At 42.4% G+C, this 288,358-nt stretch overlaps 4 protein-coding genes across 9 annotated transcripts; 2 read left to right on the forward strand and 2 right to left on the reverse strand.

Annotated features, from left to right (window-relative positions):
• Positions 1-27,470: 27,470 nt before the first annotated feature.
• LOC115152809 (suppressor of cytokine signaling 6) lies at positions 27,471-31,125 on the reverse strand. The gene is made up of 2 exons (XM_029697626.1): positions 30,683-31,125; positions 27,471-29,426 (listed from the first exon to the last, which is right to left on the reverse strand). Exon 2 carries the CDS (start codon positions 29,401-29,403, stop codon positions 27,562-27,564), a length of 1,842 nt encoding a protein of 613 aa, XP_029553486.1. The 5' UTR covers positions 29,404-29,426; positions 30,683-31,125; the 3' UTR covers positions 27,471-27,561.
• An 11,443-nt stretch (positions 31,126-42,568) lies between these two features.
• rttn (rotatin) lies at positions 42,569-101,341 on the forward strand. 4 transcript variants are annotated; one of them, XM_029697658.1, is made up of 49 exons: positions 42,569-42,855; positions 43,176-43,363; positions 43,686-43,881; positions 44,495-44,581; positions 50,036-50,126; positions 50,262-50,376; positions 53,967-54,117; positions 54,644-54,818; positions 54,911-55,104; positions 55,220-55,335; positions 55,931-56,098; positions 56,181-56,393; positions 56,659-56,771; positions 56,909-57,035; positions 57,207-57,332; positions 57,602-57,718; positions 58,285-58,424; positions 61,552-61,723; positions 67,620-67,719; positions 68,130-68,218; positions 68,317-68,434; positions 68,844-68,940; positions 69,048-69,113; positions 69,257-69,448; positions 72,212-72,454; positions 73,544-73,688; positions 80,434-80,621; positions 81,727-81,946; positions 83,100-83,228; positions 84,369-84,479; positions 85,099-85,257; positions 85,536-85,613; positions 85,975-86,164; positions 86,394-86,488; positions 87,517-87,610; positions 87,910-88,111; positions 88,280-88,367; positions 88,666-88,816; positions 89,200-89,337; positions 89,755-89,948; positions 90,286-90,391; positions 91,289-91,380; positions 91,574-91,651; positions 92,076-92,202; positions 99,406-99,590; positions 99,870-100,182; positions 100,659-100,762; positions 100,855-100,924; positions 101,057-101,341. In XM_029697658.1, exons 1-49 carry the CDS (start codon positions 42,825-42,827, stop codon positions 101,134-101,136), a joined length of 6,762 nt encoding a protein of 2,253 aa, XP_029553518.1. In that variant the 5' UTR covers positions 42,569-42,824; the 3' UTR covers positions 101,137-101,341. The 4 variants fall into 4 exon arrangements, with proteins under 4 accessions (XP_029553518.1, XP_029553526.1, XP_029553502.1 ...); XM_029697666.1 differs by having other exon boundaries at positions 42,570-42,855; positions 85,975-86,098; positions 89,743-89,948; XM_029697642.1 differs by having other exon boundaries at positions 42,572-42,855; positions 89,743-89,948.
• A 458-nt stretch (positions 101,342-101,799) lies between these two features.
• cd226 (CD226 molecule) lies at positions 101,800-116,652 on the forward strand. Of its 3 annotated transcripts, none has more exons than XM_029697679.1 (6): positions 101,800-102,156; positions 103,389-103,763; positions 108,654-109,034; positions 111,080-111,179; positions 115,058-115,112; positions 115,267-116,652. In XM_029697679.1, exons 1-6 carry the CDS (start codon positions 102,090-102,092, stop codon positions 115,390-115,392), a joined length of 1,104 nt encoding a protein of 367 aa, XP_029553539.1. In that variant the 5' UTR covers positions 101,800-102,089; the 3' UTR covers positions 115,393-116,652. The 3 variants fall into 3 exon arrangements, with proteins under 3 accessions (XP_029553539.1, XP_029553557.1, XP_029553548.1); XM_029697697.1 differs by having other exon boundaries at positions 116,029-116,652; XM_029697688.1 differs by having other exon boundaries at positions 116,104-116,652.
• Positions 116,653-118,181: 1,529 nt separating this feature from the next.
• dok6 (docking protein 6) lies at positions 118,182-208,960 on the reverse strand. Its single transcript, XM_029697711.1, has 8 exons — positions 208,615-208,960; positions 190,726-190,833; positions 182,722-182,836; positions 176,552-176,671; positions 148,400-148,589; positions 145,072-145,210; positions 144,287-144,395; positions 118,182-119,359 (listed from the first exon to the last, which is right to left on the reverse strand). Exons 1-8 carry the CDS (start codon positions 208,678-208,680, stop codon positions 119,208-119,210), a joined length of 999 nt encoding a protein of 332 aa, XP_029553571.1. The 5' UTR covers positions 208,681-208,960; the 3' UTR covers positions 118,182-119,207.
• Positions 208,961-288,358: the final 79,398 nt, after the last annotated feature.

Genomic DNA, 288,358 nt, shown 5'->3' on the forward strand with positions numbered 1-288,358 from the left:
AGAGTGATGCTTGGGTGGCCCTATCCTTTCAGACAGTTGAGGATGACAGCAAATCAGTGCTCTTTGAAGTCTGGAATTAGTCATCGACTTACTGTTTAGAATTTCTAACTGTGCATTATGTCAAAAGAACAGTTGAGGCAATGACGCAGCTAATGATTTCCATTTATGAAAATCAATTGTTGTCATTTTGTGACTTTGGAACTATAAGGTTATATCTGACATTTTGGTCAAAAATGAGTTATTTACATAGTGTTGGTCTTTAGGTGGTCCTTTACATGCAAGATGAGTACGATTTTTTTGTAAGTAAAGCTACGATGAAAACAAAATCTGAACGTTCTATCTGTGCACACACCTTTTAACTTCGTGTTATAGGGCCCTAAATGATTTAAACCATGACCGCATGGAAACAGTTTGGCTGGAAATATTATTACCTAAGAGAAAACCAATCTTGTTAGGGGCTCTGTATAGACCTCCAGACCAGAGTGACTTTTATGAGATCCTTGAAAATGTGTGTACTGCCTACTGTAACTTTCTAAACTCTGAAGTAATTCTACTGGGTTATGTAAATACTCATGTACTGAACATGAGCTGCCCCCTGTATAAGGCCTTGTCAAACGTTTGTTTGACTCACTTGATAAATGAGCCCACAAGAATCTGTGAGATAAGTCAGACTGCCATTGATCTCATTATGGTACCAGATAATCACAAGATTTCCTAAAGTGGTGTAATTGCATATGGAATTAGTGACCATTTCTTTAAAGAATGCACTAGGAAAGTGAAGAAAAAAAACAGGTAAATTGTCACAATACCATCAGGACAAGATCCCTCAAATACTATGACAAAGAGCAATTGAATGAACTGCTAGGACAGGTAGACTTGGTTTACTTTACTATTTATATTTTTGACAACTTTTTCATTTAATTCACTAAATTCCTAAAGAAAATAATGTACAAACATAAAAATGGTGCCATCTGCTTTTGCATAATATAAGCCATTTTAAATAATTTATACTTTAAATTACATTTACTTTGATATTTAAGTACATTTAGAACCAAGTACTTTTAGACTTTTCCTCAACCAGTATTTTACTGGGTGACTTTCACTTTTACTTGAGTAACTTTCTATTACGGTATCTATACTTTTACTTAAGTATGACAATTGGGTACTCTTTCCACCACTGCAAACACACCAGAGCCAGTGTTGCAAATATCAGACCACTGCGCTATAGAACCATGGCTGGAAAAAATTGTTTCCTTAGCACTGGTGCAGAGGAATGGAATGGTGTACCAAACCGTTTAAAATCCATCACCACACTATGGAGTTTTAAGATAAACCTTAAGAAATGGTTTATGGGAAAAATGCCTTAAGACTGCACAGGCCTAGAGAACGTATAATTATTTTCATTGAACATTATATGGTAATCTATTTTATTCCTTTTATGGTTATTGAGTCACAAAAGAGGAAGACATCGCAAAAACAGTTCTGAGATCTCTGACTTGAAAAATACTAATTATCTCAAAACGTTACATTTTGCAGATAGAACCTTACAGTCCCACGTCCTTGATTATTCATATATTAGGTTCTGGTACCCTTTTTAAATAACTTAGATTTTTTTTCACCACTTTTTTAGAAGACCGGCCATGAGTTCTTTATGGTAAAAAAAAACAAATAAATACAGGTGACTTAGAGCATATGTAGCCCTTTCCTGCAGTGAATGACCAAATGTGGCCTATTTGACCTCATGGAAAGGGAAAGGAAAGGGAAAGGAAAGGGAAAGGAAAGGGAAAGGAAAGGGAAAGGGGGAAAGTCAGTCTGAATGCGTTCAACTGAACTGTGTCTTCCGCATATCAAAATCAAATCAAATCAAATTTTATTGGTCACATATACATGGTTAGCAGATGTTTTTGCGAGTGTAGCGAAATGCTTGTGCTTCTAGTTCCGATGGTGCAGCAATATCTAACAAGTAATATCTAACAATTCCACAACAAATACCTAATACACACAAATCTATGTAAGGAATGGAATAAGAATATATAAATATATGTAAGAGCAATGTCAGAGCAATGTCAGAGCAGCATAGGCTAAGATGCAATAGATAGTGTAGAATACAGTATATACATATGAGATGAGTAATGCAAGATTTGTAAACATTACTAAAGTGGCATTATTAAAGTGACTAGTGTTCCATTTATTAAAGTGGCAGATGGTTACAAGTCTGTATGTAGGCAGCAGCCTCACTGTGTTAGTGACGACTGTTTAGCAGTCTGATGGCCTTGAGATAGAAGCTGTTTTTCAATCTCTCGGTCCCAGCTTTGATGCACCTGTACTGACCTCGCCTTCTGGATGATAGCGGGGTGAACAGGCCGTGGCTCGGGTGGTTGTTGTCCTTGATGATCTTTTTGGCCTTCCTGTGACATCGGGCGCTGTTGGTGTCCTGGAGGGCAGGTAGTTTGCCCCTGGTGATGCATTGTGGAGAGCCCTGCGGTCCTCTGAAGAGCCCTGCGGTTGTGGGCTGTGCAGTTGCCGTACCAGGCAATGATACAGCCCACCAGGATGCTCTCAATTGTGCATTTGTAAAAGTTTGTCAGGGTTCTAGGTGACAAGCCAAATTTCTTCAGCCTCCTGAGGTTGAAGAGGCGCTGTTGCGCCTTCTTCACCACACTGTCTGTATGGGTGGACCATTTCAGTTGTCAGTGATATGTATGCCGAGGAACTTAAAACTTTCCACCTTCGCCACTGCTGTCCCGTCAATGTGGATGGGGGGGGGGTACTCTCTCTGCTGTTTTCTGAAGTCCACGATTATCTCCTTTGTTTTGTTGACATTGAGTGAGAGGTTTATTTCCTGACTCCACACTCCGAGAGCCCACACCTCCTCCCTGTAGGCTGTCTCGTCGTTGTTGGTAATCAAGCCTATTAATGTTGTGTCCTCTGCAAACTTGATGATTGAGTTGGAGGCGTGCATGGCCACACAGTCATGGGGGAACAGGGAGTACAGGAGGGGCTGAGCACGCACCCTTGTGGGGCCCCAGTGTTGAGGATCAGCGAAGTGGAGATGTTGTGTCCTACCTTCACCACCTGGGGGCGGCTCGTCAGGAAGTCCAGGACCCAATTGCACAGGGTGGGGTTGAGACCCACGGCCTCAAGCTTAATGATGAGCTTGCAGGGTACTATGGTGTTGAATGCTGAGCTATAGTCAATGAAGAACACCATCCCAACCGTGAGGCACGGGGGTGGCAGCATCATGTTGTGGGGGTGCTTTGAGGGACTGGTGCACTTCACAAAATAGATGGTATCACGAGGAAATAAAATTATGTGGATATATTGAAGCAACATCTCAAGACATCAGTCAGGAAGTTAAAGCTTGGTCGCAAATGGGTCTTCCAAATGGACAATGACCCCACGCATACTTCCAAAGTTGTGGCAAAATGGCTTAAGGACAACAAAGTTAAGATATTGGAGTGGCCATCACAAAGCCCTGACTGATCTCAATCCTACAGAAAATGTGTGGGCAGAACTGAAAAAGCGTGTGCAAGCAAGGAGGCCTACAAACCTGACTCAGTTACATCAGCTCTGTCAGGAGGAATGGGCCAAAATTCACCCAATTTGTTGTAGGAAGCTTGGAGAAGGCTACCCGAAACGTTTGACACAAGTTAAACAATTAAAAGGCAATGCTACCAAATACTAATTGAGTGTATGTAAACTTCTGACACACTGAGAATGTGATGAAAAAAATAAAATCTGAAATCCTTCTCTCTACTATTATTCTGACATTTCACATTCTTAAAATAAAGTGGTGATCCTAACTGAAGTAAGGCAGGGAATTTTTAGGATTAAATGTCAGGAATTGTGGAAAACTGAGTTTAAATGTATTTGGCTAAGGTGTATGTAAACTTCCGACTTCAACTGTAGGTAAACACAGGAGTCCTCATGATGTAAACATCCAGAAGGTCTTCAGTACGTTGCACCTAGTATCATGCTGGTAAGATGGCAGGTGTGTGTTCCGGAAATAAAGGTATCACCAGCTTGTTTGTCCAGGTGTTGACTGTCCGCCAGAGTGTTACCATGCATATGTCACACAAACACACACAAACACACACACGCATGCGCAGACACACACAAACACACAAGCCAAGCCACAAGCTGGGCTTAGAGGTGTTGTATTTATCAAGGGGGAAAATCCCCAACACGTTTGAGACTAATCTTACATTTCCCAGTGATAAGGACGAATGGGATGACACATCTTTAGGATTACTTTACTCACTCTTATATTTCCCAATCTCATAAACCCTCCCACCAGGCTGCCGGCTGCCAGAGGATCAAACAGACACAACTTGTTGGCCAGCTGGTACCATCGAGAGCACCGTGGATTGCTCTGTCACCATACAGTGTACCTCCGTAGGGTGAGTGACGTAGAGGAGGTCAGAGAATTAGTAATGATATGAATATGCAAGCTGAAGAGCGGTTGTAACACCATTGGGGAAGATAGGAAGGGATTCCATTTTGTAAGTTTACATTGTTTTGAGGGTTCCGATCCACCATCTTGGAAATCAACACAACTCCTGGTTGGAAACATTGAACTCATTGTATAATCAGTTCTACTTTTACATTTGACCACAAAACTCCACAGTATTGACATCAGAACTCCAGATGATTTAAACCACTCTCAGCCCAAATTTGCTTTCCAATACCCTAGTGTAGCCCACCATCCTTATCTGTGCTAATAATTCAGTATGAGATTACAGTAACTCTTGGCCAAGCTGCGCCTCTTGCCTATAATTAGGTCACTATTTTGTCTCCCTGCGGAGCCCGATGTCATTTGGATAAATATGGGTATGTATTTCCTGCTACCTTGGGCTGTGTTTGCCTGCCTCTCTCTCTCTGGGCGTCTGTCACAGCACCTGGAAGTGGAAGAATAGGAAAGCAGGGCTGGTGCATATCATTACACACCTGCAAAGGCCCCTCATATACTAGGGCGGATGGAACTTGTGGAAGAGGAGAGGAAGGAGGAAGAGGAGAGACAGAGAGAATGTAAGTGCAATGTTTACTGTACATGTTTTATTGTTTATTTCACATTTGTTTATTATCTATTTCACTTGCTTTGGCAATGTAAACATATGCTGCTTTTCACTTGCTTTGGCATTGTAAACAATGTAACATATGCAAAATTAAGGCGGTCATACATTTTAAAAACATTACAATACATTCATAACAGATTTCACAACATATTAAGTGTGTTCCCTCAGGCCTCTACTACCATTTATCTATAACACAAAGTCCATGTGTACATACACTTGAAGTCTGAAGTTTACATACACTTAGGTTGCAGTCATCAAAACTCGTTTTTCAACCACTCCACAAATGTCTTGTTAACAAACTATAGTTTTGGCAAGTCGGTTAGGACATCTACTTTGTGCATGACACAAGTCATTTTCCCAACAATTGTTTACAGACAGATTATTTCACTTATAATTCACTGTATCACAATTCCAGTGGGTCAGAAGTTTACATACACTAAATTGACTGTGCCTTTAAACAGCTTGGAAAATTCCAGAAAATGATGTCATGGCTTTAGAAGCTTCTGATGGGCTAATTGACATAATTTGAGTCAATTGGAGGTGTACCTGTGGATGTATTTCAAGGCCTACCTTCAAACTCAGTGCCTCTGCTTGACATGGGAAAATCAAAAGAAATCAGCCAAGACCTCAGGAAAAAATTGTAGACCTCCACAGGTCTGGTTCATCCTTGGGAGCAATTTCCAAACACCTGAAGGTACCACGTTCATCTGTACAAACAATAGAACGCAAGTATAAACACCATGGGACCACGCGGCCATCATACCGCTCAGGAAGAAGACGCGTTCTGTCTGCTAGAGATGAACGTACTTTGGTGCGAAAAGTGCAAATAAATTCCAGAACAACAGCAAAGGACCTTGTGAAGATGCTGGAGGAAACAGGTACAAAAGTATCTATATCCACAGTAAAACAAGTCCTATATCGACATAACCTGAAAGGCCGCTGAGCAAGGAAGAAGCCACTGCTCCAAAATCGCCATAAAAAAAAGCCAGACTACGGTTTGCAACTGCACATGTGGACAAAGATTGTACCTTTTGGAGAAATGTCCTCTGGTCTGATGAAACAAAAATACAACTGTTTGGCCATAATGACCATCATTATGTTTGGAGGAAAAGGGGGGAGGCTTGCAAGCCGAAGATCACCATCCCAACTGTGAAGAACAGGATTGCAGCATCATGTTGTGGGGGTGCTTTGCTGCAGGAGGGACTGGTGAACTTCACAAAATAGATGGCATCATGTGGAAAGAAAACTATGTGCTTGGTCGCAAATGGGTCTTCCAAATGGACAATGACCCCAAGCATACTTCCAAAGTTGTGGCAAAATGGCTTAAGGACAACAAAGTCAAGATATTGGAGTGACCATCACAAAGCCCTGACCTCAAACCTACAGAAAATGTGTGGGCAGAACTGAAAAAGCGTGTGCAAGCAAGGAGGCCGACAAACCTGACTCAGTTACACCAGCTCTGTCAGGAGGAATGGGCCAAAATTCACCCAACATATTGTGGGAAGCTTGTGGAAGGCTACCCGAAACGTTTGACACAAGTTAAACAATTTTAAGTCAATGCTACCAAATACTAATTGAGTGTATGTAAACTTTTGACCCACTGGGAATGTGATGAAAGAAATAAAAGCTGAAATAAATCAATCTCTCTACTATTATTCTGACATTTCACATTCTTAAAATAAAGTGGTGATCCTAACTGACCAAAGACAGGGAATATTTACTAGCATTAAATGTCAGGAATTGTTAAAACTGAGTTTAAATGTTTTTGGCTAAGGTGTATGCAAACTTCCGACTTCAACTGTATGTGTATAGTGCGTATGTTATCTTATGTTTGTATGCGTGTTTATGTTTTTTTTTTTTTTTGCTTCACAGTCCCTGCTGTTCCATAAGGTGTATTTTTATCTGTTTTGTAAATCTAATTTTACTGCTGGCATGAGTTACTTGATGTGGAATAGAGTTCCATGTAGTCATGGCTCTATGTAGTATTATACGCCTCCCATAGTCTGTTCTGGACTTGGGGACTGTGAAGAGACCTCTGGTGGCATATCTTGTGGGGTATGCATAGGTGTAGGAGCTGTGTGCCAGTAGTTCAAACAGACAGCTCGTTGCATTCAACATGTCAATACCTCTCACAAATATAAGTAGTGATGAAGTCAATCTCTCCTCCACTTTGAGCCAGGAGAGATTGACATGCATGTCATTAATGTTAGCTCTCGGTGTACATCCAATGGCCAGTTGGCTGCTCTGTTCTGAGCCAATTGCAATTTTCTTGAGTCCCTCTTTGTGTCACCTGACGCACCTGAACAGTCGTCCAGGTGCGACAAAGCTAGGGCCTGTAGGACCTGCCTTGTTGATAGTGATGTTAAGAATGCAGAGCAGCGCTTTATTATAGACAGACTTCTCCCCATCCTAGCTACTGTTGTATCAATATGTTTTGACCATCACAGTTTACAATCCAGGGTTACTCCAAGCAGTTTAGTCTCCTCAACTTGCTCAATTTCATTATTCATAAGATTTTGTTGAGATTTAGGGTTTATTGAATGATTTGTCCCAAATACGACGCTTTTAGTTTTTGAAATATTTAGGACTAACTTATTCCTTGCCACCCATTCTGAAGCTAACTGCAGACCTTTGTTAAGTATTGCAGTAATTTCAGTCGCTGTGGTAGCTGACGTGTTTTGTGTTGAGTCATTCGCATACATAGACATACTGGCTTTACTCAAGGCCAGTTGCATGTCATTAGTAAAGATTGAAAAAAGCAAGGGGCTAGACATCTGCCCTGGGGAATTCCTGATTCTACCTGGATTTTGTTGGAGAGGCTTCCATTAAAGAACGATCTGTGTTCTGTTGGACAGATAACTCTTTATCCACATTATAGCAGGGGGTGTAAAGCCATAACACATACGTTTCTTCAGCAACAGACTATGATATATAATGTCGAAAACCGCACTGAAGTCTAACAAAACAGCCGCCAAAATCTTTTAATCATCAATTTCTCTCAGCCAATCATCAGTCATTTGTGTAAGTGCTGTGCTTGTTGAATGACCTTCCCTATAAGCGTGCTGAAAGTCTGTTGTCAATTTGTTTAGCATTGTATCTCGTCAAACACCATTTTCTCCCAAAGTTTACTAAGGGTTGGTAACCGGCTGATTGGTTGGCTATTTGAGCCAGTTAAGGGGGCTTTACTATTCTTAGGTAGGGGAATAACTTTTGCTTTCCTCCAGGGCTGAGGGCACACACTTTTTAGTAGGCTTAAATTGAAGATATGCCAAATAGGAGTGGCAATATCATCTGCTATTATCCTCAGTAATTTTCCATCCAAGTTGTCAGACCCCGGTGGCTTGTCATTGTTGATAGACAACAATCGTTTTTTCACCAATTCCACAAAAACTTTACAGATTTCAAAATTACAATGCTTGTCTTTCATAATTTGGTCAGATATACTTGGATGTGTAGGGTCAGCATTTATTGCTGGCATGTCATGCCAAAGTTTGCTAATATTGGCAATGAAAATATCATTAAAGTAGTTGGCAATATCAGTGGGTTTTGTGATGAATGTGCCATCTAATTCAATGAATGATTGAGCACAGTTTGCCTTTTTGCCCAAAATTTAATTTAATGTGCTCCAAAGCTTTTTACTATCATTATATCATTTATCTTTGTTTCATAGTGTAGTTTCTTCTTATTTTTATTCAGTTTAGTCACATTATTTATCAGTTTGCAGTACGTTTGCCAATCAGTTGTACAGCCAGACCTATTTGCCATCTCTTTTGCCTCATCCCTTCAACCACACTATTTTTTTATTAGTCCTTGTAAAGCAAAAAAAAACTCGCCACAATTTGCATTGTACGTAGCATTGCCATTAGTGACAGCACAAACCAGACACCGTCCTGATTGTTGATGATGGTTAAACCTCCTCATGCCCCATTCTCCTTTGAAGCTGAGGTACCTACTGACCTGCAAGTGCATTTGAGAGTCGAACAATGAGAGTGAATAGCTTCTGATATTATCCAGGTGCATTTACTGAGAAGAAAGCCCCCTAAACTGCTGCCGTGCTCATGAAAGGAGTCTGCCTATTTAAGAAGGGACAGGCAAGAGGAGTGCACTGAACATCGTATTACAGGACATTTCTATTTCTAAAAAGTGTGTTTTTGTGCTTAATATGCACACAATCTACATTACTCGGAACGCTTTCACTTAAAAGAAGTAGGGGGAGGAGGGTTGTCAGTCATGATTCAATGGAAGTTATTTCTCTCCAGAGAAGAATAAAAGAAGATGAAATTTATGGAATTGCTCTGGCTTGTGTCATAAGGCTATCATTTTGATGCCCATTCAACCAGAATAAGAGATCTCACTGTTGAAATATTTATATAATTGTCTTCGCTAATATGCTACGTCTGGTTCCCTTTCACACGGTTAGCATTTGTCTAATGGTAGGAACAGGCATTTAAGTTGACATAAATGTTCTGTCTAGTAAATGTGAGCATTAATACAGCTCAGTGAGAATAAACACATTTAGAACAAGCCAATTACATGAACACTATGTAAATGCGGTTTAAACCTGTTCTGAATGTCACTAACACAGAGTGGCTAATCCCACAATAAACCTCCCAATTAAACAGCTCTTACTCTGTTGGCTTTGTTTGACTCATTCTCATAAATATATCCATCAGCTCAGTAGAGGGGAGACTTGTTTATTTATATATCTTTTCATCTTTCATTTATCTTATTTATATAGAGTTTTTAAATACCACCCGCACGTCTGTTCTACATTTCTGACTTGTCGCCTCGGCTCTTCGGCATGGCTGATGACAATTCTTTACCTCTGTGATTCATAGATCCGGATGCTGTACATATTGAACATTTCTGTCTGTGTTCTGAATGGGGGGTTTGTAGAAGGCCGTCTGACAGAGAGTTATAGTACCCCAGATGGCAAAGTCTACTCTTGGTGAAGCTGACTGGGGAGCTGCTGAGAAATTATGCAGGTTGGAAATCTATGCAGGTTGGAAATCAAATGTGTATGCAGAAGTATAAAATCCAAAATATAGGCCAACTGAACTTCTATAGACTACTGATTGTAGTTTAAAGTGGATTCCTTTCAAAAGTACAAGTTATTACATTATAAGAGGACTGAGCTGGTTCTGATGTCTTTAAAATTACAGGTTTTTAAGGAATGCCAAACCGAGAGAATAGGAGACTGAGTGGATCGAATATGATTTTATAGTATGAGCGCTCATGGATAAACTTAAACTGCAGCCGCCATCCGTAGTTCAATTCTTTCAACACCTTTCAATTCCATAATCTATCTCTAAATTCCAGAATATACCTTTCAGTTCCACAATCGCTCACACAGACAAACTGCTCACACCATCCAAGTTAGACAGCGCAATACAGCTTGCCAAGGAACTGAGTTCATATTCAATCAAATCTCACACATAGACAGAGAAAACGATCTCAGAAGCTGTTCGTGTTTTGTGTGGAGAGAGCCGTGAGCTGAAAATTATTACTTTTCAGGTATTTAAAAAAACTGGTACAATCCAAAACAGACACTGTTGAGGATGTCTTTGCCATATTTGCAAGTCATTGTGTCCAGACTCTGTCTCTAATCCAAATTATATATTTTTGTTTTTGCATTTATTTATTTATTTCATATAATTCAGTTTTAGAGCCAAATTGAGGAGTTAACAGGAGGAAAACATCACTTGCTTAACAGGGCCATCTAGGGGCAATACAAGGCATTGCAGCAGAGAACAGTGAGAGCTGTTTATCTCAGAAGAAATTGTACTCTATCAGGAGAGATGGAAAGAACATGATTGGTTTAGAGTTAGAGAAAGGCTTTTCAGACCCCAAGGTCATAATAATGATCATCATTACTCATTCTCTACAGGGTGAACATAGTCAGTGAATCATCTTTTATTGTGGTCATTTTAACAACAGACCCATGCAACAGATTCCTAAATGGTTCTACAATTGCAAGTGCACACTAAATGTGTGTGCCCGCTTATTTGCTAGACCCTCAAAGACACTGGAAGCAGGCTAGTACATTTATCAGAGTGCCTATTTTACTCAACTTGAATCAGCCCCTATAAGACAGTAGGTGGTCTTGATTATGATTCAAGAGACCACTGTGACCTGCACAATGAACAAAGGCTCTCAGGTGAAGAGGGCTGAAGGGTTCTAAAGCTGATGGAATTGAACAGAATGTAGATTTGTTAGAGCAGCTTGTTTTCCATCCATTGTTCAATCTTTTATTTTCATTGAAGAACAACAGGCATTTTCATCAACATTTTTGCGTGCTGTTGGTACGCAACATTAATGACAGACCCCCAACCCTGTTGGTTGATGCAGTATTTTTTTCTCTCTTTCATTCTTGAACTGAAGTTAAACCATCCACAGCGTCTTTAAAGCGCTTGACAGTTTGTGAGATGAATAAATAAAGCGACAATTTTTTTAATCCAGCTCGTCATCCCTGCAGTCCCACGACAGCTGTGGATATTTAACCATTATCCTCAAACAGAATTATTTCAGTTCTGCTCTAGCCTGCTCCCAATCTTCATTACTATTGCATGGCCCACGGCCACTTCTACTCATCAAGAAGCGCATTATATTATTTACTAACTGGTAACAATTGTGTGGGGCACTGGTATTACAGGACCGGAGATGCCATAAAAAAACATAAAACACTGAATAATGGATGAAAACGTTATTTACATGTTCCTTCTTTCCATACATACATTTGAAGGCTTCTCCCTCCTTGCACTACATTAAAGGTATGTATTTAAAGAGGCAGTTCTCATCTTTCATTTGTTTTAGAAGAATGGGAGTAGACAGATCTAGGACAACATGCTCGGTGCTTGACTTGTCTTTCCTGTGCTGGAGAGACATAGAGACAAAGACAATAGACATTAGGCACAAGAACTGCTCTAAGAGGTTTCCTCAGAGCTCAACAGGGGTGAAGCATATGGACCAGAGAGACTGCGTGGCTATAGGAGAGGCACAGATAGACACAGCGCAGAATGAGCTGAGCTGTGCCCTAAACACGTGGCTTTCCATGCAGTAATTACAGGAGAAAAATGAACTGACTCTACAGGAGCTTATGAAAGTTTAGCTCCCAGACAAGCAACTAGTCAAGGGATGCTAAGCCAATGTTTTCTTTAGAAGCAATATGGCTTAGTTACTACTTTGATTTTCAGTTGATACAAAGCTACATTGGGCACGACAAACACAGATGGCGCCGGAGAAGATGGCTGCCGTTTTATGGGATCTTAACCAACTGTGCTATTTTGTTTGTTTTTTCGTGTTGTTTGTAACTTATTTTGTACATAATGTTGCTGCTACCATCTCTTATGACCGAAAAGAGCTTCTGGAAATCAGAACAGCGATTACTCACCTTGAACTGGATGAAGAATTTATCTTTAATGAGTTGGACGAGAGACCTGAACAGGCCCTCATCCCCGTCATTCGCAGGAGAAAGAGACAGAAAAGAGTTTGCGGATGGAAATCGGGGTGCCTTGTGAGGATCCGCTGATGATTGGCTAATCTGCCGTTGCCATCTGTACTATTAGCCAACATACAATCGCTAGATAATAAATTGGACGAACTAAAAGCACATATATCCTACCAACGTTTCACAGAGTCATGAATAACATACAGCTGGCGGGTTATACACTGTATCGGCAGGATAGAACAGCAGCCTCTGGTAAGACAAGGGGTGGCGTTCTATGTATAGCTGGTGCACGATATCTAAGGAAGTCTCAAGGTTTTGCTCGCCTGAGGCAGAGTATCTCATGATAAGCTGTAGACCACACTATCTACCTAGAGAGTTTTCATCTGTATTTTTCATAGCTGTCTACGTACCACCACAGACCGATGCTGGCACTAAGACTGCACTCAATGAGCTGTATACCGCCATAAGCAAACAGGAAAACATCCAGAGGCGGCGTTCCTTGTACCCAGGGACTTTAATGTAGGGAAACTTAAATCTGTTTTACTTAATTTCCACCAGCATGTTAAATGTGCAACCAGAGGGAAAAAACTCTAGACTACCTTTACTCCACACACAGAGACGCGTACAAAGCTCTCCCTCCCCTCCATTTGGCAAATCTGACCATAATTCTATCTTCCTGATTTCTGCTTACAAGCAGAAATTAAAGCAGGATGCACCAGTGACTCTGTAAAAAAAAAAGTGGTCAGATAAAGCAGATGCTAAGCTACAGGACTGTTTTGCTAGCACAGACTGGAATATGTTCCGGGATTCCTCCGATGGCATTGAGGAGTACACCACGTCAGTCACTGGCTTCATCAATAAGTGCATTGATTAATAAGTCGTCCCCTCAGTGACTGTAGGTACATACCCCAACCAGAAGCCATGGATTACAGGCAACATCCGCACTGAGCTAAAGGGTAGAGCTGCCGCTTTCAAGGAGCGCGACTCTAACCCGGAAGCTTATAAGAAATCCCACTATGCCCTCCGATGAACCATCAAACAGGCAAAGCATCAATACAGGACTAAGATCGAATCGTACTACACTGGCTCCGACACTCGTCGGATGTGGCAGGGCTTGCAAATTATTACAAACTACAAAGGGAAGCACAGCCTAGAGCTGTCCAGTGACACAAGCCTACCAGACAAGCAAAATTCCTTCTATGCTCGCTTCGAGGCAAGTAACACTGAAACATGTATGAGAGCATCAGCTGTTCTGGACGGCAGTGTGATCACGCTCTCCGCAATCGATGTGAGTAAGACCTTTAAACAGGTCAAAATTCACAAGGCCGCAGGGCCAGACGGATTACCAGGATGTGTACTCCAAGCATGCGCTGACCAACTGGCAAGTGTCTTCAATGACATTTTCAACCTCTCCCTGTTTGAGTCTGTAATACCAACATGTTTCAAGCAGACCTCCATAGTCCCTGTGCCCAAGAACACTAAGGTAACCTGCCTAAATGATTACCGACCCATAGCACTCACATCTGTAGACATGGCTCACATGGCTCACAAGGCTGGTCATGGCTCACATCAACACCATTATCCCAGAAACCCTAGACCCACTCCAATTTGCATACCGCCCCAACAGATCCAACAGATCCACTCCACACTGCCCTTTCACACCTGGACAAAAGGAACACTTATGTGAGAATGCTAATCATTGACTACAGCTCAGCATTCAACAACATAGTGCCCTCAAAGCTCATCACTAAGCTAAGAACCCTGGGGCTAAACACCACCCTCTGCAACTGGATCCTGGACTTCCTGATGGGCCGCCCACAGGTGGTAAGGGTAGGTAACAACACGTCCGCCACGCTGATCCTCAACACGGGGACCCCTCAGGGGTGCGTGCTCAGTCCCCTCCTGTACTCCCTGTTCACTCATGACTGCACGGCCAGGCACAACTCCAACACCATCATCAAGTTTGCCGATGACACAACATTGGTAGCCCTGATCACCAACAATGACGAGACAGCATATAGGGAGGAGGTCAGAGACCTGGCCGTGTGGTCCCAGAACAACAACCTCTCCCTCAATGTGATCAAGACTAAGGAGATGATTGTGGACTACAGGAAAAGGAGGACTGAGCACGCCCCCATTCTCATCGACGGGCTGTAGTGGAGCAGGTTGAGAGCATCAAGTTCCTTGGTGTCCACATCACCAACAAACTAACATGGTCCAAGCACACCAAAACACTCGTGAAGAGGGCACGACAAAACCTATTCCCCCTCAGGAGACTGAAAAGATTTGGCATGGGTCCTCAGATCCTCAAAAGGTTCTACAGCTGCACCATTGAGAGCATCCTGACTGGCTGCATCACTGCCTGGTACGGCAACTGCTCGGCCTCTGACCACAAGGCACTACAGAGGGTTGTGCGTACGGCCCAGTACATCGCTGGGGCCAAGCTTCCTGCCATCCAGGACCTCTGTACCAGGCGGTGTCAGAGGAAGGCCCTACAAATTGTCAACAACTCCAGCCACCCTAGTAATAGACTGTTCTCTCTGCTAAAGCACGGCAAGCGGTACCAGAGCGCCAAGTCTAGGGAAAAGAGGCTTCTAAGCAGCTTCTACCACCAAGCCATCTAATCAAATGGCCACCCAGACTATTTGCATTGCCCCCCCCCCTCTTTTTACACTGCTGCTACTCTCTGTTATTATCTATGTATAGTCACTTTAATACCTCTACCTACATGTATATATTATCTCAATTACCTCGACTAACCGGTGCCCCGCACATTGACTCTGAGATACATGTGTGCTGAGGTACAAACAACCATCACATCAACACAAAATGATAGCAGAACTCAAGCGTGCCAACAAATGTCATGTTTCCCCATGTATTTAGGATGCAGAGCAGTGCAGCATCAGGGAACATGTCTCCCTCGCTATTCCCTGGCTCTGGTTCCAGTCTGGATGGTACAGTGGCTGATGGCCTCCCCTCCAGCCCTACTTTCAACCCCTGCACATGTGTACTCGCTCCCATTTACATCAAGGTTGGAGACGGGTGCACTTCCTCTAAACTCCCCCATCATATGGGAGAGTCAATGTGAACAGAAAGACTGTAAATAAACAGAAGCTACAACTTTCTATGGATAATATTGTAAATAGAACACACTGGAATCGAGCCATTAACACATCATCATGCAACCAAAGTGACACGCCAGGATGTGAACTTTTTTGAAAAGGGCATACGCAATCCTTTGGCGGTGCAAGCAGAGGATGGAAATGTAATCTTATATTCCAACAGCTTTTAATCATATAAGTACGTCTAAATATAATTTAAGACCAAGAACAAGAGCTTTATACAGTATTCCCTCTGCAGACTATGTCAGTTTTCCCTACATTACTACTTACTATGGATAGACATTTATAAAAAGGAACACCCCTATGCCAAGAATGCCTATTGGGAAACACTGAGTCACCTACTCCGGCATCATAGGTATTTTGGGAAAAGTTCAAGAAAATCTCCAAGCTCTAATAGCCGTCTGACTCTGAATAGAACAGAGAGAGAGAGAGAGAGGAACGAGGGGAGAGAAGCTTGGAACTCAGGCCCCTCAGTCTTAAATCAAATCACCAGCTAACAAATCGAATCAGTCAGCTAAAATATGAACACACACTTAGCCGTTTAAGAGAGTTTTCAAGACGGAACACTAAAGTGCAGTGTCGGTGACAATGTTATCAAGGTGTAAGATGAATGTTTGTTCTCTTAGCTGTTAATTGTCAGCTAGCTAGGCTGTCATCTATGAGCGGTGTTGGTTTGAATGCTAACGAGCTTGTCATGGTGCCACCAACCCTGAGGACTGACAAACACTCTAGCTGTTTGAGAAGCTCTAATGCCCTTGAGTACTGTGCTGTATGTGCAAGTATGGCATACAGAGGAGGGAGTAATGTTGAGTATGTGTTAGGGAGAAGGTAATGTATCAATGTACAGTAGATAAGAGCGTGGGAAGGGATTTTGATGTATGTATGTAAGATGGGAAGGGTTCTATTTTAAACTGTTGGTGTTTGATGTTTTGAGACGTTTCAAGCACTATGAAAAGTATTCCATACAACAAATAACTCAGGTACTAGAACTGTAAAACTGAAATGCAAAATAGCAGGCTTATATGGAAAGATCAATGGAATTAAAGACCTTAATGTTGTCTGTAACTCTGTAAACCCATTTGTCACCATGGCTGAGAATCCAGTGAGACGTGTGGGGTTCAAACATGTTTACATGTCTTGGTGGTCCCAGTCTTACCCCAGAGACACACGTGGTACAGTTAACATACTTCTCTCTCTCCCAGTGGTGTGCATATCAAATTAAACCAGCCCATAGCAGTGAATTTGTGATTTAAAGAAAAAAGACAGATTAAACTCTCAACACCAAATCAGAGATGATGAATACGATTTCCCTTCATGAAAGTGCCCTCTCCTGTCACGGCGAATAATAGCACAGGAGTAATTACTAGACTACCATTATATACTTCAAATAAAACACATCTGAGGGATAAAATTAGGGTTCCACACATGCACACAGTACATGTGGACATGGCAAAACATTTGCAGGCCTGATTCACACCACACTACAGAAGCCTTTTCTGCCAGGCTTATAGCTAATGAAAACACACAAGTCTGTGAACCACACTATGACGGCTACAGTACCAAAGCAACAGACTGGGACACAGCGGGATAACCATGGGGCACATCACTATGGCTCACAATGGAGGCACATTTTTCAGGCACGCTGCCTGGTTGCATGGCTGCTGGCTGGCTGTTGTCTATTGAGAGATCCCCTGATCATCCAAGCGCCAGAGGGCCTCGGCAGTCAGCACGGCAGCAGGCTGAGAGCCCAGGCAAGGGAAGGTGGAGCTACAGTACCAGATTACACTATAGTGTAGCATCTGGATTGCCAAGGAGGAGTGTGGAACGTGGAATGCGGCAGGGGCACGGATGCGTGTTGCGAGTGAGGGCGGGCCCGGAGGTGCGATGCAGCACGGTGCGTTCTCTGCTGTGGTGTGAAAGCTTTGTTGGTTAATTGCCATGCGACATATTGGATGTGGGATCGGGAGGGAGGGAAGAGGGAGGGAAGAGGGAGGGGTAGGGGCCTCTGGAATGCCAGCAGTTCAAAGTGTGAGCGATGAGGGGGCAATTCAATCAAAGCACAAAGCCATGGCACTTTGGCCCGAGCTCAAAAACAGATTGGAAGCAGACATTAATAATACATTTTCCACTTTTGACTCGAGTTTATACAATCGTATCTTGTCTGTTGCTTTAGTTGTTTGTTGCACAGGTTAGAAGTAGACTTACTATGTAGTGTTGTGTGTGAAATGATTTATTATTAGAGACAGACTGAGACAGTAGACAGCCGTAGGTGGATGGGTGTTAAAAAGACGAAGATGCATAGTTATGACTGCAGGGCATAGATAGCTCTGTATCGCATTGAACTCTTTGTTACTTTCCATGCAAAGAACATTGTAGTACATATTTCAGTATTGAGACTGTGGGGATCCCATTCTAAAGGCACAGCAACACACAGAACATCCTCAGTGGACTATCTCTCCTCTCTGCTCTCCCCCAGACCTGTAGGGAGCAACCTCCTTGCCACACATGACAAACTAACACCTGTACCTATTTCATCTCCCGATCCTCTCCATGCCTCTTGGACCGCTAAAGGGCGGTGAGGCTACCTAGGAGCTCCTTGAAGGATGGGGGAGAGTTCTCTGTTCAAAACACTCCCCATCTATTTCCTGATGGGCGCCACCTGTTCCTCCATACCTCCCCCTCCCCCCACCACCCCATCCGTCTGCGTGAGGGATGGGCAGACTGCTGAGGGAGGAGAGAATGTTGTCACTGTCATGGAGATAGGGAGGGGGGGATAGAGAGAAAGAGATAAGGGAATGAGAGGATAGAGCGTGAAAGAAAGAGTTTGAGAAGAGAGGGAGAGAGAGAGAGAAAAGAGAGAGAGAGAGAGAGAGAGAGAGAGAGAGAGAAAAGAGAGAGAGAGAGAAGAGAGAGAGAGAGAGAGAGAGAGAGAGAGAGAGAGAGAGAGAAGAGAGAGAGAGAAAAGAAAGCGGTGGAGAGTGAGATAGGGAAGGAGAGATAGTGGTAGAGGAGGAGAGGGGTAGTTTCCCGGATATCTGATGACTCTCGGGTTCCAGATGCCAGTAGTTTTAATGATGCAATTATGGTTGTCGTTCTATGACTCCCATTGGCCCTGGCTCTGCCCCTATTGAAATTACACTGGCAGGGGTATGTGCACACTCCACCCCTTATCCCTGTGGCCATGTAACATAATTCAGAAAATAATGCATGTGCATATGCATCCCATATTTTATGTAATGAGACATACAGGACTCTAAGTACCAGCTACATAGCTGATCATGTCTTACACATCTCAGGTGCTGCGTACACTGCTCAGTGCTTAGTGAATACTCCTCTCCATCATAACGACTTTAGCATGTTCCCTGTTGTCCACTCCTGATCGGTCTGATGATAGGGAGAGAAACCTCCGATCGATCAAACAGCAAACTGTGATGGGTGTGTTTTCCTCCTCTTTCCTAAGACAGTGGAGCGGCTGCCATCTGGCAGGGAAAGCTACCGGTCGTAAACATAACCCACTGCCTGGTGACAGAGGCTACTACCGGTCGTAAACATAACCCAGTGCCTGGTGACAGAGGCTGCTAGTGGGTTGGATATATTATATGTAGCCTAAACTCTAGCAGCCTTTTGACTCATGAGGTTGGAATGATGGAAAGGTATTGGAACATGACCCTGGATATAAACCAACGTGGGGACATTTGTGGAAACGTCACATACACAGTGGATGAGTCAAATACACAATGCGCAAACAGCTGAACTTGTCCAACTTAACATCATAAAATCAGCTGTAAAATCATTGTCATGTAAAGCGATGCAAACAAATCCTTCATTCAAAGGAGGCCTGTGTAATCACCAAAGCAGTCCCTTCTTCTAACCGAGCTAATTGAAGTTCAGAGTCACGGCTAATGCATGATGGATGGTAGAGGAGCGGAGCAGGCCTCGCTCGCCTGGTGGTGGGGTGGCATGGGACTGGCTGGCATGAGATCACAAGCATTAATAGAGCTGGACCTTTCACTCTGCCAGTCTGCCTGCCGCTCAAAGACATCTGTTGCCAGCAGGTATCCCCCTCCATCCTTCAGCTTCATCATGCCCAGGCCAGGCGTACCACCAACGCGAGCTGGCGCCAGCACCTCCTGCCCTGGCATGTCCATTTAAAGAGCCTATATATATGTTTGCTGGCTAATTCGAGCTGTCTTCATCAGGCATGTTTGCTGGTGACAAATGGGTGCGCCACGCAGCGCGGCAGATGGCCCGGTCCCATCATCAATCTGAGGAGACAGACGGGTGATGGATGGATCCTCCGGTGTAAACAGTCTTTAACTAAGAACCACACAGAGAAGGAATTTGCACGGCGGCGAGCACCTTTAGTCATAACAAAGTCTGGGATATCGGTGCAGGGAACAAATGACGCAAGCAATTGGATTAGGAGCTTGAAGGTTTGATTCTATGAGTGAAGGAAATTTGTCCCGGTTTCAGTTCAGTTTAAATTCAATGAAAGAAATGCCTGACAAAGTGCAGCTAGATCTCTTATCAAGTTGTTTTGTACTTGTTGGTCTGAGTTGTGCTTTTCAAATGATCGCTGAAACGGCAGAGGTAATAGATTTAAGTACCAGACAAATGTCAGCCTTCCATCACTAGACTCAAATCAGGGATTCTGGAGAGTAGAAAATAACACTGGGTAAGTATTGCTATTCAGAACTGGTGGAGAGAACTTATTCCTGATACTGACTGCTAAAGTCAAAAATAAACATTTTGGAAACAGAGAAGACGGGTGGGAGGGAAGGAGAAAATAGAAAAAAGGAGAGATGAGTCCTTTCATGATGGAGGCATCTCACTATGACATGCGACCACCAGTGTCTGCTATGAATAAATCATAAAGGCTCGACATGGCGGGCGGGAGTAAACATTGGTGCATCTTTTACCTCTGAAGCCTGGAGAGGCCTGTCAAAGGCTGCAGTTAACAAGACTGTACCTCCTCATCACCATGCAGACTGTGTAAGAGCTGATCTGAGGTCGAAACTTGACACCATTACGCCGCACCTCCTACTCCTCCTCCCACTCCTCCTCCCTTTCTCTCAATCACACTGACTCTCCCTTTTTCTCTCCCCACCACCTCCATGATGGCTCCCTCCTATCATCCTTGCGCCTTCCAACTACCTGTTCCTCCACCTCCTACTCCTTGAACTACCACAGCCGCTACACTGGTCCCACAATTCTGGGAAAAATTCTATTTATTTAACACATTTTTAGAGCAAAATGAACGCTAGTCTTAGAGCGCATAAGATATGTAAAAAACAAGGGATAAATAAAATGTCCCTCCGCAAATGTTCACGAAACAGCAAGGCATTACTGACCTCAGTGAAGACCGAATGCGGTCGGCAGGGCAAAAAGACAACTGCTCTAGGGTCATGCACGATCAGTAGGAACAAAATTGGTAAATGTTCAGGCAATGCCTCCGCAGAATATAAATATTATTTCCCGTTTCATGCTTACTGAACACGACCCAGAACTCACTCTGTGCATCACAACAGGAGACGCATGTTTGTGTGAAAAGTGCTGACTTCTCCCCAAACTGCTCTATTTGGACAAAGTGTATTGGGACTCATGGATGATTCACTGTTATGGGGAAAGTTGGATAGAATAGTGTTTGAGAAAATAAGTAAAAAAGAAAGAAGTCCCGTCAGAAAAGAGGAGGAATAGGATCTTACCATAGAAAGAGAAGTCTGGGTGTGTTTGTAAATTCAAACTGGATTGCCAGAGTGTGCTCTGGGCATTTGTAATTTCAGAGTGTCCATTCATAAATTCTGAGCATTTCGCTCTAGGAGTATTCAGAGCGCACAATGGACGCTCTGGCCGAGGAGTAGGGTTGATCCGAGCGTTCTGACCTCACAACGGCAGTCAAGCATCCAAGCTAACTGGCTAACCTTTGCTAGCGATTTCCAGATACAAATGAGAGAACACCTCTCTGACCAGTTTACTCCCCCTAGCAGAGCTGGTTAGGTTGTTTTCATGTTATCCAGAGCGTTGGTGACTGTAAATGTGCTGCTGGCATCAATTTCATTGCACTTTTTTGCCGATGTTTACTGACACCAGCCATATTAAACGGGTGTTGAACGTTCATATATTCTGCGCTCTGGCACACTCAGATGAGAGTGTTCTGAAAACAGAGTAGATGGTGCGTTCATAAATGTACTCATTCTCTTTGTTTTGCCCTTCAGGCTTTAATGTTAGAATTAGAGCAGGGTTCCCCAACTGGCTGAATTTGGCCCACGGGTGATTTTATTTGGCCTTTTCTGAGCAAAAATATATATTTTTATTGTTCTACATAGGACTGTAAAAACACCAGCTCCAAATGATTCGAATTTTGGATATCTGTTCCAAAGTATTCCCACGCATTATAGAGATATGTGATCATACATAAATGTTTGAAATTATTATGTTTTAGTCAAATATTATATCTGTTTGTGCTTCTTGCAGTCTACAAATTATTTGGTACCATGTTCCAGCCCTCTGACTATCCGCTCAAGAAAAAAAATCAGCCCGCAGCTGAATCAAATATAGCTGATGACCCCTGAATTAGAGGCATTAAAAGAAGAAACACACCAGAAAGACAAATGGCTGAAAGTAGCGAGTGTTGATCACCTGCCCAACATTAGAATCGTTGGGAAATTAACTGAAATTGAGGGACGATGTTCTGTGGTCAGAGGCGATATAAGCAGCAGTTGGCCGTCCTAAGTAAACTCGGCTGTCAGTTGGGTTCTCTTAAAAAATTGGAAACAAATGGAGGGAAAAAACCTTACCACAGATTCGGAATATAGTTTTTATTTACAATTTATAAAATCGGCAGATACAAAAACTTCTTGAACTGTATCCAAAATGTGCAATTAATCTGTTGATTTTTTCCACAAAAGAAAAAAATACAAGAGTAAAAAAAATGTACTTTGGAAAATTTGACAATTAACAAAATGTAAACTGAAGTGATGTATTTTTTCTGGTGAGTATTTACTAATAGCTACGAATTATGTTAACAGACTATAGTTGTTTACAAATTACAAATCTACTTTGTTCTCCCAAAATGATAACCAGTCACTAAGTGTACATACATTTAAATGGCAACATTCTATTTCCCCATAGCTTAATACAAGGCAATCATATTCATGAAGCAGCACAAATGTGTATAACACATTAAAGAAATAAGGGTTTCTGAATTGTACCAAAGAGGTTTGTGATAGGAGGGGATAAAACTGCTATTTACCAAATATATCATTGTAAACAATCACCTTCATTTGCAGAGATGCGCAACATCAACAAATATAAAATGGGTGAAGCTTGATAATGAATTCAAAATACTTCAGCAGTTTAAACAAGCGTCAACCTCTAAAAATCACCCATAAGAAGGCAATAACTCAGAATAATAATGAACAAAATAAATCCCAGGATGCTGAAATACTAGAGAAGATCACAGCAGAGAAACACCCATAACATCTCAGTGAGTGTTTATCCAATTGGGGACCTGTTTTTCTGGATCTGCTACAATAATGGCAGATAAAAACAGAAATAAAACAATTAAGTACATTGTAGTCAAACAATTAACATCTTCATTTCACATTTAAGTTTGCTTCAATTTTACTTTTACACATTCTAGTCGTCTTCATTCCTCCATAACCTAGCAATATTCTTCGATATGATGCTGGTGTCTCACCCTTTGTAACCCATAGACATAACATAACTGATGAGTTCAATTCATGTGCTCTTTTCAATGTTGTCATTCGAGTGACGACATTAGTTAGGGGAAACAATTCAGAGTTAGCCGTGAACAGTATGTAATGTCTTAGTATGGTGAAAACCATGCAAAAAATATGGCTTTGTCTTTGAGCAAGTGTAGATTACTTTGTTTTAGATGGTTCAAAAGATGTTGCCTTGCTAAAACAAGCATACAGCTATTACCCTGGTGTAACCTCTTTATATGTGGCACAGACAGCTAGAAACAATAAGTAACTCCCTACTAGTTCCCAAAATGACAAGAGTTGATATGTCACAAGTCACAGAAAATGAATGAAGAAAACACAGATCATCCAGCTGATGATAGTGATAACTGAGTACAACAATCCCTCCACACACAACTGACACATTACCTACATCCTTAATCCATTTCAAAGCATCCGTTTCAAAGCAATAAATGCAAATAAGTCTTTATGCAACACTTTTTTAAACATGCAAACCATCCAGCGATCCAATCTAACTTATGGGTGTCCAGGTGTAATGGTAAGCACCTTAGATACCAACAGATATTTACTAACTAGGCATAGACGATACACAAGTGACTACCAAAGAAGTCTGAGATCCTTTTCCAAATACTTTAAGGACACGGATGTCAAAAAAGACACTTTAACATATGTAAAACTGTGACTCCCTGTCAAAGTATATGTCATAGAGCACTTGTGTAGTATACTGTGTGCTTTTTCCCTTTGTTCCAATACAAACAGCCTGGCAAGACTGTGAATATGTAAGTTAATTGTTCTGTGGAGGGGGCATTGACAATAAGCATGACACTGGAAACATTTTTAAATGTCAAACTGCAAAACTGCCATGAGTGTGAGACAGACAGCATGGCAATCATTGACATCACTCATGCAAATCACTGGGCAAACCACACACAAAAGCCTCGATCTCATTCTCTATCGAGCAGGACATTACTGTGCCATTACGGAGTTGGGAATTCTGTCACGTACCTCTGACCTGGCTCCCTCCCAAATATGAGGAAGGGGCTCCAATATTAATCTATTCTGGCATTTCCCAAAATCCCTCAGCCTAAGCTTATTCCTTTCACCAGGGTCCAGCTCATACGTTGACATAAAAAGGCTCCAGAACAGCATTTAGCCACTTTCTAGAAAAATAAATGGGTCAGCTGGGCAAAACTAAGAGACGTCTTGTGTTTCCTCAATTTGCTTACTGATAAATGCTGCTGTAAAAACAACTATGTATTTGTGACTTTCCCTTTTTACTTGTACAGTTATACTTCCCTCTCCTGTGCACTGTGATAAGGTCCAAGTCTCTACAGTCTACTGTACTTAACAGTTCAAAAGTAGTTCCTCCACGCAGAGCCAAGCATATTGTACTGAACATGACACTTGTTAATTTGTCCTAGCGCAGCTTTTGTGACAGACTCCTAATAGAGAAGCATTTAAATGTTTATCTTCAGGTTAATTATTCATTACTTACTGGTATTTGCATTTAAAAAGCCATCATACTGCTGCATAAATATTAAGTAGAAGTGCATGGCGACATAAACTAGCATTTATCTATCCTAACTAGGGATGCACGATATATCGGTGAACATATCGGAATCGACCGATATTAGCTAAGAATGCCAACATCGGTATCGGCCGATGTCTAGTTTAACGCCCGATGTGCAAACCCAATGTCAAAGCTGACGTGCATACCTATATAACGAAGGTACATGACATAATGACGCCACGTACATGTTTGCGCTATACGTGCAACACACCGTTCCTAAACTGACCCAGAATGTCTGCTGTGTGGATCAACAAGTCAAGCAGTCAACAAGTCAAGCAGTCATTTGAAAGAGTAACAACATTTCAGCGAGACAACTCAAAGGCGAAATCCATTAAAGCCAAGATAATGGAATTCATTGCCCTTGACAATCAACCGTTCTCTGTCGTGGGTGATGTTGGCTTTCGCCGACTGGTCGAGCACCGGTTAACACTACCAAGTGCGCTATTTTTCCGATGTTGCCCTACCGGAGTTACACAGTAATAGCGTCACTGCTATTAGCTTCAAGACATACATACTATGGAACGCCGTTTGGGTCTTTGCGTGTCAAAAAATATATAGTAGCACTGAAAGCTGTACAAAAAAGTCAGCAAACAAGCAAACACCAGCCACAAACGATGTGTTTACAATACCGCGTTGGTAATAAAGCTTCATTTGTTCGACCGCAACTTCTTGGGGAGCAAGCTTTAGCTTGGTACCTAGCTAGCACCAATACAACCAGCCTGAAAACAATGACCAGTAGAAACTGCAGTCATTGTCATTATTCTTAGCAATGATTTAGGAATCCTTGTGAGTAAGTATTAGCTAGGTTATAATTAATCAAATAGGGTTATTTTAGATGACACCTACCTATATAGTTAGCTAGCTAACTATAGCTACTGAAACAGATGTCGTTTTGCTATGTTTTTGGGGAAGAACATTGTTTGCATCCATAATAGCTAGCTTTTTTTTTTATGACCAGCACTGTAGGTGCACGAATCAACTTTACCAGCATCATAGCATACGTATCGATGAATTGTTGTGACATATGAAATACGAGTGATAGTGTAATCAATGTGTAATAACTACATAGAAAATGTATGAACGCGTTAAATTATGTGACGTGCAGTCATATTCAGGTCCTGATTGGTCAACAAACTTATTTGACACATCAAATAGTATATTTTTTGACACGCAAAGACCCAAATGGTGTTTCATAGAAATCCTGGTTGAGAATGAAAGGACTGAACAAATGAACAACGAAACAGCACATCAAGTAAGTGAAAGAAATAGGTTTCGATTACATTTTACTGGTAATGGGGACATACGTAAATGCCAACAAAATACGTTTTTGGTCAGTGTGGTGTGTGTAACCTTCATTTAACTAGGCAAGTCAGTTAAGTCAGAATAAATTCTTATTTACAATGATGGCCTACACCGGCCAAACCCGGACGTCGCTGGGCCAATTGTGCACCGCCCTATGGGACTCGCAATAACAGCCGGATGTGATACAGCCTGGATTCGACGCCTCTTGCACTGAGATGCAGTGCCTTAGACAGCTGCGCCCATGTGTGTGTGTGTTAACTATTTAACTGTACTAGAATGCTTAAAAAGGCTGCAAAAATGTTAATTATCGGTATCAGTGTTTTTTTGGTAAGGAAAATATCAGATATCGGTATCGGCCAAAAATCACTAATCCTAACAGTACCTTTATAGTGGGCGGGATGAAATAGTCTAGGCTACATGCACCCACACAAAGCTTACGTTTCTTATTAGCCATAGCAGTTGTCATTAACCAACTTGATGGATGGCAAATAAAAAAAGGTTGAATTCACCCTGTGAAATTGAGAAATTAAGAGGACAAAAACATTGCTTAAAAATACTTTTGGCCTCTGCATTGCATTACTGCAGTGCTTCTACTTTAGTTTGTTTAAAGACGCCGAAGATATGCCCCACTGCGTTGTTGTTGGATATCTTTCAAGTAAATATTTAAATGAAGCGTCAAAAGGATCATGCCCTAAAATCAGCCCATATATTTCTTTCATTTCATTCACTGCAGCCTTTTAAGATGTCAAACCTAAGCCAGTTAAGTGAAATCTTATTTTAAATCTGTAAATTTGAGCCAGAAGGCAAAATATTGATGTTATTCAGAAGGCTGAACTTGCCATTCTAGCGTTTCCAGTCTTCTACAGCAACTGGAGAGATAAATAACTCCATATCTCACTGTTGAAAAAGTATGTTTTCTTAAATCATGCTTTGTACTTCTGTGACAGATTCGTATACAATATTCTATGATAGATCTCTGGAGGTTTGGCCAAAAACTGAGTCTGAGCGACAACGACTTAACCCTTTAACTGTGGAATTGGGGACTGGACACTGCGAAACTTCACCTGGGGCAAATCTGAACTGGCTCACTATTCCCAATTTATTGCACTACTTTAGGCCAGTGTTTTTGGCAGAAGTACTGCACAACATACGGAATAGGGTTCCATTTTGGACACGTCCCTGGGCAAAAACAAAAGAGCCAATGGAACCCAATTGATCTTCTCTAAACGATGGATGTCTGTAAACCTTTGTTAAATCTCTTAAACTGAACCCAAAAGTGCAAGTTGCTACCATTGTCCATCTCATGTCGGTGTCAACCCCGTCAGTAGTGCTTCTCCTGCAGGTAGTCTTTCATCTTGTTGGGCAAAGGCAGGTTCTGAATCAGGTCAATCCTGGTGTACTGTCTGATCACGAACCGACACAGGTACTGCAGGGAGCGCACTTGCATAAAACGTGACACGGGATTGGTCAGCCTGACGGGGTAGGTGGCGGACCCTGGTAAGCGAGATCTAGAATAACAGAAGGCTCCATTCTCAGAATCTTTGATGGAGTATTCTATCAGGTCTACGATGGACGTGTGTCCCTCCACGTCGGGCTGCTCGTAGAAGCTGAAACGTCCGTTGGAGTGTTCGATGCGGGTGTGGAGGGTCTTGGTCTGGGAGCGGAAACTAAGGCTGAGGAGGTACCTGTCGTCCGAGCTGTCCCTGACCAGGAACGAGCCGTCGGGCAGGTTGACCAGCTTCTCCTCAGCCTCCCAGCGTGTGATGGGTCCCCAGTACCAACCCTGCCTGGCTAGCTTCTTCAGCTCCTCTGTCAAGCTGGTCACAACCATGGGTCCGCTGCTCTGGACTGAGTCATACACCAGGCTCACACCCGGAGCCGAGTTGGGGTCAAAGTTTAAGTGGTGCCTCGCCCGCTCCGCCACGTGGCTGTACGCCCCACTGAATCCGGAGCAAGTCCTGGGGATCTCGTTGCTGGGTAGCAGGGGCAGGAGGGGAGAGAGGGGGGGAGGAGGGGGGTGTTGTTGGGCATCGACCCTGTCCCTGGAGCTCTGTAGCATCATGCCGTTAGAGCCGATGAGGAGGCCGTTCACAGACTCCATGAAGAGGTCCGCTGGCAGGTTCAGGTTCATACTCACCAGATCCTTGTCTTCCTGACTCTGCTGGTCAGCGTGGAGAGAGCTACTGTCCGTCTCAGTCACCACCTCCATAGGCAGGGACCTGTCCAGGCAGAAGGAGTGGGAGACAGAGTGGGACCCCTCTGGGTATATTCCCTCCTCTAAAGGCATGGTGTACTGGATGTAGTCCTGCGGCGTGAAGCCCAAGACTACAGGCACGTGTTCCTCAATGTTCAGGTGCAGCTGGTCTCTGTTTTGGGGCTGCTGGAGGTTCTTCAGGGACTCTGCCTGCTCCTGGAGGTTCTTCACGGCCTGCTGCTGAAAGATGCCTTCCATCTGGAAGTCCTGGTGGTGGAAATCCTTCCGTACACCATTCAGGTTGGGGCTGGGGCTCGGGGAGTGGACCATGGCTTTAACTTTCACCTCCATCTTGATGCAGGCTTCGTCTGAGTTCACAGGCCGCAGGGGCCAGGGAGAGGGGCTGTAATGGTGGCTGCGGAGGGATGCTGATCGTAACGGCCGCTGGGCCTTGACCTCGTTGAAGCTGATGGGCACAGAGGAGGAGGAGAAGGTATCGTCATCGTCAACTGACCCCATGGCTGTGGAGCCCCCTTTGACTTTGGCCTTCTGCTTGGCCGACAGCCTCCTCTTCAGAGAACCCATCAGACTCTCGCTCTTAGAATGGCCCTTGTTGTGTCCCGCCTTCTCCTCTTCTTCAACTCCTCCACCACCACCTCCAAGGTCGCAGCCCGCCAGCTCTTTGGTGTAGCAGCCCCTGAAAAGAGAGTCCTCCTTGGAGAAGTCGACCGCTGGCGAGGGCTGCTGGAGCATGACAAAATCCCCCCCTCCTTCTTCCTTGCCCTTGTTGATGTTGAGGGACTTGCAGATGGTCTTAAGGCTGATTTTCTTCATTCTGAACGGCCCTCCTTGGCAGGGGAGGGGCGTGGGACATGAGACTGGGACGGGATGGCTGCTCTCTTCCTGGGGTCCTGATGAAGGTGCTGCTATCCACAGAGTCCTCCCATCAGGCTGGAGACAGCTGGTCATATACACTGCACAGCACTCATCCCCTGGGAGGAAACACAAATAAATAAAAACATACCCTAACAGTTTATTTACAATCTGTTTTTAATAAAGTCATTTAGGTGTGAGTTTACCTTACCAAATAAGTGTTTCTATCCTTCTTGGATGGGACATTGTGCCTACATCTCCTGTACCTACATTGCATTTGTAAACAATATCCTAATTTAATGAGATGCAGATAATCCTTGTACAACATATGCATGCCTTTACAGACGTTTCAAGACACACCCGGATTTACTGATAAGCTTACTCGTATTATTAGAAACGGCAAATAAACTGTACAAAGTGATTACCATTGCATGACTAGAATAGCTGACTCAGTTGGACTAATGTTATTGCAGTTTTTCCTCGCTGTAGAAACACTGTTGAATATTATAGAAATATTGTTTGTACATTTCAATTGAAATCCATTCATTTGTACGTAAAACAATGTCTCATAACTGCACCATAACATTAGTGTCTTTAGCAGTAACTTTTTCAGAAAATTATTTAGCAGTTGTGCATCTGGTGTCGTTACACATCACGTGTAGTGTTCAAACTATTATTGGCAGATTATTATGAGCAGATTTAAAAAATGAAATGGTGTTAAACTAGCGAGAATATTAACATAATTGATGCTCATAGCTAGTTAGCTATTTTATAGGCACAAGTCATTGCAAAAAAATAAAACAAAACCTCTAGCTAATTGATTACTAAGTTTCTAGCTAACCTTAAAATGTCATGTTTTTACAATAAATATTTGTCATCCAAACAATCACACCTGATAAATAATACGTATTTTCATTACTAATGAACAGACAAATTGGCTGTTTTGCTAAACTGCATGGTTTTGTCTGTGCCAGCTGCTAAATTACGAATGCTAGCCAGTTAGTTAGCTAGCTAACTCGTTAGCTACAAAGCTAATAGACCTGGCCAGCTGGGCCTACAGTCTTTGGTTTTGCTGGCAATCTAACGTTAGTTAGCTATTTTCCATGTTAAATCGTTAAGAAAGTAACCATAACGGTCTAAATTAATCATAGATATCCCAAATACTATGACAGTTTCAAATTGACAGCTAAATATCAATGTAGTAAAGGTTAGACGACAATGTCATTGTGTTGACACAGAAAATGAATGTAGACAGCTGTCTGGTCAACTAAGTTAGCTAGCTGGGTTAGCCAGCTGGCTAACTTGGCTGCCTAGCTACATGCATTAGCTATGAGTCAACGAAACAATCTGTAATATTGTTTAGTTGGGTACTTACTTCGTTAGATTACCATCTGCATTCGTGGTAATGTACACTTGAATTGGGTTTTACCGAAATTTGAAAATGTATTTTAGAAGATAGAACTGAGCTAGCTACTTAGCTTAGCCAGTCAGCAAGCTAGCTTAGCAGTCACAAGCATATCGTGGAAGGAGCTACCGTATCTAGCTAGCAAAACAAAATAAAAGTGCGTTGGAATGGTTCCCCGTTTTATCTATGGCTGTTTATATGCTGTATTGTAATTTTTCAACAACAATCTATTTTTTTTCTGTCTTTTCTAATACTTTCTGACGGACTCTTCCTCTCTCCCTTGCATTTGTTGCTTGTTGAATTGTAGGAGAGCAGGCTGAGAAATACAGCGAATCACATCCAGGTTTGAAACCATTTCTAAAATTCCCTCAGGACAGCTGCTGGAGAAAGGGTCACAGAATGTTGTGTGTCTGTAATAAAAAATAATGTCATTCTGTAGGCTTACACATTGCCCAGACCAATGTATACAGAATGTACTCCCTGTATATAGCTCCATTCTTGTGAGATAATGTTACAATTAATGTTAGAATTCATTCATTCACTATCTTGTTAAAGCTATTGGTTGCATCTCTCTCAAGTATCACGTTCTGTATCTTCTGCATACTTTATAATGTGCCTGGTGGTAGTTTGATTAATTCTATATTTTAATTGATAACTGCTGCAGAATTTAGAAGCACTCATAACATGACCCCATATTTGTCCGGGGGGCACATTTTGAAAAACAGACACTCATGAAGAAGAACTTGAGCGAGAAACCCAATATTGCTAATGCAGTTACCATCTCTTATACAGAGAAATCAGAACCTCAGACAATGTGCAACCAGCCACCTTTAGCAAGTATCTCATCAATATTCAGAGCAGTGTAAGGCTTAGAAATGGAAATTGAGAGAATGTGAATAAACTATTTATGCTCTTTCGGACAGAAAGGAGGAAAGAAAATTATGTTTTGAGACCAGTGTTATTTTTATACAGCGTGAAATCAAACACTAAACTTTAGAAATGCACAGTCGTTTTAGGCACAAAGTTGCCCCTTTCACACACACACAATGACAGCACTGTCTTCTGAGGGGAGCAGAGGCTCAAAGCTCAGCTTGGCGCACCATATGAACTCAGCAGTCAAGCGTTCACTGAATTCAGTTTGTGTTTGTACACAGGGGTTGAACATTATTTTTCTGGAGATGGTATTCGATATTTAAACTGAAAAGCATCATCCAAGTTCGGTGGACTTTTCCAAAGTAGTGTTGTGCATTAACGTGAGCTCTCTCTTACACGCACACACACACACATTATTGTTTTTCTATCCTTGTGGGGACCCCAAACAATTGATTCCCAATCAAAATCCTATTTCCCCTGAAGTTAACCCTAACCCTTAACCATAACCTTATCCGAAAACCCCTAAGTCCTAACTCTAAACCTAACCCCTAACCCTCAAATCCAATCAAATTGTATTTATCACATGCGCCAAATACAACTAGTGTAGACTTTACAGTGAAATGCTTGCATACGAACCTTTCCCAATGATGCAGGGTAAAAAAAAGATAATAATAAAGAGGAATAAAATAAAGTACACAAGAATGGAGCTATATACAGGGAGTACCAGTACCAGATCAATGAGGAGCTATATACAGGGAGTACCAGTACCAGATCAATATGCAGAGGTACGAGGTACACTATATATACAAAAGTATGTGGACACCCATTCAAATTAGTGGATTCGGCTATTTCAGCCACACCCATTGCTGACAGGTGTATAAAATCAAGCGCACAGCTATGCAATCTCCATAGACCAACATTGGCAGTAGGATGGCCTTACTGAAGAGCTCAGTGACTTTCAACGTGGCACCATCATAGGATGCCACTTTTCCAACAAGTCAGTTCATCAAATTTCTGCCCTGATAGAGCTGCACCGGTCAACTGTAAGTGCTGTTATTGTGAAGTGTAAACGTCTAGGAGCAGCAACAGCTCAGCTGCGAAGTGGTAGGCCACACAATCTCAGAACAGGACCACAGAATGCTGAATCGCGTAGCGCGTAAAAAGCATCTGTCCTTGGTTGCAACACTCACTATCGAGTTCCAAACTGCCTCTGGAAGCAACGTCAGCACAAGAACTGTTCGTCGGAGCTTTATGAAATGGGTTTCCATGGCAGAGCAGTCGCACACAAGCCTAAAATCACCATGCGCAATGCCAAGCGTCGGCTGGAGTGGTGTAAAGCTCGCCGACATTGGACTCTGGAGCAGTGGAAACGTATTCTCTGGAGTAATGAATCACACTTCCCCATCTGGCAGTCCGACGGACGAATCTGGGTTTGGGGGATGCCAGGAAAATACCTGCCTGAATGCATAGTGCCAACTGTACAGTTTGGTGGAGGAGGAATAATGGTCTGGGGCTGTTTTTCATGGTTCGGGCTAGGCCCTTAGTTTCATTGAAGGAAAATCTTAATGCTACAGCATTCTAGACGATTCTGTGCTTCCAACTTTGTGGGAAGTTTGGGAAAGGCCCTTTCCTGTTTCAGCATGACAATGACCCGCCCACAAAGCAAGGTCCATACAGAAATGGTTTGTCCAGATCAGTGTGGAAGAACTTGACTGGCCTGCACAGAGCCCTGACCTCAACCCCATTGAACACCTTTGGGATGATATGGAACGCTGACTGAGAGCCAAGCCTAATCACCCAACATCAGTGCCCGGCCTCACTAATGCTCTTGTGGCTGAATGGAAGCAAGTCCCGCAGCAATGTTCCAACATCTAGTGGAAAGCCTTCCCAGAAGAGTGAAGGCTGTTATAGCAGCAAAGGGGGGAATGCCCATGATTTTGGAATGAGACGTTCGACGAGCAGGTGTCCACATACTTTTATTAATGTATGTACGTATGTACATGAAGGCAGGGTAAAGTGACTAGGCATAAGGATAGATAGGGATGGCAGGTAGCCTAGCGGTTAAGAGCATTGGGCCAGTAACTGAAAGGTTTCAGGTTTGAATCCCCAAGCTGACTAGGTGAAGAATCTGGCGATGTGCTCTTGAGCACGGCACTTAACCCTAATTGCTCCTGTAAGTCGCTCTGGATAAGAGTGTTGATTAAAAAATGTAATAAGAGTAAAATAAAGAACAGTGTTTGAATGTGTGGGAGATTTGTGTGTGTAGGGTCAGTGCAGATAGTTTGGGTACCATTCATTGGCTGTCTAGCTATTTACAGTCTATGGCCCTAATTGTAACCATACACCTAAGCTTAAAAGGGTCCCCACAAGGATTGTAAAACCAAAATCCCACACACATACGCACACACACAGAGACACATACACACACACTAGAGAAAAGAAAGCATTGAAAATGTCATATAATATATTTTTTTGTTAGGGTTGACTGTTTGGTTCTATTGCCTGTTGCGTTCACCTCTACCATTCTGTTTGGTTTTTTCAGGCTCTCAGAAGGCACATCATAAGCCCATTCAAATGCCAAGCCCTAAAGGATGTTACAACTTCTCATAATAATTTCCATGCCAATATTATGATTCCATTTTCTGTTACCCACCAAACTGACTCTATTGATTTTCCTTAAAGCAGTGTTACTTGGCAAATTATTCTAGTAAGAGCATCCTAACTTGTATTCTGAAAAACACATAATATTGGGCTTTCCAAACTGTGTTCCAAGTTACTTTGTATCGGAGCTACCAGCTAAAACTTGAACTCTGAAATGATTCATTGGTTGCCTAATTAGTGTCAGCATTGTTTTAAAGTGGCTCTAATTGTGTTTACTGCTGCTGGCCTAATTTGGACCATACACTCTGTGTTATATTGTGTTTTTTCGGCACTGTTAAACTGTCAAGCTCATAGAAGGTATGCCATGGCAGACCTGCTTAGGGGACTGCTGTGTGCAGACAGGCCCTATGCAAACACACTAATTACTGAACCCTATTAGGGCTGATCAAGCTGCCTAAGCTTTATATGGGCAGAGAGGGAGGTGGTGTGTGTGTGTGTGTGTGTGTGTGTGGTAGGAAGGGGAGAGTGTATGCGGTTTCATAGAGAGCAAAAGCCAAGGACACTGGCTGTAGCAGACGAGAGTGCAATGTTTTTACAAGCCAAATTAGACCTGACAAACAAAGTTTTTCTCTAGTGATGGGCTATTTACTTCATGGCAGAATGAGTAAACATGTTGCTATGAGCCAAAAAGTAGAGTTACATTTATTCCAGAGTAATCAATCCGTTTTTGAAATGATTTATGTTATAACTGGGTCAAAAGGTAGTCTTTTGTATCAAATTAATTCTGAAGATATCAATAAATAATGTTACCACTATCATAATTTGATGAGAAATTAAAAATCAACAAGATTATTGGCTGAATAGCACTGCAGGGTACCAGGTAAATGGGGCGTAGGGGGAATTTTCATGTCTACTACAAGAGATACAAGATCAATATTTCTGCAGGATTTGAATTTATGTCAAGTCGATGTCAAGTCGAAACATTCGACAACCAGGGAAACCTGTCTTTTAATGAGATACCTCTACACAGGGGGCAGGTTCTTGTTCCTTTTCTCCTCTTAATTCCAAATGAAAGCTGTATCAGCCATAAATTATTTGCTCAATATGTCTGCGGCATCCTTCAGCTTTACTCAGTCCTTCGACTTGACTGCTCCGCCGAGGGGGTTTGTTGGAGGTCCCAAGGTGCCCACCTTCATATCCTCGACACTTTGCAGCAGACGGGTACAGCAGGCATGTCAAGCAGTGACAGAGCCGATGGGGTTCGATTGTGCACAATGCCGATGCCTGCCCCCACCCCCTCTCTTCTCTTCTCTTCTCTGATGGATCCTGCAAAGGTCACACTATCGTCCCTTACATAAACAAATTGAATTAATGAAAGCTCTCTCTCTCTCTTCCTCCTCTCTCTCGGCAGCTAGGGACATTTATGGAATGGTTAATGTTTACCTTTTTAGGCTTACTTCTTGGTCTTGGTCTATAGAACCATTTATGTTTTTCCAGCAGACGAGAGCAGTTCTGCTGGTTGTTTAGGATTCAGAGGGTGATCCTGGGCTAAATCAGTCCTTCAAGTTGCCCCAGCTCTCCTCTGGGATAAGTTGTAAGAGGTCTTGGAGGATTGTGCATTAATTACACTTTCAACAGCTGTATCCACACTGCATGTAATGAGTCAGCTATAGTAAGACAGGAGTTAAATGTAAATATGGCCAGTGAAGAAAAAGGGGATGAAAATATCATCCTGTTTCCTTATAAGCTTGTAACACACACCAGTCAGAGTGAGATATCTCTTGAAGCATGACTGTCACAACATATTATTAATTGTAGACTTAACACTTGGTTTCCTATTGCCATATGTTTAATTACAATTCTGATATTCAGATTAATGTGCCAAATTAATACAGGCCCAAGCATTACACAATTTGCCCTCATACTCAAAACACCCAAAACAGAATATTTTCCCAACATTATATTGTATTGGCTTTAGGATGTGTACAGTTTGTGTAGGGCTACGTATTACTGTATGTGTTTATTCTATTTGAATATCCCCAAGAGTTTGTGTACATAGCTCTATCAGCAAGACAATATTGTAACCACCAAGTCAACATGAGTTGACAACAGCTGGAGGCTATAACTTGTGCAAAGCAACACATCACAGCTTTTGGTTTCTCATTGGTTCTTGGAACGAAGCCATAAGTTTCCTGACGGGTAAAACAGAACGTTTTTTAAACGTTCGGAGAACAAACATTTTTAGGTTGCAGGGAGGTTATGAGAATGTTTTTCTATAGTTCCCAGAATGTTTTCCTTGAAGGTAATTAAATAGCATTCTGAGAACATTCTCTAAATGTTGTGAATGTACTCACTAAGTTGATGGGTTATATTTAGGGTAATGTTTTACAGCTTTGTCATTCTATTTTGTACATTAAAATCATCATATTTTATAATTTGATATATTTTACATGTTCTGAAAATTCTATGAAATCCTTGAATATTTCCCAAATTCCAGTAGTTTACTGGTAAACTTCTGAAAGTTACCTGTACATACCCTTCCTTTGCAACCCTATACACTACACTTTGATGAGCCGACACATCAAAAGCATGTCCGCTCAGTGCTACATGTGAACACAAAACAAACATGTCCACCTTTTCATCACATAGACTTCACGCCTGTCATGTTTATGGTTAGGCCTTAACCTGATGCCTACACCAGATGGAAATGGGAGTCTACCATCAAAGGGTTACCCACCTGTCTTTGTAATTTGGCCGGTATCTATATAGTGTCATATATCCATAGCCTGAGGTTATTGAGCTTCAGTCAGTCAGGACCGATAACCAATCTCTGCAGTGGGCTACTTTGCCATCTGCTGGAGGGGGATCTAGAGCTGCTGCAGTATCTCTTGTTGTTGGAATCTGAAGAGTCTGTAAATAGATAAACGTATGTAGCCTATACATTAGAGGCAACCATATGGTCATGGTTTCTTAGAGCTTGGTGAGATTGTGGTTGTCCTTCCAACAACATTCTGGGACTCGTGCAGGGGGACTTGTGCAGGACAGTTGCTTGGCTTTGAAACTTTCTCAGCACATTTAAGGAACTTGTAAAAAAACATTTATTTTCTTGGTATTGCATTACTTTAACTGAATTCTTCCTAAATGTTCAAACATGGTTACATTTAATTAATTTGGTACAGTTCTAGGAAGGTTCTCCAAGTGGTTTGGTATTGGGAATGTTCTCAAATAGTTCAGAAAAAATTAAGAAAACTTTCCATAAAAAAAAGAAACCTTTAGTAACGTTCAGAGAACGTTCTAAGGATGTTATTTAGAAAAATATACATTCCATTCTCAGCATCAACAGAACACTATCTTCTGTCTTGTTAAGTGTGTTCTGGGGTGTTGGCAGTGCCCACTAACTGGCCACACCTGATCTTAATGAGTGCTTGTTACTTTTGAAATGGGCTCTATTTGAATTGACTAAAATGAACAGCTTTGTATGAGTTAAAAAAAACATGGCATGGACTAATTCCATGGATAAAGAACAGAAGAACAGAAGATCATAGGTTTGAATGTCAATGACGCCTTGTCACAATAAAAAATAAATGTGTTTCCTTGATTAATGCCTAAGCAAATTAATTTCCATGTGTCTTATCTGTGCTTGGAATTCAAAACAGTAACCCAGACTAAGCAAGCAGTGTTATTAAAAGTCTTATTGAAACATGTTCTCAGAACATTATTTAATTACCTTCAAATAACCTATAATTTCCATTCTCAGAATGTTAATAAAACCTCCCAGAAAAACGTTTAGGTTCTCAGAACCTCCCTGCAACCTAACGTTGAAAAATCTTTACATTTTACCGGCCAGGAAACGTATGGCTTTGTTACCAGAACTAATGGGAAACCAAAAATGTACGTTCCCACAACTTCCAAGAAACCAAATGTGCTAGCTGGGTTTGTTCCCATAACAAATGTGAAACCAAAAACATATGTTCCCAAAACTTCCAAGGAACCAAATGTGTTAGCTGGGCAGATTCAAATTACACATTTACTCTGAGGGATGCCCTGATATGGACCAATGCTGATACCAACCATGCCACAGTAATTGTACGGTAGCTTAAATGCGAAGGAAATCTACCTGCAATGGGTAATGTAAAAAGTACAGTAAAAAGCCAGACCGACAACCATTGGAAAACTGAACACACAAATCACTGCACATGTCTCAATCTGTTAAGAGCCAAATGCGACTGATTGTACATCAAGCTGCGGGGGAATGAGTCAGCAGACTTTAACATTAAGGACCAAAAGGGGGGGGGGTGATCACAACCACGAGACACAGCGAGAGACAGGGCAGATGACTCACACAATGGCACTGTTCTCATTTATTTGAAGTGAAGTTTTGCTCCCTGCACTACTAATGTGAATGACTTATCTAAGAGACACACAGACAGGCTGCAAAACAGGGGAAGGTGCGCAAGGTGAAACATTGAAACACCAGCCTTAGTCATCACAGACCACACACAGTCTGGCTATTTTACATTCAGATAAAGAGAACCCCCTCTCTTCTGGGTGAAGAAACCCCCTCAAAATACTTTCACCATCATGTCCTTTGAAATATCTTAAAGCTGAGCTATTGAGCATCAGTTAAGTGTAAACATATTGCGTGTTTGAAGCTACTGCAGCATCTACTCTCAACTGTCTTTATGCTGATGGGTTGGATGTTTTCTTTCAACAGTTGGACTGACATGGACTGAAGAGACTGTTGAGACTGTTGAGTGTCTAGGTTTCAAGGATCCCCAGTAGAATGTGGATTGATAGAACGGGTTTTCACCACAACAATAACAGCTACTATAGAGAGAAGGCTTGGGAAACAAAATTGGAGACACTTCAGCCAAGTCAAAAAGAGAAAGTAGGGCCTAGATCTTCTGTTCTGTGTAAGAAGATCACATAAAAATTCAAATGCACTTTTAAAAGCACTCAGAACCCTGTAAGTTTCTCAAGTACTGTGTGATTATATTATTATCACATAAAATTATCATTATGCTAAGTTTTTAATTATCACCCTCCTGATTGATCAAATATCCACATCATCTCTCAAGTGTGAGATCTCGAGCAATTGGATTTATACAGACAGCACAGCTAAGAAATTAGGCCTACATTTGTTTGGAGAGGCTGCACACATCTACATTGATTCTTTGGCAAACTGATGATGTTTGATATGAGATGAATTGAATGACAAGATAAGTTGGGGGGTCTTAAAACTTCACTCTATGTGGCATAAATGTAAAATGGTTTCTCTGATTTTGAAATGCTTCTTTAAATATTGACCATCCTTGGTCCGAGGACTATCTTTACACTTCAAAACTGTGTTTACATTTCTAATGCCCATGAGAGTAAAAGTATGACCCTCATTTTTTAAAATGTATTTAACCTTTTAACCCTCATTAAGATGTCAAAGGAGTATTGATGGAATGGACATTTACATTTTTATCTGGTGAAAGACCAGTGTAGAAATACTGCTCATTAACCATTTTACCAGAAAGGATGAGATGCGGACAGCTTTATTTTTTTAAAGTTATGAAAGAATAAAAATGTCTAACCCCAATGATGATAGGCTTACATGTATGATAGGCCTACACCGCCATATGAAGCCTAGGATCTAGGCTATAGGTCTATAATTGAACAGACCTGCAATGCCAGCATTAAATTGAAGTGTGAATACATAACCTAGAATGACAGTTTTATTATTTGAATTAATCAATACACCATTTCCTTTGGGATTCCCAAAATATCAGATTTTTCTGTGTATGCAAACACAGCTTGGTCATGGAAAATGTGCACACAAACACACACTGACAAGCTATAAGAACCCCTCAATCATTCCAGACTGGAGATGTATAATTGACCCTGGGGTGGACTTAGTGATTTGGAGGCCCCAGGTAGAGGCCAGCATGAGCCCCCCCCCCTCAATTTTTGTTTTAATGGAATTTATATGAAGGACATGCAATTTAACAGTACAAATGCATTACCTTTTAATGTGCCATTAATGTGCCATGAACACAACCATTCATGATGTTTATCTGGTTGTCAAGCAGCTGTGGCAGACATTCTGGCAGTCATCATGCCAATTGCACGCACTTTCAAAACTTGTGGCATTGTGTTGTGTGACAAAAACAGCACATTTTAATCAGCTTCTTTAAATGCCACACCTGTGAGGTGGATGGATTATCTTGGGAAAGAAGAAATGCTCACTAACAGGGATGTAAACACATTTTTGAAAGAAATAAGGTTTTTGTGCATAAGGAGAATTTCTGGGAACTTTTATTTCAGCTAATGAAACATGGGACCAACACTTTACATGCCACGCTTATATTTTTGTTCAGTGTAGTTAACAGAATTTAACAGAATGGCTACACAGACAGTCTCTGTGCACACTCACACTCAATGACACTCCAACAGACATTTATACTGACTCTACACACACTGATTTACAATCATCATTACCCTGCTGCTATTCTGTTTTTCATATATCCTGATGACTAGTCACCTTACCCCTATACACAGCTACCTCTATCACTCCAGTATCCCTGCACATTTTAAATATGGTATTAGAACTGACCCTGTATATAGCTTCTTATTTTCTCGTGTCCTTATTTCTTGTTTTTATTTACTGTGCTCTTGTTCTACCTCATGTTTTTTGTGCTACATTGATATTGATCACTTCATTGTTGGGTTTGGAGCTTGCAAGAAAGCATTTCACTGTACTTGTGCACGTGACATTAAAACTTTAAACTTGAAGGGGCTGAAACTATTTCACCGGAGAAAGCATCCGAGCGAGCAAAACAGCGACTATATGTAGCCCATGTATCTGATGCTGTTTGGCCAAAAACAGTATGACATGCCATAATCTTTTTGGCCATACAGCATCTGATACATGGGCTACACGTACATGTCCTTTGCCTATTATCAGCAGCACCTGTCTTTTTTACTAAAGACATGCGTATTGTATCCCCCTAGAGTGTAAGGGCCTGGGGCTGGGTTTGTACTAAGCTAACATCTGGAATTGTTTTCAGATCCTTTAGCCATTTTATTTAGGACCCCTGTAGGTATAACAATTATTGGATGAAACAATGAATTTACTGCTTTTAGCCCATAGAAATGCAGTGAATAACAGATTCATGAATGGAAAAACAGATAGTCCCATTTTTTTCTAAAATAAGTATGTTTTGAAGTGTCTGTCCTATATCTGAGGGATATAAGAAAGCTCTGGAAAAGATATATATATTTTTTTTGTGGAATATACCTTTTACATCCATTCATTTTTCTGCCAGGTACCGGGTTACCTTCAGACGAGTCCCGTGACACTTGTGTTCGTGAGAGTCTCATCTTTCCATAGAGAAGTCATATTAGGGTGGTAGCCCAAACTACTCGGACGTTACAGACTTTTTGTAAAAGACCAATTTTCTGGGAATTCTCCTGGTCTAACAAACACAGCTGTAGCTCAGCCACCCACGGTAGGCCGACATTGCCGGATGCGATGGATTTAAATGGAGCCTATGCAAATAAAAATGATATCTCAAGCTTAAACTGACAGGTTTTGATGGTTTAAAAAAATATATATTATGTATTTATTATGCCTCGAGCGGAGCATGGGGGGGCCTCAAGCAGAGAAATTATTATTATTATTTTTGTTTAATTATGCCCAGCTCATGAGGCCCCTTGATGATGTGAGGCCAGAGGCAATTGCCTCTTCTGCCTAATGGTAAGGCCACCATTGAATTGACCTTGACTTGAGAAGCACAGGAGAGCTGTTTAAACCTACCTTTCTTGATAGCTGGTTGGATTTCAAAGATGTGAAGAAGGCATTCAGCTGGTTTGCCCCTTAGGGCCACCTTAAGCAACTTGGATGACAGTGGAAGTTAACTTGATAAAACTGCTTCTTTATTGTTAAAAGTAAAACCAACGCGTTTTGGTCCTTGGCCTTCATCAGATTTTAAATTAGAGATGGAAAAATATTAGAGGTTTATTATACATTTCAGATTTCAGATACAAAACAGCATGATGTGATTGGTTAAATAAGTAGCAGATCATGAGGAAGGGCAGAAATGACCACCTACAAAGGGTGGTTACACTATCCTCCAAGAGTTGCTGAATGACATTCACCTTTACTTCGGTTTGCTCCTCAATTCATGCACCTGGCCTTGGTTAGAGAGCGAAGTAGCAGCATCAGTTCTCTTCCCTTTGCATAGATTTCAATTTTAAGTGAAGTTGATAACTAAAAAGAGCACATGGTTATCAGATATGTTTAAGTCGTAGTTAGAGTCATGGTATTAAAATTTTTCAAAACGTCTAAATTAATACTCGAAATGCAAATAACGTGATTGAACTATATATAAATGCTCAGTCGATGTAGGAAGAACAAAAAAACGTATGTTGCTAAACACAAATTTCATACAAGTTGGTTCATTGAATGCACCCCATGTTTCCATACCAGGAAGTGTGTGACGTTGGCGCGTTCGTTGAAAGCAAACCCCGGGCAGACGTACAACGATGTTAACGTTAGTAGACAGACATTTAACGACTGAAAATAAATATATAGCTACCCTTTGTTGTCACGTTTTATTTTTGTTGCAAAACACGCGGGTTGCAGCCATCGGTCATGGAGTTATCACCGCTTATAAAGAAGATTGGTAAGCCAAATAACGTTACTGTACCCAACTAGCTACAAAAGTTGCTCCGTGGTGTCGCTGTCATTTTTGTTGTTAGCTAGCTAATATGCCTTGATGTCATTCTTCTTGATAGTGCTGGATAGTGCTAACAACTCTTACAACAGTCAGTAGTTGTTGCTACTAATGCACATTCATCCAATATCTAGCTAACTACATTTTGTTTTATATTGAGGGGAAATACCTAGCTAGATAACGTTAGCTAACCACTAGTTAGCTTAGCTGACTAACGGTAAACTCAACTCCACGATTTGGCTACTTCACCGTGGTCTTGTTTTCAACAGGTCACTCCTTGGCAGAGATCAGAGTCCGAGCATTGAAGAGCATCATCTGTAAGCTAGACCACTCTCTCCTCTCTGTCTCTGACCTGGTCCAGGAGAAGATGCTGTTTGTTTATCTGCTGGAGTGGTTTAACTTCCCCGAGGTGCCAATGCAAGAGGAGGTCCTGCAGCTGATCAGTACTCTGTCCAAGGTACCAAAACTGGTCCTCATGACCACAACCTAGTGTGATGACTAGCTAAACTAGAGTACATACTGATGCTATTATGATTGATTAGCCTTTGACAAGCAACCTGTTGCATTCTTGCATCTTACTAAAATGATTAGAACACACACATATATATATATATATATATATATATATATATATATATATATATATATATATATATGGAGAGTAATGTCATGTTGAATCAATTTAACATGTTTTTATTTTAAAGTATACCTGTGGACTGCATGTCTGTATAAACTGTGCTCTTTAGGAACACATGTATTATGTATTTTTGTCTTCATAGCACCCTACTGCAGCCCAGATGCTGAGAGATGTCGGGGCAGTGGAGTTCCTCACCCAACTCTCCCCCAACGTAGAGCCACGGTTACGGGCCATCATCGACGGCATCTTCGACCTGCTGTTTCAGCTTCCAGAGCTGCTTCCTGCTTGTCCAACCATCTATTCTAATATACACCAGCTACAGAACACCACTACTGCAGGTATGTATCAAAGAGATGGAATTATAGAATTAGAATGAATAGAATGGGTGTCCCCATTCAAGTCAGTGATGGCATAATGGGTGGACTGGCAGACATTTTGAGTGTACAACACGATTCTAATATCCCATAACTTTGCAAATATGGGACCAGCATTGCTAGTTAGCAACGGCGCTAGTGGTTATCAATGGCACTGGTCCCATGCATTTGTTTAGTTTCTAAATCAGCCACATGGAATCCTAGACCCATGCCACATGACATCCTAGACCCATGCCTGGAAGTAACAGCAGGAAGTGTACCCTTCAATCTGTGCTGTGATTTGTTAAGAGTCAACTCAACTGACATCCCCAAAAATACATTCCGTTGCATGAGGCACATCAGTTAGCATAATTTGAATGAACATTCTACATTACCATGGCAATCCCGCAGCAGTTAATAGAACATTCCAAATTACCATGGAAATTATCCTATGGCGAGTGCACCCTTGAGTTTACCAGTCAAATTGCTAGGGTTAGAGCTTCCGAGCCTGTTCTATTCATTCTATTTCTATGGATAGAATATTATATGCAGTGTTTTTAAGTTATGGTTTTATGCTGAATTTATGCTGCTGTTGTAGTTCCCCTAGAAGAGGACTCTCCAGCGGTGGGCTATTTCCAGACAAAGAGGCCGAGTCACATTGATGTTCCACCACAGAGGATAGCAGGTATTTTACCTCATCCATATACAGTTATGCAAACTCGTAGCTTTTCGGGGATATTCGCCATTTTAATCTCAAAATAGGCCATCCATGTGAATCGTGTAGATCTGAATAAATTTTTTTTTTTTTTTTTTGGTGGGTCTGATTCTCATATGGAAATCATTGACTGAGCATAGAATGCATCAGTACGGGTCCTACAAAAATAATATCAAACAAAGAGTTTTGAGCGTGATGTCAGATAGGTCATATCAGAGTAAATGTTTCGTAGGCAGGCTCTGTCATCTCTCCACGCCACAAGCTAGGGGGCTGTGCACATGTGATACGTTTTTTACAAGCGCACAGGCATATAAGTTGGTCGGATTTACCAGAAAGTCTACTAAAGTTTGACTTTGCCCTCGTGTTTCTTAGCTATTTACATCGTTTTGTTCACACGCTAGGTTCTTTTTCAATGTTAGTTTGCCTTTGATGCAACTGCTGTCCATGAGACATCTGAGATTCTCCACTGTTACCATGGCAACCTCACACCCTTAAAGAGGCAGCTGAAAATGTGTCTGACCTAAGTGACTCATATTTGAGGGTACATTGTGCCTGATTGCACTCCAAAAACCTTTTATTCATGAACTCCTTGCAAAAAAATGTCAGCGTAAAGCTCTGTATTATACAGTGTTTATGTACATGAGTTATTGTATTTTAATACTTTTAACACTGAAAGCACCTAGCAATGTAATAGAAATGTGAGACAGGATTTGTGTTTTTGCTTTGAGTTTTGCACCTCTATAAAGAAAAGCTTGTCGGGTGCTTTCAGTGTTTGCAGGTGCATTGCAGACTGATGTATTCCTGTCTTGGGAGGCTGAGATTATCATTACGTGTCATGATAAAACTTAAAGCAAGACCAAAGAACCCAACTCCAACCTAACCCAGGACACTATTTTCAGATGTGTATTATGTATTTTTTTTATTCTTTCACATGGATTTGTCTTGTGTTTCCGCATCCCTGCATATAAGTAATATACTTGCATTTTTCATCTGATTGGTAATAGCCTACATTTTTTCTATCAATCATGTTATTTGGTGAATAGGATTTGTATAACATAGTGTTTTGTGCTGATTCGTTCCAAATTTCTATTACATTGCCATTCGTTCCAAGATGGTGTAGCAGTCGGACGTCTGTTTTGTCTCGTCTCGTCCTGTCCCATGCATATATAGTTTTCTTTGTATATATTTTTTTATTTTTTATTTTTAATCTCAATTTCCATCTACGGACTGAACATACTCTCCTGGAACCCGCCTCACCCAATGTGGTACGGATCTGCAATGTTTTACACTTTAGAACCGGAACCCCCATTAGAAGCTAGCCAGCTAACTAGCTACTAGCTGGTAGTCAGTTAGCCACTGCAAGCGGTCGTCACCGTTAACTCGGACATCAGCCAGCCTCAGCCCGGTCAATTCCAGCCAGTCTGCACAGCGCAATATCATCCCAGAGCATATTGGACTGCTTTTTCTTTACCACATCTCCGGATTCCTACCGCACGCTCTGAACATTTACACCGGATCATCACAGCTGGCTAGCTGTTAGCCGAGTGGCTACTCCTGGCTAACGTCTCTGTCCCGAAGCAAGCACCAGTTAGCCTGGAGCTAGGCCCATATCCCGGCTAGCCGAAGAGGTCCATCAGCCAGTTCTTGGGCTACAATACCTATTTTGCCAATTGGCCTGGACCCTTTTACTGCCGACACGGAGCCCCGCCGATCCATCACAACTGGTCTGCCGACGTAACCGTCCGAGAGGTTTACAACAGGCTCTTCCGTTGCGATGTCCCCCGGAGTCCCATCTGCGAGCCCCGGCCCGCTAGCTGTCTGAATCGCCGTGTCTCCAGCTCGCCTAGCTACTCACTGGACCCTATGATCACTCGGCTACACATGCCTTGTCTATTGCTGTTTTGAACCTCCAGCCCTGCTCAATATGCCTTAGCTAGCCCTTTTGTTCCACCCCCCACACATGCGGTGACCTCACCTGGCTTAAATGGTGCCTCTAGAGACAAAACCTCTCATCACTCAGTGCCTAGGTTTACCTCCACTGTACTCACATCCTACTATACCCTTGTCTGTACATTATACCTTGAATTTATTCTTCCGACCCAGAAACCTGCTCCTTTTACTCTCTGTTCCGAATGCATTAGACGACCAGTTCTTATAGCCTTTAGCCGCACCCTTATCCTACTCCTCCTCTGTTCCTCTGGTGATGTAGAGGTGAATCTAGGCCCTGCAGCCCCCAGCACCACTCCCATTCCCCAGGCGCTCTCATTTGTTGACTTCTGTAACCGTAAAAGCCTTGGTTTCATGCATGTTAACATTAGAAGTCTCCCTAAGTTTGTTTTTTCACTGCTTTAGCACACTCCGCCAACCCGGATGTCCTAGCCGTGTCTGAATCCTGGCTTAGGAAGGCCACAAAATCCTGACATTTCCATCCCTAACTATAACATTTTCCGACAAGATAGAACTGCCAAAGGGGGTGGAGTTGCAATCTATTGCAGAGATAGCCTGCTGAGTTCTGTCATACTATCCAGGTCTGTGTCCAAACAATTTGAGATTCTACTTTTAAAAATCCACCTTTCCAGAAACAAGTCTCTCACCGTTGCCGCTTGTTATAGACCCCCTTCAGCCCCCAGCTGTGCCTTCGACACCATATGTGAATTGATTGCCCCCCCCATCTGTCTTCAGAGTTCGTACTGTTAGGTGACCTAAACTGGGACATGCTTAACACCCCGGCCATCCTACAATCTAAGCTAGATGCCCTCAATCTCACAGAAATTATCAAGGAACCTACCACGTACAACCCTACATCCGTAACCATGGGCACCCTCTTAGATATCATCCTGACCAACTTGCCCTCTAAATACACCTCTGCTGTCTTCAACCAAGATCTCAGCAATCACTGCAACATTGCCTGCGTGCATAATGGGTCCGCAGTCAAATGACCACCCCTCATCACTGTCAAACGCTCCCAATAACACTTCAGCAAGCAGGCCTTTCTAATCGACCTGGCCCGGGTATCCTGGAAGGATATTGACCTCATCCCGTCAGTGGGGGATGTCTGGTTGCTCTTTAAAAGTGCTTTCCTCACCATCTTAAATAAGCATTCCCCATTCAAAAAATGTAGAACTAGGAACAGATATAACCCTTGGTTCACCCCAGACTTGACTGCCCTTGACCAGCACAATAACATCCTGTGGCGTTCTGCATTAGCAGAATAGCCCCAGCGATATGCAACTTCTCAGGGAAGTCAGGAACCAATATACTCAGTCAATTAGGAAAGCTAAGGCTAGCTTTTTCAAACAGAAATTTGCATCCTGTAGTACTAATTCCAAAACGTTTTGGGACACTGTAAAGACCATGGAGAATAAGAGCACCTCCTCCCAGCTGCCCACTGCACTGAGGCAAGGTAATACTGTCACCACCGATAAATCCATGATAATTGATCATTTCAAAAAGCATTTTTCTACTGCTGGCCATGCTTTTCACCTGACTACCCCCCAACAGCTCAGCACCCCCTGCAGCAACTTGCCCAAGCCCCCCGCCCTCGCTTCTCCTTCACCCAAATCCAGACAGCTGATGTTCTGAAAGAGCTGCAAAATCTGGATCCCTACAAATCAGCTGGGCCAGACAATCTGGACCCTTTCTTTCTAAAATTATCTGCTGAAATTGTTGCAACCCCCGAGATCCCCAAAGATTGGAAAGCTTCCACGGTCATCCCCCTCTTCAAAGGGGGAGACACTCTAGACCCTAACTGTTATAGACCTATACCCATCCTGCCCTGCCTTTCTAAAATCTTCGAAAGCCAAGTTAACAAACAGATTACCGACCATTTCGAATCCCATCGTACCTTCTCCACTATGCAATCTGGTTTCCGAGCTGGTCATGGGTGCACCTCAGCCACGCTCAAGGTCCTAAACGATATCATAACTGCCATCGATAAAAGACAGCCTTGGCCAGGTCGATGAAGGCGGCTGCACAGTACTATCGACTCTGTCAATCACCGCATTCTTATCGGCAGACTCAATAGCCTTGGCTTCTCAAATGACTGCCTCGCCTCGTTCACCAACTACTTCTCAGAGTTCAGTGTGTCAAATCGGAGGGCCTGTTGGCAGTCTCTATGGGGGTGCCACAGGGTTCAATTCTCGGGCTGACTCTTTTCTCTGTGTAAATCAGTGATGTCGCTCTTGCTGCTGGTGATTCTCTGATCCACCTCTACGCAGACGACACCATTCTGTATACATCTGGCCCTTTGGACACTGTGCTAACAAACCTCCAAACGAGCTTCAATGCCATACAACACTCCTTCCGTGGCCTCCAACTGCTTTTAAATGCTAGTAAAACTAAGTGCATGCTCTTCAACCGATTGCTGCACACATCCGACCGCCTGACTAGCATCACTACTCTGGACGGTTCTGACTTAGAATATGTGGACAACTACAAATACCTAGGTGTCTGGTTAGACTGTAAACTCTCCTTCCAGACTCACATAAAGCATCTCCAATCCAAAATTAAATCTAGAATCGGCTTCCTATTTCCTATCAAAGCCTCATTCACTCATGCTGCCAAACATACCCTCGTAAAACTGACTATCCTACCGATCCTTGACTTCGGCGATGTCATTTACAAAATAGCCTCCAATGCTACTCAGCAAACTGGATGTAGTCTATCACAGTGCCACCCGTTTTGTCACCAGAGCCCCATATACTACCCACCACTGCGACCTGTATGCTCTCGTTGGCTGGCCCTCACTACATATTCGTCGCCAAACCCACTGGCTCCAGGTCATCTATAAGTCTTTGCTAGGTAAAGCCCCGCCTTATCTCAACTCACTGGTCACCATAGCAGCACCCACCCGTAGCACGCGCTCCAGCAGGTATATTTCACTGGTCACCCCCAAAGCCAACTCCTCGTTTGGCCGCTTTTCCTTCCAGTTCTCTGCTGCCAATGACTGGAACGAAATTACAAAAATCACTGAAGCTGGAGTCTTATATCTCCCTCTCTAAATTTAAGCATCCGCTGTCAGAGCAGCTTACCGATCACTGTACAGCCAATCTGTAAATGGCACACCCAACTACCTCATCCCCATATTGTTACTTATCCTCTTGCTCTTTTGCACCCCAGTATCTCTACTTGCACATCATCATCTGCACATCACTCCAGTGTTGTAAAAATGTATTATTTCGCCTCTGTGGCCTATTTATTGCCTTACACCCCCTACTCTTCTACATTTGCACACACTGTACATAGATCTTTTCTATTGTGTTATTGACTGTACATTTGCTTACGTGGAACTCTGTGCTGTTGTTTTTGTCACACTGCTTTGCTTTATCTTGGCCAGTTCACAGTTGTACATGAGAACTTGTTCTCAACTGGCCTCGGTGAAATAAAAATGAATAAAATTAGCCAATTTCTGATGTCTATTTGCAGTGAATAACTCCATTAGATGTCTGAAGTTTTCTACATTTCCCTGGTTGGCTTTGACCACAACAGACCAACACATATTGTCATCCAATGAGAGGTAGGTCTCATCAGAACTTTGTTGAGCAGACATTTCTCTCTTTTCAGAGTGTAAATATGTCATTTTTAAATATAGTTGTTTAACTATGTTTGTCATTGGAATCAGCAACATTATCTACTTTTTTTTTTTTACCAGTTCTCTAAGGAGTAACAACCACAACTTGGTGAGGACCACATGTGAGCTCCTACGTGACGTCATCATGCAGGACTTCCCGGCTGAGATATTTCTCCAGCGGCCCAGTATCGTGCAGGCAAGACAACTATACTTTATACGTTTTCATTTGTGGTAAGAAAGAACACTCGGTTCTCCTGTCCTTTTCCAGTATGGCCAAATAGTGCCAACCAGATGACCTGGGCCTCCACCCGTGACCTGGGCCTCCACCTGTGACCTGGGCCTCCACAGGGTCGATAGGAGCTACTAGATGGATTGAATCACTGGTATTTAGAGCCATGACATCATTAGCTAGCGACAGAAGGCAGTGAATCTGAACAGGAGACAAATTACAACTCCAATAACTGAATTCTAGGTTGTCTTTTATTTAGTGTTATTTACAGTTCCTACTGTATATCAGCCTTTTGTTTCTGGGCCTTTTGTTTCTGAGCTAGAAGTGTTCAATCGGTACAATCACTCTTTCATGAATGGTTATAAACTGGACCATTTGTCATTGCTGTTCTGTGGTATATTGTCATTGAAGGAGAGCATCTGAACGCATCCTAACCCTAACTTACGTGCCTTAAACCTGACTTAAAGCTGAAATCTGCATAAGGTGACACAGCGCCACTTCGCCCCCAGCGCATTTGTTATTATTTTAGTTTTGTTGATGAAACAAAGGAGAGGAGCAGCCAGAATTGTTAAAAATATTTTCCTGGCACCACACTCCCAGAGCCCTCACCTCCTCCCTGTAGGCTGTCTCGTCATTGTTGGGAATCAAGCCTACTACTGTTGTGTCGTCTGCAAACTTGATGATTGAGTTGGAGGCGTGCGTGGTCACGCAGTCATGGTGAACAGGGAGTACAGTAGGGGGCTGAGCATCACCTGGGGGCGGCCCATCAGGAAGTCCAGGATCAAGTTGCACAGGGCCAGGTTCAGACCCAGGGCCTCGAGCTTAATGATGAGCTTGGCGGGTACCAAGTCCATATTATGGCAAGAACAGCTCAAATAAGCAAAGAGAAACAACAGTCCATCATTACTTTTAAGACATGAAGGTCAGTCAATCCAGAAAATTGCAAGAACTTTGAAAGTTTCTTCAAACAAAAACCATCAAGCGCTATGATGAAACTGGCTCTCATGAGGACCACCACAGGAAAGGAAGACCCAGAGTTACCTCTGCTGCAGAGTTCATTAGAGTTACTAGTTTCAGAAATTTCAGCCCAAATAAATGCTTCACAGAGTTTAAGTAACAGACACATCTCAGCATCAACTGTTCAGCGGAGACTGTGTAAATTGCTGCAAAAAAAAACACCACTAAAGGACATCAATAATAATAAGAGACTTGCTTGGGTCAAGAAACACGAGCAATTGACATTAGACCGGCGGAAATTTGTCCTTTGGTCTGATGAGTTCAAATTTGAGATTTTTGGTTCCATCCGCCGTGTCTTTGTGAGACGCAGAGAAGGTGAACAAATTAACTCTGCATGTGTGGTTCCCACTGTGAAGCATGGAGGAGGAGGTGTGATGGTGTGGGGGTGCTTTGCTGGTGGCACTGTTGGTGATTTTATTTAGAATTCAAGGCACACTTAACCAGCATGGCTACCACAGCATTCTGCAGCAATACACCATCCCATCTGGTTTGCGTTTAGTGGGACTATAATCAGTTTTTCTACAGGTCAATGACCCACCACACCTCCAGGCTGTGTAAGGGCTATTTGACCAAGAAGGAGAGTGATGGAGTGCTGCATCAGATGAACTGACATCCACAATCATCTGACCTCAACCCAATTGAGATGGTTTGGATGAGTTGGACCACAGAGTGAAGGAAAAGCAGCCAACAAGTGCTCAGCATATGTGGGAACTCCTTCAAGACTGTTGGAAAAGCATTCCAGGTGAAGCTGGTTGAGAGAATGCCAAGAGTGTGCAAAACTGTCATCAAAGCAACTTAATTTTACACTTTTTGGTTACTACATGATTCCATATGTGTTATTTCATAGTTTTGATGTCTTCACTGTGTAGGTGTGTCCAAACTTTTGACGTGTGTGTGTGTGTGTGTGTGTGTGTGTGTGTGTTACTGTATTCTGACCCCTTTTTCCACCTTTTTGTTACGTTACAGCCTTATTCTAAAATTGATTAAATTAAAAATGTTCCTCATCAATTTATACACAATACCCCATAATGACAAAGCAAAATCAGGTTTTTAGACATTTTTGGACATTTATTAAAATTGAAAAACATACTTTTATTTACATAAATATTCAGACCCTTTGCAATGAGACTCGAAATTGAGCTCAGGTGCATCTTGTTTCCATTGATCATCCTTGAGATGTTTCTACAACTTGATTGGAGTCCACCTGTGGAAAATGTAAATTGATTGAACATGATTTATAAAGGCACACACCTGTCTATATAAGGTCCAACAGTTGACCGTGCGTTGTCCGAGCAAAAACCAAGGCATGAGGTCGAAGGAATTGTCCGTAGAGCTCCGGGATAGGATTGTGTTACGGCACAGATCTGGGGAAGGGTGCAAAAAACAATTTTCAGCATTGAAGGTCCCCAAGAGCACAGTGGCCTCCTCATTCTTAAATGGAACAAGTTTGGATCACCAAACTGAGCAATCGGGGGAGAAGGGCCTTGGTCAGGGAGGTGACCAAGAACCTGATGGTCACTCTGACAGAGCTCCAGAGAGCCTCTGGAGATGAAGAACCTTCCAGAAGGACAACCCTCTCTGCAGCGCTCCACCAATCAGGCCTTTATGGTAGAGTGGCCAGATGAAAGCCACTCCTCAGTAAAAGGCACATGTCAGCCCACTTGGAGTTTGCCAAAAGGCACCTAAAGACTCTCAGACCATACAGAGCATACAGGTCGCAGTGGTGGGTAGTATATGGGGCTTTGGTGACAAAACGGATGGCACTGTGATAGACTACATCCAATTTGCTGAGTTGAGTGTTGGAGGCTATTTTGTAAATGACATCACCAAAGTCAAGGATCGGTAGCTTAGTCAGTTTTACGAGGGTATGTTTGGCAGTATGAGTGAAGGATGCTTTTTTGCGAAATAGGAAGCCATTCTAGATTTAATTTTGGATTGGAGATGCTTAATGTGAGTCTTGAAGGAGAGTTTACAGTCTAGCCAGACACCTAGGTATTTGTAGTTGTTCACATATTCTAAGTCAGAACCGTCCAGAGTAGTGATGCTAGTCGGGCGGGCGGGTGCAGGCATGCATTTAGACAGACACTTAGAATATGTGGACAACTACAAATACCTAAGTCATACCCAAGAAGACTCGAGGCTGTAATTGCTGCTAAAGGTGCTTTAACAAAGTATTGAGTAAAGGGTCTGAATACGTATGTAAATGTAATATTATTATTATTTTTTTTTTTACACATTTTCCCCAAAAAATTGCTTTGCCATTATGAGATATTGTGTGTAGTTTGATGGGGGGTAAACGTATTTAATACATTTCAGAATAAGGCTGTAAAGCAAAACATTTTAGAAAAAAGTCAAGGGGTCTGAGTTCTTTCCGAATGCAGTGTATATTTTTGCGGACCCCCTACAATTACCTTTGCGGACACCTAGGGAGTCACCTACTCCGTCTTACTCTGTTTTGACCATGCCCACAACTTTTTTTTTTTCATGTAAGTTTGACCATATAACTGATCCTTATTCTCTGATTTTTTCCCGTGTTCCAGAACCTCCTGTCCATCCTGAGGCTGACTCCAGGTGAGAGTGAGGCGGGCTACCTGAGACTGCAGGCAGTGGCCTGTCTACAGCAGCTGTGTGTGGGGCTGAGGAGGAGACTTCGTTTCCACAGAGACCCCAGCTTCTACTCCGCAAAACAAGGTTCAATTACATCTGGATTATTACATTTTTATTTAATCAGGATGTCTAAAAGAGATAAAAATATATTTTTCAAGGCCAAGATGGCTTTATAGTTATTACGCCTATGCTGATTTACTTTCACTACTTGGCACAGATTTAGTTGTGTGATTCAGTTGACATACCAATTATCACTTGGCATCTAAAATTAATTTTTGCTCAGACATTGTGTCCTGCTGGGTCTCATGTGTCTGAGTAACTCTCAGATCAGAGTGCATCTCACTTATGAAGAACTCTCTTGTTATTTTTCATCTCTTGTTATTTTTCATATCTAACTTCATTTCGCCAGGTCCTATTTGTAGTCTAACCTATTTGTAGTCAGACCTACTCCTTTCCTACGGATCCCATGGCACTTATCTAAAGAGTAGAGGTTTTATACTCCGGTGTCTTTATTATCGTTGTTATGCAGCAAAGGTAAATTCTAGGCAACTAATGATGATAATTCTTTTCTCTTTCCCTCCTTGCCTCCATCTTGCGTTCTCCTCCGTAGACCCAGTGTCCCAGAACTCGTCACTGTCCTACTCCCAGGAGGTGCATGGGGGGGGGGCCCAGCGCTCCCTGGCCTCATCCCCAGGAGGAGAGTGCTTTCCTCGTCCCTCTGTGGTGGGGCGTAACGGCCAAAGACCCAGAGGGGACGGCCAAGATGGGGATGCTGCCTCCAACAGGTCTGTGTCTGTTGGTGTGGTTGTCGGTGTTATTTTTACAGTCAGTCCGGACATTTCTAATTGACTCATTTTTTTTACCGCTTGCCTCTCAGCAGCAGTAGCTCTCAGAGAGGTGGAGCTGCAGCTCAGGCCTTCAGGCAGACTGCCCCCTCGCCTGCAGACGCAGCCCAACTAGAGCTGCCTGATCTGGGGGTGGAGGACGTCCTCGAGCTGCAGCTCCAGCAGCTCAGCCTGGCCCAGTTTACTGTGGCCACCATGGAGCATGCCATACCACTGCTCAGGACAGGTAGGAGTGAGAGATTGTTTGCCTGTGTGTTTGAACATGGTGTGTTCTCTCTCTCCGACTATGTGAAGGTTTTTCAGCCAACATTATTAATTAACAAAAGCGTTATCTCCCCCAGACGGCGTGCGTGTGTTCCGGGGTGTGTGTGAGCTGCTGTGTGAGGCGGTGGTCCTGCTGAGAGACGGTGTGTGTGATCTGGTCTGGGACGACACCAGCCTGGTGGGGATGGAGCTGGCAAGTCACAACACCCCTCAGTATTAATATCTGAATATTTACTGATGCACTGACGCTAGCTAGCAGACATTAGCTAGCAGACATTAGCTAGCAGACTCGCAGTGAAGATAAGCAGAGCACAAATTTACTTACATATTACACATTTGCCACAGTGAGTGTATAATGAACATGATGTCATTCTGCAACATGCATGAAAAGTAACACTTTTCAGATTTTTCCTTTGCAGTGTGTGCTGGAGGTTACTGAACAGTACATAGTTAGAATCCTGTACTGTTCTTTGGGTCACAATATACACTCATACAGAGTGCCTGCTTCTCTGTAAGGAGATGTATGCTCTTGTCAAGCCAAGGCCCTCTCTTGTCCTCCTCTCCCCCAGCTGGTTTAATAGGACCCCCAAGCAGCCCAGGGTTCAAGCTGTTTTGTCATCTTTAGACTAGCTTGCTGTGTCACTGCCAGGCTTCTTCAGGGCTCCCCTAAGACTGTTTAGTCTGGCCTGGGTTTCTGCTGCCCTCTGCTGGTGTCTGTGCTATTGGCTTGTGTTTTGCAGGGAGAGGGTTCATGATTGATGATTGATTATGATTTGTGTTGTTTTCAGAGGGAGAAGCTGAAGATTACCATGGAGACACTGGGTGACATCATGACCTATCATGAGAGCTGTTCCTCAGACTGTCCTGAGAGTTCATTGGTCCAGCACAGACTGGCCTACGTAGCCACTGCCGTCTTCACCATCAGACTGCTGCAGACCATCCTGCCCCTGGAGAAGGTGTCTTTGTTATTTTTTTGTTACAGTACTTTTTGATCTGTATGACTAACCCTAACCAAACAGATATGTTTCTCCTCTCCAGGCCAGTGGTCATCTCCCGGAGAGCGCTGTGGCAGTCCTCTTGTCTCTGTGTCTGGACCGGCCCTTCAGCTTGGCCTATCCCAACATGGCGGAGGCTGCGGTGGCCTACCTGGAGCAGGTGAACCCTGAAGGCCATGACCTCTACAGGAGGACCAGCCGTGCTGCTCTCTGGATGGAGTCCACCTGCATGTTTCTTAAGGAGACGCAGCAACAGGTACTGAGATAGAGGAGGCTTGTTTAGAAAGGAGTATTAGGTGCTCAACCAACGTAATACCAGGTGCAACCAAAACTCATGAGAGGATCTGGAAGGAATAGGTGCGATTCTCCTCGAAGAGGAGGGTCTTTTGTAAAATAGTAAGATATGGGTATTTTTGTTTTTGCTGGAAGATAATGTAGATATTACAAAAAAGACTGAGCTTACATGTTTTACTGTTGCACCGGAGTACAATGTTAAGGAGTTTGTCTCTATTCCTCTACAGGGAGATAAGAACTGGCTTGAGTTACTGGAGCTGGCAGACCAGGCCATAGATGGCCTTCCATACCACCAACACCTACCTATTGTCAAGGAGTGCATCCACATCTGCTCCTACTTGTAAGATATCTATTACCACTACTACCTCGATTTATGGTAGATTGAGATGTCCCCTTTCTGTAAGATACATACTGTTCATAACTAATTTGATGAATGGATTCATTAACACATTGTCTTATTTGTGGTTGTATCATCAGGTGGAAGTTTGAGCAGGCCAGTCCGCTGCTCCAGACAGAGAGCCAGAGGGTTCTACTGAAGCTTCTGACCCATCCCCTCCTCCCTGTGAAGACTGAGACCTACACCTGCACTCTTAATGTAGTCAAGGTGAGGTCAACCCATAGAGATCTATTCAATATGAACGGTAATCTGGTAATGCTGGCACTTTAACAGATGTTTGGTAGGACAACGATATCATAACATTGCTAATGCTTTTGACCTTTCACCTCTTCATGCGAGCTCATCTGGTAAACATGTTGTTCACTTTTGACCCCTTAGGACTGTCTGGGGGTTCAGAATGTTGTCAAGCCCGTGTCGTCAGCATGTAGTGGTGTTAATTTCCTCCTTCACCCCAAAGTCCTCTACCAGATCAGTGCATTTGGACTCCAGGACCCAATTGGGAAGGTAGTGTGTGCACACACGTGTTGTTTAGTGACAAATACATCTGTTTCTCAAGGGTTTGACTAAGGTCATATAAAATGTTGACAATGTGTAGATGTTGCTCTAGACATAGCACTGAACCACTTTTTTTAAAAGGTCATTATTGCAAAACACAATTTATTCTCAATGGCTAAATGAAGGATAAATGAACAAGAAACAGTTGGGTGGCTTGTGAAAGAGATGTATTGTTATACTGCCTGCTGTGGGTTCAGGAGTTGATGTGTGATCTATAGGTAAACTCTGCTGCCAAGAATATTCTGCTCTTCCTGCTGAAGTGCCCATTAATGATGACAGCATCAACATGGGACAGGTTCAACCAGGCACTTTACCCAGTCATCCCCATATTACAGGTACTGTACACACACCACACACACTTAATGTTTGGCATACATTGGTTATTAACATTGAGAGCTCATGAAGTGAAATACAATTTTAACCTTTTTATGTAGTGCTTTGGAAGGGAAAATGCCTTAGTGGAATTGCACTTTTTCAGAAAATAACAATCAAAGTGAAACGTCTGCATCCTTGCGAGTACAGTGCACCATATGGAGCTGCTGCCAAGCAATATTTAGTTATCTGCTCATTTGCATATTCTGTGATATTGTAACATTTTTTACCAAAAAAAACAAGCTTTTTATTAAACGTTGGTGTTTGAAGCAACTGAAATCCAGACAATTGAACATGAATATGCATGGACTCTTGACAAGGTCGTCAAGTTTGATTTAATTTGCAGCCTTTCGTCTCTGAGCCTGTCACGTCAGTAGAAACCAGATGAAACATTCTCTAATCACGCTGATGCATATTTATTTACTGTTGTGCTCAGCTGGAATTCCCAGACCTTACCGTGTGTGTGTGTGTGTGTGTGTGTGTGCGTGTGTGTGTGTGTGTGTGTGCGTGTGTGCGTGTGTGCGTGTAGAGTTACGCAGGCACAGAGGATGCGCTGGGAAACTGTGTTCTTCTGATAAGTGAAGTGTCAAACGAGGTGAGAGACGGCGTGTTTCCAAGCACAGCCAAGTTGAGAGCTGCACTGCGACTACTCTTCACTAAGGAGCCGGAGTAAGTGAGTGTGTCTGTAGTAGGGGATCGTTTCTCTGTGTTTGTGTGTGGTAGGGCTGCACAATTAATCCCATTTTTAATCGAAATTGAAATTTGCATTTAGCCGTCTGTAACTCCCATTTTTTTAAGCTTTTAATTTATTTCTTGAGTTGTCAGTTCTTTTTCTGTCTCTCCTCTTTTGGCCATTTCCCAACCCCACACACACCAAGCCCTACCCCCTGTCACTCAAGCATGCAGTTCCTTGAGCTCGAGATTCTCTGCGTGCATTGACCAAATAACAGCATGCTTATTGGATTTTTCCAAACAAGAATGACGCAGCTTTCCACTTTGCATCTTAATATAAAGCTACATATTTTCTATATTTTACTATTCTTTTGTGTAACTTGCTCTCTGCAAAAGGCTAGTTAGTTGTTGTGCCCAAAAAAAGTGAGTTAGCCCCTAATGCTAATCGCTAGCTAGCTAGCTGGCTAACTAACTTCGCTGAGATGTGGCAAATCTTGCTAGCAAACATTTGCTCTAATACAGGGCGGTACCAGTGGTGGAGCACATCAGCATTGTTTGTGGTACAGCTTGGAAAACCCAAAGAATATTCTAAAATCTTTCTCTGAATGTGCCTATTTCAATCTAATTAGGGTCTCATGGAAAACACTTACCAACACTTTGGTTCCTACTTTGTCACAACCATCTCCTCCCTTACTTTTTAATTTGTTGTCTTGCCAAACAAAACTTCATTCCAAGTGCCCATTGTATTCCACCAATACATTTAGAATTATTATTCTATTTCTATGATTCCAACAGTTTACCCTATTTAAGTGTTTCCATCAATATCGCAAGTATAATTGTAATATTTGGTACAAAAAATTCACAATTATATTATTTGCCCATATCGTGCAGCCCTAGACGATTTCTGTGTGTGTGTGTGTGCACGCCAGAGTATTTGAGCGGTTGGAAATCACACTCATCGCTCATGGAGCGGTGCTTGCGCACCGAAAGACTGCAGCTCCAAATTCGCTCCATTCATTAAAATCACAGTTTAACCAAAATCCATCTGTTTTTGTTACGACATGGACTTACCATAAAGGTTTTAAGTATTGAAACCAAACCATATGATTTGAATGAAAAGTATTTGAATAAACATGAAAAGGTGAATGTTAGCACACATTTCAAATAGGCTACATTTTATATTAAACAGCATATAAACACTCTAAATAGGTCAGGAGCCAGACAGGGAGCCTAAGAAGGAACGGAAATAAATTATTCAATTATTTCTTTCAATTATTTCATGGCTATAGCCTACAAAGTAATACATTGTGAAGCATTTGCGAGTTTGACCCAATAGGCAGGTAGGGACATAAAGCACTCAGCATTTAAACAACATTTCATTGTATTAAATCATTATAGTCTATAAATTGTGCATATGGGCTGTGACTTACTTAGAATTAAATACAAATGAAAAATTACTTATTAGTGCCTTTTGAATTAATTTTGAGAAACATGAGTTTTGGCCAGTCTATGGCTTCAGGCGATGGTGCCTGGAGTGCAGGCCAGCAATGGAAAATATCTTCTTCACAGAGCCACTGGGGATATTAAACACCCTTTTGGCCCCTCTTTCCATGTTGGGCAGAGATGCAGAGTTGATTTATTTTTCTATAGGTAGGCCTAAAGGTTTTTAAGCAAAATAACCAAGTCAAAGCGGAAAGCTCCTTGAATTTGGGAATATGCCAGACCTATTGTGCCAAAATCAATTATGGCCTATAGATAATATAACAAAAATGAACGAAACGTTTAAGAGCAGATTTTTTGTTTATAAATACTTTGCTACAATGACACACTCAGTTATCTACCCACCTCGTTCTTTTCTTTTAACGTGCGTGTAGTAAGTACTCCATCATGCTTTTGGGATACGTGTCTTTTCAGATTCCACAATGATTCTTTAGTTGTGGACATTACATCACCACACTTCCTCTCTTGCTCCTCATCTTTGTAAGTCACCTTGATTTTGCACCTGTGTGTTTTATCAGTTTCTTTATGAAAATATTTAGCGAACTCCATGACAGTAGCTAAAGCGAGGGGCTATAGCAGCGCACAAGTAGACTACAAATGCATGCTGGGCCTGGCATCCCCTGAGCTCGTGAAGTGAGCGCTCCGGTCCTAGCTCCGCTCTGCTCCGCTCACATACTCTGGTGCATGTGAGGAAAAAGGCGAATTTGTCTGAGTGTGTGTCTTTACTTTTTGAAGCTGTCGACTGAATTTGACATTGACTCTCGAGGGCGTTGTAAAACCAGACAACTGTCTCAGTGTTTAGCTATTCTGCTTTCCAACACTGTGTGTTGATGTTGATGGGCATATTACTCCTGTCACTTGTTATAAGCTGATGGACTCATCAACTCTGTCTTTGGCTGGGGGCTCTTTGTCATGGTTATGGAAAACAGCTATCTTCTCCACACAGTCCCTGTCTGTCTATACTGCTGTTGTATGAATATGTATATTTACTCTCTTTTTTTATTGTGCTGTGTACTCAGTTAGCTCCTCAGTGTTGTATGGAGGATGTATTAGTTGTATATGAAAGTACTGTATCTTTGACTGATTCAGAGACACAAAACAGAGAGAGAAAAGACAGAGATTGATTATTTGAATGCTTGATCAGATTTTCCCCTCTATGCATTTAGCAGCGGCCCACTGCTGATTTTGTTCAAATGTTTGATGGCATACGAACATGGCATAAGCCATGGGAAAATGTGGAGAATAGCAGGAAACTAGCTTTAAAACTCCACATTTTCTCTTAGCCCCATGGCAAAATGTGTAGAATTGCAGGGAATTTGCTTTGAAACTGCAATTTTTCTCTCAGCCCCTGACAAAATGTGTAGAATTGCAGGAAACTTGCTTTAAAACTCCACATTTTCTCTTCACCCTATGTTAAAATATATAGAATTACAGGAAATTAGCTTTGAAACTGCAATTTTTCTCTCAGCCCCATGGCAAAATATGTAGAATTTAAGGAAATTGCTTTGCCACCGCTGCTAAAAAAAAATCCCAGGTAAAACACTGTTGATATATCGATTGATTAATAGGTTGATTGATTGATGACCTACAGTCCCATACCTCTGAGTATTTGGTGTGATTGCAGGGTCCGAGTTGCAGCAGTCCAACACCTTCTTTCCCACCTGACCAGTGTAGAGGGGGCTACTACAGTCAGACCAACCCTGGAGGGTCCTGTCCTCTCCTCTCTCCCCTCCCTCTTCTGTCTCAACAATACACTGGACATCAACCTGGACAGCAGCAACAGGTCCTTCCTCAAGGTATGGATATACGGGCAGAGACATACAGACAACGTTGGCCTTTATCCCCTTGCAAGTAAAGATGTATAGTTATGTGACAGACTATACCCTAATGCAGAGTGTACTCTATACCACTTCCAAAATCTTAACATCGCTTAGCCTCTCACATTAAACTACCGTCTTTCATGTATTTTTTTGTTGTCTTGCCAACGTAGTGGTCCGCACACTAAACGATCTGGCACAGACGGGGTCACACACAACATTATTCACTTGGTCGTGAGGTTTCTCCATACCACCACATTGTCTCACCAAAACAGTGTGATGTGATTCGGTCAGGCAGTGCCCAGATAGGGCTCTACCTGTGCAGACCGAATGCCATTTTGCCCTTCCAGTCTCCAAAGGGCCCTTTTGTGTGATGGTATAATTTCCACCAAAATTATACAAAAAAGTACGGAAGAAAGTGTCATTGTTGTTCGGAACCCACTGCCTGCAAGTCGTCGTCAAGTTCACCACCACCTACCCTGTCCATTGTTTGAGCCTGTTGATCTGCCCTGTATCTAGCCTGCGCGCTCCCGGTTGTGCCTTTTTTCCCAGTCTGCCCTGTACCTAGCCTGCGCGCTCCCGGTTGTGCCTTTTTCCCAGTCTGCCCTGTACCTAGCCTGCGCGCTCCCGGTTGTGTCTTTTTGTCAGTCTGCCCTGTACCTAGCCTGCGCGCTCCCGGTTGTGTCTTTTTGTCAGTCTGCCCTGTAGCTCCCGGTTGTGTCTTTTTGTCAGTCTGCCCTGTAGCTCCCGGTTGTGTCTTTTTCCCAGTCTGCCCTGTACCTAGCCTGCGCGCTCCCGGTTGTGTCTTTTTGTCAGTCTGCCCTGTACCTAGCCTGCGCGCTCCCGGTTGTGTCTTTTTGTCAGTCTGCCCTGTAGCTCCCGGTTGTGCCTTTTTCCCAGTCTGCCCTGTACGGATATTGCATGTGCCCAGTATGGAAACATGCATGGCTTGAGAGTTGCGGTCACTGTGTGGCTGGCTGGCTGGCTGGCTGGCTACCGTAATTTTCGGACTAAAAGCCGCAACTTTTTTCCCAGGCTTTGAACGTCGCGGCTTAAACAATGACGCGGCTAATATATGGATTTTTCCCGCTTTCAATTTTTTTTTTCAAAAAAAGTTTTGGGGCGGCATGAAGCTTTCATTAGTCCAATGATATTGCCGAACGGGTTAAGGTCAAACAACTATTTTTGTTTACTGTTTAGATGAAATTGAGCGCTCTCAAACTTCCCATCATTCTGATTACGGTAGTCATTTTGTCACCCTGATTCCTGGGGGCACTACAAAGTATTTGCATCCACTCGACATCAGTGTAAATCGTGCATTTAAGGTGGCGCTCCGTGTTCAGCGGGAGGCTTGGATGACAAGTGGGGAGAAATCCTTCACTAAAACGGGCCGCATGCGAAGAGCAACTTATGGTCAAGTCTGCCAGTGGGTCCTGACAGCGTGGAGCATTGTCTCAAAATCCACTATCATCAACGGGTTTGGAAAGGCTGGACTGCTGCGTGTTGAAGAGGGCTCAGCGGGGGATTTGCCTCCGGATGAAAGTGACGAGAGTGACAATGAAAACGATCCAATATCGGATGAAGCAATTCTGAGGCTATTCAACTCCGACACCGAAGGAGGTGGTTTCAGTGCACAGGAGAAGGAAGATGGTGACCAATGACTTTCTTGGTAGGCTACTGTTTACTGCTAATTATAATTTTTTTGTTACAAGCCGTGTTTCGTTAAAGCCTATTTCTTTTTGTTACAAGCCGTGCTTCGTTAAAGCCTATTTCTTTTTGTTACAAGCCGTGTTTCGCTAAAGCCTGTGTAAAGTTAATTTGTTTCAATGTACCAGTAGGCACCTGCGGCTTATAGACATGTGCGGCTTATTTATGTTCAAAATAATATATATTTTTTTTAATTCAGTGGGTGCGGCTTATATTCAGGTGCGCTTAATAGTCCGGAAATTACAGTAGTTTAAATATCAACAGTACTGCCACAGCAGCAAAACATTTGATTAACACTTGATGACACTTGATTTAGCCTATATCATCAGTATTTTGGTCTGGTTGGCTGATATGCACAGCAGAGAGAGGCAGAAAGACATAAAGAGGTCAATCGGAATCAAAAGAAATCTAACTAGCAGATATAAATCAGTCAATGATCAGCTGATAGCCCACCCTCTTTTCCGATGTCATTCATGTCAGCACTGCAACTACTTTTTGTCATGTAGTGCATGTGGACACCTGCTCGTCAAACATATCGTTCCAAAATCATGGGCATTAATATGGAGTTGGTCCACCCCTTTGCTGCTATAACAGCCTCCACTAGATGTTGGAACATTGCTGCGGGAACTTGCTTCCATTCAGCCACAAGAGCATTAGTGAGGTCGGGCGCTGATGTTGGGTGATTAGGCCTGGCTCGCAGTTGGCGTTCCCATTCATCTCAAAGGTGTTCGATGGGGTTCAGGTCAGGGCTCTGTGCAGGCCAGTCAAGTTCTTCCATACCGATCTCGACAAACAATTTCTGTATGGACCTCGCTTTGTGCATAGGGGTATTGTCATGCTGAAACAGGAAAGGGCCTTCCCCAAACTGTTGCCACAAAGTTGGAAGCACAGAATCGTCTAGAATGTCATTGCATGCGGTAGCATTAAGATTTCCCTTCACTGGAACTAAGTTGCCTAGGCCGAACCATGAAAAACTGCCCAGACCATTATTCCTCCTCCCACCGCTCCAGCCGACGCTTGGTATTGCGCATGGTCATCTTAGGCTTGTGTGCGGCTGCTCTGCCATGGAAACCCATTTCATGAAGCTCCCGACGAACAGTTCTTCCAGAGGCCATTTGGAACTCTGTAGTGAGTGTTGCGACTGAGGGCACACTATTTTTTACGCGCTATGCGATCCAGCACTCTCCTGTTTCGTTCTGTGAGCTTGTGTGGCCTACCACTTCGGAGCTGAGCCATTGCTGCTCCTAGACGTTTCCACTTCACAATAACAGTACCTACAGTTGACCGGGGCAACTCTAGCAGGGCAGAAATTTGACGAACTGACTTGATGGAAAGGTGGCATCCTATGCCGGTGCCGCGTTGAAAGTTACTGAGCTCTTCAGTAAGGCCATTCTACTGCCAATGTTTTTGTCTATGGAGATTGCATGGCTGTGTGCTCGATTTTTATACACCTGTCAGCAACGGGTGTGGCTGAAATCGCAGAATCGACTCATTTGAAGGGGTGTCCACATACTATTGTGTGTGTATATATAAATCAAATCATATGTTATCATACCTTACTGTGAAATGCTTACTTACAAGCCCTTAACCAACAATGCAGTTCAAGAAATAGATTTAAATGATTTGCTAAATAAAATTAAAAGTAACACAATAAAATAACAATAACGAGGATATTTACAGGGGGTACCGGTACCGAGTCAGTGTGCGGGGGTACAGGTTAGTCGAGGTAATTTGTGCATGTAGGTAGGGGTGAAGTGACTGTGCATAGACTATGCATATAGTGTAGCTAGTTTACAATTTGTGATGATGAGTGAGAGTGTTGTGTGGCGAAGATGCGCTAGGCGGGTCTCTCTCCAATAATGTCCACTGACCCCCGCCAATTCATGTGCACTCATTGTTTCTTTATATCAATTGTCTGTTAATGCTGATCAATTCCCCACTACATATCACAAGTATATTTAGTCTTGATGTTATCATTTAACTTCTATGGGCTACGTGGTACGCCACCTGCGGGACACAGCCAGTGAAAAATCAGGGCGGCAAATTCAAAAACAACAAAATGTCATAATTCAACTTTCTCAAACATACAACTATTTTACACCATTTTAAAGATAAACTTCTCATTAATCTAACCACATTGTTCGGTTTCAAAAAGGCTTTACAGCGAAAGCAAAACATTAGATTATGTTAGGAGAGTACATAGACAAAAATAATCACACAGCCAAAACCCAAAACACAGCTAAATGAAGCACTAACCTTTGACGATCTTCATCAGATGACACTCCTAGGACATTATGTTACACAATACATGTATGTTTTGTGGGATAAAGTTCATATTTATATCCAAAAACAGCACTTTACATTGGCGCATGATGCTCAGAAAATGTATTCCCACCAAAACGTCCGGAGAATGTGCACATCAATTTACAAAAATACTCATCATAAACGTTGACAAAATATATAACAATTATTTTAAGAATTATAGACTACCCCTGGATGCAACCGCTGTCAGATTTTAAAATAGCTTTATGGAGAAAGCACATTTTTCAATTTCTGAGTACATAGCTCAGCCATCACGGTGAGCTATTCAGACACCCGCCAAGTTCGGGGCAACCTAAACTCAGTATTAGAAATATTCTCTTACCTTTGCTGATCTTCGTCAGAATGCACTCCCAGGACTGCTACTTCCACAAGAAATGTTGTTTTTATTCGAAATAATCCATATTTATGTACAAATACCTTTTGTTTGTGCGTACAGATCACTTATCCAAAGGCATAACGCGCGAGCGCGGAAGGAGAGACAAAAAGTCAAAATGTTCCATTACCGTACTTAGAAGCATGTCAAATGCTGTTTAAAATCAATCTTTATGGTATTTTTAACGTAAAATTGCGATAATATTCCAACCGGACAATAGCATATTCATTCAAGAAGAAAAAGAAGGAACGGCGTGCTCGCGTGACCGCGCATATCCAATCCCTTTGTTGCCAGGCAGACCACTCAGTAACTGAGCTCCTATTATCTGCCCAGTGACAGGAAAATGCCCAAACCGCTTTCTGAAGGCTTTAGACAGCCAATGGACTCCTTAGGAAGTGCAACGTCACCCCACAGACACTGTAGCTTCGATAGAGAATCAAAAGAAGAACTACAATTCTCCGACTTTCCACTTCCTGCTTGGATTTTTCTCAGAGTTTTGCCTGCCATATGAGTTCTGTTATACTCACAGACACCATTCAAACAGTTTTAGAAACTTCAGAGTGTTTTCTAACCAAATCTACTAATAATATGCATATTCTAGTTTCTGGGCCAGAGTCGTAACCTGTTTAAATTGGGTACGTTTTTCATCCGGCCGTGAAAATACTGCCCCCTAGCCCAGACAGGTTAATCTCCTCAATTCACCAAGTAATCTAGAATGTTTGGTTATGGTCATTTCTTTTCATTCAGACAATATATTATTACAGTTACACCATTCTCATTCTCAAAGTGGAATTGTTGTTTGGAGAGCTAAAAAACTGTTCAACACATATGATAAAGAAGCTTTGGTTTATTTCGTTCTATTTACCAGTTTTGTCGATGTCTTTATTTGTGTCTGGTTTCTCTGTCAAGTGCCTACATGTACCTGGCCTGGGCTCCACATAGGTGTGGCTTCAAGGTCCCTATTTTACATGTTGCATAAATAAATAGGCCCATGCAAAAAAATATATATGTTTTTGCTACAGAGGCATTTGGTGTGTTATGAATTTCGAGAGATGAATTTTATTTTTGAGCACATTAATGTAGCTAGAACGGGCTGTGGCTCAAAGCAGGCTCTTTGGCAAGCTCTCATTGGCTATTTGCTGATCACATTCTCATAACTTGTCGTTGCAATTCTCACACTACAAGAGCGTTGCAGATTTTGTGCCGATAAAATCAAGTATGTTTGAAATGATCAGTACGTCTGGGACTACTCAAAGACGGGATCAGTAGCCCTCCGATGGCGTGTCTGACTCGCTCACATCAAACGAGCGTTGGTGACTTCCGCTCGCCCCGAGTAGGCAAGGACGTGGGGATTTTTCTTTCCGATCTCAAAAAAATGTGTCTTGGACAGCTAAATCGGGGCCAAATCATGTAGTGTACCACTGGGTTAGGTTGTTCTTACTCTTACAGTTGTTTATTTCTTTATAACCATAGGTGGAGTCAGTGGAGAAGCTGTTCAGCATCTTGACCTCTGACACTGTTGACCTGACCCTCAGGAGGTCAGCAGCAGAACAACTGGCTGTCGTCCTACAGGGTGACGTAGCGCTTCATATCCTCCACACAATCCTTTTAGGATTAGCAAGGGATATGTAGATAAAAAATATTTTTTGGGGAAAAGGGCGTAACACTAGACACAACTCTCCTAAGCTTTGTTAGCGTTGACCTAGAACATCAAAATGGTTTGGAAAGAAAATAAAGTTGAAGAAAATGTAAACATTTTGTGCGAATAGTCACACAAAGAAAAGCTTGGCATGTTTTTGCCAAGGCGTATGCTTCTACCCACCACCATATGTTTAGGATAAATAATGGAAGTAACTTGAGAAAGGAAAAATGTGCAAATTCCATGTATTCTTGGGGTCTAGCATTGTTAGGCAGACAACACTTCATTTGTATTATTGATAGGCCTATTGTTAATTTATTACTTGCAATCTATTTTCTCCACAGAAACAGCAATGCACCCAGTGTTGAAGAGTCTTGGTGTAACAGATAAAGTTATCTGCTTCATCACAGAGAGTGTGAACGACCACACGAAGGTGAAAAGACCTCGCAGATCAGCTTGCATATGAATGTGTATGTTTGTCTATGTTCGACATGTTAACGTGTGTGTGTGTTGTGTGTTTTCTTCCTCCAGAGCATGGACTGCCTGTTGGAGCCATGTGTGTGTATTCTGAGAAAGCTGGTGTATGCAGACTCCTCTCTGAGGCATCTTCTGGCTGAGAAGACCCCCCTCCTTATCACTCTGCTCAGGGGTACGTTCCCAACACAACTCATTTAGCAACCATCACAGTCCAACGCTATCACACTGCTCTGAGTGACGTTCACACACAACTCATTCACTCGGGCACAAATAATCTCATTTCGTTGCCCAGCTGAGGGATAAGTTCGCATTACAACTCAGCGAGTAATGTCTGAACAGTTTAACACTGCCCTGGGGTTAATTCACATCACAACTCATTCAATAAAGGCATTACGTTGTACAGTTTTAGAGGTATGTTCACAGGACGTTCACATTGGTAAACACATTCTGTTACACCACTCAAAAAGGCCTTCACAAGGTTAAACAATCACATAGCTAAACCCTCACTGGAATCAACTTTGAGTGTTTGTTCACCACTGCTTATCACTGAATGTTTTCTAATTGTTTGTTTATCCTGTTAGCTTCATTGCTTGTCAAGGAGAACAAAGGGGATGTTAGTGAGGTGGCTGTGTTGATGTGTCTGCTACTCTTTGATGAGATTGCCACAGTAGAAGTGTGGTAAGTGTTCTTCCCTCTCTCATCTGAATTAATTTGTTTGCTTTTGATTTTAGCACTATTTCCTACAGAGCAAAAATGTGGTAAAGCATTTTGTTTTACCTAATCAGGTCGGACAATTCCAGCTCCGACGTGGCTCTCTCACCATTCTCTCTCCCTGTGTCCGTCATACGAAGGTAATGAAGTAGCCTAACTTTATTGATTGTCACCAATATTTACCTTTTCTATTGATGTCAGTCTGTCTATTTACATATGATTGGTGTTATATCTAGTAACTACATGCTCTACCCTCCCCTCTCCCCCTCCTCTCCCTCCCCAGGTACAGCCTACCGTTCCAGGCCGCGTCCCACCATGCGGTGAGCCCCTACTGCTCCGTCCTGCCCCCCTACTCTGACCTCCTCTCCCTGACCCCCGCCAAGGAGAACCTGCAGCTGGCCTGGAACACAGCATGGCATTCTGGGATAGATAACCTCTTGGAGGAGCTCCGTGGGATCCGCAGTGATGTCGCCGAGTAAGTGATGTCATCACATGTCACACCTTATGTACCTCGGATGTCAAGTTTGTTTTTGTTGACCTTTTTGTTGACCTTCATTTTACCAAGGACATTAATTGAGATTGCTCACTAGCTACAATGATTACTAGAACGTTCTGGGGAAGAGTTGCAGACAGTTTGTTGGACTGCTAAAGAGCTGAGGCGTCTGTGATCCATCAGTCTTCATTTTTGTAATGTAACCTAATGCAGACAACAGATGAGGAAGCCTCACCGTTCCTGTTTTAACTTAACTAATCACACCAGAGGTATACAACTAAACAATGGATCAATTCAGGTGTCACTATCCTGCACAAAACTGTCACTGTCTTAATGCAGACTGGCATCAAAGTAAATTAGAAAGTAAATGATAAAGAAAACAGACAGGAAAACGCCGCACACTGCTGCTCATGCTCTCAGGTGATATTTATTTAAAACAACGTTTCGACCCTTAGGTCTTCATCAGGCATCCATATCCCAGGTGGGGGTGGAAGGTCCTATATATAGAGGCAGTACTCAGTGACATCACATCCTGAAACAGGAGGTAAAAAATATATAACATAGGTTCACAATATTTACAAAAATATATGAAAATACACAAGGAATGTGATCAAAATTTACAGTTATATAGCTGAAGTCGGAAGTTTACATACACCTTAGCCAAATACATTTAAACTCAGTTTTTCACAATTCCAGACATTTAATCCTAGTAAAAATTCCCTGTCTTGGGTCAGTTAGGATCACCACCTTATTTTATGAATGTGAAATGTCAGAATAATAGTAGAGAGACTGATTTATTTCAGCTTTTATTTCTTTCATCACATTCCCAGTGGGTCAGAAGTTACATACACTCAATTAGTATTTGGTAGCATTGCCTTTAAATTGTTTAACTTGGGTCAAACGTTTCGGCTAGCCTTCCACAAGCTTCCCATAATACATTGGGTGAATTTTGGCCCATTCCTCCTGACAGAGCTGGTGTAACTGAGTCAAGTTTGTAGGTCTCCTTGCTCGCACACGCTTTTTCAGATCTGCTCACAAATTTTCTATAGGATTGAGGTCAGGGCTTTGTGATGGCCACTCCAATACCTTGACTTTGTTGTCCTTAAGCCACTTTACCACAACTTTGGAAGTATGCTTGGGGCAATTGTCCATTTGGAAGACCCATTTGCGACCAAGCTTTAACTTCCTGATTGATGTCTTGAGATGTTGCTTCAATATATCTACATAATTTTCCTGCCTCATGATGCCATCTATTTTGTGAAGTGCACCAATCCCTCCTGCAGCAAAGCACCCCCACAACATGATGCTGCCACCCCGTGCTTCACGATTGGGATGGTGTTCTTCGGCTTGCAAACCTCCCCCTTTTTCCTCCAAACATAATGATGGTCATTATGGCCAAACAGTTCTATTTTTGTTTCATCAAAGCTGGGACCGAGAGACTGAAAAACAGCTTCTGTTCAGCTTCTTCAGACTGCTAAACAGCAATCACTAACTCAGAGAGGCTGCTGCCTACATTGAGACCCAATCACTGGACACTTTAATAAATGGATTACTAGTCACTTTATACAATGCACTCTAAATAATGCTACTTTAATAATGTTTACATATCTTACATTACTCATATCACATGTAATTACTGTATTTTATACGATCTATTGCACCTTGCCTATGCCGCTCAGCCATCGCTCATCCATATACTTACATGTGCATATTCTCATTCACCCCTTTAGATTTGTGTGTATTAGGTAGTTGTTGGGGAACTGTTAGATATTACTGTGCTGTCAGAACTAGAAGCACAAGCATTTCGCTACACTCGCATTAACATCTTCTAACCATGTGTAAGTGACAAATAAAATGTTATCTTTAATAATAAAAAAACGTTAGGACTACATTTTGTGAAGTTTAAAATGCATTCTGTCATTATGTGTAATATTATATATTTTAACATTACTATGTTTTAACACCCCAAAATACTTATTAAACTTATTAAAATATTGAATGTCGTCTTCCTCAAATGATGGGGATGATGACGCAATCTTTGCAGGAGGGAGGGAATTTGATTTAATTAATTCAGAGTAGGTGGAGTTAGCCGTGAGATAGCCCGCCCTGGCGCATGTTAGTTCTGAAGGATTCGTTGCCATAGAAATGTATCAGGCTAAAAGGTGAGCCACTTTTGTATGACCGGTTAGCCCGAGTTGAACTCAAAGTTGATCAAAGTTAACTCGCTAACTCCTCAGACCTGCTTCGTAGGCTACCCCTCTGCTTCTCAGGTTTAATCTAGGCTGCCACACAGTCTTTTAGTGATGAGTCACGCAGAACTACCCACAATCCCCTGCTGTCCCAGACACAGGAAGTGTGGTGTGACAAGACACGTCTGGAAGACGGCTCATCAAAAGTCCCTGGGAACAGAATTAGGACGGCACCGTGCTGCCTGGGTGATTGGGCTCTTATGCGACACTCCTGTCACCGTAGAAATACAACTTCTGATCCAACACAGAGTCAGAACAACTCAATTATTACACGCCACATTCTTCTCTCCCTTTCGACTCTTTCCCAGGTGGTTTCTTAACGGGAATGTGTTCACTCATTCTCATCACAGCCAAAAAGATAAGGTCAAGATAACATAACTAGACCTGAGTTTTTCCTGGTCCGGTCACATGCACAAGATGAGTACTATATTGACCCTAAAGGGGAACTTTGATTGCTTGCAGAAAAAATAACAAATACTGTCTTGTTTTCCTCTAGTTTCCACGGTGATCTGAGCCTGTCAGGGTCGCAGGTTCTGTCGCTACGGGCAACGCACCTCCCCAGCGGCCTTCAGGACTGCGTCCAGGACATCGTCATGGCAGCAGGCCATGCCTCTGTGTCCTCTGCACTCTCCAGGCTCCGCCTCCACCTGCTGATTGACAGGATGGCCATCACAGACACTCACACACACAGCTGCAGGGACACGCTCCGTACCCTCACCTGGCAGCCCGCCATAGCAAGGTACACACACACACTAGAAAACCATCTATACTGATGCAACAATTTCAAAGATTTTACTGAGTTACAGTTCATATAAGGAAATCAGTCAATTGAAATAAATTCATGACTGGGAATACAGATATGCATCTGTTGGTCACAGATACATAAAAAAAATAAGTAGGGGCGTAGATCGGAAAACCATTCAGTATCTGGTGTGACCATAATTTGCTTCATGCAGCGCGACACATCTCCTTCACATAGTTGATTATGCTGTTGATTGTGGAATGTTGTCCCACTCCTCTTCAATGGCTCTGCGAAGTTGCTGGATATTGGCGGGAACTGGAATATGCTGTCGATCCAGAGCATCCCAAACATGCTCAATGGGTGACATGTCTGGTGAGTATGCAGGCCATGGAAGAACTGGGACATTTTCAGCTTCTAGTAATTGTGTACAGATCCTTGCAACATGGGGCCATGCATTATCATGCTGAAACATGAGGTGATGGTGGTCTGTGGATGTGAGGCGGTCGAACATGCTGCCAAATTCTCTAAAACGGTTGAGAAATAAACATTAAATTCTCTAGCAACAGCTCTGGTGGTCCTTTCTGCAGTCAGCATGTCAGTTACACACACCCTTAAAACTTGAGACATCTGTGGCATTGTGTTGTGTGCACATTTTAGAGTGGCCTTTTATTGTTCTCAGCACAAGGTGCACCTGTGTAATGATCAAGCCGTTTAATCAGCTTCTTCATATGCCAAACCAGTCAGGTGGATGGATGGATAATCTTGGCAATGGAGAAATGCTCACTAACAGGGACGTAAACAAATTTGTGCACAAGATTTGAGAGAAATAAGCTTTTTGTGCTTATGGAAAATTTCTGGGATCTTTTTATTCCAGCTCATCAAACATGGGACCAACACTTGTTGCGTTTTTGTATTTTTCTTCAGTATAATTATGCAATAAATGAATCCTTTATTTTGTATTATTCAATGCTGCGCTTTCAGCAGCTTTACTGTACTCATCATTTCTACAGGTCAGTTGTATGTCCACCAAAATTCAAGATATCATCCATATTCTCCATTATTCTGTCTCCCTCTCTCTGTCTGTAGGTTTGTGCAGGTGTGTCCAGCGTGTGTGGAGGATGAAAGGTTGCTGGTGGATGTTATAGCGTTCCTGAGCGCCTACTTCAAACAGAGCCATTTAGAGTCCGAGGACAAGGACCTATGCTGGATACTGGAGCTACTCCTCAAACAGGTCAGCACTAGGACCAGGAGGTCCCCAGGTTTGCTTTCCTCATCTCCTAGCTCCTTGTCCACTTTTCTTCATTCCCTTCCTTTAGTCTCATCTCCATCTTTTACATTGATCTGAACCCAGGTTAGGTGAAAGCAGTATGATACATGTCTATTAGGAAACTACCTTCAACCTATCTTCCCAGGATTTGTCCTCTGTGATATCGCTTTAACCTCTAACCTTTCATCTAGGCCTCATCCTATGTGTCGTCATAAAGGAGATGAGGGAATAGGGACTATAATAGGAAAACTGGTCTTGTGTATCAACATTACTCAGTAAATCTGACTTCATCTCCTTTCTTGTATTAACCCATGTTGGGAACCATTAGATTGGGCACACTCCCCCTCTTCTCCCCTAAAACTGTAGGGTGAGTGGGTGCGTGCATGTCTGTGTGCCAGCGATCCAGTTAAGCTTTCCTGTCCTCCCCAAACACAGAGAGGTGTAGTTATCAAAGTAGAGCCTGTATAAATCACACACTGTCAAAGGACAGAAAGGCATTAATATCACATTACAACCCCAAAATAGAATACCAGGACCCACAACAGAAATGATTTCCACAACTGTTAAGAAACTCTCAGTTCTTTCTTAGCTACAGGAGCTACATCAGATCTAGTGTGTCACACCTTGCCTGCTTCATCATAGGTATGGGAATTTTACATTTTGACTGTTCCAGTACCCGCATGGGCTGAACTGAAAAAACATATGTGTGCATTAATTTATATGCCAACAAATCCTAATTGCTAAATTGCCTCAATAAAAACCAATTTCCATTTAAGATGAATTTATTGAAACCATAATATCAACTGTTTAAATGATATCAAATCACATTTATTTATAAAGCCCTTTTTACATCAGCAGATGTCAAAAAGTGCTTATACAGAAACCCAGGCTAAAACCCCAAACAGCAAGCAATGCAGATTTAGAAGCACGGGGGCTAGGAAAAACTCCCTAGAAAGGCAGGAACATGGGAAGAAACGTAGAGAGGAACAAGGCTCTGGGGAGTGGTCAGTCCTCTTCTGGCTGTGCCGGGTGGAGATTATAAGAGTACATGGCTATTAAGGCCAGATTGTCTGAACATCTTGAAAAACATTCATAGTTGACCAGCAGGGTCAAATAATAATCAGTGTTTCTAGAGGTTACAACAGTTCAGTACCTCAGGAATACATGTCAGTTGGCTTTTCATGGTTAGCATTCAGAGGTCGAGAAAGCAGGTGTGGGGGAGAGAGAGAGTCGGGAACAGCAGGTCCAGGACAAGGTAGCAAGTCCAGTGAATAGTTCAGGGTTATATAGCCGCAGGCAGAACAGTTGAAACTGGAGCAGCAGCACGACCAGGTGGACTGGGTACAGCCAGGTTGTCCTGAGTCATGGTCCTCTGGGAGGGAGAGAGAATTAGAGGGAGCATACTTAAATGTACACAGGACACCAGATAAGACAGGAGAATTACACCAGATATAACAGACTGACCGTAGCCCCCTGGCACATAGCCTCCAGTATGCTGCAATCGTCTGAGACGGGGGACACTGTGACAGGACCGAGGGGGGACACACTGTGACAGGGCCAACCAGGCAGGATATAACCCAACACACTTTGCCAAAGCACAGCCCCCATACCACTAGAGGGATATCAACAGACCACCAACTTACTACCCTGAGACAAGGCTGCGTATAGCCCACAAAGATCTCCTCCACCGCATGAGCCCAAGAACACAATCTTCAGTAAGGCAGTAACCTCATCAGTGATGCTTGCTTGTAGAAGCCTATGTATGGCTGTGCAATGACACAGCCTTGTTTAGTGAATTTTGCAGACAAAACGCTGTTATTTCCCGAGACATTATCACAATCAAGATTAGGGTTGCAAAGGGTTGGACATTTTTTGGTAAATTTCCCAATTTTTGCGGGGAAATCTTCATTGGTAAGTTAAGCCCTGGAATTCGGGGAATATTGTTTAAATTCATCAAAAAAGCTAGCTTATAACTTATAATGGTGAACCTTTTTTTGTGGGATACACATAAGGCAATTCTAGGTCTTGTGGCATATTTTGGTTAAACTATCCCCAATTCAATGGAATTGCAACCCTCTGCATGCACAGTGCATTCTTCCATCACATGTACAGCTGATTCTCAAGATCTTGCACACTAATGAGATGCTATTGAGCCCACACTACTGCAATGTCTGAGCCAAGGACTACATGCTTTCTGGTAAGTTTTGATTACAATACTGGGTGGGGTGAATACATTTTGTATGACATGCGTGATTTTTTGTTAACTAGTAAATAGTAGCCTACAGCAAAGTGTTTTTAAATCATTTCTAACTTAACAATTTCTGCTAGTTCATTTTTGCTGCCATGTGGGTTTTAGCTTGCGCCTGCTAACTGAAGAGTGTTAATTCACCTGTTTCCATACATGTTTCATTTTAGAACATTTATCTTACAAAGGAGTTGTTTAATCTAATTGCTTAACTATTTATCTCTACATGGAATTGTATTTGTTTTTTTTAACTCATTTAAAAAAAATCTTTACAGGAAAATGCCACGGGAACTATCTGATGTGTGGAGACATTTCACTGCAGCTAATGTAGAAGGAAAAGCTGTGTACATTTGCAAATACTGTGCCAAATCATACGAGAAGAATGCAACAAAGATGCAGAATCATCTGGCCAAGTGCATAAAGTTTGCCCCACACTCACAACAAGCAACCTCTGACAAAAGTCCCTCTACTTCTATTCAAGGTGAAAATGATGACAGACACCTTATTGATAGCAACAGCTCATGGTCCTCCTGGAATCAGATGTTTTTTTTTACTCAATGGAGGAACGTAGTCAGAGAAATGCTGATGAATGTCTTGCTCGAGCTGTGTATGGAACTGGTTCACCGCTGATGCTCACAGGCAATATGTATTGGAAGAGATTTCTGAATGTTCTTCGCCCAGCATACACCCCTCCAACCAGACATGCTTTATGTACTCATTTGCTGGATGCAGAGTTCAAGTGAAGGTCAAGCAAATCATAGAGAAAGCATACTGTATTGCAATCATCTCTGATGGGTGGTCGAATGTTCATGGGCAAGGAATAATTAACTACATCATCTCCACCCCACAACCAGTATTCTACAAGAGCAGATACAAGGGACAACAGACACACCGGTCTCTTCATTGCAGATGAGCTGAAGGCAGTCATCAATGACCTTGGACCACAGAAGGCATTTGCACTAGTGACAGACAATGCTGTGAACATGAAGGCTGCTTGGTTTAAAGTGGAGGAGTCCTACCCTCACATCACACCCATTGGCTGTGCTGCTCATGCATTAAATCTGCTCCTCAAGGACATCATGGCACTGAAAACAATGGATACACTACAAGAGAGCCAGGGAAATGGTTAGGTATGTGAAGGGTCATCAAGTTAAGGCAGCAATCTACCTCACCAAGCAAAGTGAGAAGAATAAGAGCATTGAAGCTGTCCATCAACATCCTTGGGGTGGTGTTGTCATGTTTGACAGTCTTCTGGAGGGGAAGGAGTCTCTCCAAGAAATGGCCATATCACAGTCCGCCGATATGGACAGCCCCATCAAGAGGGTCCTCCTGGATGATGTATTTTGGGAGAGAGTGGTAAGCAGCCTAAAACTCTTGAAACCTATAGCAGTAGCCATTGCACGGATTAAGGGAGACAATGCCATCCTGTCTGATGTTCAGACTGCTTGCAGATATAAGTTAAGAAATCCGCCCACTTCACTGTTGCTCCAAGCAGAGGAAACTGCAGTTCTGAAATACATCAAAAAGCGTGACGACTTCTGCCTGAAGCCCATACACACCGCAGCGTACATGTTGGACCCCAAGTATGCTGGCAAGAGCATCCTGTCTGGTGCCGAGATCAACAAGGCCTATGGTGTCATCACTACTGTGTCTCGCCACCTTGGCCTGGATGAGGGCAAGGTTCTTGGCAGTCTGGCAAAGTACACTTCCAAGCAAGGGCTTTTGGGTGGAGATGCAATATGGCAGTCGTGGCAACATGAGATATATATATATATATATCTCATCAGCCACCTGGTGGAAGGGACTTTGTGAATCTGAGGCTCTTTCCCCTGTTGCCTCCATCATCCTCCAAATCCCACCAACATCAGCCACCTCAGCGCAACTGGTCCTTGTTTGGGAACACACACACCAAAGCACGCAACAGGCTGACCAATACAAGGGTTGAGAAATTGGTGGCCATCCGGGCAAATTTTAGGCTATTTGAGCCTGACAACAAGCCATCCTCAACAAGGTTGGAAAGTGACAGTGAAGATGAGGCCTCAGAGTCTGATGTTCAAGAGGTGGACATTGAGGAAGTCCAGGGTGAAGACATGGAAGCCTGAGAGGAAGACAACCAAAGCTTAGTTTCTAGACTATCATTTTACAGATGTATGTTGAAAACGTTTTTGGGAGATGCGATGGATCATTCAATATTCCCTTTTGTTGTTCAGTGAAATCATCCCTTGTGAAGAGTCAACTCATTTAATTAAAGTTCAATTCGTAACAATTTAAAAAAAATGATTTATATTGGAAGGATTTAATCATTTCCAATTATGTTTACTTATGTTAAGGTAAAAGGTTTATGTTTCTGTCTCCATATGATATGGTAAATGTATGCAATGCAAAAAACATCTTCATTTTAAATGTTATAAATTCCCATATATTCCCTGTTAATTCCCACGGAAAGTTTCCACCTCTGAATATTCCCCAAAATGTGCAACCCTAATCAAGACGCACTTATTTTATAGCAAATCACATGATGTAATATAACAGAATAAAATAGAACTGAATATTTTTCCTAATAAAGTTGCCAGTGTGAAGGGATGCGCATCTTGCACATCTGGAAAAAAAAATCTGAAAGCGTGCTAATTTGAAACAGGGCTTAGTTTGGCGCGTTTTAAAGAAAAAATGTTCAGTGTTACAAACCAAAATCTTCCTTCCTGTTCTTTGGCTTTTTCTAAATGGATGAACAATTCTACATTGAACACTGCATGCTGATGAATTACGGCCACGACATACAGTACCAGTAAAACGTTTGGGGACACCTACTCATGGGTTTTTCTTTCTTTCTACATTGTAGAATAATAGTGAAGACATCAAAACTATGAAATAACACACATGGAATCATGTAGTAACCACAAAAGTGTTGAACAAATCAAAATATATTTTAGATTCTTAAAAGTAGCCACCCTTTGGCTTGATGACAGCTTTGCACACTCTTGATTCCATGTGTTATTTCATAGTTTTGATGTCTTCACTATTATTCTACAATGTAGAAAATAGTAAAAATAAAAACAAAACCTGGAATGAGTACATGTCCAAACTTTTGACTCGTACTATACGTTTTGTAAGTAAGGCTTAATGATTCTGATGGAAGTACTCTTTGTCTTTATCAAACTGTTTTTGGATATTTTCAGAGTGGAGCCTGTGTATGTTTAGAGGGGTTATAGCCTAGGATAACAAATTATAAATGGCACTAGTAGTTTGCAAAGTATCCTATGCGGTAGAATAGACGGGACCCAATTATTTCAAAACTGCAGTTCGTTGTTGGAACACATGTTTCCCTACTTCAATTAACTAGTCGATTTAGAATCTATGATAAAGTTGTTGGCATTTGGCAAGGCATGTAGCTTGTGTATCCCATCATTTATTTCTGTAGGCCTAATGGGAGCTTGTGTGCAAACGCAGCATGCGTCTCTAGAGGGAGCGGTCGGAACACAATTGAGTGAGTGAGACACAGAGGGGAAAGGGAATTTAGTGAGAAGAACTGTGTGATGCTTGCCTTGGTAAATGTGTTTTGTTGTGTCCTGCAAATGCCCATGTACTAATGGAACACTAGAGTCAAAGCAAATGAACGTTTTCCAAGACACAATTTCATTTTTTGGGGGGACAAGCCCCAAAGCACATTTCTCCAAATTCTTTTAGTATTTTTTTATTTAAAAAATTATATACTTTATTCTGCACTTATCACCATGAAACTCAATGAGAAAAGGATACATATTCATTTTGAATACCTTAATTATACCCAACAAATATATAAATGCAACATTCAACAATTACATTTTTTTTACTGAGTTAGTTTGTACTGTAAATGGAAATCAGTCAATTGAAATAAATTCATTAGGCCCTCACATGACTGGGCAGGGCCGCAGCTATGGGTGGGTGGCTTATGGTAGAGAAATTACCATTCAATTCTCTGGCAACAGCTCTGTTTGACATTCCTGCAGTCAGCATGCCAATTGCACGCTCCTTCAAATCTTGAGACATCTGTGGCATTGTGTTTGACAAAACTGCAAATTGTAGAGTGGCCTTTTATTGTCAGCAGCACAAGGTGCACCTGTGTAATGATCCTGCTGTTTAATCAGCTTCTTGATATGCCACACCTGTCAGGTGAATGGATTATCTTGGCAAAGGAAAAATGCTCACTAACAGGGATGTAAACAAATTTGTGCACAAAATTTGAGAGAAATAATATTTTTGTGCATATGGAACATTTCTGGGATCTTTATTTCAGCTCCTGAAACATGGGACCAACACTTTACATGTTGCCTTTATATTTTTGTTCACTGTAGTTTAGATTGTAGTTAGTTGTGTCGTTTATAATGTGTGAGGAGTTGTATACAAGTTGAGCTTTCTTGGATGAAGTAGTGAGACGCACACAGTTCAACCTGCAGCATTACCTGCGTGTGTATGTATTCCATGCAGGAGACCAACTCACTACTGGACCTGCTGCTCGGCGAGGAGTCTCAGACACACACTCTGACACACACTGTGAGTCAGAGAGAGACGGAGGAACTAGTAGAACTGAGGGCCCAGATCAACCAGAGACTACAGAGAGAACTGACAGGGTTCATCAACACATTACTGCACCGCCTCACACACAGCACCGACAGGTACAGTAGAAACACACACTCCCTCTCTCTCTTTTCCTCTCTAACTGATAAGGCTTCCACCTCCAATTGCCAGCCTCTGTACCTCTGGTGTTTATTTGTTAGAGTATGGAGTCATTTGTATGCAAAGCGTGTACCGTATCGCTCAAGAAAACTGCCTGTAGGCATTTTTTACTTAACACACACTCACATGCAGTACACACACACGCTGAACAACAGCTACAACACAGAGCTACAAATGTGACTAAGACAAACAGGGTAGGCATCTCCCCCACAGTTATTAGTTTTCTAGTGTATTTGACAGAAAAAATTGTCTTTGTGATGACTGCTGGTTTAACTGTTGTATAGAAATAGCTCATTGTAGCGTGGTGAGCTATACTGATAAATGATTACACAAGTGTGTTTTATCACATTGCTATTAAACTACTGTACTCTTCTCATCTTCCTTAGTCAGAAGTGCCTAGGGCCATGGAAGCAGCACCGATGACTTCTCACCGCTAGCTAGCGAGCTTCCCCTGACAGTAGAATATTTACTGTGTCCCTATGAATAAAATGATAATTTTTTGCCTTTTGGTGTGTGTGCGAGAATGTACACGTACGTAGTATTATTCACACTGCCTGTGGAGCTTGATTAATGTTTAATACCATGAAATTATAGAAGAGGCTGAACAAAGCTTATAACTGCAGTCGGGTGCATTTTTTATGTTCTGTGTAGTGATATTCATATCCGTATCCATGAGGCTAAGATCAAGCATTTCGCTACACTCGCAATAACGTCTGCTAACCATGTGTGTGTGACTAATAACATTTGATTTGATTTTACTTTCAGTAGAAGGAGCTTGACGTTTTCTTTGATGTTAGTTGTTGGTTATTGATGGCAATATTTGTCTCTGCCCACCTTCCTCTATCACACCATCTTCCTCCCATTTACTTTCACTCCTCTTTCCTTCTTTCTTTGTCTGTTTTACCCCCTCTACTCCTCTTTTTACTCATCTCCTCTCCCTCCCTCCCTGCGTCTCCTCTCCCTCCTTCCCTGCGTCTCCTCTCCCTCCTTCCCTGCGTCTCCTCTCTCTCACCCTGCATCTCCTCTCTCTCTCTCCCCCAACAGGTTTTGCTTGGCGCTGGCAGGGCCCTTCGAGAGCCAGCTGGCAGTGCGGTTTCTCCGGTGCCTGCGGGTGTCAGACACCCCACGCTTCTACGGCCTCCCGAGTCTGGAGAGGAATCTGCTGGGCATGGTCAGCCTCACGGCCCAGCCCGGCTGGAGCTCACACTGTCCCACCATGGAGCCCCAGTCTCTCTGCACCAAGTACCTCAGTGGACTGCTGGAGGTGTGTGTGATGTGCTCTCTTCTCTCCTAGCAGCTTGGGCCAGAAGGAGTCTGTGGCCTCCACAAATTAGTCAAAGTGAAAATTACCTGTGAAATGAGTTATTTGTAGTGAAATATCAGCCCTCTAGAAATTATGAGGAAGAAAATACCTTTGTAATTAATTAAATCCAACTACAACCTGCTCCTGAACATGAATAAATTTACAGACTACAACACGGTAAATTGTTGATGAGAAATCATCCCAGCTGGTTCCATCTGGTTCTACCCATAACCAAGAACAGCAAAGCACTGTCCTGTTCAGATAAGCAGAGTAGTGGTCAGTGTAGCTTAGTTCAACATGAGAACACACAGCACGGCACAACCTAGTTTGGCATTGCCTGAGACAGTCTAAAAAAACAGCACAGCTCACAACAGCCTTAGTATGGTCCAGTACAACCTAACCTGACACAGATGATTCAAAGTTTTGGCCTCTCACCCGTCTCCCCCACCCCACACCTGTGTTTCCCTCACCCTTAACTCCCCCATACCTCACCCCCTGTCTCTCCTAGTGCTCTATGGCCCGTAGGGTGCTTTTCATCTGGCCTTGGCCTCTCTCACTCACCTCTCTGTTTGCAGGCTAATCAAAGCTAAGGTCCCAGCTGCATTTAACACTCATTTAGATGCACTGAATAAAACCTTTGAATTAATGAACACAGACTGTTGATTGCATCACTGGCCTCAGTGCCCTGTTCCCTTCTAGTCCCGAGCAGGGTTTGGGGCATGAGTAAAAATTACAATTGGAATTTCGGTTTACTTACTGATTTGACTTAATTAGTAATACTGTTGAGATATTGTTGTCCTTCCCCTAGCATCGGCTCTGAATGGGTTTCGTATTGGGCAGGGCTCTACAGTGCGACCATATTATCCGCATACAGTATGTGCTTAAATATTTTGCTGTGCAACTTGGAATTCTTATTTAGGACCACCAGTGCATGTATAAAAATGAAAGATTCTAGCTTTATTACAAAAATATTTAGCCTTGTGCTCCTAAATTACGATGTGTGTGCCTAGATTTCTCAATTTAAGCGCACACGTGCCCCTTTTTAAAAAAAGCTCAACGTAGAACCCGGTTGGGAATGAGTAGTTGTTATGTTGACCCTTGTGTCATCCTCTAGGTGATCTCGTCGTTCTACGTGGAGTGGGGGGGTAACTCCATGTCCTTCATGGGGAAAGGAGTCACCAAGAATGCTGTCATCTGTCTGCTTCACTTGTCCCATGAGATGATGGCCCAGAACAAGGACAAGGTCAGCAACCAAGCCAGAACTGCACTGATTGCCTTTCTACACTAAAGGCAAAGAAGATTTTTAATTGTGAAATGTATACTGAACAAAAATATAAACGCGACATGCAACAATTTAAAAGATTTTACTGAGTTACAGTTCATAGAAGGAAATCAGTCAATTCAAATAAATAAATTAGACCCTAATTTATGGATTTCACATTACATTTACATTTTAGTCATTTAGCAGACGCTCTTATCCAGAGCGACTTACAGTAGTGAATGCATACATTTCATACATTTTTTTCTCCATACTGGTCCCCCGTGGGAATTGAACCCACAACCCTGGTGTTGCAAACACCATGCTCTACCAACTGAGCCACACGGGACCACATGACTGGGCAATGGGCGCAGCCATGGGTGGGCCTGGGAGATCATAGGCTCAACCACTTGGGAGTCAGGCCCATCCACTGGGGAGCCAGGCCCAGCTAATCAGAATTAGGTTTTCCACACAAAAGGGCTTTATTAGATAGAAATATTCTTAAGCCGATCCCGCAGGTGAAGAAGCCAGATGTGTAGTCCTGGGCTGTCATGGTTACGTGTGGTCTGCGGTTGTGAGGTTGGTTGGACGTACTGCCAAATTCTCTAAAATGTCATTGGAGGCGGCTTGTGATAGAGAAATTAACTTTCAATTCTCTGTCAACAGCTCTGTTGGACATTCCTGCAGTCAGCATGCCAATTGCACACTCCCTCAAAACTTGAGACATCTGTGACGTTGTCTGACAAAACTGCACATTTTAGTGGCCTTTTATTGTCCCCAGCACCAGGTGCACCTGTGTAAGGTGGATGGATTACCTGTCAGGTGGATGGATTATCTTGGCAAAGCAGAAATGCTCACTATCAGGGATATAAATAAATTTGTGCACAACATTTTAGAGAAATAAGCTTTTTGTGCGTATGGAAAATCTCTGGGATCTTTTATGCCAGCTCCTGAAACATGGGACCAAGATTTTGCATGTTGTGTTTATATTTTTGATTAGTATAGTAGTAGAGTCAATGTGTTAATGTGTGCTTCCTGCATGGAGATGTTTCTCCTTTTGTTTGTGCATCAGTCTGGATTTCTGGAGATATGACTATTCTCTGTTTTTTTGTTTATCTATTTCAGGACTTCATTTCCCAGTGGTCTTTGGGTCAGGAGGTGGGGTCTGATGACCCCAGTGGGTCACAGCTGGGTCTAGCCTGGCTCATACCTCTGTGGGTGGACAGAGACCCGGAGGTAACACACACACACACACACACACACACTAAATGACTGTCAACTTGTATAAGAACAAGCAAGAAAAATAAAATGTGAGAGTAAGAAGTACAAGTTATTATTTCATGGAGACAGTTTGTCAAATTCCGTCTGGAGTTGTGGAGAGACATTCAGGCAAAAGTTCGTATTGCTTCTCTCTGCTCCAAAGTTTCTGTTATTAACTCCTACGCTTGAGTTCACAAGCACTGACAGTGAAAAGCAAAGGGCATTTTCTTCTTTCTCCATCTGTAAGTTCTCTCTATAAGTAAATGTGAAAAAACTCCCTTGACAAGTAGGATCTTTTTCTATGGATCACAGCAAATGCCAGAGTGACAGTGAAAATAACCAAGACATTTCTGGAACAGTGTCTTTGTGACTTTGGGGACACCAGGGGTGTCAGACAGGTACCTTTTTTATCTATCTGCTGTTGTATTCATACCCAAACCCTTGGCTCTCTGTCTTTTTCTCTCTCTGTCTTTTCCTTTCTCTCTCCTCGCTCTCCGCTTTTCCCTTCCCTCCACTCTTTTAACCCTCCCCTCCTCTCTCACACCCCTCTCCCCCCCTGCTGCCCTATCCCACTTTCCTTCCATCCCCTCTCCAGGTGAGGTTTGCCAGCCTGGGTGTGGGCTCTGCCCTGTCTTCTGTGCCCAGTGGATGCCAGTCTCTGAGTAGCAGCTGTCAGAATATCAGTGGAGGTCTGTGGGGAACCCTGCTCAACATCCTCCTGGACCAGCAAGAGAGCACCATGGTCCGCAGAGAGGTACTGGACACCTACACCTGTTCGCTAACCACTAAGCCATAGACAGAGTTTGGGCATTGTGGTTTAAAGCAGAATGCATAATAATGCTCTGCCACCACGGCAGCCATGGTGGCATATTGACCAATAACAGTTCCAGACAATGCATTTGTAAAACAGAGATTAGGACAACTTTACTCCATCAACAAGTTTAAAGTAAAGTCCTTGCAGTACCAGCTAAGTACATCTAGATGGCAGTGTTGTTGATGTTCTCGACTCATCCTCTCTGTGTGTTTCTCAAGGCGGTGTTTATCCTCCAGAACCTACTGGTGATGCCCATGCCTGCCACAGCTGACCAGGTCACCGACTCTACCTGGCAGGTCAGTGGCATTTGGTTATGTTTTGTTGTGGTATGTTGTCTTAGTTATCCTGGTATTGACATACTGTAGGTTAATTCATGGGCTCCCAAGTGGTGCTGCGGTCTAAGGCACTGCATCTCAGTGCTAGAATATCACTACAGACCCTGGTTCGATTCCTGGCTGTATCACTTGGGGCCGTAATTGGGAGTCCCATAGGGTGGCGCACAATTGACCCAGCGTCATCCGGGTTTGGCCGGGGTAGGCAGTCATTTTAAAGAAGAATTTGTTCTTAACTGACTTGCCTAGTTAAATAAAAAAAATCTAGTTACATAGTAATTACCATGTTTTCATCTCTCCCTCTCTCTCCTCCCTCTCTCCGTAGAGTCCGTGTGTCCATGATGAGTCTTCAGGTGTATGTCTGGTGGGTCTCCAAGCCCTACAGGCTCTGCTCTACCACTGTCAGTTCTTCCAGCACACTGCCCTCATGGCCACAGCCTGCTACAGAGGCAGGTACACCTTCGACCTGAAACCCTCAGCCAGGGACCCCGGCCCACAGGACAGCACCACTGAAGGTCCTGGGACTGCACCTGTCCATTCCTCTGTCAATCTGTCTAGACATTAGGTTGTTCAATCAGTGATTCAGTTATGTGTCTGTAGTTCAGAGTAAATCTGAAATCAAGTGTTATTGTGGTAAACAGGCAAAGTATTTTCTTTATTTATCAGGGAATTGGCCTGTAGCCTTTTTTTTCTTCCCTTGCGTGATGTTGTTTGTGATGATGCCCTCCCTGTCTTTCTGTTTAGATGCGGATGACTCCCTGAGGTTGTGGAGACCTCCTAACCGAGTCCCAGTGAATCCTAGCAGGGCCTCTGGCTCCCTGTCCACCTCCAGCACTCTGGTAAGTAAAGTACTGCAGGTCTGGTGGCTCAAGGCCCATTCATAGACTGTAATCCGAGTCAATGTGCGGGGGTACAGATTAGTTGAGGTTATTTGTACATGTAGGTAGGGGTGAAGTGACTATGGATAGATAATAAACAGTGACTAGCAGCTGTGTAAAAACAATGTAAATAGTCCAGGTGGCCATTTGATTAATTGTTTCGCTGTGTTATGGCTTGGGGGTAGAAGCTATTAAGGAGCCTTTTGGTACCGCTTGCCGTGCGGTAAGCAGAAAGAACAGTCTATGACTTGGGTGCCTGGAGTCTTTGACAACTTTTTGGGCCTTCCTCTGACACTGCCTGTGATGTACTTGTTGTGTTTGGGCCATGATAGTTTGTTGGTGATGTGGACACCAAGGCACTTGAAACTCTCGACCCGCTCCACTACAGCCCCGTCGATGTGAATGGGGGCCTGTTCGGCTGTCCTTTTCCTGTAGTCCACGATCACCTCCTTTGTCTTGCTCACATTGAAGGAGAGGTTGTTGTCCTGTCACCACAGTGCCAGGTCTCTGACCTCCTCCCTATAGGCTGTCTCATCATTGTCGGTGATCTGGCCTACCACTGTTGTGTCATCAGCAAATATAATGATGGTGTTGGAGTCGTGCTTGGCCACACAGTTGGGGGTGAACAAGGAGTAGAGGATGGGACTAAACACGCACCCCTGAGGGGCCCCCGTGTTGAGGATCAGCATGGCAGATGTGTTATTACCTACCCTTACCACCTGGGAGTGGCCCATCAGGAAGTCCAGGATCCAGTTGCAGAGGGAGGTGTTTAGTCCCAGGGTCCTTAGCTTAGTGATGAGCTTTGTGGGCACTATGGTGTTGAACGCTGAGCTGTAGTCAATGAACAGCATTCTCACATAGGTGTTCCTTCTGTCCAGGCGGGAAAGGGCAGTGTGGACGGCGAATGCGTCATCTGTGGATCTGTGATTTAAACACATTGTCTTATTGAAGTGTTTTTTTTTTTTTTGTGATTGTTTTGTCTTCAACAGATCATACCTGGAGGCTCAGGGCTTCAATCCCCTGTGCCCACCTCTCTCAACGCTACTGCACAAGATACACTCGCTAGCAGACTGATGGCTCAAGGTGTGTTTGTATATATAGTGTAGCTAAATGTGAACAGGTTTTATATACAGATCTCATGTAGCACCAAACCAATTAAGAGTCAGAGTTAAAGGAACCATCTCATGCACAGTTCTTCATATCAAGACCAACCATGACAAAGAATTTATATATACAGACTATGCCTCTACACACACCGATTTTTGGTATGGTACATGTTTCGACCCCTATCTGTCCCGTCCATCTTTGCTCCTCTTTCCTGTATTGTAGGTCAGTGACACAGACAGCAATGTTAATATCTGCTCCCCTATTTTACTCTGCAGGTCAGAGTGACACAGACACCATTGACTCTGTCCTCTCCCAGGACTCGAGACTGGCTGACCCCGCTGCTGACCCCACCTGTGTCATTGTGACCCCAGACCTTTTATCAGCACTCTGCGGCCTCCTGGCCAACCTGTTAGCCGTGCTACCGGAGTTCACCCTCTCATCCCTCACACACAGCCAGCTCTTCCAATCACTGGCCAGGTCAGAGGTCAAATAAACACTATCGCACTAGTCTCACTTTCCCAATTACTGGCCAAATCAGATACAGTCTTTGGAGCACTGGCCATCCACAATACAATTTACAGAGCTGAAATTGTCCTGTCTGAAGGGTTGGACTTAAACCCTGTTTCTGTTTCCTGTGTGTTCTAGTTTGGTGGACGCAGCAGCCATAGAGAGATGTCTGGGTGAGCTGAAGACTAACACACTACCAGGAGACCAGGAGGACATTAAACGGCAGGTAACTGGGTTACATCATTTAGTACCAATGAATGCTTCAACGTAAGATTCACGTTATCTCTATACAGCATGTTGTTGTAGTGAGAGCAGCACAGGTTGTGTAGGAGGGTTGAGGCCCATGAGAATCCTATACCCTGTGGTTGAGATGGTGGCAGATTGGAGAGGGATACAAAAGGGGTGATTTCATGCTTTCACTTGGTAGGAAATATTTTGTTTTCACATCTACCCACTGACTTTGCTCTACACTGCCTCAAGATGTGTGTACGTATCAATTTGTTTGTGTGTCTCTCGTCCCCCAGGTCCTGACCCTGCTCAAGTTCCTGTCCAGCTTCTCTAAGTTCCTGAAGTCATGTTTCATTCTGAGCTCAGATCTGATTGGTCAGATGGACTTCCTGAAACCGCTACTGGCCAATCTCTTCACTGTCCTCACACTTGATACCAAGGACTTGGGTAAGAATCTCGTGTTTGGGATAGGTATGATTCTCAACCTAACCATAGACACAACATATGTGTACTGTCACCATTGACTGGACATCATGGTTACAACCGCTATAATACCATTCTTATGGCAGGCAGCCTTACATGGCATTAGAAGTCAGGCCACTTTCCAGCTGGATGTATCATAATGAAGTGGTGTTCAGTGTTCCGTCATAATCTGAAGTCATAATTAAAAGTGTATAAGATCCCCAATGGAAGCTTGTAATAATCTATTCACACCTTTTGTTGGTATCTTGTTTAATGAAGGCCTCTTCAGCTTCTCAGCTCGTAGTCCGATCTCGTGTGTGTGTGTGTGTGTGTGTGTGTGTGTGTGTGTGTTTTTCTGGACCTCTCAGGCGATGGTACCCGTGGTGCTGTGTGTGTTTGCTGGACAGACGTGTTGATGCTTCTGGCTACTGTGGTGAGGCGGGATGGCTCTGCAGCCTACCAATCTCTCTCTGCTGCACTAGGGAGACGCTGGAACACATTCACAGGTATACACATACAGCTACTGACTGTGTGCCTGCATGTGTGTTGGACATATGCTAGGACCTCAGGGAGCATGCAGAACATCCATCGTTCCTCCTCATCATCTTCCTCTCTGTGTCTAATGGGGCTGCAGGGAAATCTGATGATCCCTGTGAAAGATTAATGCTGTGTGTGTATTTGTGATTGATTACATTGTGTGTTATGTAGACAGAAATGCCTGAGGCGTGAATGACTCACACTGTCTGTGTAAAGGGATTTGGTTTTACTGGGCTGCAGGATGTTGATTCATTCATATAAAAGTAAAATATCCACTAACCCATTTCATCTGTCTGTGTGTGTGTGTGTGTGTGTGTGTGCATACGCATCCAGTATGTGTGTTAATCTGCGTCTGTATCCGTGCCTACCTCCAGCCACGTTGTCAGTGTGTGTGCACCAGTCGTTCAGTGACCCTCACCTCCATGCTGCGGTACTACAGTTCCTGTGTGTCGTCCTGTCTGAGGAGGCCAAGAGACGACCCCTAGAGGTCACCACCCTGAACCCGGACGTCCAGCGGACCCCTCTGTCTGAGGCCCTGAACGGTGCCTCCGGTGGACAGCTCTGTGAACTATTGCTGGAGGTAACAGAACCTGACTCGCGTGCCCGAGCGCGCACACACTCACAAACACACTTTAATTGGTCTAAAGCAGGGGTAGGCAACCCTGCTTCTGGAGTGCAGCAGGCACTTCATGTTTTTGATTTAACCATCCTGGAAGACATGGTGTGTTGCATTTAGGCAATCACTGAACTGATCAATTAGCTGAGTTGGTCTGGTGTGGTGCCTAGTTGGAGCAAAGAACAGGGTTCCCTACCACTGGTCTAGAGCACTGGGATATTAGATGGGTTAACATGTTGTCAATACTCTGGAAGTGTTGGTCAGGTTTTGCATCACCTGTTGCATTGTTTTGTGTTGTCAGAGTTTTGAGAAGCGTGCGTTCCAGGACCCAGTGAAGAAGAAGACAGCTAAAGCCCTCATGGCTCTACTGGCCTGCAGTTCCACTGCTCAGAACCACGCTGCTACAGGTACTGGAACACACTGGTCAGAACCACACTGCTACAGGTACTGGAACACACTGGTCAGAACCACGCTGCTAAAGGTACTGGAACACACTGGTCAGAACCACGCTGCTAAAGGTACTGGAACACACTGGTCAGAACCACGCTGCTACAGGTACTGGAACACACTGGTCAGAACCACGCTGCTACAGGTACTGGAACACACTGGTCAGAACCACGCTGCTACAGGTACTGGAACACACTGCTCAGAACCACGCTGCTAAAGGTACTGGAACACACTGCTCAGAACCACGCTGCTAAAGGTACTGGAACACACTGCTCAGAACCACGCTGCTACAGGTACTGGAACACACTGCTCAGAACCACGCTGCTAAAGGTACTGGAACACAATGCTCAGAACCACGCTGCTAAAGGTACTTCAACACACTGCTCAGAACCACGCTGCTACAGGTACTGGAACACACTGGTCAGAACCACGCTGCTAAAGGTACTGGAACACACTGGTCAGAACCACGCTGCTAAAGGTACTGGAACACACTGGTCAGAACCACGCTGCTACAGGTACTGGAACACACTGGTCAGAACCACGCTGCTACAGGTACTGGAAAACACTGGTCAGAACCACGCTGCTAAAGGTACAGGAACACACTGGTCAGAACCACACTGCTAAAGGTACTGGAACACACTGGTCAGAACCACGCTGCTACAGGTACTGGAACACACTGCCCAGTAGAGCTCATTTACAGTAGGATGGGAGTAATGCTGTAGCCTCTACCAAGAGGTCTGTACTTTTATGCAACTTGAGGCAGTGAACAAACAAGCCCTGGTCCGGGTACTATACCCTAGGAGTTATTGTTGTTATGATTGACCGCTCTTTCTCACTGTCTCTGTGTATGTGTGTAGCTGGTTTGATTGACAGCTGTGTGGAGCAGATGAAACTGCTCCACAGCCACCTCCACATGGAGTCAGTCAGACCTGGCAGAGGAAGGAGGAAGGTGAGTCTTTACACACTAAACAACAGCATAACAACATGTTTTCATTGTCTCAGCCTTCAGATGATGTGTGCTGTGCTGGTATAGGCTATTGGGTGATCTTGTCTTGACTGAAAATGTGTCTAAGATGGAGACGGTGCTATCTGTTATTGGTTAGAGTGGATCATTTAACAAGTTGCATCTTCTCCCCCACCAGGAGGAGAGCTATATGAAGGAAATAAAGATGTCTCTGGAAATCCTCAGGAACAGTCTTTACCAGAACAGCCAATCCAAAGTGAGAACCCTGCCGTTTTAATCCGCTCCTGATAGGTTTTTAATGAAAGCCATTCTACTGGTGCTGACTGTGTCTGGAATGAGATTTGGCCCTAACGATTATGACTCTGAGGTCTGAGTGTTTTTATCCTCTTAAACGTCAATGTAGAATGATTGGCTATATTGGCTGCTCTAAATGTCATAGACAGTAATTGCAGCATCCACTCAGCAGTAGTTATATTGGGATGGGAAAGGCCCTTCATGTATTTCTTCATGTATTTGTGGACTTTATACTTTACATCCTTGTGTGTTTCTGTGTGCTTGGTTAGCAGAATGTGTTGACAATCACTTAACTTATGAGTGTGTTGTCCTGTCAATCAGCATGTGTTCATAATATTACATCTAGAGATTATCCAATCGGGTGGATATTGTGTGTTTCTCCTCAGGCTGTGGCCACTGACTGTCGATTGGCTGCTGTGCTGCACGCCCTTTGGCCTTGGTTCTTATTGGATGATGCTGCTATGGAGGCGGTCCTGGAACTGCTGTGTGTCTACACAGCCAACTGTACCACAGGTGTGTGTGTGGTGTTCAGTGCCTGGCCCGTGCCTTCCATTCCCCCAGTCTGTGGTCAGGGATCTGACTGAGTCATACACTCTCACACACACTGAGACCCATTGTCTCTCCTGAAGACCATTTAAACACACTTTGTTCCACTGTATAAGCCTAGCGCCAGCCACGAGCCTGCCAGCCACAATAGGAACACTGTCAGTGTGCTAGAGCAGGCTGCATTAAATCATTACTGTGAGTACAGTATTCTAGGCTGTGGACCAGCGAGGTATTCACAGGGGAATCGCAATGCATCACTATGTCTCCTGAGGCATTGATATTCTAGTCTGTGTGAGAGAGAAACAGAGGTATACTGTGAAACGCAGGCTACACAAGTTACAGCAAAATGGAGAAAGAAGCACTGTAAAGAGTAGAGGAAGTTTAGCTTTGATAAAGGGCTACAACTGTTTCCGTTCATGTTCTCTAAATATGGGTGTTTGTAGAGCGCCAGTTAGATTTACAAGCTAAGGGGTTAATATGGGTGTTTGTAGAGCGCCAGTTAGATTTACAAGCTAGGGGTTAATATGGGTGTTTGTAGAGCCCTAGTTAGATTTAGAAGCTAGGGGGTTAATATGGGTGTTTGTAGAGCCCTAGTTAGATTTAGAAGCTAGGGGGTTAATATGGGTGTTTGTAGAGCCCTAGTTAGATTTAGAAGCTAGGGGGTTATAATGGGTGTTTGTAGAGCCCTAGTTAGATTTAGAAGCTAGGGGGTTAATATGGGTGTTTGTAGAGCCCTAGTTAGATTTAGAAGCTAGGGGGTTAATATGGGTGTTTGTAGAGCCCTAGTTAGATTTAGAAGCTAGGGGGTTAATATGGGTGTTTGTAGTTAGATTTAGAAGCTAGGGGGTTAATATGGGTGTTTGTAGAGCCCTAGTTAGATTTAGAAGCTAGGGGGTTAATATGGGTGTTTGTAGAGCCCTAGTTAGATTTAGAAGCTAGGGGGTTAATATGGGTGTTTGTAGAGCCCTAGTTAGATTTAGAAGCTAGGGGCTTAATATGGGAGCCCTAGACCTAGACACTGCGTCTCTGAGGTCATGGAAAGTGAACCTTTGAGCAGAGTGTGACATATAATGTTTCTTTTGTACCTGTGATTGTCGCTGAGATGCCACCTTTGAAGTGTGTGTGTGTGTGTGTGTGTGTGTGTGTGTGTGTGTGTGTGTGTGTGTGTGTGTGTGTGTGTGTGTGTTTTGCTCTACGGCCACGCTTAAGCTCCCGCTGTGAAGCAATACCAATCAGTCATGTCGAGCCCAGCGTTTCCTAAAGGTTAGCCTAACAGCAGGTGTGTTCAGACTGCATGACGCCAGCCTTTAAATTACACCTACAATACTAGCTTTCACAGACTTCAAAACAATCTCAACACAGTATTCTCAAATTAATGAAGCCTGATTAAGAAAATTTTGAGTTGTGAATACTACACTATTTGAAAAAATGTACATGAATGTACAAAAATTTTAACGCAATATGTGACAATTTCAAATATTTGAATGAGTTACAGGTCATATAAGGAAATCAGTCAGTTTAAATACATAAATTAGGCACTGATCTATGGATTTCACATGACTGGGCAGGGGCGCAGCAATGGGTGGGCATAGGCCCACCCACTTGGGAGCCAGGCCCAGCTAATCAGAATTAGTTTTTCCCCACAAAAGAGCTTTATTACAGACACAAATACCCCTCAGCACCCCCTCAGACGATCTCTGCGGGTGAAGAAGCCAGATGTGGATGTCCCGGGCTGGCGTGGTTACACATGGTCTGCGGTTCTGAGGCTTTCCCAATTCTCTAAAACGATGTTGGAGACTGCTTATGGCAGCTAAATTAACTTTCAATTCTCTGGCAAAAGCTCTAGTGGACATTCCTGCAGTCATCATGCTAATTGCATGCTCCCTCAAAACTTGAGACATCTATGGCGTTGGGTGACAAAACTGAACATTTTAGTGGCCTTTTGTTGTCCCCAGCACAAGGTGCACCTGTGTATTGACCTTGCTGTTTAATCAGCTTATTGATATGCCACACTTGTCAGGTGGATGGATTATCTTGGCAAAGGAGAAATGCTCATTTATATGGCTCTTTTTACATCAGCAGATGTCACAAAGTGCTAATACAGAAACCCAGACTAAAACCCCAAACGGCAAGCAATGCAGATGTAGAAGCACAGTGGCTAGGAAAAACTCCCTTGAAAGGCAGGAACCTAGGATGAAACCTAGAGAGGAACCAGGCTCTGAGGGGTGGCAAGTCCTCTTTTGGCTGTCATGTGGAGATAAGGCTACTTGACCATTAATGCCAGATCGTTCTTCAAGATGTTCAAACATTCATAGATGACCAGCACCCTCTACAACATTGGTTGTAGAGGGTGCAACAGGTCAGCACCTCAGGAGTAAATGTCAGTTGGCTTTTCGTAGCCGAGTATTCAGTGGTAGAGAGAGGGAGAGTTGGAAACAGCAGGTCCGGGACAAGGTAGGTCGTCCGGTGAACAGGTTCCATAGCCGCAGACAGAACAGTTGACAGTGGAGCAGCAGCACGACCAGGTGGACTGGGGACAGCCAGGAGTTATCAGGCCAGGTTGTCCTGAGGCATGGTCGTAGGACTCAGGTCCTCTCACTCCAGTGCCTTGCCGTTCGCCTTCGCGCCCCTGGGCCAGACTACACTCAATCATAGAATCTACTGAGGAGATGAGTCTTCAGTAAAGACGTAAAAGTTTAGACTGAGTCTGCGTCTCTCACATGGATAGGCAGACCATTCCATAAAAATGTACTTCTATAGGTGAAAGCCCTGCCTCTAGCTGTTTGCTTAGAAATTCTGGTGACAATAAGGAGGCCTGCATTTTTGGATCGTAGCGTAAGTGTATGTACGGCAGGACCAAATCGGAGAGATAGTTAGGTCAAGTCCACGTAATGCTTTGTTGGTTAGCAGTAAAACCTTGAAATCAGCCCAGGCGTAACAGGATACCAGTGTGGAGAGGCTAGCACTGGAGTAATATGATTAAATCTTTTGGTTCTAGTCAAGATTGTAGCAGCTGTATTTAGCACTAACTGAAGTTGATTTAGTGATATATCTGGGTAGCCGGAGAGTAGAGCATTGCAGTAGTCTAATCTAGAAGTGACAAAAGCATTGATTTGCTTTTCTGCATAATTTTTGGACATTTTTTTGCAATGTTAAGAAGATGGAAAAAAGCCGGCCTTGAAATTTTCTTGATATGTTCGTTATTGAGAGATCAGGGTCCAGAGTAACGCCAAGGTGCTTCAGTTTTCTTTGAGACGACTGTACAACCATCAAGACTAATTGTCAGATCAAACAGCAGATCTTTGTTTCTTGGGACCTAGAACTAGCACCTCTGTCTGAGTTTAAAAGTGAAAAATTGGCCTGTGAAAAATGTCTGAAACACAGGTGTCCAGGGTAAGCAATTTTGGGGCTTCACCATGTTTTATCAATGTACAGCTGTGTGTCGTCCGCATAGCAGTGAATGTTGACATTGTGTTTCCGAATGACATTACCAAGAGGTAGAATATATATTGAAAACAAAAGCGGAACCTTGAGAAACACCAACACTTACAATTGATTTGTCAGAGGATAAAACATCCACAGAGACTAACTGATATCTTTCTGACAGATAAGATCTAAACCATGCAAGAACTTGGTTTAGATCGACATTAAGGTTTAGGAGCATGAGGACAGATGCAGAGCCTTGGTCTGACTCCAATAAAAGGTAATTTACCAACTTCACAAGGGCAGTCTCAGTGCTATGATGGGGTCTAAAACAAGACTGGAGAGTTTTGTATACATTATTTATCTTCAGGAAGGCAGTGAGAGTTGCTGCGCAACAGCTATTTCCAAAAATGTTTAGAGGAATGAGGTTTTCGATATAGGCCGATGAGTAAAATAATTTTTTATAATAATAATCTGGGTCAAGGGTTGGCATTTTTAGGAGAGACTTTATTATTGCCGCTTTTAGTGAGTTTGGTACACATCCAGAGGATAGGGAGCTGTTTATTATGTTCAACGTAGTATGGCCAAGCACAGGAAGTAGCTCTTTCAGTAGTTTAGTTGGTATAGGGTCCAGTAGGCATCTAGAAGGTTTAGAGGCCATGACTATTTTCGTGTCGAGAGAATTAAAAAACTTTAGTGTCTCCATTTATCCTAGGTCCTGGCAGTTCTGTGCGGAGTCAGGACAACTGAGTTTTGGAGAAATATGCAGATTCAAAGAGGAGTCCGTAATTTGCTTTCTAATGATCATGATCTTTTTGGCGAAGTTCATGAATTCATAACTGCTGAAGTGACGGCCATCCTCTCTTGGGGAATGCTGATTTTTAGTTAGCTTTGCGACAGTATTGAAAATTATAGATTTCTGATTTGTTTTTATTCTCCTCAATTAGGATGGAAAAGTAGGTTGGTCGGGTAGCAGTGAGGGCTCTTCGATATTGCATGGTACTGTCTTTCCAAGCTAGTCGGAAGACTTCCAGCTTCGTGGAGCGTCATTTCCGTTCCAATTTTCTGGAAGCTTGCTCCAGGGCTTGGGTATTTTCTGTATACCAGGAGCTGATTTCTTGTGACAAATGTTTTTTGTTTTTAGAGGTGCAATGCGACTGCATCTACGGTATTACGCAAGGTTAAATTTAGATCCTCAGTTAGGTGGTTAACTGAATTTTGTGCTCTGATGTCCTTGTGGAGGAGTCTGGAAGGGCATCTAGGAATCTTTGGGTTGTCTGAGAATTAATAGCGCAGCTTTTGATAATCTTGGTTGGCATTTGAGCAGATTTATTTGTTGCGATTGCGAACGTTATAAAATGATAGTCCAGGATTATGAGGAAAAATATTTATTCCACAATATTTATTCCACGAGATAAAATTAGATTGGGGTATGACTGTGGCATTGCGCGGGATCGAAGACATGTTGGACAAAACCCACTGAGTCAATGATGGCACCGAAAGCCTTTTGGAGTGCGTCTGTGGACTTTTTCATGTGAATATTGAAGTCACCAAAATGTGTATGTTATCTGCCATGACAACAAGGTCCAATAGGAGTTCAGGGAACTCGGTGATGAATGCTGTATATGGCCCAGGAGGTCTGTAAACAGTAGCTATAAAAAGTGATTGAGTAGGCTGCAAAGATTTCATGACTACAAGCTCAAAAGAAGAAAATGCAGTCTTATTTATTTAAATTGTTTCTGCTGTCGTAAATGTTAACAACACCTCCGCCTTTGCGGGATGCGTGGGGGATATGGTCACTAGTGTAACCAGGAGGAGAGGCCTTATTTAACACAGAAAATGAATCGGGCTTGAGACATGTTTCAGTCAGGCCAATCACATCAAGGTTATGATGTCATTGACTCTGACTGCCTTGGAAGTGAGGGATCTAACATTAACTAATACTATTTTGAGATGTGAGATATTATCACAATCTCTTTCAATAATGACAGGAATGGAGGTCCATTCCTGTCATGTAAAGAAAACTAATTTGTTTTTGAGAAATAAGCCTTTTGTCCGTATGGAACATTTCTGGGATCTTTTATTTCAGCTCAGTAAACATGCGACCAACACTTTACATGATGCGTTTATATTTTTGTTCAGTATAGATTAGATTATTTGTCTGTTCTAAAAACATACATTTTTCACTTTCAGACTGGGCTGTAGATAAACAGACTCCAAAATGATTTTAGACGCAATGTTCTTAGCTTAGCGAAGCCTGATGAAGACAATTTAAAGTTGTGAATGCTACACAATTTTTGTGAAATTGTATTATTTTGTCAAAAAGACATGCATTTTCCTTGATCTGGGTACTCCAACTAGGCTGTAGATATAGGCCTATACAACCCCTATAACCCATTGTCAGGCAACCAGCCCTACTCCTTGTGACCGACACACCTTGTTAATACGAAATAAATACTACAGGATCTATCAGGCCTCTCATCACAAACTCTCACCTATCTATCCTGCCTCTCATCACAACCTCTCACCTATCTATCCTGCCTCTCATCACAACCTCTCACCTATCATATCCTGCCTCTCATCACAACCTCTCACCTATCTATCCTGCCTCTCATCACAACCTCTCACCTATCATATCCTGCCTCTCATCACAACCTCTCACCTATCATATCCTGCCTCACATCACAACCTCTCACCTATCATATCCTGCCTCTCATCACAACCTCTCACCTATCATATCCTGCCTCTCATCACAAACTCTCACCTATCTATCTTGCCTCTCATCACAACCTCTCACCTATCATATCCTGCCTCTCATCACAACCTCTCACCTATCATATCCTGCCTCTCATCACAACCTCTCACCTATCATATCCTGCCTCTCATCACAACCTCTCACCTATCTATCCTGCCTCTCATCACAACCTCTCACCTATCTATCCTGCCTCTCATCACAAACTCTCACCTATCATATCCTGCCTCTCATCACAACCTCTCACCTATCATATCCTGCCTCTCATCACAACCTCTCACCTATCTATCATGCCTCTCATCACAACCTCTCACCTATCATATCCTGCCTCTCATCACAAACTCTCACCTATCTATCCTGCCTCTCATCACAACCTCTCACCTATCTATCCTGCCTCTCATCACAACCTCTCACCTATCATATCCTGCCTCTCATCACAACCTCTCACCTATCTATCAGGACCTCTCATCACAACCTCTCACCTATCTATCCTGCCTCTCATCACAACTTCGCACCTATCATATCCTGCCTCTCATCACAAACTCTCACCTATCTATCCTGCCTCTCATCACAACCTCTCACCTATCATATCCTGCCTCTCATCACAACCTCTCACCTATCATATCCTGCCTCTCATCACAACCTCTCACCTATCATATCCTGCCTCTCATCACAACCTCTCACCTATCATATCCTGCCTCTCATCACAAACTCTCACCTATCTATCCTGCCTCTCATCACAACCTCTCACCTATCTATCCTGCCTCTCATCACAAACTCTCACCTATCATATCCTGGCTCTCATCACAACCTCTCACCTATCATATCCTGCCTCTCATCACAACCTCTCACCTATCTATCCTGCCTCTCATCACAACCTCTCACCTATCATATCCTGCCTCTACACCTGTCTGTCAGTGTCAACAGTACTCATACTTTTCTTGCTTTGCTGCTTTTCTCCTCTCTCTCTTTCCCTTTCTTTCCTCTCCCCCCAGCTTGTAGCTCTCTGTGTTGTGGTTTGGCCTCTGGCCCCCGAGGGCCCCCAGGTGGCTCCCTGATGCACTGCGTCATGAAGCTGGCCTCTGGGGTTGCCCCCGACAACAGCCCTGTCCAGCAGCTGGCGTTCTCTCTGCTGGCCAACCTGGCCATCAACAAGGACTGTAAAGGAGTCCTGCACAAGGTAATGTACTACATTATTACCCCTACTACATTACCCTTACACCCCTTACCACATTATCACCAAACCTGGCCCTGCAGAAAGTAATATGATTGGAGACGGTGTCAATGTGACTACTGGTTAAAAACATGTCTTTACTGTAAGTTGAGTCTATTTGCACTCTGCGGTTTCGGTAACTTTTTAAGCTTTAACTAAGCTCTCGAGTTCAGATGTCTTTCTCAGTTTCAATCAAAACCTGGCTGAATCTCATTTCTCTCTCTCTCCCTGCCTGTCCCTCTCCAGAGTAACTTCCTGCAGCCGTTCCTGTCCCTGCCTGTCCCTAAGCCAGGCAATAAGACGGGTCCTGGTGCCGGGGGGCTGTTGGGCCTGTGGCTGAGGCTGCTCCTGAGTGTCTCCTTCGGTGAGGACGGCCAGCTGAGTGTCCTGAGGCTGACCGGAGCCCTGGACCTCCTTGCTGACCTGGCCGCTACGCAGCCCCAACGCTACCGTCACTATAGCAATGGGAGCAGGCCCATCACCACGACGGACAATGCCCTCCTCATCCTCCACAATGTCTGTTTCAGCTCTGCCAACAAACCCAAAGTACTGGCCAACGGTAGGGATGGAACACAGGGTATACACATGAATGTTTTTATCAGAGAGACGTTGAGAAATGGTTTCTGTGTTTAAATTGCCCTATTCCTACCCTTGCATCGCGTTTAAGGTTTACAAAAAAATATAATCTGATGACATCTTAGGGGGGCTTCTTTGAATTCAGATTTGTTCTTTCCAGTGGAAAGCTTTGTCTTCCTGTATGCGTGTGTGAATGTAAAAGGTGGGTGTTTGATGAATGTAAAGGGTGGGTGTTTGAAATGAAATGGAAGCTGTTAGGTCTTCTCTTTTGATACTTTGTGCTGAACTGAAAGAGGAAACGATCTGAAACAGGATGTGTGAACAGAAGTGGTCTTTGTTTCACCATCACACCCTGTTGAACTAGCTTATCTTTGCTAATGATGTGTCATTTTATGAATGGGAAATGTTTTATTTTCAGGAATAATACTATGTCCAACATGATTATATGTCCCTGTCCAGATAAGGCCATGAGGGTGCTGGTGTCCTGTCTGGACAGTAAAGAGGCTGAGGTTCGCTCTATAGGGGCCTCGGCGCTATGGGCCCTGCTCCACAACTACCAGAAGGTACACACACGCACATCATTTTTAGAATCATAAGAGCTCATTTATATGAAGTACAGCTGTCTCTAACCTGCCGTTGTGATTCCTCATCTAAGGCCAAGACCACTTTGAAGTGTCCCTCTGTCAGACTCAGGGTGCATGAAGCCTATAAAGTTGCTAAGAAAGGTAAACGTTTCACCTTTAGTCCAGACACTGAATGTGCTGGAAGTGTTTGATGTGTCACAGTCCTGTTGTTATTGTGCTCTATTGCCTCAATTTGTGTGTGTCTGTGTGTGCCTATCTTTTTGTTGTTGTCAGATGCAGAGAAGAATCCTGACATCATGAACACGTACCTGTTGAAGTGCCTTGAAAACTTAATTCAGCTGCTGAATACCTGACTGACACATCGGTGCAATCTGACAGAATGTAGACACCTTGAAACCTTATTTATATTTGAAGTGAATATATGTGTGCAAACTTGATACAGTAGATATCGTTTTTAATGTCCCTACATCTTATCTATGATCTGTGATGTTTTTGTATGTTTTGTACATATTTTGGGGATTGAATCATAAATTAAAGTAAATAATGATGGAAGAAAAATTATGGCTGACTTTTATGCTTACAACACAAGATAATATAATGTTTCAGAATGATGTTCTGAACCTGATACCTTATAAGACAACTCCAAGATATAGTCATGAATAAGTACAATGATACCATTTCCTCTAAATGAGGCCCGTGTAGGAAAGGCTTTCATTTTCAGATAGTGCAACAGTGGTGGAACTGTGGCTGGAAATGGGAGATGTCACCTCTGGTCGTGTCAACCCCAACACCACATTTCAGTCAAACACACAGCTAACCAGAGCTACTGCAGAATTACACACCGAAAGTGTCGCTACACAGAATATTTCCCAGTATCTAAATAGATCTTTTATAATTACTAGTCTATAGTTTACACTTAAACCACTGCAACACACAGCACCTCTCTGTTGTAGCCTGATAGAATAAGCTAGCAGGACTAAGCTTTCCACCCACCACTAACCCTGCATATAAAGTGTCCCTCTGTGTAGAATGAGCTAACAAAGGGTTAGCATGGAGTGTCCCCCCCGGCCCCTCCCGTGGACTAAAGTGTTTGTTTCTGTCCCAAAAGGCAATGTATTCCCTATATAGTGCACTACTTTTGGCCAGATCCCTTTGGGTCAAAAGTAGTGCACTAAATAGGGAATAGGTTGCCATTTGGGATGTCATCTTTCTCTGTAGCGCGAGAGACAGCTAGTAGGAAGTGCAGCCCTGTTGCCTCTCCACTCATCTCATCAATGCAGCTTTCATTCTGCCTCAGAGGGCCAAGATGGAGACTGTACAAAAGGACCACTGGTACTTCATGGTACTCCTCATCTTTCTCTCCAGTCTCAAAGGTATGGGAATGTCACTTTTCTTATTTTAACGAGTAATGTTGATCAGGGAAATATAACTTTCTTTGTATACTTGTACACTATGGATTATAAACGCAGAACATTGAAAGTTGTTGGTTTAGCTAGGTAGGCTATTTGTTGTCTTACGTTTGGTAAACATTTAAGTTTACTGCTGTTAAAAGTCTAAACATAAAACATTATTACTGAAATATTCACCCAGATGTGTTTTAGTATTTATTTACTTGCTTGAAGATAGCATACCATGAGCTGTTAGGATTAAAACTACAAAGGCGGATTCTCTTTGACTTCTCATTGCCCTTATTCTCTATGCATGTTGCCATAACAATCAGACTGCGTTCAGACATTCTCTCTTCAACTCTTAATTAGGAGACTACAGGAACACCAACCATCTCATCAGCTTCTCAAACGTCCCTTTACTCTTACACACCCAGGACAGAGTCCATGTTAATGAGTTAGTCTTTAGATGGGCCATGCTCCCTTGTTGCCTTAACAGGACTAATACAGTGAAAAGACACTTCTTCTATACCTGTCAGACTAGCTATCTTTCTAAGGGATTGTTTTTTTTAATCGGTTGTCTAGATGGAAGTCTGATCGACTGATTTGTTTGATCATCAGCTATTGCCATTTCTGTTGATTTGTGTGGGCTAATATTCTCCAAATTAGTGATACCCAGGGGAGAGACTCTAAAGAGGGAAATGTATTTGATGACTGCTTCATCTTCAGTTGGAGCAGCTGACTACGTGATGAAGGTTCTTCTTACAGGATTTTCATTCTCTATGCATAATTTCCATGTCATAATTCCTGTGATTAACTATGTACTAAGGGCTGCAACTCCATATCAATTATATATATATATATATATATATATATATATATATATATATATATTATTATTTTATTTTATTTTTATTTTTTTACATTTTATTAATTTAGCAGACACTCTTATCCAGAGCAACTTACAGTAGTGCATAAATGTTTGTACTGGTCCCCTGTGTGAATGGAACCCACGACCCTGCCGTTGCAAGCGCCATGCTCTACCAACTGAGCTACACGGGATGCAATTAATCTGATTACCAAATAAAAATAAACTGGAGATAACCTTAGGTCAGAATGGTTATTGAGAATTACTAATATTCCTGATGAACTGACCAGGTAAAATTAGATAAATGTAATACTGTACACATGTATGAAAACATGCCCTCTGCCATGTCCAGTTTCTGTGCAGCAGAGAGATGGTGTTACCACGGTGAAGCTTAAGGAGGGGATGGTTCTAGAGTGTGTGTGTCCATGGGAAGGGAACCTCAGCATGGTCTCCTGGACCAAACTGATCCGGTTTGAGAAGGCCCCTGTAGCTGTGTATCACCCTGAGTACGGAGTGTCCATCTCCCAGTACTACCAGACCAGGATCCAGTTCCAGAAGACCACACCCATGGATGGCAGTATCACCATCAGTAAGGTCACCCAGGAGGACGCAGGGCTCTACCACTGCTCTGTTCAAACCTTTCCTAAAGGATCCTGGGCCAGAGACATAAGGGTGGAGGTGGAGGACACAGAGACAGTAGAAGAGGATGATGCGGGTAGTGAAGCAGGTACTGTCTAGGACTTCTTGTGTATTTTCATTTAGAATATGTTGTCTACAATAGAGTTTGACTAGCTATTACCAAATACTTTGACTGATAATGGTGATTGTTTTCATCAATCCCAGAGTGTTATTACAATGCCCATGCACCTTTCATCAATGTCTATTTTCTTATGTACATTAACAAATCATTTTGACAGTAACCTTCCAAAAAGTATTTCCTTCATAAAGCTTTTTCATTTCCATATGGGGGGGGGGGGGGGGGCAGTTGTACTGTTAGACGTTATTGTTGTCATATAATTTTAGACCATGTTCATAATCATCATCGTTGCCACTGTCTAATAACGGATGTAAAAAAAGAACGATAGCAAAAATTAGTTATGTAAAAATGATTTCATACTCCACATTTAGGGGGGCCACAAGGGGGTCCAAAATTGTCACAGGGGCACTGCCCCCCCCCCCCCCCCCCCCAGAACCGCTAGTGCTCAGAAGAAGCGGCAGCTACAGGGATGGTAAAAACAATTTGATTGCCATAGCAACATATGGGAAGAGTGCTTCAAATAAAGCAGTTCTGCAACATCTTTAATTGAGCCTCTAATTCTCCATAATTCCCGGTCTCAACACGTTATGGAAATAGTTGAACTGTATATGAAACTCTGGGGACAGGTCGTCTGGACACTGAACAGCCAATACATTGGCAGATGCAAACATATTATCTATAGCTGATAAGAGTTACTGAGGATTTAAAAAAATATATATAAAAAATGCGATTTTCGTTCATAGTGGCAACCACACAACTCAAACGCTGGTTTACAACATCAACAGTCCATTATCTCTGGTATAACTTGGCATGCATAATTTAAGACTAAGTTAAAATTGTGTGCAGCTCAATGGACATGTAATGCACAATGTCTCAGGAATGTCGGTTGACAATAAGTCGGGCCCACAACCTGGACATACAGGTCGTGGTGAAAACATTTGCACACAGGAGACAAGGGGAGTCTCAAATTGGATTTAATTTGATTTAGGACTAATTTAATCTACCTTGAAAATTGCAGCCCATTTGTGTAGGCTATTAGCCAAAGTTCAAAAATAGATGCCTGAATTTATCCTCAAGCCAACTACATTTTTCCTCACTGTTAGGCTATTTGATGTCATTTTATAAATACAATTTATAATGTTTATAAATAACACCTAAATCACAGCTAAAGATAGTGTATATATAGCTATAAAATAGTACACTGCATAATGAAACAATTCCTAGTAAAGTAGTGATTTTAGCAGGGACTGACAGTATTATAAGGCATTAACACAACAACTTTCAGTCCAAGCTGGGAGAGAGCGCGACGACGGCTCATGTCATGCAGGTTCCGGTAGCCTATACAGGACAGCTTTGCATATATATTATATATATATTCATTTATATATTCATTTATTTATATATATGTATTTATTTATTTATTTAAAAAATAAATAAATATATATTTACAGTTGAAGTCGGAGGTTTACATATACTTATGATGGAGTCATTAAAACTCGTTTTTCAACCACTCCACACATTTCTTGTTAACAAACTATAGTTTTGGCAAGTCGGTTAGGACATCTACTTTGTGCATGATGCAAGTAATTTTTCCAACAATTGTTTGCAGACGGATTATTTCACTTATAATTCACTGTATCACAATTCCAGTTGGTCAGAAGTTTACATACACTAAATTGACTGTGCCTTTAAACAGCTTGGAAAATTCCAGAAAAGTATGTCATGGCTTTAGAAGCTTCTGATAGGCTAATTGACATCATTTGAGTCAATTGGAGGTGGTCCTGTGGATGTATTTCAAGTCCTACCTTCAAACTTAGTGCCTCTTTGCTTGACATCATGGGAAAATCAAAAGAAATCAGCCAAGACCTCAGAAAAAAAATGTGGACCTCCACAAGTCTGGTTCATCCTTGGGAGCAATTTCCAAACGCCTGAAGGTACCACGTTCATCTGTACAAACAATAGTACGCAAGTATTACACCATGGGACCACGCAGCCGTCATACCGCTCAGGAAGGAGACGCATTCTGTCTCCTAGAGATTAACGTACTTTGGTGCGAAAAGTGCAAATCAATCCCAGAACAACAGCAAAGGACCTTGTGAAGATGCTGGAGGAAACGGGTACAAAAGTATCTATATCCCACAGCAAAACGAGTCCTATATCGACATAACCTGAAAGGCCGTTCAGCAAGGAAGAAGTCACTGCTCCAAAACCGCCATAAAAAAAGCCAGACTACGGTTTGCAACTGCACATGGGGACAAAGATCGTACTATTTGGAGAAATGTGCTCTGGTCTGATGAAACAAACATAGAACTGTTTGGCCATAATGACCATCGTTATGTTTGGAGGAAAAAAGGGGAGTCTTGCAAGTCGAAGAACACCATCCCAACCGTGAAGCACGGGGGTTGCAGCATCATGTTGTGGGGGTGCTTTGTTGCAGGAGGAACTGGTGCACATCACAAAATAATGAGGAAGGAAAATGATGTGGATATATTGAAGCATCATCTCAAGACATCAGTCAGGAAGTTAAAGTTTGGTCGCAAATGGGTCTTCCAAATGGACAATGACCCCAAGCAAATTTCCGAAGTTGTGGCAAAATGGCTTAAGGACATCAAAGTCAAGGTGTTGGAGTGGCCATCACAAAGCCCTGACCTCAATCCTATAGAAAATTTGTGGGCAGAACTGAAAAAGCTTGTGCGAGCAAGGAGGCCTACAAAGCTGACTTAGTTACACCAGCTCTGTCAGGAGGAATGGGCCAAAATTCACCCAATGTATTGTGGAAGGCTATCCGAAACGTTTGACCCAAGTTAAACAATTTAAAGGCAATGCTACCAAATACTAATTGAGTGTATGTAAACTTCTGACCCACTGGGAATGTGATGAAAGAAATAAAAGCTGAAATAAATAATTCTCTCTGCTATTATTCTGACATTTCACATTCTTAAAATAAAGTGGTGATCCTAACTGACCTAAGACAGGGAATTTTTACTTGGATTAGATGTCAGGAATTGTGAAAAACTGAGTTTAAATGTATTTGGCTAAGGTGTATGTAAACTTCCGACTGCAACTGTATATATCAAATTGGTAGCTGGTTAGTATTCCGTTGTATCGAAAATGTATTGGACAGTCTGCACTGTTTGAATTTCCAACTTGAATTACTGAAAAAGTAATTACATTGTTGTCAGTGGTCTAAAATAGCTTTGTGAAATGTTAGGCTTAACCTGATAAAATGACAGCCAAATAGGCCTACCAATAAACATTAGCTAAAACAAAGCTATGTCCGAACGCCGACCTTGTGTGAGGCCCAGAGAAAGTGCTTTATGCCAGTGTGTGTGTGTGTGTGTGTGTGTGTGTGTGTGTGTGTGTGTGTGTGTGTGTGTGTGTGTGTGTGTGTGTGTGTGTGTGTGTGTGTGTGTATTGATCATGTCACTACATATACACTACATGACCAAAAGTATGTGGACAACATTTGAAAATCATGGGCATTGGTATGGTGTTGGTCCCCCCTTTGCTGCTATAACGGCCTCCACTCTTCTAGGGAAGGCTTTCCACTAGATGCTGGAACATTACTGCGGGGATTTGCTTCCATTTAGACACGAGCATTACTGAGGTCGGCACTGATGTTGAGCGATTAGGCCTGGCTCACAGTCAGCGTTCCAATTAATTTCAAAGGTGTCCGATGGGGTTGAGATCAGGGCTCTGTGCAGGCCAGTGAAATACTTCCGCACCGATCTCAACAAATAATTTGTACAAATATTTATATATATTCTTTTTACCTACATTTCGATCTTGTCTCATCGCTGCAATGGGCTCAGGAGGCTAAGGCGTCCTCCGAAATGTGACTTGCCAAACCACGCTTCTTAACACCCGTCTGCTTAACCCAGAAGCCAGCCCCACCAATGTGTCGGAGGAAACACTGTTCACCTGACCACCACAAGGAGTCACTAGAGCACGATGAGCCAAGTAAAGCCCGCCCCGGCCAAACCTTCTCCCAACCCAGACGACGCTGGGCCAATTGTGCACAGCCCTATGGGTCTCCCGGTCACGACCCGTTGTGATACAGCCCAGGATCGAACCCGGGTCTGTAGTGACGCCTGTAGTACTGCGATGCAGTGCCTTAGACCGCTGCGCCACTCGCGAGGCCCTCGACAAACCATTTCTGTATGGATCTCGCTTTGTACCCGAGGGCATTGTCATGCTGAAACAGGAAAGGGCTTTCCCCAAACTGTTGCCACAAGGTTGAAAGCAGAATCGTCAAGAATGTCATTGTATACTGTAGCGTTATAATTTCCCTTCACTGGAACTAAGGGTCCGAGCCCGAACAATGAAAACAGACCCAGACCATTATTCCTCATCCACCAAACTTTACAGTTGGCACTATGCATTTGGGCAGGTATTCTCCTGGCATCCCCCAAACCCAGATTCGTCCATTGGACTGCCAGATGGTGAAGCGTGATTTATTACTCCAGAGAACAAGTTTCCACTGCTCCAGAGTCCAAAGGCTGCAAGTTTACACCTCTCCAGCCGACGGTTGGCATTGCGCATGGTGATCCTAGGCTTGTGTGTGGCTGCTCGGCGGTTGAGCTGTTGTTGCTCCTAGAAGTTTCATCTTCACAATAACAGCACTTACAGTTGACCGGGGCAGCTCTAGCTGAAATTTTCTTCAGTAAGGCATTCTGCTGCCGATGTTTGTCTATGTAGATTGCATGGCTGTATGCTCGATTTTATACACCTGTCAGCAACGGGTATGGCTGAAATAGCTGAATCCACTAATTTGAAGTTGTCTACATACTTTTGTATATAAGGTAATGTGAATTTTCTCAGCATTTTCTGCCTTTGTTTTGTAATTTCCCTGGATCACAGATGGAGATGCTAACATCCACACCAGAGAACCTGAGCCTGAGGTAATCCAAGCAGACACTGAACTCATCGCAGAGAGGAGCGACAACCTGACTATCAGCTGCAACCACGAACACAACGGGACCGTGTATGAGGTCACAGTCGAGAAGCTAGACCATGGTAGCGGCAGTGGCTTGGGCATCATGGCGAAGTGTCGGCTGGAGAATGGTGGTCTGTTTGGAGTAGACTACACACACAGGGGGATAGTGAACTGTTCAGATAGACTGGACACACGTCTGCAGCTCAATGATGTGGGCGAGGAAGATGGAGGTTTATATAGATGTCTCTTCAAAACGGACGCTGGGGTACAGACCACCACTGTGCTGCTGACTGTACTTAGCCCAGGTAAGAGGTCAGAGTTAAAACATTACCACACTAATTGTAACCAGCAAAGGTAATTTCAGACATTGAACTTAATTACTAATACACAGTGGTGGAAAAAGTACTCGTAAAAGTAAAGATACCTTAAAAGAAAATGACTCAAGTGAAAGTCACCCAGTAAAATACTACTTGAGTAAATGTAAATAAAATACTTGGTTTTAAATATACTTAAGTATTGAAAGTAAGTGGAATTGCTAAAATATGCTTAAGTATATTTAAAAGGTAAAAACCATTTCAAACTTTTTTTTTTTTTTCTTTTGATGGATAGCTAGGGGCACACTCCAACACTCAGACATAATTTACAAACAAAGCATTTGTGTTTAGTGAGTCCGCCAGATCAGAGGCAGTAGGGATGACCAGGGATGTTCTTTTGATAAGTGTGTGAATATGACCATTTTCCTGTCAACATGTAACAAGTAATTTTGTGTGACAGGGAAAATGTATGGAGTAAAAATTACATTAGGAATGTAGTGAAGTAAAAGTAAAATAGTAAAGTAATGTACGGATACTTAAGTAGTACTTTAAAGTATTTTTACGATTGTGTGATGGCTATGACAGTGTAATGAAATTAGAATATCCAGACAGGTAACTGGGGCAAGGTCATGTATAACTTTAAAAACCATCAACAGTTTGATAAACACCATTCGGAGATGAACTGAAAGCCAGTTCAGTTTCCTGAAGTGATTAGGACCAATGTGCGTCTTAGGGCTGAGCTTGAGTATAATAAGCACTAATACAGTGAAATACAGTATTTCAGTGCACCGTAACATTGAGACCTTGAAAGCCTGGGTAGACCAGTCCCCTGTGAAAGCACCTCATATTTCCAATGATGATCTACACTGAACAAAAATATAATCGCAACATGTAAAGTGCTGCTCCCATGTTCATAAACTGGAATAAAAGATACCAGAAATGTTCCAAATGCACAAACATTATTTCTCGAAACTGTTTTGTTTACAAATTTGTTTACATACCTGTTAGTGAGCATTTTATGAAGATAATCCATCCATCTGACAGGTGTGGCATATCGAGAATCTGATTAAATAGCATGATCATTACACAGGTGCACCTTGTGCTAGGGACAAAAGGCCACTCTAAAATGGCAAGTTTTGTCACACAGCATGCCACAGATGTCTTAAGATTTGAGGGAGTGTGCAATTGGTGTGCTGACTGCAGGAATGTTCACCAGAGCTGTTGCCAGAGTATTTAACATTCATTTCTCTACCATAAGCCGCCTCAAATGCCTCACAACCGCAGGCCACGTGTATGGCATTGTGTGGGCGATGTCAACGTTGTGAACAGAGTGCCCCATGGTGTCGGTGGCGTTATGGTATGGGCAGGCATAAGCTAAGGACAACAAACACAATTGTATTTATCAATGGCATTTTGAATGCACAGAAATACTGTGATGAGATCCTGAGGCTCATTTTTTTTTAAGTATCTGTGACCAACAGATGCATATCTGTATTCCAAGTCATGTGAAATCCATAGATTAGGACCTAATTAATTTATTTCAATTTACTGATTTCCTCATATGAACTGTAATTCAGTAAAATCTTGGAAATTGTTGCATGTTACGTTTATATTTTTGTTCAGCATAGATCAAGATGCAGCATAGAGACAAGGTATTAATTAGGCTGTGTATACACATGCAACTCTGCTAACAATGACATCATACACACAGTGAGTGACATAGTGACACAGGATGTGGCAAAGGCCGTTAGCGGTTTGGTACAGGTGCAAAACTGAATTACTGATATTCTCTAGATGAGTGGTGTGTTTAAGGAGAGAGGGAGGTGTTTAGATAAGTGGTAAGCAAACTATTTCTACCCAGATGTTTCTACCCTTTCTTTAAGACACAACGGGTAAAGGAATTACACACATCAGTCAGGACCTACCATTTTGGAAACACAGATTAACATACAGCCGTCTGTCCTCTTTTCTCCCTCCCTTTCTCCCTCCATTCTCTCTTTCCTCCCTCCTTCTCTCTTTTCTCCCTCCATTCTCAGTTGAATTCAGCCTGTCTGAGTATCTAATCTACATTGGCGGGGGAGTGTCAGGACTCCTACTGCTGCTCTCTGTCATTGTAATACTGGTTGTGTGGCAAAGGTACAGTAAGGGTTGACTTTCTACACTCTTTCTTTCTTCATGCAGGGACAATTTACAGTTATATTTACTCTTAGCCTAGGTAAACTTATTCCGTGGACACACATGGATGAATACTTTATTTGCAGAAGGCCCCTTTGAACCTATTGCCCCTTTACACTGTCAAACTTCATTTGGATGTGATCTGTATGTGATAAATGTAAAAGTTCCACATATTCTTACTAGTAACATACCTCTCACAGACCATGCATTAGTCATCCCAGTTAGAGGTAAATAGGCTACTGGAGATAGGTACTCATTTGTTAGAGAATAAACTTTTTGCTGTGAAATTCCATTTCCCCAACCTTCCTTCACTCCCTCCGTCCCTCCCCTGCACCATATATCTGAAAGGCGGGCCACTGCTCATACTGAGTTTTACTCGGAGAGTGCACTTTCATTTTGCTTTCTTAGCGAGAAGTGTAGGTGCTGTACTTCCAGTAGAGTGTGGGCTTTAGGAGTGTACAGTATGTGTGTGGGGAGATATACAGTGAGGGGAAAAAAGTATTTGATCCCCTGCTGATTTTGTACATTTGCCCACTGACAAAGAAATGATCAGTCTATAATTTTAATGGTAGGTTTATTTGAACAATGAGAGACAGAATAACAACAAAAAAAAACAGAAAAACGCATGTCAAAAATGTTATAAATTGATTTGCATTTTAATGAGGGAAATAAGTATTTGACCCCCTCTCAATCAGAAAGATTTCTGGCTCCCAGGTGTCTGTTTTATACAGGTAAAGAGCTGAGATTAGGAGCACACTCTTAAAGGGAGCGCTCCTAATCTCAGTTTGTTACCTGTATAAAAAACACCTGTCCACAGAAGCAATCAATCAGATTCCAAACTCTCCACCATGGCCAAGACCAAAGAGCTCTCCAAGGATGTCAGGACCAAGATTGTAGACCTACACAAGGTTGGAATGGGCTACAAGGCTGGAATGGGCTACAAGACCATCGCCAAGCAGCTTGGTGAGAAGGTGACAACAGTTGGTGCAATTATTCGCAAATGGAAGAAACACAAAAGAACTGTCAATCTCCCCTCGTGGAGTTGCAATTATCATGAGAACGGTGAGGAATCAGCCCAGAACTACACGGGAGGATCTTGTCAATGATCTCAAGGCAGCTGGGACCATAGTCACCAAGAAAACAATTGGTAACACACTACGCCGTGAAGGACTGAAATCCTGCAGCACCCGCAAGGTCCCCCTGCTCAAGAAACTACATATACATGCCCGTCTGAAGTTTGAATGATTCAGAGGACAACTGGGTGAAAGAGTTGTGGTCAGATGAGACCAAAATGGAGCTCTTTGGCATCAACTCAACTTGACGTGTTTGGAGGAGGAGGAATGCTGCTTATGACCCCAAGAACACCATCCACACCGTCAAACATGGAGGTGGAAACATTATACTTTGGGGGTGTTTTTCTGCTAAGGGGACAGGACAACTTCATCGCATCAAAGGGACGATGGACAGGGCCATGTACCATCAAATCTTGGGTGAGAACCTCCTTCCCTCAGCCAGGGCATTGAAAATGGGTCGTGGATGGGTATTCCAGCATGACAATGACCCAAAACACACGGCCAAGGCAACAAAGGAGTGGCTCAAGAAGAAGCACATTAAGGTCCTGGAGTGGCCTAGCCAGTCTCCAGACCTTAATCCCATAGAAAATCTGTGGAGGGAGCTGAAGGTTCGAGTTGCCAAATGTCAGCCTCGAAACCTTAATGACTTGGAGAAGATCTGCAAAGACGAGTAGGACAAAATCCCTCCTGAGATGTGTGCAAACCTGGTGGCCAACTACAAGAAACATCTGACCTCTGTGATTGCCAACAAGGGTTTTGCCACCAAGTACTAAGTCATGTTTTGCAGAGGGATCAAATACTTATTTCCCTCATTAAAATGTAAATCAGTTTATAACATTTTTGACGTGTTTTTCTGGATTTTTTTGTTGTTATTCTGTCTCTCACTGTTCAAATAAACCTACCATTAAAATTATAGACGGATCATTTCTTTGTCAGTGGGCAAACGTACAAAATCAGCAGGGGATCAAATACTTTTTTCCCTCACTGTATGATGAGTTAACTAATACATCCTGGCTCCTCAGAGTTCACTCATAAAAATGCACAGTCCATCTTCTTAGCTTGAATGAAAACGCATCCATATACACTACTGGTCAAAAGGTTTAGAACACTTACTCATTCAAGGGTTTTTCTTTATTTTTACTATTTTCTACGTTGTAGAATAATAGTGACGACATCAACACTATGAAATAACACATATGGAATCATGTACTAACTAAAAAAGTGTTCAACAAAATTCAAATATATTTTATATCTGAAATTCTTCAAAATAGCCACCCTTTGCCTTGATGACTGCTTTGCACACTCTTGGCATTCTCTCAACCAGCTTCACCTGGAATGCTTTCCCAACAGTCATGAAGGAGTTCCCACATATGCTGAGCACTTGTTGGCTGCTTTTCCTTCACTCTGCCATCCGACTCAAACCAAACCATCTCAATTTGGTTGAGGTCGGGGGATTGTCGCGGCCAGGTCATCTGATGCAGCACTCCATTACTCTCTTTCTTTGTAAAATAGCCCTTACACAGCCTGGAGTTGTTGGGTCATTGTTCTGTTGAAAAACAAATGATAATCCTACTAAGCCAAAAACAGATGGGATGGCGTATCGCTGCAGAATGCTGTGGTTGCCGTGCTGGTTAAGTGTGCCTTGAATTCTAAATAAATCACAGACAGTGTCACTAGCAAAGCACCCCCACACCATCACACCTCCTCCTCCATGCTTCACAGTGGAAACCACACATGCAGAGATCATCCGTTCACCTACTCTGCGTCTCACAAAGACACAGCGGTTGGAACCAAAAATCTCAAATTTGGACTCATCAGACCAAAGGACAGATTTCCACCAGGGTCTAATGTCCATTGCTTATGTTTCTTGGCCCAAGCACGTGTCTTCTTCATATTGGTGTCCTTTAGTAGTGGTTTCTTTGCAGCAATTTGACCATGAAGGCCTGATTCACACAGTCTCCTCTGAACAGTTGATGTTGAGATGTGTCTGTTACTTGAACTCTGTGCATTTATATGGGCTGTAATTTCTGAGGCTGGTAACTCTAATGAACTTATCCTCTGCAGCAGAAGTAACTCTGGGTCTTCCTTTCCTGTGGTGGTCCTCATCAGAGCCAGTTTCATCATAGTGCTTGATGGTTTTTGCAACTGCACTTTCAAAGTTCTTGAAATTTTCCGTATTGACAGACCTTCATGTCTTAAAGTAATGATGGACTGTCGTTTCTCTTTTCTTATTTCAGCTATTCTTGCCATAATATGGACTTGGTCTTTTACCAAATAGGGCTATCTTCTGTATCACCCCTCTACCTTCTCACAACACAACTGTTTGGCTCAAACGCATTAAGAAGGATAGAAATTCCACAAATTAACTTTTAACAATGCACACCTGTTAATTGAAATGCATTCCAGGTGACTACCTCATGAAGCTGGTTGAGAGAATGCCAAGTGTGTGCAAAGTTGTCAGCCACCCTTTATCTTGATATTTGAAGAATCTCAAATCTCAAACATATTTAGATTTGTTTAACACTTTTTAGCTTACTACAAGATTCCATATGTGTTATTTCATAGTTTTGATGTCTTCACTATTATTCAAAAATGTAGAAAATAGTAAAAATAAAGAAAAACCTTTTGAATGAGTAGGTGTTCTAAAACTTTTGACCGGTAGTATAAATATGGTTGTATGCTTCTGGACCAAAATAACCAGCTATCCTACCCGTCTCGCTGCCTGTCTGACTCTCTATCCATCTGTCTCTCTGTCTGTCTCTTCAGAAAGAAGAAGATGAGAGAGAAGTACATAACCAAACTGCATCCAGCTCAGAGACGGGTAAGAATATAACATATCTTGTCATTTCCTAATCATGTGGATACTAATAAAATAGCACTATATCTTGTTTCCATGTATCAGTCAGTGCGTTTCAATAATGTGGCACATCTCTAACATATCTCTAATATAGCTCTAATGTCTAATGTCTTTGTAGTCCTGCAACGCCTATGAGAACGTTCCTGTGTATGACAGGATGAGGAAGGGGACCAATCAGAGAGGAGATAGCCCAGTGTACGGCAACATACACACCGTACGTTCACACACTAAAAGGAAGAGATAGGGAGAAGTACTGTGTTACAGACCTGTTTGACCCCAGTCATGCTGTAACAGTGGCACAGCCACAGTCTCCCCATTGAAACATTCATGAATATATTCAACCGCTTATAGTGGTCAAAGACTGTGGGACAGAATCATTCATATAACTGCAAAGTAGGCCTACTTCAATTAAACTATGTATCAGTCTGACTTACACTTTGTTTGCTCTCAATCTATGCAACTCTGTGTAATCCCTTGAAACATTGACGGTTTGTTTAGATATACATTTGCTACTAATAATATGTAAAACACTCATTTTGTATAATATATTGTTGAAGGATTTACATGCAGTAATACCGCCCCATAACAAACTGTTATTAAACGCCTCCCAGCTCCATTCAAATCCTTAGTTGTCCCTAACTCAATCGTGTGACAATGAACAAACCGATCATGCTGTTCCATCCCCTGGGAATGCTGTGTTTTCCTGTTGTAGTTACACAGATTGGGTCCTGTAGGTTCTTATGGAATTCTGTAATGTTATGTTTTCATGGAATTGTTCACATGTTAATTCAGCTAAATTATCATAGTCAATGGAAACATACTGTACTATTGTATTTTTTCGATATCTAAGCCATAGATGAAATATTTCTTCTCTTTCTAGCTGTAGAATCTAGATGAATGCTGTGATTAGAAATTCTTCTGACACTGTTGGACAAAAATGCAATTCTATTCCTAGCTGAGAATAAAATGGAGGTCTTGGGAATGAAAGATGTCTGGGCTCTCAGCAAGAAGAGGAAGAGGAGGATGCAAAAAATGAAAGAATAATGGGCAATTTACATTCGGAATACAGGGTTTTAGTCTTGTTAATTTATTAAGCCTACTTGTCTGCGTCGGTACAATAGGTGCTGATACTGTGTTTCTGTGACTTTAATGACCCCATGTGGACTAAATAAAACCTACTCTACTGTGACATGAGTTGGTCTCTTCTGGGAGTGTTTGGCCAGGATTCAATCAAAGGTGTGTTGTAAACAAGGGCATTGCACTTTACTTTTGAAGGTAATTTACGCATGTGCCGACATCCGCAGTGCTTGCCGTGAATGTGATCTCCGCAAATGTCTGGAACATTGACTTTTAAAACATATTGCAATGTGCTTCTCTACAATGCGCTTTTGTTTGAATCCCTGCCATAGCAACTGCATTTAGCCCTGTTGCATGTTGGTTAAATCGGCACAGAAATGTATTGTCATAAAAAATAAAAATAAATAAAACATTTATACCTTGACAACATGTACATTCAATTTATTCTCTTTCATCAAAACAACATTACATATATACATTTAGTGAGTGAACAACGTAATCCTACACTCAATGTATTAAAAAGTGCTATTAACAAATATTATGACAAAGTAACGAAACACAAAAGCATGTAGTGTGTGATTATTTAGACACAAACATCAAACTAACATTGAGGTGGTACTGTAGGAACATTACCATTGTATAATGTACAGTGGTGTTAAGTACTTTAAGTAAAAATACTTTAAAGTACTACTTAAGTCTGTTTTTTTGGGGGTAACTTTACTTTTACAACTTACTTCACTACATTCCTTAAAATACAGTACTCTTTAATCCATACTAATTACCTGACACCCAAAATTACTCGTTATATTTTGAATGCTTAGCAAGACAGGAAAATGGTCCATTTCACACACTTATCAAGAGAACATCCCTGGTCATCCCTACTGCCTCTTATCTGGCAGACTCACTAAACACACATGCTTCGTTTGTAAATTATGTCTGAGTGTTGGAGTGTGCCCCTGGATATCCATACATTTAAAAAACAAGAAAATTATGCAGTCTGGTTTGCTTAATATAAGGAACTTGAAATGATTTTTACTTTTTATACTTATGTAAATTTTAGCAATTACATTTACTCTTGAAACCAAATACTTTTGGACTTTTACTAAAGTAGAATTTTACTGGGTGACTTTCACTTTTGAGAAATGTTCTATTAAGATATCTTTACTTTTACTCAAGTATGACAATGGGCACTTTTCCCACCACTGGTAATGTAGTACCACTGAAGACAGAAAACGTCTACTGTCTATTTCTATACTATATTCAAACAAGATGTGGCTGACATAAACAGTGTGAGAAAGACATGGAAAGTGGAAAACAACAAATAATGAATGTCACAGAACTACCTGGTACTACTTTCTCTCATTACCACAGTTGTATAAATACTCCAAACAAACTACAACTACTTTCTCTCCCTACAACAACTGTATAAACACTCATCACAAACAAAATGGAACTACTTTCTCCCTTTACAGTTGTGTAAAATAGTAGAGATGGATTAATTCCATTAAACACAGGTGTGCAGTAGTGAGTTTCACCCAGTTATCATTGTATCAGATAGATACTGAGAACCTTTTGTAGAAGGGCACTTTCTTTTTTAATCCAACCCATGTTCAGGTTAAATTGATTCACTTATAATATACAGTAATTAAACAAACAGCAAATTGTGTGTAACTGTGAGATCTAAACATATGATATTATTTTATACTGTGCCCTGGATGTTTCTGGGATTCCATATAAACATATCTACCTCTATGAAAATAAATATTCAAACTTTGACCAAAATAATTCACACAACAAAGAAAGGAAGTAGCTCAAAAGGATAACAGTGTAATGACTGGTTTGCTCATCCGTATACCTCAATAAACTGATTGTCTTTTCTTGTGAATATTGACTTTGTGTTCTTACAATCTGTGAATTTGTGGACACTATCATTTCTCAGATAATGACAGACAAGTCTTTTTTTGTTTAAATGGACAAGACTATTTTCAGAATGTCTTGCACCTAAGAGGAGCTGAGGGCGTAGATTTACTAGAATAATGACAGACACGGACCCAGGTCAGAGATTAAGCCTGTGGGTGTCTGGTACAATAGTGTCACACTCTTCAGTCTGCATGCGTCAGAAGGCACTTCGTACTGTGGCTGGAGGACAGGGCGAGAGGTCTGGGAAACATCAATAGTTAGACCAAGCATGGCCACAGTCTGAGTGCTCCAAACAGAAGCCAAATAAACTGCTTTTTCACAAGGGTCAGCCTTAAATAGGCTATAGTCTATACTGTAGGTCCTAGTCAAGTTGGACTTAGATGTAGCCTATAGGTGCTAGTCAGATTTGTTAATATTTTCATTGTATGGTTTTGTTCATGAGTTTGAAAGTTGGGATCATTTGTATAGATTTTTAAATATGTTGCCTGCAGCGTCTATCTCAGACCTGTACTCGTGAACAGGCAAACCATTTTGAATGGAGGGACGTGGTGCTTGTTGCAGGTAAACTAAAAAGCCCACAAATATTTCAGAATGTTACGAGTTTTCCCTAATGAATGGGACCCAGCAGGTGTCAGAACATCAGTGTGGGGAAAATTATGGGATGAAAAACATGTTCCAATTTTTTGGACCTTCAGCATTGCTTTGCAATCTGCATAAACTTTTGACATTTCAGAATGTATGATATGCAGTTTGAAAAAAAGGCTAACCAACAAGGGACTTTACAGTGAAAGGACCCAAAGTACTCGCAAACACTATGACACGTACAGTATGTCTCCCTTTTGAAAACTACAAGAGAAATATTTTTGGTGCAATTGTTTTAGCCTATGTTGTCTCACAACAGGTACAAAAAAGTCTAGAATAATATATATATATATGTACCGCTCTACAATTAACACTCGTCATAATTTATTAACATACAATGCCATATTATACATGTTCCTATACATATTTCTACAGCCTTCTAAAGTGTTGGAATGTCCAGGTTTGTCCTGTAAGTGCTTGTCATTGGAGCATCCCCTGGTTGCAGTTTGAGCCGTAGCCACTGGAGGGAGAAAGTGCCTCTTCCTGGTGCTGAGAGGACTGCTCTTCTTCTGTCTGTTCAGAGAGGAAGCTGGGGAAGGTCTGTGCTCGGGGGATCATCGTCAGGCTAGTACCTGGAAACAACAGGAGAAGACAGTGGTGAGGAAAAGGATAGTCTCTCTGGCTATAGTCCATACTAGGTCATTCAGTGCCTTCAGAAATTATTCATACCCCTTACTCTACATTTTGTTGTGTTACAGCCTTAATTCAAAATGGATTAAATTGTTTTTTTTTGTCTCACCCATCTACACATAACACATCATAATGACAAAGTGAAAACATATTTTTACAAATGTATTGAAAATGAAATATAGAAATATCTAATTTTTGCAATTATTCACACCCCTGAGTCAATACATGTTAGATTCACCTTTGGCAGCGATTACAGCTGTTTTTCTGGGTAAGTCTCTAAGAGCTTTGCACACCTGGGTTGTATAATATTTGCACATTCTTTTTTTATTATTTTTAAAAATTCTTCAAGCTCCGTCAAGTTGGTTGTTGATCATTGCTAGATAGCCATTTTCAAGTATTGCCATAGATTTTCAAGCTGATTTAAATCACAACTGTGATTAGGCCACTCAGGAACATTCAATGTCATCTTGGTAAACAGCTCCAGTGTAGATTTGGCCTTGTTTTGGATTATTGTCCTGCAGAAAGGTTAATTAATCTTCCAGTGTCTGGTGGAAAGCAGACAGAACCAGGTTTTCCTCTAGGATTTTGCCTGTGCTTAGCTCTATTCTGTTTTTTTATCCTGAAAAACTCCCCAGTCCTTAACTATTACAAGCATACCCATAACATGATGCAGCCACTACTATGCTTGAAAATATGGAGAGTTGTACTCAGTAATGTGTTGCATTGGAATTTTCCCAAACATAACACTTTCTATTCAGGGAAAAAAGTTAATTGCTTTGCCACATTTTTTACAGTATTACTTTAGTGCCTTGTTGCAAACAGGATGCATGTTTTGGAATATTTTTATTCTGTAAAGACTTCCTTCTTTTCACTCTGTCAATTAGGTTAGTGTTGTGGAGCACCAACAATGTTGCTGTTCCATCCTCAGTTTTCTCCTTTCACAATCATTAAACTCTAACTGTTTTAGAGTCACCATTGGCACTCATGGTGAAATCCCTGAGTGGTTTCCTTCCTCTCCGGCAACTGAGTTAGGAAGGACGCCTGTATCCTTGTAGTGACTGGGTGTATTGATACACCATCCAAAGTGTAATTCATAACTTCACCACACCCAAAGAGATATTCAATGTCTGGTTTAAAAATCTACCAATAGGTGTTCTTCTTTGCGAGGCATTGGAAAACTTCCCTGGTCTTTGTGGTTGAATCTGTGTTTTAAATTCTTTCTGAATGTACATTGTATTTACTCCCATTTGACTTTTTAATTTAATTTAAAATAGATTAAATTGAGATTTATTGGTCACTGACCTACACACAATACCCCATAATGTCAAAGTGGAATTATGTTTGTTTTTTTATTTTGCAAATTAATTACAAATGAGAAGCTGAAATGTCTTGAGTCAATACGTATTTAACCCCTTTGATATAGCAAGCCTAAATAATAGCAACCCTAAAACATTTGCATAACAAGTCACATAATATGTTGCATGCACTCACTCTGTACACAATAATAGTGTTTAACATGCCCCACACATTCAATTACCTGGAAGGTCCCTTAGTTGAGCAGTGAATTTCAAACACAGATTCAACCACAAAGACCAGGGCACCTTTTGGTAGATGGGTAAAAAAGAAGATGTTCAACATCCCTTTGAGCATGGTGAAGTTATTGATTACACTTTGGATGGTGTATCAATACACCTTGTCACTACAAAGATACAGGCATCCTTCCTAACTCAGTTGCCGGAGAGGAAAGAAACCGCTCAAGGATTTAACCAGGAGGCCAATGGTGACTTCGAAACAGTTAGAGTTTAATGGCCGTGATAGGAGAAAACAGCATTGTAGTTACTCTACAATACTAACCTAAATGACAGAGTGAAAAGAAGGAAGCCTGTACAGAAGAAAATATATATAAAACAAATTATCCGGTTTGCAACAAGGCACTAAATGAATACTGCAAAAAAAATGTGGCAATGCAATTACCTTTCTGTCCTGAATACAAAGTGTTATGTTTGGGGCAAATAAAATACAAAACATTACTGAGTACCACTCTCCATATTTTCAAGCATAGTGGTGGCTGTATCATGTTATAGGTATGCTTGTCATCGTTAAGGACTGGGGAGTTTTTCAGTGTAAAAAAATAAACAGAATGGAGCTAAACACAGGCAAAATCCTAAAGGATAACCTGGCTCAGGCTGCTTTCCTCAATACACTGGGATATTAGTTAACCTATCAACAGGACAATAACCTAAAACACTTGGCCAAAACTACACTACAGTTGCTTACCAAGAAGACAGTGAATGTTCCTGAGTGGCTGAGTTACAGTTTTGACTTAAATCTACTTAAAATAAATATATGGAAAAACCTGAAAATGGTTATTTAGCAATGATCAACAAAAGCTCTTAGAGATGTACCAAGAAAGACTCATAACTGTAATCACTGCCAAAGGTGCTTCTACAAAGTATTGACTCAGGGTGTGTATCCTTAAGTAAATTCGATATTTCTGTATTTCATTATCAATACATTTGCTAAAATGTCTACAAGCATGTTTTCACTTTGTAATTATGGGGCATTGTGTGTAGAAGGGTGAGAAAAACATCTAATTGGTTTTGAAGTCGGGCTATAACACAACAAAACATTTTATAAGTCAAGGAGTATGAATACCTTCTGAAGGCACTTCATTCTACGTAGTATGCTGTGGGTATTGGAAGAGTGTGTCTTGTTTCACCCAACTTGAAACATAGAAGGTGTTGGTCTCATATCGCTTTGACAATCTGAGAGCGTCTGCTGAAAACATATGTTCACAACAACAATTCAGTGTTAGCTTTGTTGTACTGCACAGCGCTAAACGTTTAGCTTGTTTCTCTGCAAAAAAAACACCTCTTCTTAATCAAAATTATTTATCCAATTTGCTTCCGACATCCTGTTTTTAGATATATTTGGAAATGGGTGTAAATGGATACTTTGGGGGGTGTTTTTCACTGAGACTCTGGTCATTAATAATGGATGGGAGTCAGCTGGTCTCGGAAATGTGTGGCGGTAAGATGAGGACACAGTACAGTGCAGAGGACTGCTGATTGGGTGTTGCTGACCAGGAAGGAAGTGGATATCAATCAATATTTCATGAGGTCCAGAAGAACCCTTTAGACTATGTGCTGCAATCAACTATACCTCCAACACCTCTGGCCGTTTATTAACTATATTCATCCAATCTAATAGACCAAGCAAAGCAAATTATACATCAATACATTGTGCAAGCTTTGCTAGAGATGAATGGAAACTGAACTCATGAATTGCAAATTGTCGGTTATGTTCCATGGTACAGGTGTGTCCATTTTAATATCAAAGACAGTAATTCCTTGCCAGGTGTGAACCCCCTCCAGTGTGCCCCTCTGTCTGTAAGCTGTAGCTGGATCCTATCAGGAGGGCGTTGGTGTGTGGTTACTGGTCTGTGCCACTCTGTGCCACCCTGACTCTTAGTGTGGTGCCAGGCTAGCCGTGCCACCACACTGTGTGTCTGTCAATGACTCCTCCACATAAACCATGTTCCAGTCACCTTGGCAAGCACTGCCAAACTGCAGATAACATGGCGTGGGAGCAGGGGCAGAGACAGAGAGGGAGAGAGAGGAGGATTGTTTGATTACATGTGAAAGAAAATGTGTATGAGAATGGAGAGAGAGAAAGAAAGAGAGATTAGAAATGTGAGTCCGAGAGCGAGTGAGCAACGAGGAAGGAGAAACAAATAGTGAGAGAGACCAGTGTGAGTGGGTGATGTGAAGCCAATCACAGCAGTGTGTCTCAGAGAGAACATGTGAAGTGAGTCACACATACACTTTGAAAATACTGCACTGGCAAAAATCTATTCTCCAGAAATCATAAGTAGAATTATCTGATTCAGAATGTCCTTAGTACAGATCCTCCAACATTCGCTTACTCTACCACTTTGGAAAATCACTGAGACCGTAACGAGGGAAACAGGGAACATTTCTCTTTTTGTCTCCGTATTACATTTGTGAAACAGCCGGGGTGCAGCCAACCACAGCCCTCTCATCTATCTCTGCCAAGACAATTTTTTTCTCTACCCACCGCAATGTAGGCTGGAAATGGAATCTTCCAGTCCAGCTCAGAGTGAGAAAACACAACAGAACTAAACATCTGCTGGGCCTTAAACAGCTGTGTGTGTGTGTGTGTGTGTGTGTGTGTGTGTGTGTGTGTGTGTGTGTGTGTGTGTGTGTGACAAGACCCCTACCGAGATCCAAGCTCTGGACGCAGACCCCTGTCTGGACTGTAGTAGACACACAGGCTATGGACCGCAGCAGCCCCCCCACCTCCTCTGCTCTGAGAGACAGAGAGAGAGCCACAGAGAGATGGAGCGCCACCGAGTGCGAGAGCCACAGAGCAAGAGCCACAGAGAGAGAGAGAGCTACAGAGAGATGGAGCGCCACCGAGTGCGAGAGCCACAGAGAGAGGAGATTACCTTGTCCTACTGTCACCAACAGAGCAAGGTCTACAGGAACTACTTAACATTCTTTGGGAATACAACATCAACTTTCAGAAAACCAAAGTTGTGATTTTCCAGAAAAAGGCCAGGAATCAGAGCAGCAGACACTCCTTCAAATTAGAAAATAGCATGGGAATAAAAACCAGTGCCTCTGTTGGATTTGGTCTGGCAGAGAATGCACTACAAGAAAAAGCCTGCAAAGCATTTTACTCCATAAAAATACAATTCTAAAAATGAAATACTCCTATCCAAATCTGGTGCAAAATATTTAATAGTGTAATTTTACTAATTGCACTATATGGAAGCGAGGTTTGGGGTCCAACCTATAATTACGATTATAAGCATTGGGAGAAAAACTCAATAGAAAATCTACATACAGAATTCTGCAGAATTGTCCTAAATATCCAAAAGAAAGTACCAAATAATGCATACAGAGTGGAATTCGGAAGATTCCCTTTAATTGTAAATATAAAGATTTTGGCATCATTTGAAATTAAACCCCAAAACATCCTTAGAATTGAAAACACTGGAAACCAAAGAGCTGAACTGTGAAAAGAGTCCCCTTCGTCAACTGTTAAAAACACCAAACAACCCTATTATTCAAACATACAGAGAAATCAATCAAATTGTTAGAGAAATGAAAATCTCCTATTTGACAAATTGGGAAAAGAAAAACACACAATAAACTAAATTGCTACTTGGCCCTCAAAAGAGAATACAAATTGGAAGAATATCTCTACTGTCAGAGATACAAAACAGAGACAGATCCCAACTAAAACAGGCTCAGCGACCACCAATTGGCTATAGAAAAAGGGAATCACAAAAAGACATGGCTACGCAAAGAGGAGCGTCTATGTGGTCACTGCACGACAGGGGAGGTAGAGACAGAGATGCACCTTTTCCTCTACTGTGAGAAATACTCCCAACTCCCAGGTACAACACTACTGCAGTTGTATTGGGTAATCTTCGGTCAAAACATTTAATTATATAAAAATCTAATTATTAAAAAAACAAAAATGAAGAATGTCTAATAAATAAACAACAATGTGTACATGGATGACGGTTCCACTATGTATTATTAGTAAGTTATATACAATGTAAATACTTCAGCAAATTAATGTTCATGGGATGTCCCTCAGACTATGGCAATCATATACAGTTGAAGACAGATGTTTACATACACCTTAGCCAAATGAACTTCCTGACTGATGTCTTGAGATATTGCTTCAATATATCCACATTATATTCCTTCCTCATGATGCCAACTATTTTGTGAAGTGCACCAGTCCCTCCTGCAGCATAGTACCCCCACAACATGATGCTGCCACTCCCGTGCTTCACGGTTGGGATGGTGTTCTTCGGCTTGCAAGCCCTCCCCCTTTTTCCTCCAAACATAACGATGGGGATTATGGCCAAACAGTTCTATTTTTGTTTAATCATACCAGAGGATATCTCTCCAGAAAGTACGATCTTTGTCCCCATGTGCAGTTGCAAACCGTAGTCTGGCTTTTTTATATCCGTTTTGGAGCAGTGGCTTCTTCCTTGCTGAGCGGACATTCAGGTTATGTCGATATAGGACTTGTTTAACTGTGGATATAGATACTTTTGTACCTGTTTCCTCCAGCATCTTCACAAGGTCCTTTGCTGTTGTTCTGGGATTGATTTGCATTTTTTGCACCAAAGTACGTTCATCTCTAGGAGACAGAATGCATCTCCTTCCTGAGCAGTATCACAGCTGCGTGGTCCCATGGTGTTTATACTTGCGTACTTTTGTTTGTACAGATGAACGTGGTACCTTCAGGTGTTTGGAAATTGCTCCCAAGGATGAACCAGACTTGTGGAGGTCTACAATTTTGTTTCTGAGGTTTTGGCTGATTTCTCTGATTTCTGATTACGCTTTTACAGTCTCATCCTGGAATATACAAGGTCTGAGGTCATCTGCCTTTGACCTAAAGAGCAGGAACCCAGACTTCAAAGAAATTGGAAATATCCATCCTACAAGAAACACGGTGTAAAGGAGACTGACTCACTGGTTGCCCTCTAGGCTACAGAGAGGTGGTAGTCCCATCCACCAAACTACTCGTTGTGAAACAGGGAAGAGACTCAGGGGGTGTGCTAATTTGGTATAGAGCAGACCTTACCCACTCTATTAAATTAGTCAAAACAGGAACATTTTACATCTGGCAAGAAATTAATAAGGAAATTATCTCAACAGAGAAAGATGTCCTCAGGTGTGCTATCTATATACCCCCAATAGAATCCCCATACTTTAACGATGACAGCTTCTCCATCTCAGAGGGGGGGGATCAACAATTTCCAGGCCCAGGGACATGTACTAGTCTGTGGCGACCTAAATGCCAGAACTGGACAAGAACCTGACACCCTCAGCACACAGGGGGACAAACACCTACCTGGAGGGGACAGCATTCTCTCCCCCATATGCCCCTCTAGGCACAACTATGACAACATAACCAACAAAAATGAGTCACAACTCCTGCAGCTCTGTCGCACACTGGGTATGTACATAGTCAATGGCAGGCTTCGAGGAGACTCCTATGGCAGGTACACATATAGCTCATCTCTTGGCGGTAGTACTGTAGACTACTTTATCAATGACCTCAACCCAGAGTCTCTCAGTCTACTGACACCCCTATCAGATCGCAGCAAAATCACACTCTACTTGAACAGAGCTTTGCTCAATCACGAGGCATCAAAGCCAAAGGAGCTGAATAATATTAAGAAATGCTATAGATGGAAGGAGAGTAAATCTGGAAATCTACCAAAAAACAATTGGGCAACAACAAATTCAATCCCTTTTTGACAATTTCCTGGACAAAATGTTTCACTGTAATGGTGAAGGTGTAAACCTGGCAGTAGAAAACCTAAACAGTATATTTGACGTCTCAGCTTCCATATCAAATCAAAAAATGTCATACAGAAAACCGAAGATAATGAACAACAATGACAAATGGTTGATGAAGAATGCAAAAACCTAAGAAACAAATTGAGAAACTTGTCCAACCAAAAACAGAGACCCAGAAAACCTGACTCTACACCTTCACTATGGTGAATCACTAAAACAATACAGAAATAAACCACGGAAAAAGAAGGAACAGCATGTCAGAAATCAGCTGAAGAATCCATAGACTAACCACTTCTGGGAAAATTGGAAAACACTAAACAAACAACAACACGAAGAATTATCTATCCAAAATGGAGATGTATGGGTTAACCACTTCTCCAATCTTTGTGGCTCTATAACAAAGAACAAAGAACAAACAGCAAAAACATATACATGATCAAATACAAATCTTAGAATCAACTATTACAGACTACCAGAACCCACTGGATTCTCCAATTACTTTGAATGAACTACAGGACAAAATAAAAACCCTCTAACCCAAAAAGACCTGTGGTGTTGATGGTATCCTCAATGAAATTATAAAATATACAGACAACAAAATCCAATTGGCTATACTAAAACTCTTTAACATCATCCTTAGCTCTGGCATCTTCCCCAATATTTGGAACCAAGGACTGATCACCCCAATCCACAAAAGTCGATACAAATTTGACCCCAATAACTATCGTGGGATATGCGTCAACAGCAACCTTGGGGAAATCCTCTGCATTAACATTAACAGCAGACTCGTACATTTCCTCAGCGAAAACAATGTACTGAGCAAATGTCAAATTGGCTTTTTACCAAATGATCATACGACAGACCACGTATTCACCCTGCACACCCTAATTGACAAACAACAAACCAAAACAAAGGCAAAGTCTTCTCATGCTTTGTTGATTTCAAAAAAGCCTTTGACTCAATTTGGCATGAGGGTCTGCTATACAAATTGATGGAAAGTGGTGTTGGGAGAAAAACATACGACATTATAAAATCCATGTACACAAACAACAAGTGTGCGGTTAAAATAGGCAAACACACACACACACACACATTTCTTCCCACAGGGCCCTGGGGTGAGACAGGGATGCAGCTTAAGCCCCACCCTCTTCAACATATATAACAACGAATTGGCGAGGGCACTAGAACAGTCTGCAGCACCCGGCCTCACCCTACCAGAATCTGAAGTCAAATGTCTACTGTTTGCTGATGATCTGGTGCTTCTGTCACCAACCAAGGAGGGCCTACAGCAGCGCCTAGATCTTCTGCACAGATTCTGCCAGACCTGGGCCCTGACAGTAAATCTCATTAAGACCAAAATAATGGTGTTCCAAAAAAGGTCCAGTTGCCAGGACTACAAATACAAATTCCATCTAGACACCGTTACCCTAGAACACACAAAAAACTATACATACCTTGGCCTAAACACCAGCGCCACAGGTAACTTCCACAAAGCTGTGAAAAATCTGAGAGACAAGGCAAAAAGGGCATTCTATGCCATCAAAAATAACATAAAATTCGAAATACCAATTAGGATCTGGCAAAAAATACTTGAATCAGTTATAGAACCAGGCCCTTTATGGTTTTGAGGTCTGGGGTCCGCTCACCAACCAAGAATTCACAAAATGGGACAAACACCAAATTGAGACTCTGCATGCAGAATTCTGCAAAAATATCCTCAGTGTACAACATAAAACACCAAATATGCATGCAGAACAGAATTAGGCCGATACCCGCTAATTATCAAAATCCAGAAAAGAGACGTTAAATTCTACAACCACCAAAAAGGAAGCGATTCCCAAACCTTCCATAACAAAGCCATCACCTACAGAGAGATGAACCTGGAGAAGAGTCCCCTAAGCAAGCTGGTCCTGGGGCTCTGATCACGAAGACAATCAGACCCCACAGATCCCCAGGACAGCAACACAATTAGACCCAACCAAATCATGATAAAAGATACAAAGATAATTACTTGACACTCTGGAAATAATTAACAAACAAAAAACAGGGCAAACTAGAATGCTATTTGACCCTAAACAGAGAGTACACAGTGGCAGAATACCTGGCCACTGTGACTGACACAAACTTAAGGAAAGCTTTGACTACGTAGACTCAGTGAGCATAGCCTTGTTACATTTTACATTTACATTTAAGTCATTTAGCAGATGCTCTTATCCAGAGCAACTTACAGTAGTGAATGCATACATTTAATTTAATGCATTTTCTTTTTTTTTTTGTACTGGCCCCCCGTGGGAATCGAACCCACAACCCTGGCGTTGCACACACCATGCTGGCGTTGCAAACACCATGCTCTACCAACAGAGCCACAGGGATGGCCTGTTATTGAGAAAGGCCGCCGTAGGCAGACCTAGCTCTAAAGAGAAGACCCACAAAATGAGGTGGAAACTGAGCTGCACTTCCCAACCTCCTGACCATATTAGAGACACATATTTCCCTCCGATTACACAGATCCACAAAGAATTAGAAAAACAAACCCGATTTTGATGAACTCCCATATCAACTGGGTGAAATACCACAGTCTGCCATCACAGCAGCAAGATTTGAGACCTGTTGCCACAAGACAAGGGCAACCAGTGAAGAACAAACACCATTGTAAATACAACCCATATTTATGTTTATTTATTTTCCCTATTGTGCTTTAACCATTTGCTCATCGTTACAACACTGTATATATACATAATATGACATTTGTAACGTCTTTATTCTTTTGGAACTTCTGTAAGTGTAATGTTTACTGTTCATTTTTATTGTTTATTTCACTTTTGTATATTATCTACTTCACTTGCTTTGGCAATGTTAACATGTTTCCCATGCCAATAAAGCCCCTTGAATTGAATTGAATTGAGTGCGAGAGAGAGAGAGCGCTAGAGAGAGTGAGAGAGCGAGAGCACGAGCACACAAGACAGAGACGGAGAAAGTGAGAGCGCACACGTGCGAGAGAGAGTGTGCGCTAGAGAGAGAGAGTGCGAGAGAGCATGAGAAAGAGAAGGCAAGAGAGAGCACGAGAGAGAAAGAGGGCTGGGGGCAAGATTACCAGTGTACTGAATGAGACGTTACAAATGTACAGCACATTCATAAGCTGCAGGTGATCCATTATTTAAGCTGTACCTGTTGCAGTAGAGATAGTAGTATCACCATACTCTCTCTCCTATCATAATCCTATGTCCTTACTGACTTCCTCTCCTCCTTTCAGTAAAATCCACTTTAATCACTCTGAAAGGATCAAATAAGAACACTGCTATTAGAATTGCTAATGCTGCTGCTGCGGATAGGCGGATAACTGTTGAACGGTGCGTTTCAGAGAGGGAGAGAGAATGAGAGTGTTTACGTGAGTGGGGGAGGCAGAGATAAAGGGATAGACAGAGAGAGAGGTAGAGGGAGGCAGGGACACAGACAGAGAGAAGGAGAGAGAGAAATAACTGAACAATTATCTCTAAAACCAGCCATTCTTGTGCATTTCCATTCCAATATCAGTTTGGGGTAATTGATCCGTTTCAGACAGGCGTTGGCGCTTGTATTTTTTATCTTGCCTTTAAAACTTTAAAGTGCACTTATTATTTTGATGCATCATCAATCTCTCAGTGGGAAACAAACAGCACCATTCTCCTCTCTCAAAGGAAAAAAACGGCCTTCTATTAAACATGGAGTGTTTGTAAGGATATAAAAAGCCAGTCATTTTGTCTTATGGTTATTAGTAAGACTTTTACAATCATCTAAGAGTGGAAATATGATTGATATCGTCTTTGACTAAGGGTCTGTTTTTGTCTCTATATATTTACTGATTTAAAGTGTCAAGTACATAAGAGAAACAGAAAGAACAAATGAGTGGGTGGGAAACAAATTCATTTCAATTGAAGATGAAACATTTTGCAATGGTCTGGTGTTGAGATATACATTCTTTGCGTACAATGCCTTCAGAAAGTATTCACAACCCTTGACTTATTACAAATTGTATGTTACAAAGTGGGATTAAAATGTTATGTGACCTTTGCCAGAGATTACAGCTGTGATTTTTATTTTATTTTTTATTTCACCTTTATTTAACCAGGTAGGCCAGTTGAGAACAAGTTCTCATTTACAACAGCAACCTGGCCAAGATAAAGCAAAGCACTGCGACAAAAACAACGACACAGTTACACAAGGGATAAACAAACGTACAGTACAGTCAATAACACAATAGAAAAATCTATATACAGTGTGTCATGACGTTGCCCTCCTTGGGGATAGCAAGTACCATCCCCCTCTCTCTGCACCATCCCCTTCTCTCTCTCACCACCTCTCTGTCTTCCCCCTACCAACAGGCTCTGTTAGGCAGGTCATAAATTCCTAGAGGAGTTCTCTCCTCATGGCCAGAGTATAAGAGAGAGTGAGTTTTCATAGAGAGAACAAAGGAACTTCTTCCACATCACAGAACTTGAGAACTGAACAATATCCATGTTCTGGAGAAGGTATAAACGGTCGGTGAAGTAGCCAGATACAAACGGGTCCGTTTTGTACAATTTGGTGACCTCAGGAAAGACAATACAGCCACATTACCATAACTCTGTTTATACAAGAGTCTCAGTTGTAAGGCTTGCATCTAATTGTTGTATAAAATGAATGAGTAAAAATGAAAATATTTGTGGAATTATGTAATGTGATTTTAACTAAATCATAGGCCCGCCCCATGAGCACAGACATTGATCTGGCGTCATGGGACCGCCCCTTTCTACTGTTACGAATATAACCCCCACCGGGAGGAATTCCCTTCAGACCAGCTTATCTCGATTATCGAGAGGGCTAAGGTTTGAGTAGAGACCATAAACCTGAGTATAAGCTAAGGTTGTAATGGTTGTTGAAACTCTGAGACTATCGATACCGACAGAATAAGAGAAAATCTTTGATACTAATTACCAGTCTGCAGCTAGAAATGAAGTGCCCGTGAACACGAGGACAGACAACCACCGAAACTCGGAACTATCCATTCTAACCTCGGGAGAGAGAGGGTGGACAAACTCTCCAACAGAAACAGACTTTCCAACAGAGATCACGACGACACACTGAGCGTAAATATATATATTGATTGCAATTATTCCCGAATGAGTGAGCGTTCATGTGCAAAGGAGTAGCATTTCAATTGTTATAATTATCAACTGTGTAGTGCCTCTTTTGTCTTTCGCGCCCTTATCAGTCCCTCTGTCTAACAAGCCGCCATGCCGGTTTAGCCCACTAGGGTACATCCCCTATCATTTCTTTGTAACCATATCTACTTTGTTTGTTTGTTTGTGTGTGCATTTCTCTGATTATTTAGTTAGCTAATAAATAAATGATTGAGACAATTGATGTATGGATGACTCATAGTGAAGACTGGGTTCGTGCAGATAACCAACAATTTACGACGTTTGGAATGAGACTAACGTGAGGTAAAGAATAACTCATTAATTAGAAGACTAATTAATCAGATATTAAAATATCTGAAAGTTATATTAGGAAAATTATGACTTTGTAATCTGAATATTTTCCTTGGTGCCCCAACTTCCTAGTTAATTACATTTACCTGATTAGTTAATCACATAATAATAATTACAGAGAATTGATTTGATAAACTAACAGTCTTCACTTTAATGATGCCAAAGACACGACAAGTGTGTGCAAATGTAGTAAGATTAGAGAGGTAAGGCGATAAATAGGCCATAGTGGCGAAATAATTACCATTTAGCAATTAAACACTGGAGTGATAGATGTGCAGAAGATGAATGTGCAAGTTGAGATACTGGGGTGCAAAAGAGAAGAAAAAAAATAACAATATGGGGATGAGGTAGTTGAGTGGGCTATTTACAGATGAGCTGTGTACAGGTGCAATGATCTGTAAGCTGCTCTGGCAGCTGATGCTTAAAGTTAGTGAGGGAGATATAAGACTCCAGCTTCAGTGATTTTTGCAATTCGTTCCAGTCATTGGCAGCAGAGAACTGGAAGGAAAGGTGGCCAAAGGGGGAGTTGGCTTGGGGTAAGTCTTTAAGAGCTTTGCATACCTGGATTGTATAATATTTGTCCATTATTCTTCAAGCTGGTAATTGATTTTATATTTAACTAGGCAAGTTAGTTAAGAACAAATTCTTATTTACAATGACAGACTACACCAGCCAAACTCAGACGACGCTGGGCCAATTGTGCACCACCCTTTGGGACTCCCAATCACAGCTGGTTGTGATAGTCTGGATTCAAACCAGGTTGTCGGTAGTGACACCTCTAGCACTGAGCTGCGGAGTCTAGACTACTGCGCCACTTGGGAGTCCCAAGTGAGCATAGCTAGACAGCCATTTTCAAGTCTTGCCATAGATTTTCAAGGCGATTTAAGTCGAAACGGTAACTAGGCCACTCAGGGAACATTCAATGTTGTCTTGGTAAGCAACTCCAGCGTATATTTGGCCTTGTGTTTTAGGTTATTGTCCTGCTGAAAGGTGTATTTGTCTCCCAGTGTAAGAGGTGCGTGACTGGCTGCAGAGAAGTCAGGCGCAGGAGATCAGAACTGGGTAATAACCGGAGCAGTTTAATATGCAAAACCAACGGCACCCAGAACAAGAAAATATGGGTACAAATAACCCGTCACGAACCAGTCAGAAGTGCACATACACTTTACAACAAACAATTCCACACACAGACATGGGGGGAACAGAGGGTTATATACACGACAAGTAATGAGGGAATGTAAACCAAGTGTGTGGGACCACAAGACAAAACAAATGGAAAATGAAAGGTGGATCGGCGATGGCTAGAAGACCGGTGACGTCAATCGCTGAACGCCGCATGAACAAGGAGAGGAACCGACTTCGGCGGAAGTCGTGACACCCAGTGTGTGTTGAAAAGCAGACTGAACAAGGTTTTTCTATAGGATTTTGCCTGTGCTTATCTCTATTCCTTTATTTTTATTTAAAAAATGACCTAGTCTTTGGCGATGACAAGCATACCCATAACATGATACAGCCACCACCATTTTTGAAAATATGAAGACTGGTACTCAGTGATGTGTTGTGTTGGATTTGCCCCAAACATAGCGCTCTGTTTCAGGACCAAAATTGTATTTGTTTGCCACATTTTTTGCAGTCTTACTTCAGTGCCTTATTGCAAACGCAATGCATGTTTTGAAATATGTGTTATCTGTACAGGCTTCATTCTTTTCACTCTGTCATTTAGGTAAGTATTGTGGAGTAACTACGATGTTGTTGATCCATCCTGTTTTCTCCTATCACAGCCAAACTCTGTAATTGTTTTAAAATCACCATTCGTCTCATGGTGAAACCCCTGAGCAGTTTCCTTCCTCTCCAGCAACTGGGAGGATGTCTGTATCTTTGTAGTGACTGGGTGTATTGATACACCATCCAAAGTGTAATTGATAACTTCACCATGCTCAAAGGGCTATTTAGTGTCTGTTTTTCCCCCACCCATCTAGCTGCCCTTCTTTGCGAGGCATTGGACAATTATTATATTATATTATATCCCCATATATCTTTTGATGTTGTAAATGTATACTACCATTCAAAAGTTTGGACCCACCAACTCGGTCAAGGGTTTTTCTTTATTTTTTACTATTTTCTACATTGTAGAATAATAGTGAAGACATCAACACTGTGAAATAACACATATGGAATAATGTAGTAACTAAAAAAGTGTTACACAAATCAAAATATATATTTGATTTTAGATTCTTCAAATTGCCACCCTTTGCCTTCATGACAGCTTTGCACACTCTTGGTATTCTCTCAACCAGCTTCACTTGGAATGCTTTTCCAACAGTCTTGAAGGAGTTACCACATATGCTGAGCAATTGTTGGTTGCTTTTCCTTCACTCTGCGGTCCAACTCATCCCAAACATCTCCGTTGGGTTGAGGTTGGGTGATTGTGGAGGCCAGGTCATCTGATCCAGCACTCTCCTACTCACTTTCCTTCTTGGTCAAATAGCCCTTACAAAGCCTGGAGGTGTGATGGGTCATTGTCCTGTTGAAAAACAAATTATAGTCCCACTAAGCACAAGCCAGCTGGGATGGCATATCAATGCAGAATGCTGTGGTAGCCATGATGGTTAAGTGTGCCTTGAATTCTAAATTAATGACCAAGTGTCACCAGCAAAGCATCCCCACACCATCACACCTCCTCCTCCATGCTTCACGGTGGGAACTACACATGCGGAGATCATCCGTTCACTACTCTGCATCTCACAAAGACCAAATATCTAAAATTTGGACTCATCAGACCAAAGGACAGATTTCCACCAGTTTAATGTCCATTTCTCGTGTTTCTTGGCAAAAGCAAGTCTCTTCTTATTATTGGAGTCCGTTAGTAGTGGTTTCTTTGCAGCAATTCGACAATGAAGGCCTGATTCACGCAGTCTCCTCTGAACAGTTGATGTTGACATATGTCTGTGACTTGAAGTCTGTGAAGCATTTATTTGGCCTGTAACGTTAATTCTCTGTATCAGAGGTAACTCTGGGTCTTCATTTCCTGTGGCGGTCCTCATGAGAGCCAGTTTCATCATAGCGGTTTTTGCTACTGCACTTGAAGAAACTTTCAAAGTTCTTGAAATTTTCCAGATTGATTGACCTTCATGTCATAAAGTAATCAAAATAAAGTAATGATGGACTGTCATTTCTCTCTTTGCTTATTTGAGCTGTTCTTGCAATAAAATGGACTTGTTCTTTTACCAAATAGGGCTATCTTCCAGGTGACTACCTCATGAAGCTGGTTGAGAGAAGGCCAAGAGTGTGCAAAGCTGTCATCAAGGCAAAGGGTGGCTAATTTGAAGAATCTCTAATCTAAATAATTGTCATGCCCTCATCTGTTTCACCTGGCCTTGTGTTTGTCTCCACCCCCCTCCAGGTGTCGCCCATCTTCCGCGTTATCCCCTGTGTATTTATACGTGTTCTCTGTTTGTCTGTTGCCAGTTCGTCTTGTTTGTCAAGACAACCAGCATTTTTCTCAGCTCCTGCTTTTCCCCATTCTCTCTTTTCTCGCCCTCCTGGTTTTGACCCTTGCCTGTCCGGACTCTGAGCCCGCCTGCCTGACCACTCTGCCTGCTCCTGACCCTGAGCCTGCCTGCCGTCCTGTACCTTTGCCCCATCACTCTGGATTATCGACCCCTGCCTGCCTTGATCTGTCATTTGTCTGCCCCTGTTGCTGTAATAAACATTGTTACTTCAACACAGAAGGCATTTGGGTCTTACCTGAAACGTTATAATAATATATATTTTTAACACTTTTTTGGTTACTACGTGATTCCATATGTGTTATTTTATAATTTTGATGTTTTCACTATTATTCTACAATGTATAAAATAGTCAAAATAAAGCTAAACCCTGGAATGAGTAGGTGTGTCCAAACCTTTGACTGGTACTGTATATATTATTTTAAATATATATTTTTAAAGGGGTATGAATACTTTCTGAAGGGACTGTATGTCACCAACACATAGCATACTGAGGGAAATGTACACTCTTAGAAAAAAGGTTTCCAAAAGGGTTCTTCGGCTGTCCCCATAGGAGAACTCTTTTTTGTTCAATCTAGAACACTTTTGGGTTCCATGTAGTACCCTTAGTGGAAAGGGTTCTACATGGACCTCAAAAGGGTTCTACCTGGAACTAAAAAGGATTCTCAGGGTTATCCTATGGGGACAGGCAAACAACCCATTTAGGTTGTAGATATAACCTTTTCTTTCTAAGAGTGTACTATCTTCAAATGTCAAATGCCAATTCATGTAATGTTCTTCATTTATGTGAATATACAGTATTACTCCTCAACCTGCTGCTTTTGACATGAGTACTTAAAACCGATCTGCCTGTCAAGGTTTATTAAAGGTCCAGTGCATTCAAAAACCAAATTTGCCTGTGTGTTATATGTATTTTCACACCATGAGGTTGGAATAATACTGTGAAAATCTAAAAATGATGACAATTTCATTTCAGTGTAAAAGCTGTTTGAAAAGCCTGCCTGAAATTTCTGCCTGTTTTGGTGGGATGGTAACATCCCGAGGCGGTAACTTACTTAATATACCAATTAGAAAGAGAGTTCCAAACCTCTCTGCCAATAACAGCTAGTTTTCCATTTTACCCTCCCCAATCAAACCCCTCCCAAACGCACTAACAAAATTCTTGCTTGAGAAATTGCTCTTTGCTAAGAAGCTGTTTTTGTTTCTTGTCAACCATTTTAATCAAAAACATTCACAGGAATTTACTATAATATTACCTAGAAATGATTTGATATTGAGATAAAAACGGCTGCATTGGACCTTTAATGCAGTTTCTCTCTGTATCTCACCATTATTGAAATGGTTCAAATAAGTGTATGGTTTATATTCATACAGTTTGCACTGCTAACTTGCCTGTACCCATTTCATTTGCAAGCAAACCAAAACTTTCCTTGAAGTCTAACATTTCAGCCCAAGTCTAATCGAAACAGAAACCTTCGCACACACACAAAATGCAACTCATTTAGTTCTGGTTCTCTGATTAACTGAATGAGAGAGAAAAATAAATAAATAAACATATAGCAAAGCAGCAAAGCTGGATGGGACAAGAACCAGTGTTCCTTCATTATTCCAGAGGACTCATGGGTATTTAAACACAACCCGACCATGACTCAGCCAATTAAGCATGCTGATTGCAGATTCATCACGGCACAGTGACACATAGGGGGCTAATCTAACACTCTCACCTCCACCCACACCTAAATCAGCCCATAGTCAGTATTAATGTAGTCACTGTACTGTTACTATACTGGATTTTTTATCATAAGCTTTATTATAGATTCATCACAGGTACAATGACACACAGGGGCTAGTCTGGTCCACACGTTCTGTCTAGCATCTCTCACCTCCACATACACCCAAATCAGCCCATACTCAGTTAATATACAGTATTCATATAGCAAACATAAAGGTATTATAAGGTTATCATAGGCTTGCTATATTATATGATCTTTACGGGCCCACTGAAACACAGGGGACTAGTCTGGTCCATATACGTCATCTTACGTATCTCACCTCGTTATCGATAATAATGCAGTTATTTTGCTGTTTTATCACATTATTGTAGCATAGATTCATCATTGGCAAAGTGAGACCCAGGAAATCAGGTCAAAATGCTCTAATACTCCACTGATTCATGAATTGCAAAAGGTGTGCGCGTGTTTACGTGCACATGTATTTATGTGTGTGAATATATAGAGATGCATGTGTTCAGTGATCTCATGTGTGTATGGAGTCATCCAGGAGAAGGTTGAGGTCCTATACCTGGGGTGGGAGATGCCCCATATTTCAAGTTTCAACATAGAAAACAGGCTCAAGATGAGAGAGGTGTGTAAGGGGTATTACCTGCAGAGTGAGGATGGCTGCCATCAACCAAAAGAGCCAAGTCTGCCTTTAACAAGTCTTTAACCAGTGTCTCCTCAATTTCCCAGATCTGTTTATCTATTGAACTGTATAGTAACACTACATAGTGACTTGACATGGTTATTACATATGTCTTAGCTACAGATTGTAAACCAGATAATGTGATATAACCAAAGATTTTTTTTATCCATTATTGGGTGCTACAGGTTTGCCTAAACAAAACGATGCCATAGATTTTTCAACTAACCTGGTATCGGTGATACAATCTTCGTCCTCGATTCGGCCAAACATGTACATATCTTCTAAAATGTCCTTGTCCAGTTGCAGGGGGTCATTTGAATTGAGAAAATCCCCCCTTATTAAAACCTCTTACATCTAGACGTTCCGCTAGCACAACACCTGCTCCATTAGCCAATGATGGGCGTGGCACGAATTACAATTTCCTCAAAAATACAAAAACTTCAATTTTTCAAACATATGACTATTTTAAACCATTTTAAAGACAAGACTCTCCTTTATCTAACCACACTGTCCGATTTCAAAAAGGCTTTACAACGAAAGCAAAACATTAGATTATGTCAGCAGAGTACCCAGCCAGAAATAATCAGACACCCCTTTTTCAAGCTAGCATATAATGTCACATAAATCCAAACCACAGCTAAATGCAGCACTAACCTTTGATGATCTTCATCAGATGACACCCCTAGGACATTATGTTATACAATACATGCATGTTTTGTTCAATCAAGTTCATATTTATATCAAAAACCAGCTTTTTACATTAGCATGTGACGTTCAGAACTAGCATACCCCCCGCAAACTTCCGGTGAATTTACTAAATTACTCACAATAAACGTTCACAAAAAACATAACAATTATTTTAAAAATTATAGATACAGAACTCCTCTATGCACTCGCTATGTCCGATTTTAAAATAGCTTTTCGGTGAAAGCACATTTTGCAATATTCTCAGTAGATAGCCCAGCCATCACGGCTAGCTATTTAGACACCCAGCAAGTTTAGCACTCACCAAAGTCAGATTTACTATAAGAAAAATGTTATTACCTTTGCTGTTCTTCGTCAGAATGCACTCCCAGGACTTCTACTTCAATAACAAATGTTGGTTTGGTCCCAAATAATCCATAGTTATATCCAAACAGCGGCGTTTTGTTCATGCGTTCAAGACACTATCCGAATGGTAAAGAAGGGTGACGAGCACGACGCATTTCGTGACAAAAAAATTCTAAATATTCCATTACAGTACTTCGAAGCATGTCAACCGCTGTTTAAACTCAATTTTTAAGCCATTTTTCTCGTAAAAAAGCGATAATATTCCGACCGGGAAATTGTTTTTTAGTACAAAGAGAGAGAAAGTAAGAACATGGGATCCCCTCGTGCACGAGCCTCAGTCTGATGGCCCTCTGATCGACCACCATCCAAACGCGCTAAAGTTTTTCAGCCAGTGGCTGGAATTACATCATTCAGCTTTTTCCCGGGTTCTGAGAGCCTATGGGAGCCGTAGGAAGTGTCACGTTACAACAAAGATCCTACATTTTCTTTAAACAGAGCCAAGAAGCTCAAGGAATGGTCAGAGAGGGTACTTCCTGTTTGGAATCTTCTCAGGTTTTTGCCTGCCATATGAGTTCTGTTATACTCACAGACACCATTCAAACAGTTTTAGAAACTTTAGGGTGTTTTCTATCGAAAGCCAATAATTATATGCATATTCTAGTTTCTGGGCAGGAGTAATAATCAGATTAAATCGGGTACGTTTTTTATCCGGCCGTGAAAATACTGCCCCCTAGCCATAACAGGTTAAAATACATATTTGCTTTGCTTTATGAAGTAATCTAACAAAGTGTATGCCACCATCTTGTCTATTTCTAATCTTCTTTCATTGATTGAGACAGGTGGGTTCACCCCAATGTGCCGCATGTCATGATGACACTCACCTGTCTCGATCAATGAGAGAAGATTTAAATAGACAAGACGGCGGCATACACATTGTTGGATTACTTCATGGAGTAAAAAAGTTATTTAAAAAAAGAGCATTTTCTAAATTCAAACGAACCACTTGCGACTGGACACGGAATTTTAGAAGATATGTGTTTGGCTGAATCGAGAACGAAGATAGTATCACCAATACCAGGTTAGTTGAAAAACCTATGGCAACGTTTTTCATAAGTAAACCTGTAGCCCCCAATAATGGATACCAAAAATCTTTGGTTATATCACATTATCTGGTTTAAGACATAGGGCGTCCTGTTGGCAAGCCAGCTCAATGGGGACCTCACCGCTGAGGAAGGTACGTCTAGTGTGTTGGGGGGGTGCGAAGTCCCCAAAAGAATAGTAAACAAACAGTAATTGGACCAACCGGGGACATTCTGTTGGTCCCCACGAGGTCAAATGCTATTTTTAGGGGGAAAAAGAAGAAAGGGAAGCACTGCTAAGATACACAATAGTAGAAAGAAGGTGCTCTTTGGTAAAAGGGGTAAATTGGTCATCAAAAAGAAAAGAGGACCAAGGCACTCCTCATATAATTCATTAAAATGCCTTTATTTATATTGCATGCTCAATGGAAACAAAGTTTTTAAACTTTGTTTCCATTGAACACGCTATTCCAAATGGGTTTAGGGCTAAGGTTAGAATTAGTGTTAGGGTTAGAATTATGTTAGGAGCTAGGGTTAGTGTTAGGGTTAGAATTACGTTAGGAGCTAACCCCACATGGTTAGCTGTACAAGATGTATGTGTGTGTGTGCGCGCTCCCTGTTCACACAGTCCGTGCTATGAATGTCTAATATATCCCATGTGGCAGACCCTGTAGAACTAGAGGAGATGTCTGAAGACGAACCACTGCAAACACTTGCCCGGGAAGAATTCTGAAACTACGACCATGAATCAACGAGGCCGTATTGACCATAGAAAAAAGTTGCAGTACCTTCATGCAGAAATGTAGTCTTAGGAAAGGAGAAGATGACGTAGAACGCAATAGAAAGCATTGCTGTTGGTGACTTTGCACTGGCTTGAGAACAACATGCAGTCTCATATGAGAATCCTGTTGTGACAAGGGGAGTAGAGCCCTGGGTTGGGAGCATAAGTGCTGCAGCTTTCCAAATGGAGAAGAAAACAGCGGATTAAAATGCTTGGTAAGAGGAAAACAGCGGAGAGAAAATGTGTTTGAAATCAAATCAAATTGTATTTGTCACATGCTTCGTAGACAACAGGTGTCACGGTCGTCGTAATAGATGGACCAAGGCGCAGCGGGTACGTGAACGCTCATTTTTATTTATCCAAAACAAACACGAAAAACAATAAACTGACGACAAAACAGTCTTGTAGGCAACACAGCAATACTTGAAACAATCTCCCACAAACCCCAAAACAAACATACTCCTAATTATAGGACCTTCAATCAGAGGCAATGATAGACAGCTGCCTCCAACTGAAGGCCCAAACACCAATTAGCAAAACATAGAAATACAAACGACTAGACAGAACATAGAAATAAACTAACATAGAACAATAACCAAAAACACCAGAATACATAAATCTAACACCCCTCTACATACACAACCACCCCGAACCATATACAACAAATACCTCCTGTCACGTCCTGACCAAACTCAAATAACAAATAACCCCTTTACTGATCAGGACGTGACAACAGGTGTAGACTAACAGTGAAATGCTTACTTATCGGTACTTTTCCAACAATGCAGGGTTATATATAAGATAAAATATTTAATAAAAAATATTTCAGCTTTTATTTCTTTCATCACATTCCCAGTGGGTCAGAAGTTTACATACACTCAATTAGTATTTGGTAGAATTGCCTTTAAATTGTTTAACTTGGGTCAAACGTTTTAGGTAGCCTTCCACAAGCTTCCCACAATAAGTTGGGTGAATTTTGGCCCATTCCTCCTGACAGAGCTGGTGGAACTGAGTCAGGTTTGTAGGTCTCCTTGCTCACACACGCTTTTTCAGTTTTGCCCACAAATTTTCTATAGGATTGAGGTCAGGGCTTTGTGATGGCCACTCAAAAACCTTGACTTTGTTGTCCTTAAGCCATTTTGCCACAACTTTGGAAGAATGCTTGGGGTCATTGCCCATCTGGAAGACCCATTTGCGACCAAGCTTTAACTTCCTGACTGATGTCTTGAGATGTTGCTTCAATATATCCACATAATTTTCTTCCTCATGATGCCATCTATTTTGTGAAGTGCACCAGTCCCTCCTGCAGCAAAGCAACCCCCGTGTTTCACGGTTGGGATGGTGTTCTTCGGCTTGCAAGCCTCCCCCTTTTTCCTCCAAACATAACAATGGTCATTATGGCCAAGCAGTTCTATTTTTGTTTCATCAGACCAGAGGCCAAAAAGTACAATCTTTGTCCCCATGTGCAGTTGCAAACCGTAGTCTGGCTTTTTTATGGCAGTTTTGGAGCAGTGGCTTCTTCCTTTCTGAGCGGCCTTTCAGGTTATGTCGGTATAGGACTCGTTTTACTGAGGATATAGATACTTTTGTACCTGTTTCCTCCAGAATCTTCACAAGGTCCTTCGCTGTTGTTCTGGGATTGATTTGCACTTTTCTCACCAAAGTATGTTCCTCTCTAGGAGACAGAACGCGTTGTGAGTGAGTGGTATGACAACTGCGTGGTCCTATGGTGTTTATACTTGCGTACTATTGTTTGTACAGATGAACGTGGAACCTTCAGGCATTTGGAAATTGCTCCCAAGGATGAACCAGACTTGTGGAGGTCTACAATGTTTTTTCTGAGGTCTTGGCTGATTTCTTTAGATTTTCCCATGATGTCAAGCAAAGAGGCACTGAGTTTGAATGTAGGCCTTGAAATACATCCATGGGTACACCTCCAATTCACTCAAATTATGTCAATTCGCCTAACAGAAGCTTCTAAAGCCATGACATCATTTTCTGGAATTTTCCAAGCTGTTTAAAGGCACAGTCAACTTAGTGTATGTAAACGTCTGACCCACTGGAATTGTGATACAGTGAATTATAAGTGAAATAATCTCTGTAAACAATTGTTTAAAGACACATTACTTGTGTCATGCACAAAGTAGATGTCCTAGCCGGCATGCCAAAACGATAGTTTGTTCACAAGAAATTTGTGGAGTGGTTGAAAAACAAGTTTTAATGACTCCAACCTAAGTGTATGTAAACTTACGACTTCAACTGTAGATAGGGGTAAAGTGACTAGGCAACAGGATATATAATAGACAGTAGCAGCAGTGTATGTGGTGAGTGTGAAAGTGTGTGTGTGACTGTGTGTGTGGCGTCAGTATGCATGTCTGTGCATGTTATGTGTGTGTGGGCGTATGTAGTGTGTGTGTGTTGGGGTGTCAGTGTAAGTATGTGTGAGTGTGTGGGTAGAGTCCGGTGTGTGTACATAGAATCAGTGCAAGAGAGTTAGTGCAAAAAAGGGTCAATGCAGGTAGTTTGGGTAGTAGCGATTTGATTAGCTATTTAGTCGTTTTGTTAAGAAGTCTTATGGCTTGGGTTTAGAAGCTGTTCAGGGACCTATTAGGGCCATTGGTAACGCTTGCCGTGCGGTCCATTGGTAACGCTTGCTGTGCGGTACCAGAGAGAACAGTCTGTGGCTTGGGTGGCAATTATTTTGACAATTATTTTGGCCTTCCTCTGACACCGCCTGGTTTAGAGCTCCTGGATGGCAGGGAGCTCAGCCCCGGTGATGTACTGGGCCATACCCACTACCTTCTATAGGGCCTAGCGGTCGGATGCCAAGCAGTTGCCATACCCAGCGGTGATACAGCCATTCAAGAAGCTCTCGATGGTGCAGATGAGCATGTTGTATGTCTGACATGTCATATTATAATCCTACATTATTAGCTGTGTTTTAAAGATTTGCCATTGTGGGAAGACATACAACCATTCATTTGTTTGCTGGTTGTCATAAAATCACTGATTGACTTAAGAGTTGCAGATTTTGATACTGTTACACTGTCCTGTTGAACTACAGGGGTATTGAATATTACTAGCAATATTACCAGCAGGTAGCATTACTGGTAATGTGTGCCTGCGTGCGTGTGCGTGTTCTAGCTGAGCTCTGCTGTGCGTACCTTGGTAGCTGTAGATGTCTCCCACGCTGTTCTGACGCATTATGTGATGCCAGTAGGCACTGCGAGGCAGAGAAATGGACTTGGTTAACGTTGTCTGGTTGGAGTGGGTCTGAAACAGAGACAACAACAACATCATCTTCAGTGTGTGGGATGCATCCCAAATGGCAGCTGATTCTCTATATAGTGCACTACTTTAGACCACTGCTTTTGATAGGGATTAGGGTGCAATTTGGGATGCAATTGTTATCTCTGGGTATAGTCACCTCTAGGGAATGCAAAGTAGGAAAAACAGCCACAGGCATTACAGGTAGCTACTGCATATTGTGGACAAATGACATGCAGTACAAATTCACAACATTTGATCAATACCATGATATGAAATAAAGCACAAAACCAAAGCTAAACGTGTGTTTTTTACTACAGTCACTGCACGTTTCTCTTTCAATTATATCAAGTACATCTCTTTAGAACCTAAAAGTCCTATTTGTGGTATGATGACCCATAACCAAAGTGTCCACTGTGTTCCACAACCTCTTTATGTATTTCAGTACACTCTGCAGTATTCCCATATGGAGGGAGTCCAGGAACAAGGCCATATGGCCAGGGCTCATCAAGCCTTAGAAAACCATACGTAAATACAGCATACTGACCATAGAGAGAGGAAAGAAACATAGGCCATATCCACAGGGAATGTGTGTGTACGTGTGTGCATGTGTGTGTGTGTGTGTCTACTATATGTGTCTGTGTGTGCGTGTGTGTGTACTATGTGTGTCTGTGTGTGTTACCTGTGAGCTCTTCTTCATCTCTACCATCATCCTCTCATGTTGCTGTGCGATGGACAGGGTGGCTGAGTGGACTCTCTGGTAGATTATCTCTCCCTCCCGCGTCTGGAACGTAAACAGACCCTCCCCCGTGTCACACATCCTAGAGACAGACAGAGTGGGGAGGGGAGAGAGAGAGAGGGAAGAGAGGGGGAGATAGAGTTTTATTACAGATACATACACAGGTTAGAACACACAGAGAAAACATGAGGTACAGATATGCCTACAGAAAGCAGATACACCCTGTCATCTCATAGCCTGGAGGGGTGGAACATGTGGATATGCTGACATGTTTAGAGTTCAAACTTCCTTTGAAAAAGTTTTGACTATTCCCAAAGTAACTCTCTCTCTGTGTGTGTGTGTGTGTGTGTGTGTGTGTGTGTGTGTGTTGTGTGTTGTTTATCAGGACCCATGTGACCAGTTTTCCTCTCCTGCTGATAAACCGGTCCCAGATCTATGAGAGATGTGAATGGGTTAGGGGGCGATCCAGGAGAGATGTGAATGGGTTAGGGGGCAATCCAGGAGAGATGTGAATGGGTTAGGGTCAGATCCAGGAGAGATGTGAATGGGTTAGGGTCAGATCCAGGAGAGATGTGAATGGGTTAGGGCTAGGGTCAGATCCAGGAGAGATGTGAATGGGTTAGGGTCAGATCCAGGAGAGATGTGAATGGGTTAGGGGGCGATCCAGGAGAGATGTGAATGGGTTAGGGTTAGGGTCAGATCCAGGAGAGATGTGAATGGGTTAGGGTCAGATCCAGGAGAGATGTGAAGGGGGTTAGGGTTAAGGTCAGATCCAGGAGAGATGTGAATGGGTTAGGGTTAGGGTCAGATCCAGGAGAGATGTGAATGGGTTAGGGTCCAATCCAGGAGAGATGTGAATGGGTTAGGGTCAGATCCAGAAGAGATGTGAATGGGTTAGGGTTATGGGGTGATCCAGGAGAGATGTGAATGGGTTAGTGTTAGGGTCTGATCCAGGAGAGATGTGAATGGGTTAGGGGGCGATCCAGGAGAGATGTAAATGGGTTAGGGTTAGGGTCCGATCCAGGAAAGATGTGAATGGGTTAGGGTCAGATCCAGGAGAGATGTGAAGGGGGTTAGGGTTAGGGTCAGATCTAGGAGAGATGTGAATGGGTTAGGGTCAGATCCAGGAGAGATGTGAATGGGTTAGTGTCAGATCCAGGAGAGATGTGAATGGGTTAGGGTTAGGGGGTGATCCAGGAGAGATGTGAATGCGTTAGGGTTAGGGTCTGATCCAGGAGAGATGTGAATGGGTTAGGGTTAGGTTTCGATCCAGGAGAGATGTGAATGGGTTAGGGTTAGGGTCTGATCCAGGAGAGATGTGAATGGGTTAGGGTCAGATCCAGGAGAGATGTGAATGGGTTAGGTCAGATCCAGGAGAGATGTAAATGGGTTAGGGTCCGATCCAGGAGAGATGTGAATGGGTTAGGGTCAGATCCAGGAGAGATGTGAATGGGTTAGGTTCCCATCCAGGAGAGATGTGAATGGGTTAGGGTACGATCCAGGAGAGATGTGAATGGGTTAGGGTCAGATCCAGGAGAGATGTGAACGGGTTAGGTCAGATCCAGGAGAGATGTAAATGAGTTAGGGTACGATCCAGGAGAGATGTGAATGGGTTAGGGTCAGATCCAGGAGAGATGTGAATGGGTTAGGGTTAGGGTCCGATCCAGGAGAGATTTGAATGGGTTAGGGTCAGATCCAGGAGAGATGTGAATGGGTTAGTGTCAGATCCAGGAGAGATGTGAATGGGTTAGGGTTAGGGGGTGATCCAGGAAAGATGTGAATGGGTTAGGGTTAGGGTCTGATCCAGGAGAGATGTGAATGGGTTAGGGTCAGATCCAGGAGAGATGTGAATGGGTTAGGTTCCGATCCAGGAGAGATGTGAATGGGTTAGGGTTAGGGTCAGATCCAGGAGAGATGTGAATGGGTTAGGGTTAGGGTCCAGGAGAGATGTGAATGGGTTAGGGTCAGATCCAGAAGAGATGTGAATGGGTTAGGGTTAGGGTCAGATCCAGGAGAGATGTGAATGGGTTAGGGTTAGGGTCCGATCCAGGAGAGATGTGAATGGGTTAGGGTCAGATCCAGGAGAGATGTGAATGGGTTAGGGTTAGGGGGTGATCCAGGAGAGATGTGAATGGGTTAGGGTCAGATCTAGGAGAGATGTGAATGGGTTAGGGTTAGGGGGTGATCCAGGAGAGATGTGAATGGGTTAGGGTTAGGGTCTGATCCAGGAGAGATGTGAATGGGTTAGGGTCAGATCCAGGAGAGATGTGAATGGGTTAGGTTCCGATCCAGGAGAGATGTGAATGGGTTAGGGTCAGATCCAGGAGAGATGTGAATGGGTTAGGGTCCAGGAGAGATGTGAATGGGTTAGGGTCAGATCCAGAAGAGATGTGAATGGGTTAGGGTTAGGGTCAGATCCAGGAGAGATGTGAATGGGTTAGGGTTAGGGTCCGATCCAGGAGAGATGTGAATGGGTTAGGGTCAGATCCAGGAGAGATGTGAATGGGTTAGGGTTAGGGGGTGATCCAGGAGAGATGTGAATGGGTTAGGGTCAGATCTAGGAGAGATGTGATTGGATTAGGGTCATATCCAGGAGAGATGTGAATGGGTTATGGTCAGATCCAGGAGAGATGTGAATGGGTTAGGTTCCGATCCAGGAGAGATGTGAATGGGTTAGGGTTAGGGTCAGATCCAGGAGAGATGTTAATGGGTTAGGGTCAGATCCAGGAGAGATGTGAATGGGTTAGGGTCAGATCCAGGAGAGATGTGAATGGGTTAGGGTTAGGGGGTGATCCAGGAGAGATGTGAATGGGTTAGGGTTAGGGTCCGATCCAGGAGAGATGTGAATGGGTTAGGGTTAGATCCAGGAGAGATGTGAATGGGTTAGGGTCAGATCCAGGAGAGATGTGAATGGGTTAGGGTTAGGGTCAGATCCAGGAGAGATGTGAATGGGTTAGGGTCAGATCCAGGAGAGATGTGAATGGGTTAGGGTTAGGGTCAGATCCAGGAGAGATGTGAATGGGTTAGGGTCAGATCCAGGAGAGATGTGAATGGGTTAGGGTTAGGGGGTGATCCAGGAGAGATGTGAATGGGTTATGGTCAGATCCAGGAAAGATGTGAATGGGTTAGGGTTCAATCCAGGACCGATGTGAATGGGACTCCTATGAAGCATACAAGGAGGTGTGTCACTGTGAGCATACCTTTCTGTCTCATTGGTGAACTTGATGGATTCTCTCACACACACACGTACACACACACGAAAAAAACATACCTTCCTGACTCGAAAGTGAACCAAGTGGAGTCTCGTCCGTATCTCCTCAGTGAGTTGAGGGGCCACATAACCAGTTTGACGCGGGCGTTGTGGATGTCCCACAGGTAGATGTTCTCATGGGTGATCTGCATGGTACACTCCCCATAGATGTCCAGGTTGGGGGTGGGCATCAGGTACACATTGAACCGCTCTGGAACAAAACCAACACAGCAATTTTTTACAAATACTTACTTTGAAAAAATAGAGAATATTTTTTGAAAGGACAGAATAACAAGGTAGATGTTCTCATGGGTGATCATGCTCAAAGATGAGCATTGGACTTTTGGACAGAATCTATTGCAGTCCTTTCATTTTGACTGTTTTAAACCCGTTTTCAAGCTTCCATTCAGCTTGTAGCGAAGGCTACGAATCAATGTTCTCGAAGGACACATAAAAACATGGTCCTGCAGTAGTCATCAGAGAGTTATATCAGGTGGGTTTGGGGAGTATGGGCCAACAGAATAACAGACAGACAGTATCAGTGTTCTCATCTGTTTGCCAGAAACCATTACTGTATCTGACAGAGCCCATACAGTAGGCTACACTCCATCCTAATTCATAAAAACGTCAAAAACTGACTACATCTAAAAACATCCCAGTATCAGCAGTTTTGGGACTTTGACTTCTGTACACTTCTGGCTGTATGAGTCACTAAAATAACTTTCTCCACTTGATCATCGAAAAGGCATTTGAGTCCATGCTGTTGTAGACGCCTACTTAAAATCTAGAATTATCATTCAAACCAGCTTGCATAAGCATGAAATCCATGCATTGAATGGACAAAAAAGACAGCTCCTTACAAAATCTTAACTTCATTCAAATTATGAAAAATGGATGAGGCAGACAGAAAAAGTTATAAGAAAGTAATATGAACATAAAAATTGAATAGTTCTTAGAGGCCATTCTCTGCTCAGCGCAAATTGACTTTACATAACAGACTGATAAAGACTAAAGAAATAAAGACGTGCTCCTAGAAATATGACATCATACTCATTAAGGACTATTATTTTCCTATTTCCTTGAGAGAGAGAGAGAGAGAGAGACAGAGAGAGAGTCAGAGAGAGAGAGAGAGAGTCAGAGAGAGAGTCAGAGAGAGAGCCAGAGAGAGAGAGTCAGAGAGAGAGTTAGAGAGAGAGTCAGAGAGAGAGAGAGTCAGAGAGAGAGTTAGAGAGAGAGTCAGAGAGAAAGAGAGTCAGAGAGAGAGTCAGAGAGAGAGAGAGTCAGAGAGAGAGTTAGAGAGAGAGTCAGAGAGAGAGAGAGAGTCAGAGAGAGAGTCAGAGAGAGAGAGAGAGAGTCAGAGAGAGAGTCAGAGAGAGAGTCAGAGAGAGAGTTAGAGAGAGAGTCAGAGAGAGAGTTAGAGAGAGAGTCAGAGAGAGAGTCAGAGAGAGAGAGAGCCAGAGAGAGAGAGTCAGAGAGAGAGAGAGAGAGTCAGAGAGAGAGAGTCAGAGAGAGAGAGAGAGTCAGAGAGAGAGTTAGAGAGAGAGTCAGAGAGAGAGTCAGAGAGAGAGCCAGAGAGAAAGAGTCAGAGAGAGAGTTAGAGAGAGAGTCAGACAGAGAGAGAGAGAGTCAGAGAGAGAGTCAGAGAGAGAGTCAGAGAGAGAGTCAGAGAGAGAGCCAGAGAGAGAGCCAGAGAGAGAGAGTCAGAGAGAGAGTTAGAGAGAGAGTCAGAGAGAGAGTCAGAGAGAGAGTTAGAGAGAGAGTCAGAGAGAGAGAGAGAGAGTCAGAGAGAGAGTCAGAGAGAGAGAGAGTCAGAGAGAGAGTCAGAGAGAGTCAGAGAGAGAGTCAGAGAGAGAGTCAGAGAGAGAGTCAGAGAGAGAGTCAGCGTCCAGTTGATAAGGAGTAGCGGTAAAAGTCTCAATAGTATTTAAATGTTTTCTCACTTTGTCTCCTTTGCTTCAACTAAACTGACTCCAGCTGGTACTGTAGCTTCATCTAAACTGACTCCAACTGGACAGGTAGTACTGTAACAAATCTAAACTGACTACAACTGGACAGGTCGTACAGTAACAAATCTAAACTGACTCCAACTAGACAGGTGGTAGAGTAACAAATCTAAACTGACTCCAACTAGACAGGTGGTACAGTAACAAATCAAAACTGACTCCAACTAGACAGGTGGTACTGTAACAAATCTAAACTGACTACAACTGGACAGGTAGTAGAGTAACAAATCTAAACTGACTCCAAATAGACAGGTGGTAGAGTAACAAATCTAAACTGACTACAACTGGACAGGTAGAAGAGTAACAAATCTAAACTGACTCCAACTGGACAGGTTGTACAGTAACAAATCTAAACTGACTCCAACTGGACAGGTGTTAGAGTAACACATCAAAACAGACTCCAACTAGACAGGTGGTGGAGTAACAAATCTAAACTGACTACAACTGGACAGGTGGTAGAGTAACAAATCTAAACTGACTACAACTGGACAGGTGGTAGAGTAACAAATCTAAACTGACTCCAACTGGACAGGTGGTAGAGTAACACATCTAAACTGACTCCAACTAGACAGGTGGTAGAGTAACAAATCTAAACTGACTACAACTAGACAGGTGGTACAGTAACAAATCTAAACTGACTACAACTAGACAGGTGGTAGAGTAACAAATCTAAACTGACTACAACTGGACAGGTAGTAGAGTAACAAATCTAAACTGACTCCAACTAGACAGGTGGTAGAGTAACAAATCTAAACTGACTACAACTGGACAGGTAGAAGAGTAACAAATCTAAACTGACTCCAACTGGACAGGTTGTACAGTAACAAATCTAAACTGACTACAACTGGACAGGTGGTAGAGTTACAAATCTAAACTGACTCCAACTAGACAGGTGGTACGGTAACAAATCTAAACTGACTACAACTAGACAGGTGGTAGAGTAACAAATCTAAACTGACTCCAACGAGACAGGTGGTAGAGTAACAAATCTAAACTGACTCCAACGAGACAGGTGGTAGAGTAACAAATCTAAACTGACTCCAACTAGACAGGTGGTAGAGTAACAAATCTAAACTGACTACAACTGGACAGGTGGTAGAGTAACAAATCTAAACTGACTACAACTGGACAGGTGGTAGAGTAACAAATCTAAACTGACTACAACTGGACAGGTGTTAGAGTAACAAATCTAAACTGACTACAACTGGACAGGTAATAGAGTAACAAATCTAAACTGACTACAACTGGACAGGTGAGAGAGTAACAAATCTAAACTGACTCCAACTGGACAGGTGGTAAAGTAACAAATCTAAACTGACTACAACTGGACAGGTGGTAGAGTTACAAATCTAAACTGACTCCAACTAGACAGGTGGTACGGTAACAAATCTAAACTGACTACAACTAGACAGGTGGTAGAGTAACAAATCTAAACTGACTCCAACGAGACAGGTGGTAGAGTAACAAATCTAAACTGACTCCAACTAGACAGGTGGTAGAGTAACAAATCTAAACTGACTACAACTGGACAGGTGGTAGAGTAACAAATCTAAACTGACTACAACTGGACAGGTGGTAGAGTAACAAATCTAAACTGACTACAACTGGACAGGTGTTAGAGTAACAAATCTAAACTGACTACAACTGGACAGGTAATAGAGTAACAAATCTAAACTGACTACAACTGGACAGGTGAGAGAGTAACAAATCTAAACTGACTCCAACTGGACAGGTGGTAAAGTAACAAATCTAAACTGACTACAACTGGACAGGGGATAGAGTAACAAATCTAAACTGACTACAACTGGACAGGTAGTAGAGTAACAAATCGAAACTGACTCCAACTGGACAGGTGGTAGAGTAACAAATCTAAACTGACTACAACTGGACAGGTGGTAGGGTAACAAATCTAAACTGACTACAACTGGACACGTGGTAGAGTAAAAAATCTAAACTGACTACAACTGGACAGGTAGTAGAGTAACAAATCTAAACTGACTACAACTGGACAGGTGGAACAGTAACAAATCTAAACTGACTCCAACTGGACAGGAGGTAGAGTAACAAATCTAAACTGACTACAACTGGACAGGTGGTACAGTAACAAATCTAAACTGACTACAACTGGACAGGTAGTAGAGTAACAAATCTAAACTGACTACAACTGGACAGGTAGTAGAGTAACAAATCTAAACTGACTCCAACTAGACAGGTCGTAGAGTAACAAATCTAAACTGACTACAACTGGACAGGTAGAAGAGTAACAAATCTAAACTGACTCCAACTGGACAGGTTGTACAGTAACACATCTAAACTGACTACAACTGGACAGGTGGTAGAGTAACAAATCTAAACTGACTCCAACTAGACAGGTGGTACAGTAACAAATCTAAACTGACTACAACTAGACAGGTGGTAGAGTAACAAATCTAAACTGACTCCAACTAGACAGGTGGTAGAGTAACAAATCTAAACTGACTCCAACTAGACAGGTGGTAGAGTAACAAATCTAAACTGACTACAACTGGACAGGTGGTAGAGTAACAAATCTAAACTGACTACAACTGGACAGGTGGTAGAGTAACAAATCTAAACTGACTACGACTGGACAGGTGGTAGAGTAACAAATCTAAACTGACTACAACTGGACAGGTGGAAAGTAACAAATCTAAACTGACTACAACTGGACAGGGGATAGAGTAACAAATCTAAACTGACTACAACTGGACAGGTGGTAGAGTAACAAATCTAAACTGACTCCAACTGGACAGGTGGTAGAGTAACAAATCCAAACTGACTACAACTGGACAGGTGATAGGGTAACAAATCTAAACTGACTACAACTGGACAGGTAGTAGAGTAAAAAATCTAAACTGACTCCAACTGGACAGGTAGTAGAGTAACAAATCTAAACTGACTACAACTGGACAGGTAAAACAGTAACAAATCTAAACTGACTCCAACTGGACAGGAGGTAGAGTAACAAATCTAAACTGACTACAACTGGACAGGTGGTACAGTAACAAATCTAAACTGACTACAACTGGACAGGTAGTAGAGTAACAAATCTAAACTGACTACAACTGGACAGGTAGTAGAGTAACAAATCTAAACTGACTCCAACTAGACAGGTGGTAGAGTAACAAATCTAAACTGACTACAACTGGACAGGTAGTAGAGTAACAAATCTAAACTGACTCCAACTAGACAGGTGGTAGAGTAACAAATCTAAACTGACTCCAACTAGACAGGTGGTAGAGTAACAAATCTAAACTGACTCCAACTAGACAGGTTGTAGAGTAACAAATCTAAACTGACTCCAGCTGGACAGGTGGTAGTGAAACAAATCTAAACTGACTCCAACTAGACAGGTGGTACAGTAACAAATCTATACTGACTACAACTAGACAGGTGGTAGAGTAACAAATCTAAACTGACTACAACTGGACAGGTGTAGAGTAACAAATCTAAACTGACTCCAACTAGACAGGTGGTAGAGTAACAAATCTAAACTGACTACAACTGGACAGGTAGAAGAGTAACAAATCTAAACTGACTCCAACTGGACAGGTTGTACAGTAACAAATCTAAACTGACTCCAACTGGACAGGTGTTAGAGTAACACATCAAAACAGACTCCAACTAGACAGGTGGTAGAGTAACAAATCTAAACTGACTCCAACTAGACAGGTGGTGGAGTAACAAATCTAAACTGACTACAACTGGACAGGTGGTAGAGTAACAAATCTAAACTGACTACAACTGGACAGGTGGTAGAGTAACAAATCTAAACTGACTCCAACTGGACAGGTGGTAGAGTAACACATCTAAACTGACTCCAACTAGACAGGTGGTAGAGTAACAAATCTAAACTGACTACAACTAGACAGGTGGTAGAGTAACAAATCTAAACTGACTCCAACTAGACAGGTGGTAGAGTAACAAATCTAAACTGACTACAACTGGACAGGTAGTAGAGTAACAAATCTAAACTGACTCCAAATAGACAGGTGGTAGAGTAACAAATCTAAACTGACTACAACTGGACAGGTAGAAGAGTAACAAATCTAAACTGACTCCAACTGGACAGGTTGTACAGTAACAAATCTAAACTGACTCCAACTGGACAGGTGTTAGAGTAACACATCAAAACAGACTCCAACTAGACAGGTGGTGGAGTAACAAATCTAAACTGACTACAACTGGACAGGTGGTAGAGTAACAAATCTAAACTGACTCCAACTGGACAGGTTGTACAGTAACAAATCTAAACTGACTACAACTGGACAGGTGGTAGAGTAACAAATCTAAACTGACTCCAACTAGAAAGGTGGTAGGGTAACAAATCTAAACTGACTACAACTAGACAGGTGGTAGAATAACAAATGTAAACTGACTCCAACTAGACAGGTGGTAGAGTAAAAAATCTAAACTGACTCCAACTAGACAGGTGGTAGAGTAACAAATCTAAACTGACTACAACTGGACAGGTGGTAGAGTAACAAATCTAAACTGACTACAACTGGACAGGTGATAGAGTAACAAATCTAAACTGACTACAACTGGACAGGTGGTAGAGTAACAAATCTAAACTGACTACAACTGGACAGGTAGTAGAGTAACAAATCTAAACTGACTACAACTGGACAGGTGAGAGAGTAACAAATCTAAACTGACTACAACTGGACAGGTGGTAGAGTAACAAATCTAAACTGACTCCAACTGGACAGGTGGTAGAGTAACAAATCTAAACTGACTACAACTGGACAGGTGGTAGGGTAACAAATCTAAACTGACTACAACTGGACAGGTAGTAGAGTAAAAAATCTAAACTGACTCCAACTGGACAGGTAGTAGAGTAACAAATCAAAACTGACTACAACTGGACAGGTGAACAGTAACAAATCTAAACTGACTCCAACTGGACAGGAGGTAGAGTAACAAATCTAAACTGACTACAACTGGACAGGTAGAAGAGTAACAAATCTAAACTGACTCCAACTGGACAGGTTGTACAGTAACAAATCTAAACTGACTACAACTGGACAGGTGTTGGACTAACAAATCTAAACTGACTACAACTGGACAGGTAATAGAGTAACAAATCTAAACTGACTCCAACGAGACAGGTGGTACAGTAACAAATCTAAACTGACTACAACTGGACAGGTGTTAGAGTAACAAATCTAAACTGACTCCAACTAGACAGGTGGTACAGTAACAAATCTAAACTGACTACAACTAGACAGGTGGTAGAGTAACAAATCTAAACTGACTCCAACTAGACAGGTGGTAGAGTAACAAATCTAAACTGACTCCAACTAGACAGGTGGTAGAGTAACAAATCTAAACTGACTACAACTGGACAGGTGGCAGAGTAACAAATCTAAACTGACTACAACTGGACAGGTGGTAGAGTAACAAATCTAAACTGACTACAACTGGACAGGTGGTAGAGTAACAAATCTAAACTGACTACAACAGGACAGGTGGGAGAGTAACAAATCTAAACTGACTCCAACTGGACAGGTAGTAAAGTAACAAATCTAAACTGACTACAACTGGACAGGGGATAGAGTAACAAATCTAAACTGACTACAACTGGACAGGTGGTAGAGTAACAAATCTAAACTGACTCCAACTGGACAGGTGGTAGAGTAACAAATCTAAACTGACTACAACTGGACAGGTGGTAGGGTAACAAATCTAAAATGACTATAACTGGACAGGTGGTAGAGTAACAAATCTAAACTGACTACAACTGGACAGGTAGTAGAGTAACAAATCTAAACTGACTACAACTGGACAGGTGAGAGAGTAACAAATCTAAACTGACTACAACTGGACAGGTGGTAGAGTAACAAATCTAAACTGACTCCAACTGGACAGGATGTAGAGTAACAAATCTAAACTGACTACAACTGGACAGGTGGTAGGGTAACAAATCTAAACTGACTACAACTGGACAGGTAGTAGAGTAAAAAATCTAAACTGACTCCAACTGGACAGGTAGTAGAGTAACAAATCAAAACTGACTACAACTGGACAGGTGAACAGTAACAAATCTAAACTGACTCCAACTGGACAGGAGGTAGAGTAACAAATCTAAACTGACTACAACTGGACAGGTAGAAGAGTAACAAATCTAAACTGACTCCAACTGGACAGGTTGTACAGTAACAAATCTAAACTGACTACAACTGGACAGGTAGTAGAGTAACAAATCTAAACTGACTACAACTGGACAGGTGGTAGAGTAACAAATCTAAACTGACTCCAACGAGACAGGTGGTACAGTAACAAATCTAAACTGACTACAACTGGACAGGTAGAAGAGTAACAAATCTAAACTGACTCCAACTGGACAGGTTGTACAGTAACACATCTAAACTGACTACAACTGGACAGGTGGTAGAGTAACAAATCTAAACTGACTCCAACTAGACAGGTGGTACAGTAACAAATCTAAACTGACTCCAACTAGACAGGTGGTAGAGTAACAAATCTAAACTGACTCCAACTAGACAGGTGGTAGAGTAACAAATCTAAACTGACTCCAACTAGACAGGTGGTAGAGTAACAAATCTAAACTGACTACAACTGGACAGGTGGTAGAGTAACAAATCTAAACTGACTACAACTGGACAGGTGGTAGAGTAACAAATCGAAACTGACTACAACTGGACAGGTGGTAGAGTAACAAATCTAAACTGACTACAACTGGACAGGTGGGAGAGTAACAAATCTAAACTGACTCCAACTGGACAGGTGGTAAAGTAACAAATCTAAACTGACTACAACTGGACAGGGGATAGAGTAACAAATCTAAACTGACTACAACTGGACAGGTGGTAGAGTAACAAATCTAAACTGACTCCAACTGGACAGGTGGTAGAGTAACAAATCTAAACTGACTACAACTGGACAGGTGGTAGAGTAACAAATCTAAACTGACTACAACTGGACAGGTAGTAGAGTAACAAATCTAAACTGACTACAACTGGACAGGTAGTAGAGTAACAAATCTAAACTGACTCCAACTAGACAGGTGGTAGAGTAACAAATCTAAACTGACTACAACTGGACAGGTTGTAGAGTAACAAATCTAAACTGACTCCAACTAGACAGGTGGTAGAGTAACAAATCTAAACTGACTCCAACTAGACAGGTTGTAGAGTAACAAATCTAAACTGACTCCAGCTGGACAGGTGGTAGTGAAACAAATCTAAACTGACTACAACTGGACAGGTGAGAGAGTAACAAATCTAAACTGACTACAACTGGACAGGTAGTAGAGTAACAAATCTAAACTGACTCCAACTGGACAGGTGGTAAAGTAACAAATCTAAACTGACTACAACTGGACAGGTTGTAGAGTAACAAATCTAAACTGACTACAACTGGACAGGTAGTAGAGTAACAAATCTAAACTGACTACAACTGGACAGGTAGTAGAGTAACAAATCGGCCCTACAGACTGCGGAGGCCCTGTTTACACATGTCTTCCGGCTCTACGGGGTGCCTGAGGACATAGTATCTGATCGAGGTCCCCAGTTCACGTCAAGGGTCTCGAGGGCGTTCATGGAACGTCTGGGGGTCTCGGTCAGCCTTACCTCGGGTTTTCACCCCAAGAGTAACGGGCTGGTGGAGAGAGTGAACCAGGATGTGGGTAGGTTTCTGCGGAATTATTGCCAGGACCGGCCGGGGGAGTGGGCGGCGTTCGTGCCCTGGGCAGAGATGGCCCAGAACTCGCTCCGCCACTCCTCCACTAACCTCTCCCCCTTCTAGTGCATACTGGGGTACCAGCCGGTTCTGGCGCCTTGTCATCAGAGCCAGATCGAGGCTCCTGCGGTGGACGACTTTTTTAGGCGCGCTGAGGAGACATGGGACGCCGCTCATGTGTACCTTCAGCGGGCCGTGAGGCGCCAGAAAACCAGCGCAGATCGCCACCGCAGTGAGGCCCCGGTGTTCGCACCGGGGGACCGGGTCTGGCTCTCGACCCGAAACCTGCCCCTCCGCCTGCCCTGCCGGAAGCTGGGCCCGCGGTTTGTGGGGCCATTCAAAGTCCTGAGGAGACTGAACGAGGTTTGCTACAGGTTACAACTTCCCCCCGACTACCGTATTAACTCCTCGTTCCATGTGTCTCTCCTCAGGCCGGTGGTGGCTGGTCCACTCCAGGAGTCTGAGGTGCGGGAGGTTCCTCCGCCCCCTCTGGACATCGAGGGGGCCCCGGTGTATGCAGTTCGATCCATACTGGATTCCAGGCGTTGGGCGAGGGGCCTTCAGTAGCTTGTGGAGTGGGAGGGGTACGGTCCGGAGGAGAAATGCTGGGTGCCGGTGGAGGACGTGTTAGACTCGTCGATGCTGCGGGAGTTCCACCGTCGCCATCCGGATCGCCCTGCGCCTCGCCCTCCGGGTTGGCCCCCGAGGCAGGTGTCGGTGCGCTGCTGGAGCCGCGCGTCAAGCGGGGGGTACTGTCACGACCTCCGCCGAAGTCGCCCTCTCCTTGTTCGGGCGGCGTTCGGCGGTCGACGTCACCGGTCTTCTAGCCATCCACCTTTCATTTTCCATTTGTTTTGTCTTTGTTTTCTACACACCTGGTTTCATTCCCCAATTACATGTTCATGTATTTATCCCTCTGTTTCCCCCATGTTTTTGTGCGTCATTGTTTCTATGTTCATTCAGTACGTTATGGCTGGTTTTCGACGGGTGCTGTTTTCACCCGTGCGTAATTGATTACCGTTTATTGTTGGTCAAGTGTATTGTTACCTTGTGCCTTTATTTTGAGTAAAGTACGTTGCTCATTCATTCTGCTCTCCTGCACCTTACTTCATGCACCAGCTACCTTCTGACAAGGTGGTACTGTAACAAATCTAAATTGACTCCAACTTGACAAGTAATGCTGTAGCTTCATCTAAACAGACTCCAACTGGACAGATGGTACTGTAGCTTCATCTAAACTGACTCCAACTGGACAGGTAGTACTTGTCGTGACGTTGTATTAGTTAATGTGACGACTGTTGCTCATCGAATGATTAACGGTTTATAATTACGTGATTAAATGAATTAAGCAATGAATCAAGCAATTATTAACTCATTAACCTGGGGCACCATGGGAACATTGTTTTGATTGAGTTTCTATTTCCCAAATTAACTCAAAGGATATCAGAATATCGATTACAACAGTCGCTAAATTAATAAATTTCCTCTACAGTCTCATAATCTGAAAATCGTATAATCCGGGAATCTGCACGGACCCGGGCTTTACCACTGAATTTACCACACCAATTTTAGTTGATTATTTATTTACTAGCAAGCTAAAATGATGATAAAAATGCACATACACAAAACACAGTCTAGCTATTGATTAGGACTTAGTACAACGGGCCAACACACTCTGGCGCTTGTTACCCAAAATGGGGATTTTAAAGAGAGAGAAATAAAGGAAGTACACGAGAGAAATATACATTTGGGTTCATTTGTCAGCCATGCTTATTTAAAATTAGCCTTGCCCCGAACTGCCGCTCTTATGGGTCAGAATATAATGATGTAATTACGTGTTGTAGTTCTCAGGTGGGAAGCTCCGCGTGGGTCGTTTAGGCTTCTAAATGACGAAGTTCTCCGGCGCAACTCTCTGGTTGTCCTCACGATGTCAGTGTCCTTCTTGGCTAAGTGGTCTGATCCTCACCCTTGATCGGAAAGGGGTCTTCTGAGGACAGACAGCTCTGTAGCTCAGAGCTCACAGCTTCGGCTCGAATGGTGTCGATACCACGATTCAATGGAGAGTGGAGGCTGGGTGGTTCGGCTTGAATTCACCCGCTTAGACACAGCTACTCGTCCGTAGCTCGTGTAGAAAAATATTTCTTTGTCTTCAACCTTGTGTTTCGTTTTGGGGTTCGTCGACTTTGTTAGACCTTCGCTGCAGCTTGGGGTCAATAGTCTACCATGTTAATTCTTCACTCTCCTGTCTTATACCCTCGGGTCAGAAGTGGGTGTAACAGCCTTTAGGGCGATTCTCTGGGCGGACCAAGTACAGGGGGCAAGGCTTAGATTTGGCTAAAAATCCGATTTTAGACACTAACTTCACATTTCATCTTTATCAAAACATTCTGTTTGATTTGGATATTTTCCAAACAGCGTACAATGTATAAACATCAGGCATATACTGGGAAAACTCTTAAAGGTACAATGTTTTCATAATAACGTCATCTCTTAACCTTTAAAAACCAATACAAAAGTTACATACATTTTAATATTCCACTTTTCGTCATAACCACCATTGTGGCTGACGGAAACCATTGTTCCAAAGTTCCTTTATTGCATGTTTAAGGTTCTGAGGCCAGTTCTCCATTGTTAGGACAAAGGAATTTCTCTGTATTATGGGCATGAGGTGTCATAAAACCCCCACATCTTCAGACCCTTAGATCTCTCCTCCTCTGTTGGGGGTTTGGGAGATAATCTGTAGGGTGGTGGTCTCCTGTACCCTGACCTGATCAGGACAGTCATGACAGTCCCCCTCTGGTAGGTTCAACTTGGAATGATTCTGCATGTTGCAACCCACCATAAGAATGACCATCGGATGTCCTGGTCTGTGGATCATCAGAGCAGCCCCCCCCCCCCCTTTAGTGGTTCCCCCCTGGTAGGCTTTCCGCAAGCTGTGGATCACCACCAGAATGGATCAAGGAGGTCTGGCAGTGGCTCTGTGTTCCGGCCCGTCGTCCGGTTATCCCGGTTAGTGGACCTAGGCAGTAACTTGGCAGACGTTAATAACGCACAACACTCAGGCAATACATCATTACATTTCCTCCCCAAAGGAGCGGTGTCTTGGCTCTAAGGCTTCCTAAGTGTCAAAGGTAATGAAACGAAAAATTGGAATAAAAACATAAAAGTATACAAAATATGTCTACCACACCTTAATCATCTAATATGGACTATGTTCTATATATGTCCAAGGCCTTGGCTAAATAGCTCTATCATGGCATTGTCTCTAATGTCATGTCTAGGTTGATCCTACTTGCAGGTGGGTAGTTAAGGCACTTGGAAAAACTTGGCCCCTGAAGGCCAAGCTTACATTAGGGACATTACTGGGCTGACCTAGCGAGTTCGGGAGAGGAGGCTGGGACTGGGCCCTGTAAGAGGGTTTCCGGATCCATTGCCACCTTTCCAAAAATCGGGATCGCTTCCGTCCCACGGGTGATCCTAGTATAAGACCTCATTAGGTCTTCCATTGCACGTGTGCGCCTGTGTACGTAGTAGGTGCACACGCCAAGGGAAATGAGACCAAGGATCATGGTAACAGTCAGGATACTGTCCGGCACCGTCCAAGAGCGGGCGACAGACCAATCTTTTGGTCTGTAGTCAGTCGGGTCGACTAACAGTGCCTCATCCAGTACGCTAAGATCGACAGTCATGGGTCCCTCGTACTGGATTTGGTATTGAATGGCTTGTGGTAACTCAAGGGAACGTTTAGCAAAAGCGTCCGGCATTTCAATCTCTGTGTCTATCCGGTCGTCGGGAAGGTGGTATAGAGCGAGGTCGTCTACGTGAATAATCGCCCCCTCTGGTACCGTAACAAAAACAGTCTGGTTGGGGAGGTTTAATTGGGTGATGGAGTCATGGCGTTCGTAAGTCATAGTGGCGGACGCGAACGGTGTGTTGACCAACCATCGGTTCCCTACCACCTCCACTTGTGTGGTGGTGGCCCCATCCCTGGCTGTTAGTTTGGCTCTACAGCGTTCTTCGCTGGTGATAGCTTTAATACCACAAAGACGCTCAGTGTTATCCCTGACAAATGGTTTGCTAGGACAAAGGTAGTGGACATCTTTGGTTAGAGTACACATTAGCAGGTTAGGGGTGAGATAGAAATCTGGGTTGTTTTCCTGGTAAGCTACAACTGGGGGCGTGGCAATCTTTACATGGGTACTGTCGCGCCAAAATCCTACATTGAGAACCGTTTTCAATCTATAGATATTCTCCAGTTCAACAACCGGCAGCGTCAGTAGAAAACCCACTTCATTACGATCAACATCAACGTGTATTGGGATGGCCGACCCCAGACTATAGGCCAAATGTGATTGTAACGGCCTTAGTGTGGTTGAAGTAGCTGAGGTCAATATGTCGTGCACCATTGAGAGGGGCACTAGATATGAGGGGATTCTATTCATGGCCAAGTGGTCCATAGAAGAGCTAACTTCACGGAGAAAATCCTCCAGTAACAATCGAACCAATTGGACATGGGCATAGTCATGGTTCATGACCTCTGCTAGCTTTCCTACAGACAGGATAGTTTTGTTCAGGAGAGTAGCGTGTGTGTTGACCACCAGAATAGTGTCCTGGAGAGACTTTCCCACATGTTGCAACCTAAGGGCCTGTGCCTTCATCTGCTGCTGGGTAAGTGGCATCTCTTCAGTAATCTCCCTAACATTCCTCTTGACTGTGGCTAGACTGACTGCGTTGACGGCAGTGGTACCTAGGGCAAATAGTGACCCTACGGCTGCCCCTATCGATAGTAGCGCCCCGATGAATCGTTTTTCTCGCCTGGGCTCAGCTAGTTCTGACTGGGTTACTGTGAACTTTTGGAGTTGGGCCAACATATGGGCAGTGTCTAGCTGGGCGTGCTTAATTGCCTGGCTGGTCCAGTCAGCCCCGGCCCAACTCAAATGCGCCGCAGGTGGAATGTGTTGGCGGTACACATTCTCTGCATCTAGGCGGACATATACCCTCTGCGTGTGTACTCTGCAGTTAGTTATGAGGAGTCCTGGATCGTCGCGGAGAACGATTCCCGTAGGGGGTCCGTTCGTGATTACGTCTGCTGGGTTGGTTTTGACCAGGGCGCAGAGTGTCAGGATCATCCAAAGGAACTCCATCCTACAGAAATGCATAATCAGAGATTGTTGGATTATTTCAGTTATTTGTATTCGTAAACAAAAATTGTTTTGACAACTATTTTTCTGTTTTTCTTATTTTTAATCAGTACAGCGCAGGACGATATCACTAGTGACAACAGATGTATATCTGGTAGCTGGGAAGAGAATAAAAGATATTAGGTGCAACGTACTGGTCTCCTGGAAGGGATCAGCTGAGGGTACTTAAGAATTTTCTTAGTACCTCTGGTTTTTTTGCTAGGGTTTTTATCTATTCGGTGCTGGCTAGCACCCCTTCTATTCCCATGGGGGGAGTGTACAACTTGATTTGGTTCCGGTGGACCCACTTTAATGTGGCGGTTTGTCGACCTTTGCTGATTTTGATCTGGTAAGCTACAGGTGATAGCTTCACCACAATCTCGTGTGGCCCCGTCCAGTGGGGCAGGAACTTTGTTGCGACGCCCGCGGGTTTGGTGTATATGTAGTACCACACCTTATCTCCGACCTCGAACATCTGGTGTGAGGCTTTTTTGTCGTAATAGGTCTTGTCACCTTCTGCACTTCTTTCCAATTGTCCTTGAGCGTACGCAAAGGTAGTCTGGAGATGGTTCCGCAAGTCGGTCACGTATTGATGAGCCGTGTAGGCGGTGGCTGCGGCGACATCTCCCGGTTGGTACAGGAGATGCAGTGGAAGGGTCATTTGCCGGCCCGTCATCATCTCAAAGGGTGTCATTCCCGTAGACCTGTTGCGTGTGGCTCTGATTGCCATCAGTACCAATGGGAGTTTGAGGTCCCAATCTTTGTGGTTGGCTGCCACATATTTCCTCAAGATTCTGACAATTGATTGGTTGCTCCTTTCTACCCCCCCGAGCTCCTAGGGTGGTACGCGATGTGGAGTTTAGCTTTGACTCCCAGGAGCTTCCACAGTTCGGTCATTACAGCTGCCGAAAAGTGGGTTCCTCTGTCGCTGTCCACGGTTTCTCCTGGCAGGCCGAAACGACTGAAAACGTGGTTTAGCAAAAGAACGGCAGTGGTTTCCGCTGTGTCATTGGTCGCCGGCAGGCACTCCACCCACTTTGTGAATGCGCAAGTCACTGTGAGGAGGTACTTGTTGCCTCTGGCAGACCTGGCAACTGGGCCGACCCAGTCGATCTGGATCGAGCTCCAGGGGTAAGACACACCCTTGCGTTGCAGGGGTGCTCTGTGAAGTGGCTTGGTGGGTTGAAACTGGCAGCAAACTAGACACCCCCTCACGTATCGTGCCACGTCTTGTTCCATGTGAGGCCAGTGGGCCACCTGTCGCAATGTTTCACATGTAGCCTTGACCCCCCTATGGCCTCCACATGGCTCGTCGTGGGCATGAGCTATCATTATCCCCCTCTGTGTTTTAGGAACCACCCACCTTCGAGCGGTGTCGGTTTCTGAAACATACACCGATAGGTCATCTACAAGTGTGAGGTGCTGTTTAGTTGCGTACAGCGAACGCAAGTTGTGTGAACCTGCCAAAGCCAGTTCGGACACTGGGTGGTTGACAGGATCCGACAGGAATGCCATCAAAGTGGCGAGGGACTCATCTTGGTGTTGCATTGCTACCAGGTCGCCATTCATGAATGAATGCGTTAGCAACACATTATGTTTGTGCGACGACGTTTTCCGTGGTGCTACATGGCTACGCGTTACCGCAGACACCATAGCTTCCTCAGTGGGTTTTTCGTCTCGAGCAGCAAACACCCAAGGGGTGCCGTGAATTGCACCAGATTTCGCCATGCTGTCAGCATGGTCGTTGCCAAGTTTGTCACGACCAGGTGATTTGGAGTGTCCCTTGACTTTCTTCCAATACACCTGTATGTCGTGTTTGGTGATGAGATCATCACAAGCTAGAATGAGCTCTTTGTTTTTCACCTCTTTACCACTTGAAGTAGTCATGTGCTTTTGTTTCCAAAACGGCAAGTGGCATAAGAAGGTGAGTCTCGCGTAGTTAGAGTCGGTGCAGATCGCCAGTTCTGCCAATCCGTGTTTCACCGCTGTTTGCAGGGTGATCAGCACGCCAGCCACTTCTGCAAACTGGCTGGTCTTGTTGCCAAGCTGAAATTGAAGTGGTTTGCACGGAATGTCGTTGTGCCATACCAATCCCACCCCAGCTTGCAAGTGGTCTAGATGGCGGTAAGAACAGCCATCTACAAATGCCATCGGCATGTCGAGACACACGTTCTCTTCGAAATAGTGATGGTTCGAAGGCAATGGCGGAGCGATGTCGCGCGGGGGTGGTCCGGAGTCGGTTTCATCGTCACTACAGTGTTGACACACCGCCAAAGCACTGCCCAAAGGCAGGTTCTTTGCTTTTGCGTAGTTGATTACTACATCATGGCTCTGCAGCGTCATGAGCCAAGCCGCTATCCTGCTGTTGTGTACAGCACCCTCACGGATTCGTTGGCTTTTCAGAAAAGTCACAGGCTGGTGACATGTTTCTATGATCACCTTTTGTCCGCCGACATAACTGGTGAAGTGTTTGATCGCCCAGACTGTCGACAGCAGCGCTTTTTCGCAGTCTGAGTATTTGTGTTCGGCGGGGTTGAGTGTTTTGCTCGCGTAAGCAACCACACGTTTGTCTTGGTCGTATTTTTGGTACAACCCAGCGCTAAGGCAGTGCTCTGAGAAACCGACTTCCAAAAAGAATGTCTTGTCTTTGTTGGGGTATACCAGGCAGGGTGCCTCGCAAAGCAGGTTTTTCAAGGAAGCCACCGCTTCGTTGTGAGTGACATCCCAAACGAATGGGGTGTCTTTCTGAAGAAGGTGAGTCAACGGTTTTGACAAGTCGGCGTAGTTTTCGATGAATTGACGGGAGTAATTACATACTCCCAAGAAGCTGCGCACCTCGTGAAGGTTTGTAGGTGTTTTGATGTTGCGGACTGCTTGGATTCGGTTAGACTGTGGCAGGATGCCCTCGGCACCCACCAGAAGCCCAACGTAGTTTACCTTGGTCCTGCACCATTGCCCTTTCATGATGGCCAACTTAGCCCCTGCAGTCCCGAGTTGGGTGAGAACGTGGTCCATTTCATTGAGGTGATGTGACCAAGTCTCACTTCTCATGAGAACGTCGTCCACGTAAATTATCGTCCCCCTAGAGGCTGCGTCTGGCATCGCCTTGTGCAGGAAGATGTTGAACTCTGAGGGGGAGTTCGCATACCCGAATGGGCAACGATTGAACGTGAAGAGCTTGTTCGAGAAAGAGAAAGCCAACTTGTGTTGGTCACGCGGGTCGACTGTCATGGTCCAGAAACCATTTGCCACGTCGACGGTGGAGAAGTACTTGGCGTTTGCCACCTTTGGCAACTCTTGGTCGAGCTGTGTCATTGGCCAACGAGACAACGGAACCAGTTTGTTGAGTTGTCTATAGTCAATGGTAAGACGCCATTTACCCGTTGGTTTCAGAACGGGCCACACGGGAGCGCTGTACGTACTGTTACATTCCCTGATTATCCGTTTAGCTAATAAGGAATCGATAATCTCTTGTACTGCTGCGTATGCTGCGAGCGGGATTTTGTATTGTCTAACGAACGTAGGAGTTGCTCCGGGTGGCGTAGGAATACGCACCACATGGATACCCGTAACCCCGCAATCCAGCGAGTCTGTCGACCAGATCTCACTGTGTTTGTTAAACAATTCTCTCAACTGATGGCGTTCAGTGTCATTGACAAGAGCATCAGCCTCCGACAGTAGTTGTATTACCTGTGCATGGAAACCAGGATATGGTTCGGCGACATTGTACAGGTCTTCATCGGGTGGTGACGGCATGTCACCTTTGGAAGAGTCATCGGTTGTTTTCTCACAAGAGTGTACTTCGCATGCAGGAGGAGACGCAATATCATCCTCCGTGACGATGGAGTATATTAACAGGTTGCTGTCAGGATCGGCATCCAGCCGGAATGCCGATGTGTCGTCCAGTGGCAATACGGGAGTTAGTGCTATTGCTTTTGACTGACAAGTAAACAGCGTACCTCCCTCGCCATCTAGGTCTAGGGAGGACGGAAGAGGCCCAATCACAGGAACAACTAGTTCAAAATCATGGAAGGCGTAATCGATCAATGTTCCTAGCTGAGTGTGCCGAGGAATGGAAATATCCGCTTGAGTCAGATTTTGTACCAGGAGGTAAGTGGATCTAGCGGTTAGTTCCAACAGTGGGTTACCATTGATAGTTAGCCCCAAGTCGAATAGTTTTGGAGAGGGTTGGAAGAACGCAGTGGTGCCTTCCATCCGGTATCCGGGCGCCAGGTTCAGTCTTACAGAAACCTCTGTGGTTCTTGCCGGTATCAACATGGCGGACTCAGTTATCGTCGTGCAAGCTTCAGGAATAGTCTGCCCGGAAGCCATTCGCACCGGGTCGAAAGACAAGGCATGTTGGTTTGGCTGCGCCAAAGACCAAAGAACTTGGTGTATGGTATCAAGTTTAACACCCAATCTTACCAAAATGTCCGCTCCCACATAGACTGTATGTGGGAGGTCCGCGACAACCAGTAGGTAGTGGGATAATTCCTTGGTTCCAATGCGGATCGATAGCGCACACACCCCTATTGCGGTGAGTGTTGTCTGGGGAGTCGTTCCCAGTGGAAATCTAAACGTTTTCGGCACAAGGGGATGGCAGTTAGCCGTTTTCGAAATTTCGTTGAACATTTCCAAACTGATTGCTGATTTTTCTGACCAGGTGGCCAGCCTGGTATCCTCAGCCATAGTGCCGTTTAGGCACACGCCCCCTATCAGAGGAGGGCGGTAAGTGTCGGCTGGTGAATCACCCAAGCCGCACAAGAAAACCACATGTTCGGTTAAGTTCCGAGTCGAACTCACATTGTCCTTTGCCACAAATGGCAGGCTCATGGCCAAGTTCACAGGGTTTGCGTCAGATGCTGACGTCGGACCCACGTCGTTGCACAATGTAAGGCAGGTCGCCTTGGAAGAATGCGGCGAAGTCAACGGAGTAGGCATAGGTATTTGTGACCAGATTTGATTGGTTTTCCAATCCATTAGTGGTACCAAACGGTCAATTAAATCACTCCCAATCAGCATTCGTTCAATTTCGATGCTAGTCACATACACGGGGTGTATCAGTGACACGCTTTCGAAGTTGAGTTTAAGTAGGAGACGTTTGGTTAGGGGCGAGGTAGCTTGAGTGAAACCTCGAAGATTCGTATCGCAATGTTCCGTTTTCAACCATCGTTTTGTTGGGTCCACTGCCCTTTTTAGTTCATCCAGCAAGGTTTCGGATATGAGGGAAATTGTTGAACCCGAATCTATCAGAGCGTGACAGGTCACACAGTCCTCCAGGACTGTTCTAAGGTATGGCCTGTTCGAGTTGGTTTTTCTCGTCATATCCCCAACAAAATGGAGTGGGTTGGGAGAACGGAGCGGTTTGTAATCTGCGTCGATTTCCAAGACAGATAAGTTACCTACGTGACCCAGTGGGTCCTCTATCGGAATGGTAGAGGAATCATCTGTTACAAAGCTGCTTATCTCGTGCATCTCCACCTCCGTGTCCAAGTCTGTAGACAAAACCTGCGGGCTTGTGTCTAGAACGGGCGGTACCTGGACAGGGATTCGAGTGGGGGCGGGGGTAATGGAAATGTTTGCGTCCTCTTGAATTGCATGAATTTCGGCGGACTCGGTTTCCAACGATTTTACGCCTAGTCATGAGGATTTATCCTTGTCCTCTTTCTCAAATTTCTTACGATGCAGTACATCTTTTATCAGAGCTTCTATATCATTTTGGTTAGCGTTTAAATCATTGTTGAACAATTTGTTGCCCTTGTTACGCTTATTACCCTTGTGTCCTGACCCTTTGTGAGAGTTAGGCGGAGGGGCATGTCGGCTAGGTTGATCTCTACGGGACCTGTTAGATTGGGGACGTTCATCGTAGCTATTGTTACGGCGGTGGTTGTCGGGTGGTGGTTACTTGGTAGCCACCCCCTTTGATCGTCCTCTTTTACAGCATATGTCCCTGATGCAGCCCCTTCTAATTCGAGTGATGGTTCCCGCCTAAGCTCGAAAGTCGAGGTGTCCGGGCTCTTAGCCCGGCTTGCTTTTGATGCTTCAAAAGCGGTGCTTGCCAGCTCTCGGAGCGTCGAGATTGGCAACCCGACGTGGGCAGTAGGGCCCAAGTAGTTAATGAAGTTGGGAGACATGTTTGACAGAAAAAGTTGTTTGAACGGCAATAGGTCTTCCATTCCTGTTTCAGTGAGCATGCCAAAGTAAGCTGAACGAAGCCGGTGATAGTAGGCTTGTGGGTGTTCATTTCGAGCTTGTCTGATATTGTTAGCCAACGAACTATCGTGTTTGCGAGTCGCAGAACCACTGAATTCTATTTTCAAAACCGTGGCAAGTTTAGCATAGTCGTTTTGCACGTGTTGCTCTTGTAGACGGATGAACCTTGTCACGTGTCTGTTGGACGTTCGCTTCAAAAGATAGAGCCTGTCTGCATTCGTAGCGTTTGGGTAGCCATCCAAGGCGTCCTCTATGTCTGCTAAGAATGTCTCAGTGTCGTTTGGCTTTCCCGGAACGGGGTCGAAGAGGCGGAAGTTTTTGACGATTTTGTCAAGGCGATCCCCGCCAAGTGCGCGGGGAGCATCTGCACTCTCCCGTGGAGAATTGTCGGCCGAGAGGCCAAGAGGAAAAGTCAAGCTGTGGTTGTGTTGGCGAGGAGGCCCCAATTCACTGTGGGCCGAATGGCCAAGAGAAAGAGGCTGAAATCTCCTGTCATCTACATTCCCTCGTTCTCTTAGCTCCGGATGTGAGCTAGGTTGCTTGGTTTGGTTGTCCCGCGATAGCGCGTGACTGTTCTGGAGTTCCTCCAGATGATACCTAAGGGTGGTGTTATGCTGCATCGCAGAGTCCACCTGGGAGTTGAGGGTGTTTATTTTCGACACGTAGGTGTCGCCCTTTTTTCGCTCGGCCTCATACTTGTCTGTCATGGTTTGCAGGGAGAGGTCGCGAGTGTGGAGTGAGAGATCCAGTGATGCGATGTCCTCCTTTTGTTAAGAGGTCACATTTTCCAACTTTCTCACCTGGTCTTTCTCATCCTTCATTAAATCAGCGACTTCAATGAGTTCTGCTGTTTTGTCCTCCAACTTGGTCATTGTGTTCATTAACTGATCGTCTTTGGTCTGCAACTTTTGGAATAGAGCATTATTGCTTTTAGTGGTTTCATTCACAACTGTTTGTAGGGCATCAATTTGCTCGCCCCGTTTTCTAGCTAGCTCGTCCGATTCATCTAGTTTCGCGTGGACTTCATCGTATTTAGTTTTGGCTAAACCGAGTTGTTCTTTTAGAATACGGACTTGGTCAAGAGATTGTTTGCGTTCTTTGTTATAAGTGTTAGACAGATCTTCCAATTTATCTGTTCTCACACACAGTTCCTCAGCTAGCAGTAGCTTATCTTTTTCGGCTTTCGATGCCAGCTCCCTGGTTCTCTCCACCTGTACCTTGAACTCCCCAGCTTCCTGCTCGTGCCTCTGCTGGGCACTGAGGTACTGGTGCACTGTCCATCTCTGCTGGTGGGCATAGTTGAGGGCTAAACTGGAGAGAACCTTCACAAGGCCTCCGCCTGATGGTCTATTTTGAAGAGCGTCTGTCGCAATGTCTGCATTTTTCTCGCTTATGGCATTGAAATCTAACATTTTCAGCCCCTCGGCATAGTTAGGATTTGCATCGTTGCTGAGGTCCGCGATCAATCTTTCCGTGGGTGAAGGTCCACTGATTAGAGGGGAAATGGGTGGAAACCCATCTGATGGATTGCTCATTATTATGATTGTCAGTTATTTCAATTTACGTAATGTTTGGGGTTTTTAGTTGGAGGCTGCAAACACGATTTAACTCAGTTTGTAAACGTCAATGAATCATCAAGACTGGGTCAGTAATGTGAGTTGGTTATTACTGAACTTGCCAAAACAGGTTTAATTGATTAAATCGATTTTAATGATAAATCTAACCTGTATCGGCTATTTGGGAATTTTAATTTTAATTCACCTGAAAGAGTTGCTATCTCTAAGTTAACGTTGAAAAGTTTAACTATGTCTCATTGGTTAGTACACATTAGTTTGCGTATTATTCCAATAACCAACCTGGACGGTAGTGTAGCAATTTAATGTGTATTAAATTGAACGAGACAATGATATCCAATCAGTTGAGACTGATTAGATATCGTACAGCATAACCTGAATTATTTAAAAATAATTACTGGTGATTCTTCACCACCGGAGGTCACTGTTAACACAAGCTAAAATCGACAGGGTACCAGTGAAAATAGAATTTTACAAAACTGTTAAAAAGTCTACCTAAACACCATTAAGCTGGTAAAACAGCTTTAATCTATTAATCAATTTGAATGATTAGTCAACCCTGTATAGGCTAAAGGAATTAGCTTTAATTAACCTGAAATAGTTGCTATATCTAAGTTAACGTGGAACAGTTTAACCATGTCTCATTGGTTATGGCACATTCGTGTGTGTATTATTCCCATAACCAACCTGGAGAGGTAGTGTATCAATTTAATGTATGTATAAAATTGAACAAGACAATGATATCTAATCAGTTAAGACTGGTTTGATATCCTGCAGCGTAACCTGACTTATTTCACGAAAAATGACTGGCGATTCTTCGCCAGAGGTTACGGATAGCCCAAGCTGAGGTCACACAGGATTCCCGTCTAACGCGGGAATTCACTATGAACAAAGAAGAAAACAAAAATGGCGGCTCCCCTTTGTTAGCTTAGCATCTGGCGCAATGCTTAGCTTTCCTTGCGCGGGGTTTCCCCCTCGCCGCACAAGGGATGTTCCCTCCAACAAGGGAACGGGTTTACTTGGTGACGTCTCACGTTCAACCCTTAACCTCTCCCCGTTACCCAACGCGAGAGGTAGAGAGATAATAACTTCGCTTCGGTCAAACGAATATATCTACTCTAATTTCCGTAATGGCTGGCTCATATGTCCTCTGCTCTAGGAATTACTTATGACCGAGTCAGATCACTCCTGAAAGCGATCGACAGAAATAACACTACGTTAGGCCCAACTAGTATTATTTCTCAGAATGCCTGCATCGGCTGGTACATATGCCCTAGCTCGTAGCATTCAGTAGACCCCCTTCACACTGGCTTTGGTCAGATATACAACAGGGGTCGTTCTCTCCCGACCAGTATCTGGGTCAAATGGAACGACACACACACACTTCTCTCCCGCACTAGTCCTGCCTATAGCTATTAATGGAATGTATATATATTGCTACACAATTGATATGGAATAACACAACAGTGCGGCCTAGTCCTATCTTAGATTCCTCACAGGGGGCGCCATATGTCGTGACGTTGTATTAGTTAATGTGACGACTGTTGCTCATCGAATGATTAACGGTTTATAATTACGTGATTAAATGAATTAAGCAATGAATCAAGCAATTATTAACTCATTAACCTGGGGCACCATGGGAACATTGTTTTGATTGAGTTTCTATTTCCCACATTAACTCAAAGGATATCAGAATATCGATTACAACAGTCGCTAAATTAATAAATTTCCTCTACAGTCTCATAATCTGAAAATCGTATAATCCGGGAATCTGCACGGACCCGGGCTTTACCACTGAATTTACCACACCAATTTTAGTTGATTATTTATTTACTAGCAAGCTAAAATGATGATAAAAATGCACATACACAAAACACAGTCTAGCTATTGATTAGGACTTAGTACAACGGGCCAACACACTCTGGCGCTTGTTACCCAAAATGGGGATTTTAAAGAGAGAGAAATAAAGGAAGTACACGAGAGAAATATACATTTGGGTTCATTTGTCAGCCATGCTTATTTAAAATTAGCCTTGCCCCGAACTGCCGCTCTTATGGGTCAGAATATAATGATGTAATTACGTGTTGTAGTTCTCAGGTGGGAAGCTCCGCGTGGGTCGTTTAGGCTTCTAAATGACGAAGTTCTCCGGCGCAACTCTCTGGTTGTCCTCACGATGTCAGTGTCCTTCTTGGCTAAGTGGTCTGATCCTCACCCTTGATCGGAAAGGGGTCTTCTGAGGACAGACAGCTCTGTAGCTCAGAGCTCACAGCTTCGGCTCGAATGGTGTCGATACCACGATTCAATGGAGAGTGGAGGCTGGGTGGTTCGGCTTGAATTCACCCGCTTAGACACAGCTACTCGTCCGTAGCTCGTGTAGAAAAATATTTCTTTGTCTTCAACCTTGTGTTTCGTTTTGGGGTTCGTCGACTTTGTTAGACCTTCGCTGCAGCTTGGGGTCAATAGTCTACCATGTTAATTCTTCACTCTCCTGTCTTATACCCTCGGGTCAGAAGTGGGTGTAACAGCCTTTAGGGCGATTCTCTGGGCGGACCAAGTACAGGGGGCAAGGCTTAGATTTGGCTAAAAATCCGATTTTAGACACTAACTTCACATTTCATCTTTATCAAAACATTCTGTTTGATTTGGATATTTTCCAAACAGCGTACAATGTATAAACATCAGGCATATACTGGGAAAACTCTTAAAGGTACAATGTTTTCATAATAACGTCATCTCTTAACCTTTAAAAACCAATACAAAAGTTACATACATTTTAATATTCCACTTTTCGTCATAACCACCATTGTGGCTGACGGAAACCATTGTTCCAAAGTTCCTTTATTGCATGTTTAAGGTTCTGAGGCCAGTTCTCCATTGTTAGGACAAAGGAATTTCTCTGTATTATGGGCATGAGGTGTCATAAAACCCCCACATCTTCAGACCCTTAGATCTCTCCTCCTCTGTTGGGGGTTTGGGAGATAATCTGTAGGGTGGTGGTCTCCTGTACCCTGACCTGATCAGGACAGTCATGACATACTGTAACAAATATAAACTGACTCCAACTGGACAGATGATACTGTAGCTTCATCTAAACTGACTCCAACTGGACAGGTAAACCTGTAGCTTCATCTAAACTGACTCCAACTGGACAGGTAGTACTGTAGCTTCATCTAAACTGACTACAACTGGACAGGTAGTACTGTAACAAATCTAAACTGACTCCAACTGGACTGGTGTTACTGTACTGTAACAAATCTCCCTCATTACTCATCCACCATAATTACTTAACCTGTTTTCTCTATCTGTTCAGGTGAAGGAAAGCAGACAAGGAGAGGAAGCAACTTTAGACTATCGAGATGCACCCCACACTGTTGTCATTGTTTTTTCAAGACAGCCAACCAGATCCTGTACCTACTAGAGACCTCCTCAGCCCCAATCACTTTAACCAGTTGGAGTTATTACTAGAGACCTCCTCATCCCCAATCACTTTAACCAGCTGGAGTCTCTACTAGAGACCTCCTCATCCCCAATCACTTTAACCAGCTGGAGTCTCTACTAGAGACCTCCCCATCCCCAATCACTTTAACCAGCTGGAGTCTCTACTAGAGACCTCCTCATCCCCAATCACTTTAACCAGCTGGAGTCTCTACTAGAGACCTCCTCATCCCCAATCACTTTAACCAGCTGGAGTCTCTATTAGAGACCTCCCCATCCCCAATCACTTTAACCAGCTGGAGTCTCTACTAGAGACCTCCTCATCCCCAATCACTTTAACCAGCTGGAGTCTCTACTAGAGACCTCCTCAGCCCCAATCACTTTAACCAGCTGGAATCTCTACTACAGACCTCCTCAGCCCCAATCACTTTAGCCATGCTGGAGTCTCTACTAGAGACCTCCTCATCCCCAATCACTTTAACCAGCTGGAGTCTCTACTACAGACCTCCTCAGCCCCAATCACTTTAACCAGCTGGAATCTCTACTACAGACCTCCTCAGCCCCAATCACTTTAGCCATGCTGGAGTCTCTACTAGAGACCTCCTCATCCCCAATCACTTTAACCAGCTGGAGTCTCTACTACAGACCTCCTCAGCCCCAATCACTTTAACCAGCTCTCAGAGAGCTCTTCATCATCTACATTAATACTCACTAATTATGCCTAATGTTTCAAAAGAACAGCCATGAGTCTAGAGTGAGGACTGATGAAATGGCAATGTAATATGATGAGGCTATTTTTAGGAGCAGTGAGAAAATGAACTTTGATTTAATTATCAGCCCCTGTAGTTGGGTGATCACTAATTGAAGTCTAACTGCAGAGGGTGGAGTTTTCTCCCATTTTAGTATATGTGTTGCAGAGACACGCACAAGTGTTTAGCTTTCTATTTCTGTTGTTATTTCTCTTTCTTTCTTACTTTCTTTCTTTCTTTCTTCACACACCGCACCACTTCGATGTTATGAATACAAATCAATATTTCCCTGTCATTTTACATCGAAGCTGAGGGATAGAAAAATACATGTTATTACTGTTCATTGAACTAGATGGGCTGCTCAGATTCATACGGATTCATATCGATTTTTTTCAAACGAGGGCAGAGCACAAAGTTATGCGTAAATGCAATTGTAGGCGTCCTGTAAGAGGTTGTTAGGGGAGTCAAAATGAGACCTTGGGCCAGATTCTTGATTTTTTCATTTCCAAAGCCAGTCTATAAAACACACACAAACACACACACACGCACGCACGCACGCACGACACACACACACACACACACACACACACACACACACACACACACACACACACACACACACACACACACACACACACACACACACACACACACACACACACACTGCAGTCATTTCCACAGCTAGTCTACAAATGAATTGAAAATCACCCATTTAATAACAGCTATACCTTTCCTCTTTCCTCCTTCCCATTTCTCTATTTCTATTTCCTGGATGGGGGGGGGGGGGGGTACAGTGATTTCACATGGCCTCAGCCCCAGCAGATATAATCTCATCCATTTTTGTGACAAGCTTCATTATGAGGGGAGCCAGTGATGCACAGCACCTCTCATTAGGCCAGGAACACAGCCACACACACACATGCACACACGTGCACAGACACACACTCGAAAGTACATACACGCACGAACGCACACACACACACACACACACACTCACACTCACACATAGATAAAGATACACAAACACACAAACACACACACAGACCTCTGTTGCACTAACATTTCTGGGCTGGTAATGAAACCGTCTACAAGTGCTGGGATGGTTGGGGGGGAAATATCGAACCAAAATGGTCTCTGTTGGCAGGGACTAATTGGAGACTCACCGTTTCCCTATCACAAACCTCTGAGGACTCAGTTGCACTCAAACATATAGGCCTATAATGTAACTGCTAACCAGTTTGGGGCAGGATTGACCCAAAATGGCCTCCATTAGCTGGGGTTCTAATTGGGGACTCACCGCTCTGCTCCCGCTGCACCCCCGCTGCTAACAGGTCTGGTTCTCCCAGGCTTATGTCATTCAGTCGGCTTCCTAGGCACTCCACACACAGCAGCTTGCACCACTCCTCCGCATCCAGCTCTAAACACAGAGTTAAAACAAGAGTTAAACACACAGACAGAAATACACACTCCACACACAGCAGCTTGCACCACTCCTCCGCATCCAGCTCATACAAAGTTAGAAAAGTACACACACACACACACACACAAACACAGATGAATCATACAGCATGCACTGTGGACTAAAAAAGCCCCCCGGACGTGAGTATCAGGTAGTGGTAACCTGGAGAAAATCAATCTGATTGATTCTCTGCTGATGAAAAGAGTCAAGCAGTTCATGAACACAAAACACCAGATGAATGCTGCATTTCCTCTCTCTCCTCTGCTATCCCATCTTTCTCCCCTCTGACCACTCTCAACACTGCCCTCCCTAACCCTCTTTCTCTTCCCTCTCTCCTCTCCTCCCCTCTCTCCTATACTGTACTCCTACAGCACTTGACCACCAGACCCCTGACATACCCCAGCCATCAATTATTTGTTCCAAGCTAAATCACAAGATATTGTACATACAGCAGGTTTTTAAAGGACCATAGAGTTCTGTCTCTATTATTTTTTCCCAATGAAAAATGGAGCATTGTGGTAACTGTGACAACCGCAATCTGTACTGTACTTCTAAAGCACATCCAGTACAGATCTGGGATCAGGCCATAAAGCATTTTTTCTCAGATAGATTTGATCAACAAGCAGAACACAGGGGGATCAACTGACGTTCTTAACACCAGAAAATCAATAGCTTATTATCCCAACAGGGTGATGTAATTAAATGGTGGGAAGCCTGGGTGTAGAAAACAATTAACAGGATTGATCTCTAAGGAAATTGTGTGAATGCATCCGAAAATAATTATCTCAGAGCAACAGTGACAATCTTTTAATCAAACCCATACGCGTCGATAATATCTCTACTCTCTTAATCAGTTACACACACCTTATCTCTCGCCGAGGCACACATGCACACACAAACAGGAACAGGAACAGGAAGATGAACATGAACACACACAAACACATACACCACATACGCTGCCGTGTGCACAAGTCTCGAAAAGCTCAACTCTGGCACTCTTGGCAGTGGTGAGAGAAGAGGAGGGGTGTTATTGAATTGTTTAATTAACCACTAAGTGGAGGCTGATGGTTTCATTAATCAATTTCTCACTCACACAGCAAACAGATAGACAGTTGTTGGTGAATACCAACGTCTTCCTCTAAAGGTGGAAAAAACTCTGTTTACAATGGAAAGTAAAATTCCAGACTGTAGAATGTGGATAAGAGTTACTGAGCTATGAAATGAGAGTCAGACTGAGTTGTTTATCTGTGTGTTGTCTACTTCTCCCTGGTCTCTTCCCAAAGGAGCTCCAGGACATGGCACTGTGGTCACTGATGTGTATAGAGATGCATGTGGAAGTGTGTGTGTGTACACTCTTAAAAACAAAGGTGCAAATTGGAACCAAATAAGGTTATTGAGAGTGATGCCATAGGGGAACCCTTTTAGGGGAACCCTTTTAGGGTCTCTGAAGAACCATAAAAGGGATGGTTCTTTGAAAAAACATATAAAAATCCCAAACCATTTTGGGATTTTTATTTGCATAGTTCCCAGGTTGCCTTTCGAGTGAATTTTCAAGTTACTTGTACCACTCATGACTTTCTGCTAGTGACAGAGACATGGTTGTTGATTTCATTCATTAAAATGTCATTCTTAAAGACAATACAGCCTAGTTTTACCCTAATACAGTGGCCTGAAACTCATAGTTTACAGAACTCACACTATGCTGGCTTGCAAAATGATGTGTAATTCCAATTGGAATCCAGGCAGATTGGGGATATACACCATTTAGAATTTTTATTCACCCGCAACCTGCATTTGGAATGACTACCAGGCTTGGAAAGACTAAGATATAACAGGTGCAATAAGTCCAAGTAACAGATTGGAATAGTTTAGAAAAATGTATGTTATTTATATTTGAGTAGCATAAGCTTAGTTAATCAATAAACATACATGCAAAAACATAGATATTGAAAGAAACAATTCTGAAAATCCACCTGCAAAAGAGCATGCTGGGGAATATGATAGTGATGGCCGTGGTTTTGGTTCACCTCTAGTTATTAACACCAACACTGGGGTTCTTTTACACCACTGATTAACTCTTGAATCAACCCTAGAAATGTTACACTGAAAGCTCAACAGTAGTTAACACTGGACAATTTGCTGTGTGCTATGAAAGGGACATATTTGCAGGCTTCAATAGACATTTCAAGAACCTTTAAGAATTCTGAAGAACCGTAGAGCCACATCAAAAACCCCACACTTAACTCAATGTTTTTTTTATTTGGCAACAGTTCTCCAAGGAACCTTAAGAGCTGAGGAAGAACCACTTAAGAACCTTCATTTTTTTCAGTGTACAACAGGGCAGTTTATCTGAGAGGGAAAATGCAGGTTTTGAAGGGTAAAGGGTCTGTTCCCTAGACTGACCATGCCTGAGGTTGTGGCGTTGTTCATCCGCACGCACGCACGCACACACACACACACACATACACACACACACACACACACACACACACACACACACACACTGATAAATCTCTGTACTTAAGAGCCTCTCTTGGTCCATTTCCTCCCTTGCTGAGCATGTGTCCTCTGAGTGTGTCTGAAGTCTAAACTCACACACTGTAAGAGCTGCCGAGTGGAAAATCACATAAACAAACACTTTATCCGAGAGGCAGCCTGGACAACACACAGGGAGAGAGAGGGAGAGGGAGCGGGAGGAAAATGAGAGGCAGGGGAGAGGGAAAGAGAGAGAGAGAGAGAGCGAGAGAGAATGAGAGAGAGAGCATGAGAGAGCGAGAGAGAGAGGGTGGAAGAGATAAGAGAGCTAGACATCAGTAATAGAAACTAGCAGTGAGAAGGAGCAAGAGGGAGTGAGAGAGAAAAGAGGCTGACACTGGCACAGTACCACAGAGAGAGCACAGGAAGTGAAGGACACTGGGAGGGCAGCTTCCTGCATGGGGTGGACATGGGAGAGAAATAGAGAAAGTGTGTGTGTGCGCACAAAAGCGTGTGTGTGTGTGTGTGCCTTAAGGCTGGCCGACATGGCCAAAATATCATATCATGATATTTTTGAAGGTATGACTATTTAACAGTATTTTCTTTAAAAAAATGTTTTAAATAAAAGTTGCAAATATGCTTCATAAGTAGTGCATGACTTTAGGGTGGTAACAAATACCTTCTAAGTGTTTTAAATGGGGCTTTCTCTCTTTTAATTGTTTTATACTGTTCAATCAAAAATAATTTTCAGCATACATTTATGTAGTAATTACTACATTTATGTAGTAATGATGCATACATTTATGCATCACTACTACATAAAACATTTGTTTTGTCTTTGTATGTCTCTATTTTGTGAAAACTGTACAGTTTTCTTTATCAGAATAGTTATTCTCCTCTATAACTATGTTTCCATCCAATAGCGACAGATTTTTATGCAATTATTCAAAAATCTGCATAAAAACAATATGTCCACTTTCCCACCAGAGATGCGCTTCCATCAAATGGACTTGTTTCTGATGAAAGGCTGTACGTGATGACGTAGCTGCACGTCAAAATACCTTTTGTGGTTCAATTCCCATGTACCGAATAAAAAGTGAAATGGGTTTCCATCGCATTTTCTACTCTACTGAGTGTTTTCCCACAGGAAATGTTGTGTTATATAACGAGTGTGCCCACCTTGGTATTGACACGTGCGCTCTAGCCAACAGCTTGCAGATACAGTCCGGGTATAGCCTACATCAGTGGTTCCCAACCTTTATCGGTTACTGTACCACCAACTGAATTCTGCTCAGCCCGGAGTACCCTTCAAGTACCTCCACATGTGTATTTTACTAGTAATACTATGGTCTCATGAGTCTTCTCAAGTACCCCTGTGGATAGGCCAAGTCCCCCCCAGGGTCCTAGTAACCCTTGCATACATTATGAGAATTTTATAAACAAAAGAGCAAGATAATTTTTTATTTGTCACCAGAATAAGACTGTCACGTTGGTATAAAGGGTCGGGAGACAGGCGCAGGAATGCGTAATAGGGGTTTTATTTACACCCAAATTATGGCGTGCCGTGTAAAGGCACGGGGACGAAGACCAAACAAACAGTATACAAAACACAGGGTTGAAACCCAAACAAAAGAGCGAGGAGTACCTCCAATAAATAACACAAGAGCACAATGATTAACACACGGGACGAGACCCATAATCATCTGCGCAATCCACAACGGCACAAAAGCCAAAACACACAGCACAGGTACTCACATGACCAACGGACATTGTAATAATAATGGAACAACCCAATGGAAACCAAAGGGCACACTTATACAAGTACTAATCAGTGGGAATAGGGGACAGGTGTGAGTAATGAAAGTTCCGGAGGGATCCATGACAAAGACCCTCAGTATTTATTGGAAAGGAGCATCAAGCTCATCACTGTGCACTTTCACCACCATGTGAAGTTCTTATAACTTATTGCATCTGTAGTCTAATAAACTGCATGGTTTCCAGAGTCGTAGTTGGAGGACCACACAACATCGTGTGACTCCAAGTTTACTTCCATATGATTGGTTATTATATCAATATTTACGCATTAGCGTGTCCACCGACATTTCTAGCATAATTCATTTTACAGACACAAAAAGATCCCAGCTTGTCTAGCATATTTAGTTTCAGCAGTTATTCAGTTATTACATTTAATAAACCAAACATTGATATACTGTTATGTAAGGTAAAGTAAAAATCCAGACTGGTCCGTATATACTAAAATGCGGTTCACCGCCCAGCCCTAGTGTGCATGTGTGTGATTGAGTGCAGGAAGTGAAGGACCATGTGTTGGACACGGGGGACACATCCCTCCATATGGCAAGGGACTCCAGGAAGAGGGAGGGAGGGGTCAGCAGTGTAACTGTGAGCTTTGTGTGTTTGTTTGTGTGTGTGTGTGTGTGTGTGTGTGTTTGTTTGTGTGGGAGAGAAATAGAGAGAGAGAGAGAGAGAGGGCGAAAGAGAGAGAGAGAGGGAGGAGAGAGAGAGAGACATAGAGAATGGGGAGATGGGAGAGGGGAGAGAGTGGAGATAGAGTTCACTGCACCCCATAAGGCACATAATCTATCCCCTGAGATCCACTGCTACAGCTCACATCGGCACATCAGCACACACACACACACACACACACACACACACGCACACGCGCGCGCGCGCACACGCACACACTAAAATCACCTGCAACTTGTCTACAGCAGATCACTGTCCTTGTTTGTTTGTGTATGTCTCTTCCACCCAGTGCCCAATTAACTACTGTTTACTTCTCTGTTTGTGACATTACAGGAGAGGAGAGAAGAAGAGAAGATAAGAGAAAGGGAGAGGAGACGAGTGGAGAGGATAGGATAGTAGAGGAGAGGAAAGGAGAGGAAGGAGAGGAAAGAAGAGGAGAGGAGAGGAGAGCAGAGGAGAGGAGAGGAGAGAGGAGAGGAGCTAATATCTCTGCAGGACCACTGCTCACTCTATTTATCTCTCATCCCCACTGTCTCTCTCTCCCTACCTCTATCCCTATCACTCTCATTCACTCTTCCCAATCGTTCTCTCTCACTCTCTTTCCCTCCCCATCCCGTTATCACTATGAATCCAATATCCATCCTCCTCTATCTCTCCATGTCTCTCTTTAGTTCTCTATAAAGACTCTTAACACTATTAACTCAGCCAGTCCCTGCAGCAGAATTCATTACAACCTATCAGATCACAGCATTCTGCTCTACCAGGACCCAGAGGATGCAACCATATATATATAATACTCAAGTACCCCTCCACACAAACCCACACACACACCCACCCTTCTTAGCTAATACAGTACAGAATCACATGCCTGGCGCTTGGAACACCTTCAGCACTCAATTGTCTTTCTCTCTCTCTCTCTCTCTCTCTAACCTTTCCCTTCTCTGTTCTTTTCTCTGTTCTATTGCTTTCTCCCTCGTACTCTTCACCCCTCCCTCCTTCTTCATCCACCTTCCCTCCCTCCCTCCATTCCCCAGCGTTGCATTGCTTACCTGACTCACAGGCAAATGTCTTGGAAGTCTCGTCGTAGAAGATGATTGCCATTGCGTGTTTCTTGGTCTCCCGGGGCATCCGTGTAATGTTCTTGATATTGTGAAGCTCCGTGATCTAAGACAAACAGAACAACAAAATATTAGCCAAATCAACAAGACGACAGCTGAGGGGACAAGCCACGGGAACACCGTCTAGTAATGTTAGCTTTAATTGTTTTTCTTGTTTGAAAAAGTTGTCGAGATAAATTGGTTGTTCGACTTGCTCCCTTAACTGATCATTTTTCATCTTAAATTACTATTGGTGATGTTCTGTACATGCAGAATTGCAAAACAAAATTGAATTGTATTATATTTATTTACACAATATTCATATTTCATAAACTCTGTTGAAAGGAGCTATATGAATGGAATTCATTACCACTACTATCGTTTTATTTAGGGAAATCAATGGAAATTGTGTGAAGAAGACCATTTATATTGTGTAATGGATTATAACAAGCTTGTCATATACATTATGGATCAACTCAGTCTCCTAAATGACAGTTTGGAGTTCCATTGGTCTGGCTCTAACTAAAAAAACAACAAGAGCAACTGGTGAAACGGCTTCACTTTGCACACGGCCACTAAAGATCCAATCAATACTCAGGAGCAGAATCAAAAGCTCCTAAATCATGTTAACTCTGGGAGTTAACAGTCATTTAATTGAATATCTTGTGCATTTATAGGACTGTTTTCTTCAACAATCCACTCTCTGTTCGCTGCTGGACAGATAAGAGCCATTACATTATTGTAGAGCGCTCGCTCAGAGCCAAACGTGGGCACAATGCCAGCCTGATGGGAATGTATTTTGTGGGCTCACTGCCCGTATACTGTAGTAAAATGTGTGTGTGTGTGCGTGCGAGTGTTTGTCCCTGCATGCGTGTTTCCTATATAGTAAAAACCTGACCGTTAGAGCTCAGTGCCACGAGCCATGCTGACATGCCACATGCAGAATAAAGATTTCTACGTTTGATTTGATTATTGTTAGTGAAATAAATTCAATTTTCTATGAACAGCATTTTCTCTTCAAGACTGTTGTGAAACTGCATCACAAGGCATTGTGATGATGAGGTTGTACAAAATGTATTGAATACCATTATCCTCAGTATTCATTATCCAGAAAATAGCATTGATACCATCTGTTTGCATCGCTGATGTGAGGAAGTGAATATGAAGTCAATATGGTTCATATCTTAACCCAGAAACATAATTATAACACAGAACTGGCAGCAAAAACTACATCAGCACTGGAGCTAGCTGGGCTCTATATGCTTAGCCTCCTCTCCTCTCTCCTCTCCTTCTCCCCTCCCCTCTCCTCTCTGATGATCTTCTCTTTCCTCTCAGAACATAGCCACAAAGCTGTTGTCAAGAATATAGCCCAAAGGCATAAACTCTCTAAAAGTTACTTCTCTACAGTTTACTGCTTATTTATTTACGGTTTATGAACCAAACCATTGGTAGCATTATACGGCTGCAAATGCCTTTGTCGAAAGCTCATGACATAGAGGCAGCCAAAACAGTAAACAAGTGAGACAGGGAGTGGGTGCTGCTGAATTCTTTTTTTGAATTATTCAGTTGTATACTCCGAGTCAATATTCACGTAATAATAATAAGGAATTCCCCTTGACCACACCCACAAATTGGGGAAAACAAACGTTATTTCCCATTGACACCCAGTGTAAAAGAGCCAACTTTGTCGTCGTTTTTTGTTATACAGAAATAACAAAACATGCTGAAAATCTGATGTGTTGTTTAATGTTCATGTAGCCAGGTCAAAAATCCCGACCTACGGTTCACAATGCTCCCACATAGGGAAATAGAGCCTGCGAAAATAGCCGTGTGGCTTCAGGCTGTTCGGCATGAGAGAGTGGGAAACTGTGGGGAGTTGGTATCCAAGTAGGCTACACATACAGTACAGTCAAAAGTTAGGACACACCTACTCGGTCAAGGGTTTTCTTTTTTTTAAATGATTTTCTACATTGTAGAATAATAGTGAAGACATCAAAACTATGGAATAACACATTTGGAATCATGTAGTAACCAAAAAAGTGTTCAACAAATCAAAATATATTGTATATTTTAGATTATTCAAAGTAGCCACCCTTTGCCTTGATGACAGCTTTGCAGACTCTTGGTATTCTCTCAACCAGCTTCATGAGGAATGCTTTTTCCAACAGCCTTGAAGTAGTTCCCACATATGCTGAGCACTTGTTGGCTGCTTTTCCTTCACTCTGCGGTCCAACTCATCCCAAACCATCTCAATTGGGTTGAGGTCGGGTGATTGTGGAGGCCAGGTCAACTGATGCAGCACCATCACTCTCATTGGTCAAATAGCCCTTGCACAGCCTGGAGGTGTGTTTTGGGTAATTGTCCTGTTGAAAAACAAGATAGTACCACTAAGCGCAAACCAGATGGGATGGCATATCGCTGCAGAATGCTGTGGTAGCCATGCTGGTTAAGTGTGCCTTGAATTCTAAATAAATCACTGACAGTGTCACCAGCAAAGCACCCCCACACCTCCTCCATGCTTCACGGTGGGAACCACACATGCGGAGATCATCCGTTCTTGGGAGTCCCATAGGGCGGCACAAAATTGGCCCAGCATCGTCCGGGTTAGGGCCGGGGTAGGCCGTCATTGGAAATAATAATTTGTCCTTAACTGACTTACCTAGTTAAACAAAGGTTAAATTATAATTTTAATGTTTTTTATTTGTATTTTTTATGACGGAATGTCATTTCTCTTTGCTTATTTGAGCTGTTCTTGCCATAATATGGACTTGGTCTTTTACCAAATAGGACTATCTTCTGTATACCACCCCTACCTTGACACAACACAACTGATTGGCTCAAGCGCATTAAGAAGGAAAGAAATTCCACAAATGTACCAAATTACCACCTGTTAATTAAAATGCACTCCAGGTGACTACCTCATGAAGCTGGTTGAGAGAATGGCAAGAGTGTGCAAAGCTGTCATCAAGGCAAAGGGTGGCTACTTTGAAGATTCTCAATATAAAATATATTTCGATTTGTTCAACACTTTTTGGTTTACTACATGATTCCATATGTGTTATTTCATAGTTTTGATGTTTTTACTATTATTTTACAATGTAGAAAATAGTCAAAATAAAGAAAAACCCTAGAATGAGTAGGTGTGTCCAAACCTTTGAATGGTACTGTAGCTATGTGTGTGGAAAACATTCAATCACAGGTAAGACATTTCACTTGTTCAATATACTCAGTTTGTACTGTAACTCCATTCACTACTTGTAGCTGTAAAATCTGTTTGTTTGTGTTGTTGGGAAGCCCTACAATATAAAACGTTCTAAGTAGTGAGAACGCTCCGGAGCAAGCAATGTTGAAAAGTCATCTTTAGACATGTTGTACTTTTTTTAAATCTAGTTTTGTAATTTATTAAAACAAGCAGACAACAAGAAAATTGCTTTGAAAAAGGTCATATTTTTGCTGTGAGACAACGGGGTAACCTAGGTAACCACAGGTTATTTTCCTGACAGGTGGGCGGGGCCGCAACGTTCTATCTACGCAGCACCCTTCGAAACACAAAAGCAAATCCACTGTTGTTGTTGTTTTTAAGTTTTCTCTGCAGCACTGTTCTGGAACCCCTCGGATGGAACCTTTCCTAATCTGTGTGGAGATTCTAGGGAAGCGTTTTCATGTGCACTGGGGAGCACTGTGGGGAAGCATTATCAGGTGCACTGGTGCATGTGTTCTGTCATCACTCACTTTGCTGTGGGTAGCAGACATCTCTAGGAGAGGTTAACACTACATAGGCATTTCAATTTGATGGAATGATGTAGTAGAAAAAGTTACGTAGCTATCGCAAATCAGCATAGGCCTCCAGTCAGTCAACCTCTTGATGAGGTGGGGAAGTGTCTGATAACTAATGATAGTGTATTAGACAGTGTGTTATAGGGCCTTAAAGGGCCCCTCTCATAATACAGCCACATATTAAAGAGCCCAGACACATCAAACACTCTGGTGTCCCAGCAAGTCCCTATCTGAGGCTACATCTCCTCTCCTCCCATCACTACAGCAGAGCCACTTAACTCACTTAACATCATCCTTGCCACTGATAATGAGGCCTAATTGGGGTATTTTCAAAGGGTTTAAGAAGCGGGGAGAGATATATTATATTCCAGATTATCCTCCTCAAAGGAAGAGAAAGACCTTGGAGGAACGAGATAAAGCTTCCAAATGTGCCTTAAGAGATTCCGAACAGCAATCTTTACCCCATGTGAAATTATTTTATGAAAGACAAATACAATTATTTTTGGGGGTCGGTCTGTGCGTAATACGATTTAACCGATTGATGTGTAATGAAATAAGTGCTTGGCGATATTGTCTGAGGTGAAATGGTGGTTGGGGCTTGTTATTGGGTAAACATTAAGCTTGTGGCTAAGTTGTGATGGGAGGCAGTGCCGTTAAAAGGGTCAACAGACTCAGACAAATGAATGTCTGTCTGGCCTTATGCTGCGTCTAAAACATATGTCTACTGAGTGTACCCTTCATATCAAAACAACAATTATTTGGAGAGCCAATGAGGTGAATATATACTGCTCAAAAAAATAAAGGGAACACTTAAACAACACAATGTAACTCCAAGTCAATCACACTTCTGTGAAATCAAACTGTCCACTTAGGAAGCAACACTGATTGACAATAAATTTCACATGCTGTTGTGCAAATGGAATAGACAACAGGTGGAAATTATAGGCAATAAGCAAGACACCCCCAATAAAGGAGTGGTTCTGCAGGTGGAGACCACAGACCACTTCTCAGTTCCTATGCTTCCTGGCTGATGTTTTGGTCACTTTTGAATGCTGGCGGTGCTTTCACTCTAGTGGTAGCATGAGACGGAGTCTACATTTACATTTACATTTAAGTCATTTAGCAGACAATCTTATCCAACCCACACAAGTGGCTCAGGTAGTGCAGCTCATCCAGGATGGCACATCAATGCGAGCTGTGGCAAGAAGGTTTGCTGTGTCTGTCAGCGTAGTGTCCAGAGCATGGAGGTGCTACCAGGAGACAGGCCAGTACATCAGGAGACGTGGAGGAGGCCGTAGGCAACAACCCAGCAGCAGGACCGCTACCTCCGCCTTTGTGCAAGGAGGAGCAGGAGGAGCACTGCCAGAGCCCTGCAAAATGACCTCCAGCAGGCCACAAATGTGCATGTGTCTGCTGAAACGGTCAGAAACAGACTCCATGAGGGTGGTATGAGGGCCCGACGTCCACAGGTGGGGGTTGTGCTTACAGCCCAACACCGTGCAGGACGTTTGGCATTTGCCAGAGAACACCAAGATTGGCAAATTCGCCACTGGCACCCTGTGCTCTTCACAGATGAAAGCAGGTTCACACTGAGCACGTGACAGACGTGACAGAGTCTGGAGACGCCGTGGAGAACTGCCTGCAACATGCTCCAGCATGACCGGTTTGGCGGTGGGTCAGTCATGGTGTGGGGTGGCATTTCTTTGGGGGGCCGCACAGCCCTCCATGTGCTCGCCAGAGGTAGCCTGACTGCCATTAGGTACCGAGATGAGATCCTTAGACCCCTTGTGAGACCATATGTTGGTGCGGTTGGCCCTGGGTTCCTCCTAATGCAAGACAATGCTAGACCTCATGTGGCTGGAGTGTGTCAGCAGTTCCTGCAAGAGGAAGGCATTGATGCTATGGACTGGCCCGCCCGTTCCCCAGACCTGAATCCAATTGAGCACATCTGGGACATCATGTCTCGCTCCATCCACCAATGCCACGTTGCACCACAGACTGTCCAGGAGTTGGCGGATGCTTTAGTCCAGGTCTGGGAGGAGATCCCTCAGGAGACCATCCGCCACCTCATCAGGAGCATGCCCAGGCGTTGTAGGGAGGTCATACAGGCATGTGGAGGCCACACACACTACTGAGCCTCATTTTGACTTGTTTTAAGGACATTACATCAAAGTTGGATCAGCCTGTAGTGTGGTTTTCCACTTTAATTTTGAGTGTGACTCCAAATCCAGACCTCCATGGGTTGATAAATTGGATTTTCATTGATTATTTTTGTGTGATTTTGTTGTCAGCACATTCAACTATGTAAAGAAAAAAGTATTTAATAAGATTATTTATTTCATTCAGATCTAGGATGTGTTGTTTAAGTGTTCCCTTTATTTTTTTGAGCAGTGTATATATATAGAAGCAATTTGCGTGTCTATGAAATGTGTGTGTATATTTTTTTCCTTTGTTTTTTCTCCTTGAGATACATCCACAGGTAAACCTCCAATTGACTCAAATTATGTCAATTAGCCTATCAGAAGCTTCTAAAGCCATGAAATAATTTTCTGGAATTTTCCAAGCTGTTTAAAGGTACAGTCAATTTAGTGTATGTAAACTTCTGACCCACTGGAATTGTGATACAGTGAATTATAAGTGAAATAATCTGTCTGTAAACAATTGTCGGAAAAATTACTTGTGTCATGCACAAAGTAGATGTCCTAACTGCCTTGCCATATATATATATATATATATATGTATATATATATATATACGCAGCACCCTTCGAAACACAACTATATATATATATATATATATATAGTTGAAGTCGGAAGTTTACATACACTTACATTGGAGTCATTAAAACTCGTTTTTCAACCACTCCACAAAATTCTATAGTTTTGGCAAGGCAATTTCACTTATAATTCACTGTATCACAATTCCAGTGGGTCAGAAGTTTACATACACTAAATTGACTGTGCCTTTAAACAGCTTGGAAAATTCCAGAAAATGATTTCATGGCTTTAGAAGCTTCTGATAGGCTAATTGACATAGTTTGAGTCAATTGGAGGTGTACCTGTGGATGTATTTCAAGGCCTACTTTCAAACTCAGTGCCTCTTTGCTTGACATCATGGGAAAATCTAAAGAAATCAGCCAAGACATCTGAAAAAAATTGTAGACCTCCACAAGTCTGGTTCATCCTTGGGAGCAATTTCCAAATGACGGAAGGTACCATGTTCATCTGTACAAACAATAGTACGCAAGTATAAACTACCAAAAAAAGCCAGACTACGGTTTGCAACTGCACATGGGGACAAAGATTGTACTTTTTGAAGAAATGTCCTCTGGTCTGATGAAACAAAAATAGAACTGTTTGGCCATAATGACCATCGTTATATTTTTGGGGAAAAGGGGGAGGCTTGCAAGCCGAAGATCACCATCCCAACAGTGAAGCACGGGGATGGCAGCATCATGTTGTGGGGGTGCTTTGCTGCAGGAGGGACTGGTGCACTTCACAAAATAGATGGTATCATGAGGCAGAAAAATTATGTGGATATATTGAAGCAACATCTCAAGACATCAATCAGGAAGTTAAAGCTTGGTTGCAAATGGGTCTTCCAAATCAACAATGACCCCAAGCATTCTTCCAAAGTTGTGGCAAAATGACTTAAGGACAACAAAGTTAAGGTATTGGAGTGGCCATCACAAAGCCCTGACCTCAATCCCGTAGAAAATGTGTGGGCAGAACTAAAAAAGCGTGTGCGAGCAAGAGGCCTACAAACCTGACTCAGTTACACCAGCTCTGTCAGGAGGAATGGACCAAAATTCACCCAACTTATTGTGGGAAGCTTGTGGACGGCTTCCCGAAACATTTGACCCAAGTTAAACAATTTAAAGGCAATGCTACCAAATACTAATTGAGTGTATGTAAACTTATTTCTTTCATCACTGGGAATGTGATGAAAGAAATAAAAGCTGAAATAAATCCTTCTCTCTACTATTATTCTGACATTTCACATTCTTAAAATAAAGTGGTGATCTTAACTGACCTAAGACAGGTAATTCTTACAAGGATTAAATGTCAGGAATTGTGAAAAACTGAGTTTAAATGTAGTTGGCTAAGGTGTATGTAAACTTCTGACTTCAACTGTATAGATATATACAAAAGACAGTGACAGTATAAAAAATGTATTTACCTTGTGAAAGCTTCTGAAGTATGCTGCCTTCTCATCTTGGTATTTCTCTAACCGTCTGGGGCCTTTACTGGACGCCTTCTTAAACACCAGCCAGCACCTCTTGAAGATCTGTGGAGAACACATGGGTAACAGAACCATGAGAATACCATCAAAAGAACCGCAAACCAGGGAGATATTCCCCTGAAGAGTCTGATCAGACAGCCAAACCAGAGAGATGTTCCCCTGAAGAACCTGATCAGAAACCCAAACAATGGAGATATTCCTCTGGTGAACCTGATCAGAAGAACCCCAAACCAGGCAGATGTTCCCCTCAAGAATCTGATCAGACACCCAAACCAGAGAGATGTTCCCCTCAAGAATCTGACCAGAAACCCAAACCAGAGAGATGTTCCCCTCAATAATTTGATCAGACACCCAAACCAGAGATGTTCCCCTCAATAATCTGATCAGAAACCCAAACCAGAGATGTCCCCTCAAGAATCTGATCAGACACCCAAACCAGAGAGATGTTCCTCTCAAAAACCTGATTAGAAACCCAAACCAGAGACATGTTCCCCTCAAGAACCTGATCCGAAACCCCAAGCCAGAGAGATGTTCCCCTGAAGAACCTGATCAGAAAACAAAATCAGAGAGATGTACCTCTGAAGAACCTGATCAGAAAACAAAACCCGAGAGACGATCCCCTGAAGAATCTGATCAGACACCCAAACCAGAGAGATGTTCCCCTGTAGAACCTGATCAGAACCCCAAACCAGGGAGATGTTCCCCTGAAGAACCTGATCAGAACCCCAAACCAGGGAGATGTACAGTAATAAACAAGACTAAAAACCAGCACACAATGCAACCTTTGAAGTTTGAAAAAAGACGTAACTGATTACACAGCCAAACAAAACAAAATGCTGACATTGTCAAGGGCATTTTTTATCATAACACAATGAAAGGTATTAATTTAGAACATTGGGCTGAGTGTATAACAAAAAACAACAAAAAAACAAAAAAATGAATTTGATACATTAATAAGCATCTTCACTAATTCATTTTTCCATCTACTTTCCAAGCATTCCAGCCAGCCTGTCTCATCATTTATCTGTGTGGATATTAATCCAGACTCAATGAGATGCTCACCGGTGCATCACCACATCAATAACTCAAAGAGCAAATGCTTTCCTCTCAGTCAACTGAAACTGGGCTGTTTGTGCATTCATCTATTTAGCAATCTAGACCTATTTGTTTGGATGCACTGCTACTGCACAGTCACAGTCACAGATACACATACACACACACACACGCACACGCCCACAGCCGCACACACACACTGTGTGCCAAAGGGCCACAATAAGGTCAAAATCGAAAGGGGACATACGCGCTCAAAAACGGTCCCTAACACTCACCGTCACACAGGAGAGAGAGAGAGAGAGAGAGAGAGAGAGAGAGAGAGAGGGGAGAGAGAGAGACATCCTTCAGTTTATTTCTGCGCGTATAACATTGTAACGACACGACAATGTTAAAGCGTTGACAGCTGATATGTCCCGGGTGTTTAGTGAGAGATGATAAAGCAGTGTAATAGTAGCTAGCTTCCTTTGTGTTGGCTTTCTCAGAGGTAGCCTACTGATGTAGCTTAGTGAGTATTGATTGGTTGACCAAAGTCTGGTACATCCCCCCTGCAGGGACTTAGAACCCTCTGGATCACACACGCACGCACGCACGCACACACACACACACACACACACACACACACACACACACACACACACACACACACACACACACACACACACACACACACACACACACACAGAGAGAGAGAGACACAGATAGACACACACACACACACACACATAGAGAGAGAGACACAGATACACACACACACACACACACACACACACACACACACACACACACACACACACACACACACACACACACACACACTGTGTGCCAAAGAGCCACAACAAGGTCAAGATTGAAAAAAGGACACAGACACTCAAAAACTCTTCGTCTCTTTAAAAAAAAGAACTCCACAATCATCTCTCCACTTCATTCTCCCCTGTCTGTCTGTCTCTCTCCACTTCACTCTCTCTATCTCTCTCTCTCTCGTTCTGTATTTCTTTCTCTCTCTGCAAATGTATCTTTCTTTCCCTCTCTCTTCCATTGCTCTCTCTCTCTTTCATGAAGGATACATTGAATCAGACCAGAATAATCCACATCTGAACACCTTATTCTACAGTCTTTTCTTATTCTAGTAGTACATCCATAACCTATATCATCCATAGCCTATATCATCCATAGTCTATATCATCCATAGTCTATATCATCCATAGTCTATATCATCCATAGTCTATATCATCCATAATTTATATCATCCATAGTCTATATCATCCATAGTCTATATCATCCATAGTCTATATCATCCATAGCCTATATCATCCATAACCTATAGCATCCATAACCTATATCATCCATAGTCTATATCATCCATAACCTATATCATCCATAGCCTATATCATCCATAACCTATATCATCCATAACCTATATCATCCATAACAGAGCAGACACTGAAAGTGAAAGATCCTTAGTCATTGTAACTTTTTACATTGTTATACTACTACTGTGTGATTTACTCTGACTCTGAGATGTCAGTTGAAGATGTCACACATCCCCTCTGTGGTCTTTTAATACTTTATATCTCCCTGACAGCTTGGCTCAAGGACCTCTTGGCTCGCATCCACTTTATTATCCTAATATAATTTGTGTATGGCATCCGGAAAGACCAGGGAAGGTGTCCTCTACCCTTAACGGTCTGTGTAAATGCATAAAGCGCCTCTCCGTCTCGAACAGAGTGATTTAAACCAAATACAAATATACAGCCCATTAATGATAAATGCAATAGCTTGAGATTGTTGTGATATTGTGCATTTAAATAGAGCATGCGGTTACCAGTAGCAACTTTCGGATGTCTGGAACACTGTTGTGAAAACTGTAGTGCACTTAAAGTATGCACTTATCTGAAGTGCATTTATAAGGAGTGAACTATAACTTATTAGGCCTAATACCATATCTAGGGGCTTCATGTTGAAGAAGAGGATCTTTCAATTTCCTCTCTGAGATAGCTAGCTGATATTAATCTGTGTGATGTATGATTAACACTCTCTGCATCGTCATCGTGGAGGGACTGTGTATCCAGGATCCATTTGTTTACTCTATAAAAGGAACACAGAGGCTGAACTTGGCACTCCAGGTAATTGACTGGAGTGAATTCCTGCCTTGGTTCTTATCTGTTCAGTTCCTACTGATGGGCCTCGGGGCCATTAGTGAGGCTCATGACTATTATACAGAGAAAACAAGAGAGAGAGAGAAAGAGGGAGAGAGCGAGAGAGCGAGAGAGAGAGATGGGGAAGAGAGGGGCAGAGAGAGGGGCAGCAGAGAGAGAGAGGGGCAGAGAGAGAGAGAGAGAGAGAGAGAGAGAGAGGTACACAACGAAATGCTTTAATGTAGAATGGGACACTTAAGGTAATGATGGGCTGTACCTATAAAGTGCTTTCTTACTTCTGCATTTATTAATCAGGACACAAGAGGCCATAGTCAATAACCAATCTATTTTCTGAATAGTTTACCTAAGGACAAAACAACACCATATTACATTAAACCCCAAGAGGTAAGAATGAGCTGTCTGGTCGTTGATCATAACCTACAGCTCCAGTATCAAGTCATATAGAAACTGACTCAACTGTTGTCTCGAAATCCCTTCTGGGGCAACGAAACAAAACCATTCATTGCCTACCACACCCAAAGTAATTCACTCTGAGAATGCTGAGATTAAGTCATTACAACACTACAAAAGCAAGCTCAGAGAGATAGCTACAGTGTTTATAAGAACAAAAGGTATGAAGGAAAAGGCTTAATTTCGCCTGTTCCACAGTTGTCAAATGCTTTGTCAAGGAGGGCCTATTCTTGGCAGTGTTTCTAGGTGTTACTTAGGAGAACTCTTACACTGATTTTAATTACATGGAGGTGAATGAGACTCTGAAGCTTCTAGAATGTGTGACTAATTAGAATGCCGGGACATTATTCCATGCGAGGGTGAGTGAGTGTGTGAGTGTATTTGTGTGTTGCCGCAGAACAAAGCATCATCGCCCAGAAATAAAAAATATATATATTATCAAGAAAAAAGGATGTTATGAGAGTACAATCAGCATCTTTTCTTTGAGGTGTGATCTAAGTACCAGAGGATGAAAGCACTGGTTTCTACTACAATAGCCCATTCAATTTGTGTGAAGAATTACCCCAGAGAAATGGTGCTGTAGCTACTGTATGCTGCTGTCTTTTGACTGTAACAAATAACCCTTTTCCATTTGTCTACAAGAGCTTTTAAAGAAGAGAATTATATTTTTCATGCTGCTTTAGTCCCTTATCGTATAACAAAGCAACAACACTGAAAGGATTTTTATACAAGCGGTACACAAGGTACCCAATGATAACTATATTGATTTCAGTTTGGAAATAAACCAATTGTTCAAAACACCAACAAGTATGGCTCACAAAGACATATTATGGCCAAAAGAACAGACTAAATGCAACACAGTGTAGCTTTGTTCATCAGCTTTGACCTCCCTCTCAACAGAGGTCCAGAGGCTGAATATGGACTGGGGCATCTCTCTCGGCTCTCTGAGGCAGAGACATGCTGATTGCACTCTGAAATCTCAATGGCTGATTAATCACTGGAAGTCCTGACCTGTCTTTATGAGTGTTCAGAACAACCCAGACCTTCCAAATCATAACACTCCTCTTCACAGATGTTTCAGATCAGAATACTATTCAATGCTCAGCACACCAACAGGTAAAATATGTTGTAAATATTTAGCCATGACAACCTATTGTACATACAGTGTCATTGTACACACAATGATATCCTATATGGGTAGTAGGACTGAGTGTTTCTTCAGAATACATGACTCATACAAAATGCTAGAGGCAGAGGCCACAGGCATTTTGGATCGAAAGTAAACTGGGTCATGAAAATGCACTTTGCAATAATTTTGGGTTTTCTGAAGTTGAAAACGAACTCATTTAAAATATATTTTTTACCATCTCTGTGCCATAGTTTGTTTTGTGCAGTGAAAGCTTCCTGAGTATGATCTTAGCTGATCAAAAGACAACAGAACACAGCTGGAGATGTGTGTGTGTGTGTGTGTGTGTGTGTGTGTGTGTGTGTGTGTGTGTGTGTGTGTGTGTGTGTGTGTGTGTGTTTGTATGCGTGCATCCCAGCCAGCCTGCATGTGTGACCTTTCGTGCTCCAACAGGAGGAGACATGACAGCCAGCTGTGTGGGATTGAGGAAGAGATTCTCTCCTCACCTTTATATGTCTGGATACACACCTGGGGAAGCAGCTGGCAAAGCCCTGGGCTCGCTCATTAGCTGTGTGTGTGCGTGCGTGTGTGCATGTGTGTGCGTGTGTGTGTGTGTGTGTGTGTGTGTGTGTGTGTGTGCGTGTGTGCGTGCGTGCGTGCGCGTGCGTGTGCGTGTGTGTGTGTGTGTGTGTGTGTGTGTGTGTGTGTGTGCGTGTGTGCGTGCGTGTGCGTAATGGAGGCAGTCCAGTTTGTAGTCAACCTGTTATTTTCAAGACAGAATGCTTTAGCGCCCAAAAGACTACTTTATCAGAGCAAATAATATTCTAATTCTACTTAAACTACATCAAATTCATGGAACAGGCAGTAAAAGTGCTCCTTTAGAAGTAAAGAGGTGAAATCACATTTTAAACCCCAGTAATAAGTTACCACAGTCATTTCCTGCAAGTGGCCCCTGATGCTAAGTCCCTCCATTAACTTCTCTCAGAACATTGTGAAAGTTTCAGCGTTATTGAAGATGTGTCTGGCCTCTCAATAAAACATAAGCGAACTCCCCCGTAGGCACATTACTCACCTGCTGAACGGGCGGAGAAACCATCTAAAGACATGAAAATGATTTCCAATGACAGCTACTGTAGCTCCAGGTATATGACTTCTCTCACATCTGCTAAAAATAGCAAAGCCTGTCTGCAAGTTCTGTTCAGGACCGAACAGAGTTTAATATTGAAACATAATCAAAACCTCAGAGAGAAGTGTGCTCACAGTAACATCCACTAGTTCTCAGGTGCTGGGAAAGAGGACAAATGTAATGTTGAGAGGAGAACAGAACTCTGGTTTATGTTTCCAGAAAGGGAAGTTTGATTTGAAAAGAAAGCACGGATAGGATGAATGACAACTATTCGACCATTGCCTGGAGTAAACATTTTATTCTACAGCCTTAGGCTATTTTAGCTGATATTTACCAGCTATTTTTATTTTTTATTTAACCTTTATTTGACTAGTCAAGTCAGTTAAGAACAAATTCCTTTTAACAAAGACAGCCTACCTCAGCCAAAACCGGACGACGCTGGGCCTATGGGACTCCCAATCACAGCCGGTTGTGATACAGCCTGGAATCGAACCAGGGTCTGTCCTGACACCTCAAGCACTGAGATGCAGTGCTTTAGACTGCTGCGCCACTCCGGAACCCACATCCATACAGTACCGTCTTGTACTTACTTCAAGGAATTAAACTACGATACCAACATTTGTAACATAGTAGCGTTTGTTTCAAGGAATCCCAAACACACAGAAAAAGAACAATCATCAACAACCATCGTATTGCCATTCTACAAAGTCACTTCTAAGCCAATACCAAATGAAAAGCCTAGTAAAGTGTAACCAATATGGACGTAGCTACAGTAGCATGTAGCCCATACTCTTTCAGCCACAGTAGCATGTAGCCCATACTCTTTCAGCCACAGTAGCATGGACTGAGCCCCCCCCCACAGAGTGCACCATATTCCTATGGTGATAATGACTGCTGATGGACTATGACAGACCAGGCCCTGCAATATCAGCTGCTGCTGTTGGCAATCAATTTCAGACAGTGGCGGGCCAGCGCTGGGCCAGTACCGCGGTCCATCTTTATAATTTGATTTGTTATCCCGTCGGACAGTTGGTACAGCAATCATAGCAGCTATAATTCCCCCCCCCCTCACCCCCCCCCCCCCCCCCCCCCCACAGCCCCACCCCGCACAAGAACATTTCTACAATTTGACAGCAAATGTGATGACTAGAAATGTCTATTTAATTGCACTCGTGACCCTACTCCCTCCCTCCCTATCCTGAAAATCGTAAACGCACACCTTACCTCGATCGCACTCCCAAATATGTCCCTAAAACACACACACCTACATCCATTCTCACCCCGACACTAAGCCACACATATATGGTAGCCACACACACAAATACACAAATGCTCATACACACACACATACACACTCCCCATTCCCGCCCCCTTAATATGTTTGGACATCCCATAATGTTGTAATTGGGCCCTGACTACAGCTGTTGGCGAGGTAGCAAGGCTGCTGCACCACGCCGCGCCCCAGTTAATCATAGATTACTTTATCTGGGCCACTCCAAATCCTCATGTGTCAACAGTGCTACCTCAGCACCATGTAATCACTGCATCCCCCTCTTTCAATCTCTCTCGCTTTCTCCCTCTTTCCATCTCTCTTTTAATCTCTCTCGCTTTCTCTCTCCCTCCATCTCTCTCTTTCAATCTCTCTCTCTTTCTCCCTTTTTCCATCTCTCTCTTTCAGTCTGTCTCGCTTTCTTCCTTTTTCCATCTCTCTCTTTCAGTCTCTCTCGCTTTCTCTCTCTCTATATCTCTTTCTGTTGGGTTCTCTCTCTCTCTTTCTGACTCCCTTTCTCTCTCTCTATATCTCTTTCTGTTGGGTTCTCTCTCTCTCTTTCTGACTCCCTTTCTCTCTCTCTCTATCTTTTCCCTCCTTTCTCCAGACTATATCCATGTCTTCCTTTCCTCTTTCTTTACCCCTCCATCCCTCTTTTCCCCCTTCCTCTTTCCCTATGCATGGCTACCGCTCCTCGTCAACATTAATGGGCCAGATCAGTCCAGAAATGTAATATCCATGTCCTAATGGGATAGAGTGAGATACATGATAACTCTATGTTATACATTCTGCCTGTGACACTGACTGCTATTGAACATGACATCAGGTGTAGAGGACATTGCAGGCTCTCACCCAAAACACAGCCTCTACAGTCATGATGCCATGAGCAACAGGGACAGGTGCTAATCCATGACAGAGTGTGAGATGAGAGAGAACGAGAGAAAGAAGAGGAGAAGGGAGAGTGTGAAGAAGAAGTGAAAAAGTAGTTGCTATTGAGAAACTCTTTGCAGTGAGAAAAGTCTGGTTCAGAGGCCTGGCACACAGGTCTGGTGAAAGAGAGAACAACTGCATTTGGCTTCAGGCCGCCCTCCATTAGGACTAATGATAAATTAGGCTTTTAAACAGGACTTCTAGTTAGAAGCCTGTGAATAGATTATAATACACAAGACATCAAATAACACTTTTCCTCTTCAGCAGTAGAAGATCTCTCATACTCTGCCCTCTCTGCTATTTCAGACCAGACTGGAGCTATTATGCTCTCATTCCACATCAATAAGCCATAGGACAAGCCCTGTTAAAAGAAACACCCAATTCTCATGCAAATATTCCCGTCAAGCACAGGCAACCAAGGCAGCGCTTTCCCTCATGTTTTCTTATTACCCTGGTGTTTTCTTATTACCCTGGTTGTACTCTGGGGATGTTTGGCCCTTGCTGGCCACCGTAGCTTGGAGCCTGGAACATTAGTTAAAATGTCAAACACAGCAGCAGATTCAGTCATCACACCCTACAAAGCATACTTAAGAACAGGACCGAAATAGCAGCCAAATTATTCTCAAGGAGATATAGGTCAATATTGAGGTTTCTCCTCTCTGAGGTGTGGGGGAGAGAAGGGCAAATGTTTCGGCTGTTGGAAACCACACAGTGTATTGCTCATGTCAGTACATACATATACACACAGACACACACACACACACACACACACACACACACACACACACACACACACACACACACACACACACACACAATGCATATGCATAAACAGACACACACTTGATTGATTTCTGGAGTCTTGGGGATAGCTGACATGTCCTGGCTGTCAGAACATACATGTCTCATACAGAAATAGCAGTTAGCAATAGTTCACAACATCTCGAAGAGAATAAAAACGGATTCAAGTACAGTTCCCTACAAGCATAATATATTGACGTTACTGGTTTGAAAAAAAAATAATGTTGTATATACATTGTTTTATACATTTTATTTCCTGGTGGGATTTCTGATTCCAATTTCGATGGTTGTATAACTGTGCCAGCTATTTGATGTGAGCAGGATGTATCTACTGTGGATGTAAAATAAATTTTAAAATACTCTTCCAATTGGTTCACAGTGGATGGATTCTGCTCTCAGTCATCATCATGACAATTGCCTGCTCTTTAAAACGTCCCTTATCCCAAAGCCTCTCAGTATTACAGCTTCAGTCAGCAATCCCGCCGCAGCCAGAGAGCAATTTCCATTTAATCTAACTACAAGGCTGAAGCAGCTCGTTGCTAGCTGTGTTCACGGACAATAACACAGAGACAAAAAGGGATTTGACTATGCAAGAATAACCCTACTCCGTCTGTTTGTCTGAAGACAACGTATTCAGCCCGGCACAAACACAGACAAACAAAACAGGCCACGGCAATTTTTTTCTGAGTGTACTTGACAGTCTATTATTGTTTATGAGCATGGCTGTCTGAGTGTGGTCCTACATTCACTAGTATTGTATTCATTCTGTCTCCCGGCCTCAGCATGGGGAAACAGGCAGCATACACCTCACAACACACAAACATCTCAATTTAACCCCAGCTCATAATACTCAAGCCGTGTTGTAGGGACTGACGTTTGTAGCCTAGCCATTAGCGTGCTACATTAGCATCCATACGTTAGCCTCCATACGTTAGTGTCATTGTATTAGGCTAGCCATTAGCTTGGTCTCAGATATGTATGGACAACGATAGGCAGAGGAGTTGGCTAAACAAAAGCACATTGGCCTACAGATCTGGGACCAGGCTAATAAATATACAATTGTTTGTCTTAAAAATCAGGTAACTTTTTTTTGTATGGTTTTGTTTTATATATAGTACATGTGAAGGGGGGAGGTGACTTCCAAGCCTCTCTGTTTTTTGTGTTTGTTATTTACATCTCCTGCACATGTTCTTTTCATGTACCTTTCAAAACTTCAGCATAATAGATTTGTTTTTCTTGTATGCAAATAAATAAATACAAAAAATAAATCAAAACGCACAGGGCCAACTATATAAGCTAGGTACACAGGTGTGGGCTGTTGTGTGAAGACCAAATGGAAGCTAGCTAGCCTGTGAAGTGACCGATGGCAGCAGTCTCAAAGGAAAGAAGGAAACAGCCTATCAAAAGGGATGAAAGAGGTCCTTTCTTTAGCGCTACGACACTTGACTATTCTAATAACGCTTAGCTGACCTTCATTAACATGTAAACACAACCTGGGGATGTGATTGCGTGTAGTGCAAACCACTGCATCCGAGAGAGAGAGTATAATATTTGCATGTTACAGGACCACATCATTATGCCTCTTTGTGTGCTTGAGGACACTTTCTATGAGAGAGTTGTTTGCTGGAATATCATCAGAGGGCTAAGGATGGTAATCCTAGTCCAGTGGATCAGATACATCCTGAGGATTACTCCTAAAGTAGTACAGTAGGCTTACTGTTCACTGATGTTTTGACTCCTAAAGTAGTACAGTAGGCTTACTGTTCACTGATGTTTTGACTCCTAAAGTAGTACAGTAGGCTTACTGTTCACTGATGTTTTGACTCCTAAAGTAGTACAGTAGGCTTACTGTTCACTGATGTTTTGGCTCCTAAAGTAGTACAGTAGGCTTACTGTTCACTGATGTTTTGACTCCTAAAGTAGTACAGTAGGCTTACTGTTCACTGATGTTTTGGCTCCTAAAGTAGTACAGTAGGCTTACTGTTCACTGATGTTTTGGCTCCTAAAGTAGTACAGTAGGCTTACTGTTCACTGATGTTTTGACTCCTACAGTAGTACAGTAGGCTTACTGTTCACTGATGTTTTGGCTCCTAAAGTAGTACAGTAGGCTTACTGTTCACTGATGTTTTGGCTCCTAAAGTAGTACAGTAGGCTTACTGTTCACTGATGTTTTGGCTTCTAAAGTAGTACTGATGTTCTGGTTGGTTCGCTCATGCATTTACCTACAATGTGCTATCCTTAACAACCAGAAGACATGGGGGAATCCATACATGCATTCTGAAGCCATGTTTTGGCTGGCTCGCTGATGCCTTTAACTGGAACTGGGATGTATCCAAACTAGGTTATAACTAGGCTATATCCACAATGAGTTTTCACTACTACTAAAACCCAAAGGGATCTCTTTCATACTGTAACTAACTTGATTTAGCTAATAGCCAGCCGCTTTAACTAACAGTTTCTAAATCTAATTAAACACGTGTTAGAGGAAGAAGGATGAAATTGCCTTTTCGCTCAGAGTAAACATCAAAGGAAGTGTAGTGATGGAGTTCGTCATATTGTTTTTGTCTCATTTCCACTAAAGGACATACTCCATTGGAATACATGGGCAGTGATTCAGCGTGACTGTGTGCAGTCTCAGCATGGAGCCATTGTGGAATGCAATTATCACTTCAGCTAACAGATTACTGGGCAGAATGAGAGGGAATCACTGGGATGCCAGGGGGAAGTGGGGAAGTGCGTAGGAAACATGCAGTTAGTTAGAGGAGTGTTTAGGGCACAGGAAGGTCAGGTGTGTGTGTGTGTGTGTGTGTGTGTGTGTGTGGAGGGGGAATTGTGTGTGTGCATGTGTGTGTGATCTAAATGCCTGCTGCTCAGTACCTCACAGTATTAAGTCAGATTAGCTCAATGTCCACTGCTTGCATACAAAACATACCATACAATCTGAAAATGATCAATTGTTCAACCACTAAACCACTCTTTCTTACACATACTAATGCCACATTATAGGCATTTTCCCATCCAGAAAACTGTCCAAGACCTTCATGTTTGCCATGTCTTTACGAGTATGGAAGTCATTATTTTCTCCATTATGGCCCCATAAATGATTTCCATGGAAGTGACAGTGCCAGGGCTGGTATTGTACTCCATTTACAACTCCCCTTGGCAGACCTTATCCAAAATTCATTCCTCTAACAATAACTCTTGAGGAAATATTACAAGCTGTCTTAATAAAAAGTGGATCATATTGCGTCCGGACGAGACACCACTCCATGTTTCTCTCTAACACTGTAACTCATTAGAAAGTAGTACAGTTTTTTTTAAAGCAGGCAGATACAGTAAGCCAGGCACTGTGAGAAGGAAGCTGTTGTGCATTTTTACATAGTACTCAGCAGGACAGACAGGTAGAGTACTGACAGCCCTGTATGGGGAGAGAAGTTAACTGTCACCTTCTTACTATTAAAAGAACTCCCCTGAGAGAGAGAGAGAGAGAGAGAGAGAGAGAGAGAGAGAGAGAGAGAGAGAGAGAGAGAGAGAGAGAGAGAGAGAGAGAGAGACACAGAGCGGGTAAGAGAGAGAGAGAGAGAGAGCGAGAGAGAGAGAGAGAGAGAGAGAGAGAGAGAGAGGACTCATCTCTGAATAAATAGAAGCAAGCATCAACTCCTTGGTGAGTGCTGAGAGAGATGATAGCTGTCAGAGCTTTGCCAACACACATGTCAACGTTACCTCTCATATTACAAATAAGTATATGTGTTGAAATAAATATTGTTTCTTAGGCTGAATGTTCATTATTCAAAGAATGTTGTATTTGGGAGTTTTATAATGCAGTGATCTTTGATTGAAAATGTATGATGTTGCTCTATTTAAAACAAGAGAAGAGTGTTACCTTGTAACACTTCTCTGGGTGCTGTGTGAAAAGCACAAACAGGTAGCGTGCAAAAGTACACACACACACACACACAGAGACACACACACACACACACAGAGACACACACACACACTACACACACACACACACACACACACACACACACACACACACACACACACACACACACACACACACACACACACACACACACAGCCGTGACTAGGCCATGTCGATGGTTATGTGGATGTGTGACTCCTTTACAGCTCCCTGATGAAAGCTAAGAGAGATTCATCAGATTGCAAGTCATTACATCTCTAATTCTAAAATAAAGGTGTACCGCGTCCTGCTAAAAGCCTTTTTTCCTAAGAATAACTTCATACTTCAGATTTCCTCCTCTACAGAATTCAAAGGTCCTATTTCTAGATCACACTATAACACAAAAACGACATACTGTATGTTAACGCACATCTCTGAAATTAGACTGAGCTACAGGTAGATCAGATTTACACACACACACACACACACACACACACACACACACACGCACACATAGGCATAAACCCATTCAGTTGTTCAGTAGGTTTGTGAGCCCAGTGGGATGGAGTGATTAATGAAGGGGAAAGAAGAGAAGAAGAGGATGGAGAGATGGTGTTAAAGGAGCTAGCTATGATAGATACCTTTAGAGTCGGGATTTCATAGGTCAATCTCAAGTGTGTCCGTAGAAGATAATAACACCGTGGAAAATCATACAATTCAAATGGCACTGTACATCATCAAATCTGTCATTCTAATCTGGAGCAGGGAGACGTTTGTACCTTGTATTAATCCTTAGAGTTGCATGCAAAAGCTAGTGTATATATACAGTGTGCTATGATGCGTTTCGTAATTGTTTGTGATATCAGTAAAACTGTTTGCAGTACATGCCATCCATTATCTCAAAAGGTTAAAACAGTCCTCCTTCACTTACATAGTATAGCCTATAGCCACACCAACAGGCTAAGGTAGTGAACCATGCACCAACGCTTCACTATCAAGGTCAATGCCATTACCAAAAGGACAGAGTCATCAGAGGAAATGAGTGAGCGGTTAAAAAAAAAGAGCACAAATGATTATGCAATGAAATGTCTCAAGTATCTGTCTCAAGTAAGGCGTTTTCTGATTGCGTCTCTCCTCTCTAGTTAAGAGGCTAGATGGTGCAGCAGTTGGCTCAGGCTGTGGTGCCAGAGCATCAGGGTATCAGGGATTGATTTGGGAGATTAAATTGTCGTGGTAGGGAGTCCTCTCCTCCCTCCATCCGCGCTGAGCTATGACTTCTCCCCTCTCTGTGTGTGGATTAGTGAACTCTGCACTTTACAGAGCAGTTTATCACAAACACAATGAAAACACAAAGCTGCTGTTGGGAGTAGTCGGGACAGACGGCTTGATGTATTATTGAGAGGATTGAGAGAGGGGGAGAGAGGGAGACAGGGAGAGAGAGGCGAGGGGTTAGACACAGAGAGAGACCGAGGCGGGTGGGTCAGACAGAGAGAGAGAGGGAGGGAGAAAGAAAACCAGAGCAAACTAGAATACTATTTGGCCCTAAACAGAGAGTACACAGTGGCAGAATACATGACCACTGTGACTGACACAAACTTAAGGAAAGTTTTGACTATGTACAGACTCAGTGAGCATAGCCTTGCTATTGAGAAAGGTCGCCGTAGGCAGACCTGGCTCTAAAGAGAGGACAGGCTATGTACACACTGCCCACAAAATGAGGTGGAAACTGAGCTGCACTTCCCAACCTCCTGCCAAATGTATGACCATATTAGAGGCACATATTTCCCTCAGATTACACAGATCCACAAAGAATTAGAAAACAAACCCAATTTTGATAAACTCCCATATCTACTGGGTGAAATACCACAGTGTAACATCACGGCAGCAAGATTTGTGACCTGTTGCCACAAGACAAGGGCAACCAGTGAAAAACAAACACCACTGTAAATACAACCCATATTTATGTTTATTTATTTTCCCTTTTGTACTTTACCATTTGCTCATTGTTACAACACTGTATATAGACATAATATGACATTTGTAATGTCTTTATTCTTTTGGAACTTCTGTGAGTGTAATGTTTAGAGACAGAGTGAGAGGAAGGGAGAGAGAGAGAGAGAGAGAGGGAGAAGCAGAGGGTAAGAGACAGAGTGAGAGGAAGGGAGAGAGAGAGAGAGAGAGAGAGGGAGAAGCAGAGGGTAAGAGACAGAGAGAGAGGGAGAGAGAGAGAGAGGGAGAAGCAGAGGGTAAGAGACAGAGTGAGAGGAAGGGAGAGAGAGAGAGAGAGAGGGAAAAGGGAGTAAGAGGCTTAGAAGGACAAAGAAGGAACTGAGAAAGTGGGGAAGAGATGAGAGAGAAGGGGAAAGGTGAGAAAGAGGGGGAAAGATTAAGGAGAGGGAGCGAGATGAGGGAGGAAGAGAGGCGTGAGAGACTGAGTTGTGTGAGAGGTGAGAAAGAGTGTGAAAGATGAAGAAGAGAGGGAGAGGTGAGAGCGGGATGAGATGAGAGACAGGGAGCAACGAGGGACAGGGACGAGTTATGAGAGTGGAAGATATGAGGGAGCGAGGAAGAGGTGTGAGGCTAGGGCGAGACAACAATCTCTGACTCTCAGCCAGTCTGAATCTCCAAGCTACGGAGGCTTAGCTGACTATATCAATTCACCACACAACTCTGATTTCAAGTATATCTAAGTAAAAATACAACAAAGGAGTTGTCTAGACTCTAAAGTAGAAATATAATGTCTTCCATAAAGGCTGAGTAAAGTGACTAAACAAGAAATATAAACAAAGAGAGGGAAGAACGAAAATGTGCCTAGACCTTTTTAACAATTCCGCAGAAACACTGACACAGTACGATCTAACCTTCACACATGACCAGCTTCGAAAATGAGCCAATCAGGTTGACTGATGCTGATGAGGTTTTCCGCCGAATCTATTGTTAGCCGCGGAAATTCATACCACACAGAAGAAATATCCTAATGTCATTCAACTGTAGTTTTCCATAATCAGAAATTGAAACGAGGAAAATATGTGAAATGGTAGCCCTCTGGAGAGTAAGGTCAGAGAGGGGGAAGCGGAGGAGGACGGAGGAGGCTAGGTTTTGAAAGGTCAGTCATGATGCGATGGTTCTTATGTCAACTTGGACCTTTTCACGTCTGACAGACCATTTTACAGACCAGTGAACTTCGCTGAGTGGGAAAAAAACATCCAACGACTGTTACAGTGATATTGAAAAACATACACAAATTGCACAGTAAGGTCAGCGTTGTGTTTAACCTCCTAATGCCCTTATATTCAACTCTGGGCCTCGAAGCCAGTTCCACTGTCTTTTTTTCATTCTCTCCCTTTAATCAGGGCCTGATGTAGGCCTGCGACATGAGGTGGGTGCAATTAATTATCAGGTAGAACAGAAAACCAGCAGGCTCTGGACACCGTAGGGTAACAGTTGAATACCCCTGCCCTAATTGTTTTTGGTTAAGGTTATGAGTTAGGAGGGCACCGATATGGAATTGTTCGACCCAGAAACAGTCCAGCAGCAAAACAGGAGAGACAGAAGGTGAGGAGGACAACCTCTCAGTGTCTGACAGTCCTCCTATAGGTTCTCTGTCTGTCAGTCTGTACAGTCCACCACATGCTTTACCAGAGGTGACACACGACCGTACCAGCATGGCATTAGATTCAAACAACAACCCGGGGGAGGTTGACAGGCTGAGAACAAAAATAACATATTGCTGTTCAGCTCTTGCCTCAAAAACAGCATGATGAAAGGTAGCTGTCCTGGCATAGCCACCTCCACAACAGCCAAATGTTGAATTATCTAACTCACAAAGTTACAGCAAAGCACTGTGCCAGAACACAATATACACGCACAAATACGCATAACAATGTGAACCAGAGAGATTTAAAATTGAGTGATACGCTGATTGAGAGGATAAAATGTTATTTTCCTTCTCTTTTGTCATTAATGTTTCATCGTAGAAAAATGAATTACAATAGTCTTATTCTAAAATGTAAATGCACGAAGACAAAGCGGTGATGAAGGCAAGGCAGGAGAGGGGAAAGCAGACATCACTAGCCAGCATCGCCCATCATGGTCAGAGGAAAAGGTTTCTGCTCTACATTCATTCTGTAATGTACTGTAATCTAAAAATATCCCAGCTGGCTTTAAGATCCAGGGAATATCACAGAGTACAGGCTACCATCATCACCACCATTTACTGTTAGAATGATATTGTCCAGTGTGGGGTACAGATCACTGTATGTAATGTAAGCAAAGTGCTTTGAGCATTTTGAAAAGCATTATAAACATAATCCATTGCTATAGTTATTACACCTGTATTACTGTGTTATAATTCAGTTGTTAACTCGTTGCAGTGTTTCAGTGCTTCTGATCAATACAACTCATTTGACCACAGTTGCAGTCTACTTTATGCATCTAGTCTTTATCAACACAATACTTTACCATTATCCTTACACCATCTATATCCATCATACTTGTAGGCAAGGAGTCAGTGCCCTGCATGGACTGAATATAATTTAGAAACAGCTGTTGTCAATGATGGAGTTGTCTCTGTAATTTGTGAAGTAGCCTAAATTACAACTTTGACAACCTAGTACTCAATGTGGTTATGAAGAAAATAAATAATCATCCCACTTTTTGCAAGATAATAAACGTGAATTGGACAATATCTCCAACAAACACTATCCCAATTTGAAACGTTGTTATTGCCATCATATTCTGTTTAATGTCCTACATATTAACGAAAAAACTCAACAAATGCAACCACTAAAGGAAAGTGAATCATGTTGTTTTGCTCCTCTATTATCTTCCTCTGTAAAACTCACAGCAGGACAGCTGCCTGCAATTAAACCTTTTCTAAATAATCCAGCTGCCTTCCTAGTGCCCCTGCCTCCCTGTCTGCCTTCCTGATGCGGCTACTGCTGCCCGCCTGTCCTGACCACAAATAACTACGTAGAAGCCTCTCCTCTCCTTCAGCAAAGTGTCACTCACCCCTAGTTTCTTACTCCGTATCCGCACGTATCCCTGCTTCACTATATCATTGAAGTTGGAGGCCATGGTCAGCGCACTCCGCCACTGCCCCGGAAAAGTAACCTCCCTTTCGGCTGCGAAGAATTCTCCCTCCCCGGAGTCAGTCCGACATCCACAACAGTAAAGAACCACGGGCAACCTTCTACGCTTTCAACGCTCGGGCAGCAGCCGGCTTCGGCGCGGCAGCGCGTTCCATACGGGAGTAGGGAGATACCATTTGTCAGTTGATTTAATTCAGTCTATAGAGAAAGAGCGAGAGCGAAAGAGAGAGAGGGGGGGGCGCTTCCTGGAAGGCACCATCACCTCTTTGGCAGGGGGGCAGCAGGTAGCACGGGTAATACAGATGGCCAATCTCAATGGTCTTCTCGCTTTTGCAATGACACTGTTGCCTGGCTACCCATCCACATTGCTTCAGCCAATTGATATTTCTTCTCCAAGATGAATGTAGGCTATGATTGATAGAGCAGCGGAATTACATTAAGGGTGAGTCACCAACGGTAGCTATCTAGCCATACACCGATAAACAGTGTCCTTCGCCCCCGCCTGTTGGGCACTTTTCCCGCAGTTCTGTTAATGATGGTGAGGGCAGGTGTTCGGCAGGCGGGAGCGAAGGACACTGTGTGCTAGCCTAGCAAGCTAGTCCTAAGGAGGACTCTGGTACACAGCAGGCGGGAGTCGGGGCGAGATTGTGCGCTAGCTAGCTAACTAACAAGCTAACTAGCAAGCTAGCACACAGTGTCGCTAACTAGCAAGCTAGCTAGTTAGCTAGTTCATGGTGTCGTCCTAGCCTCCCGTCTGCTGTGCTAGCGGGAGGCGGGAATGACCGGTAGAAAGTGTCCTTTGCCTGTCGTGCACTGTTTTCCCGCAGTTCTGTTAATGATGGTGAGGGCAGGTGTTTGGCAGGTGGGAGTGAAAGGCACTGTCTACCGATGTCGCTCCCACTAGCTAGTAAGGAGGACTCCGGTATGCAAGCAGAAAAACTCAGAGAAGGGTGTTCCTGAAGGAATGCCTAAATGCAAGATGCCCACCCACCCCAAATCATACTGCGGCCAGCCTACATAGATAGAGTTCAGTGGAGGCTCCTCAGAGGAGGAAGGGATGGACCATCATCATCATCATCAGTTAATTTCACAAAAATAAAAGTTGTAAAACATTTAAAAAGTTGTCCTTTTTAAATAAAACTTTACTAGATATATTCACGTCATCAAATAATTGAGTAAAATACACTGTTTTGCAATGAAGGTCTACAGTAGCCTCAACAGCACATTGTAGGGTAGCACCATGGTGTAGCCGGAGGACAGCTAGCTTCCGTCCTCCTCTGGGTACATTGACTTCAATACACAACCTAGGCGGATCATGGTTCTCACCCCCTTCCATAGACTTACACTGTAATTATGACAACTTCCGGAAGACGTCCTATTAGCTATGTTGTGTCACGTGTGCTCCCTCTCTGGCCTCTGGGTCACCAGGCTGCTTGTTAGGGTGCACACCTGTCACCAGCGTTAGGCGCATAATGACACTCACCTGGACTCCATCACCTCCTTGATTACTTGCCCTATATACAGTGCCTTGCAAAAGTATTCATCCCCTTGGCGTTTGTCCTATTTTGTTGCATTACAACCTGTAATTTAAATGGATTTTTATTTGGATGTCATGTTACTGACATATACAAAATAGGCAAAATTGGTGAAGTGAAAATAAAAAACAGAAAACTGGTGTGCTCCAATGTATTCACCCCCGTTGCTATGAAGCACCCAAATAAGATCTGATGCAACCAATTACCTTCAGAAGTCACATAATTAGTTAAATATTCCACCTGTATGCAATCTAAGTGTCACATGATCTCAGTATATATACACCTGTTCCGAACGGCTCCAGAGTCTGCAACACCACTAAGTAAGAGGCACCACCAAGCAAGCGGCACCATGAAGATCAAGGAGTTCTCAAAACAGATCAGGGACAAAGTTGTGGAGAAGTATAGATCAGGGTTGGGTTATAAAAAAATATCCAAAACTTTGAGCATCCCACGGAGCACCATTAAATCCATTATTAAAAAATGGAAAGAATATGGCACCACAGAGTTGGGCTTCACAGAAGGGTGGCCATAAAAAAGTCATTGCTTAAAGAAAAAATAAGCAAACACGTTTGGTGTTCGCCAAAAGGCATGTGGGAGACTCCCCAAGCATATGGAAGAAGGTACTCTGGTCAGATGAGACTAAAATTAATTTTTTGGGCCATTAAGGAAAATGCTATGTCTGGCGCAAATCCAACACCTCTCATCACCCCGAAAACACAATCCCCACAGTGAAGCATGGTGGTGGCAGCATCATGCTGTGGGGATGTTTTTCATCGGCAGGGACTGGGAAACTGGTCGGAATGGAAGGAATGATGGATGGCGCTAAATACAGGGAAATTCTTGAGGGAAACCTGTTTCACTCTTCCAGAGATTTGAGACTGGGACGGAGGTTCACCTTCCAGCAGGACAATGACCCGAAGCATACTGCGAAAGCAACACTCGAGTGGTTTAAGGGGAAACATGTATATGTCTTGGAATGGCCTTGTCAAAGCCCGGTCCTCAATCCAATTGAGAATCTGTGGGATGACTTAAAGATTGCTGTACACCAGCAGAACCTGACCAACTTGAAGGAGCTGGAGCAGTTTTGCCTTGAAAAATTTGCAAAAATCCTAGTATCTAGATGTGCCAAGCTTATAGAGACATACCCCAAGATACTTGCAGCTGTAATTACAGCAAAAGGTGGCTCTACAAAGTATTGACTTTGGAGGGATGAATAGTTATGCACGCTCAAGTTTTCAGTTTTTTTGTCTTATTTCTTGTTTATTTCACAGTAAAATATATTTTGCATCTTCAAAGTGGTAGGCATGCTGTGTAAATCAAATGATACAAACCCCCCAAAAATCCATTTTAATTCCAGGTTGTAACGCATCAAAATAGGAAAAATGCCAAGGGGGTGAATACTTTCGCAAGCCACTGTATGTCACTGCCTTTAGTTTTTTCCCCAGTCATCATTGTTCCTGTTTCATGTCGGTGCGCTGTTTGTGTTACATGTTTGTTTCATTTATTAATTAAATGTATTCACTTCCCGACTCTCAGTGTACATCGTTACAGAATGACGACTCAACATTTACATTTTAGCAGACACTCTTATCCAGAGCGACTTACAGTAGTGAATGCATACATTTCATAAAACATTTTTTCTTTCTGTACTGGTCCCCCGTGGGAATCGAACCCACAACCGTGGCGTTGCAGACACCATGCTCTACCAACTGAGCCACACGGGACTCAATAAAGGGAAGCATCAGGGAGTGTTTGTTTGTTTGCTTTTGTTTTGGGGGTGATGTTGGGTCCGGGTGTTGGAGCCGAAGCTGTCTGGGAGGCCTCAGCCGGTTTGTAGGCTCCTATGCCTCAGCGGGTTCGATAGGCTCCCATGCCGAAGCTGGGTGAACAGGTTCCTGTGCCTCAGCCGAGGCAACCGGGGAGGTCTCAGCCGGCTCTTCAGGCTCACTCCTCAGCCGGTTCGTCAGGTTTCTGTGCCTCAGCGGAGGCGGCTGGTCCGCTCCGGATCCCCGGAATCATCCCTGTGGTTGGTGTCCTGTGGCTGGAGGAGAACGTGCCGGGGAGCGGGTACTGTCACGTATGCTGTCACGTATGCTCTCTTTCCGGCGCTCTAGGTCATCATGCTCGCGCGCCTCAGCTGGATCGACAGGTTCCCGCACCCTAGTAGAGGTGCCCGGTCCGCTCCTGATCCGGGATCGCCATCTTGGTTGGCGTCTTGCGGCTGGAGCAGCGCGTCGGGGAGGGGGTACTGTCATGTGTGCTCCGTCTCTGTCCTCTTTGTCACCAGGCTGCTCATTATGGCGCACACCTGTCACCAGCATTACGCGTAAATGACACACACCTGGACTCCATCACCTCGTTGATTACCTGCCCTTTATATGTCACTCCTTTTGGTTTCTTCCCCAGTCGTCATTGTTTCTGTTTCATGTCGGTGCTCTGTTTGTGGTTCTTGTTTTGTTCATTTATTTATTAAATGTATTCACTTCCTGAACTTGCTTCCCGACGCTCAGCGTACATCGTTACATGTTGACTATGATATTACTTTAGCTAATATGGTGACAACGATGTAGGCAGTTTGTAGCGCTTGCGATATGATTTCGTTTTTCACCTGGTCACATACAGCTGATGTGTCCGCGAGCGAAGGGAAGAGGTGAGTGCATAGATGCGAGAAGGAATAGAATGTGGCTGCTATGAAAGTGAACTGCGTTTACACGTGATCAGGGGTGTATTCATTCCTCCAGTTCTGTTGAAAAACTTGTATTAAATGGAAGCGAACGGAACCTAACAGGGATAAACATACCTGAATTTGTCCAATAGAAACTCTTGTTTGCAACTGTTGGACTAATTATTACACCCTAGATCAGCTAGATGCAAGCAAGAGTGTATTGAATGTGTCACTGTCTGTCACCTCAAATTTTTCTGTGCACCTACGTTGTAAACTTTCATTCATAGGCTAGGTTGTAGCAACCTCATGATGAGTATAGGGAAAATGTTAGTATTATGTAGTAGCCTAAACCTATTGCTGTTACATTAAACTGGGTGAATGGAATATGAATGACAGTCATCCAATAATGCTGCATTAGAAATAAGGCCATGCTCATGAAAAACAAATTGTCCTCCCTCATCATAAACAGCACTGACCGCCACTGATAGAATTACATACAGTGCCATCAGAAAGTATTCACACCCCTGGACTTTTTCCACATTGTTACATGGTGGGATTAAAATGTATTTAATTGGCTATTTTTTGTCAACTGTCTTCACAAAGTGCTCTGTAATGTCAAAGTCAAAGAACAATGCTAACATTTGTAAAAGATTATGAAAAATAAAACACTAATATATCTCGATTACATAAGTATTCAACCCCCTGAGTTGATTAATGTTAGAATCAGCTTTGGCAGCGATAATAGCTGTGAGTCTTTCTGGGTAAGTCTCTAAGAGCTTTGCCCTCCTGGATTGTACAATATTTGTACATTATTCTTTTTCAATTCTTCAAGCTCTGTCAAGTTGGTTGTCGATTATTACACAGCCATTTTCAAAAACTGTAACCAGACCACCCAGGAACATTCAATGTTGTCTTAGTAAGCAACTCCAGTGTATATTTGGCCTTGTGTTTTAGGTTATTGTCCTGCTGAAAGGTGAATTTGTCTCCCAGTGTCTGTTTGAAAGCAGAGGATTTTGCTTGTGCTTAGCTCTATTCCATTTATTTATATCCTGAAAAACTCCCTAGTTCTTGCTGATGACAAGCATACCCATAACATGATGAAGCCACCACCATGCTCGAAAATATGAAGAGTGGGACTCAGTGATGTGTTGTGTTGGATTTGCCCCAAACATAAGGCTTTGTATTGAGGACATAAAGTTAATTTCTTTGCCACATTTTTTGATTCTGTACAAGCTTTCTTCTTTTCACTCTGTCATTTATGTTAGTATTGTGGAGTAACTACAATGTTGTTATCCATCCTCAGTTTTCTATCACAGCCATTAAACTCTGTAACTTTTTTAAAGTCACCGTTGGCCTCATGGTGAAATCCCTGAGCGGTTTCCTTCCTCTCCGGCAACTGAGTTAGGAAGGATGCCTGTATCTTTGTAGTGACTGGGTGTATTGATACACCATCCAAAGTGTAATTGATAACTTCACCATGCTCAAAGAGATATTCAATATCTGCTTTTGAAATATTTTATGCATCCTCCAATAGGTGTCCTTCTTTGCAAAGTATTGGATAACCTCCCTGGTCTTTGTGGTTAAATCCGTGTTTAAAATTCACTGCTCGACTGAGGGACCTTACAGGTGTGGCGTACAGAGATGAGGTAGTCATTTTAAGTGTGTGGATCCATGCAACTTATTATGTGACTTGTTAAGCCAATTTGAACTCATTAACTTATTTAGACTTGCCATAACAAAGGGGTTGACAATTTATTGACCCGACATTTCAGCTTTTCATTTTTAATTAATTTGTAAAAATGTCTAAAGATTTAATTCCACTTTGATATTATGGGGTATTGTGTGTAAGCCAGTGACACAACAGCTACATTTAATCATTTTTAAATTCAAGCTGTAACACAACAAAATGTGGGAAAAGAGCAGTGTGATTTTTTTTTAACTAGGAGAGGAAGTTAAGAACACATTCTTATGTTCAATCACAGCCTAGGAACAGTTGGTTAAGTGCCTTGTTCAGGGGCAGAATGATAGATTTTCATCTTGTCAGCTCAGGATTTGATCTTGCAACCTTCCGGTTACTAGTCCAACACTAACCACTAGGCCCGCTGATGACCCATACACTTTCTCAAGGTGCTAAATGTGTGTCTATGTTAATCTGTGTACATTTGGATATGAATTTCAGGTTTATTTAATTATATATAAGAAATACTTTGGTTAATAAAAAAATGATTCAATAAAATAATGACACCCACACATTTCAACCTGCTGTACATTACAGATCAATCATACAATCACTATTTCCATACTATGCAGCTGATTTATTGTTCATTCTAAGAGGGTGTTTGCTAAAACTTTCTATACAGCTTGAGACAAACAAATAGGCCAAATTCTGCTCCTCTGTGATCCTTTACCATAATCTATCACAAAGCATGATGCAAAATGTTAGTGAATACCACTGCTTGCTGTTCACTCTAATGCATCAGGCTTTATACTTTCTGTTTCTATTATTACCTGACTGAGTATGAATGTCATTTCCATACATTTCACCATCAAACAGCAGCCGCCATTAAATGAATAAAAAAATACAATTACAGATTGCCTGTGTGAGCAACATGTTCAGTCATTATCAAGCGGCCATGGATAGATGCTGTGAGATTGGTTTGTGATCAAATCTAATCTGTGGGATTAGTCCATTTCAAATGAATTGAATGCCAACAAGATACCGCCACGCAACCACAGATTACAGAGACCCACTAGTCTCACACAATACAGCACAGATACAACTCCTCTGATATCCCCATAAAGAAAACTTAAATGTTTTACCGTCACAGAGCCCAAATGACTAACATCCTTATAATCCTGATAGAGGAAGAGAGAGCATGACGTTGGTTGGTTGTGGGAATGTGGGAACTAAAATCCTAGATATTGCAACAGCAGATGACTCAGGTACATCAAATCAAGCTGTATTTATATAGCACATGTCAGACATGAATGCAACACAATGCACTTCACAGGAAAAAACAAATATACAATGAAAATAAAAACGGAAATATTTACTGCACAAGAAACATAAGAGGATTAAAAAACAAAGACTGACAAATTAAAACTGAAAGAAAAAAAATGACCCTAAGGAAAAGCAAAGCTGTGTTTTAAGGTGTGTTTTTAGATCTCTTTTAAATGTCCACAGTTTCGGCCCTCGTCAGGTTCTCTGTCTGGCTATTCCAGAGGCAAGGGGCATAGTAACTAAAAGCTGCCTCTCCATGCTTCTCGGTCCACGGCTTTGGCATAGTTAAAAGGCCAGTACCAGAGGACCTGAGGGCCCTACTGGGTACATAACTTAAAACCATGTCTGATATGTATTGGGGTGCGCAATCGTGGATTGGTTTGAAAACCAATAGAAGAATCTTAAAATTCATTCTAAAACTCACAGGCATCCAGTGCAGAGAATTTAAAACCGATCTAATGTGTTCTCTCCGTATGATCTTGGTCAGTACCCGTGCTGCAGAATTCTGTATGTTTTGCAGTTGACCAATGGCTTTCTTGGGTAGACAAGTTCTCTTTACATAATCAAGTCCAGATCTCTTTCTAATGTCCTTCTACACGCCTCTCTGGCAAGGCTCTGCTGTATAACAATGGCCCACTTTCAAACCAAACAAAGACCCAGCCAGAACTCTCCTACTCTTCTCTCTACAAAGCTTCAGAGGTATATCACTGCTAAGGGAATAGGAGGGGATGAAATAGAGATGAGAGAGGGAGAGAGAGAGAGAGAGAATTGGAATTGGTTATGTTGATTAGAATTGTGAGCTGCAGAGAGGAGGGGGGCTTATGTAAGAAAGTTATGTAAACAAAGTGATTAAGGGAAGATCAAGTCTTTTTTATGTCAATAAACACCCTTTTCCATATCACCCCACTCTCCACTTTGCAATCTGAAAATGGTTATCTCACATCTGCTTGTTTAGAGTGGTCTTCTCAGAGGAGGATATTGTGAATGAATATTGCCTGTTTCATACAATAGATTTTCTCTCATAAATGGACAACAACATTTCAACCAGCCACTTCCCATCACAATTCCCTTACTCCTCTTATTAATTCATTTATTTCTCCCCTGAAATGCATAGCCTACAAAAAAGCTATTTTCTACCCTCAATTGTGGGGGCAACAGAGGCTTGTAAGCATGGATGATTGACACTTTGAGCACTGTTATTTGTCAAGTGTCAGCTTTTCAGGGTTGCGGTAAAGCAGAATGCTTGTGTTTTCTGTTGTGTTTATCATGTTTGCTGGGCTCACAGCGAGATCCCCCACCAACAAACAGCTTGAATTTGATAGTCTTCTTGCATCTCTGGGGGGTGTCCTCTAATTTCAGACTTGTCAAAGTTGGTTTGTCTTCTTGATCCTTTTGTCCCTACTCTATTCCCAGTACCTTGTGTAAAAAAGTTGTCCTACTTTGGGGGGGGGGGGGGGGGGGTCAGTGATTGCAAGCAGCGATACAGCAACATCAATATTAATTAAATTTAGTTTAATGTAGGTACAGTATGTATCGCTGCAAAATCACCATATGGGCAGGTCATACATGAGTGGTTACAAGTTGGGTCACAGTATGTGTGAAGACAGAAGCTCAAGAACAGAAAGACCTTGACCAAGGTCAAGTCCAACAACCAACAGATTTCTGCTGAGTTATGAGAAATATAACTGTTCCTCCAATCTGGCAATTCCTCAGCTATTGACCCCATTATCATGACAATATTTCATAGTTGTTCCGCATCAGGAGTGCATGTCCCTCCGTGCCTGTGATGATTAATACAGCTAAAGCAAGTCACTCTCCAAGAAAGCCCAGCATCCATTACATCGCTAACCATTTCTAGACATACTGTGCTTATTCAGTAGCCTAACAGTACACTTGCGTTTGTGAAAACAGGAAAAGTGAATGATTTTACTGTAATGCTTGGGTGAAATATTGAGATTGTTGCGGTCGCTTTTCACACTTTCATTACCACTGTGTTGTTTTGGCAGGCATTCAACATCACAAAACAGCTCAATAATTAACATATCACAACAACAAAAAAATAAGAGAAAAATGGAGAGAGATAGGAAAAGAAAAAGTAATGAAAGGGGAAGTGAAAGAGAGAGAGAGAGCGAGAAAGAGGGGAAGAGCGAAAGAGAGATAGAGAGGGAGATAGAGAGAGAGGAAAATAAAAAGTGAAGAGAGGGGAAGTGAAAGGGAAAGAGAGAGGTTGAGGGAGAGAGGGAGAGAGAGTCAGAGAAAATCTTAACACTTAGCTGTTTGCCTTGTAAGCACTTATCCATGTAGGAGGGGGGTGAAGGAGAGAGAGGAGAGAGATCATGCTGGCAGAGTTATGTTAATGTCCTGGTCTGGGTTTCTCTGCTGTAGCTTTTTACAGCATCCCACATTCAGCCCTGATATGTTAATGGTCACAGTGGGATTTGGGTTTGATTAAATGTCAATGCCTTCAGGAAAAATGCACTCAGTATAACTCGTTGGGTCCTTGGCCCTATGGGTAGGACATTGGATGTGTGTGTGTGTATGTGTGTGGGTGTGTGTGTGTGTGTGTGTGTGTGCCTGTGCGTGCGTGCGTGTGTGTGTATATTACATGGTCGTGGTGCAGAGATGTTCCCTGAGGATCCTCCCGTGTCATGTTTGTGATTTACTCCATAACAGTTCAACTAAGAATGGTTGGAGGGCCTCTGCATCCTTCAGTAGAAGGGTAGCAGTGAATACAGAGACTGCAGAGAGAGGTTTCTGTATAACCCAATGAGTTCAATGATGAGTACAATACAGTGTGTCAAAACATGAAGGTGTTATTGATAGCTGCAATTATACAGGTAGTCTGTAGGGAATATCTTCAGGATACAAAATGGAGAGAGAAAAGAGGGTCCTCAGTTTAATTCAGTAAAATCTGATAAGTTTGTAAGCATAATTATTATTGGGGTTAAATAAGGAGTTAGGGTTAGGGTTTTGACTAAGGGTTGGGGTTAGGGTTTAGGGTTGTGGTTAAGGGTTAGGGTTAGGGTTGGGGTTAAGGTTATGGTTTTGACTAAGAGTTGGGGTTAGGGTTTAGGGTTGGGGTTAGGGTTTAGGGTTGTGGTTAAGGGTTGGGGTTAGGGTTGGGGTTAAGGTTATGGTTTTGACTAAGAGTTAGGGTTGGGGTTAAGGGTTGGGGTTAGGGTTTAGGGTTGTGGTTAAGGGTTGGGGTTAGGGTTGGGGTTAAGGTTATGGTTTTGACTAAGAGTTAGGGTTGGGGTTAAGGGTTAGGCTTGGGGTTAAGGGTTGTGGTTAAGGGTTAGGGTTGGGGTTAGGGTTGTGGTTAAGGGTTGGGGTTGGGGTTAGGGTTGGGGTTAGGGTTTAGGGTTGTGGTTAAGGGTTAGGGTTGGGGTTAGGGTTATGGTTTTGACTAAGAGTTGGGGTTAGGGTTAGGGTTGGGGTTAGGGTTATGGTTTTGACTAAGAGTTGGGGTTAGGCGTTAGGGTTGGGGTTAGGGTTATGGTTTTGACTAAGAGTTGGGGTTAGGGTTTAGGGTTGGGGTTAGGGTTATGGTTTCGACTAAGAGTTGGGGTTAGGGGTTAGGGTTGGGGTTAGGGTTATGGTTTTGACTAAGGGTTGGGGTTAGGGTTGGGGTTAAGGGTTAGGCTTGGGGTTAAGGGTTGTGGTTAAGGGTTAGGGTTGGGGTTAGGGTTGTGGTTAAGGGTTGGGGTTGGGGTTAGGGTTGGGGATAGGGTTTAGGGTTGTGGTTAAGGGTTGGGGTTAGGGTTATGGTTTTGACTAAGAGTTGGGGTTAGGGTTTAGGGTTAGGGTTGGGGTTAGGGTTATGGTTTCGACTAAGAGTTGGGGTTAGGGGTTAGGGTTGGGGATAGGGTTATGGTTTTGACTAAGGGTTGGAGTTAGGGGTTAGGGTTGGGGTTAGGGTTATGGTTTTGACTAAGGTTTGGAGTTAGGGTTTAGGGTTAGGGTTGGGGTTAGGGTTATGGTTAAGGGTTGGGGTTAGGGTTAGTGGACAAGGGAGAGTGAATTAGATGATGAGACCGTTCTAATTTCCATCAGGCCTCAAAGCTCTGTACTTTGTAAGAGAACTCACTTCGTCTCATCCGCTACTTATGTGAATCATCCACCCGGATCATGTGATGCAGCTAAGGCATCTGGCCATGTATCCAGCGGAGCGGCTTCGCCACACGGCAGCCATTAGTCCCAAGAGACCTGACCACACATTGACCAGCCCAGAGGATAGGGTGAAGAGTTCAGATGATTACACCCAGGTTCAGTGATCTGGATCAGGGTTAATTTTGTTAACATGTGATTGAACTCCCCTCAGATCCCCTGGGGCCAGAACGGCCTCCCTAGCTAACATTTTATTTTAAGGGTCCGTAATAAACCATTTATAAGGTGTTTATAAAGTTCCTCATTTATCGATCATTACTCCTGCATTGATAAACCATTTACTAATCATTAGTTCCATCTTTTTGCTGTCCAAAATCTAAAGTGAGCGCTATTTATACTTTATAAATGTTTTGAGTGACCAGTGTAATTTCTCACAAAAAGATGGGCATGCCATTGGAAGACATTCCAGTAGTACCTGGCAAAAGAATTAGCACACAAGACAATATTTTAAGGAAATATATAAATATGCATGTGTAAATAACTAGCGTACTAACATGTGGGAGAAATGATGAATAAATGGTGAGCATACTGTTTGTAAAATGCCTTAGAAATGGTTAAAATGAAGAGTTACCAAGGTATTCAACAAATTAGACAAGTCAAATTGAGTTTTTTATTATTAAAAGGCAATGAAAAAGGAAGAGAGTCCCCAGGAGAAGCTCTAGGCTCTGTCCAAATTGACACCCTACTTCCTGAGACTGGACAAAGTAGTGCATAGGGAATAGGGTGTGATTACATATATGCCCTTAATCTCTACAGCATGATGTTAGAAAGGGACCCTGACACGTAATGGTGTTGTATTACTCTGCATTATAGTTTTTCTCAATTGTTTATTCACTAAAACTGGCCAATGAGGCACAATGACCCAAACCTGTAACTCATTTAGCAGAACAATACACCAAATCTGCAATACTACTGGCACATGTTTTGCTTTACACTCAGATTGCAATTCTATAACCTCTACGGGCCACGGGGGCAGTATTGAGAATTTTGAAAAAAATATGTGCCCATTTTTAACTGCCTCCTACACCAACTCAGAAGCTAGGATATGCATATTATTAACACATTCGGATAGAAAACACTCTGAATTTTCTAAAACAGTTTGAATGGTGTCTGTAAGTATAACAAAACTCATATTGCAGGCAAAAACCTGTGAAAAATAGATTTAAAAAAATGAGAATTTTGTGACTGTACTATTTAGTGTCATTGTTTTACAGATACCACAGTGAGAAAGGATTCAGTTCGCAACTCCTACTGCTTCTACTAGATGTCAACGATCTTTAGAAAGTTGTTGGAAGCATCTGTCATGAATACAGACCGAATTAGAAAGCTTACAAGTTGACACGTCATCACTTCATTTTTTGCGCCTGCGCATGAATCTGAGAAGAGTGTCTTTGTCATAATCGTTTATTCTAGACACTTGATAGGTTGTGTGAAAATATTACTGATGTTTACTGATGTTTCACGTTAAAAATAGACCAAAAGATTAATGCTAAACAGCGTTTGACATGTTTGAACAAACATAAATAGATTATTTACTAGGTTTTTTTTAGCTTTTCGGCGTGACTTTACACTGCCCACCTCATTTTGTGGGAGCCTACTGAACGCTAACTATTTGGACATAAATTATGAACTTTGTCAAAAGAAACCACATTTGTTCTGGACCTGGGATCGCTGGCAGCGCCTTCTGATGGAGATAATCAAAGGTAAGGGGATATTTAGAATGTTATTATCGATATTAGATGATGCTAATGCTAACGGTTTAGCTTAGCTTAGCTTATAGCTTAGCTTATGTTGTTAGCATAGTACCCAGTTTATAGCAAAATGTGATTTCCCAGTAAAGTTATTTTGAGATCTGGCCATTCGGTAGCAATTACGAGATGATAATATATTATTCTTTGAATGATAATATTATAATTTACCAATGTTTTCGAATAGTAATTCCGTGATTTGTAATGCTGGATTCACTGGGAGCATTCGAGCCGAAAAAAATTCTGAATTTCACCGCGACTGTAAATGCTGTTTTTGGATATAAATATGAACTTGATGGAACTAAAAATGCATGTATTGTCTAACATAATGTCCTATGAGTGTCATCTGATGCAGATTGTCAAAGGTAAGTGCATAATTCTAGCTAGTTTTCTGTCTGTTGATGCCCTTCTTTGAATTGGCTAAACATTACACGCAGCTATTGTCAATGTACTCTCCTCACATAACCTAACTTTATGCATTCTCCGTAAAGCCTCTGAAAATCGGACAGCGTGGTTAGATTTAGGAGATATATCTTTCAAATGGAGGAAAATAGTTGATTATTTGATTATTTGAAATGATTACTCTTGCAGTTTTGAATTCCCCGCCATGGTCACATGACAATGAATCCCAATACCGGGATAAGATCCTGCCCCCTGGCCTCAACAGGATAACAAACATTTGGCATAGCACAACACACAATTCTCTACCTTTGGCACAACTTTCCCAACTAAAATGTCTCGTGTGCAAATGAAAAGCGACACTCTTCAACAAGCTCTTCCCTCTGCTCAAACCTTCTCCAACCAATCTCCTGATTCTGCCTCCTCAACCCTCCTCTCCTCCCTTTCTGCATCCTTTGACTCTCTATGTCCCCTATCCTCCCGGCCGGCTCGGTCCTCCCGTCCTGCTCCGTGGCTTGACGACTCATTGCGAGCTCACAGAACAGGGCTCTGGGTAGCCGAGCGGAAATGGAGGAAAACAAGCCTCCCTGTGGACCTGGCATCTTTTCACTCCCAACTCTCCACATTTTCTTCCTCTGTTTCTGCTGCTAAAGCCACTTTCTACCACTCTAAATTCCAAGCATCTGCCTCTAACCCTAGGAAGCTCTTTGCCACCTCTCCTCCCTCCTGAATCTTCCCCCCCTCCTCCCTCTCTGTGGATGACTTTGTCAACCATTTTGAAAAGAAGGTTAACGACATCCGAACCTCGCTTGTTAAGTCAAATGACACCGCTGGTCCTGCTCACATTGCCCTACCCTATGCTTTGACCTCTTTCTCCCCTCTCTCTCCAGATGAAATCCTGCGACTTGTGACGGCCGGCCGCCCAACAACCTGCCCGCTTGACCCTATCCCCTCCTCTCTTCTACAGACCATTTCCGGAGACCTTCTCCCTTACCTCACCTCGCTCATCAACTCATCCTTGACCGCTGGCTACGTCCCTTCCATCTTCAAGAGAGCGAGAGTTGCACCCCTTCTCAAAAAACCAACACTCGATCCCTCCGATGTCAACAACTACAGACCAGTATCCCTTCTTTCTTTCCTCTCCAAAACTCTTGAGCGTGCCGTCCTTGGCCAGCTGTCTTGCTATCTCTCTCAGAACTACCTTTTTGATCCAAATCAGTCAGGTTTCAAGACTGGTCATTCAACTGAGACTGCTCTTCTCTGTGTCACGGAGGCTCTCTGCACTGCTAAAGCTAACTCTCTCTCCTCTGCTCTCATCCTTCTAGACCTATCTGCTGCCTTTGATACTGTGAACCATCAGATCCTCCTCTCCACCCTCTCCGAGTTGGGCATCTCCGGCGTGGCTCACTCTTGGATTGTGTCCTACCTGACAGGTCGCTCCTACCAGGTGGCATGGTGAGAATCCGTCTCCGCACCACGAGCTCTCACCACTGGTGTCCCCCAGGGCTCAGTTCTAGGCCCTCTCCTATTCTCGCTATACACCAAGTCACTTGGCTCTGTCATATCCTCACATGGTCTCTCCTATCATTGCTACGCAGACGACACACAACTAATCTTCTCCTTTCCCCCTTCTGATAACCAGGTGGCAAATCGCATCTCTGCATGTCTGGCAGACATATCAGTGTGGATGACGGATCACCATCTCAAGCTGAACCTCGGCAAGACGGAGCTGCTCTTCCTCCCGGGGAAGGACTGCCCGTTCCATGATCTCGCCATCACGGTTGACAACTCCATTGTGTCCTCCTCCCAGAGTGCTAAGAGCCTTGGCGTGACCCTGGACAACACCCTGTCGTTCTCCGCTAACATCAAGGCGGTGACCCGATCCTGTAGGTTCATGCTCTACAACATTCGCAGAGTACGAACCTGCCTCACACAGGAAGCGGCGCAGGTCCTAATCCAGGCACTTGTCATCACCAGTCTGGATTACTGCAACTCGCTGTTGGCGGGGCTCCCTGCCTGCGCCAATAAACCCCTACAACTCATCCAGAACGCCGCAGCCCGTCTGGTGTTCAACCTTCTCAAGTTCTCTCACGTCACCCCTCTCCTCCGCACACTCCACTGGCTTCCAGTTGAAGCTCGCATCTGCTACAAGACCATGGTGCTTGCCTTCGGAGCTGTGAGGGGAACGGCACCTCCGTACCTTCAGGCTCTGATCAGTCCCTACACCAAAAGAAGGGCACTGCGTTCATCCACCTCTGGCCTGCTGGCCCCCCTACCTCTGCGGAAGCACAGTTCCCACTCAGCCCAGTCAAAACTGTTCGCTGCTCTAGCACCCCAATGGTGGAACAAGCTCCCTCACGACGCCAGGACAGCGGAGTCAATCACCACCTTCCGGAGACACCTGAAACCCCACCTCTTTAAGGAAATAAGAGCGTCTGCTAAATTACGTAAATGTAAAAAATGTAAACTAAGCTCAATTACTAATTGATCACTGTCACTCCACATGTGCAAACACTAATTGCGTAAATGTTCACTTTGAAATCAGACTTTTGGTATAATAAAAAGGCTACAGGTGAGTACTCCTGTGTTTGGAGAACAATGGAAGTAAACTTAGCAGGGAGAGGTGGAGGTGGAGGAGAGGTGGAGATGGAGGAAATCAAATCAAATCAAATGTTATTTGTCACATGTGCCGAATACAACAGGTGTAGACCTTACCGTGAAACGCTTACTTACAAGGTCTTAACCAGTAGTACATCATAAAGCACAGTAAAGACCGTAGATTCAAATACAAACTGTAAGGGGAAACAAAGTCAATGTTTCATGTATTACTGTATGAAATTTGGAACTATACTATACTAACTATACTATTTTGTAACACGTTTATCTTGTATACTGTGTTACTGTGGTGTTTACTATACTGTATGCTATTTTGTTTTTGTAGAACTGAAAGACAACCACCACACGGTGGTAGAATGTGTCTATTTACAGACGAAAAGGATGCTGCCATTGTGCAAATGATAGTTGAAATAATGAAATAAGACAACGGGAAATCTAACAACATATTATTGAAAACCCTGCCATCTTCCATAACATCACAGTGAGCTTGTCAATCATAGCCCACATCCTTAAGAAACACCATTTCGGGATTAAGCAAATCTACAGAGCCCATTTGAATGGAATTCCCAAAGAGTGAAGGGTAAATGGTGCGAATATGTGCAAGTAAGTCATGTTCTAGTATTACATTCTTAAAACATTAGATACTCGTTGATGTTGCCAGTGCACTTAACTATACAGCAATTACAGTATTTATTGTCATTTCAGAGACTCGTGGAGTTGGATGCAAGTTCCATCCCCCAGGACCTCATTTTCATAGATGAGGCTGGATTCAATTTAGCGAAGACGAGGAGGAGAGGAAGGAACATCATTGGTCAACGCGCCGTCAGTTAGGTACCTGGCCACATTGGGAGAAATGTCACCATATGCGCAGCAATGAGCCACAATGGGGTCCTCCATCGCCATGCCTCCCTTGGACCACTGCCCATCTCCTTCATTTCCTGAACAACTTACATGACAATCTTTTTCAGCCAAAGCAGAGAGGGCCAGGAAATCCTGAGCAGAAAATGTATGTTCTAATTTGGGACAACGTGAATTTCCATCGGGCTGCTCAGGTCCGCAACTGGTTCCATGACCATCCAGGTTAACAATTCTCTATCTCCCACCATATTCCCCATTTCTCAACCCCATTGAGGACTTGTTTTCACCATGGCGGTGGAAGGTGTATGATCACAAACCCTGTGAACGTATGGTCCTTCTCCAGGCAATGGAGGATGCCTGTGGTGACATCCATCCCTGAGTCCTGTCAGGGGTGGATGCCAGAAGATATTTCCCCTGATGTCTGGCCAAGAAGAACACCGCCTGTGATGTTGATGAAAATCTGTAGCCGGACCGAAACACAAGACATGAATGATTTTGTTTTTGCAATGGAGTATTTGTTTCTTGACTTATGATTTTGATTTGACTGTCTTTTGACAGTTTCTTTATCTATTCCGTACAAGTGATCTGACATAGGGTACTGTAGTACAAATAGGCCTTCCTTTGCATATGCTAAATATATTTACTGTATTTTTTCATTTTTACTGTATGTGTGCTTACAGTATGCTGTTTGACATGTATTGAGTCGTGTTGAAATAGAAAACAACATTTTTTGCATTTGTGTTCCTTTCTTGTTAGAGAACACAAACAATATATATATAAAATAACAATAAAATAATCAATAACAAAATATTCATCTTTAGACTGAAATAGGTTCTGATAGTAGTGTTTTGAATATGTCACGTTAGTGTGATCTTGGTTGTCACTAAGTTAGATTCATTTGAAGTGTCAGTTTGTCTCATTTGTAGGCAGCGTTTCATTTTGAGCAGGGAGTACATTATTTTGATTGCTGTGTTTCATTATGCAAGATGTCTGTGTGGTTAAATTGGCTAACTGTTCTGTGTTTAGAGTTTTGAGACGTAGTTTCAGCAAACGAGTGTCAACAATTGGGAAAAACTGTAATAATTCACATATTCTCGTTTCCCTGCCTTTTGCTGCTTGAAGAGAATAAGGTGAGGGGGAATGGATCCTGTGATTTACAACAATATCCTCTAGATGGAGACATTGTCTTGCATGTCTCGGGGGGGGGGGGGGGGGGGGTTCAAGTGACTGGTTATGAATGTGACTTGCCTGTCTTGGTTGCACACTGTCATGTCCCCATCTATGCTGATGTACTTTTTAGTTAAAATGGAAAGAGACCGTATACAGGCGATCGAAACTAGGTTACACTTCAAATCTAAGGGTTTGGTCCTTGGAGGTGTAGCACATGGGGATGTGTGAAACACACTCCTCAGCGTGAAGTGTACCCATGCCCGTGGCATGACTGGTAAGACGCTTCAGAAGAACAGCCATGTTTGTTTACAAGGCAGAGGTCCTGGGTTTGAGCCAAATCAGGAGGAAGCTAAGCGAACAACATTACGTCCTAAACAGAGGCAATGGGTGTATCTAAAAATACTTCGATACAGATTTTTTTTTTTAACAAAACATGTAAAGTGTTTAATGAGCTGAAATAAAAGATCCAGGCTGCTGAGGAATACTTCAGTCTATAATAAAGCCCTTTTGTGGGGAAAAACTCATTCTGATTGGTTGGGCGTGGTTCCCCAGTGGCTGTGCCCATGTCCAGTCATGTGAAATCCATAGATTAGGGCCTAATTAATGTACACTGCTCAAAAAAATAAAGGGAACACTTAAACAACACAAATTAACTCCAAGTCAATCACACTTCTGTGAAATCAAACTGTCCACTTAGGAAGCAACACTGATTGACAATACATTTCACATGCTGTTGTGCAAATGGAATAGACAACAGGTGGAAATTATAGGCAATTAGCAAGACACCCCCAATAAAGGAGTGGTTCTGCAGGTGGGGACCACAGACCACTTCTCAGTTCCTATGCTTCCTGGCTGATGTTTTGGTCACTTTTGAATGCTGGCGGTGCTTTCACTCTAGTGGTAGCATGAGACTGAGTCTACAACCCACACAAGTGGCTCAGGTAGTGCAGCTCATCCAGGATGGCACATCAATGCGAGCTGTGGCAAGGTTTGCTATGTCTGTCAGCGTAGTGTCCAGAGCATGGAGGCGCTACCAGGAGACAGGCCAGTACATCAGGAGATGTGGAGGAGGCCGTAGGAGGGCAACAATCCAGCAGCAGGACCGCTAACTCCGCCTTTGTGCAAGGAGGAGCAGGAGGAGCACTGCCAGAGCCCTGCAAAATGACCTCCAGCAGGCCACAAATGTGCATGTGTCTGCTCAAACGGTCAGAAACAGACTCCATGAGGGTGGTATGAGGGCCCGACGTCCACAGGTGGGGGTTGTGCTTACAGCCCAACACCGTGCAGGACGTTTGGCATTGTGCTCTTCACAGATGAAAGCAGGTTCACACTGAGCACATGTGACAGACGTGACAGAGTCTGGAGACGCCGTGGAGAACGTTCTGCTGCCTGCAACATCCTCCATCATGACCGGTTTGGCGTTGGGTGAGTCATGGTGTGGGGTGGCATTTCTTTGGGGGGCCGCACAGCCCTCCATGTGCTCACCAGAGGTAGCCTGACTGCCATTAGGTACCGAGATGAGATCCTTAGACCCCTTGTGAGACCATATGCTGGTGCGGTTGGCCCTGGGTTCCTCCTAATGCAAGACAATGCTAGACCTCATGTGGCTGGAGTGTGTCAGCAGTTCCTGCAAGAGGAAGGCATTGATGCTATGGACTGGCCCGCCCATTCCCCAGACCTGAATCCAATTGAGCACACCTGGGACATCATGTCTCGCTCCATCCACCAACGCCACGTTGCACCACAGACTGTCCAGGAGTTGGCGGATGCTTTAGTCCAGGTCTGGGAGGAGATCCCTCAGGAGACCATCCGCCACCTCATCAGGAGTATGCCCAGGCATTGTAGGGAGGTCATACAGGCACGTGGAGGCCACACACACTGCTGAGCCTCATTTTGACTTGTTTTAAGGACATTACATCAAAGTTGGATCAGCCTGTAGTGTGGTTTTCCACTTTAATTTTGAGTGTGACTCCAAATCCAGACCTCCATGGGTTGATAAATTGGATTTCCATTGATTATTTTTGTGTGATTTTGTTGTCAGCACATTCAACTATGTAAAGAAAAAAGTATTTAATAAGATTATTTCTTTCATTCAGATCTAGGATGTGTTGTTTAAGTGTTCCCTTTATTTTTTTGAGCAGTATATTTCAATTGACTGATTTCCTTCTATGAACTGTAACACAGTAAAATCTTAGAAATTGTTGCATGTTGTATTTATATTTTTGTTCAGTACATTTCTAAATACAATATAATCAAATCAACTGGGTGATACATACAATATTTCCTCATGTAGTGCTTATAATTAGTCACCAGATTGAATTCTAAAACCACGAATGAATCCAAGTGCCTGGAAACCAACTGAGCCAGCAGCAGAAGTGCAACATTTTGAAATAGCCACTAATGAGCATCCTAGGGTTCCCAATGGTAGGAAGTGACTTACTGTAGAGAGACAGGCAGGTAGGCAGGTAGTGGACGTGGCCTATATACCATCAGGATCTAAATGATGTGTAGGATTACTCTCAAAATAAATACATTGATTAATCAGTCAATACATACCTATATATTATAAATAGGTGAGTAAATAAACATGTCAGTGTAATATTTAAATGAGACCCCTAGAGGGTATCCCAATACCAAAAATAAACCCCCCAAAATTGTGAGTCACACATAGTATAGCAGACAGAATAAGAAAATGAACCTGGTTAATCCTCAGGGCTAGACATAAATCTTCACTATTAGCCTAGCTGTGCACTTTAGCCCTATAACAGAAGGGAGAGAAAGGTCTCATTAATGACCCACCACCAAGGCCATTAGAGTCATAAAGCTCCATACATATGGAGACCTAGCAGTGGACAGATAAAGATTTCACTGCATTACAAACTCCATTAGATATGTGCCGTCGGCACTGGGAACCAAAGGCACTCAAATGTGTGGTCTGATTGATTTGAGCACTGATCAGGGGAAGAGATAATTAGTGTATAGATTACCACGCCAGGCCCCTTGGACACAACCATGGCCAGATCAATACAGGGGTTTATAGGGACCAGGTCCATAGGGGGCCCAAGAGGAATACACTCAGTGGCCAGTTTAGGTACACCCATCTAACCCCCTGTTGCATCCAAAACAACCTGAATTCTTTGGGGTGTGGAAATGTCGCTCAAATGGTATCAAGGGACCCAACGTGTGCCAGGAAAACATTCAGAGCTGTTTCTTCTTGTTTTTAGCTGATAGGAGTGGAACCTGGTGTGGTCGTCTGCTGCAATAGCCCATCAATAGCCCATCTGTGACAAGGACCAACGAGTTGTGCATTCCAAGATGTAGTTCTGCACACCACTGTTGTACTGTGCCGTTATTTGCCTGTTTGTGGCCTGCCTGTTAGCTTGCATGATTCTTGCCGTTCTCCTTCGACCTCTCATCAACGAGCTGCCCAAGGACTGCCGCTGACTGGATGTTTTTTGTTTGTCGCACCAATTTCGGTAAACCAATGATAATACCATACTCAAAGTCGCTTAGGTTACTTGTTTTGATTCATTAGAATCTCCATTAGCAAACGTCAATGGCCCCAGATAGTCTTACTGGTGTCTGAAAACATAACGAAAAATACATTATAGAAAAAATACATCCCAATTACACAGTATATTTAAAAACATTAACATGTAGTGTGTGTGTGTGTGTGTGTGTGTGTGTGTGTGTGTGTGTGTGTGTGTGTGTGTATGTGTGTGCATCTATCAGTTACACATACATGTCAGTGCATACACACAACAAGTTGGTTACATGGGGTGTTGCTTTATTTGTTTTTTTGCAACCAGGTTTGCTGTTCACTTGCACTATGCAAGATGGAAGGGAGTTCCATGCACTCATGGCTGTTTATAATACTGTACATTTCATTGAATTTGTTCTGGACCTAGGGACTGTGAAAACACTGCTGGTGGCATGTCTGGTGGGGTAAGTGTGTGTGTCAGTGCTGGGTATAAGTTGACTATGCAAACAATTAGCAATTTCCAACACATTAATGTTTCTTTTAAAAACAAGAAGTGACGCAGTCTGTCTTTCCTCAACTCTTAGCTAAGAGAGACTGACATGCATAGTATTAATGTTAGCCCTCGGATTACAGAGCAAGACGTGCAGCTTTGTTCAAGGCCAGCTGCAGTTAGGTCTTTCTTTGCAGCACTTGACCGTATGATTGGAAAATATTTAAGATAAGATAAAACTACAAAGTAAAACTAAATGCATGCTCTTCAACCGATCGCTGCCTGCACCTGCCCGCCTGTCCTGCATCACTACTCTGGACGGTTCTGACTTAGAATATCTGGACAACTACAAATACCTAGGTGTCTGGTTAGACTGTAAACTCTCCTTCCAGACTTACATCAAACATCTCCAATCCAAAGTTAAATCAAGAATTGGCTTCCTATTTCACAACAAAGCATCCTTCACTCATGCTGCCAAACATACCCTCGTAAAACTGACCATCCTACCGATCCTCGACTTTGGCGATGTCATTTACAAAATAGCCTCTAATACCCTACTCAACAAACTGGATGCAGTCTATCACAGTGCCATCCGTTTTGTCACCAAAGCCCCATATACTACCCACCACTGCGACCTGTACGCTCTCGTTGGCTGGCCTTCGCTTCATAATCGTCGCCAAACCCACTGGCTCCAGGTCATCTACAAGACCCTGCTAGGTAAAGTCCCCCCTTATCTCCGCTCACTGGTCACCATAGCAGCACCCACCTGTAGCACGCGCTCCAGCAGGTATATCTCTCTGGTCACCCCCAAAGCCAATTCCTCCTTTAGCCGTCTCTCTTTCCAGTTCTCTGCTGCCAATGACTGGAACGAACTACAAATATCTCTGAAACTGGAAGCACTTATCTCCCTCACTAGCTTTAAGCACCAGCTTTTAGAGCAGCTCACAGATCACTGCACCTGTACATAGCCCATCTATAATTTAGCCCAAACAACTACCTCTTCCCCTACTGTATTTATTTATTTTATTTTGCTCCTTTGCACCCCATTATCTCTTTTTCTACTTTGCACTTTCTTCTACTACAAATCTACCATTCCAGTGTTTTACTTGCTATATTGTATTTACTTTGCCACCATGGACTTTTTTGCCTTTACCTCCCTTATCTCACCTCATTTGCTCACATTGTACATAGACTTATTTTTCTACTGTATTATTGACTGTATATTTGTTTTACTCCATGTGTAACTCTGTGTTGTTGTATGTTGTCGAACTGCTTTGCTTTATCTTGGCCAGGTCGCAATTGTAAATGAGAACTTGTTCTCAACTTGCCTACCTGGTTAAATAAAGGTGAAATAAATAAATAAATAAATAACATCAGCTGATGTCACAAAATGCTGTACAGAAACCCAGCCTAAAACCTGAAACATCAAGCAATGTAGGTGTAGAAGCACGGCGGCTAGGAAAAACTCCCTAGAAAGGCCAGAACCTAGGAAGAAACCTAGAGAGGAACCAGGGCTCCAGGTGGAGATTATAACAGAACATGGCCAAGATGTTCAAATGTCCATAGATGACCAGCAGGGTCAAATAATAATAATCCCAGTGGTTGTAGAGGGTGCAACAGCTCAGCACCTCAGGAGTAAACGTCAGTTGGCTTTTCATAGTCGATCATTCAGAGTATCTCTACCGCTCCTACTGTCTTTAGAGAGTTGAAAACAGCAGGTCTGGGACAGGTAGCACATCCGGTGAACAGGTCAGGGTTCCATAGCCACAGGCAAAACAGTTGAAACTGGAGCAGCAGCATGGCCAGGTGGACTGGAGACAGCAAGTCATCAGGCCAGGTAGTCCTGAGGCATGGTCCTAGGGTCAGGTCCTCAGAGAGAGAGAAAGAAAGAAAGAAAGAAAGAAAGAAACAAACAAACAAACAAACAAACAAACAAACAAACAAAGAGAAAAAGAGAAAAAGAGAAAAAGAGAAAAAGAGAGAGAGAATTAGAGAGAGCACACTTAAATTCACACAGGACACCAGATAAGACAGGAGAAATACTCCAAATATAACAGACTGACCCTAGCCCCCCGACACATAAACTACTGCAGCATAAATACTGGGGGCTGAGACAGGAGGGGTCGGGAAACCCTGTGGCCCCATCCAACAATACCCCCGGAAAGGGCTGAACAGGCAGGATATAACCTCACCCAATTTGCCAAAGCACAATCCCCACACCACTAGAGGGATATCTTCAACCATCAACTTGCCATCCTGAGACAAGGCCGAGTATATCTCACGAAGATCTCCCCCACGGCACAACCCAAGGGGGGGCGCCAACCCGGACAGGAAGATGATGTCAGTGACTCAACCCACTCAAGTGACGCACCCCTCCTAGGGATGGTATGGAAGAGCACCAGTAAGCCAGTGACTCAGTCCCTGTAATAGTTTTTGAGGCAGAGAATCCCAGTGGAGAGAGGGGAACCGGCCAGGCAGAGACAGCAAGAGCCTGCAACTAGAGCCTGCAGGACTTGCTTTGTAGTGTGTGGTGTCATAAAAGCAGAGCATCTCTCTATTACAGACAGAGCTCTCCCCATCTTTACAACCATTGAATCTATATGTTTTGACCATGACAGTTTACAATCTAAGGCAACACCAAGTAATGTAGTCTCTTCAACTTGTTCAACAGCCACACCATTCATTACCAGATTGAGCTGAGATCTAGAACTTAGGGAATGATTTGTACCAATTACAATGCTCTTAGTTTTTGAGATGATCGGGACCTGTTTATTACTGGCCACCCATTCCAAAACAGACTGCAACTCTTTGCTAAGGGTTTCAGGGACTTCATTAGCTGTGGTTGCTTAAGCGTATATGGTTGAATCATCAGCATACATGGACACACATGCTTTGTTTAATGCCAGTGGCAGGTCATTGGTAAAAATAGAAAAGCATAGAGGGCCTAGAGAGCTGCCCTGCAATACACCACACTTTACATGTTTGACATTAGAGAAGCTTCTGTTAAAGAAAACCCTCTGAGTTATATTAGATAGATAGCTCTGAATCCACAATATGGCAGAGGTTAAAAATCCATAACGCATAACTATTCTCAACAACAGGTTACGGTCAATAATATCAAAGGTTGCACTGAAATCAAAAAAGTGCAGCTCCCACAATCTTGTTATTCTCAATTTCTTTCAACCAATCATCAGTAATTTGTGTCAGTGCAGTACATGTTAGGTGCCCTTCTCTATAAGCATGCTGAAAGTCTGTTGTTAATTTGTTTACAATTTTTCCACCAGTTTGCTAATAACAAGGCTAATAATAAGGTTTTCTTGGGCATTTGGCTTATAGTTGGCTTATCCTGTAGAATTCAGTAGTCTCATGATACACTGGTCAAGCTGATAGGTCTGCTGTTAAAACCAGTAAAGGCCGCTTTACCACGCTTGGGTAGCGGAATGACTTTGGCTTCCCTACACGCCTGAGGACAAAGACTTTCCTTTAGGTTCAGATTAAAGATATGACAGATAGGAGTGGCTATAGAGTCAGCTACCATCCTCAGTAGCTTTCCATCTAAGTTATCAATGCCAGGAAGTTTGTCATTATTGACGAATAACAATCATTTTTCCAACTCTCCAAAACTTACTTCACAAAATTCAAACTTACAATGCTTTTTTTTCATTATTTGTTTTTTTATGCATGAATACGATGGTTGACGGTTTGTTGTTGATATTTCCTGCATAAGTTTGCTTTGCCAATGACGTAATGATTAAAATAATTGGCAATGTCAAATGGTTTTGTGATGAATAATTAATCTGATTTGATGAAAGAAGGAGATGAATTAGTCTTTCTGCCTATAATTTCATTTAAAGTACTCCAAAGTTTTTTTTCCATCATTCTTTATATCACTGATCTTGGCTTCATAATACAATTTCTTATTTTTGTTGCGTTTAGTCACATCATTTCTCAATGTGCAGTAAGGCAGCCATTCAGATGTGCAGCCAGACTTATCCTTTTTCCTCATCCCGTTCAACCATACCATTTTCAATTCCTCATCAATTCATGGAGCCTTAACAGTTCTAAAAGTCAGTTTCTTAACAGGTGCATGTTCATCAATAATTGGAAGAAACAATTTCTTAAACTCATGAACTGCAGCTTCTGGATGCTCCTTATTAACTACATCAGACCAACAAATATTTGTAACATCATCCACATAAATGTCACAGCAAAATCTTTTGTATGATCTCTTATACACTATTTTAGGGCCAGCTTTTGGAACTTTGGCTTTCCTGGATACATCCACTATATTGTGATCACTGCATCCAATAGGTACGGATACAGCCTTAGAGCAAAGATCTACAGTATTAGTAAAAATGTGGTCAATACATGTGAATGTTCCTGTAGTGTTTGTAAACACGTTTTGCCCATTCTAACATTCAATCAAACAGTAATTGAATGCCTCGATGCCTGCTTCATATGCAAGCCACGAGACTGTCACGTCTACTCCAGCTCCTCCCCTCCGGCAATTGACGTTGCCGGTTTACTACCACTGGTCTTGGCATTCATTATTACACTCACCTAACATTCATTATTACGCACACCTGCGCTTCATCAATAGGCACACCAGGACTCCATCACTTCACTGATTACCTCCCTATATCTGTCACTCCCTTAGTTCCATTCCCCAGGCAGTATTGACTGTGTTTCATTAATTACACTGCTCGTGTTTCTTGTTTTGTTGCGTTTACTTGCACTTGCTTCCCGAATCCCAGTGTCCACGTTAAAGACTCACTGTCTGTTGGAGCGAACCACTTTAGGGAACGGGGTGGTGTAATAATCTGACCACTGAGTGTATATTACGCCGAACAAAAATAAAACACAAAATGTTTCATGAGCTGAAATAAAAGATCCCAGAAATGTTCCATACACACAAAAAGCTTATTCCTCTCAAAATTGGTTTAACTAATTTGTATCAAGAAGCTGATTAAACAGTATGATCATTACACAGGTGCACCTTGTGCTGGGGACACGTTTTGTCATACAACACAATGCCACAGATGTCTCAAGTTTTGAGGAAGTGTGCAATTGCCATGCTGACTACAAAAATGTCCAACAGGGTTGTTACAAGAACATAAGCCATCTCCAATGTTGTTTTAGAGAATTTGGCAGTACATCCAACTGGCCTCACAACCGCAGACCACGTGTATGGCGTCATGTGGGCGAGCAGTTTGCTGATGTCAAAGTTGTGAACAGAGTGCCCCATGGTAACAGTGGGGTTATGGTATGGACAGGCATAAGCTACGGACAACGGCACAATTGCATTTTATCAAAGGCAATTTCAATCCACAGAGATACTGTGACGAGATCCTGAGGCACATTGTCATGACATTCATCCGCCGTCATCACGTTTCAGCATAATAATGCACGGATAATGCAAGGATCTGTACCCAATTCCTGAAAGCTGAAAATGTCCCAGTTCTTCCATGGCTGCATACTCACCGGACATGTTACCCATTGATCCTATTTGGGATGCTCTGTATCAACGTGTATGACAGCGTGTTCCATTTCCCGCCAATATCCAGCAACTTCACACAGCCATTGAAGAGGACTGGGACAACATTCCACAGGCCACAACCAACAACCTGGTCAGCTATGTGAAGGAAATTTGTTGCCCTGCATGAAGCAAATGGTGGTCACACCTGACACTGACTGGTTTTCTGATTCACTCCCCTATCTTTTATTTAAAGATATCTGTGAACAACAGATGCAATTGACTGATTTTCTTATGAACTGTACCTCAGTAAAATATTTGAAGTTGTTGCATGTTGTGTTTATATTTTATATATTTAGTAGATATATATTTAGTGTATACTCTATCTTTCAAAAGTTTGGGGTCACTTAGAAATGTCCTTTTTTTTAAATTCATTTTTGATCAAACTAATCAGAAATACAGTGAAGACATTGTTAATGATGTAAATGACTATTGAAGCTGGAACCGGCAGATTTCTTTAATGGAATATCTACATAGGCGTACAGAGGCCCATTATTAGCAACAATTACTCCTGTGTTCCAGTGGCACGTTGTGTTAGCTAATCCAAGTTGATCATTTTAAAAGGCTAATTGATCATTAGAAAACCCATTTGCAATTATGTTATCACAGCTGAAAACTGTTCTGATTAAAGAAGAAATAAAACTGGCCTTCTTTAGACTAGTTAAGTATCTGGAGCATCAGCATTTGTGGGTTCGATTACATGCTCAAAATGTCCAGAAACAAAGACTCTTCCTTCTGAAACACTTCAGTCTATTCTTGTTCTGAGAAATGAAAGCTATTCCATGCAAGAAATTGCCAAGAAACTGAAGATCTCGTACAACGCTGTGTACTACTCCCTTCACAGAACAGCGCAAACTGACTCTACTGTAACCAGAATAGAAAGAGGAGTGGGAGGCCCCGGTGCACAACTGAGAAAGAGGACAAGTACATTAGAGTGTCTAGTTTGAGAACAGACGCTTCACAAGTCCTCAACTGGCAGCTTCATTAAATAGTACCCGCTTAAACACCAATCTCAACATCAACAGTGAAGAAGCGACTCCGGGAGGCTGGCCTTCTAGGCAGAGTTCCTCTGTCCAGTTCTTTCGCCCATCTTAATCTTTTATTTTTATTGGCCAGTCTGAGCTATGGCTTTTTATTTGAAACTCTGCCTAGAAGGCCAACCTCCCGGAGTCGCCTCTTCACTGTTGACGTGGAGACTGGTGTTTGCAGTTTTAAAGCTAATTACCTGCAATTCTACACATTTGGCCATGACTTATGCCATGCTAATTATATCTGAGTGAGAGTGAGAAATAAAATTGTCTGTAAAAAAAAATTATAATCTAAATCCGGGGGGCCTATGATTTGTTAATCTGTCCCAAGACACCCCAAATTAACCCCCATGCAATATCCAATATGCATAATCCACCTACTACAGTTTTAGCCATGTGGATCCACACAGGAAAAAAATACACCTCAAAATGAGTGCAATAAACATTTATTTTACAACATAAATATAATGGTGACTGGAAATAGTAGACACCACATTTGAGACTCTCAAGCTAAACCATACTTTTAAGGCAAAATAAGCAACGTAATGCCTTGGTTTTAACATGAATGTAAAGAAGCACTATTGCTAACATATAAATGCGAGCTCTCATCTGAACATGAATACATAGGCAACTTAAATTAATTACACGCGACAGCGCAAGTTAACAAACAATAGCCGACAGGGCACTGGTGGGATTTCGGGAGTGAAATAAAAATCGTGGCTGCAGCATCAAAGTCACTTGTATTTGAAATGTTCTTTCTCACTTATATAAAAGTTCCAAAAATGTCCAAACCCATATCGCAAGCGAGAATCCATAACGTTTTTAAATGTTAAAACAGAGCGTCGGGATTGTAATTCACAGTAAACCAGCTGTGGTCCATATTCCCTAATTGTCACGACCTCCGCCGGAGTTGGTCCCTCTCCTTGTTTGAGTGGCGTTCGGCAGTCGACATCACCGGCCTTCTAGCCATCACCGATCCACTTATGATTTTCCATTTGTTTTGTCTTTGTTTTTTACACACCTGGTTTCAATTCCCCAATTACATGTTCATTATTTAACCCTCTGGTTTCCCCCATGTTTGTGTGCGTGTTTGTTCAATTGTAAGGCTGTATCTGACGGCTGGTATATTGTTACCGGGTTTTGTATTTACGCCCGTTTATTTCGTGGTACCGGTATTTTTCCAGCACCACAGTATCATGTTTATACTGGTGTTTTCTTGAATGAAATACCTTGTCCACGCATCTCAGCTCTCCTGCGCCTGACTCCTTTCACCAGTTACCCACAGACTTGACACTAATTGGAGGCTGTAAAACCCCCTTGGGTTCTCAAGAGCTAATAGTAGGCCTACTGCTGGAGTAGGCTAGTGGTGACCTTATTTAACCTGAAGCTAGGGTATGTCAAAGTGAACAACAAGGAGGAAGAGGTGTTGTGCTATTTTGATCTTACATTAGTTGGATATCAGTGTCTGAATCATTGGTCATTTGTGAATGTACTACGATGGTTACATTGGCAATTCTTAATGTCTTAAAGATGAGGTAACAGCTTTCATTACATTAGAGCTACTCTACATCACTTTGGTTGGAAAGACAGTTTGTTCTGTGATTTGATGCCACTGTTGCTTTTGACAGTTACAGATGTCAAACAGTCAAAGAGATGGCAGGTGGCTATGACTTCAGAAATATATGGTGAATGGAATTACAAAAAAAATATGGATTGATATACATTTCTTTTGTAGTTTTATTAGTATTAGATAATCAGTCATAATTAAATAATTATACAGAATAATTAGATACATTTTTCATGAAAATATGATCCTTATTAAATGCTATGAAATTAAATGACGGTTAGTGACGATGACATCCAAGTTCATCATAACCTTCACTGAGGTGATGGATAAGAGAGAGAGATAGAGCTTGCGCCGCCCATAAATAACCATTGTACTGAGAGAAGAGATGTGTCTTCTGATTGCTGTCTGTCATGCTGTCACGTTGAGTAAAGCAGTGTCTCTTCTTCCTCCCCGCCCTGTCAGGCAGAACGCCTCTGTCTTTTTAGACATGACCTTTGATCCACAAGTCCTTTTCAATCTGTTCTTACCTGCCATCATCTTCCATACACACAACACACAGCGTGAGCGTACATACACGGAAACACATACACACACACACGCATGCTCGCGCAAAGACACACACACACGCACACAAACACACACACACACTGAGGTCTATTGTTGACCTATATTTAGAATGCTATTAAGGCAGCAGGTAGCCTAGCGGTTAGAGCGGTGGGCCAGTAACCTAAAAGTGTCTGGTTTGAATATCTGAGCCGACAAGATTAAGCAAGACACTTAACCCTGATTTGCTCCTGGGGTGCCGTACTGGCTGACACTGTAAATAAAACACATTTCACTGCATCTATCAGGTGTATGAGACAATAAAACATCTATATATATAGTACCAGTCAAAAGTTTGGACGCTTGCTCATTCCAGGGTTTTTCTTTTTTGTAGAATAATAGTGAAGACATCAAAACTATAAAATAACACAAATGGAATCATGTAGTAACCAAAAAAGTGTGAAACAAATTAAAATATATTTTATATTTGAGATTCTTCAAAGTAGCCACACTTTGCCATGATGACAGTTTTGCACACTCTTGTCACTAGGAGGGAAGGAGGTTAAAGAATTATTTTTAAGCCTTGAGACAGTTGAGACATGGATTGTGTATGTGTGCCATTCAGAGGGTGAACGGGTAAGACAAAATATTTAAGTACCTTTGAATGGGGTATGGTAGTAGGTGCCAGGCACACTGGTTTTGAGTGTGTCAAAAACTGCAACGATGCTGTGTTTTTCATGCTCAACAGTTTCCAGTGTGTATCAAGAATGGTTCACCACCCAAAGGACATCCAGCCAACTTGACACAACTGTGGGAAGCAATGGGGTCAACATGGGCCAGAGTCCCTGTGGAATGCTTTCGACACCTTGTAGAGTCCATGCCCGATGAAATGAGGCTGTTCTGAGGGCAAAAGGGGGTGCAACTCAATATTAGGAAGGTGTTCCTAATGTTTTGTATACTAAGTGTAAATTCTCTGGACATTGTAAGCTTTTATTTAGAATGTTATAGGGGGTATATTCAGGGTATGGTACTTTATCTGTATAACAATCAAATGTGTAGCTAGAAATGTACATCTAACACTAAAATACTATTTTGAAAGACAATTACAGCACAATTTACTCTCTTTATAGCTGAGATGTATTACAGCATACGTTTCTTTAATTGATTCTGAATCTGACTACTGTCTCTTAATTTGACAATTGTTTGATATGGATTTGGATCTGCTCAGACCCCAACCAAGGATCATCAAAAGTCGTGCTATAAATTCTCTGAGAACCCAAAGATTCCTAGATGTCCTTCCAGACTCCCTCTGCCTACCCAAGGACGTCAGAGTACAAAAATCAGTTAACCACCTAACCGAGGAACTCAATTTAACCTTGTGCAATACACTAGATGCAGTCGCACCCCTAAAAACAAAAAACATTTGTCATAAGAAACTAGCTCCCTGGAATACAGAAAATACCCAAGCTCTGATGCAAGCTTCCAGAAAATTGGAACAGAAATTGCGTTACACCAAACTGGAACTCTTCCAACTAGCTTAAAACCTGTTAGGGACAGACGTTCCGCTAGCGGAACGCCTCACCAATATCCAATGGTATAGAGTGGCGCGAATTACAAATACCTCAAAAATGCAAAAACTTCAATTTTTCAAACATATGACTATTTTACACCATTTTAATGACAAGACTCTCCTTTATCTAACCACATTGTCCGATTTCAAAAAGGCTTTACAACGAAAGCAAAACATTAGATTATGTCAGGAGAGTACCCAGCCAGAAATAATCACACACCCATTTTTCAAGCTAGCATATATGTCACAAACACCAAAACCACAGCTAAATGCAGCACTAACCTTTGATGATCTTCATCAGATGACACTCCTAGGACATTGTGTTATACAATACATGCATGTTTTGTTCAATCAAGTTCATATTTATATCAAAAACCAGCTTTTTACATTAGCATGTTTTGTTCAGAACTAGCATATCCACCGAAAACTTCCGGTGAATTTACTAAATTACTCACGATAAACGTTGACAAAAAACATAACAATTATTTTAAGGATTATAGATACAGGACTCCTTTATGCAATCGCGGTGTCCGATTCTAAAATAGCTTTTCGGTGAAAGCACATTTTGCAATATTCTGAGCTATTTTGACACCCACCAAGTTTGGCACTCACCAAACTCAGATTTACTATAAGAAAAATTGGATTACCTTTGCTGTTCTTCGTCAGAATGCACTCCCAGGACTTCTACTTCAACAACCAATGTTGTTTTGGTTCCAAATAATCCATAGTTATATCCAAATAGCTCCGTTTTGTTCGTGCATTCAAGTCACTATCCGAAGGGTGACGTGCCAGCGCGTTTCGTGACAAAAAATTCAAAATATTCCATTACCGTACTTCGAAGCATGTCAAATGCTGTTTAAAATCAATTTTTATGAGATTTTTCTCGTAAAATAGCGATAATCTTCCAACCGGGAGACGTTGTATCCGTTCAAACACTGAAAGAAGAAAATTGAGTCATCACATGCACGCGCGCACCAGTGCCATTGTTCTCAGAAGTACCACTCACCAAAACTCCTACTGTTTTTCGCCCAGAGAATGCAGAGTTATCATTCAACGTTCTGGCGCCTTCTGAGAGCCAATGAAAGCCTTAGAAAATGTCACGTTACAGCAGAGATCCTGTATTTTCGATAAAGAGGCTACAGAAGGCCAAGAAATGGTCAGACAGGGCACTTCCCATATAGAATCTTCTCAGGTTTTGGCCTGCCATATGAGTTCTGTTATACTCACAGACACCATTCAAACAGTTTTAGAAACTTTAGGGTATTTTCTATCCAAATCTACTAATTATATGCATATTCTAGTTTCTGGGCAGGAGTAATAACCAAATTAAATCGGGTACGTTTTTTATCCAGCCGTGAAAATACTGCCCCCTATCCCAAACAGGTTAAAAGACAGTACCGTGCAGTATCAAAGAGCCCTCACTGCTGCTCGATCATCCTATTTTTCCAACTTAATTGAGGAAAATAAGAACAATCCAAAATGTATTTTTGATACTGTCGCAAAGCAAACTAAAAAGCAGCATTACCCAAGAGAGGATGGCTTTCACTTCAGCAGTGATAAATTCATGAACCTCTTTGAGGAAAAGATCATGATCATTAGAAAGCAAATTACGGACTGCTCTTTAAATTTGCGTATTCCTCCAAAGCTCAGTTGTACTGCGTCTGCAGAACTCTGCCAGGATCAAGAGAGACACTGAAGTTTTTTAGTACTATATCTCTTGACACATTGATGAAAAGAATCATGGCCTCTAAACCTTCAAGCTGCATACTGGACCTTATTCCAACTAAACTACTAAAAGAGCTGTTTCCTGTGCTTGGCCCTCCTATGTTGAACATAATAAACGGCTCTCTATCCACCGGATGTGTACAAAACTCACTAAAAGTGGCTGTAATTTTACCTTTATTTAACTAGCCAAGTCAGTTAAGAACAAATTCTTATTTTCAATGACAGCCAAGGATCAGTGGGTTAACTGCCTGTTCAGGGCAGAACAATAGATTTGTACCTTGTCAGCTCGGGGATTTGAACTTGCAACCTTTTGTTTACTAGTGAAACGCTCTAACCACTAGACTACCCCGCCACCACTCTTAATAAAGCCTCTCTTGAAAAAACCAAACCTTGACCCAGAAAATATAAAAAACTGTCGGCCTATATCGAATCTCCCATTCTTCTCAAAATGTTTTTAAAAAGCTGTCACTGCCTTCCTGAAGACAAACAATGTATACGAAATGCTTCAGTCTGGTTTTAGACCCCATCATAGCACTGAGACTGCACTTGTGAAGGTGGTACATTACCTTTTAATGGTGTCAGACAGAGGCTCTGGATCTGTCCTCATGCTCCTAGACCTTAGTGCTGCTTTTGATACTATCGATCACCACATTCTTTCGGAGAGATTGGAATCCCAAATTGGTCTACACAAACAAGTTCTGGCCTGGTTTAGATCTTATCTGTCAGAAAGATATCAGTTTATCTCTGTGGATGGTTTGTCCTCTGACAAATCAACAGTACATTTCGGTGTTCCTCAAGGTTCCGTTTTAGGACCACTATTGTTTTCACTAAATATATTACCTCTTGGTGATGTCATTAGGAAACATAATGTTAACCTTCACTGCTATGTGGATGACACACAGCTGTACATTTCAATGAAACATGGTAAAGCCCCAAAATTGCCCTCCTGGAAGCCTGTGTTTCAGACATAAGGAAGTGGATGGCTGCAAATGTTCTACTTTTAAACTCAGACAAAACAGAGATGCTTGTTCTAGGTCCCAAGAAACAAAGAGATCTTCTGTTGAATCTGACAATTCATCTTGATGGTTGTACAGTCGTCTCAAATAAAACTGTGAAGGACCTTAGCGTTACTCTGGACCCTGATCTCTCTTTTGACAAACATATCAAGACTGTTTCAAGGACAGCTTTTTTCCATCTACGTAACGTTGCAAAAATCTGAAACTTTCTGTCCAAAAATAATGCAGAAAAATGTATCCATGCTTTTGTCACTTCTAGGTTAGCCTACTGCAATGCTCTACTTTCCAGCTACCCGGATAAAGCACTAAAGCACTGGAGCAACGAACCGCCCTTGCTGTCTCTGCCTGGCCGGTTCCCCTATCTCCACTGGGATTCTCTGTCTCTAACCCTATTACAGGGGCTGAGTCACTGGCTTACTGGTGCTCTTCCATGCCGTCCCTATGAGGGGCGCGTCACTTGAGTGGGTTGAGTCACTGACGTGATCTTCCTGTCTGGGTTTGCGCCCCCCTTGGGTTGTGCTGTGGCGGAGATCTTTGTGGGCTATACTCGGCCTTGTCTCAGGATGGCAAGTTGGTGTTTGAAGATATCCCTCTAGTGGTGTAGGGGCTGTGCTTTGGCAAAGTGGATGGGGTTATATCCTGCCTGGTTGGCCCTGTCCGGGGGTATCGTCGGATGGGGCCACAGTGTCGCCCTACCCCTCCTGTCTCAGCCTCCAGTATTTATGCTGCAGTAGTTTATGTGTTGGGGGGCTAGGGACAGTCTGTTATATCTGGAGTATTTCTCCTGTCTTATCCTGTGTCCTCTGTGAATTTAAGTGTGCTCTCTCTAATTCTCTCTCTCTTTCTCACTTTTTCTCTCTTTCTTTCTTTCTTTCTTTCTTTCTCTCTCTCTCTCTTTCTCTCTCGGAGGACCTGAGCCCTAGGACCATGCCTCAGGACTACCTGGCCTGATGACTCCTTGCTGTCTCCAGTCCATCTGGCCGTGCTGCTGCTCCAGTTTCAACTGTTCTGCCTGCAGCTATGGAACCCTGACCTGTTCACCGAACGTGCTACCTGTCCCAGACCTACTGTTTTCAACTCTCTAGAGACAGCAGAAGCAGTAGAGATACTCGGAATGATTGGCTATGAAATGCCAACTGACATTTACTCCTGAGGTGCTGAGCTGTCGCACCCTCAACAACCACTGTGATTATTAATATTTGACCCTGCTGGTCATCTATGAACATTTGAACATCTTGGCCATGTTCTACTATAATCTCCACCTGGCACGTCCAGAATTGGACTGGCCACACCTCATAGCCTGGTTCCTCTCTAGGTTTCTTCCTAGGTTCTGGCCTTTCTAGGGAGTTTTTTCTAGCCACCGTGCTTCTACACCTGCATTGCTTGCTGTTGGGGGTTTTAGGCTGGGTTTCTGTACAGCACTTTGTGACATCAGCTGATGTAAGAAGGGCTTTATAAAAACATTTGAATGATTGATTGATTTACATTTTATTTCACTCACTGTCTTGTCTTGGTGACATTGGAACTTTGTAAAATACTCATTTTACACGCCTTCAACTGCTACATTTATTTGGATGTGTTGGTTAGCTCGCCAGCTTATGGAACCAAAATGAAAGTTGCCTTAAATGGTCTTGACCACTAGATGGTAGTGTTGAGCTGTACAGGATTTACAGACAAAGTGTTTCACTGCAAGGAGGACATTCATTGTGCATTTCCATGCAGGATTTACCCGTGTTTTACCCAAAAGGCTCAGACTTTTCTGTTTCCATCTACACGGGCCGGCACCCGTGTCTCACTGGGCCATGGCTCCGCTGGACCTGCTCTCACTTGGGGCCAAAGCCAGGCCACTGGTACTTTTCAGCTGGTATTTAAATAACAATGGCTAGCTGTGGACTTCAACATCTTCTCACAAAGAAACTGTAATGATTATGCAGAGGTTGTTGGTTCTGCTCTTCACAAGTACTCATTGTTAGCCCTAGTTATGAAACATATTTTCCCTATTATAACATAAGGGTTTATACACTAGCGTAACACTGGTGTTACAGTCGAAAACCGGCATGAATGTTGAGCCCTACAATTGTTATATGGCAAGTTTGGCAACCAAGTTTCCCTATGAAAGTTTAGTTAGGGGTAATGGTGATTTGACTGTTGGAAAATGGGATGTTACATTGTGTGTGTTTTCCACATTATATTAACTCATCAGTTTCATGAACTCATATACACTGTAAAAAATATAGAGAGTTTTTTCAACTGAATATTGTGTTTATTTAACTAGAAATTATTCGTTTGGCATTTACATTAAAAAAGTGGTGGAACTTGTTACATACATAGTGCTTTCAACATAGAATGTTTTCAACTTACATATTTGACACAATGAGCGGATTCATTTATACAGTAATTCATATTCACCATGGTCCTTACCTGGGATTTGTACCTGTTGGGTCACAAAATCAAAACAATGATGAGAGAATAGTCAGATTGAGTGATACTTGACACAGACGTGGCGTAGCAGGAGGACCAGAATGCCATGAACTAAGAGGTTGTTAGTTGAGATCTCAGGTTAGAATAAGCGAAACGGTGTGAATGAATGTGCTGTAATCATGCGCGTCAAATACTGTAAGTAAGTTGGAACCATATTAAACGAACACGTGTAACCAGTTCCAACAGGATAACCTGTTGCGCAGCGAGAGCCAACTCCTCATAGCTGTTTGACACATGGAATGAAATAAGTATTCCTATAGTCACAGGTTGCGCAACATTTCTAATTGCGTGAGAAAGAGTTGTGATGGCCTCAATTAAAAATAAGAGGATCCCATCAGCTATCTATAAACTAGGCCTACTATATTTATGTATCAACGTTCCTAATATTAAGCACATTGCCTTGCTTTATAAATTGCTCCGCATTAAAAGCGCCCTCCATTCACTATTCAAATGCATATGGAGGACTAGTTTGGACATGTCTTTTTCCCCCTGCCCCTAATTTCACACATATATTATTTAGTATATGTCAAGCCAAGATTAAATTGAGAATAATCTGATGGGTGAGAATACCAATGACGTGCCACTGGCGTTAAACAAAGCAAACAAAGCATACAATACCCTTGTCTGTACATTATGCATTGAATGTATTCTTCCGCGCCCAGAAACCTGCTCCTTTTACTCTCTGTTCCAAACGCACTAGACAACCAGTTCTTATAGCCTTTAGCCGTACCCTTAGCCAACTCGTCCTCTGTTCCTCTGGTGATGTAGAGGTTAACCCAGGCCCTGCAGCGCCTAGCTCCACTCTCATTCCCCAGGCGCTTTCATTTGTTGACTTCTGTAACCGTAAAAGCCTTGGTTTCATGCATGTTAACATTAGAAGCCTCCACCCTAAGTTTGTTTTATTCACTGCTTTAGCACACTCTGCCAACCCAGATGTCCTAGCCGTGTCTGAATCCTGGCTTAAAGGCCACCAAAAATCCGGAAATTTCCATCCCTAACTATAACATTTTCCGACAAGATAGAACTACTAAGATGGCGGAGTTGCAATCTACTGCAGAGATAGCCTGCAGAGTTCTGTCATGTGCCCTAACAATTCGAGCTTCTACTTTAAAAAATGCACCTTTCCAGAAACAAGTCTCTCACCGTTGCCGCTTGTTACAGACCACCTTCAGCCCCCAGCTGTGCCCTGGACACCATATGTGAATTGATTGCTCCCCATCTATCTTCAGAGCTTGTACTGTTAGGTGACCTAAACTGGGACATGCCTAACACCCCGGCCGTCCTACAATCTAAGCTAGATGCCCTCAATCTCACACAAACGATCAAGGAACCCACCAGGTACAACCCTAAATCTGTAACCATGGGCACCAACTTAGATACCATCCTGACCAACTTGCCCTCTAAATACACCTCTGCTGTCTTCAACCAGGATCTCAGCGATCATTGCCTCATTGCCTGCGTGCGTAATGGGTCCGCGGTCAAAAGACCACCACTCATTACTGTCAAACACTCCCTAAAACACTTCAGCCAGCAGGCCTTTGTAATCAACCTGACCCGGGTATCCTGGAAGGATATTGACCTCATCCCATCAGTAGAGGATGCCTGGTTGCTCTTTAAAAGTACTTTCCTCTCCATATTAAATAAGTATGCCCCATTAAAAAAATGTAGAACTAAGAACAGATATAGACTTTGGTTCACCCCAGACTTGACTGCCCTTGACCAGCACAAAAACATCCTGTGGCGTTCTGCATTAGCATCGAATAGCCCCCGCGATATGCAACTTTTCAGGGAAGTCAGGAACCTATATCCTCAGGCACTAAGTAAAGCTAAGGCTAGCTTTTTCAAACAGAAATTTGCATCCTGTAGCACTAATTCCAAAACGTTTTGTGACACTGTAAAGTCCATGGAGAATAAGAGCACCTCCTCCCAACTGCCCACTGCACTGAGGATAGGAAACATTGTAACCACTGATAAATCTACGATAATTGATCATTTCAATAAGCAGTTTTCTACGGCTGGCCATGATTTCCACCTGGCTACCCCTACCCCGGCCAACATCTCAGCACCCTCTATAGTAACTTGCCCAAGTCCCCCCACTTCTCCTTCACCCAAATCTAGACAGCTGATGTTCTGAAAGGGCTAAAAAATCTGGATCCCTACAATTCAGCTGGGCTAGACAATCTGGACACTCTCCTTCTAAAATTATCCGCCGAAATTGTTGCAACCCCTATTACGAGCCTGTTCAATCTCTCTTTCGTATCGTCTGAGATCCCCAAAGATTGGAAAGCTGCCACGGTCATCCCCCTCTACAAAGGGGGAGACACTCTAGACCCAAACTGTTACAGACCTAAGTCCATCCTGCCCTTCCTTTCTAAAATCTTCGAAAGTCAAGGTAACAAACAGATCACCGACCATTTTGTATCCCACTGTACCTTCTCCACTATGCAATCTGGCTTCCGAGCTGGTCATGGGTGCACCTCAGCCACGCTCAAGGTCCTAAATGATATCATAACCGCCATCGATAAAAGACAGTACTGTGCAGTCGTCTGTTTCGACCTGGCCAAGGCTTTCGACTCTGTCAATCACCGCACTCTTATCGGCAGACTCAATAGCCTTGGCTTCTCAAATGACTGCCTTGTCTCGTTCACCAACTACTTCTCAGATAGAGTTCAGTGTGTCAAATCGGAGAGCCTGTTGTCCGGACATCTGACAGTCTCTATTGGGGTGCCACAGTGTTCAATTCTCGGGCCGACTCTTTTTTCTGTATGTATCAATGAAGTCGCTCTTGCTGCTGGTGATTCTCTGATCTACCTCTATGCAGACGACACCATTCTGTATACATCTGGCCCTTCTTTGGGCACTGTGCTAACAAACCTCCAAACAAGCTTCAATGCCATACAACACTCCTTCCGAGGCCTCCAACTGCTTTTAAATGTCACTGAAACCCCTAACAAAGAGTTGCAGTCTGTTTTGGAAGGGGTGGCTAGTAATAAACTGGTCCTGGCACAAATCATTCCCTAAGTTCTAGACCTCAGCTGAATCTGGTAATGAATGTTGTGGCTGTTGAACAAGTTGAGGAGACTAAAATTACTTGGTGTTACCAAAGATTGTAAACTGTCATGGTCAAAACATATAGATTCAATGGTTGTAAAGATGGGGAGATGTCTGTCCATAATAGAGAGATGCTCTGCTTTATTGTAACCACACTCCGCAAAGCAAGTCCTGCAGGCTCTAGTTTTATCTGATCCTAATTATTGTCCAGTCATATGGTCAAGTGCTGCAAAGAAAGACCTAGTTAAGCTGCAGCTCGCCCACAACAGAGCTGCATGTCTTGCTCTTCATTGTAATCAGAGGGCTAATATAAATAATCTCTTCTTAGATAAGAGTTGAGGAAAGACAGACTGCGTCACTTCTTGTTTTGATAACAAACATTAAGGTGTTGGAAATTCCAAATTGTTTGCATAGTCAACTTACACACAGCACTGACACACACACTTACCCCACCAGACATGCCACCAGCAGTGTTTTCACAGTCCCTAAGTCCAGAACAAATTCAAGGAAACGTACAGTATTATAAACAGCCATGAGTGCATGGAACTCCCTTCCATCTTGCATAGTGCAAGTGAACAGCAAACCTGGTTTCATAAAACAAATAAAGCAACACTTCACGGCACAGCGCCTCTCCACCATGTGACCTACTTGTTGTGTGTATGTACTGACATGTCTGTGTAACTGATAGATGCACACACACAATATATGTTCATGTTTTTAAATGTATGTAAATTGTAAAGTATTTTGTCTACATTTTTGTCTGTAATGTATTTCTCATTAAATGTCGGACCCCAGGAAGACAAGCTTTCGCCATTGGCGTCGGCGAATGGGGATCCTAAAAAATCTACATATAAAATTGAAATATTATTACTTGTGAATGATGCCAGCGTGTGCAGTCTAAAACAGCACATTGATTTTTCAAATCATAGTGGCATGCACCATGTAGCCTAGCCCATAGGCCTATATGCTTTGAAAAGGTTGTATCAAAACTAAAGTTTTGGACCCCCGGGTCGCTACGGGGCCCCGACCAACAACAACAAAAAAACATTTTTTGGGGTTATTTTTTTGGAACCCATTCAGGTTGTCAACTTCCTATTGAGAGCAAGAATAGTAGAACTGCAAACATTTTCTCTCAGCCCCATGGCAAAATAAGTAGAATTGCAGGAAATGAACTTTAAAACTAACATTTCTCTCTCCACTTCAAGAGGGGGGCAATTAAAATGTTTTACTGTGAGATGGGGGGCCCCCCACCCAAATCTTACTGAGGCCCTGTAAAAAGCTAGAGCCAGCCCTAGTAGCCTATAGCCTAGGACCCCTAGAACAGGGTTGGAGAGCCCATAGTGAAACGTGTTCTTATGAGCCCAGTCATTGCGCTATCACATGGCAAAACAGAGATTTGGCTGGATACTATTTAAAAGAGGCCCCCAGCTTCTCATCCTGCTATATGTATTTCTAAGCAATAACACATATGGAATCATGTAGTAACCAAAAAAGTGTTAAACAACAAAATATATTTTAGATTTTAGATTCTTCAAAGTAGCCACCCTTTGCCTTGATGACAGCTTTTCACACTCTTGGCATTCTCTCAACCAGCTTCACCTGTAATGCTTTTCCAACAGTCTTGAAGGAGTTACCACATATGCTGAGCACTTGTTGGCTGCTTTTCCAGCTCATCCCAAACCATCTCAATTGGGTTGATTGTGGAGGCCAGGTCATCTGATGCAGCACTCCATCACTCTCCTTCTTGGTCACATAACCCTTAAACAGCCTGGAGGTGTATTGGGTCATTGTCCTGTTGAAAAACAAGCGCAAATTAGATTGGATGGCGTATCACTGAAGAATGCTGTGGTAGCCATGCTGGTTAAGTGTGCCTTGAATTCTAAATAAATCACAGACAGTGTCACTAGCAATGCACCCCCACACAATCACACCTCCTCCTCTATGCTTCACGGTGGGAACCACACATGCAGAGATCATCCATTCACCTACTCTGCATCTCACAAAGACACGCCGGTTGGAACCATACATCTCAAATTTGGACTCATCAGACCAAAGGACAGATTTCCACCAGGGTCTAATGTCCATTGCTTGTGTTTTTTGGCCCAACAAGTCTCTTCTTCTTATTGGTGTCCTTTAGTATTGGTATCTTTGCAGAAATTTGACCATGAAGGCCTTTATTTGGGCTGCAATTTCTGAGGCTGGTAACTCTAATGAACGTATCCTCTGCAGCAGAGGTGACTCTAGGTCTTCTTTTCCTGTGGCGGTTACATGAGAGCCAGTTTCATCATAGCTCTTGATGGTTTTTGTGACTGCACTTGAAGAAACTTTCAAAGTTCTTGAAGTTTTCCGTATTGACTGACATTCATGTCTTAAAGTAATGATGGACTGTCTGTAACGATGTGCGCTGAGAGTCGGAAGCAAGTTCAGAGAGGGACTGTTTTAATAAATTAACGCAATATAAAACAAGAAACACGAACAATGCACTGACTTAAAACTGGAACAGAAACAATAACACCTGGGGAAGGAACCAAAGGGCGAGACATATATAGGGAAGGTAATCAGGGAGGTGATGTAGTCCAGGTGAGTCTGATGACGCACAGGTGCACGTAATGATCGTGACAGGTGAGCACCATAACGAGCAGCCTGGTGACCTACAGGCCGGAGAGGGAGCACACGTGAAAAAGACGATCCCGGGGATCAGGAGCAGATCGGTCACCCCTGCAGAGGCGCAGGTAACCTGTCAATCCAGCATACCTGACGGTACCACCTCCCCGGTGCAGCCGCAGGACGCCAACCCAAGTGACGATCCCGGGGATCAGGAGCGGACCGGTCACCCCTGCTCATGCGCGGGAACCCGTCGCCGGCTGGGACGCGGGAACCTGAGAGACTGGCTGAGGCCTCCCAGATAGCTCCGGTTCGGACACTTGGACCAAACATCACCTCCAAAAAAAATCTAATTAAAAACACCCCCTGGTGCTTCCCTTTGGTGAGGTGTCATTCTGTAACGTGTGCGCTGGGAGTCGCGAAGCAAGTTCAGGGAGTGCCGAATTTTAGAAACAGACGCTTCACAAGTCCTCAACCGGCAGCTCCATTAAATAGTAGTAAAACACCAGTCTCAATGTCAACAGTGAAGAGGCAACACCGGGATGCTGGCCTTCTAGGCAGAGTTCCTCTGTCTAGCATCTGTCTTCGTTTGCCCATCTTAAATCTTACATTTCTATTGGCCAGTTTGAGAGATGGCTTTTTCTTTGCAACTCTGCCTAGAAGGCCAGCATCCCGGAGTTGCCTCTTCCCTGTTGACATTGAGACTGGTGTTTTGCGGGTACTATTTAATGAAGCTGCCAGTTGAAGACTTGTGAAGCATCGGTTTCTCAAACTAGACACTCTAATGTACTTGTCCTCTTGCTCAGTTGTGCACCGGGGCCTCCAACTCCTCATTCTATTCTGGTTAGAGCCAGGTTGCGCTGTTCTGTGAAGGGAGTAGTATACAGCGTCGTACGAGATCTTCAGTTTCTTGACAGTTTCTCGCATGGAATAGCCTTAATTTCTCAGAACAAGAATAGACTGACGAGTATCAGAAGAAAGTTCTTTGTTTCTGGCCATTTTGAGTCTCTAATCGAACCCACAAATGCTGATGCTCCAGATACTCAACTAGTCTAAAGAAGGCCAGTTTTATTGCTTCTTTAATCAGACAACAGTTTTCAGCTGTGCTAGCATAATTGCAAAAAGGTTTTCTAATGATCAATTAACGTTTTAAAACGAAAAATGTGGATTTAGCTAACGCAACTTGCCATTGGAAAACAGGAGTGATGGTTGCTAAAAACAGGCCTCTGTACTCCTATGTAGATATCGCATAAAAAATCTGTTGTTTCCAGCTACAAAAGTAATTTACAACATTAACAATGTCTACACTGTATTTCTGATCAATTTGACGTTATTTTTATGTAAAGAAAATGTGCTTTTCTTTCAAAAACAAGGACCCCAAACTTTTGAACGGTTATATATATATATATATATATATATATATATATATATATATATATATATATATATATATACCAAGTACACAAAACATTAGGAACACCTGCTCTTTCCATGACGTAGACTGACCAGGTGAATCAGGATAAAAGCTATGATCCCTTGCTGATTCACTTCAATCAGTGTAGATGAAGGGAAGGAGACAGGTTAAAGAAGGATTTTTAAGCCTTGAGACAGTTGAGACATGGATTGTGTATGTGTGCCATTCAGAGGGTGAACGGGTAAGACAAAATATTTAAGTACCTTTGAATGGGGTATGGTAGTAGGTGCCAGGCACACTGGTTTTGAGTGTGTCAAAAACTGCAACGCTGCTGTGTTTTTCATGCTCAACAGTTTCCAGTGTGTATCAAGAATGGTTCACCACCCAAAGGACATCCAGCCAACTTGACACAACTGTGGGAAGCAATGGGGTCAACATGGGCCAGAGTCCCTGTGGAATGCTTTCGACACCTTGTAGAGTCCATGCCCGATGAAATGAGGCTGTTCTGAGGGCAAAAGGGGGTGCAACTCAATATTAGGAAGGTGTTCCTAATGTTTTGAATACTAAGTGTAAATTCTCTGGACATCGTAAGCTTTTATTTAGAATGTTATTGGGGGTATATTCAGGTTATGGTACTTTATCTGTACAACAATCAAATGTGTAGCTAGAAATATGCATGTAAAACTAAAGTACTATTTTGAAAGACAATTACAGCACAATTTACTCTCTTTATAGCCGAGGTGTATTACAGCATACGTTTCTTTAATTGATTCTGAATCTGACAACTGTCTCTTAATTTGACATTTGTTTGATATGGATTTACATGTTATTTCACTCACTGTCTTGTCTTGGTGACATTGGAACTTTGTAAATACTCATTTTACACGCCTTCAACTGCTACATTTATTTGGATGTGTTGGTTAGCTAGCCAGCTTATGGAATCAAAATGAAAGTTGCCTTAAATGGTCTTGACCACTAGATAGTAGTGTTGAGCTGTACAGGATTTACAGACAAAGTGTTTCACTGCAAGGAGGACATTCATTGTGCATTTCCATGCAGGATTTACCCGTGTTTTACCCAAAAGGCTCAGACTTTTCTGTTTCCATCTACATGGGCCGGCACCCGTGTCTCACTGGGCCATGGCTCCGCTGGACCTGCTCTCACTTGGGGCCAAAGCCAGGCCACTGGTACTTTTCAGCTGGTATTTAAATAACAATGGCTAGCTGTGGACTTCAACATCTTCTCACAAAGAAACTGTAATGATTATGCAGAGGTTGTTGGTTCTGCTCTTCACAAGTACTCATTGTTAGCCCTAGTTATGAAACATATTTTCCCTATTATAACATAAGGGTTTATACACTAGCGTAACACTGGTGTTACAGTCGAAAACCAGCATGAATGTTGAGCCCTACAATTGTTATATGGCAAGTTTGGCAACCAAGTTTCCCTATGAAAGTTTAGTTAGGGGTAATGGTGATTTGACTGTTGGAAAATGGGATGTTACATTGTGTGTGTTTTCCACATTATATTAACTCATCAGTTTCATGAACTCATATACACTGTAAAAAATATAGAGAGTTTTTTCAACTGAATATTGTGTTTATTTAACTAGAAATTATTCGTTTGGCATTGTACATAAAAAAAGTGGTGGAACTTGTTACATACATAGTGCTTTCAACATAGAATGTTTTCAACTTACATATTTGACACAATGAGCGGATTCATTTATACAGTAATTCATATTCACCATGGTCCTTACCTGGGATTTGTACCTGTTGGGTCACAAAATCAAAACAATGATGAGAGAATAGTCAGATTGAGTGATACTTGACACAGACGTGGCGTAGCAGGAGGACCAGAATGCCATGAACTACGAGGTTGTTAGTTGAGATCTCAGGTTAGAATAAGCGATACGGTGTGAATGAATGTGCTGTAATCATGCGCGTCAAATACTGTAAGTAAGTTGGAACCATGTTAAACGAACACGTGTAACCAGTTCCAACAGGATAACCTGTTGCGCAGCGAGAGCAAACTCCTCATAGCTGTTTGACACATGGAATGAAATAAGTATTCCTATAGTCACAGGTTGCGCAACATTTCTAATTGCGTGAGAAAGAGTTGTGATGGCCTCAATTAAAAATAAGAGGATCCCATCAGCTATCTATAAACTAGGCCTACTATATTTATGTATCAACGTTCCTAATATTAAGCACATTGCCTTGCTTTATAAATTGCTCCGCATTAAAAGCGCCCTCCATTCACTATTCAAATGCATATGGAGGACTAGTTTGGACATGTCTTTTTCCCCCTGCCCCTAATTTCACACATATATTATTTAGTATATGTCAAGCCAAGATTAAATTGAGAATAATCTGATGGGTGAGAATACCAATGACGTGCCACTGGCGTTAAACAAAGCAAACAAAGCATACAATACCCTTGTCTGTACATTATGCATTGAATGTATTCTTCCGCGCCCAGAAACCTGCTCCTTTTACTCTCTGTTCCAAACGCACTAGACAACCAGTTCTTATAGCCTTTAGCCGTACCCTTAGCCAACTCGTCCTCTGTTCCTCTGGTGATGTAGAGGTTAACCCAGGCCCTGCAGCGCCTAGCTCCACTCTCATTCCCCAGGCGCTTTCATTTGTTGACTTCTGTAACCGTAAAAGCCTTGGTTTCATGCATGTTAACATTAGAAGCCTCCACCCTAAGTTTGTTTTATTCACTGCTTTAGCACACTCTGCCAACCCAGATGTCCTAGCCGTGTCTGAATCCTGGCTTAAAGGCCACCAAAAATCCGGAAATTTCCATCCCTAACTATAACATTTTCCGACAAGATAGAACTACTAAGATGGCGGAGTTGCAATCTACTGCAGAGATAGCCTGCAGAGTTCTGTCATGTGCCCAAACAATTCGAGCTTCTACTTTAAAAAATGCACCTTTCCAGAAACAAGTCTCTCACCGTTGCCGCTTGTTACAGACCACCTTCAGCCCCCAGCTGTGCCCTGGACACCATATGTGAATTGATTGCTCCCCATCTATCTTCAGAGCTCGTACTGTTAGGTGACCTAAACTGGGACATGCCTAACACCCCGGCCGTCCTACAATCTAAGCTAGATGCCCTCAATCTCACACAAACGATAAAGGAACCCACCAGGTACAACCCTAAATCCGTAACCATGGGCACCCTCTTAGATATCATCCTGACCAACTTGCTCTCTAAATACATCTCTGCTGTCTTCAACCAGGATCTCAGCAATCATTGCCTCATTGCCTGCGTGCGTAATGGGTCCGCGGTCAAACGACCACCCCTCATCACTGTCAAACATTCCCTAAAACACTTCAGCCAGCAGGCCTTTGTAATCAACGTTGACCCGGGTATCCTGGAAGGATATTGACCTCATCCCATCAGTAGAGGATGCCTGGTTGCTCTTTAAAAGTACTTTCCTCTCCATATTAAATAAGTATGCCCCATTTAAAAAATGTAGAACTAAGAACAGATATAGACTTTGGTTCACCCCAGACTTGACTGCCCTTGACCAGCACAAAAACATCCTGTGGTGTTCTGCATTAGTATTGAATAGCTTCCGCGTTATGCAACTTCTCAGGGAAGTCAGGAACCTATATCCTCAGGCACTTAGGAAAACTAAGGCTATCTTTTTCAAACAGAAATTTGCATCCTGTAGCACTAATTCCAAAACGTTTTGTGACACTGTAAAGTCCATGGAGAATAAGAGCACCTCCTCCCAGCTGCCCACTGCACTGAGGATAGGAAACATTGTTACCACCGATAAATCTATGATAATTGATCATTCCAATAAGCAGTTTTCTACTGCTGGCCATGCTTTCCACCTGGCTACCCCTACCCCGGCCAACATCTCAGCACCCTCTATAGCAACTTGCCCAAGTCCCCCCACTTCTCCTTCACCCAAATCTAGACAGCTGATGTTCTGAAAGGGCTAAAAAATCTGGATCCCTACAATTCAGCTGGGCTAGACAATCTGGACCCTCTCCTTCTAAAATTATCCGCCGAAATTGTTGCAACCCCTATTACGAGCCTGTTTAATCTCTCTTTCGTATCGTCTGAGATCCCCAAAGATTGGAAAGCTGCCACGATCATCCCCCTCTTCAAAGGGGGAGACATTCTAGACCCAAACTGTTACAGACCTAAGTCCATCCTGCCCTTCCTTTCTAAAATCTTCTAAAGTCAAGTTAACAAACAGATCACCGACCATTTTGAATCCCACCGTACCTTCTCCACTATGCCATCTGGTTTCCGAGCTGGTCATGGGTGCACCTCAGCCACGCTCAAGGTCCTAAACGATATCATAACCGCCATCGATAAAAGACAGTACTGTGCAGTCGTCTGTTTCGACCTGGCCAAGGCTTTCGACTCTGTCAATCACCGCACTCTTATCGGCAGACTCAATAGCTTTGGCTTCTCAAATGACTGCCTTGCCTCGTTCACCAACTACTTCTCAGATAGAGTTCAGTGTGTCAAATCGGAGAGCCTGTTGTCCGGACCTCTGGCAGTCTCTATGGGGGTGCCACAGGGTTCAATTCTCGGGCCGACTCTTTTTTCTGTATATATCAATGAAGTCGCTCTTCCTGCTGGTGATTCTCTGATCTACCTCTATGCAGACGACACCATTCTGTATACATCTGGCCCTTCTTTAGGCACTGTGCTAACAAACCTCCAAACGAGATTCAATGCCATACAACACTCCTTCCGAGGCCTCCAACTGCTTTTAAATGTCACTGAAAGCCTTAATAAAGAGTTGCAGTCTGTTTTGGAATGGGTGGCTAGTAATAAACTGGTCCTGGCACAAATCGTTCCCTAAGTTCTAGACCTCAGCTGAATCTGGTAATGAATGTTGTGGCTGTTGAACAAGTTGAGGAGACTAAAATTACTTGGCGTTACCTTAGATTGTAAACTGTCATGGTCAAAACATATAGATGGGGAGATGTCTGTCCGTAATAGAGAGATGCTCTGCTTTATTGTAACCACACTCCGCAAAGCAAGTCCTGCAGGCTCTAGTTTTATCTTATCCTGATTATTGTCCAGTCATATGGTCAAGTGCTGCAGACAAAGACCTAGTTAAGCTGCAGCTGGCCCAGAACAGAGCTGCATGTCTTGCTCTTCATTGTAATCAGAGGGCTAATATTAATAATCTCTTCTTAGATAAGAGTTGAGGAAAGACAGACTGGGTCACTTCTTGTTTTGATAAGAAACATTAAGGTGTTGGAAATTCCAAATTGTTTGCATAGTCAACTTACACACAGCACTGACACACACACTTACCCCACCAGACATGCCACCAGCAGTGTTTTCACAGTCCCTAAGTCCAGAACAAATTCAAGGAAACGTACAGTATTATAAACAGCTATGAGTGCATGGAACTCCTTTCCATCTTGCATAGTGCAAGTGAACAGCAAACCTGGTTTCATAAAACAAATAAAGCAACACTTCACGGCACAGCGCCTCTCCACCATGTGACCTACTTGTTGTGTGTATGTACTGACATGTCTGTGTAACTGATAGATGCACACACACAATGCAAGTTCATGTTTTTAAATGTATGTAAATTGTAAAGTATTTTGTCTACCTTTTTGCCTGTAATGTATTTCTCATTATATGTCGGACCCCAGTAAGACTAGCTTTCGCCATTGGCGTCGGCTAATGGGGATCCTAAAAAATCCCCATCCTATAATTACTTGTGAATGATGCCAGCGTGTGCAGTCTAAAACAACACATTGATTTTTCAAATCATAGTGGCATGCATCATGTAGCCTAGCCCATAGGCCTATATGCTTTCATAAGGTTGTATCAAAACTAAAGCAGGACGGCCGGGCCGCTACGGGGCCCCAACCAACAACAACAAAACTTTTGGGGTGGGTTATTTTTTTTGGAACTCATTCGGGGTGTCCACAAATCTCAAATTTGGACCAATGGACAGATTTCCACCAGGGTCTAATGTCCATTGCTTGTGTTTCTTGGCCCAACAAGTCTCTTCTTATTATTGGTGTCCTTTAGAAGGGGTTTCTTTGCAGCAATTTGACCATGAAGGCCTTTGTTTGGGCTGCAATTTCTGAGGCTGGTAACTCTAGTGAACTTATCCTCTGCGGCAGAGGTGACTCTGGTTCTTCCTTTCCTGTGACGGTTACATAAGAGATAGCTTCATCATAGTCCTTCAAATTTTCCGAATTGACTGACCTTCATGTCCTAAAGTAACGATGGACTGTCATTTCTCTTTGCTTATTTGAGCTGTTCTTGCCATAATATGGACTTAGTCTTTTACCAAATAGGACTATCTTCTGTATACCACACCTACCTTGTCACAACACAATTGATTGGCTCAAACGCATTAAGAAGGAAAGAAATTCCACATATTTATTTTTAACAAGGCACACCTGTTAATTGAAATGCATTCCAGGTGACTACCTCATGAAGCTGCTTGAGAGAATGCCAAGAATGTGCAAAGCTGTCATCAAGGCAAAGGGTGTCTGCTTTGAAGAATCTCAAATATAAAATATATTTTGATTTGTTTAACACTTTTTTGGTTACTACATGATTCCATATGTGTTATTTCATAGTTTTGATGACTTCATTATTATTATACAAGGTAGAAAACAGTAAACATAACGAAAAACCCTTGAATGAATAGGTGTGTACAAAATTAGGACTAGTAATGTATGCAGGGCCGGTTCTATGCATAAGCGACATAAGAGGTCACTTAAGGCCCCCTGTCGCTAGGGGGCCCCAACCATCAACAACCATCAACAATTAATTTTGGTACTCGGTCGGGCTGTCAACTTACTATTGAGAGTAAGAATAGTAGAATATACCAGGTGCAATTTTGAAATTTGGTTGTGCATCAACAGTTTTTATCTTGTTATGGCAGTTACTGACAGTCACTGAACTATCCATGTCAGCTAACATTTTTTAGATTAATAGTTAGTCTAGACAGCTGTCTAAACCTGTAGTAATCATGGCAGAATAACGACCTGGCACGCAGGTTATGTGCCCAGGGGCTCTGACCTCCAGGGAGCCCCCATTGATTTTGTTAGTCATTCTCACTCGGATATCATATTAACATGGCATAAGTCAGTACAAAATGTGTGGAATTGCATAAAATTAGCTTTTAAACTGCATACATTTCTCTCCACCCTATGGCAAAATCTGTAGAATTGCAGAAACTTGATTTAAAACTGTGGCTTGTAGGCTATGCTTTGAGGCCAGGAGATGCTAAACGTGTGTATTACAGTGAGACCAGTAGTTATTTGCATGACAGTTACCAGCTGACAAAATGTAATGACTGCCAATTCCCTACATAAACCTCTAATGGCACATGACAACTCTCTGGCTTTTGGCCTGTTGTAAAAGTTCACGTCCTCTAGCCAAGGTGGTCCGCTGTTCAAGGACAGGTCAGAGATGGTATCTGCTTCCTCTCTCTATCTCGCTCTCTCTCTTTCTCTCTCGCTCTCTCTCTTTCTCTCTCGCTCTCTCGCTCTCTTGCTTACGCTCTCTCTCTCTCTCTCTCTCTCACTCCCCCACCCCCTTGTTTCCTCATCCTACCAGTACATTCCCTAGGGAAAGGGGTTTGGTTTGACATGTTGTGTCTGGTGCACATTCTTTGAAGCCAAGGAACCGGGCTTGACCAATCATGTTCTGTCAAATGCTCTGGGGAGAGAGAATGTGTCATGAGGAAAATCCTCAAGGAAATGTACTTAGAAACAGTTCCATCTACAGAGGTTTTTGTCACAATTAGCTTTTATATAAGTGGGTCTCAGACACACACTGGAAACATATGTCACTCCCTGGAATCCCTGTAGCTTTATATAACAATTATATGATTGTTACTCAGCGCAGACTATAGCATGATTTTTTTATCCAACCCACAGGCCCAGAGGACAGGGTGTGACACGTTGCCGTGGTAACACTGTCTTACACTGTCTTATACTGTCTTACATTGTCTTATACTCTCAGCCCAATTTCTTCATGCCAGATAAGAAATCTGCTGTCTATGTAATCGATCAGACATCAAGAGTATTTCAAAAGATATAGTTGCATATTAGTAATATAGTGCATCAATATTGACACTTGAATGTAAAGTAAAACCTTGTACAAGGCTATTACAACCTTCAAGACAATAAGAGCCTTCTTAAGTCTGGTAAAAATGTTTTCTACATTTTTTATCCAACCCACAGGCCCAGGGTGTGACATGTCACCGTGGTAACAGGGTTATGTGACCCTCACACCCTGTCCTCTGGGCCTGTGGGTTGGATAAAATTTTTTAGAATACACACTCTTGAAGACTGCATGACCTGCTCCCTCCAAAACGAGGTGACTGCACCACCAGGCTCCTGAGAAACAGCCACCAACTGTCCTGTATCACTACCCGAATGTCCCCTGAGAAACGCCACTCTACCCACTGCTGTCAGACTGTACAACAACTCTAGCTCTTAAATGTTTTCCCTAAAATGATCTTTACAGCAATCACATTTTAACATTTCAGTTTCCATCATGAAAAAATGTCCTGTAAAGTTTAAAGTGTCCTGTATTCTATTTCTGCTATGTATTATGTGTTATGTATTTGATGTGGGTGTTGCAATTTTTTATAATGACAATTCTGCATTTCTTGAGCAATGTCACGGTTGTCGTAGGAAGGAGCGGACCAAAGTGCAGCGTGTGTGTCGTTCCACATTTTATTTTCACTGTGAAACTATGCAATACATACACATAAACTAAAGAACAAAAAACAACAAACCGTGACGCAGAGGTGAAACATACACTAACTCAAAAACAATCTCCCACAAACCCAGGTGGGAAAAACACCTCCTTAAGTATGATCTCCAATTAGAGACAACGATGACAAGCTGCCTCTAATTGGAGATCATCCCAAACAAAACCCAACATAGAAATACAAAACTAGAACATAACAACATAGAAAAACTAAACTAGAAATCCCCCCGTCACGCCCTGACCTACTCTACCATAGAAAATAACATCTTTCTATGGTCAGGACGTGACAAGCAAGATTCAATCAACTCAAACTCAAGACGATTATGAGACAGTATAATGAGTATATGACAGTATAATACAGTAGACAGGCAGCGTTTCATCAGTTGTCGGGATTTATGTCCCTCAGAAGTCCTGATATTCTGGTCCGACTAAAGCAGTTGGCCATAATTCTGTTCCATTTATCACTGATACTTATTTATGTGCCCTTCAAAACACACACACAGACGCGCACACGCACGCACGCACGCACACACACACACACACACACACACACACACACACACACACACACACACACACACACACACCCACACACACACACACACACACACACACACACACACACACTTTCTCTCAGAGACTGAATAAGACTCCCCACTCATAACTCTTATTTCATTTTATTATGTCTGAGAGCTTATAATACCGTCATAAAACTGTGACATGTTGGAAGATGGATGGGTGCAGGGATTTTAGAGTTCTAAAAAAATATTCCTCATCTGCTTTCCAGCGTGTGTGTGCACGTATGTGTGTGGCTCCAGTTTGTTATGTGCTGCATAATCTCTTTCTTCACTCTAGAAATGAACATCTCAGACTGCTGCACTATCACTGGTATTTCACACTGCATCTTGTTGAATAAAACATATTGAAGTGAATGAAGCATATTCATGACTAGAAAGAAAAATCCATTCACATAATGTTGCAGCCCATGAGTAGCCCGTGTTAGTACTATTCATTTACATTGATTCACAATGTCCCTAGCCTGGTCCCAGATCTGTTTGTGCTATCATGTCAACTCCTTGTCATGCCAAACATATTTGGGATGACAAGAGGTTGACATGGTAGCGCAAACAGATCTGGGACCAGGCTCCAATTTCCAATAAAAATCTTGATCATTTTGACTTTTATTTGAAATAAGTTTATTATACTGTAATGCTAAAGCATTCAAAGCATTGAACTGGTTAGAAAATAGTATTTAGTCACCATATATTTCCCTGTCATAAATTTCAAAAAGCCTTGCTGGGATCTGTCATCTTTGTTCTAAGGCCATTCAGTCTCCCTGTCTTTTCAGCTACGTATAAAACGTCTCAGATCAAAACGAGCAGGAGAAGTGATTCATTCACTACTTTGGCCTTCTGTGGATGAACACTCAAATAATCGCTGTCAAACTCTTTCTGGAAGTTGGAACATTAGCATGCTATGCTAGGCTAGCTACACCATGCTCCCTTCTGTTATAAGTTACCAGGCTAATGGTGCCTAGCCCAGTCACTCCTGAGTGTGTCCACCTGTGCTAAGCAGCTAAGTAGCCCTGGAGAGATAAGCAGGTCACCCTCCTGCTGCGCCTGGCCCCATTACCCACACTGCTCTGGGGAGTGCCAGCTGTTTGAAGGAATGTGGTTATGGAGATGACTAATGGGTGTGCTGCTACCATGGCTCCCTGATGACCTAACCGCCGGTCCCCCTTCCTCCATCCCAGGGCCTGTATGGGGTACGGCACGGCTTTACCAGGCTGATGGTGTGGGCGGGTCACACTCAAAGGGAAGAGGACTTCCTCCTGACTGATTGGCTCCTGTTTGGCACGCTGATGTCAGACACTGATACAGGTAGTTACACCCTTTTACATACAGGGTCTCCCAGCCACTGATCCAGGTACATGGCTCTTCTCGACAGGGCTTACTGCTGAGATAATTTCAGCTTCAGTAGTGGTTCTTTCTGGTGTTCATGGAGAATGACTAGATTTTTGTTGCTGTCAAACTCATTTACTTGATGAGCATAAGTATAAAGGCGTAGTCTATAGGCATTTTGCGTTGTTCAAAGAACACCATGTTCCGTCATTCATCTGTCCTATCCACTCTACTCTGTCACTGTTATCTGCACCTAACTGTGATGCATGGTTCTCTCTCTTTCTGTAACATATCACCTCCTCTCTCCACTGTCTTTCCACCTGAAACATGATGGATAAGAGGCTGCAGCATGTGATAGCTGACACTATATATAGTCTGCCCTTCACTGAGTAGAGTGATGTGTCCTCTACAGGTGATCTGAACTGAAGGAAGCTGTTCTCCTCTTTGATTAGTGGATCACCAAAATTACCATATCTCTCTTCATGGTACAACAATAGTCAAGAGGTCCTTGTAAAGTTACTCTATAGCCACAGCAGTAGATGTAATGCTCGTCATTTGATTGTTCATTATTTACTTATTTATTCCAAAGAGAGCTTGATCTTACTGCATGTCAGGGCGGTTCTGTGTGTCCCCCAAATTGCACCCTATTCCTTATGGACCCTGCTCAAAAGTAGTGCACTATATAGGGAATAGGGGTCTAAAGTAGTGCACTATGTAGGGAATAGGGTTCCATTTGGGATGCAACCCTCTGTGAATTTTTTTTAAATGACTTTGTGATTACGTGATATTCAATTGGTAGCTGCAGTCTTGTCCCATCGCTGCAACTCCCGTACGGACTCGGGAGAAGCGAAGGTCGAAGGTCATGCGACCTCCGAAACACAACCCCGCCAAGCCGCACTGCTTCTTGACAAACTGCTCACTTAACCCGGAAGCCAGCCGCACCAAAGTGTCTGAGGAAACACTTTACAGCTGCTGACCAAAGTCAGTGTGCACTGCTCCCAGCCCGTCACTGGAGTCGCTAGAGCGCGATGGGACAAGGACATCCCGGCCGGCTAAACCCTCCCCTAACCCAGATGACGCTGGGCCAATTGTGCGCCGCCTCATGGCTCTCCCGGTCAGCTGAGACATAGCCTGGGATTGAACTCGGGTCTGTAGTGACGCCTTAGACCGCTGCGCCACTCGGGAAGCCAACCTCTGTGAACCTCTGTGAATTAAAGTAAACAGGAGTGAAGACCGTTGTGCTCAGACTTACACTGAGCGTTCCGTATCCCAGCAGGCATCAGTAGCCTCATCACTTTGAATAGTATCACTGGGCAATGCACAGGGTTAGGCCCCTAATGCCAGGACGCCTAGACTGTGATCTATCTCACCACTCCAAATATAGTGCACTCCACTTTTCCTTCTGAGATTGCCAGGCCTTTAAAATGTTCTTTCCTTCCATTGTCACTCTCATGCATTAGCATTATTGAAGGTTGTGCAGATAGTTCAAGCACAAATAGAATATTCTAGTACTGCATAACTTACTGAGAGCATACTAAATGAGAGCTCTTCTAGGATATATCACAAGGATTATGCTGTCACACTCTTGTCGTTGACATGTTGTAGGCTATGAGTCCGACCCTGTCATTTGATATCAGATGTAGGCTACTGGAGATCTTTGAGAAGAGACAGATGATTTATCTCTATCTGGCAGTCAAGTGTCACAGTAAAATGGTCTACACTCTTAGAACACAGGGTTCCAAAAGGATTCAATAGCTGTCCCCATAGGAGAACCCTTTTTGGTTCCATGTAGCAGCCTTTTTGGTTTCAGGCAGAACCCTCTTTGGTTCCATGTAGAACCCTCTGTGGAAAGGGTTCTACATGGAACCAAAAATGGTTCTACCTGGAACCAAAACTAGTTCCTCAAAGTGTTCTCCTATGGGGACAGCCAAATAACCCTTTTAGGTTCTAGATAGCACCTTTTTTTCTAAGAGTGTAGAGTGGGTCTAGATAGTGATCAGTATTTGTTTTGTGTTGTACCACATACAACATTGGCCTATTGAATATTATAGTGTACTTACAGTATTAGGGATTCTACCAGTGGGTGGTCTGGTTGTATATGCCTGTCCCCCCGGTAACTGCTCTGTATTTCCTGCTGAAACGGCTGCACTGACAAGACAAAGGGGATCTAATGATTTCCAGTTGATATTACTTTTTTTATACATTGAGTGAAGCATTTTTTTCACACTTTCTCATTAATTAAGCAATCGAAGCACGCATTCCTTCATTACAAGATTGTTCTTTTGGTAGCCCCAGCAAAATTTCTCTTGGATTGGAGAATCACAGCAGATTTCACTCTGTCTGTTGATATCCACAAATCCTGAGGGTCTGACCATAGAATTCAAATTTCAGCGTTCTAATTCTGATTCCATGCATTTCCCAGTGGGGTTGGAACCTGGGTTTATCTCAGAGGAGGAGGCACTTCTCATGCCTTTATTATTCTTTAATTGCGTGGAGACCTCAGTGTCCCGTGAGCAAGATAAACTTCTATGCCCTTGGCCTCAGCAGTGTGAGAGACTGCTGCTTTCTCTGACCACTTTACTCAGGGTTAGTCATGGGTTGTGGACCACGGGTTTCAAGATAATAGATGGTCGAACAACTGAGAATTTCCCCCGATGATGATTTTCTCCGTAAGTCTGTGTTGCTGTTGTGATCCAAGGCTGTGATTGAGGTCTAGTGTCTCTTGATTGAATCCCTGTTGTTGTCCCTGTCAGTCAAGAATACTTTAGTCAAACAACAAGGATTAGCCTGCTGCAATTTCCTGGGAGATTATGCTAATGCTAATACTGCAATTTCCCCACGGTTTGTCTTCCGCCTGTGTCCTAATTTGTAACCACTGAACAGAACAGATCTGTGTGCTGTGTTATGCATGAAATGTTCGTGATTGTTCTTTTTTTCCCCCTAAAGTAATATCCCCAAGTAGCATAGTAATAGACCACAATTAGGGACCCATCCAAGCCCTCCAGCTATAATATTTCTGAAATAATTATCTACTTTTCTTCCACCTTATGGTGTTACTGTGGAAACTGATGAAACAGCTGCTGCTGAAAGGGCGAGGTTTCCATGGCTACGAGGACATCCCATCCCTCCACCGTGCTGTCTGTCGTAGATCTGGTGGGGCGGTGGTGAGGGGGGAGGGGCGTTTGTGGTTGGAACACAATGTGCTGTCATCAGACGAGCATTATGGGAGTAGGAAGACGGAACGATCCAATCTATGACTGAGAGGTAGGGTGACCCCTAGGGCTGCCTACCCCCCTAATTCTATTTAGATCCTATTTCCTTCCACTAGATTGAGGGTTTACCCCTTCAAGAAGAAAAAAGATTTGAACTTGACTAAGTACAGAGAATATATTCTCTACAGGGAAGCCTTGGAGCTGCACAGGTATGCTTTACTGACAGTTTACTCAGCCCTGTGCTTATAGACTCTACAGTGTGTTCACAAGGAATAGCATGAACATCGAAATCACAGGAGGCTGCTGAGGGGAGGACGGCTCATAATAATGGCCAGAGCGAATGGAATGGCGTCACACACATTTTATGGATTTGATACCATTCCACTGATTCTGCCCCAGCCATTACCACGAGCCCATCCTCCCCAATTAAGCTGCCACCAACCTCCTGTGATAGATATAGAATGTTATTCTATAGTCATAGATGTTAAGAGTTCAAACATAATGCACTATATATACGGCTGCCTGTGAATCAGCTGTGTTGCTGTATGAGAATTAGGCAGGCTTTGGAGGTACTGCGCTTGGAGACCTGACAGCTTTGTCATTATCTCATCACCGTCAATATTCTGCATGTCAGTCAGTCAGGCTCCAGTCTCACTGACACCGCTGTGTCACTCTGTGTCTCTGCTATTTGCATCCTTAACTCAAGTGTTTACTGCTGCTCAACTCTCAGCGGAGTTCACCTCGTCTCGATGTCTCTTACTCAGCAGGCTGAGGGTGTTTGGAAGTTCCAGTCACAAACACAGCCATCACAGCAGCAATATTTGTGACCTGTTTCCACAAGAAAAGGGCAACCAGTGAAGAACAAACACCATTGTAAATACAACATATATTTATGTTTTTTTATTTTCCCTTTTGTACTTGAACTATTTGCACATCATTACAACACGGTATATTGACATTTGAAATGTCTTTATTCTTTTGGAACTTTTGTTAGTGTAATGTTTTTTTGTGTTTTTCACTTTTGTTTATTATCTATTCACTTGCTTTGGCAATGTAAACATATGTTAACCATGCCAATAAAGCCCCTTAATTTGAAATTGAAATTGAAATTGAGAGAGAGAGAGAGAGAGAGAGAGAGAGAGAGTGAGAGTAGACAGAGAGATAGAGAGAGTCGAGAGAAAGAGATTCAGCTGTGTAAATAGCAATGTGCTCCTCTGCTCTTTTCCAGTATAATGAACAGTGAACTGAATGTGGCTCTGGACTCTGCAGTGACTTGGTCACAGGATCAAAGTTCAGTTTATTACAAAGTATTTAAACTGACAGCTTATCATTATACTGGTCAATAGTTGACTGCACAGTGCACTTTTGACCCCATTCTGCTCGGAACACTAAAAGATTCAACTGAACAGCGGTCAAAATATGAAGATTTGGAATACTCAACTCACCCAAGCATGTTAAAATGCATTAGTACGACACTCAAAAATCCAAGCTGAGATAGAAGGGCCAAAGGTAATTTGGATCTATTCATATTTTATCATGACAGATTATAATGGCAGTTCTTGTATTCTTGTGGCATTTGCGTCCTTTGCCTTTGCAACCATGAAATACAAAGTAAAATGACAAATAGTTACACATCATACATGTTTTTGTTTATATTGAACTGTTTATTAATGATATATAATGCAAGTCCTTTATACTTCAAAATGTTATGTTTTTGCGTTGTTTAAAGTACTTAGGGTAAGCAGATTGGCTTGTCCTAGTAGTGATGTATAGATTTGTAGTGATATGTTTTGGGGATTTTGAATGCATATTGTATATTGATCAATAAAAACATAGAAGGCTATTTAAATACCATTTTCTTTTACTAGTATAATTTGTGTCCGTCAGTATTATGTCATTGGTGTTACCACCTTGAAAATCACTCATTACAAAGATATACAAGGACCTTGAGCATTCTCTCCAGTGGAAAACTGTTATCGAGGGAAGGATCTATAAAAAAGAAAATGATTAGCTAATTACACCCTTTCAGTATGTCATATATTTGAGGATTCCACTAATCACGTGGTGTGTCTCAATCCAAAGTGCCACTTGGTTTTAGTCAATTTAAATGAAGGGAAATAACAATGTGAGCAAAATAATTCATCATATCACTTTAGCAAATATTTTTAAAAGATTGATTGCGTTAGAGTTGAACATTTGTGGCCTCCATTTCAGAAAATTGTACTAAAATGTGTCATTGGTGTTATCATCATTGGTGTTATTACTGCTGCTGGTGGCACAATATTATCATAATGGTAAACATTATTTAAAGTCATTAAGCTACAATATTAGTTGATTTAGAATTTGGAAGATGTACCCACATACATTTAAATAAAATTAAAAACTAGAAAAAGGAATTTCATTTTTTCTAGAATGCCATGCCCAAATGCCACCGTAATTCAAGAAAGTATGTTTGAATCATTCCTATTGTCACACCATGTGTGTATTCAGTCCTTGTCTGTGTGTGTTGTAATTTTGACATTGCTGATCATCAACTTTAATGCTTAGGGGACTGGGAGACTAGTCAGGATTGAGGGAAAAATGAATGGAGCAAAGTACAGAGAGATCCTGGATGAAAACCTCCAGAGCATTCAGGACCTAAGACTGGGGCGAAGGTTCATCTTCCAACAGGACACCTAAGCACACAGCCAAGACGATGCAGGAGTGGCCCCGGGACAAGGGGTCTGAATACTTTCCGAATGCACTGTACTATACGTAGTTTGTGGTCTTCATTTCTAATGGGTTTTCTTTCAGAGAAAAATGTTCCCCCGGGTTCCCCTGAAGAAATGATCAATACCTAATTATAGAATACTGTGTGAGATACAATGTGCAATACTGTGTTTTCAGAGAGAGAGCGAGAAAGGGATTCCTCACCGTCTAGTTAATGCTTTCAGATCACCTCGCATCGATCCTTCACATGAAGTTGTCCTTTTAAATAATTTAACAACAATATGTCTTTTTCACTATACCACACTTGGGTAAACAATGTTGAGGATTGTTTCTATGAATACTAACAGAATCAGAACGATGGGCATATAGCCTACCATCAAATCAAACTTTATTTAAAGTGTATTTATCGCAACACATGGTACGGTAAAAACAGTACAAAAACAATACATTGGAATAATATTATTACCACAAATTCTGATTGTCTTTGCTTATCTTGTAGGTGGCTTGTCCATCTCACAGGGCCCCAGTAAGACTTTGGATCCGTAGGGTAAAGATAATAGATGTATTATTCATTGTGAGTGGAGATGACCTGATTATTCTGTAAGAGCTGCGTTCATGGTCACCAGAACACAGTTTGTGTCCCAGTGCACTGGCATGGCCTTGTACTGTCTGTGAATCCAATGTTAGCATAACGTTATATGTAAGTTAGAGTAAAAACCAACAGTGGTCCTCTGTAGCTCAGTTGGTAGAGCATAGCGCTTGCAATGCCAAAATAGTGGGTTCTACTCCTATACGAAAAAGTCATGCACTGTAAGTCGCTTTGGACAAAAGCGTCTGCTAAATGTCATATATATAGAGATATATTATTATATGTTATAAAATACAGGATAAGTGCTTCATAAAGGGGCTCTAGAGGAAAGGGAGACACTCTAAATGCTACTCTGGACGAACATGTCATGTGTCATTAAAGAAGCTGTATTTGAACAGCTCCTGTCATAACTCGGTTATTATTCATGTGTGGATTATTAAAATGGCGGAGTGTGTTATGCATGTGAATTTTAATAGCATGGGCAATAACAAGTGTTTTACATATAATGACATTAGGCTACATTCAATAACCAGTCTATGGAGTCCATTTAAAGTACACACACATAAACCTATACTCTAACAATCCACATTCACTGCGAACACATCTATGGCCATGTTTCCACCACCATGTCTGCTAACCCCTTTGTCGGCATGGGCATAATATGTCTACAGGGACGGCTCCTATAACAGTGTGTTTGTATGTGAAGCTCTATGCAGTATAGGAGTATAGGAGCCTGCATTATTGAAAGCATAGAGCTTTCTGCCAGCCCGTGGTTCTCTGCATCACACTTTAATTGCCTGCTTTTGGATGTTTTAATCAGCTGCAGCATCCGGCTCTAATCTTCTCCCCCCTCCCTCTGAATGTTGTCAACACTCAGCATAGGGTCTATAGGGGGAACAATGATCACTGCACCGCAGCCTGGCTCACACACGCACACAACGCGCGCACACATGCACACGTACACACACGTACACACACGTACACACACACACACACACGCACACAACGCGCGCACACACGCACACGCACACACACACACACACACACACACACACACACACACACACACACACACACACACACACACACACACACACACACACACACACACATACATACATACACACACTACTTTGAACTAGAGCTCTGGTCTAAAGTACTGCTCTATATGGTAAATAGGGAGCCATTTGGGAACAGACATTGTGGTGATGGTGCGTGTGGTAGCCATTGTCCTAACACAGTGTGTGGCCCTGGATTAAAGTAGCGCACTATATAGGAAATAGGGTGCCATTTAGGACCGACATGGTGAGTGCTTCGCCCTGTGTTAGGGCACTGCCCCCTGTGACGTGGCATGACCAGGGGTTCATTGAGGGGCTCCCAGTGGGTGCTGTCCTGATTGACATGGGCTTTGGGGGACTGCCAATGGCAGGTCAGGCTGTTGACGGGTTGGACTATGGAAACGAGCGAGAGTAGGGACTGTCACCATGCAGGTGGCGAGATGCCAACAACTCATTAAGAGGCCCAGCAGTGAAATAGTCATTTAGCCAGCGTACAGTAGACACACACATCTTCAGTGAACACCAAACACAATATTCTGTACATACCCATAGCTCTCAATCACATGCACATGAACAAAAACATGCAAAATCTTTTTTCTCTCTCTTTTTCGCTCTTTCTCTCTGTCTTTTTCTCTCTCTCACACATACACATCATTATGCATGCTGGCACTATTACTACAGTTTTTGTCTGTCTGCTCTATACACAGTATAACAGGGAACAACAGAGCCATTCAGATAGACGTGCTAACAGATAGAGGGGTGGGAGAGACGAGAGGAGATGGAGAGAAAACACAACTCAGACACACACATGCATGGACAGGCAAACAGAAGAACAAATTAAAGAGGGTACGGAAGGTCTCTCTCTTCCCCCCCCTCTCTCTCCCTCTCTCCCTCTCTTTCTCACATTTGGATTTGGACAGGTGGCCAGATGGAAGAAAAGGAGCGGACTTTGCAGATGGAAGTGGTGTGGTTCAAGCGTTGGCTCTGTCTTACTGCCAGGCAGGGAGGGAGCAGGGAGGGAGCAGGGAGGGAGCAGGGAGGGAGCACACAGACACACAGATAGGGTAGTGTTTGTCTCTAAGTAGCGTGACTGGCCCCCATGCCATCCCCTGTCACTTGACTACTGGCCAGGGGCCGCTGGCTTGGCCCTGCCTTGGCCCTACACACAAAGCCTGGATTTATTAGTGAGGCACGCAGTGACACACACATAGGCACACATACACATAACAGACACAGACACACACACTCAGAGCCACGCAGAGCTCTGGCACTGGAATGTTAACAAGCTCCGGAGTAGCTCATCCATAGCTCTCCTCTCCTCTCCTCTCATCTCCTCTCAGCCCTTTCCTCTCCTCTCAGGCATCTCCTCTGCCTCTCATCCTCTCCTCTATTCAGACCAGGGACGGGATGGCATTGACATCTTGAGATTCTTGACCAGGAGACAGGCACCGTCTTGGAGAAGGTCATACCGATAACCGACTGAAATGTAGACACAGTAAATAGAAGTAGGCACGGTAAATAGATGAAGACACGGTAAATAGATGTAGACACGGTAAATAGATGTAGACACGGTAAATAGAAGTAGACACGGTAAATAGATGAAGACACGGTAAATAGATGTAGACACGGTAAATAGATGTAGACACGGTAAATAGATGAAGACACAGTAAAAAGATGTAGACACAGTAAATAGATGTAGACACGGTAAATAGATGTAGACACGGTAAATATATGTAGACACAGTATATAGATGTAGACACAGTATATATATGTAGACACAGTAAATAGATGTAGACACAGTATATAGATGTAGACACATTATATATATGTAGACACAGTAAATAGATGTATACACAGTAAATATATGTAGACACAGTAAATAGATGTAGACACAGTATATAGATGTAGACACAGTATATAGATGTAGACACAGTAAATATATGTAGACACAGTTTATAGATGTAGACACAGTAAATATATGTAGACACGGTAAATATATGTAGACACAGTAAATAGATGTAGACACGGTAAATAAATGTAGACACGGTAAATAGATGTAGACACAGTAAATAGATGTAGAGACAGTATATAGATGTAGACACAGTATATAGATGTAGACACAGTATATAGATGTAGACAAAGTAAATATATGTAGACACAGTATATAGATGTAGACACAGTATATATATGTAGACACAGTAAATAGATGTAGACACAGTATATAGATGTAGACACAGTATATATATGTAGACACAGTAAATAGATGTATACACAGTAAATATATGTAGACACAGTAAACAGATGTAGACACAGTAAATAGATGTAGACACGGTAAATAGATGTATATGTAGACACAGTAGACACGGTAAATATATGTAGACACGGTAAATAGATGTAGACACAGTAAATAGATGTAGACACAGTAAATAGATGTAGACACGGTAAACAGATGTAGACACAGTAAATAGATGTAGACACGGTAAATAGATGTAGACACAGTAGATAGATGAAGACACAGTAAATAGATGTAGACACGGTAAATATATGTAGACACAGTAAATAGATGTAGACACAGTAAATAGATGTAGACACGGTAAATAGATGTAGACACGGTAAATAGATATACTCACAGTAAATAGATGTAGACACGGTATATAGATGTAGACACAGTAAATAGATGTAGACACAGTAAATAGATGTAGACAATGTAAATAGATATACTCACAGTAAATAGATGTAGACACGGTATATAGATGTAGACACAGTAAATAGATGTAGACACGGTAAATAGATGTAGACACGGTAAATAGATATACTCACAGTAAATAGATGTAGACACGGTATATAGATGTAGACACAGTATATAGATGTAGACACAGTAAATAGATGTAGACACGGTAAATAGATGTAGACACGGTAAATAGATATACTCACAGTAAATAGATGTAGACACAGTAAATAGATGTAGACACAGTAAATAGATGTAGACACGGTAAATAGAAGTAGACACGGTAAATAGATGTAGACATGGTAAATAGATATACTCACAGTAAATAGATGTAGACAGAGTAAATAGATGTAGACACAGTATATAGATGTAGAAACAGTAAATAGATGTAGACACAGTAAATAGATATAGACACAGTAAATATATGTACACACAGTAAATAGATGTAGACACGGTAAATATATGTAGACACAGTAAATAGATGTAGACACGGTAAATATATGTAGACACAGTATATAGATGTAGACACAGTATTTAGATGTAGACACAGTAAATATATGTAGACACAGTAAATATATGTAGACACGGTAGATAGATGTAGACACAGTATATAGATGTAGACACAGTAAATAGATGTAGACACAGTAAATAGATGTAGACACAGTATATAGATGTAGACACAGTAAATATATGTAGACACAGTAAATATATGTAGACACGGTAAACATATGTAGACACGGTAGATAGATGTAGACACAGTATATAGATGTAGACACAGTAAATAGATGTAGACACAGTAAATAGATGTAGACACAGTATATAGATGTAGACACAGTATATAGATGTAGACACAGTAAATATATGAAGACACAGTATATAGATGTAGACACAGTATATATATGTAGACACAGTAAATAGATGTAGACACAGTAAATAGATGTAGACACGGTAAATAGATGTAAACACAGTAAATAGATGTAGACACGGTAAATATATGTAGACACGGTAAATACATGTATACACAGTAGATAGAGGTAGACACAGTAAATAGATGTAGACACGGTAAATATATGTAGACACAGTAAATAGATGTAGACACAGAATATAGATGTAGACACGGTAAATAGATGTAGACACGGTAAATATATGTAGACACGGTAGATAGATGTAGACACAGTATATAGATGTAGACACAGTAAATAGATGTAGACACAGTAAATAGATGTAGACACAGTATATAGATGTAGACACAGTATATATATGTAGACACAGTAAATTGATGTATACACAGTAAATATATGTAGACAAAGTAAATAGATGTAGACACGGTAAATATATGTAGACACGGTAAATAGATGTAGACACAGTAAATAGATGTAGACACAGTAAATAGATGTAGACACGGTAAATAGATGTAGACACGGTAAATATATGTAGACACAGTAAATATATGTAGACACAGTATATAGATGTAGACACAGAATATATATGTAGACACAGTATATAGATGTAGACACAGTATATATATGTAGACACAGTAAATAGATGTAGACACAGTATATAGATGTAGACACATTATATATATGTAGACACAGTAAATAGATGTATACACAGTAAATATATGTAGACACAGTAAATAGATGTAGACACAGTATATAGATGTAGACACAGTATATAGATGTAGACACAGTAAATATATGTAGACACAGTTTATAGATGTAGACACAGTAAATATATGTAGACACGGTAAATAAATGTAGACACGGTAAATAGATGTAGACACAGTAAATAGATGTAGAGACAGTATATAGATGTAGACACAGTATATAGATGTAGACACAGTATATAGATGTAGACAAAGTAAATATATGTAGACACAGTATATAGATGTAGACACAGTATATATATGTAGACACAGTAAATAGATGTAGACACAGTATATAGATGTAGACACAGTATATATATGTAGACACAGTAAATAGATGTATACACAGTAAATATATGTAGACACAGTAAACAGATGTAGACACAGTAAATAGATGTAGACACGGTAAATAGATGTATATGTAGACACAGTAGACACGGTAAATATATGTAGACACGGTAAATAGATGTAGACACAGTAAATAGATGTAGACACAGTAAATAGATGTAGACACGGTAAACAGATGTAGACACAGTAAATAGATGTAGACACGGTAAATAGATGTAGACACAGTAGATAGATGAAGACACAGTAAATAGATGTAGACACGGTAAATATATGTAGACACAGTAAATAGATGTAGACACAGTAAATAGATGTAGACACGGTAAATAGATGTAGACACGGTAAATAGATATACTCACAGTAAATAGATGTAGACACGGTATATAGATGTAGACACAGTAAATAGATGTAGACACAGTAAATAGATGTAGACAATGTAAATAGATATACTCACAGTAAATAGATGTAGACACGGTATATAGATGTAGACACAGTAAATAGATGTAGACACGGTAAATAGATGTAGACACGGTAAATAGATATACTCACAGTAAATAGATGTAGACACGGTATATAGATGTAGACACGGTATATAGATGTAGACACAGTAAATAGATGTAGACACGGTAAATAGATGTAGACACGGTAAATAGATATACTCACAGTAAATAGATGTAGACACAGTAAATAGATGTAGACAGTAAATAGATGTAGACACGGTAAATAGAAGTAGACACGGTAAATAGATGTAGACATGGTAAATAGATATACTCACAGTAAATAGATGTAGACAGAGTAAATAGATGTAGACACAGTATATAGATGTAGAAACAGTAAATAGATGTAGACACAGTAAATAGATATAGACACAGTAAATATATGTACACACAGTAAATAGATGTAGACACGGTAAATATATGTAGACACAGTAAATAGATGTAGACACGGTAAATATATGTAGACACAGTATATAGATGTAGACACAGTATTTAGATGTAGACACAGTAAATATATGTAGACACAGTAAATATATGTAGACACGGTAGATAGATGTAGACACAGTATATAGATGTAGACACAGTAAATAGATGTAGACACAGTAAATAGATGTAGACACAGTATATAGATGTAGACACAGTAAATATATGTAGACACAGTAAATATATGTAGACACGGTAAATATATGTAGACACGGTAGATAGATGTAGACACAGTATATAGATGTAGACACAGTAAATAGATGTAGACACAGTAAATAGATGTAGACACAGTATATAGATGTAGACACAGTATATAGATGTAGACACAGTAAATATATGAAGACACAGTATATAGATGTAGACACAGTATATATATGTAGACACAGTAAATAGATGTATACACAGTAAATATATGTAGACACAGTAAATAGATGTAGACACGGTAAATGTATGTAGACACGGTAAATAGATGTAGGCACAGTAAATAGATGTAGACAGAGTAAATAGATGTAGACACAGTAAATAGATGTAGACACGGTAAATAGATGTAGACACGGTAAATAGATATACTCACAGTAAATAGATGTAGAAAACAGTAAATAGATGTAGACACAGTAAATAGATGTAGACACAGTAAATAGATGTAGACACAGTAAATAGATGTAGACACGGTAAATAGATATACTCACAGTAAATAGATGTAGAAAATAGTAAATAGATGTAGACACAGTAAATAGATGTAGACACAGTAAATAGATGTAGACACGGTAAATAGATATACTCACAGTAAATAGATGTAGACATAGCAAATAGATGTAGACACAGTAAATAGATGTAGACACGGTAAATAGATGTAGACACGGTAAATAGATGTAGACACAGTAAATAGATATACTCACAGTAAATAGATGTAGACACAGTATATAGATGTAGACACAGTAAATAGATGTAGACACAGTAAATAGATGTAGACACGGTAAATAGATGTAGACACAGTAAATAGATGTAGACACAGTAAATAGATGTAGACACGGTAAATAGATGTAGACACGGTAAATAGATGCAGACACAGTAAATCGATATACTCACAGTAAATAGATGTAGACACAGTAAATAGATGTAGACACGGTAAATAGATGTAGACACGGTAAATAGATATACTCACAGTAAATAGATGTAGACACAGTAAATAGATGTAGACACAGTATATAGATGTAGACACAGTAAATAGATGTAGACACAGTATATAGATGTAGACACAGTATATAGATGTAGACACAGTATATAGATGTAGACACAGTATATAGATGTAGACACAGTAAATAGATGTAGACACAGTAAATAGATGTCGACACGGTAAATAGATGTAGACACAGTAAATAGATGTAGACACAGTAAATATATGTAGACACGGTAAATAGATGTAGACACGGTAGATAGATGTAGACACAGTATATAGATGTAGACACAGTATATATATGTAGACACAGTAAATAGATGTATACACAGTAAATATATGTAGACACAGTAAATAGATGTAGACACAGTAAATAGATGTATACACAGTAAATATATGTAGACACAGTAAATAGATGTAGACACTGTAAATATATGTAGACACAGTATATAGATGTAGACACAGTACATATATTTAGACACAGTATATAGATGTAGACACAGTATATAGATGTAGACACAGTAAATAGATGTAGACACAGTAAATAGATGTAGACACAGTAAATAGATGTAGACACAGTAAATAGATGTAGACACAGTAAATAGATATAGACACAGTAAATAGATGTACACACAGTAAATAGATGTAGACACGGTAAATATATGTAGACACAGTAAATAGATGTAGACACGGTAAATATATGTAGACACAGTATATAGATGTAGACACAGTATTTAGATGTAGACACAGTAAATATATGTAGACACAGTAAATATATGTAGACACGGTAGATAGATGTAGACACAGTATATAGATGTAGATACAGTAAATAGATGTAGACACAGTAAATAGATGTAGACACAGTATATAGATGTAGACACAGTAAATATATGTAGACACAGTAAATATATGTAGACACGGTAAATATATGTAGACACGGTAGATAGATGTAGACACAGTATATAGATGTAGACACAGTAAATAGTTGTAGACACAGTAAATAGATGTAGACACAGTATATAGATGTAGACACAGTATATAGATGTAGACACAGTAAATATATGAAGACACAGTATATAGATGTAGACACAGTATATATATGTAGACACAGTAAATAGATGTATACACAGTAAATATATGTAGACACAGTAAATAGATGTAGACACGGTAAATATATGTAGACACGGTAAATAGATGTAGGCACAGTAAATAGATGTAGACAGAGTAAATAGATGTAGACACAGTAAATAGATGTAGACACGGTAAATAGATGTAGACACGGTAAATAGATATACTCACAGTAAATAGATGTAGAAAACAGTAAATAGATGTAGACACAGTAAATAGATGTAGACACAGTAAATAGATGTAGACACAGTAAATAGATGTAGACACGGTAAATAGATATACTCACAGTAAATAGATGTAGAAAATAGTAAATAGATGTAGACACAGTAAATAGATGTAGACACAGTAAATAGATGTAGACACGGTAAATAGATATACTCACAGTAAATAGATGTAGACATAGCAAATAGATGTAGACACAGTAAATAGATGTAGACACAGTAAATAGATGTAGACACGGTAAATAGATATACTCACAGTAAATAGATGTAGACATAGCAAATAGATGTAGACACAGTAAATAGATGTAGACACGGTAAATAGATGTAGACACGGTAAATAGATGTAGACACAGTAAATAGATATACTCACAGTAAATAGATGTAGACACAGTATATAGATGTAGACACAGTAAATAGATGTAGACACAGTAAATAGATGTAGACACGGTAAATAGATGTAGACACAGTAAATAGATGTAGACACAGTAAATAGATGTAGACACGGTAAATAGATGTAGACACGGTAAATAGATGCAGACACAGTAAATCGATATACTCACAGTAAATAGATGTAGACACAGTAAATAGATGTAGACACGGTAAATAGATGTAGACACGGTAAATAGATATACTCACAGTAAATAGATGTAGACACAGTAAATAGATGTAGACACAGTATATAGATGTAGACACAGTAAATAGATGTAGACACAGTATATAGATGTAGACACAGTATATAGATGTAGACACAGTATATAGATGTAGACACAGTATATAGATGTAGACACAGTAAATAGATGTAGACACAGTAAATAGATGTCGACACGGTAAATAGATGTAGACACAGTAAATAGATGTAGACACAGTAAATATATGTAGACACGGTAAATAGATGTAGACACGGTAGATAGATGTAGACACAGTATATAGATGTAGACACAGTATATATATGTAGACACAGTAAATAGATGTATACACAGTAAATATATGTAGACACAGTAAATAGATGTAGACACAGTAAATAGATGTATGCACAGTAAATATATGTAGACACAGTAAATAGATGTAGACACTGTAAATATATGTAGACACAGTATATAGATGTAGACACAGTACATATATTTAGACACAGTATATAGATGTAGACACAGTATATAGATGTAGACACAGTAAATAGATGTAGACACAGTAAATAGATGTACACACAGTAAATAGATGTAGACACGGTAAATATATGTAGACACAGTAAATAGATGTAGACACGGTAAATATATGTAGACACAGTATATAGATGTAGACACAGTATTTAGATGTAGACACAGTAAATATATGTAGACACAGTAAATATATGTAGACACGGTAGATAGATGTAGACACAGTATATAGATGTAGATACAGTAAATAGATGTAGACACAGTAAATAGATGTAGACACAGTATATAGATGTAGACACAGTAAATATATGTAGACACAGTAAATATATGTAGACACGGTAAATATATGTAGACACGGTAGATAGATGTAGACACAGTATATAGATGTAGACACAGTAAATAGATGTAGACACAGTAAATAGATGTAGATACACTATATAGATGTAGACACAGTATATAGATGTAGACACAGTAAATATATGAAGACACAGTATATAGATGTAGACACAGTATATATATGTAGACACAGTAAATAGATGTATACACAGTAAATATATGTAGACACAGTAAATAGATGTAGACACGGTAAATATATGTAGACACGGTAAATAGATGTAGGCACAGTAAATAGATGTAGACAGAGTAAATAGATGTAGACACAGTAAATAGATGTAGACACGGTAAATAGATGTAGACACGGTAAATAGATATACTCACAGTAAATAGATGTAGAAAACAGTAAATAGATGTAGACACAGTAAATAGATGTAGACACAGTAAATAGATGTAGACACAGTAAATAGATGTAGACACGGTAAATAGATATACTCACAGTAAATAGATGTAGAAAATAGTAAATAGATGTAGACACAGTAAATAGATGTAGACACAGTAAATAGATGTAGACACGGTAAATAGATATACTCACAGTAAATAGATGTAGACATAGCAAATAGATGTAGACACAGTAAATAGATGTAGACACGGTAAATAGATGTAGACACGGTAAATAGATGTAGACACAGTAAATAGATATACTCACAGTAAATAGATGTAGACACAGTATATAGATGTAGACACAGTAAATAGATGTAGACACAGTAAATAGATGTAGACGCGGTAAATAGATGTAGACACAGTAAATAGATGTAGACACAGTAAATAGATGTAGACACGGTAAATAGATGTAGACACGGTAAATAGATGCAGACACAGTAAATCGATATACTCACAGTAAATAGATGTAGACACAGTAAATAGATGTAGACACGGTAAATAGATGTAGACACGGTAAATAGATATACTCACAGTAAATAGATGTAGACACAGTAAATAGATGTAGACACAGTATATAGATGTAGACACAGTAAATAGATGTAGACACAGTATATAGATGTAGACACAGTATATAGATGTAGACACAGTATATAGATGTAGACACAGTATATAGATGTAGACACAGTAAATAGATGTAGACACAGTAAATAGATGTCGACACGGTAAATAGATGTAGACACAGTAAATAGATGTAGACACAGTAAATATATGTAGACACGGTAAATAGATGTAGACACGGTAGATAGATGTAGACACAGTATATAGATGTAGACACAGTATATATATGTAGACACAGTAAATAGATGTATACACAGTAAATATATGTAGACACAGTAAATAGATGTAGACACAGTAAATAGATGTATACACAGTAAATATATGTAGACACAGTAAATAGATGTAGACACGGTAAATATATGTAGACACAGTATATAGATGTAGACACAGTACATATATGTAGACACAGTATATAGATGTAGACACAGTATATAGATGTAGACACAGTAAATAGATGTAGACACAGTAAATAGATGTAGACACAGTAAATAGATGTAGACACAGTATATAGATGTAGACACAGTAAATAGATGTAGACACAGTAAATAGATGTAGACACAGTATATAGATGTAGACACAGTATATAGATGTAGACACAGTATATAGATGTAGACAAAGTATATAGATGTAGACACGGTAGATAGATGTAGACACAGTATATAGATGTACAGGTAGATGTGTGTTTATGTAGGAGTGAGGTGCCAGCTTTGAGCCTTTATTTTCCTTCAGTAGCAATAGCTTGCTAGATTCCACCACAGCAATGAAGTAGCACAAAACACCCCTAGCCTTCTCTAGCCTACCTCATCAATGCTCCACCCTTTCAAAATAATAAAATAATTCTTAGGACATTTCAAAAGACACATTTTAACTGAGAAGGGGGGGGGGATCTTGTAGCAACTCCAGTCCTAGGGGGCTTGATTGCTGTCACACTTTTGCACCAGCCCAAGCTAACACACCTGACTCCAATAATCAACTAATCATGATCTTCAGTTTAGAATGTAATTATTTTAATCAGCTGTGTTTACTAGGGATGGGGGGAAAGTATGACACCTCTCTGGCCGCAGAGGACTGGAGCTGCCCATCCCTGTAATATGTAGCTGGTTTACACAGGGTAGTGTTGGTTGGAGGCAGTGATGTTTGTTCCTGTCTGGTTTCTCCTGTGTACCAGAAAGCCTGTCACAACAAATGACAGGAAGAGATGGAAAAACACAGACACTCTCATCTATCCATCTGCCAACTCAGGCATTTAACATTTGTTTAAAGGAGTTCAGAACCAAAGGTAGTTCAGGGATGAAAATAACGACTGCCATTCCCATATAGCCAGAGAGCTCTGTCAGCTCACACACACACACACGCACGCACGCACACACACACACACACACACACACACACACACACACACACACACACACACACACACACACACACACAGTCTATGTTCAGTGACTTCAGCGTGGTGGTGTTATTCTCTCTCTCCTCTCTGTGAATAATTATAACTTTGTAAATAACACTTCGCTCTCCTTCTACTGTGAACAATAATACCCACATTTCCCACAAACCATGCAGCCAGACAGAGACAAATGCCTGTGAAGAGGAAAATGTTTTTGGTAGGGAGGAAATTACCATCTCAAGAGGGCATTGTTTTATCTTAGATACATTGTTATTGTTTCTGTCTCAGGACTGGCGCCTATAAATTATTTAAAGGCTTACTGTAGCTAGCTCAGCACAGAAAGGCTTGGGATTTATACCTGCTGCCTCTCAATGAGCTGGTTTAGGATGCTGAACATTGGGTTTTTCTGATGACTTGGCTTGTTTCTCAGTTGTAAAGCATATCCCTGCTCTGACATCTATAAAAGTCATTCCTTGGATTAGGTTTGTCTCTGTTAACAACACCACTTTACTGATTAAGTTTTCCTCTGGTCTTAATAGTTTTTTCCGGTGTGTTCTCTTGTTTTGTGCCGTTCTGTGTCGTGCTTTATTTTACTGTGCTGTGTCATGGTGTGCTGTACTGTGTTTTACTGTGTTGTGTCATGGTGTGCTGTACTGTGTTTTCCTGTGCTGTGTCATGGTGTGCTGTACTGTGTTTAACTGTGCTGTGTCATGGTGTGCTGTACTGTGTTTTCCTGTGCTGTGTCAAGGTGTGCTGTACTGTGTTTTACTGTGCTGTGTCATGGTGTGCTTTACTGTGTTTTACTGTGCTGTGTCATGGTGTGCTGTACTGTGTTTTACTGTGCTGTGTCATGGTGTGCTGTACTGTGTTTTACTGTGCTGTGTCATGGTGTGCTGTACTGTGTTTAACTGTGCTGTGTCATGGTGTGCTGTACTGTGTTTAACTGTGCTGTGTCATGGTGTGTTGTACTGTGTTTAACTGTGCTGTGTCATAGTGTGCTGTACTGTGTTTTCCTGTGCTGTGTCATGGTGTGCTGTACTGTGTTTTACTGTGCTGTGTCATGGTGTGCTGTACTGTGTTTTCCTGTGCTGTGTCATGGTGTGCTGTACTGTGTTTTACTGTGTTGTGTCATGGTGTGCTGTACTGTGTTTTCCTGTGCTGTGTCATGGTGTGCTGTACTGTGTTTAACTGTGCTGTGTCATGGTGTGCTGTACTGTGTTTTACTGTGCTGTGTCATGGTGTGCTGTACTGTGTTTTCCTGTGCTGTGTCATGGTGTGCTGTACTGTGTTTAACTGTGCTGTGTCATGGTGTGCTGTACTGTGTTTTCCTGTGCTGTGTCAAGGTGTGCTGTACTGTGTTTTACTGTGCTGTGTCATGGTGTGCTTTACTGTGTTTTACTGTGTTGTGTCATGGTGTGCTGTACTGTGTTTTACTGTGCTGTGTCATGGTGTGCTGTACTGTGTTTTACTGTGCTGTGCTTTGTTGTAGTACTGTCAGGCTGTGTTGCTCTGTGTTGTGCTGCACTTTGTCATGTGTTTTATTGTTCTGTTATTTATGTGTTGTTCTGTGTCATGTTGTGTTTTACTGTCTTGTTATTTATGTGTTGTTCTGTGTCATGTTGTGTTTTACTGTCTTGTTATTTATGTGTTGTTCTGTGTCATGTCATGTTTTACTGTCTTGTTATTTATGTGTTGTATGTGTCATGTTGTGTTTTACTGTCTTGTTATTTATGTGTTGTTCTGTGTCATGTCGTGTTTTACTGTCTTGTTATTTATGTGTTGTTCTGTGTCATATTGTGTTTTACTGTCTTGTTATTTATGTGTTATTCTGTGTCAGCTCTCATATTCATTCTCTCCCCCCTCCTCCCCCCACCCCAACCCATACAACCAATGCACATTCATTACAGCTCTCATATCCTTTCTCCTCACCTGCCCCTCTCTCCCCAATTATCCCCCAACTATCCCGTCATCTATTCACTTCCCCCTGGGTGGTAATTGCTCCTGTAACAACTTGTCATTGTACTGTACAGCCTCTAGCCTCAAAAGACTGACCTAGGTAACAGTGGTAGGGTTTCAATGACAGACTCTTTTGGCATAGACAAGCTACATCACTGCCTACGTCACTACTTTATCCGCTTGAATTAAACAAAAAATAAGGAGATTGCGGAGTTTATTTTTAATGAGTGCATTTCGCAAGTGGCTAGTTTGCATCAACTATCTTCACTAAAACCACTGTAAAGGTTTGCCTGCAAACTTTTGTTCTGAATTGCGACGCTCTGGCATGTCTGCCTCATGATTTGTTGGGAGAGTTGTCTGGCTGAAGAGGATTTACATTTTTTACCCTTATCAAAGTTGCCAAAATAGTCCTTATTTGAAACCAGGCCCTAGTCACTGTTGCCTAGGGTGAGTTTTTCAAGACTATACAACTTCATCAACATTAGGCCTCAGCTAGCAAGAGGTGCTCCGCCGTCCGCTGTTCCCAGTAATGGCCGCCCTCTCCACAGTGAGGTCATCAGTCAGCGGAAGGGCCTCTGATGAGGTTTCGACCAGCGTCGCTGTCTGCCGTTTGTTTCTGATCTCCCCGTAATGAGACCAGGGGGTGACAAATGAGCACTGGTCACTTGAGGTTCAGAACCGAGGACGAAAGGCACAGCTCTTTTCACTTAACATGATTGATCAGATCAGATCTGAGCACCAAGCACAAATGAACATGTAGATGTCTCTCTCTCTCTCTCTCATAATACCTGCTAGCTCTTCTTATCTTCTTACTGCTAGGTCTGGCACTTCTTAGCTTGTTATTCCTTCATGTGTTGGATTTGCGTAGTTTATCTCCAAGAGCTGTGATTTGACATGCTCTAAGCCCAAACACCCACACGGATTTCCTTAAAGTACACACTTGCTCTAGCTAAAACCGCATAGCTAAACATTTACAGTGAGGGAAAAAAAGTATTTGATCCCCTGCTGATTTTGTACATTTGCCCACTGACAAAGAAATGATCAGTCTATAATTTTAATGGTAGGTTTATTTGAGCAGTGAGAGACAGAATAACAACCAAAAAATCCAGAAAAACGCATGTCAAAAATGTTATAAATTGATTAGCATTTTAATGAGGGAAATAAGTATTTGACCCCCCTTTCAATCAGAAGGATTTCTGGCTCCCAGGTGTCTTTTATACAGGTAACAAGCTGAGATTAGGAGCACACTCTCAAAGGGAGTGCTCCTAATCTCAGCTTGTTACCTGTATAAAAGACACCTGTCCACAGAAGCAATCAATCAGATTCCAAACTCTCCACCATGGCCAAGACCAAAGAGCTCTCCAAGGATGTCAGGGACAAGATTGTAGACCTACACAAGGCTGGAATGGGCTACAAGACCATCGCCAAGCAGCTTGGTGAGAAGGGGACAACAGTTGGTGCTATTATTCGCAAATGGAAGAAACACAAAAGAACTGTCAATCTCCCTCGGCCTGGGGCTCCATGCAAGATCTCACCTCGTGGAGTTGCAATGATCATGAGAACGGTGAGGAATCAGCCCAGAACTACACAGGAGGATCTTGTCAATGATCTCAAGGCAGCTGGGACCATAGTCACCAAGAAAACAATTGGTAACACACTACGCCGTGAAGGACTGAAATCCTGCAGCGCCCGCAAGGTCCCCCTGCTCAAGAAAGCTCATATACATATACATGCATGTCTGACGTTTGCAGAAACTGGGGAACGTAACACCAATGAACATCTGAATGATTCAGAGGACAACTGGGTGAAAGTGTTGTGGTCAGATGAGACCAAAATGAGCTCTTTGGCATCAACTCAACTCGCCGTGTTTGGAGGAGGAGGAATGCTGCCTATGACCCGAAGAACACCATCCCCACCGTCAAACATGGAGGTGGAAACATTATGCTTTGAGGGTGTTGTCTGCTAAGGGGACAGGACAACTTCACCGCATCAAAGGGACGATTGACGGGGCCATGTACCGTCAAATCTTGGGTGAGAACCTCCTTCCCTCAGCCAGGGCATTGAAAATGGGTCGCGGATGGGTATTCCAGCATGACAATGACCCAAAACACATGGCCAAGGCAACAAAGGAGTGGCTCAAGAAGAAGCACATTAAGGTCCTGGAGTGGCCTAGCCAGTCTCCAGACCTTAATCCCATAGAAAATCTGTGGAGGGAGCTGAAGGTTCGAGTTGCCAAACGTCAGCCTCGAAATCTTAATGACTTGGAGAAGATCTGCAAAGAGGAGTGGAACAAAATCCCTCCTGAGATGTGTGCAAACCTGGTGGCCAACTACAAGAAACGTCTGACCTCTGTGATTGCCAACAAGGGTTTTGCCACCAAGTACTAAGTCATGTTTTGCAGAGGGGTCAAATACTTATTTCCCTCATTAAAATGCAAATCATTTTATAACATTTTTGACATGTGTTTTTCTGGATTTTTTTGTTGTTATTCTGTCTCTCACTGTTCAAATAAACCTACCATTAAAATTATAGACTGATCATTTCTTTGTCAGTGGGCAAACGTACAAAATCAGCAGGGGATCAAATACTTTTTCCCCTCACTGTATATCCCTGTGCTACAGCCTGAGATTTGGGGAAGGAAGGAGGACTGGAAGGAACAGGTCTAAAGGGG

The sequence above is a fragment of the Salmo trutta genome, chromosome 2 (assembly GCF_901001165.1).
Source record: "Salmo trutta chromosome 2, fSalTru1.1, whole genome shotgun sequence".
NCBI classification, from domain to species: domain Eukaryota; kingdom Metazoa; phylum Chordata; class Actinopteri; order Salmoniformes; family Salmonidae; genus Salmo; species Salmo trutta.

Excerpts from the sequence above, each read along its gene's own strand:
- LOC115152809 (XM_029697626.1), bottom strand. The coding sequence starts at position 29,403 with ATGACCAGCTGTCTCCAGCCTGATGGGAGGACTCTGTGGATAGCAGCA.
- rttn (XM_029697642.1), top strand. The coding sequence starts at position 42,825 with ATGGAGTTATCACCGCTTATAAAGAAGATTG. Across the intron at positions 56,772-56,908 it reads ATCCACATCTGCTCCTACTT|GTGGAAGTTTGAGCAGGCCA; the intron begins GTAAGATATCTA and ends TTGTATCATCAG. Across the intron at positions 88,112-88,279 it reads CTCTTCCAATCACTGGCCAG|TTTGGTGGACGCAGCAGCCA; the intron begins GTCAGAGGTCAA and ends TGTGTGTTCTAG.
- cd226 (XM_029697679.1), top strand. The coding sequence starts at position 102,090 with ATGGAGACTGTACAAAAGGACCACTGGTACTTCATGGTACTCCTCATC. Across the intron at positions 111,180-115,057 it reads ATACTGGTTGTGTGGCAAAG|AAAGAAGAAGATGAGAGAGA; the intron begins GTACAGTAAGGG and ends CTGTCTCTTCAG. Across the intron at positions 115,113-115,266 it reads TGCATCCAGCTCAGAGACGG|TCCTGCAACGCCTATGAGAA; the intron begins GTAAGAATATAA and ends ATGTCTTTGTAG.
- dok6 (XM_029697711.1), bottom strand. The coding sequence starts at position 208,680 with ATGGCCTCCAACTTCAATGATATAGTGAAGCAGGGATACGTGCGGATA. Across the intron at positions 182,837-190,725 it reads ACTTCAGAAGCTTTCACAAG|ATCACGGAGCTTCACAATAT; the intron begins GTAAATACATTT and ends TGTTTGTCTTAG. Across the intron at positions 144,396-145,071 it reads AGATGAAGAAGAGCTCACAG|ACCCACTCCAACCAGACAAC; the intron begins GTAACACACACA and ends TCTCTGTTTCAG.